This window comes from Pinus tabuliformis, chromosome 3_1, assembly GCF_031772625.1.
Source record: "Pinus tabuliformis cultivar Carrire ecotype Pingquan chromosome 3_1, CPIR1, whole genome shotgun sequence".
In the NCBI taxonomy this organism is placed as follows: Eukaryota; Viridiplantae; Streptophyta; class Pinopsida; order Pinales; family Pinaceae; genus Pinus; species Pinus tabuliformis.
Window position 1 is genome coordinate 426449056 of NC_142301.1, and position 288358 is coordinate 426737413.

The following is a 288358-nucleotide window of genomic DNA, read 5'->3' on the forward strand; positions in this document are numbered from 1 at the left end:
AAGCCACTACATGGTGGCCATTTTGTTTGCTAGTGAAAAGACTAAAGTTAGAGCAGAAGTACAATGTGAAAGGACTAAAGTCAGAGCAAAAATACAATGCGAACCATTCGAGAACACATCACAAAAGTTAAGGCATTTAATGTATTTTGGTAAATAGATATGGGCAAGAATTCACTCCGCGACTGTTGCCCACACTCCACAACACCTGCAAGTTCAGAAAATCATTTACTATGTAAAATCGCCCATGCTGCGATTAACTATTTTCTTTGTCATGTAATTAATGTCAAATTTGTATGTTGAGATAAATATGGATGTAAAAGCCATTTTTAATGTTGGGCATGTTGGGCAAGTTACAGAGCGAGAGTATGTGAGGTAGTGAGGAGAAAATCATGGAGGAAATATTGGTCGGCGCGTGAAAACCAGTTTAATGGAAGTTTACCCTGTAACCCAGTGATGCATAAATTGCAATAAGTTTTTTGTGCTTTTCACTTGGAGCTGCAACCTCCAGTTAGATAAAATGTGAACAAAATTGAAAAGAAAGAGATGTAGCTCTCAGGTGTGGCCTGCACCTGGAGACTACACTCACAAAACAGAGAGATCACTCTCGTACACTCTATTATTCATCAATGAAAGATTACATCATTAAATACAATACTAGGAATTAGGAAGTTGCACCCAAACCCCTAAACTTTAGGAACTAATCCTAAACTAGGGAGAACATTACAACAATGTAACCATTTTCTCCATTAATACAAAATAATATTAATTATTTTTAACTCCCCCCCTTAATGGAGAAAGGGTTCTCCTGGACTCCTAGAATCCTTCTAAACAATTCAAATTTCACTTGTGCAAGAGGCTTTGTAAAAATATCAGCCACATTGTCACAGGTTTTACAAATTCAACAACAATTTCTTTTGACTGTATTTTCTCTCTAACAAAATGGAACTGAGTGTCTATATGTTTGGTGTTTTTGTGAAACACTGGATTGTATGGTAATTTAATGGTGCTCTGGTTGTCGCTTTTGATGGAAGTGGGATTCTTCTGTTCTTTTCCTACATCTTTGAGAAGCCTTCTCAACCAGATTGCTTCACACGTCGCTGCACACAATGCTTGATACTCAGCTTCACACGATGACAAGGCTACAATATTCTGCTTCTTGCTACTCCATGCTATGACCCCGGATCCTATGTTGAATGCGTAACCTATGATGGATTTCCGATCATCCAAGTTACATGCCCAGTCTGAGTCTGAAAAACCTGCTAGATTAACATCAAATACATTAGTATATAAAATACCATAATTAACAGTACCACAAAGATACCTCAACACGCTTTTTGCTGCTACCCAGTGAATTTCAAGCAGTTTCGACATGAATTGGCTCAAGAAACTAACAGAGTATGCCAAGTCAGGTCTGGTTGTTGTAAGATATATCAAGCTGCCAACCAATTGTCTGTACATTGTGGCATCAACCTCTTTAGTGCCATCGTCACTTCTCAATTTCAGATTCTGCTGCAAAGGTGTCGCTGCTGATCTACACTGATCCATACCAAACTTTTCCAATAGATTTCTGGCATACTTCCCTTGGGTAAGAAAAGTTTGCCCAGTATCTCTGCATACTTCTAATCCTAGATAGTAGTGAAGGATTCCGAGATCTTTCATCTCGAAAACTTGTTCCATAAGCCTTTTGATTCCTCTGATTAAATCATCTGCATTTCCTGTTATAATCATGTCATCCACATACAAAGAAATCAAAATAATCTGTCCCTAATTATTGTACTTGGTATACAAATTTGGGTCATTTAAACTTCTATGGAAGCCATGCTCTACAAAGAAAGAATCAACCTTTTCATACCAAGACCTGGGTGCTTGCTTTAAACCATATAAAGCCTTTTTCAATCTACAAACAAGATGTTCCTGCCCCTTCTTTACAAATCCTTCTGGTTGTACTAAGTAAATTTCCTCTTTTAAATCACCATTTAAAAATGTAGATTTAACATCAAGCTGGTTTAATTCCCACTTACATTTAGTAGCTAAAGCAATAAGCATTCTGATTGTATTTAACTTTGCTATAGGTGCAAAAGTATCATCAAAATCTATACCTTCCTACTGTGAATATCCTTTTGCAACCAGCCTAGCTTTTAATTTCTCTATACTTCCGTCTGCATTCATTTTTGGTTTAAATAGCCATTTACATCCTATGGGTGTTTTATTCTTAGGCAGCTCAACTAAATCCTAAGTATCATTTCTAAGAATTGATTCCATCTCTTCATTCATTGCAGCTCTTCATTCCTTAAATTGACTAGCTTCTTTATAATTAGAGGGTTCTACAATGTTCAAAACCTTTGACCTCAAAGCATAGTTTCTCAATTTTAATGGTAATTTAGTCTTCCTACCTGATCTCCTTGGTAGGGTACTTACCTCAAATTTGTTTTCTTCTGCTACAACTGGGCTTGCATTATCACCTTCTTGCTATTCTTCTTTTTGCTCTTCTTTTTGCTCTTGCTCTCTTTCATCCTCGCTGCTTTCCTCCAACAACAATGGAATGTGCCAATCATCGCCAACGTCATCTTTCCCTTCCTGTACCTGTTCATGAAACACTACATCCTTGCTTGCAAATGTCTTACGAGGCTCAGGATTGTATAATTTATATGCTTTAAATTTTGTGCCATAACCAACAAAGATGCATCTAAGTGCTTTAGGGTCTAATTTCTTCCTATCAGCTTTGGGTATATGGGCAAATGCTTTTGACCCAAATACTCTTAGATGGTTTACTACTGGTTTAAATCCATATAGAGCTTCAAAAGGGGTTTTGAAGCCAAGATACCTGGTAGGACTTCTGTTCTTCAAATATACAGCAGTGTTGATAGCCTTTGCCCAAAAACTATTAGACAAACCCTTACCTTGTAGCATGCTCCTTACGCACTCCGCCAAGGTTATGTTTTTGCACTCTGCAACTCCATTTTGCTGTGGTGTGTGTGGCACTATATTCTGTTGAACGATCCCGTGAGATTTGCAGAATTTCATGAATTCCTTTACCTATTCTCCCCCTTGATCAGATTAGAGAATTTTTATACTCTTACCAAACTGTTTTTCCACCAAGGTTTTAAATTCTATAAAGCACTGGAAAGTCTAACTTTTCTTGTTAAAAAAATAAACCCATGAATATCTAGTGCAGTCATCAGTAAATAACAGAAAATAATATGCTCCTCCTAGCGACCTTGTCTGCATAGGTCCGCATATATCAGTGTGCACTAGTTCTAAAATATCTGTTTCCTTCCTCCTATCATGCACAGGGAACTGTTCTCTATGCATTTTTCTTAAGGCACAACCATCACAATTTAACTTAATATTACGAAAGATAGGGAGTCCCTCAACCATACCTTTCTTTTGCAATAACATGAGGTCCTGCAAATTCAAATGACCGAACCTCTGATGCCAGAGTTGTTCGGCTGTCGATCCTCCTGCAACCATGGCTTGCTTTGGTATACTTTTTGCATCCAGTCTGTATAGGCTTCCAACTCGCATGCCTGTTGCAACTATTTCATTCCTGCAATCCTTTATCACACAATGAGTCTTGAATAACTCGACTTGCATATCTTGATTAGCCATCATGGATATAGATATCAGATTTTTCTTAATTCCAGGTACATATAAAACATTTGTAAGGTGACTAATTTTTCCATTTGGTAACTTAATTGAAAATATCCACTATCATCTCCTAGGTATATTTTTGATCCATTTATGCTTTCTTCAAGGCTATCAAAAAATTCCTTTTTACCTGTCATGTGAGAGGATGCTCCGGAATCGACATACCAAATATCGTCCTCATTATATGTTGAAAGGGCACAGTCGACTGTGAACAGTCGAAATTCATGACTGAAGTCTTCTTCTTCAACAAAGTATCCTCTATGCTTTGCATTTGCCTACCTCCTCTTTGCATCATCAGCCTGCTTCTTATAACATTCACTCTGTATATGACCCTTCTTTCCACAATAATAACATTTATTTTCAGAATGATTTGCAAGCATACATTTATGAGAATGTGAATTCTTATGTGATGTTACTCCTTTCTGCTTTGATTGTTGTTGTGACTGCTTTCCTTTGAATGATCGTCGTTTCGCCATCAGCGCAAGATCATCACTCTGGGGGTTCAAGTTCTGCCGCCGCTCCTCCTCTTGCTATAAGATCCTTGTGAGATCATAAAATGTGGGCGCTTTCTCCCTTGCCAAAAATCCAGTGATGAACGTTTGAAATTCATCTCGCAACCCATTCATTGTGATTGCGACATGATCTTCATCAGACACAGTCACTCCAATGGCCCCCAGTCTGTCTTTCACATCTTTAATTTGCGCAACAAATGCAGTAGCAGTCTCCCTTTCGTCCATCCTCATTGAAGATAGCTTGCTTTTAAGTGCCAAGACTCGTCTTGTGTTCTGGGTCTGATACAGATTTTTTATTTTCGTCCAGATGTCCACGGACGTTTTACAGTCTCTGATGTGCGCAATAACGTTGTCCTTCACAGACATCTTCAACAAGACTTTGGCCTTGTTCTCTCGTTTTTCCCAATCTTGCTCCTGTGGCCCTACGTTCGGCTTCTGCTCATCACCTGTAACTATGGACCAAGCATTCACACCCTCAAGCATGGTCTGGCTCTTAAACTTCCAATTCGTGATGTTAAATCCATCAAGTTTACCAGACTCGTTAAGGTAATATTCCATCGTATTACTCATTCTGACCATATCTACAAAATGAATCTACCCAACAACAAAAAAACAATACCTGTCAGATCGATCTGTCACCTCTGCCACCGATCTACAGTGTCTGGCAATCCCGCTCCAATGAGCAAATTCGGCATTTTCAATATAGCCAAAGAATTGATCTAATCAAAATTGATCCAATCTGCCTCTCCCAGATAGATCTACAACTTCGCCGATCTGCGCCCCTTGCAAACCGCCAAACGAAGTTGAGGCTTCTCGCAGATCCCCTTGAAGGAAGATTGGCGCGTCCTTCTGTGTATCTGCGCTTTCCCGAGCAAAAAATCCGCGACAATTAAAAATCGCTTAGAGTAATTTTGCTGGCGTGATTAATCTGTAAAATTCCATGCCAATCGGGTGTTTTGGCGCGATTAATCCATAAACAATCGCGCCAATTCCCCTTCCTGGTGCTGTTGTCAGCGCAAAAAGCGCGCCAATCTACTTTCTACTTAGAAAAAAAAAAATATCCGAGTCCGAGCCAGGTGTTCTGCAGTCCACCTGCTCAGTTGAGCACAGAGCTCTTGTGTACACGCGGCCACAAAGGCACTTCAAGCCACACAGGCAAGCTAGCTACAAGGACACTTCAACCACAAAGGTGATAAAAGATCAGGCTCACCCAATCTGAGCTCTGATACCAAGATAAAATGTGAAAAGAATTGAAAAAAAAGAGATGTAGCTCTCAGGTGTGGCCTGCACCTGGAGACTACACTCAGAAAATAGAGAGATCACTCTCGTACATTCTATTATTCATCAATGAAAGATTACATCATTAAATACAATACTAGGAATTAGGAAGTTGCACCCAAACCCATAAACTTTAGGAACTAATCCTAAACTAGGGAGAAATGTTACAACAATGTAACCATTTTCTCCATTAATACAAAATAATATTAATTATTTTTAACTCAGTTATCACGTGAATGTATTTGTTTATGTTTTAACATATAATATAATGTGTGTCTAGTTGCATTATGGTATTAATCCTTTGCAAGTAGATTTACGGTAACCTCCTTTGTTTAACTCTATTTTATTATGCGTAAAATTTATGTTTTAATTAAGTCCCTATGTGATTGCGATATCCACTCTACAACCTATTCCTGAGCCACTTGACCTTGCTGCAACTGAATTTCTGAGTGAGACTCCTCTCCTCTGCCCCGTAAAATTTTTCTAACATGGCATCGGAGCATGTTAAACTCTGTTAGTGTAAAAACAAGTATTTTTACTAGCAGTTAAAATTGTTTTGATTGCAGATTGTTTTTTAGCATACTTACCAGAAGGTAGAAAGTTTTTTTTTTACACTCAAAAATGCAACATAAGCAAAAGCTTGACTAATCCTCAGATACCTCGGTTTAATGGCAAAAATTATGATTATTGGGCTATTACAATGAAGACCTTGTTTTCTTCTCAAGACATCTGGGATTTGGTGGAGAATAATAGCTTCCAAGAACCAGTAGATGCAGCAACATACAATGCCTTGTCTCAAGCAGAATATATTTCAAGATTGTATGTGTTCTAAAATTTTTTGATGGTGCTGAATATATTTCCATAATTCAAACTGTTTCTAAAAAAAAATTGAAATCTTATTTGCCCAAATTCCAACCACTTTTAATAGTTAAACCATTCCTCCACCTCCCTAAACGACTCCAAAAATCAATGCTCTGCATTAAGGATAGAGCATCAAGGATAGAGTAACTATGAAGTTGCTCGCGATGCCCATACATAATAGTCCGACAATAAATAAACAAAAAGACAAAAAAACAGAGCCCCCGCTAAAACAATAATACCCCTGAGCTGATGATTGAATCATCGACCAGGCACTCAAAATGAATCTGCCCAGGCAATAGAGAGGCACCACGCTGGGAAAGACTGTATGTTAATGCATTCTAGTTCTTAAAGATGTGGCAGAAGGTAATGGAGTTGAAAGAAACGTTCATAGGTGAAATTTTGAAAGATGTGGCAGAAGGTAATGGAGTTGAAAGAAACATTCATAGATGAAATTTTTAAAGATGTGGTAGAAGGTAATGGAGTTGAAAGAAACGTTCATAGATGAAATTTGTTCCAATCAGTGGATTAAAGAAACACAGAAAGAGAGTGATACCCCATGGCCCATGATTACCTTCAAATTTCCATCAATCAAGATCTCATCAACAGCCAGCCATGATGCAAAAAGCATGATTCCCCATAAGGCTAATACCTCTCTGCTCTCATATCGATACCAACACCTCCAGACCAAAAGATATAGAAAGCCTGGAAAGGACTGAGGATGATAATAGCACTACACACACACACCACTGGCCGAGACACCGTTAAAAAAGCCAATGGGATATGTATTATCAAGGTTCTTATGTGACCATCTGGGCTTATGACAAATTGCTCTCCTAAGGCCAATTTCCCTGGAAAAAACCACAATTCTGAATGAAGTGGATATCGGGAGCTATATTGTGTATATTTATTCCTGCAGCACCATATACGGCAGGAGATGTAAAGTGGAATTGTTCCGAATTGTTCCTAAATTCATCGGCTGAGTAATGAAGCGCTCTCCGCTTTCCTTACCTTTCAGTACAAAACAGCATACCAACGTCGAAGTGTTCACACCTACCTCCTTGTGACCAGCCTTGAAAAACAAAGGCATTGGTGAGCCACTACCTAACCATCAGGTGATTTTATCTTTTGGCGAATCGAACCATACATTTTTTTGGTTGCCAGATTCACGTTTCGTTTTTAATTTTGCTGTAGTTTAACAATTATGCTTTTTTTTCTAAAAGTTATGGAAATTTAGTTCATATTTGAAAAAAAATGTAGTAGAGTATTTTTTGTAAATTCAAGTAAAAATTGTTTAATTTCATAATTTTAAATGCCTTAAATGTTTTTAATCATGCTGAATTTATTTCCACTATAAAAAATATGATTCAACATTGATTTTACAAAAAAATTTGAATTTTTTTGCTGAGATTCCTACCACTTTTGACGATCTAGGCAATTCCTCGGCTTCCAACTTCTTTATTTTTTGCTGAATTGACTTTTATACTTTTTTATTAAAATTAGATGATAAAAATTTCCTGGTTTGTTGTATGAACTGTGCGCAGATCCCAAAGTTGAAACAACATTTTCTAAGAAATTTTCCCTAATTTTAAGAGAAAATACACACCAACATACATTGGTAAAAGTGAAGCTGAACAATTGAACTATTTACGGTCAACGTAGAAAATTAACATTTGCCAAATGTCATAAAGGATTTTTGACATTATCTTTGAATTTGAGATCAATAGAACTATACATAAATTGATATAACATGCTAGTCTCGATGATAATTAGTATTTAGGTTATTTTTTTATTTATGCTACTTTAGTTTTGATACTCTTCTTACTTTACTCTGCTCTATGGTACTTCAACTTTGGATAATATTTTTTATTGTTCTTATATAGATGGATAGAATAAATAGTTTTATTTTAATATTATATATTAATAAAATTTTAAATTATATAAATATTCAAAAAAATATTTTTAATTCGATAAAAAATTGAGTAGTATAAATTAAATAGGACTTTAATTGGTTTTAAATTAGTAAAAGTTTAAAATATCACATATGTTTTGAAAATATATTTATTAATAATATTCCATATTAATAAAGTAAATGTTGAAAAAGTTTAGAAATTATATTTTTTTCCTAAAAACTTTTTATACCATGTACAAAGCTGCCAAAGATTTTATTTTTTTTATTTTTAATATATTATTTTATGCATAAAGATTAGGTATCATAATGGATATATATTTTCCATATATTTGAAATTGGTTATAATTAGTGAAGTATTGTGGTTAAATTTTAATAAAATAATTTTCAAATCATTGTGGATATGTTTTAAGATAATTTTTTACAATAGATTCTGTAAAAATTATTAAAAATTAGAAATTTATATTACTTAGTCTAGATTTATCTTACTTTTGAATTTATCAAGCATCGAGACAGATCAAATCTCTTGATACACAAACCTATTTTTCAAGTGAAAAACTAGACAAAAGATTTTCATGTCTAGAAATTTGATCCCTCTCCATACTTTGATAGATTCAAACTTTACATATATAATTTGATACATAAAATTATTTATATATATATATATATATATCTATATATATATATATATATATATATATATATATATATATAAATTTACATTTAATAAAACAAAATAATTTTCTTAAATAAACAATCTAAATTTAAATCATACACACTAAAATTTTTACTATAATGATGCAGGAGCATCTGGTTAACAGGGTGAAGACGGAAAGAAGGTTGATATGGATTCTGAAAAGGACAGAGAACACAACTCACTGGACGGACAGCGTGTCTGTCTTTATTTTTATTTATTGTTTTTTTTTTTTTTTTACTTTTCTGTTAAAAATGCCAAGAATAATGTAATGAGCTCTAATTAGGAACAGTAGTAATTAGTCAGAGTCATTCGTTTCCGAACAGTTATATTACTGTTGTAAATACAAGCAAAGGAAAACATGCTAGTTAAGAATAAGTTTCAAATACGAAATAACTATTGTAACTGACAACAAAACAACTAACAGCAGTTATCCAACTGTTCGAGGACAGTGATACAAAAGGAGGAAAAATAAGCCCAATAAGGGTTGGCCAGTGAACAAGATAAGTAACATAAATAAATATACTCATTTTTAGTGCATATACAATTCCACGAGTGTCCAAAAATACTGTGAAAATAAATTCAATGCTCTGTATTCTTTTGTTTTCCTTTATGGTACAAAAACATTGTTAACAGGTTCACCACAGACTCCGAACCAGAACAGAAGCCCAATAACCGAACAAAGAGCCACAACGACCAGCACAGGTCGCGTGGACATAGCGCTCAGGCGTATATACATTTAACAGGTATGCAAACAAAACCATACGAGTGGTTCCAGATTTATTTCCATATAGAATTCACAGGATAGAACATAGTCATTAAAAGTCTGTATCAGTATTCACATTCTCTGTTCAAAATAACTACAAAACCAACCGAGTTCCCAGACATGGGGAACTGATACGGTTGTAAACAAAAGCCCTCAATAAAGATTTCGAACCCATCTCCTGAGGTTACCACAGAACCTCGCACCTAAGAAACCAACAGCAGACAGCAGCACAGAGCCAACGAAAACCAAGCAGACCATACAAGAACCCAAACAAGCACAGTTAAAACGACAAGGTGAAGCTACTCGTATACTGTTCAGGGTGACCGGGAGTCCAAGTGTTCGGACCAACGAACAGCTCCACCTGCATAAGGGCAAACGAAGGAAGGGTCAGTCACCAACCACAGCAAACGAAAACCAGAACGGAGAATTGGGAAGAAGCTAACGAGGAAGTTTAACAAGGGCCATTACCTGATGGGCGAGCCGTAGCTGCAAATTCCGTAACTGGATGAGCCCCTGCTCATAGAGGAGCCGAGCCATTAGTCTCAAAACAAATAGCAGGAATAAAATCTAGCAAAGAACGGAAGCTTACCGGTTGAGTTGGCAGAGGGACGGGCAGAGCATGCCTCATGACCTGTCGAAGTTGGAAGCCGACGAACCCGCGTCCACATTAACCTTACAGCTCTCGCATAGATATAAACCCTTGTGAGATATGAGCAGACAGTGACCAGAATACACATAGGCGAATATCAAAGCCGGATATACACTACAACGACAACGAAAACACATGCAAACGGAACCATAATTCAAACCTTACCAGTGCTTCACCAAGCAATCGATAACATACAGGCCAAGACTTGGAATAGCAGAGACCACGACCGGAACCAAATGCACACCACACCGTCGACCGGGCAGGCAGAGTTCATACATTTCACCATAGAAAACACAGGAGTTACAAAGAATCGCCAGGAGCTCGCAGAGCTAAAGACCAGTGCAACAATGACCACCCAAGGAGCGCGAACGGAGTAAAACCCAAACCGAGGCGGGTTTCCAAAATCCCGAGAAGGGACAGATGTCCACCCAGCAAACCATCAAGGTACCCATGCCGTAACCCAAGGAGATTGAAAATCAAACAACATTTATTACCAAATCAATTACATTACTGTCCAGATCGTAAGTGCATTACACATCAGCTTTGGAACGGCGGGACCACGTGGGCTGGCCCCATCAAGTGGTATCAGAGCAGCATTTTTGAGAAAGTAGAGGAAGATGGAAGTACAAAGACGAGGACGTGGGAGAGGTGCACGCAGAGTAGCAGACGAAGGATTGAGAGAACAGTTGAGAATCCTTACAGCTCGCTTGGAAGCAGTAGAGGCGGGTAGGCGAAGAGACCCGGAACTTGGGGATGACAGTGAAGATGAGGCAGCAACTGTTACAGATGGGTCAGAAGAAGAAGCCCCAGAGTTAAGGCTATTGCGATCAGTTCTGTTAGTCAACAGCAAACCCAAACCGGAGATCCCCAACTATGATGGCAGTCTGTCCGCAGATGTCTTGCTGGATTGGATAAGTGAATTAGACAAGTATTTTGAAAATGAGGAAATCAGTGAGGATAAAAGAGTTAGATTTGCTGCAACTAAATTAAAAGGGCACGCCGCCTTATGGTGGGATAGTGTCCAAGCAGATAGGAGACGAATGAACAAGTCGCCAATAAAAAGGTGGCCACTGATGGTGGCAAAACTAAAGGGCAGATTTTTGCCGAAAGACTACCAGGTTGAGCTTTACCGTCGAGTGCAAAATTTAAGGCAGAAGGGTATGACTGTAAAGGAATATACGGAAGAATTTTACCGTGTATATTTACGTGCTGGTTATACAGACGATACTCTAGAAAAAACAGCAAGGTATGTGAATGGCTTGAGATTGGAAATATTGGATGAGATCAGTATTCTCTCTCCCCGAAATATTGAGGAAGCCTTTCAGGGTGCTGTAAAAGCTAAGGAGAAAATCAACATGAAGCAGAACAACAGGAGAGGGAGAGGGAATGGCAGAGGACGAGGACAGTCCTACGGCAGAGGGAGAACTGCCACAAACAACGAAGAAGGTAGCAGTTCCAGAGCTTTAGGGACAATAGAGAAGGGAGAAAGCACTAGAGGAGGTCGGTCATATCAGCGGGGAAGAGGAAATGGTCGCGGAAGAGGGACTAATGTCCAGTGCTACAGGTGCCACATGTGGGGGCACAGATCCTTCGAATGTCCGGAAGCTAAACACATTGGCCAGAGGGGAGCATTTGTTGCTCAGCCTGAGGAAGCTGAAGCACAACCCCGGGAGATAGAGAATGTGGCGGAAATAGGGGAAGCTCTAATTTTGAACAAGGTGTTATTGAAACCAACCAAAGAGAAGGCTGAACAGACCCAGTGAAAAGCGTTGTTTCGAACAGTTTGCAAATCACAAGGGAAGTGTTGTAAATTGATTATAGACAGCGGAAGTATAGACAATTTGGTTGCCACCGAAATGGTGGAGAAGCTGGGCTTGAAGCGGCTTAAACACCCCATGCCTTACAAGGTGTCGTGGCTACAAAAAGGCCACCAGTTATTAGTTGATGAACAGTGCGAGGTAGAATTTCACATTGGCAAATATCACGACACGGTGGTCTGTGATATTATGCTAATGGATGTGTGCCATATACTGCTTGGGAGACCGTGGCGGTATGACCGGAGGGCGACACACGATGGAAAGACAAATTGTTATAAATTTGTGAAAGATGGGATCAAACATACGCTTGTACCCATCAAGGAAGAGGATGCAACGGAACCAAGTGGCACGAAAACATTGTTAATTGGAGGGAAACAATTTGTGAAGCAGATTGAGGAAAATGCGGTCAATTATGCAATTGTAAGGAGGACAAGACCGATGTTGTTGAACACAGAAAAAGCAGAACTGCCTGTAGAAATTCAGGAGTTGTTGAAAGAATTCTAAGACATTGTGGTTGATGATTTACCTGATAAGTTGCCTCCCAAGAGGAGTATTAGCCATCACATTGACTTTATACCGGGAGAAAGCTTGCCATATAAGGCAGCGTATAGGATGAGTCCAAAAGACAATGAATAAATTCGTAAACAAGTGCAGGAGTTGTTGGATAATGGACTGATCAGAGAACGTTTGAGCCCGTGTGCAGTACCAACAGTACTTGCACCTAAGAAGGGTGGAGAATGGCGAATGTGTACATATTCGCGGGCCATTAATAAAATTACGATTCGATATATATTTCCCTTACCTAGGATGGACGACATGATGGACTGTCTTAGTGGAGCAGCTTATTTTACAAAGATTGATATGAAGAGTGGTTATCATCAAATCAGAATCAGGGAAGGAGATGAGTGGAAAACAGCTTTCAAAACTAATGAAGGGATGTACGAATGGCTGGTCATGCCATTTGGATTAAGCAACTCTCCTAGTACCTTTATGAGACTAATGAATGAGATGTTAAAGGAATTTATTGGCAAGTTCATGATAGTTTATCTTGATGACATTTTAATTTTCAGCAGAACAAAAAGAGAGCATCTTCAACATGTTCAAAAAGTGTTAGAAAAGTTACAGAAGAACAAACTGCTGATAAACTTAATGAAATCCACTTTCCTGCAGAAGGAGCTGGTCTATTTGGGGTTTGTAGTTGCAGAAAATGAATTGAAAATGGAGCCTGAGAAGATTGCAGCAATTATAAATTGGCCGTCACCGAAGAGCTTATTTGAGGTACGTAGTTTCCACGGATTGGCAAGTTTTTATCGAAAGTTTATTAGAAATTTCAGTGAAACCAATATTAGAGACCATCAAAACGACCAGCCAGCCTTTTTGTTGGACCAAGAAGGAAGAAGACAGTTTTTAGCTTTTGAAGCGGAAGATCACGGAGACGCCAATCTTGAGGCTGCCTGATTTCAATAAACTTTTTCAAGTTCGGTGTGACGCAAGTGGAACAACGATTGGTGTTGTGCTTAGTCAGGACGACAGACCAGTGGCATTTTTCAGTGAAAAACTGAATGAAAGCCGGCAAAAATATTCCTCATACGACAAGGAATTTTACGCAGTGGTCCAAGCCTTAAAGCATTGGAGGCACTACCTACTGGGCAATGAATTCGTTCTGTTTTCTGATAATTCGGCATTGCAATACGTAATGCAGCAGCACAAGTTAAACCATAAGCACGCCAAGTGGGTAGAATACTTGCAGAGTTTCACTTTCGTGCTAAAACACATAAGTTGGCAAGCCAACAAAGTGGCAGATGCTTTGAGCAGAAGAGCCTTGCTCTTACAGGAGAGTAGCATACAAGTATTGGGATTCGAACATTTGAAAGATTTGTATCAAACCGACATGGATTTTAAGGAAGCTTTTGAAGCCTGCCAAAATCCCATATTAAGGAATGCAAGCCCATGGTTAGATTATAATTTACAGGAAGGATTATTATTCAGAGGTGGGCAATTATGTATCCCGGACTGTTCAATGAGGGAGAATATTGTACAGGAAAAGCATAGCGACGGATTAGCGGGACATTTTGGCATCAACAAAACTTTGGAGCAACTCGGACATTTCTATTATTGGCCTAAAATGAGCAGGGTTGTACAAAGATATGTAAACAGGTGTAAAGTCTACCAACTCTCAAAAGGACACAGTCAGAATACCAGACTTTGCACACCACTACCTGTTCCAAGCAGGCCATGGGACTCGGTCAGCATCGACTTTGTTCTTGGACTGCCTGGAACACAGCGGGGGTATGATTCAGTAATGGTGGTGGTAGATAGATTTTAAAAAATGGCTCATTTTATTCCTTGCCGGAAAACTAGTGATGCCACGTACGTGGCAGACCTGTTTTTCACGGAGGTTGTTAGATTACATGGCCTACCCAAAACTATCATTTCAGACAAGGATGTAAAGTTCACAGGGAACTTTTGGCACACCCTGTGGAAGAAGTTGGTCACGCAACTGAACTTCAGCTCTGCCTATCATCCGCAGACTGATGGACAAATGGAAGTGGTGAACAGAAGCTTGGGAAATTTATTACGGAGTTTGATTGGAGAAAATTCACGAATATGGGACCGAGCTCTCACCCAGGTAGAATTCGCTTATAACGATTCGCCCAATCGTAGCACCGGACTTAGCCCATTTCAGATTTTGTATGGCATGCATCCTCGGGGAATACATGAACTACGAGATTTGGGAAAGCTGGAACGGCGAAGCGCGGATGGGGAAGACTTTGGAGAAGCAATGAGCGAACTACATGAAAAAAATCAAACTAAGGTTGCAGAACAGCGTACATAAATACAAACAGCAAGCAGACTGAAAGCGACGAGAGGTGCATTTTAATGTTGTGGATGTGGTCCTTGCGCATCTGCGCCGGGAACGGTTTCCTAAGGGCACATATAATAAGCTGAAATATAAGAAAATTGGTCCCTGCAAAATCCTGCGTAAATTTTTAGCCAATGCTTACGAGATTCAGCTGCCACCTGACATAGGCATATCACCTATTTTCAATGTGGCGGATCTGTTCCCATATAATGCCCAAACAGAGGATGATAGTGTGGTACAGCCAACACGAGACACCCAATTTGGAGACAGTTCTTGGAAGAAACAATTGCCTTCGGTAAAGTCCCATGAGATTGAAGGGATCCTCAGCACCCAGGTAGCCAAGAAGACACGCAGGAAGGAATATCTGCGTTACCTCGTCAAGTGGAGAGACCGTCCAATGGAGGACAGCTCATGGCTCAATGCGGCGCAGATACAGAAGGCTGGTTATTCGGTGGAGGAACTCATGGAATGGAGCCATGAATTTCTTTTACCCCGGGAGCCTGATGCAGGAGCATCTGGTTAACAGGGCAAAGACGGAAAGAAGGTTGATATGGATTCTAAAAAGGACAGAGAACACAACTCACTGGATGGACAGCGTGTCTGTCTTTATTTTTATTTATTGTTTTTTTTTATTTTTACTTTTCTGTTAAAAATGCCAAGAATAATGTAATGAGCTCTAATTAGGAACAATAGTAATTAGTCAGAGTCATTTGTTTCCGAACAGTTATATTACTGTTGTAAACACAAGCAAAGGAAAACATGCTAGTTAAGAATAAGTTTCAAATACGAAATAACTATTGTAACTGACAACAAAACAACTAACAACAGTTATCCAACTGTTTGAGGACAGTGATACAAAAGGAGGAAAAATAAGCCCAATAAGGTTGGCCAGTGAAGAAGATAAGTAATAGAAATAAATATACTCATTTTTAGTGCACATACAATTCCACGAGTGTCCTCAAATACTGTGAAAAGAAATTCAATGCTGTGTATTCTTTTGTTTTCCTTTATGGTACAAAAACATTGTTAACAGGTTCACCACAGACTCCGAACTAGAACAGAAGCCCAATAACCAAACAAAGAGCCACAACGACCAGCACAGGTCGTGCGGACATAGCGCTCAGGCGTATATACATTTAACAGGTATGCAAACAAAACCATACGAGTGGTTCCAGATTTATTTCCATATAGAATTCACAAAATAGAACATAGTCATTAAAAGTCTGTATCAGTATTCACATTCTCTGTTCAAAATAACTACAAAACCAACCGAGTTCGCAGACATGGGGAACTGATACGGTTGTAAACAAAAGCCCTCAATAAAGATTTCTAACCCATCTCCTGAGGTTACCACAGAACCTCACACCTAAGAAACCAATAGCAGACAGCGGCACAGAGCCAACGAAAACCAAGCAGACCATACAAGAACCCAAACAAGCACAGTTAAAACGACAAGGTGAAGCTACCCGTATACTGTTCAGGGTGACCGGGAGTCCAAGTGTTCGGACCAACAAACAGCTCCACCTGCATAAGGGCAAATGAAGGAAGGGTCAGTCACCAACCACAGCAAATGAAAACCAGAACAGAGAATTGGGAAGAAGCTAACGAGGAAGTTTAACAAGGGCCATTACCTGATGGCCGAGCCGTAGCTGTAAATTCCGTAACCGGACGAGCCCCTGCTCATAGAGGAGCCGAGCCATTAATCTCAAAACAAATAGCAGGAATAAAATCTAGCAAAGAACGGAAGCTTACCGGTTGAGTTGGTAGAGGGACGGGTAGAGCATGCCTCATGACCTGTCAAAGTTGGAAGCCGACGAACCCGCGTCCACATTAACCTTACAACTCTCGCATAGATATAAACCCTTGTGAGATACGAGCAGACAGTGACCAGAATACACAGAGGCGAATATCAAAGCCGGATATACACTACAACGACAGTGAAAACACATGCAAACGGAACCATAGTTCAAACCTTACCAGTGCTTCACCAAAAAATCGATAGCATACAGGCCAAGACTTGGAATAGCAGAGACCACGACTGGAACCAAACACACACCACACCGTCAACCGGGCAGGAAGAGTTCATACATTTCACCATAGAAAACACAGGAGTTACAAAGAATCCCCAGGAGCTCGCAGAGCTAAAGACCAGCGCAACAATGACCACCCAAGGAGCGTGAACGGAGTAAAACCCAAACCGAGGCGGGTTTCCAAAATCCCGAGAAGGGACAGATGTCCACCCAGCAAACCATCAAGGTACCCATGCCGTAACCGAAGGAGATTGAAAATCAGAAAACATTTATTACCAAATCAATTACATTATTGTCCAGATCGTAAGTGCATTACACATCAGCTTTGGAACGGCGGGACCACGTGGGCTGGCCCCATCATATAATTTGTAAGACAAAGACATCTTTATCATTCTTATCATGTTAGAATGACTTATTATTACCTTCACCATAAATTATTTTCAATTTAATAAGAATATGATTATGATACTCCTTTCTAATTTGAATTAGGTAATTTTTCGCTTTTTACTTCTCAATTAAAAAAAAAAAAAACTAACTATTTATAAAATCAAAATATCATTATCCTTTATGATGTTGGGCCTATTTGTTATTGCCCTCACCTCACCACCAATAATTTTCAATTTAAAAAAAATATAACTACAATACTTCATTTTAATTTGGATTCAGTAATTTTATCTATCAATTATTAATATACATAATCTTTAATATACACTACCCTATTTATTTAAATTAAAGTTTACATTTTCCAAATGTCTCTTTTTGAAATATGTGAAATATGCACTGTGCTGATAAAATACTTTTTGGAGGTTGTTTTAGCAACAATTTGGCTCCAAGATTTGAATGATTCAAATTTGAGAATGGTTTGAACTTTGAATCTAAATATTAATCGTTAAAGTAAAATTTATTTTAATTTGAATGATAATTAGAAATTTTAACATTATTAATTTTCAATATTAATTGTTATTCTAATGTTATTTAACAATTTTAACATTATTATGATGTTTCTCAGTGCAGTACAATTTGTTTCATGGACCTTTCACATTATTCAAAATTCAACATCCTTACCTGGTGGCCTAATCGTGTGGACAACACTGCTGAGAACCATAGAGAGAAACAAAAACAAAGATAGTTGAAGCTTTCTTTCCATTTCTTTCGCAACAAATCCCATTGCTTGCTTGATAAAATAAACTAAGTCTCTTTCACAAATTGGTAAATTGTAACTAAATGCCATATTTGTAGCCTGTAGCTCTTAGGCAGAGTGCTTTTATAGATGCTTGAGAAGCTTTATTGCAGTTTCTAGACAGTTGGTAATAAGATTGATTACGAAAGTTGACAAACATGTAGCTGGAATTATAAAATTCCTCTATAGCAGCAATGACATTATAAACAGAGTCGTGCAGCTTGAGGCCAAGAAACACTTTAAATCCTCACACACGGGTTTAAATGCCCCAAGAGGTATAATCATGTTGGTATGACCAACAAAGCTAACACTTTTAATAGATGAACAAAACCCAAACTTTGACTTCACACAAAGTGAAAGTAATTATTTTTATTAAGAACACAAAATATAACTCTTATACTCCAATTTTATTCAAATTTGCGCTTGGCTTCCGTCTCAATCAAACTTTTTTTTTTTGGGAGAAAGAGAAAATTCATTAGAATTTTATGTGTTTAAATAGGTTATATTGGAGAGGAATACTATGAGAAAAACTATGGGTTTTCAAAATTTGAAATTTAAAAACTAGTGATTTAATGAGGTCAAAATATATAATAGGATAGGACAAGACATTACAACATCTCTTCCATACTAGGATGGAGAGCACCTCTCGGGAGAATGAGGGTTATTTTTCCTTATATTTATGTATTTATTAAGCTATTGCTTTTTTATTATGCGTGTCAAATATAAAATGCAGAAAATAGAAAATAAATAGAACAATCACTCACAATAACAAAAGATAAGACTTAGGAGGTCCTTTAAGGAAAACCAAGCTCAAAGGTGACGCTACATTGCTTTCTCTTTCTCAAAATAGAAATGTTTCAAATATAAATGAGTGAGACTTGCGGCTCCTAAGTTGCTATAGAATGCAAAGTCTCTTTATCCTGCCCTCTCTCTATCCATTCTTAGCTAACCCTCTCTACTATGGAGTAAAATACATTATAATATAATTTAACCCCTTTTCCTCCTAGTGGACTAGTCATAACACAACATGATAGCCAAATACGAGTTAAATTTGATCCAATAAAACCTTAATATGAGTCACAACTCGACCCTTCTACAGTCTTCTACAGAGGGCCCATATGGCAAGTGCCATCTCCATGAATAATGGAGTTGACGTGGTACCCTCTCAAATCAAGGTGGATGAAAAGGAAGGTCAATTTCTATGTGGCATCAATTTTGCATATGGACTTTGTTTAAGGTATTCATTGCATTGATGGAAAGGTATCTGACTGTAGCAAAGTGCTAAGGGGGTATAAAATACACAAGACTTTAATAACTCAAAAACTTCATTAAATTCCTTAAACTACCTCCTGAAGGTTTTAAACCCCAATTTGCCAAATTGGGATGTACTAATAAAAATGGTCCTATGAGTTAATTCCCCAAAATTTTCCACACTAAAAGAATTAAGATGGATAAAAATAATAGAATGATCCAAACCAGATCATAAATCCTCATTTGGGGAGGCCTTGGTGAAGAAATGTTTCCTCTACCCTCTCCCTGGAGTACCATTTAGCCTTTCTTGGAAGTTGTCCTTTCAACCCAATCTGCCAAAGGTCATGTTGCCCCTATATTATAAATTTGGACCTCTTCTATAAAATTATGCCCTATGTTAACTATGCCTATGAATCTAGTGCTAAATCCTCTATAGAAGGTAGTACTTTCTCCACTACCTGATCAAGGATGGAAGGTTCATAGATTTTTAGATTTTCCACATTCACTACTTATTAAATGCACATGTATGGGGATACATTCAGTCTATAGGTCTTATCTCAAGCATCTTCTAATATCTTGAAGGGATAATAATGCAGAGCCTTGATTTTCATACTAGGACACTATAGCCTCTCTTTGTTCAATTGTAACAACACTATGTCTCCCACTCTAAATGATTTTTCTATTTTGTGTTGATCATTCATGACCTTATATTTTTCCAGCGACTTATGCAGTGTCTCTTGTACTTGCATATGGATATACTTGATCTTCTTTTCTACGCTTAATGCATCCCTAGTAAGATCCTTGTTCAATTGTAACCACATTTTGTCTCCCACTTTATATATCTTTTCTATTATGTGTTGATCATTCACAGGCTTGTATTTTTCTAATGACTTCTGCAGTGTCTCTTATACTTGTATATGGATCTAGGTGACCTTTTCAAGAATTTTTTATACCCTTAATGCATCCCTAATAAGATCCCTGGTTGCTCCTCCTTGCTATATGTGCAATATCCAAAAGTGAACTTGGAAAATATCCAAAAATAAGTTTCAAATGGGACTTATCAATAGAAGTATGGAGTGCTATGTTATAAGGGTAATGTATATCTACTAGATTTTCATTTTAGGTCTTTGGATGCTTTTGATTGTAACCCCTCAAATGTTGCATGAAATTCTTGTTGAATACTTATGTTTTCCCATCAGTTTATAGATGGAATGTTGTAAACCTCTTCAACTTCATTTTTTTTTCTTCCCATATGTTAGTCTAAAATGCACTAAGAAATTTTTTGTCCATGTCTAAAACGATGCTCTTTTGGATTCTAAAGTGCACCTGGACTTGTCCAAAGAGAAAGTTTGTTGCTTCTTTCCCACTAATTGTCCTTTTTCAAGGAATGAGAATGCACATCTTACTGAACCTATAAACTATCATGAACATGTAATTGTGTACCTTCTTATGTATTAGTAAACCTCTCACAAAGTCCATGGAAATGATTTCCCAAGGAAAAATAGGTACATGTAAGGGATGCTATAGACCCCCAACCAAACCAAAGTGAGGTATTAATGGCCCTATATATATATTTCATTATCTGATAAAATAATAGTATCTTCAAGGTGGATAATTTCTTAGGGAGTAAGATCATCCCACCCCACTACAAAATTCCTAGTCACACCTATTCTACAAAGAGAGACTCTGCGTTTCTATTGAGATTCCATATCTCAATTAAGATATCATTAGTTATGGCCCACACCATCTATTGGCAAGGCTCCAACTTGTATCCTCCACAGAAATAGTATATTGATAAATAATATAAGAATCATAATAATTTATTACTTAATATTACAAGTTAATCTCCAAGGATATGTATTATTTGACACCCACCTAAGATTTATCGAAAATAACCATATCCACCTATGTCATCCTCAGGTATCCAATGTCCCACATCACCTAGATCAATCATGCCAAAACATGTTCATGTAGATATAAAATGTAAGTAATATAATATGCACTAAAGTAAAATGGTTCCATAAATATTTCACAATGTTTAATTTTACTTACATGGCATTCCACTTCATTTAATGAACTCCACCTAGGAGCCTTGCAAGTCCTATCCCCCTGACACAAATTAAAATTATTCACAGTATTAATGTTCATTTCATGTTCAAACAAATATTAATCATAATGTATATGTTAACCTACTCAACAATTAATACTATCAATTGTATCCTTCCAATCAAGTACATCCCATAAGTCACATACATACAACATAATTGAAAACATGGTCACTGATCTTTTTAGTCAACCTTGGGTTAACCTCCTAGTCCTTATTAAGGTATTGTCACACAAGAAGAGGACATTAGATCTTATGGTTCAAGCCTTAACCATAGAAGTTTAATTTAGGGTCAAAGGCCCTTATTATGTCCCTCCAACATGATTAAGGCCCCAAGACCCACCTATAGTTCAAAAAACCTCCTAAATGTGTACATATTGAATTTAGATGCCAAATGTTCCCTTCATAAGGCTTGTTTTTTGGTTCAAGGCCTTATTCATATTGCTTGGACTTGATAAGCTTCATTTAGGTTTAAAGATCATTTTTTTTCTCCCACAACCATGGTTAGGGCACTAAGGCCCAACACGTATTCAAAACCTCTTAGTACACAGATACTGTAGTCAAAAGTCAACGATCCATTAAAGAGGTCATGGATATTGGTTCAAGGTATCATTCATGTCCCTTGTGCACTAGAATATTTGAATAGGATCCAATGCCCTAGCCTCTTCCACTAATCATAGTCAATAATTACATATGCATGATTCCTCTCACATAAAATCTCTTATTTTTAAATACATATACCCCACCTAGAGCCCAAAGATTTAGTATAGAAGTCATGTGTAGTTGTCGAGGCTTCATTCATTTCCCTTGAATGCATAAGCTTCATTCAAGGTCTAAGGCTTTCTATTTTCCTACTTTAAAAGTGGTAAAAGACTTGAGAGCCATATAGGGTGAAAAATAACTCCTAATGGTTCCTGTATCTCACTTAGAGACCAAAGATGCACTAGAGATGTTATGTAGCATTTCAAGGCCTAGCTAATGACGCTTACTTAGTGGACCCTAGTTTGTTTGGGATCTATGATGCTAGTTTCATTATTAACAATGGACATGACTTCAATCCCTCATCTAAGGTATAGAAAACCTCTTAATGACACTCATATTTCACTTGAGCCCAAGAATATTCACATAGATCCTAAGACCCCTTTCATATTTCCCCTTACAATGGTCAAAATTCCAAAACTATTTGTGGTGTATAAAACCTCATAGTGGTACTTATATTCTACTAAAATGCCAATAATTCTCTATAAAATCTCATGGTTTGATTCAAGTATTGTTCATTTAAAACTTGAATTTCTTGTTTTCCTACCCTAACCATGGTCAAAGCCTTGAAACCCATTAGTAGTGTATTAATGGTGAATTCGGGTAAAATAAGCATGAGATGTAGATGTGCAATTGTTACAAATAAAAACTCTCACCCCTTATCTTAATGCATGTCCACAGTCATGAAAATGTTCTCCTTTATGACAACCCTGTTGGAAATATTAATCCCAACCACCAACTTAAACATACTGACAAACATCATGCTTGCCCAGTCAACCACTGCATGGTTGCGATTTTGTTTGTTGGCGAAAGGACTAAAGTTAGAGCAGAAATACAATGCGAACCATTCCGCAACACATCATAAAAGTTAATGCATTTAATGTATTTTGGTAAATAGATATGGGCAAGAATTCACTCCGCGACTGTTGGCCACACTCCACAACACCTGCAAGTTCAAAAAATCATTTACTATGTATAATCGCCCATGCTGCGATTAACTATTTTCTTTGTCATGTAATTAATGTCAAATTTGTATGTTGAGATAAATATGGATGTAAAATCCATTTTTAATGTTGGGCATGTTGGGCAAGTTAGACAGCGAGAGTGTGTGAGGTAGTGAGGAGAAAATCGTGGAGGAAATATTGGTGGGCGCATGAAAACAAGTTTTACGGAAGTTTACCCGACAACCCAGTGATGCGTAAATCACAATAAATTTGTTGTGTTTTTCACTTGGAGCTGCAACCTCTAGTTATCATGCGAATGTATTTGTTTATGTTTTAACATATAATATAAAGTGTGGCTAGTTGCATTATGGCATTAATCCTTCGCAAGTAGATTTACAGTAACCTCCTTTGTTTTATTCTGTTTTATTATGCATAAAATTTATGTTTTAATTAAGTCCTTGTGTGATTGCGATATCCACTCCACAACCTATTCCTGAGCCAGTGGACTTTGCCGCAACCGAATTTCTGAGTGAGACTCCTCTCCTCTGCCTCGTAAAATTTTTCTAACATGGTATCGGAGCATGTTAAACTCTGTTAGTGTAAAAACAAGTGTTTTTACTAGTAGTTAAAATTGTTTAGAGGGCAGATTGTTTTTTAGCATACTTACCAGAAGGTAGAAAGCTTTTCTTCACACTTATAAATGGCAACATCAAGCAAAAGCTTGACTAATCCTCAGATACCTTAGTTTAATGGAAAAAATTATGATTATTGGGCTATTACAATGAAGACCCTATTTTCTTCTCAAGACATTTGGGATTTGGTGGAAAATGGTTTCCAAGAACCAACAGATGCAACAACATACAATGCCTTGTGTTAAGAAGAAAGAGATTTGTTAAGGGACAGCAGGAAGAAGGATTTAAAAGCATTATTCTATATTTTCCAAGCAATTCATGAAAGTATTTTCCCAAGGGTTGCAGCAGCAACAAAGTCATTCTATATTTTCCAAGCAATTCATGAAAGTATTTTCCCAAGGGTTGCAGCAGCAACAAAGTCCAAGCAAGCATGGGACGCCCTCTAGACAGCCTACCAAGGCATGGCATAAGTCAAGACAACAAAAAAAAAATTGTTGAGAAGAGACTTTGAAACACTTTGTATGAAAGAGTCTAAGAATGTAGATTTGTTTTTCACATGTAATTGGGTTGGTTACTCAAATCAGGTCTCATGGTGAGACACTTGAAGAAAGAAGAATAGTTGAGAAAGTTTTGAGATGTTTGCGAACAAGGTTTGATGCCATTGTTGTGGCCATAGAAGAGACAAAGGATTTCTCACAGTTCTCAGTGGATGAGCTTCATGCGTCATTGATTTCTCATGAACATAGTCTGGATAGAGCAACAAGTTCCTCATTGGAGCATGTCTTCAAGACACAAGTTTCATTTGGTCAAAGTTGAGGTAGAGGAATATCATATGCTAGAGGAAGAGGAAGAAGCCCACACAAAGGTGGAAGAAGAAAACCTTCAAGCTCAAGTGGAAGGGGAATCAATCAAAATCCAAGTCAAGGCCCAAGCCGAAATCAAGCACAAGGTCAGAGGTATGATAAATCTCAAGTGCAATGTCATTACTGTAAGAAGTATGGTTATTATGAAAATGAATGTAGGAAGAAGCAATATGACATAGGTAACAAACCAAGTGTAAATTCCACAAGAGAAAATCATAACCATGATAACATAGCACAAGAAAAACAAAGTGATGTATGGTATCTAGATTTAGGATGTAGCAACCACATGTCAGGGAACATAGAAATGTTTTCTAATCTAGAGGAAAGTTTGAAATCTGAAGTGACGTTAGGGACTGATAGCAAAGTCTCTGTCATGGGAAAATGAAGAGTTAATATCCTAACAAAGAAGGGATAGAAGAAGTACACATCAATATTTTTTTTTGTCCCTGGTCTGAAGCATAACCTTATAAGCATTGGACAACTCATGCAAAAGGGCTACAATGATTTTTTCAAGAATGGTGTATGCACAATTTTGGATAGGCCTCCAAGAAGATAGTTGATTTCAAAGGTTCATATGACAAACAATAGAATGTTTCCCCTAAAGATAAGATTGGATTTGAAGGAATAACGTGAACAAGCACAAATATCAACAAACTCACAAGAATATGGAAAAAAAGAGGGAGCTGTCACACAAGTGAACTATCAAGCAGAGGTCAAAGATGAAAACTAGTTATGGCATTTGATATTTGGACATCTCAACTTTGGAGGTTTAAATTTGTTGCATAGGAAAGGCATGGTGAAGGTTTTGCCACTCACAGAAAAACTAGACAACCTATGTGAAGGATGTATCTTGGGCAGGCAACATAGAGAGACAATCCAAGTAGGAAAGTCAGCAAGGGAAAAAGAACCTTTGGAGATTGTCCACTTAGATTTATGTGGACCAATGCAGACACCATCAATTGGTGGCAGCCACTATGTATTGACCTGTAGGTTTTAACCCCGTATAGAAATTACCTGCATACAAATTCTAAATCGCAGAAAAATAAACAATGCGAGAGCATAACACATAAAACACATATACATAGTGATTTCCCCTGGATCCTAAAACCGGGACTACCAGCTTGATTTTTCATTATATTCCTTTCAATGTTACGATACATATTTATACATGCTGAAGCATCCAATACCATGGACCGAAAACCATCGCGTCCAAAACCATGGACTGAAAACCATAGGTAGGTTCACCCAACCTAATATAGGGTCCAAATTTTTTTTGGGGTGCTACCCCAGACCCCATAGAGGGTGGCTACCCGCCCCCCTCAAACCCCCTGTGACCCCCGCTGTGCAATCGGCACAACGAAGGGGGGGCTCCGCCCCCCCCTCTAACCCCCTGGTTCACTAGATGGGTTAGTCGTGGAAATAATATAACACAACCCAACAATCTCCCACTTCTTGTTTTCTTTCCACAAGGGGCCACAGGAGAGCTTAGTCATTTTTCCAGCCCTGAAATGCCCATTGTTTCTCTACACCAAGAGAACTTCTTAGAGCTCACATATTTTGTCAATGCATCTGCAGTATTCTTCAAAGTGTCCACCTTTACCAGCAACACGTTTTTGTCTTTTATCATATCCCTCACAAAGTGATACTGAACATCAATGTGCTTTGTCTTTGAATGATAAGCAGGTTTCTTTGCCAAGAAAATTGCACTTTGGCTGTCACAGTCTATTCTTATAGCTCCATGTACTAACCCCATACTTGAACACAATCTCTGTAACCAAACTGCTTCCTTGCTTGCATTAGTGGCTGCCATGTATTCTTCCTCTCTAGTTGATAGTGCCACTACAAATTGTTTCTTACTCATCCAACTGACTGCACCTCCAAATAGGTTAAACACATACCCACTTGTAGATCTTCTCTGATCCAGATCTCCAGCCCAGTCTGCATCAACAAAGCCACGAATGTCCAACACTCTGTCCAATCCTGGTCTTCCTTGGTAGCACAAACCATAATTACTAGTACGACGCAAATACCTGAAAACCCGCTTCATTGTTGTCCAGTGCTCCTTCCCTGGTTTTGACATAAACCTGCTCAATACTCCCACTACATGTGCAATGTCTGGTCTATTACAGACCATTGGATACATCAGGCTACCGATTGCACTCGCATATGGGGACATGTCCTCTTCCTCTTCTTGTGCCTTGGGACACTGTTCAGCAGATAACCTCACACCTACAAGAATAGGAACCTTCACCGGTTTACTATCCTGCATGTTAAACCTCTGCAGTATTATCTCGACATACTTCCTCTGGTTTAACCAGAGCTTCCTCTTTTCCCGATCTCTTTTAATTTCCATGCCCAAAATATAGTTTGCAGCACCAAGATCTTTCATGTCGAATTTGGAGGACAATTGGGTCTTCAAATCCTAGATAATTTCTTTGTCATTTCCAACCAGCAACAGATCATCCACATACAAGACCAAATAAATAAAATGGTCACCAATCAATTTAAAATACACATAGTGATCTGCTTTTCTTCTGGTGAAGCCAAGTCCCCATATAAATGTATCAAATTTCTGATACCACATCCTTGGTGAATCTTTTAACCCATACAGAGACTTCTTTAACTTGCATACCAGTTCTTTCTTACCCTTCACCGCAAAGCCTTCAGGTTGCTTCATGTAGATTTCCTCTTCCAAATACCCATGAAGAAATGTTGTCTTCACATCCATCTGTTCTACCTCAAAATCAAAAGCAGCAGAAACAGATAAAAGTAATCTAATAGAAGTTACCTTGGCAACAGGAGAAAAAATATCAGCAAAATCAATTCCCGGCACTTGGGAATATCCTTTTTCTACCAACCGAGCTTTGTATTTCTCCACCTTCCCTTCTGCATTTGTCTTATTTTTGAACACCCATTTGTTGCCAATGGGTTTCCTTCCAGTCGGCAACTCCACCAGATCCCAAGCCTCATTTTTGTGCAAAGATGCCATTTCATCAACCATGGCCTCTTTCCAGAGTTTTCCATCCTCTGAATCTACTGCTTCCTTCAAAGTTCTGGGATCATCATCAGTAAAAGACAAAGAAAAATTTGAACAGAAAGCAGAAGGACTATACCTTTCTAGCTGCCTTCTTTCTCGAACTGATCTTCTCACAGCCGGAGTTTGTGGCTCTTCATCTTCTAGTTCCTCCTCTGTTGTAGAGTCTGATTCTTCCTCCTTTAGCTCAAACTCTATCTTCTCATGTTCCTTTGGTTGGACTTCATGTTTAATAACATCTTTTACCTCTCTAAACACCACATCTCGGCTATACACAACCTTTCGTGTGACTGGGTTCCAAAGCTTATAACCCTTTAAACCATCCTTATACCCAATAAAAATGCACTTCTCAGATTTACTATCCAACTTGGTTCATTTCTCCTTTGGAACATGTACATATGCATCACTTCCAAATACCCTCAGATGTGAAAGAGAGGGTTTCGTACCAGCCTACACTTCTTGTGGAGTCTTATCCTCCAACGCTGATGAAGGTGACCTGTTGACCAAGTAACATGCAGTATCCACCGCCTCTGCCCAGAATTCCTGTCCTAACCCGGCACCACTGAGCATGCTTCTTGCCCTTTCCATCAATGTCTTGTTCATTCTTTCTGTGACTCCATTTTTATGAGGTGTATATGGAGTAGTCTTCTGTTGTGCTATACCACACTTCTTACATAATTCTTCAAATAACTTGCTACAAAACTCTCCACCATTATCTTTCCTCAACACCTTTATCTTCTTCTCTGTCTGATTTTCCACCAGAGCCTTAAATTCTTTAAACCTATCAAAGGCTTCAGATTTCTTCTTAAGGAAATATATCCATGTATTCCTTGAGAAGTCATCTATAAATGATACATAGTACACAGACTTACCCAGTGATGGAACCTTCACAGGTCCAAACACATCACTGTGCACAAGCTCTAATATCTGTTTTGCCCTCTTAGCACCAGAGGGGAAACTCACCCGATTCTGCTTCCCATATACACAATTTTCATAGAAATCAAAATCTAGAGAGCTATTACTCATACCTTCTACCATACCTTTACCATGAAGTATTCGAAGGCCCTTCTCTCCAATATGTCCAAGCCTTTGATGCCACAGCATGGTATTCTCTCCAGAGACCACTACATTTTTAGCTCCACTTTCAGGAACCACAGAATTGTTGTACCCATCAACAATAGTGGTACCTTGCAGCTTGTACAGAGTTCCAGTCCGAACTCCCCGCATCAATACCAGTGCTCCCTGAACCATGTTTCAGATATCCTTCTCGAACATTGTTTTTACACCTGCATCATCCAACTTGCTTACAGAAATCAGATTTCTTGCCAATGCAGGAATATGCAGAACACTCAAAAGTGTTCTAACCCTTCCACCTTGCAACTTCAACTTTACTTTTCCGCGACCAATGATTCTAGCCTTCCTATCATCTCCTAAGAAGACATCACCAACATTGTATTTCTCATACTCGCAGAACCACTGTCTATGGGGAGTGAAGTGAAAGGATGCACCTGATTCAATCGACCATGCCTCATGATCTACATGTGTACTTGAAGAAGCCAAGTACACATCCCCACCTTCATCTGAGGTGGTTTTCACCTCTGCAGAAGGAGTATTATCAGATCCCTTTCCTTTATCAGAAGCTTTAGATTTATAGTCCCTTTTGAAGTGCCCTTCCTTTCCGCATTTCTATCACACCACCTTTACATGTTTTCCTGGAGATTTAGATCTTCCTCTAGATTTAGATCTTCCACTCGATGACTTATTTTTGTTTCTATTCTAGGACCGTCCTCGTACAGACAAGGCATCACCATTCTGGCTCTCCATATTTTTCTGTCTCATCTCCTCCGTCAGCAAGGCTGAGACTATTTCATCAAACTGCAAAGCAGTTACATTGCTATCTATTGCAATAACCAGACTATCCCACGAATCTAGTAGAGAACACAACAAACTGATGCACTTATCTTCATCTGAAATTTTAATATCAACAGATGCTAACTGACTTACCACAGTATTAAATGCGTTCAGATGCTCTGTCACCAAGTCTCCATCTTTCATCCTCAGGTTATATAGCTTTTTCCACAGGAACAGTTTATTCACCAGAGACTTAGATTGGTACAAAGTCCCTAACTTGTCCCACAATGCCTTCGCCGTAGCTTCCTCTGATACATTCAGCAATACTAAATCTGAGACACACAATTGTATTGTTCTCTTTGCCTTCCGATCCAACTTCTTCCATTCTTCATCGGTCACTCCTGTTGGTTCAGTACCTGGATCTATCATGATCCACTGATCTTTATCCACCAACAGATCCTCCATCTTGAGTTTCCACAACTCAAAACTCTGACCATTGAACTTCTCGATCTCTATCTTTGCGCTGCTCGCCATCTTCTTTCACCACCAGAATCGATCTCGCAAATCTCCCACTGAACAGGGTCTACCACAGGCCTGACTGAAACCCCTCAGCAACAAAGGCATCCCCTTGAAGCCAAAACAACTCTGATACCAAATGTAGGTTTTAACCCTGTACAGAAATTACCTTCATACGAATTCTAAATCACAGAAAAATAAACAATGCGAGATCATAACACATCAAAGTGGACACTACATCAAAGTCCTTAGGACTGACAGAGGTGGCGAATACATCTCAAATGACTTCCTTCAATTTTTCAGGGAGCATGGAATTCACAAGCAATTTACAACAAGATATACACCTCAGTAAAATGGTGTGGCAGAAAGGAAGAATAAGACCATTATGGAGATGGCAAGGAGTATGTTGAAGGAAAAGTGTTTTCCAAATGGTTATTGGGTTGAAGCTATCGCTTGTGCAACATATATCTTGAACAGATGTCCAACCAAAAGCATCCAAAACATATTTCCTGAAGAGGCATGGAGTGGAAGAAAGCATAGTGTCACTCACATGAGAGTTTTTGGATGTGTGGCTTAAGCACATGTCCCAGATGAGTTGAGGAAGAAGTTGGGCAACAAGGGGGAGAAATGTATATTTGTTGGAGACAGTGATGAATCCAAGGCATACAAACTCTACAATCCATTAACCAACAAGGTCATAATCAGCAAAGATGTGCAGTTCATAGAAGAGGAATCATGGGATGGAAGTTTAGAGAAGACGGTCAATGTGAAAGCATATATACCACATGAGGACAAAGAGGAATTGACAACAACAAGTAATTCCTCAATAATAAGTCCCTCTACTCCTATTCAAGTGCAACAATTCAGACAATAAGGAACACCATCATCAAATAATAGGACAACGCCACACAGTCAAGCAAGTGCTTCTCCAAGCAAGCTGTAATGCGTAACACCAAGTGACATGTCAAGCCCATCTTCAACAAGCATAAGAAGACCAAAATTCAGAAATTTATGAGCAAGATGAGGTTGATAGCAGCGCTGTTCTGAATTCCCTATTTGCATTATTTTGTCATGTAGATGACCCAATCCATTTTGAAGATGTAGTCAAAGAAGAAAAATGGGTTTCGACAATGTAGGAAGAAATCGAAGCAATAGAAAAGAATGACACATGTGAGTTAGTGGACTTGCTGCAAGGAAAACAAGTTATTTGAGTGAAGTTGGTCTATAAGAGCAAGAGCAATGTCGATGACAAGATTGAAAGGCATAAAGCAAGGCTAGTCGTCAAAGGATACAAGCAGTGACATGGAAGAAATTATGCAGAGATATTTTCTCCAATTGCGAGGATGGAGATAGTGTGTACAGTTGTGGTGATTTCCGCGCAACATAAATGTAAAGTGTATCAAATGGACATAAAATCAACGTTCTTGAATGGAGTGCTGAAAGAGGAGGTGTATGTTGCATAACTGCTTGGTTATGAGGTAGAAGGAAAAGAATACAAAGTGTATCGGTTGAGGAAAGCACTTTATGGGCTGAAGCAAGCACCACGTGTATGGTACAACAAGATAGATGCCTACTTGTTGGACAATGGTTTCAAAAAATGTGACGGTGAGCTTACTCTCTACATCAAAGAGAATGATGGTAAGATTCTCATTGTTGTCTTATATGTAGATGATTTAATTTTTACGGGCAGTGATGATTTCCTCATCACTAATTTCAAACAAGTCATGAAGAATGAATTTGAAATGACTGACTTGGGGTTATTAAGATTTTTTTTGGGCATAGAAGTGAAACAAATAGAAAATGGCATTTTTATTTCTCAAGCAAAGTATGTAGCAGAAATTTTCGAGAGGTTTAAAATGTAGAACAACAAGCTTGCACCAACTCCAACTGTCATGGGGTTGAAGTTGAGCAAAGAAGATTACAGCAACAATGTCAATTCGACATTATACAAAAATATGATAGGAAGATTGATGTATTTGACAACCACTAGGCCGGATATAATGTATGCAATAAGCTTGTTGTCAAGGTTCATGGGGATACCCAAAGAGACGCATTGGCAAGCAGCGAAAATAATTCTAAGGTATGTCAATGGGATAAAAGAGTATGGTGTTTTGTACACCACAACAAGTGATTTCAGGCTCGTTGGTTACACTGACAGTGATTGGGCAAGAAGTGTCGATGATAAAAAGAGCATGTCAGGATATGTTTTTCATTTGGGTTCCGTAGCCATTTCATGGGCATCCAAGAAGCAACTAATAGTTTCATTGTCAACAACAGAAGCTAAATATGTCGCTGCAATAGAAGCAGCGTGTCAGGCAATTTGGATGAGAAGGATGTTGAGGGATCTTCACCATGACCAAGAGGGAATGACAACTATTTTCTGTGACAACACTTTAGCAATTGCATTATCAAAGATTTTTGTCTTTCACAAGAAAACCAAGCACATTGATTCCAAATATCATTTTATCAGAGAGTTGATTAACAATGATGAAATTTTGTTGCAACACTGCAGGTCACAGGAACAATTTGCTGATATTTTCATAAAGTCATTGGTAAGTGAAAGTTTTGTTTATCTAAGAGACAGTTTGGGAATTTTCAATGGCGGCCGTTGTTATTGAGGGGGGGTGTTAGAAATATTAATCCCAACCACCATCTTAAACACACTGACAAACACCATGCTTGCCCAATGAATCACTGCATGGTTGCGATTTTGTTTGCACGTGAAAGGAACGAAGTCAGAACATAAGTACAATGCAGACCATTCCACAACACATCATAGAAGTTAAGGCATTTAATGTATTTTGGTAAATAGATATGGGCGGAATTCACTCTGCGAATGTTGCCCACACTCCACAACACCTGCAAGTTCAGAAAATCATTTACTATGTAAAATCGCCCATGCTGTGTATTAACTAGTTTCTTTGTCATGTAATTAATGTCAAATTTGTATGTTGAGATAAATATGGATGTAACAGTCATTTGTAATGTTCGGCATGTTGGGAAAGTTAGAGAGCGAGAGTCTGTGAGGAAGTGAGGAGAAAATCGTGGAGGAAATATTGGTGGGCACGTGAAAACAAGTTTTACGAAGTTTTATGGAAGTTTACTCCACAACCCAGTGTTGGGTAAATCACAGTAAGTTTGTTGTTTGTTGTGTTTTATATAAAGTGTGGCTAGTTGCGTTATGGCATTAATCCTTAGCAAGTAGATTTACGGTAACCTCCTTTGTTTTACTCTGTTGTGCATAAAATTTATGTTTTAATTAAGTTCCTCTCTGGTTGCCATATCCACTCTGTAACTTATTCCTAAGCTAGTTGACTTTGTGGGAACCGAATTTCTAAGTGAGACTCCTCTCCTCTGCCCGATAATTTTTTTCTAACAAACCCTACTTCTACCATGATAACCATAGTTGTGATAACAATAGTATATGATAAAAATGTATATTAGTAATATAATTAATACACACATTCAATTCTGGTAAAGGAAATCATGTAGACAATGTACATAGTTACCTTCACGGAAGCCCCACCACCTTTGAGGTTATGTTGATTGTTTCAGGAACCAGACGGACATGGGCAGGGTCAAATAATTGACTGCGCCCTTGTTCCTCTAATTACCAATATTTAATGCTCCTAATTACCAAATATTCATGGAATCAACCATCAACATAAAAATGCGCCAACCACACATCATCACCCATCACCTTACCTTCATAAGGGTGAATATAAAAACAAAGGTAATAGAGGTTAGTGAATGTAAAGGTGAAATGTGGAGAGCTAGGGTTTATGCGGTCCAGCGTTTGAGATAGTGCTGGAACACCACAGAATCAGATTGGCAGCATTGTTTCGAAAGGGGCAAGCGCTGTCGGACTGGATGGGAGCAGAGGGGTCCAGTGGGACCCCAACTTTTAAGTAGATTGTCATACAGAAGCAGCTACAGAAAATGAAAGAGGGAGTCAGAATAGATGGAATGAACAACAAGATGCAGAACAGCAGAAAAAACAAGGAAAAGACACCAATGATGCCTGACAAGACAGACATTACCTCAGAAGTCAGGAATAAAGAGAAGCAGAACCGAGCAAACACAAAAGACAAAACAGCCGCAAAGTTTCAACCCTCAGGAAACGAGGAGGAACGACCAGAAGAAGACAAAGAGCCAAAAAACAACAACGAGGGTCAACCGGAGAAGGAGGGGGAGACCAGCGCGAACCCCAACAAGACCTCTATGACTAGTAATGCCTGTAAGCCCAAGAAAAAAGACAACCTAAGGGTAATAATCATTGACCCTGAAATCCAGGCTTACAGGGAGCACATGGCGGAACATGCCATCATTTGTAAATTCATGGGAGTCTGGTCGTCTGAAAGGACTCTGTGCCAATGGATAAGACAGCAGTGGAAGCCGAAAGGGGATGTGCAGCTGCACCTGGGGGCTAAAGGATTTTTCACAGTAGTCTTTACAAACCTAGAAGATAAAGACAGAGTATTCGAAGGTGGCCCTTATTTTCTAGCAGCAGCAGGCTTGTATATGAGACCTTGGAAGCCAAACTTTGTCCCGGAAAAGGAATCTTTTACTCAAGTACCGGTTTGGATCAGACTATTCTCTCTCCCAATAGACTATTGGGGATTGAATGCCTTAAAGCAAATAGGTGATAAGCTGGGTACCTTTGTTAAAGCCTTGGAGGCTACTATGCAGAAAAGATATACTTCATACGCTAGAATCTGTGTGGAACTGGATGTATCCGGCGCACTACATGAAGGTTTATGGCTCGAATACAGGGATGAGGAATACTTTCAAGCCTTAGACTATGAGCAAATACCTTTCAGGTGTCGTAAATGCCACGAGCATGGGCATCTGATAAGGGACTGTCCACTGAATAGAAAGGAGGCAGAAGACGAGAAAACACAAAACAAGAGAGACAAGAACAATTTCACCAGACCAAAGAACAGGCAGCGAGCCAACAGAAGAAGGTATAATAAAGGTAGCACAGAAAGAAACTACTTCAGTAACCCCTTTGAGATCCTAGATCTTGAGACTGACTCGGAGGAAAAGAAAAATACACCTAAAGTGGAAGCAGGGCAAGAGGGACAGGAAGAACCAGCAGGAAAAGGAACCACGGAAGGAGAATTTAGCAATGAAATCCACATACAAGAAAGAACAGCAGAAATGGAAGAAGAAATAGAAATGTTAACAAGTGAAGCGGGAAGTGAAGATATGGAGCTGGAAGAAACCCTAGCTATGGAAGGAATGGACCTAACAGCGATTGTAGAAAGCTGGAAAGCCACAGGGATTGAAGCAGTACCAGAGGAAGAAATCAGGAAGGTCAATGACCTCTTCATAGCACGGCAGAATGCAGAACTGGAAAAACAGAAGAGAAAGTTAGGCATAATCAAAGGAAGCAGCCCACATTATTTAGCAATCCTGGGAAAAACCTCCGGTTCGAGGCATAAACGTCGTAGAGGCCGCAAATCAAGCGGAGAACATCTGCAGGAGCTTGGTGAGATGCTGTTTAACGCAGGTAAGATAAAGCAGCTAAGTGATTATCCGTCCTTCCAAACAACTGTTTAAATATGAAGATTGTTTCATGGAACGCAAGGGGGATCAACAGCCAGGCTAAACAGAGGATTCTGAAGTGGCAGATGCAGAAATACAACCCGGATATGTTGTTTCTACAAGAGACCAAATGTAATAGAGATATTATAGATCGCCTACGAATTAAGTTGGGAAGAAATTTTGAAGTCCTAGAGATCGAGAGCCAAGGGCGAGAAGGAGGCTTAGCTACATTTTGGGACACAAGGAAGTACCAGATTCTAACAGCTGAGGCAAGCAAAAACTACTTAGCACTGGAAGTTCAACCCACAGGTAATTCTAAATCTTTCCTATGCATCAATGTATATAGTCCTCAGAAGTTAGAAGACAAGATAAGTTTCCTAGCTTCGTTATCCAAATTTATAGATAGGCACCCTGATGCTAAATACATATTGGGGGGAGATTTCAACATGATCACCTCCCTCCTGGAGAAAAAAGGAGGCCTCAGGAAACTAAACAGGGATGCGGAGGTTTTCATAAGTTTCATTGAAATGCCAGAATGGTAGATGTATTCCCTAAAAGTGCTAAATTTACCTGGAACAACAGAAGGGGGGGTGAAAGGTTAATAGCATCCAGACTGGATCGTTTCTTAGTCTCGGAAAGCATAATTTTAGATGGAACAGTATTTGAATCGAATATCCTCCCAAGTGGAGGGTCGGACCACTGGCCGATCTCTCTAACTGTCGAGATCCAGGGCACCCCCAGGAATAAACCCTTGAGGTTCGAAAAGTTCTGGATAGAACACCCCAACTTTCAATCGATGGTGGAAAAATGGTGGTCAGAACCTTTAGATGAAACAGGATCCAAAATGTTCAATCTTCAAAAGAAACTAAAAAACATCAAAATGAGGTTAAAAGATTGGAATAAAACAGTATTTGGAAATATCTTTCAGGAGAAAACTACCATCGAAAATAAGCTGGAACAAATTCAAAAGGATGGTGTGGCAGGCTGCAGAAATGGAGAGACCATTGAGCAAGAAAAAGAGCTTACTCAACAATGGTACAACAGATGCAAGCAGGAAGAATCCTTATGGAGGCAGAAATCAAGAATTCTATGGCTGAAGGAAGGGGAGCAAAATACTAAATTCTTCCATAGATCAGCCATGGATTACAGGAGTGCCAACAAAATCTTAGAATTAAAAAACAGTGAGGGAGAGCTCCTCAGAAATCACAACGAGATATTTGCTTCCCTATCGGATCACTTCAACTTCATAGCGCAAGAACCAGGGATCAATAGAGAGGAAGCCATCAAAGAAATCACCAATGTCATACCTAAATCCATCACAGAGGATCAGAACTGGGCCCTAAGAAGAGCAATTACTATGGAAGAAGTGGAGGAGGTAGTAAGAAGCATGCCCAACGACAAAGCTCCAGGACCGGACGGCTTTACCATCAACTTCTATAAAGCCTGCTGGAACATTGTAAAGCAGGATATATGGGAAGTCGTAGAAGACTCAAGACGCTCCAAAAATATCCAAAAATCTCTAAACTCAACCTTCATTGCTCTTATTCCCAAAGTGGAGGAAGCTAACAAACCAGAGAAATTCAGGCCCATAGCCCTTTGTAATGTCATCTACAAGATCATTTCTAAGGTCATAGCCAATCGGCTGAAGTCGGTCCTCCCTGGCATCATTTCGCAGGAACAATCTGGTTACGTGGAAGGAAGGCAAATTCTAGACAATATTCTGCTGGCACAGGAGATGATTCATTCACTTCATTCGCGGAAAGAAGCCGGAATGCTTATGCAATTAGATCTTTCTAAAGCTTATGACAAAGTAAGCTGGTACTACATGGAGGCAGTTTTAGATGCTTTTGGATTCAGCAGACCATGGATCAAATGGGTTTTAGCCCTCATAAAATCTCCTAGATATTCTATCCTTGTGAATGGCGCCCCGTCTACCCCCTTCAGCCCCTCAAGAGGCATTAGACAGGGTGATCCCCTGTCCCCATTCTTGTTTGTCATTCTAATGGAAGGCCTAAGTAGATTAATAGCCAAGAAAAAAGCAGAGGGTCAAATTAGAGGTCTGCAACCTATCAGATCCATTCCAGCCACAACTCATCAACAGTTTGTGGATGATACCATGTTACATGGTACTCCAACAGTTAAAGAAGCCTTAGCTTACAGGGATATTCTCGATCTGTTCAGCAAAGCTTCGGGAATGGAGATCAATTTTTCCAATTCTATGATTTTCTTCTTCAATACTCATCAGGCTATCCAATCTCACCTGTCTCGGCTTCTGGGGTTTAAAATTGGAGCCTTACCTTTGAGATATCTTGGTGCCCCTCTAACTCTCAAACCATGGCAAAAGGTTCATTGGGAGAAAGTTTTAGCTAGTATGGAAAGGAAGTGCAAACATTGGACAAACAAGGCTCTAAATTTCACAGGTCGACTTATACTAACCAAAGCTGTCTTGCAGGCCATCCCTCATTATCTGTTATCAATTCTTCCTGCTCCAAAAGGAATATTAAATCAAATGAGAATCATCCAGAGATCCTTTTTATGGAGTGGAAACAGTGAAAAGAAAAAATGGTCTTTGGTTGCTTGGCAGAAACTGTGTAAACCTAAGGATGGGGGGGGGACTAAACTTGGTTGATCCCTCAGTGGTAAATAGAATCTGCGGGGCAAAAATATGGTGGAAATGGGTCACTGACACTAGCCTACCTTGGGCCAATCATTGGAAGGAAAATTATATGCCGAATGATACCATTCTAGACCTTATAAGAATGCAGGAAGCTCCCAACGGATCGCCAATATGGAACCATGCCAAAAACAATAGAAGCATAGTTTAGGAGCATAGTTTCTGGGAGATATGAAATGGAACTCAAGCTCTCTTCTGGGAGGATGCCTGGTAGCAGTCCCCCAAACTGGACACCCTACAACTTTTACCCTTGAAGCAAAACAGTCAAAATGAGGGCAAATTCAGAGTCAATCAATACTGGAACCCAAACAGTGAAGACCCGGATTGGAGAGAATGGACAGTTTTCAACTCAACCAACAACGAAAACATTCAGGAAACCATTCAAGCTTTAAATCAGCAAATCCTCAAAAGGAAAATCCGAATTGCCGAAGAGAATGATAAGCTTAGATGGGGTCCGAAAGGCAACGAAGATTTCTCCCTGAAGGAAGCCAGGAGTATAATAGAGAGGGAAGAGCAGCCTGAAATAGTGCCCTGGTCCGATAAAGTATGGTACAACCTTCATTGGCCGAAGATAAGAACATTCTTATGGCTTCTTATGCAAAAGAAAACTCTGACATGGGAAAACCTACTCAAAAAAGGATTCAGGGGACCCTCAAGGTGCCCCATGTGCATGGATGCAGCGGAAACAATGAATCACCTTTTTAATTCCTATGAATGGGCTACCCAGCTTTGGCAATGGATGGAAGGAGTTCTAGGCGCTTCTGATCGGGACAGACACTCCATTCAGGGAACTATCATCAACTGGAGGAAAAACTTCTCTCGCACTCGAAGAGTTGAAAGTATTTGGAAATGTGTCCCAGGTTTTATCCTATGGACAATATGGAAAGAGCGCAACTGAAGGATATTTCAGGAGGAAGTCAGTAACATAGAGTTTGCTAAAGACTCAATCACAATTAACATCAAACAACTCATACAAACAAAATGCAAAGAAGAACCGAATGAAAAACCGTCGGATGAGGACTTACGCATCCTGAAGAGCTTTCACTTGGAGGCATCCAGCAATCCACCGACTAGGGGAAACAGGTCACAACCTTCATCGCAAATCCTCAGATGGCAATGCCCGCCGGAGGGTGGCCTAAAATTGAATTTTGACGGGGCATCGAGGGGCAACCCAGGCACAGCAGGTATCGGAGGCGTAATTCGCAATCAGGCTGGTGAAATTGTTCATATCCACTGCAGGGCGCTTGGTGAAAGCACAAACAATGAAGCAGAGTTTGCAGCGCTCGAACAAGGTTTGAAAATTCTAAGGACAATTCGATCAGGAAATGTTATCGTAGAAGGGGATTCCTCCTTGGCTATCACGGCGGCTAAATGATTACAAGCAGGAACCAGAGCCAGTAAAGCCACCAAACATTGGAGGCTAGCTAAGGCCACTGAGAATATAGTGGAGCTAATCGCAGAAATGAGAAGCTTGGTGTTCCAAACAGTCAGAAGGAAAGCGAACGGGTTGGCAGATTATTTGGCAAACCATGGTGTTGACAACCAGGACAAAATTTTGGACAGCTGTTGGCAGGAGGTGGACTGCCCAATCCTCAAAGTGACATGTGCACAGCTGGCAGAGAAAGATTTAATCCAAGCCACTCAAACCTAGCTGGTGACGGTTTTGGGTTACATAACTGGAAGTTGAAGTTACTGGTTATAGCAGCAATCATAGCCATGGTAATGGGATGATAGGACATTGCTGGCGGTGGAATTCCTGGCGGCGGCAGGCCAGCCAGACGAATGATCATAATAGATCGCGCCACAGAGCACACAGCATCAGCAACATCAAAATTGAGACACCTGGAATGGTTCCGTATGGGGAAGCTTCAACAACATTTATGGTGATCTCAAGTGGAGCGGGTTGGCTCGAGGCATGGCACAGGAAGGCCAGACATGCAGGCAATCGGGGTAATTCAAACACCACTATTCACATAGCAACAAATCAAACGTACAGGACACTTGGCATAACTCCACTTGGATTATGAGCAGCCACATTCAAGCCAATTCGACCGGGAGCGGCTTGGCCTGTGCGAACCTCAACCAAATTTATTACAACAGTACTCCCACTACCAGGGGGATTAAGACAGACCTCAGGAGGATTTACAAGTGAAGACACTATAAATCTGAGGGCAGATACCCTGTTGTCTCCACAGTTTTTCTATCTATTGTTGAGCACGTTTCCTTCATAGGCAATTGCATTAGCTGGGAGGAGTACAGAAAGGTAGATATGGATGCGGGGAGTTGCTGTTGCGCTGCTGCGAATCAGGACCTTTAAGAGGCGAAGAGAGGGTATGATACCCGAACGGCCAGTAAGATCAAACGAAAAGTAGTCGAGCTGGAAGCCAAGGCTAAACAGGAGGAAGAGGGGCGCACGGAGGAGGAGATTGCGGAGGAAGTGGACTGGATGAAAGATCCGGGCACTCCCTCGAAGAGGGCTACGCAGTTTGTTAGAACAAAAGCAGAGAGCTGGCGGACAAAGACTCTCATTGCCAAGGCTCTGGAATCAATCGAGAAAGAAAAGCAACAAATCGTGAATGAGGTGAACCTGACGGAGGCACAAATGGCAAAAATCCTCGACTACAACAGTTCGCTGGACAGCCGAATCACTACTGTACATGAGGCCGTTCAAACAGTCAACAGAAAGCTTACTCTGCTCATCAGCCTCCGGAGGGACACTGTGAACCCTGTACTCGTGACTCCGCAGCAGGCCACTACTGAGGTGCAGGAGAACGAACCCATCGAAGCCCTGCAAGCAAAAGTGGACAAACACATTCGGGAGGTTGGTCTGGACACTATCAGTCACATGGGCAAGTTCATCTAGGGTCGTCCCTTTCACTGTTTCCTTCTTCTTGTTCCATGCTTCGGCCTCTGTCTCTTATTTTTAATGTCATGCACTGTTATGTTTCAATAGTTTCGGGTAATTAGGCATCAGTTTTGCTCAAGCCACCCTGCGCGGTGTGCACTTTGCAGTTTCTTTTTGAACTCTTTGAGCAGATGATGAGTTATGGTCTATAGTCTGTCACTGCTTCTCGATCTGCTTTTGCAGATTTTTTGTACTATATTTTGTGCTATAATATAAACATCTGACTTACACAAAAAAAAAAGAATGTAAAGGTGAAATGTCTTTGTTATCTACTCTACTTTCATATCCAAACCTCTAGTGTCACTCATCCTTTCACCTTATAAAGAACTCTACTAACGAGAATCCTTCTCACCTTATAATGAACTCTAGTGTCACTCACCGTTTAACCTTATAACGAGAATCCTTCTCACATTATAATGAAAATGGGTTTGTTAATTAAGACCACACCTTGAATTTCTTTAACCAATACACATACATCGTCGCCCATTCTTATTTTCATGTTACTGCCTTTATAAAGAAAAAATCACAAATACACTTTCCACCATTTTTAACAAACGTACACATTCCGTGGCCATTCCTTACATGTACACCATTCTGAAAATCATGGTTCGAACGTGTGCATATGCATTTGCTACATGTGAACGCAGTTGCCATGTGGTTGTTATAAAAATATTAGCAAAGAGAGCATGGCAGATGCCAAAAATGTGGAAACATGTGGTTGCACACATGTCAAACGTCTAATCATGAAAAGTGTATATATATAGATGATTAATGTTCCAGAATCCAAAGATTTGGCATAGAGTCCATTGCGGCTTGGCAACAGCGATGGCAAATGAAAATAACAAAAAGAAATACTTGTTAGTTGTTCATTGAGGCAATTTCGATGGCAAATGGCCAGGAACGAAGATTAAAATAATTTGTGGGGGCAATAATCAGTTGGCTCGTTATTCTATTGCGTTGTTTATTAATACATCATCTACAAGCGCTGCCTGAAGATTTTATATTCAGGAAATTAACTGTCACGATAACGGCCTGTCCCTTCTATATCGCGATTACGCAATCTTTATAGCTCCCCGTTCATTCACCCCACTACTCCATTTTCACGTTTATTATTCTTCTCGCCGTTTATAAAAAGCTCTTCTTACAGCAAGATTTCATGGTGGTTTGTGTATATTTACCCAACCTTTTTCCTCTTTAGGCATAATAGAACGGTTTCGAGCCTCATTGATTTAACTCTTCAGTGGCTTATGTTTAATTTGGACAAACTTGAGGATTCTGTAGTTGGATTAATGGAGATTATTCCTAATATTCCAGACGACCTCAGTCAAGAGTGCTTGCTCAGAGTGCCTTACAATTCACATGATAAGCTCAAAACTGTGTGCAGAAGCTGGGACGTATTGGTAAGTAGCCCGAGGTTTTATGAAGACAGAAAGATCTCGGGTACTAGCGAGCAGTTGATATGTTTGATTCAGGCTATTCCTCAAGGGAAGTTGACTGGGAAGAACAGGGAGGGGGCCCCCTCATGGGGTAAGTCTGTATGACCCTTTGCACGGCACCTGGGATTGGCTTCCCCTAATTCCCCAATTTCCCGATGGGATTCCCCTCTTCAGCCAGTGCATTTGCATGGATCAGAGACTGGTTATGATTAGGGGATGGCATCCCTCCCGCTGGGAGGCAATTAGCTGTGTCTTTGTCTATGACTTCACGTTCGGCGCTTGGTGGCGCGTAGCAGATATGCCCACACTTCAATCCTTCTTTGCCTGCTCTGTTTCTCCCGGTAGGCTTGTCTATGTCGCTGGAGGACACGACAGCAATACAAACCCTCTGCGGACTGCAGATGCTTATGATATTAAACATGACAAGTGGGAGATTCTACCTCCCATGAGCCAAGAACGAGTTCGATGCCAGGGAGTCTGTTTGGATGGAAAATTCACTGTGATAAGCGGCTATTCCACACAGCCGCGTGGTGGTTTAGATAAAAGTGCAGAAGTATTCGACCCTGATAAACATATTTGGAGCAAGGTAGAGAATATGTTGAGTATGGGCAGATGCCCAAGGTCGTGCTTAGCTGCGTGGGGGCACTTGTGTTGCTTCCATAACAAACAAGTGATGCGATATAATGGTAATGAGAACTTTTGGGAAGTGATGGCCTTCGTTCCTGAAAGTGTGGACGTTGTTATCTGCGCTACAGTGTGGCGTGACAAGATATTTGTGATCGGTTCTACCAACGGTTGGGGTGAGCAGGTGTGCTGCATGTTCGAAAACTGTGGGAAGTGGGTTCCCATTGATAGGCCACATGACTTTGTGGAATTTGTTCAGTCTGCAATAACTGTAGAAATGTGAGAACATTTAGTTCGGTGCATTCGGCATTGTAAAATTCTCCCACGTACTGATCCTCCCATTGCATCAATGGACATGATCATATACATCATAATGTAGTCCGATATAAAAGGGTAGTTTTGCTAGAATATTAATTACAACTGTAGGCAGCGTGGACGCGGATGTGGACAGCAACGTAGCCAATCAGTTGCCGACTCAGGCAGCACGCAACAACAAAACTGCTTCAGCAAAACCAATGACGCATATCGGACCGCCTTTCTTGCAATTGTGGTTTTCGTACAAACGCCTCTGATACAATCACCTATTGACGCGTGGTCCTCTGTACGTTCGCAAAACCTTCCATATCGGAACGTAACGTTCAGCAGTAAAAAGCCCCCGAAATCTCCGTCAACCGTCCGATTGCAAGGCTCGCTGTCCACCGTTGATGAAACCCAAGTTGCGTTCAGACATGTATTAAATAACCTTACGTGGAGTAAAATCAAACTTCTGTTTTGACGGCCGACTTGTCAGCGAATTAATGAAGTACCTTCACCATGCTGAAAATTAAATGGGTTAGTAAGTTGTTGATAGAACTTTAGGTTTTTAATTAAACGGAAGTATGGGCACAAAAAATTGTATTGTTTTTATGTTATTTTTTTGTGCATTGACCATTATTATGTATTAATTATAATGAAAAGAACGCACACTGTAGTGCATAAAAAAAAGGAACAGGGGCAGCGTATGTTTATAATTCGTATGGAGAATGATGTGCAGGAGTGTGAGGATGATGAGTTTTTTTTTATATGCAAGTAATGCAGTGTAATGAGTGATGGTAAGGGCACAACAGTGTGAGGAAATGAAATATGCACAACAGTGCGTAGAAGAACATAGAACAGGGGCAGCGTGAGAAAGGAGGCATGCACAGCAGTGCATAAGTGCAAAGGAATTTTTATTGTTGAAAAAAATGTGTGGGATGCAGCAACAGGTGTTTTTTTATTATTGCAATGTAAATAAGAAACTCACCGCAGTGAGAATGAAGAAATGTCTTTTTACACAGCAGTGAAAAGGGCAATCATGAAGAGAAAGAGAGGTGCAGCAGCGCGACAGTGAAGGAGATTTTTTTTGTAATGAAATGTAAGGAATTACATTTACAGCAGTAAATGTAAGTAAATATTTTTTATTACAACAGTATATGTAAAACTCTGTTTTTACAGCAGTAAATGAAAATGAGATTTTTACACACAGCGGTGTAAAATCTCAGGAAGAAAACAAAGTAAATTTTTGTTGGTTGAAACGTATTTTTGGTGAATCCCTCTGTCAAGAGAAAGGTGCTTTTTAGCACAGTCACTTGTTGAATCCCTCTGTTAAAGAGGAAGGAGCTTTTCAACACAGTGTCATGGTGAATCCCTCTATTAAAGAGGAAGGTGCTCTTCAGCACAGTCTCAGGTGAATCCCTCTGTTAAGAGGACGACTCTTTTAATTGTTTGTGGAACTGCATTTGAAGCAGTGTTGGTGAATCCCTCTATGTGAGGAAGATGTTTTTGCAACAGCAGTTGGTGAATCCCTCTATGTGAGGAAGATGTTTGTGTAACAACAGTTTAGTAATCCCTCTGTTAAGAGGAAGAACTTTTTTTTAACATGCAGTCATATTGATGTATGTAAAGTTTTTTTTTGGGGTGTAGAAAAACTCTGTTTCTCTGAGTCAAAAACAACTTCCCTGTGCAAAAGATCCTGTGGCAGAAAAACAGAGCATTGTCTCTGTGTTGAATTTTGTTCGGAATCATCAGAAATTCCCATCATGGTATTCGAGCTGATCCAGGCTCTTTGATGATGACAGAGCTGGTCCACGCTCTTTGAAGACGTCAAAGAAGCTGAAGGAAAGACTCTTGCTGCAGTAGCTTCTCCAACAGAGTGAAGTCTCAACCAAAAGGATTCAGGTATTTCTCAGATTAATTTTCTGTGTTGCTGTTGAAGAAACAGTGAGTCATTTTAAAAACACAGTCAGGTATTTTAAACATAGTTAAGAATGGCAAGGTCAAAGAAAAAAGTCTCCAAACCTTCTAAGGTTGTGTCTCCCTCTTCTACTAAAATAGTAGAAAATCTATTTGAAAGCATTATATTTGAGGCTCCAAGGTTCGATGGGAACTTTGATATATGGGAAATAAAACTAAGGACTTTCTTACAGTCTGAAGGGATTGAAATTTGGGAATCAATGATTGATGATAGCAAGATGGATAGAGAATCCAAGGAGTACAATGCAAAAGTAGCAAAGACTATCTTGGATAGACTACCTAATTCTGTAAAGAAGAATCTAGGAAAATATTCATCAGCAAAGGATATATGGGACAGACTTCATGACCTTCACGCAAAGGGAGCACTGACCATGACCATCAGTCAAGAAGGAAATTATGAACCCATCATAGAAGCTGAAAATGAGAAGTTTGACCTCATCAAGCTTCAAGTAAAAGAAAAGGATGAAGAGCTTGCCAAGCTTAAGAAATAACTTGATCAAAGCAAAAAGAAGCATCATGAAGAAATCATATCCATGACAAATCAATTGAATAAAGCAAAGAAGCAGGAAGATATCTTGTCAAGTCAACTTGAAAAAAGGCACAAGAGAGTGAACAAACTTGTAGAAGAGATTGGGCAGTACAAGGTAGAGGTCTCCTCCCTTAAGTCTGAACTAGAAGAAGCCAGGAAACATGCACAAGAAGCTGAAAAGAAAATGGAGAGCAGTGAAGCAGAAATCTCCAAAATGAAGTCAGATAACATTGCCCTTAAAATAGTAGCAGTTGAAGCTACTCGTAGCAAGGAAGAAACTAAGGAGCAACTTAAAAAGAAGAATAATGAGTGTGAAAGATTGGAAGAAGAGATTGTCCTCCTCAGAAAAAGGTTGAAGGGATGAATAAAATCATGAAGAGCTCTCAAGCCTTGGATGACATGCTCAGCTATCACAGATCTCCATCTGATAAATAAGGACTTGGGTATGTAGGTGAACCCTCAAACAAGAATGAAAATGCTTTAAGAAAAGGAGATGTGAAGAAGGCAGAAAGAAATTGTGATGCTCCTAGTTCCAGCAAAGGCAAGGAGAAAAATGAAGGCTACAATAGAAGAAATCCTACTCCAAGTAGAAAACTAGCTCCAAGAAGAAATGTAGCTAATGTCAAAGAGGTAAGAGGCAATGGTTATCATCAAAGGATCTCAAGGCAGCAAGGCTTCAGAAGTACATCAAGGAAACCTCCATCTCCCAGGTACCAAAGTTCATTTTTTGGTTATTGTTATTCTTGCTCAAACTTTGGTCATATGGCAAAAGACTGTAGAGCATTTCATAGAGATAGATGTTGTAGTCTTTGACAATCTCCAGGAAACAATTTTGCAAGAAGAAATCATGAATTCTTATTCATGAACAATGTTGAATGCTTTAAGTGTCATAACATTGGGCATATGGCACGTGACTGTAACTTAATATGGGCCTTTACACAAGCTAGACCCATGCAAAAGAAGAAAGTTACACTAGTATGGAGAAGGAAGGAAATACAGTCTGAAAGTCCCTTGAGCTCTCCAGTCGACTTAAGTTTTTTTTTAGAAAACTTTGCTGAAAGAAGACAATGCATACAGTTAGGGGGAGCCTGTAATTTTTTTTATCATTATTGTTGAACTATATTAACAAGCATGCAGCAGTATGCAGAAGTGGAAATGTTTTTGTTGTTGTGGAGGATGTATTGCAGCGCAGCAGAGCGCAAATGAAATTTTTTTGTTGTTAATCCCTCTGAAATGTAATATGCAGCAACCTGAGCAGAGTAAATGAAACCAGAAGACTTTTACAGCAGTAAAAGTAAATTTTATTTTTTCACACAGCAGTGAAAAAGAGTTATGTAAATTCTGTTTTGTTGGGAGATTGAAATGCATTGAAATGCAGTGCGAATCTAATCAGGTTGTATGTAAGAAAATTTTATTTTACAGCAGTGAAAGTGATGAAAGGAACGCTGATATGAATAGGCAGAAAAGCTTTGAATTTTATGAAGTGTTTGGGTATGTTTAAACGCCCAGCAGTTGAAATTAAGGGGGAGTGTTGGAATATTAATTCCAACTGCACGCAGCATGGAAGCAGATGTGGACAGCGATGGCAGCCAGTCAGTTGCCAACTCAGCCAGTACGCAACAACAAAACTGCTTCAGCAAAACCACTGACACATATCGGACCACCTTTCTTGCAATTGTGGTTTTTGTACAAACGCCTCCGATACAATCACCTATTGACGCGTGGTCCTCTGTACGTTCGCAAAACCTGCCATATCAGAACGTAACGTTCAGCAGTAAAAGGCCTCCCGAAATCTCCGTCAACCGTCCGATTGCAAGGCTCGCTGTCCACCGTTGATGAAACCCAAGCTGTGTTCAGACATGTATTAAATAACCTTGCGTGGAGTAAAATCAAACTTCTGTTTTGACCGCCGACTTGTCAGCGATTTAATAAAGTACCTTCACAATGCTGAAAATTAAATGGGTTCGTAAGTTGTTGGTAGAACTTTAGGTTTTTAATTAAACGGAAGTATGGGCACAAAAATTGTGTTGTTTTTATGTTATTTTTTTTGTGCGTTGACCATTCTTATATATTAATTATAACGAAAAGAACACATTGTAGTGCATAAAAAAAAGGAACAGGGGCAGCGTATGTTTATAATTCGTATGGAGAATGATGCGCAACATTGTGAGGATGATGAGTTTTTTTTTATATGCAAGTAATGCAGTGTAATGAGTGATGGTAAGGGCACAACAGTGTCAGGAAATGAAATATGCACAACAATGCGTAGAAGAACATAGAACAGGGGCAGCGTGAGAAAGGAGGCATGCACAACAGTGCATAAGTGTAAAGGAATTTTTATTGTTGAAAAAAATGTGTGGGATGCAGCAGCAAATGTTTTTTTTATTATTGCAATGTAAATGTGAAACTCACCGCAGTGAGAATGAAGAAATGTGTTTTTACACAGCAGTGAAAAGGGCAATCATGAAGAGCAAGAGAGGTGCAACAGCGCGACAGTGAAGGAGATTTTTTTTGTAATGAAATGTAAGGAATTACATTTACAGTAGTAAATGTAAGTAAATATTTTTTATTACAGCAGTATATGTAAAACTCTGTTTTTACAGCAGTAAATGAAAATGAGATTTTTACACACAGCAGTGTAAAATCTCAGGAAGAAAACAGAGTAAATTTTTGTTGGTTGAAATGTATTTTTGGTGAATCCCTCTGTCAAGAGGAAGGTGCTTTTCAACACAGTCACTTGGTGAATCCCTTTGTTAAAGAGGAAGGTGCTTTTCAGCACAGTGTCATGGTGAATCCCTCTGTTAAAGAGGAAGGTGCTCTTCAGCACAGTCTTAGGTGAATCCCTCTGTTAAGAGGATGACTCTTTTAATTGTTTGTGGAACTGCATCTGAAGCAGTGTTGGTGAATCCCTCTATGTGAGGAAGATGTTTTTGCAACAGCAGTTGGAATCCCTCTGTGTGAGTAAGATGTTTGTGTAACAACAGTTTAGTAATCCCTCTGTTGAGAGGAAGAACTTTTTTTTAACAGGCAGTCATATTGATGTATGTAAAGTTTTTTTTTGGGGTGTAGAAAAACTTTGTTTCTCTGAGTCAAAAACAACTTCCCTGTGCAAAAGATTCTGTGGCAGAAAAACAGAGCATTGTCTCTGTGTGCAATGCATTTTTTGGATTTTACCATAAAAATCCCCAACAAATTTGAGAGCACGATTGCCCCCTTTTTTCTTTTTCTTAATTTTTAAGAAGGTTAATGTAATCGATTGTGTTGTGATGATAGTGTAATATGAATTACACTCCTTTTTCCCATTTCTATTTTACCTTTGAATTCCTCTTTTCGATTTCTATTTTACTCGTTCAAAAGTTACGTACAAACATTTACCTTGAAGCAGACATAACAAAAAATCCCATAAAAGGCAAACTGGTAAGACGCAGCACGAAAATACAAAAGACAAATACTCAACCTTTGTAGGTCTGGATAAGATGGAACTTTTATCAGAAATACTGTGAAAAGTTATCCACGAAAAGTTTGTTTACAAAGTCATTCAAAACATTATACTATCGATTTGCGATGAAGCGGAAGAAAAAATGAGTAGCAATAATGTGCATCCTACCAGAAAACTCGATCAGATCATAGTTACTAAATTCGGCCTAATCAGTTAAATCAATTTGGAAATTTACCAATCATAGTTACTAAATGCGACCTAATTGGTAATTTTTTTGTAAATTTGCTGAATTGGTCCTAAATTGTTACTAAATTCATCGTCGGCTGAATAATGAAGCGCTCTCCGCTTTCCTTACCTTTCATCACCATCCAGCACCCCAGTGTCGAAGTGTGCGCACTTATCTCTGGTCATGATAAATCAGAGAATAATATTTTTTTGGGAGATTAGCCTTGAAAAAATGAAGGCAGTGTGTTTTTATCGTGTGGGTAGTCGGACAATAACAGTTTTTGCGAAATTGATCTTAAAAAACAAGGGCAATGTGTTTTTATCTTTTGGGGAATCAGACAATAAATTTATTTGCAATATTGACATTAAATAAGAAAGGCAATGTGTTTTTATCTTTGGGGAATTGGATAAAGGTAATGTGTTTTTATCTTTTGCGGAATTGGATGATAAATTATTTTGCGAGATTGACTTTTAGTTTTAATCTTTGCTTGACGGTTAGGTTTTAGGTCCTTTTTTGTTAGGGTGAAGTTATATTTTTATATATGTTTACGATAGGTTATATTGTAATTATTTTGATTTTATAAAGTCTATTAAATTTAAAAATTGTTAAATAAAATATTTTGAAAATAAAAAATAATTTTTGAAATTTGAATTTTTATTTTTTTATTCGTTTATATAGATGAAATCAGTAATTTTGTAGGGTTATAAATATAATTTGTGAGAAATTAAAATGATTTTAAAATAAAATATCAATTTTTTTTATAGGAGTAGTTTAGTGAGGTGGAGGAATTGCATGTATTCTATTCTCGTCTAAAAGAACTTCGGGCTTCGGTCGGCACTCCTCCAACCCCGACGCGGCACCATGTGATGTGCTTTTGTCACTGTCAGAATCTGAATCTACCTAGATCCTCCTAAATGTGACTCTCCGTCTCAATCTCGTTAATGCGCAGTGGGTGGTAGGTGGAGGAACTCAATTCAATTCAAAACAAAATTTGCAAAACCACCCATTTCCTCTTCTGATCATTTCTCCCTCTGTGATCATGAGAGACCACACAACAAAACGTGGGCTTTTACCTATAATTTTAGCTTTGCATGTATCGAGATGCTTTCAGTGTCCACAGGGGAGCTTTTGCAGATGGTTATGGTAGTGATTCTCGTGATTTATTATTGAATTCTGCATTGCATTAGAATATTTCTTTCCCATATGTGAGGGAGGCACCATCACTACCATCCTCTTTGTCTTGGTGCTCGACCATCCTCCTTGTCTTAGCACTCAAGCAACCCTGATTGAGCAATCGATAGTCCCAGTAAAATGGAACGTTCTTATAGTGTCATAATATACATAGGCTATGGTCCCAATCTGGTGTATTTCAAAATATTTCCTAAGCTTTAAAAAAAAACAAGTATACAAAAACCAAACCTACCAAAGATTTCGTTTAGAGAAGAACACATAAAACAAACATCTAATGGAAAAGCTAAATCTTGAAAGCAATGAGGTATTGAGCCATGCCTGTAACGGGGAATAACGAGAAGTTAGAGGTTGCAGGGGATGTCTCCAATCTTTAACAAAAGTAGATGACATCAAGAGTTCAACTCCCACATGCATCAATGATACACGGTGGTTGCAGAAATCAAATGATCTTTTCCACATTACCATTCTAATGATAAAGAATGACACACTCTAAGAAACTACCCTTGCCATCACTGTATGTAGGATCTCATTATCCATGTTCATTGTTTGGACAAAAACACGCTACAAGTCAAAAATATCAAGTATCAAAAATCAAATCAATTACAAGCAATCAATGTTAATAAAATTCTAAAAACTCTTCAGACTTGTCTGTATGAGACAATTCCTCAAGGCCTCCAGCATTTACATCTTAATTTACATTAAATGGCATATAAGAATACATAACTATTTTTCTCAATCAAGAATCATGAAACTCTGCGAAAACATACATATTCTTCATAGGAAAAAATGGAGCTTGATATCCAATCATTCTTTTTCCAACTCTATGCATTGCAGCTATAGAGCACACATATATATAGTTCCAATTTATTCACATACCAAACTCAACCAAATCAAAGTCATCTGCACCAGATACTACATACAATATTTAGATTGGCAACCTGTCAATCATACCAACTAGGCTAAGACTGGCAACGCTATAATGAAGGGAAATTACAATAATGAAGAGAAAGTATGCCTACCTATTCATGATAATTCATGATAAGACAAGAATAATAGTCCATGGAGAGAAAATAGGAGGAACCATTAGACACTTTTGATCAAAATCTTTCAAGCTTTCACCCTGGGTTCAATGAGAAACTCCTAGGTATTTCATTCAAACATTCAATGGTGGTAAAGTTACCTTTCCTTTGGGACTTTATGTATGCCCTTTTTTTTGAATTTCATATAACAATTGGGAGTTTATGTACACTATTTGGACATCACAAAAGGCATCTTGAGCAATAATTTAATATTAGCTCTATCAAGCAACATAGACTTTAGATCATGCAACCAACGAACAATAGGAATTTCATTACACTCTTCTTCATGTTAGAAGTGTTGATTGTTGATTGCATTTTTGGTTTTGTGCTTCTCCCTCAGTGCTCATTGAACATTTACACATTTTGTTCTTTTGGGTTCATTGTTACCTATTTCGATTTTCTCCTAGTACTGTATCTCTTTTCAGTTCTTACAGAGATGCCTTCTCACTCCCATCGCTTACTCATTGACGTAGTTTTTATAATCCCATTAGCAATTTGTGGTTTCTGATGGACTTCGATATGACAATAATAAGAATTGACATTTACATGCCATGATTTGCATTGAGTCTTCAATCCCTATCTAATATAAATATTTTTCATTAAGGTGGGTTTGTCCTTTATACATAATATGATGACAAACTATCATCCATTGGTTAAAGAACAAGCTACAAACCAAAACTTGGAACCTTAATCAACCCTTGGTTGTGGGAAATGTTGATGCAAGCAACATCCAAGGTGATATTTCCAGTGAATACTAATAAGCCTGGATAAAAGATAATTCCAAAAGGGTAAACAAAAATTATTTTCCCTAACCTGCTCTTGATGCTTGTTCTGTTAATCATGAAAATCTATCTTGAGTCCTGACTAAAGCTGTAGAGAAATCACAGGACTCAACTTCTTGTATTGAACATGAAAGTCCACATATATAGATCTTACACAAGATGAAAGTGGTTAATAGAGATATCTAGCCTAAATATTGGTTGTGCATGCAACTTACCAAGTACAGCTTAATCTGGCACAAAGAAGGTGGCGAGAATTTGGCTCTAAGAAAATACACAGAATGTTAGGTAAACTTTGAAAAACTATTTTACATCCAACAATTAAGTGTAAAGATGACCACATGTAGAGCATTTAATTACTTATTTCCTTGATGGAATTTGACCAGTTTGTGTCATGTGATCAATGCCACTGCCTATATAAGAAGATAATGTGTCGGAATAAATCAGAATATCCTAAACTGTGATGGACTATCCTATTAAATGATTCAATCTAAAGGAGTATATGATTTTGTTTTGTGACATTTTGTATCTCGCAGATTTTAAGAAAAAGACATACCATTTTAAGGAAAAGATTCAATATGAGCAATCTCCACAATATTAGTTGATAATACAATTGTGGGATTATTACTGAATTGAAAACTAATCGATCATAAATATTCTTAACTACTATTACCATTAACTTTTTAACAAGCTCATAGCAACTCAAGATTTAAACAATTGTAATATGGGAGTAACGTTCAAAATGTTCTTGCAGTGGCTTTTGTGTACATCTCAAACCATCCAAACTGCTAATATGCATCTAGTTTTAGTTTGTGAACATCACTTTACACTTAGCTGATTCACAGAACTAATATCTCCAGGTCAGGTTAGTTTGAAATCAAATAGAACTCTTTCAATCTTTCCATAGCCAATAGGCATGTTTGTGGAACAAATAAAAAAAGCATCACATATTGAGAATTTTGAGGATTGCTATCAAAACCTAAATGGCCATCCTAAGTTTCCAAGTCTAACACTTTGTGACATTTGGTCATAAAGTTTTCATGGTGAATAGTAATTGTGTGATACAGTCTCTATGTGTAGAGATCTGATCTACTTAGGCCTTTTGTACGATTGAAGAAGAAGAGAAGAGCATACAACACTTAGTGAAGATGCAGCCATGCATGCACCTGCAAGCCAAGGTGGAAGACGAATGCCAGTAAAAGGAAACAATATACTTGCAGCTACAGGAATTCCCAGAACATTGTAGCCTAAGGCCTAAACATAGTTAAGATGGATGCGAGCAAGAGTTTTCTTTGATAAGTCTATTGTAGTGATCACATCTTTGAGATTTATTTTCATAAGAACAATATCTGCAACTTCAAGGGAAACATTTGTGCCTGCACAAATTGCCATGTCCACATCTGCTACCACAAGAGTTGGAGAGTCATTTATGCCATCTCCTACCATCGCCATTGTCATGCCTTTTATCTACATCCAAAATTCAAACCAAAACTATCAACAACATAGTTTAAACTATACTTCATTTAAGCTATAACACTCATATTTTCCATTTTCTGAGAATAAAATAAAAGTACATTTCCCATAGTAAACATGCACATGCTTTCTTTTCACTCTAACCAAGCATCAAAATTGGATGGTGGGGCCTTCCTTGCAAAGAGACATTTTAATGCAACCCAGTCATTTGTAAGATTGAAAGGGACCCTTTTATGACAAGAAAATTGTAAAATGAATTTTATTTGAAAGATAAAATATTTACAGCCTTTTTATGACAGAGAATGACCCTTGAAAGGCACTAAAATCTTCAAATTTAATATGTGATAATTTTCCATAACCCTTTAACATTCTTTTTTGAGGACAAAGTTATGCTTACATGCACCTTATAGGTGATATGATCTTGTATTAGTTCTGTCAGGTTTAACATATGACTATTTCTCATAAATTTTCTAATATTTATGAGGAAACTTGATTCATGAAATGTAATTTGAATATATCTCTAGCTTTATGCAATTTTGGCACAAATATTTGAATAGGAAGAAAGAAAAACTGAACATCAAAATATTCTATTGAGGTGCTTCTGCTGGGCTACCCGACTGAATTTACCTTCCAGCCAATTAGTAATGATTTCCTAGCCCAGAGAACCTCCAAGGGTCCTTAGCCCTTTGAGCCCCAATCTAACCAGTTATAATGTGTCCAAGGTAAAACCAACGCTCTCCAGTGGATCCAAGTTTGAGTTCTCTCATGTTTCTCTACATTCTATCCCTTCTCCTTCTCCACATTCCTTCCCAAAATAAAATCCTCCAATGCCAAAACAAACACCAAGAATCTCCTTCCTTCTCCTCTGATCCTCCTTCTATTTATGTCTCTTCCTTTCATCCACATCAACCACTTATCATTAATGCCATAACTACCCATTCATCATTTTAGTTTAATAATCTTCACTTTCATTACCATATCTTATCCAAAAGTAGATTTGAGAAGACACCTTGGGTATAGAAATATAGATATTTGATTTAGAAATAAATTAGAGAAGATTATATCTTATCCAAAGTAGATTTGAGAAAACACATTGGGAATAGGAATATAGATATCTAATTTAGAAATAATTGGATACAACCATATATTATCCAAAAGTAGATTTGAGAAGATACATTGGAATATATGTATGGGTATTTAATTTAGAAATAAATTGGAGATGAGCATATATTATACAAAAGTAGATTTGAGAATATAACTATGGGTATTTAATTTGGAAATAAATTGGAGAAGACCATATCTTATCCAAAAGTAGATTTGAGAAGCTACATTGGGAATAGAAATAAAAACAAATAATGAAAGTCATATCGGTAAAATCAAATTACAAATTCACAAGTGTAGGTATATACCAATATTACATAATAATTATAAGTCAATATTTGTAAGTTAATTAAACACTAATCAAAATTAGCATGATACGATCAAGTAGGGCATTACATACACCCCTCCTTCAAAAAAATTCCTCCCAAAGTTAGAGTGGAAAGGACATAAGGAGTTCGAAAGAAGTTTGAAAATAAGGCATAAAAAAATAAAGAGAGATATACTACTCAAATTAAATAAGTCTTGCAATGATACCAATTCCCATCAAGGCTCTCCAACTAACCTATATCCTCATGTCCTTCCTAAGTTATTTCCGCTCTCATCCTATCCATCCTCCACTGTAATATACTCTGGCATCAACTATACCGGTCTAACAAATGATAAAACCAATATGATGGAAGCGTTGAATATATCTACCTAACTTCCCAGCAGGAAACTAGCAACCGTCATCACACATCTAGGGGAGTGTGTCCATCACTTCCCTCCCATGATTCCAAGCTTGGAGGTTACATGGTGGGAAACGTCTCCACCCATCCTCAAAACTAGGGTTGACACCCTAATATGGACCACACTATGATGCTAGTTGGATAGTTGTCATCGAATAATTGTTACAGGGAAAAGTGTCTACACAGAACTGCTTATCCCACTAAGGTGTGAGAGCTACCTTAGAAACAAACAAAGTAAAGGTACTTTTTTTTTTACTTTATGAAATATAGATGAGAGAAGAACAAAGAAGACCAACCTCTATCTTGCGCTATTCTCCTAGTGCGATTCCTCTCTCTCTTGATAGTCTTTTGCTACTTGCTCCCTTGTACGCCCAGCTTCACAGAGTACCTGTAAGATCACAGTAGCATAGCACTATACAAGAATATCGATGTATAATCATAAACAATCTAGGATCAGATGTAAATTGACCATACAAATGCATAAAACATAAATGACACAAGAGTATGAAGGAAAACTTGAATAGCTTTTATTGATAAACAAGAAAGAGCCAAGGGGAGTTACAACTAGTTGTTCTGACCCAACATCATCCTCTCAGCAAGGAAGCCCCTCTTCACCTCATACAAAGCTTAGATCACCCAACAATGTGATGTTGTCTCAAGAAACCAACAACAATTTCTTACAATATGCAAAATTCCAACCTCTGGATCTCTGGGATGAGGGATCCATATATAGGTATCTATAAGGGAGATAAGTCAGCTTGTGATTTGATTAGTGTCTACCCTCCAATAGTTCTTGCTTCCACTTGGAGATTGATGATCTCTTACTCATCCTTGGTCGAATTCAGAAAGGCAAGTGTCATAGGAGAAGTTTCTAGAAGTTTTCATGCTTCTCCACCTCGCGGAATGACACTGCCATTTGTCACTTCTCGCCCATCGCACCCCATAGAATGGCTTTTTGAAATGAAACGCACCCACACAGTGTATTTAGGTGAGATGCAACGCACTTTGCCTATGGAGTAGCTGAAATGATCTGTTTTGACCAGTTCTGAGCAGTTTTTCATGGAGAACTTCTGGGAGAAGCTGTAATCAGTTGACCTTGTTCCTTTAGGAATTAGAACAACACTTTTAGGGACTTAGGAACCCTTGGTTTATGGACATTTCATGTTTAGGGTTTTAGTGCCCAAAAATGTCTATAACAGTCGCCCCCTAAAGCATGAGGTCATTAATCTTTTGATGTCGGGTGAAATGCTTTATTATGAGGATCCGAAGTTCTTTCAAGCTGGGAGGAGACCTGTAATAAGATACAATACAATACATTATCTTCATAATATTTTCATGATCTAGCTGAGGCGGGCATTCCCATGCTCAGCTTTATAAATTCATTTTCATGTACATAGAACAAAAAATTGTCTGAGTGTAGACTGATGATTCTGGTAGAGTCATCATCCCTTTGATTGGATGATTATCTGTGCAGCAATGATGTACATTTGATGTCTTTATTTCCCTGAATATATATCGCAGCCCGGATGGATGAAACTAGATCCGGGGTCTTCAATCTCATTTGATCTTCACTCGAAGTACAAGTCTATCCATGTGAGAGATGTTCTGGAGTCGAACATGGAAAGACTTGTAAGTTGTTAACAGGCGTGAGGGGAATCACCGATAATGATAATAACCCTCAAGGTACTGCAGTACAATTTACATGGTGTGAATAAAGGACTTGGCATCGAACACCACGTAAAATCTTTCGGTCGAAGGCCATTCATGTAAACCTGTCACCAGAAGTGAGAAACTTGCCATTGAGGCATGCAAGCTTCAAAGTACTAAATGGGGTGTTCCTAGATTGACTTCTTGGATAATGAGCTGATGTCGACAAGAAGCGATCCATCAAAGGAGGGCCTTAATGAATCCCACATCAATGACACGGAACAGAGAAAATGATTTTAATGGAGGTGAAAATGATCTGATGACATACAGTTTAGGGTGGCGGTCATGAAAGAATGGAGTGTAAATGTATTGTAGCGGGTGAGACACAGGTGAATTCTCTGAGTGACTTCTCTTGAACATATCGGCGACACTAACGTGGTGGATTGGTAGCATTAACCCCAAATGTGGATGGTGTGATGGGACCATGGTGATGTGACCGGTGAATGAAACAACCCAACCCGACTTGGATGTAGAGTGAAAGCGTCATGTTCAAGAGCGACTTGCTACCAACAAAGTTTCCTCAAGTTTTCTTCCCAATTTTCCCCAGTCATTGCTGACCAGTACCTCTTTATTTTTGTCAAGCTTGAGGAGGATAACATATGCTTGTTCTATAATTTTCCCTTCGGGCAAACCCATCGCTATGTTTTAACGAGCCTAGCGATAGTGAAACTTGTTCTTGTCTACTATGAACAAGTTTGTCGCTATTAAGTTTTAACGAGTTGAACGACAAAGATAACTCAGTCCTTTTCTATTGTAGAGAGTTTCAAAAGGAACGTAAAGGAAACTGCAAAATTCCTTTTTCGTCATCTAATCCCTTAAGTCTGCAAAAATATAAAACGATACAGAAGGAATGAATTTCGATACTTTTAACGAGCCGAACAAAACAAGCGCTCGATCGTTTTGTGTAATAATCCCTTAGGTCCAAAAAGATTAAAATTTAGAGGAGGGATAGCACTTCCGGTCCCTTTAACGAGCTGGAGAGGCCAATGGCTCGGAAATCTTTTCATATTTTACGAGTCAGTTGAAAAGAGCTTAAAGGAGACTCATCTTTTGAGGAACGAGTGATAGAATTGGGTAGCAGCTTATTCCAGGTAAGGTTTGGAATGTTCCAATCACGGCAGTGTTACAAGGATGGCTAGTGAGATCATTCTTCGCAGCTGTTCCTCAAATGGGGTAAACAATCAAATGGAGGTGAATGATCGGCCAATACAGAGTGGAGGTGATGATGAGAACACAACCAAGGCTTTTAAAGGCTGAAGTACTACATTCACGATGGTTATTTACCGGGAAATAGTTCATTTTTTAATGAGCTTAAACGCAGGGGGGAACATTTGCTCATGGCTTATGTTTATTTTTTAACGAGCTTGAACTATGCGCTAAAACTGCTCGATACAACGGTCACTTCTTGAATTTACCATAAATAGCTTTGTTCTTTCAAAGATTGTACTGCTTTTTCAATTGCTTCATCAAACTAGTCAGAAATGAACAATATATGTTTGAAAAATGAGTTAGAACACTAATATTTTACTTCGAACTACGTAAAAAGTAATGTAAAAGTGCTTTTACCTCTCATTTTACCATTTCATTTGAACTTTGGGTTGTTGGAGCTTTGGAGGTGTCTTCCCCCCTTGATTTTCACCAACTGATTTCGGGAGATTCTATGGACGATTCTTGGCACCGTCTGGACAAGGTAGGAGCTAAACTTGAGCTCTTTCATTTCATGCTTTCCATTTTGCATTCTGAGTTTGATTCCTAGTTTTTCTGAGCCTCTAGGGTTTGAAAAACTCGCCCTGGCTTCAGCGCACCCTTTGTGTATCGAAAGGTGCGTTGGATGTTGGCCTGTCTACTGGCCATCTAACATGCAATGCACCCAGAGCACTACTGTAGGTGCGATGGGCATAAGGAAGGAATTTTATGCACAGTTTTGGATGGAAATTTTTCCTGTTTCTTACCAAAATCAGGATCTAACTCTTCTCTTGTTTGATTTCAGAGATTTTTGGAGTAAGATGACTATTACATGGAGAGAACGTGAGCATGAAGAAGAGGACATGCCTGCTTTACATGATCCGGCTACAGTAAATGCACTGCGGAACTGTGGCTTGCTGAAGTTTTTCTGCATTTCTAGCATGAGACAAAAAAATTTCAACTTGCTGCAGTATTTGCTCGATCCTTGGGATCCTACCAACCAGGTGTTCCAGATTAGGGGCAAATCCATCCCCTTGACTGTAGTGGACATCTATTTCTTGACTGGCTTGGCCTTGGAAAGGATACCATTGATGCAGCCGCAGTATATTGCACTTGATTTACCTTCACCGACCGAACCACGTATGCAGAGATGGGTCGACCATATGTCTAGGCATGCTGGTCAGTCTCAAGATTTCCTTTTCTGATACCTTCTTCGGGTGGTTTGATCGTCAAGAGATGGTTTATTCCGAGTATCCATATGCCTGTATGGACTTCCGGGGTGATCCAGATTTAGTACTGCCGGCTGGCGAACAGTGGGGTGCCATTGGTAAATTATTTGATCATATCCCTGTTTATCGTTTTTCTTTTATAATGTCCTTGTGCTTTATTCTCTCAATAATTAATCAAACTCATGTGTTCATGCAGATGTTGGTCCCGTTCGGCCAGTAGTACGCCTCAGAGTGCCAGCTGCCGCCCTAGTAGGGGAGGCTGTTGGAAGGGCTATCCTTCGCGACCTCAATGTGGTCGAGACTCTCACAACATTACAGGAACAGGTTGAGGGCCTCACTCTTGGTATTCCAGATGTGAGGACTGACGAGCTGCCCTTGAGGTTGCAGCGGCATACTACTGGTGTGCCAAGACGATGGACTCTGCTCTTACGCATGATCGCACAGGCTGTGACTTGCTATCACGAGCATCATTAGACTAGGGTGCCCCCTAGTGTTTTGAGTTTTTGGTCACTTGACCCATTTTTTCTTGGTTACAGAACATTATGTTTAAACCATAAACAGTTATATATATTTTTGATTTTCGAAGCTTTATTTTGGTTAAGTTACATGATCCAAATGCAAATATTGATGGTATGCTTCTTTTTATAAATGTTGCAAATGTCTATCTAACACATAATTTGCCAATGAGTCAGTTACTGTGTTTAAGGTTCTGGAAATATGCTGATATTGAATAAAATCAAATTGTCTTTCCAAAATCTTAACCCTTAGGAACATGCGATAAATAGCTGGATTTCGACAAAGTAGATACCAGTGAGTTGTAGTATGACGAGTTGTGGGTCTAGCTTGATAATCAGTCGGCGTATACCATGTGTGATGGCATCAGAGAGAAGTTTTATCAACGCGCTATATTCAGTGATGTTATTCGTTGATCGACCAATGCATACCCCTCTGAAACTTACTAACTTGCCACTTGGATCAAAAATGGCCCAGGCCGTGGAAGATAGGTTCCGCGAACTATGACTCGCTCCGTTGGTATATCTAGCACATGACTCCAATAGGATTGACATCCGCAATAAATGTAAAAAGTGGATTACTTGACCAAAATAGACACTTTAGCGAAAACAAAAACATGACAAAAGCATACAGGTTACTATACTAAATCACGCATAGTAACGCTTGAGGTACAACCCGTTACGAGGTTGTGCCAGTGGAATTCCGTCATAATCCATTAGCTCGTAGGCTCCTTTTGCTAACACTCGCTTAACAATATAGGGGCCCATCCATAAATACTTGAATTTACCTGCCCCCAATTTATCGGATTCTTGGTCATAAAGCAAGGCCAGGTCACCTTCTGAGAAGACACGGGGTTTGACATTCTTGTCGAACTGCGCTTTGACTCGTTTCTTATGGGCTTCGTTAGCCAAAGTGGCATCACGACGGGTTTCATCCAATTGGATTAGTTCCAAGAAACGAGCCTCCTCTTCTAAAGTTCTGGGGAGAAGGTCAATTGTGAGTTTGAGGGACGAGATTTCACACTGGATTGGTAAGACTTCTTCCAGGCCATATACCAATTGGAAAGGTGTAAACCCGGTTGCATTCCTTACTGACATTCGGTAAGCCCACAAGGCTGAGTATAGGATTAGGTGCCAACTTCTTTTGTGAACTCCAATCATCCTTTGCAGCATGTGCTTCAGCACCTTGTTGATTGCTTCAACTTGTCCATTGGCTTGTAGGTAATATGGAGTATAGCTGTCATGAGACAACCCTAGTTTGGCAGCTAATTCGACCATCATGTGATTGCTAAAATGTGATCCATGATCTGTGACTATAGCTTGTGGGACGCCGAATCTGGTGAATAAATGATTGAAAAAGATGAGGCCAGTTGTTTCACCAGTATTATCTAATGTAGGCATTACCTCGGCCCATTTGGTAAAATAGTCAACTGTGACTATGATATACCCATGCCCCCCGCTCGAGGTGGGGTTACATGTCATGAAATCGATGCCCCATTTGGCGAATGGCCCAACAAAAACTATTGGTTGCAGAGGTGCGGGTGGTCTTCTGGTTTTGCTATGGAAAATTTGACAAGCATGGCAACTTCTAACTGCGGTTATGCAATCTTTGAACATTATTGGCCAGAAGTATCCTGCTCGTAAAATGTTTTACTCTGTAACATAGCCGGATTGATGCCCCCCACATGCGCCTGAATGGAAATCATTCAAGACTTTTTCGGCCTCCTCATGGGTGAGGCACCTTCTCAGAACCGTATCGATACCACGACGTTAAAGTGTATCACTGATGATCATGTAGTCTTTTGCTTGGTATCGAATACGTTTTTGTTCGGAGCGAGAGATATTTGGCCTATATTTTTGGGTTTGGAGATAAATGATTATATCCCCATACCACAGATTTCTTGGAGATATCAGAAACAAATTTTCGTCCACGATCATTTCTTGGGATGTTTCATCGTTGGACGATGATGGGAGATCGCATAATAATTCTCCGAAAACCAGAGCTTTTTTTGACTTGGATTTTACAAATTCCAGATCAAACTCTTGTAGAATTGCTATCCATTTTGAATATTTGCCCCCCAGCAACTGTCACGACAATATATATGTCATGGGGTTGCAATCTGATAGAATGGTAGCTTTTCGAAAGAGGACATTGTGTCGAAATCTCTGTATTGCTTGAATAGCTGCGAGCGCTAGCTTTTCAACATAAGAATATTTGCTTTCTATATCATTTAAGTTCTTACTCAAATAATATATAGGATGTTCAATTCCGTTGTTTTCTTGAACTAAAACCATTGCGATGGTTGTATCCGCTGCAGCTAGATACAGGTTAAAGTCTTTTTGATAATCAGGAGCGTACATTAATGATGATTTCATTAGGGATTATTTTAAAGCATCAAAGGAAGCTTGTGCAACCTGATCCCAGACAAAGGGTACTCCTTTTTTCAAAAGATGTGTATAACCTTTAGCGAGTTCGGCGTAATTTATAATGAACCTCAGAAAGTTTGCTTTCCCTTGGAGTTTCTGAATCTGAAGCAAATATGAAGGTGGAGGCAAATTTATGATTGCCTGAACCTTACATGGGTCAAGATGAATCCCGTATTTCGAGACTACAAAGCCAAGTAAACGACCAGAACTGACACAAAATACACATTTGTGTGGATTGAGTCGTATCTTGTAGTGTCGACAACATAGAAATATTGCTCTTAAATGCTGCGGATGATCAGTCCGCTTTCGCGAATGAGCCGGTAGGTCGTCGAGGTATGGTTGAACGATGTTTTTGATGTCATGGAAGGCATAATTCATTGCCCTCTGAAAAGTTGCCCCTGCATTCTTTAAACCAAAGGGTAATTTTCGATATGCGAATGTGCCCCACGGACAAATAAATGCAGTCTTTGACTGGTCATACGGGCAGATATTTATTTGATTATACCGGGAGAATCCATCCATGAATGAAAAGATTTCGCATCCGGCGCATTCATCAATTATCTGGTCGATGAAGGGTGTAGGGTAGTTGTCTTTTGGACAAGCTTGATTTACATCCCTATAATCGACGCACACTCTAATTGTTCCTTGTTTCTTCATAGCAGGGACAATATTCGATACCCAATCGGTTAGAGGAACCGGGTAAATGAAACCAGCATGGAGAAGTTTTTCAACTTCTACCTTAATGGCAACGACTTTCTTAGGGTGCACCTGCCGTAGCCGTTGTCGTACTGGTTTGACATCTAGATACATCTTGATTTCGTGTTCAACGATACTCGACTCAATGCCTGGCATTTCACTATATGACCAAGCAAAGACATCTCTGAATTTTCGAAAAAGAGCGTTATATATTTCCAGTTCTGAAGGAGAACAACATTTTCCAACATAAATATTCTCTACAACATCTGTTTTGGTTGAGATATTTATGGCGATAGTCTCTTCAATGTTGGACAAGTTTCGCTCGGAATCCACTGTGTTTACAGTATTTGATAGGAAATAAAAAACTAAAGGATGATAAAGGTCATCAGGAGTATTTTCTTCACAATCTGGAAGAGGGGAACGATGGTGGTAATCATCCCATGGTGCCCCTTCAACTACCATTGATTGAACAATTCCTTCGTCGGTGACATGCACTCGCAACAAAGGATCTGAAGGGGTACCATACTCCTCAAACCTATCTATCCAAACGCTTGATGAGCGTTGATTTGGGTTTGCCTCCCATGCTAGGAACATTGATTGCTACAATATTTCTGTTCGGCTTGGAGGCAAAACCTGCACATGATCCATGTCGATATCGTTTTCTGAGATCTTTCTAGAAGATACCATGTTGCAGGTTCCTACCGACGCTACTTCCGCCAAATTGATTGGAGGTGGAAGGGAAAAAGTTCCCATTAATATAGGATCTTATAGTAGGCCTACTCTGATATTTTGAAGCGAATGGGGGCTTCCATGGATCATTGGAATGCTTCCTGTAACTTGAGAACCATTGGGGAGGAAGTTTTGTTGATCGATGATTGTAATCCCTCCTTGAAATGGAAATGCAATCTTCCTAAAATAGGTCGACACAACAACAGCCATAGCATATATCCATGGTCTTCCCAGTAGGATGTTGTAATCGAGATTTCCTTTGATTACCTCAGCATCTATTTCTACTGTTTTCCCTCCCAGTTCAACTTTCAAGTTACTTAGAATACCATATGGGGTATATGTTTGTCCATCAAATGCTTTTAATGTCGTCGAAGATCGCGACAAGGTTGGAGATCCTAAAGTTTTCCAGCAACTCATCGACATAATACATGCAGATGCCCCCTCATCAATAATTGTTCGATGAACAATTTTGTTGAGGGCTTTCACTTGAACGAGGAAAGCTAGTTGAGCTGGTAACTGAGGATCGTATCCTTTATGATTGAAGGATACAAGATTGGAATCCTTTGGGTCTATCCCACCAATGACTGATAATAAAGCTTGCTTTTGGATGGGCAATTTTGTAGTACCTCAAGAGTCGACATAGCGGATGGCGATTGGGCCAAACCTTCCACTATATTATAATGTTGTGCCACTCTAGCACGGGGATTAAACGTCGACTTCTGTACTACTCCCTTTGGCGATTTTATTGTCAACTCGGGAATGATGGGTGGTGCAACTTCTGTCGAAGTTGTTGTCGAACTAATAGGTTGATATTTATCCTTGTTGTTCGATAGCTTTGGATTCCCATAATCTTTGTTTCTTGTCGATATCAAAGCATCATTTTGTTGTTTGGAAACCAACAACATTAGCACTTCAGATGGGGAAGCATTTCCACTGTCAACCAGATTTGTCCCTAGATTTGGAAACGGATCAGTCAATATTACCGAGGTTTTTGAATTCTTGAAGAATTTTTTAAGCTCAGCTCTGTGTGGACAATCTGCGGTCTAATGATCCTCATCGCATATAAAGCATGCATTTTTTGGTTTCCTATTTCCAGGAGGGTTTTCAGGTGATGATTCTTCCAGTTTCTTCTTCTTCCCTTCGCCTTTCTTCTTGCCCCCTGGTTTCTTGGTTTCTTTGCCCTTATCCCTTATCTGTCAATACGACATTTACTTCCGAGGCAAGAAGTTCCTCTTTTGTATTTTGACCGGAAATCTTACGGGCCTTTTTAGATGTAGCCTTTTTCAATTTTGTGTCTGTTGCGCCAATCACACCATCACCGGCATGAGAGTCATTGTTTGGTTTAGGAGGAGGAGGAACTGAGAATTCCGGTCTAGGAGCGTCAGGTATTTTATCGTAGAGCGTGCCAGACTGAGTGTAAATCAAGTCCAAATATTGTGCATGAGCGATAACCTGCTCTTCGGTGACAACTACCCCTTTGCCACATCTTTCGTGATGGAAGGCAGTAATGACTTAATAAACCATTCAGCTAAGAGTTGATCGGGAACATACGTTATTACCATTCTACGACGACGTCGCCACTCATGTATATGATCTGATATGTGAGTGGCCATTGTTTGTTTGAAATTGGTAAGAAGTTCTGTTCCCATTTCGTACCTTATTGGTAACTGAAAATGGGTTAAAAAGGTTGTGGCTAGGGTACTGAAGTTGTCGAATGAAGCTCTAGGCAATTCGATATACCATTTTTCTGCCGGACCAGTTAACATCCTCGGAAAAAGGCGAAGCCTAATCGAATCATCGTTTAGGGTGTTTGATGAACACCACTGATAAAAGGTCATCACATGATTCGATGGATCTTCACCTGGATTTCCATTAAATTTAGGAATATCTGATAGAAGTTTATGCGAAATCGCTGGCCACCAAGGGGCATAAGCGACTGGATCGTTTGTTAACCGATTTAAATCAGGTAACTCTAAAGTCGCCACGAAGGGTAACTGTTGATTCAAGTTAGGTGAAGCATACCCAGGATAAGATGGGATTGCCTGAGCAGTTGGTCTTTGCATACCAACATAATGCATTTGATGCTGGTAACTTTGGTAAGGTTGGTTGGCATGACCATTGTAAAATGGTTGATTTTAACAGTTTTGAATATACGGTTTCCCACTATTCGCAAAGATTTGTTGCTCAGAACCTTGGTATGTTTGTTGGAACTGCAGTTGTTGGTATTGCACTAGCCATGGTTGTGAAGCCATGTGCTATTACCCGATACTAACTGTTTGACCAAGATGAGGGGTAATTGTACCCGTTTGAACCTGTTTCATTCCACCAGTCGGCGATTGTTGTTGAGTTGCAGGGTCAAGGGGCCTTTGCATTACAATCTGAGAAACCTGAGGTTGGCATACAACAGGCAGCGCTTGAACTTGCAACACCGTCAAAATAGCTGGCGTAGTTAGTATACTTGACATAGGTAAGCATTGTTGCATTGAATATACAACTCTTGGTTGTTGAGGTAGTATCGGTACCCAACCGCTTGATGTAATTCCAGCATAACCCGAATTTTTTTGTGAACTCCCGTATGGCTATCCTCCCGGAGGGGATAATGAAAGGGCATACTGCCCCCCATATGGTGGTAATCCGGTACTTAAGGGGATGGTTTTCCCTTGAGGGCCGGACTACCCAAATTGACCTCCAAATGGATCAATTTGTTGAGACTCAACATAAGAGTTTCCGGATATTATTCCGGATGACAAACAGGAACAGACCATACCGTCGAAATGGCCCCTGAGTGGGCTTTTTCTAGCCATTGAGAGCTAGTTGGGACATATGGTATACCGGCGAACATTGTTGGAGTGATAGCAGGGAGTTCTGCAGTTGCTGTGTCAGACGGCATAGTCCTAGATGTTGACGGTTGTTTACACATTTCTAGTCTATCCAAAAGATTACCTAGCGATTCTAGAGGATCTTCTGCTGGTGGTAGACTAATTTCTGATGAAGAAGGATACCGAGTGATCTCGACTCCAAATTGCGATGGAGTACTAGATGGAGGATCTTCCACAATCTCTTATATAGCAATCAGACCAGGTGGAAGGGGTAGACCGTCAGGTCCATAGAATATTTCTGGTGCCGAAGAAGGTATGGAATCTGCAGCGACAAATGTTTGGGGAGCAACACTCTCCGAACCGGTTGTAGATGAAACTAGTTCAGTGATACAAGTGTTCACCCTCAGACTAGGATCAGTACTACCATCCTTCTGTGGCTGTTGAACTTCTTCTGTAAAGGCAGGGATACTAGAAATGTTTGGAGTAACTGGAGTCTCTGATTTTGTTGGAACACTTGTTCTAACTTTACCAGGAGATTTGGAACCGGCTAAACGAGTTCGCTTTGTTCGTACTTGCTTCTATTCCGGAGACAAAGACAGTTGACTCGTAAGCCTCTGCGAACGACGGGGTTTCAATTGACTTTCTTCCACGATTGCAGATTACTCGATCAACTAAAAATCAAGGGGAAGTATGTTTCCGAATTAGATGAATTTTAGACGCTTTGACACAACTTGTTTTTTCAATTTTTAAGAGTCGAGAAAAAACAAAAGATGACTCTAGTCGCCTTCGATTTTTAATGAGCCTGAAGTGACAAGTGCTCAGATGGACCTTTTCCGTTAAGGAGTCTGAAAAGGAACGAAAGGGAATGCTCTGGAAATATAGGTAGATGGATTACCAAACCAATCGAAAAACTGTAGAATACTTTTTACGGTACGACAGTCAATCTTCCCGAATGTTGTGTTCAGTGCATTGCGATCGATAGGGCGGCAGACACGGCTTCCTATGGATAAAGGATTAAGCCTATTGTGGTCTCCCAAAATATACTCGACGGTACGTGGGAGCACAAGTCCATAATGGCACTTATCGTCTCAAAGTGGAGGAATCACCCAACCATCAGTGAGAACAACGGTTACCAGGCTTTACGACGCTGGAATACGTCTCTAGCCTAGACCTCTAAATGTTGTGCGTTAGGTTCCAAAGCGTTGTTAGATTCATTGAATTTATTTTATAGTTGATCTTGTTTATGAAATTTTCCTTTCAGGTTCACCGAAAGATGTAGATGTATAATTCCTAAAATGCAATCTAAGATGATAAACAGTCTTTTATCTTCTTTGTGCAATGAAAATCCTAGCTACTAAGGAAAGAGAGACAATATCCTTTCACAAAGAGCAAAGAGCACACTTTAAATGCACTGTCCTAAATCAAACCAATCAAACAGTCTAAATACAAATGCACATGCATGTATTTGTTTTCGGCTTTCTTAGTATGTGAATGGAAAAAGAAAGCTAATGCACAAATCTGAATTACTTTTCAAGCGACAATTACCAACAAGTTTCTTTTCGATATCAAAAATGGAGACAATCACAACACTTTACGATTTGGAAATGAGTATTTGCTTTCGACACTAGAAAAATTACAAATTCATACCAAATACAATAGTAACAGGATAATCGACTATCTACAGCAACCAAACTCTTTCCTATGACTGAAAACGACACTTGCGACACTTTCAAATCAAAGGACGACAGTACGATTACGTTACTTTTTGCAAAGGAGAACTGAAAATGACTCAACAAATACACAAAAACATTTACAGTTCTTTTGTACAAAGGAGGCGAAATAACAACAAGGAAAAGGGGTTTCAAACAGAGATATACTAATCATAGGAAGCAAAATTCATGAATAGAACTGCAAAGAATGAATCACAGAAACCAAAACTAAAGAATGCCTAGTTTGATCAGCGCACCTGTAACACAGGGAATTTGAAATGTAGCGCACCTACTACACTCGGGAAGTGCGCTGAATTTCAGATTCACAGAACAGTACCTGCGCTGGGCCAGAGATGAGACTTTGCTTGGGTTCCGGGTCATAGTTTGCAGTTCAGTTCATGGGTTTTGGCCAAGCAAATTGTAATCAATAATGCAACAATTAGGGGTAGATCTAAGGAGGATCTAAGAGCTATCACAAGGGGCAATCAGAGAGTTTGTAAATCAGTTGTTTAATTTATAAACAAATCCTGGAGATTGACTGAAGCGGAATTTATCTACTTTGCATTTGCATAGCAAATGTAGCTCAAAAGCTACCTGGCTCGACTTCAGGCTCCGTCTGTAAGTTTATAAAATAGACAACAAGGAAGATAAATAGACAAACTAATTCTTCCCCAGTGGAGTCGCCATTTTGTTACAGGGAAAAGTGTCTACACAGAACTGCTTATCCCACTAAGGTGTGATAGCTACCTTAGAAACAAACAAAGTAAAGCTACTTTCATTTTTCCTTTATGAAATATAGATGAGAGAAGAACAAAGAAGACCAACCTCTGTCTTGCGCTAATCTCCTAGAGCGATTCCTCTCTCTCTTGATAGTCTTTTGCTACTTGCTCCCTTGTACGCCCAGCTTCACAGAGTACCTATAAGATCACAGTAGCATAGCACTATACAAGAACATGGATCTATAATCATAAACAATCTAGGATCAGATGTAGATTAAGCATACAAATGCATAAAACATAAATGACACAAGAGTATGGAGGAAAACCTGAATAGCTTTTATTGATAAAAAAGAAAGAGCCAAGGGGAGTTACAACCAGTTGTTCTGACCCAGCATCATCCTCTCAGCAAGGAAGCCCCTCTTCACCTCATACAAAGCTTAGATCACCCAACAATCTGATGTTGTCTCAAGAAACCAACAGCAATTCCTTACAATATGAAAAATTCCAGCCTCTGGATCTCTGGGATGAGGGAGCCATATATAGATATCTGTAAGGGAGATGAGTCAGCTTGTGATTTGATTAGTGTCTTCCCTCTGATAGTTCTTGCTTCCACTTGGAGATTGATGATCTCTTACTCATCCTTGGTCGAATTCAGAAAGGAAAGTGTCACAGGAGAAGTTTCTGGAAGTTTCCATGCTTCTCCACCCCACCGAATGACACTGCCATTTGTCACTTCTCGCCCATCGCACCCCATAGAAGGGATTTTTGAAATGCAACACACCCACACAGTGTATTTAGGTGAGATGCAATGCACTTTGCCTATGGAGCAGCTGAAATGATCCTGTTTTGACCAGTTCTGAGTAGTTTTTCATGGAGAACTTCTGGGAGAAGCTGTAATCAGTTGAATCTGTTCCTTTAGGGGTTAGAACAACACTTTTAGGGACTTAGGAGCTCTTGCTTTATGGACATTTCATGTTTGGGGTTGTAGTGCCTAAAAATGTCTATAACAGTTGCCCCCTAAAGCATGAGGTCGTTAATCTTTTGATGTCGGGTGAAATGCTTTATTATGAGGATCCGAAGTTCTTTCAAGCTGGGAGGAGACCTGTAATAAGATACAATACAATACATTATCTTCATAATATTTTCATGATCTAGCTGAGGTGGGCATTCCCATGCTCAACTTTATAAATTCATTTTCATGTACATAGGACAGACAATCGTCTGAGTGTAGACTAATGATTCTGGTAGAGTCATCATCCCTTTGATTGGATGATTATCTGTGCAGCAATGATGTACATTTGATGTCTTTATTTACCTGAATATATATCGCAACCCGGATGGATGAAACTAGATCTAGGGTCTTCAATCTCGTTTGATCTTCACTCGAAATACAAGTCAATCCATGTGAGAGATGTTCTGGAGTCGAACATGGAAAGACATCGCCTGATTACCAGCCAATGATGTAAGCTGTTAACAGGCGCGAGAGGAATCACCGATAATGATAATGACCCTCAAGGTACTGCAGTACAATTCACGTGGTGTGAATAAAGGACTTGGCGTCGAACACCACATAAAATCTTTCGGTCGAAGGCCATTGATGTAAACCTGTTGTCAAAAGTGAGAAACTTGCCATTGAGGCATGCAAGCTTCAAAGTACTGAACGGGGTGTTCCTAGATTGACTTCTTGGATAATGAGCTGATGTCGACAAGAAGCAATCCATCACAGGAGGGCCTTAATGAATCCCACATCAATGACATGAAATGGAGCAAATGATTTTAATGGAGGTGAAAACGATCTGATGACATACGGTTCAGGGTGGCGGTCATGAAAAAATGGAGTGTAAATGTATTGTAGCGGGTGAGACACAGGTGAATTCCCTGAATGACTTCTCTTGAACATATCGGCGACACTGACGTGGTGGATTGGTAGCATTAACCCCAAATGTGGATGGTGTGATGGGACCATGGTGATGTGACCGGTGAATGAAACAACCCAACCCGACTTGGATGCGGAGTGAAAGTGTCATGTTCAAGAGTGACTTGCTACCAAAAAAGTTTCTTCAAGTTTTCTTCCAAATTTTCCCCAGTCATTGCTGACCAATACCTCTTTATTTTTGTCAAGCTTGAGGAGGATAACATATGCCTTGTTCTATAATTTTCCCTTCGGGCAAACCCATCGCTATATTTTAATGAGCCTAGCGATAGTGAAACTCATTCTTGTCTGCTATGGACAAGTTTGTCGCTATTAAGCTTTAGCGGGTTTAACGACAATGATAACTCGGTCCTTTTCAATTTTAGAGAGTTTGAAAAGGAACGTAAAGGAAACTACAAAATTCCTTTTTCGTCATCTAATCCCTTAAGTTCAAAAAAGTATAAAACAATACAGAAGGGATGAATTTTCGATACTTTTAACGAGCCGAACAAAACAAGCACTCGATCTTTTTGTGTAATAATCGCTCAGGTCCAAAAAGATTAAAATTTAGAGGAGGGATAGCACTTCCGGTCCCTTTAATGAGATGGACAGGCCAATGGCTTGACAATCTTTTCATATTTTACGAGTAAGTTGAAAAGAGCTTAAAGGAGAGTCGTCTTTTGAGGAAAGAGTGATAGAATTGGGTAGCAGCTTATTCCAGGTAAGGTTTGGAATGTTCCAATCATGGCAGTGTTACAAGGATGGCTAGTGAGATCACTCTTCGCAGTTGTTCCTCAAAAGGGGTAAACAATCAAATGGAGGTGAATGATCGGCCAATACAGAGTGGAGGTGATGATGAGAACACGACCAAGGCTTTTAAAGGCTGAAGTACTACATTCACGATGGTTATTTACCGGGAAATAGTTCATTTTTTAATGAGCTTAAACGCGGGGGGAAACATTTGCTCATGGCTTATGTTTATTTTTTAACGAGCTTGAACTATGCGCTAAAACTGCTCGATACAACGGTCACTTCTTGACTTTACCATAAATAGCTTTATTCTTTCAAAGATTGTACTACATTTTCAATTGCTACATCAAACTAGTCAGAAATGAACAATATATGTTTGAAAAATGAGTTAGAACACTAATATTTTACTTCGAACTACGTAAAAAGTAATGTAAAAGTGCTTTTACCTCTCATTTTACCATTTCATTTGAACTTTGCTTTGTTGGAGCTTTGGAGGTGTTTTCCCCCCTTGATTTTCATCAGCTGATTTTGGGAGATTCTGTGGACGATTCTCGGTGCCGTCTGGACCAGGTAGGAGCTAAACTTGAGCTCTTTCATTTCATGCTTTCCATTTTGCATTCTAAGTTTGATTCTTGGTTTTTCTGAGCCTCCGGGGTTTGAAAAACTCGCCCTGGCTTCAGTGCACCCTTTGTGTATCGAAAGGTGCGTTGGATGTTGGCCTGTCTACTGGCCATCTGACATGCAACGCACCCAGAGCACTACTGTAGGTGCAATGGGCGCAAGGAAGGAATTTTATGCACAGTTTTTGATGGAAATTTTGTCTGTTTCTTACCAAAATCAGGATCTAACTCTTCTCTTGTTTGCTTTCAGAGATTTTTGGAGTAAGATGAATATACATGGCAAGAACGTGAAGATGAAGAAGAGGACATGCCTGCTTTACATGATTCGGTTACAGTAAACACACTGCGGAACTATGGCTTGCTGAAGTTTTTTGCATTTCTAGCATGAGACAACAAATCAACTTGCTGTAGTATTTGCTCGATGCTTGGGATCCTACCAACCAAGTGTTCCAAATTAGGGACAAATCCATCCCCTTGACTGTAGTGGACATCTATTTCTTGACTGGCTTGGCCTTGGAAAAGATACCACTGATGTAGCCGCAGTATATTGCACTTGATTTACCTTCACCGACTGAACCACGTATGCAGAGATGGGTTGACCATATGTCTAGGCATGCTGGTCAGTCTCAGATTTCCTTTTCTGATAACTTCTTCGGGTGGTTTGATCATCAGGAGATGGTTTATTCCGAGTATCCATATGCCGATATGGACTTCCGGGGTGATCCAGATTTAGTACTGCCGGCTAGCGAAAAGTGGGGTGCCATTGGTAAATTCTTTGACCATATCCCTATTTACCTTTTTTCTTTTATAATGTCCTTTTGATTTATTCTGTCAAGACCTAATCAAACTCATGTGTTCATGCAGATGTTGGTCCCGTTCGGCCAGTAGTACGCCTCAGAGTGCCAGCTGCCGCCCCAACAGGAGAGGCTGTTGGAACGGCTATCCTTCGTGACCTCGATGTGGCCTAGACTCTCACAACATTACAGGAATAGGTTTAAGGCCTCACTCTTGGTATTCCAGATGTGAGGACTGACGAGCTGCCCTTGAGGTTGCAGCGGCATACTACTGGTGTGCCAAGACGATGGACTCGGCTCTTATGCACGATCGCACAAGCTGTGACTTGCTATCACGAGCATCATTAGACTAGGGTGGCCCTTAGTGTTTTGAGTTTTTGGTCATTTGACACATTTTTCTTGGTTACAGAACATTATGTGTAAACCATAAAAAAATATATATATATTTTTGATTTTCGAAGCTTTATTTTAGTTAAGTTACATGATCCAAATGCAAATATTGATGGTATGCTTCTTTTTATAAATGTTGCAAATGTCTATCTAACACATAATTTGCCAATGAGTCAGTGAATGTGTTTAAGGTTCTGGAAATATGATGATATTGAATAAAATCAAATTGTCTTTCCAAAATCTTAACCCTTAGGAACATGCGATAAATAGCTGGATTTCGGACAGAGTAGATACCAGTGAGTTGTAGTATGACGAGTTGTGAGTCTAGCCTGACAATCAGTCGGCATATACCATGTGTGATGGCATCAGAGAGAAGTTCTATCAACGTGCTATATTGAGCGATGTTATTCGTTGATCGACCAATACATAACCCTCTGAAACTTACTAACTCGCCGCTTGGATCAAAAATGGCCTAGGCCGCGGAAGATAGGTTCCGCGAACTACGACTCGCTCCGTCGGCATATCCAACACATGACTCCAATAGGTTTGACATCTGCAATAAATGTAAAAAGTGGATTACTTGACCAAAACAAACACTTTAGTGAAAACAAAAACATAACAAAAGCATACAGGTTACTATACTGAATCACGCATAGTACTGCTTGAAGTACAACCCGTTACGAGGTTGTGCCATTGGAATTCCGTCATAATCCATTAACTTGTAGGATCCTTTTGCTAACACTCGCTTAACAATATAGGGGCCCATCCATAAAGACTTGAATTTACCTGCCCCCAATTTATCGGATTCTTGGTCATAAAGCAAGACCAAGTCACCTTCTGAGAAGACAGGGTTTGACATTCTTGTCGAACTGCGCTTTCACTCGTTTCTTATGGGCTTCGTTAGCCAAAGCAGCATCACGATGGGTTTCATCCAATTGGATTAGTTCCAGGTAACGAGCCTCCTCTTTTGAAGCTTTGGGGAGAAGGTCAATTGCGAGTTTGAGGGACGAGATTTCACACTGGATTGGTAAGACTGCTTCCAGGCCATATACCAGTTGGAAAGGTGTAAACCCAGTTGCATTCCTTACCGATGTTCGGTAAGCCCACAAGGCTGAGTACAGGATTAGGTGCCAACTTCTTTTGTGAACTCCAATCATCCTTTGCAACATGCGCTTCAGGACCTTGTTGATTGCTTCAACTTGTCCATTGGCTTGCGGGTAATATGGAGTAGAGTTGTCGTGGGACAACCCTAGTTTGGCAGCTAATTCTACCATCATGTGATTGCGAGAATGTGATCCATGATCTGTGACTATAGCTTGTGGGATGCCAAATCTGGCGACTACATGATTGAAAAAGAAGAGGGTAGCTGTTTCACCAGTATTATCTAATGTAGGCATCGCCTCGGCCCATTTGGTAAAATAGTCAACTGCGACTATGATATACCCATGCCCCCGGTCGAGGTGGGTTTACATGTCATGAAATCGATGCCCCATTTGGCGAATAGCCCGACAACAACTATTGGTTGCAGAGGTGCAGGTGGTCTTCTGGTTTTGCTATCGAAAATTTGACAAGCATGGCAACTTCTGACTCGGGTTATGCAATCTTTGAACATTATTGGCCAGAAGTATCCTGCTCGTAAAAATTTTTGCGCTGTAGCATAACCGGATTGATGCCCCCCACACGCGCCTGAATGGCAATCATTCAGGACTTTTTCGGCCTCCTCATGGGTGAGGCACCTTCTCAGAACCATATCGATACCATGATGGTAAAGTGTATCACCGACGATCATGTAGTCTTTTGCTTGGTATCGAATACGTTTTTGTTCGGAGCGAGAGGTATTTGGCCTATATTTTTGGGTTTGGAGATAAATGATTATATCCCCATACCACAGATTGCTTGAAGATATCAGAAACAAATTTTCATCCACGATTGTTTCTTGGGATGTTTCATCATTGGACGACGATGGGAGATCGCATAATAACTCTACGAAAACTAGAGCTTTTTTTGACTTGGATTTTACAAATTCCATATCAAACTCTTGTAGAATTGCTATCCATTTTGAATATTTGCGCCCCAGCAACTTCCGCGACAATATATAAGTCATGGGGTTGCAATTTGACAGAATGGTAGTTTTTCGAAAGAGGACATAATGTCGAAATCTCTGTATTGCTTGAACAACTGCGAGCGCTAGCTTTTCAACATAAAAATATTTGCTTTCTGTATCATTTAAGTTCTTACTCAAATAATATATAGGATGTTCGATTCCGTTGTTTCCTTGAACTAAAACCATTGCGATGGTTGTATCCGCTGCAGCCAGATACAGGTTAAAGTCTTTTTGATAATCAGGAGCGTACATTAATGATGCTTTCATTAGGGATTCTTTTAAAGCATCAAAGGAAGCTTGTGCAACCTGATCCCAGACAAAGGGTACTTCCTCTTTCAAAAGACGCGTATAACCTTTAGCGAGTTCGGCGTAATTTGGAATGAACCTCCTCAGAAAGTTTGATTTCCCTTGGAGTTTCTGAATCTGAAGCAAATTTGAAGGTGGAGGCAAATTTATGATTGCCTGAACCTTACATGGGTCGAGACGAATCTCGTCTTTCGAGACTACAAAGCCAAGTAAACGACTAGAACTGACACAAAATACACATTTGTGTGGATTGAGTCGTATCTTGTAGTGTCGACAACGTAGAAATATTGCTCTTAAATGCTGCGGATGATCAGTCCACTTTCGCGAATGAGCCAATAGGTCGTCGAGGTATGGTTCAACGATGTTTTTGATGTCATGGAAGGCATAATTCATTGCCCCTTGAAAAGTTGCCCCTGCGTTCTTTAAACCAAAGGGTAATTTTTCGATATGCGAATGTGCCCCACGGACAAATAAATGCAGTCTTTGACTGGTCTTGTGGGCGGATATTTATTTGATTATACCCGGAGAATCCATCCATGAATGAAAAGATTTCGCATTCGGCGCATTCATCAATTATCTGGTCGATGAAGGGTGTAGGGTAGTTGTCTTTGGGACAAGCTTGATTTAGATCCCTATAATCGATGCACACTCTAATTGTTCCTTGTTTTTTCATTACAGGGACAATATTCGATACCCAATCGGTTAGAGGAACTGGGTAAATAAAACCAGAATGGAGAAGTTTTTCAACTTCTGCCTGAATGGCAGCGGCTTTCTTGGGGTGCACCTGCCGTAGCCGTTGTCGTACTGGTTTGACATGTGGATACATCTTGATTTCATGTTCAACGATACTCGAGTCAATGCCTGGAATTTCACTATATGACCAAGCAAAGACATCTCTGAATTCACAAAAAAGAGTGTTATATATTTCCAGTTCTGAAGGAGAATGACATTTTCCAACATAAATATTCTCTACAACATCCGTTTTGGTCGAGATATTTATGGCGATAGTCTCTTCAATGTTGGACAAGTTTTGCACGGAACCCACCGTGTTTACAGTATTTGATAGGAAATCAAAAACTGAAGGATGATAAAGGTCATAAGGAGTATTTTCTTCATAATCCAGAAGAAGGGATCGATGGTGGTAATCATCCCATGGTGCCCCTACAACTACCATTGATTGAACAATTCCTTCATTGGTGTCATGCACTCACGACCAAGGATCTGAAGGGGTACCATACTCCTCAGACCTCTATCCAAACTCTTGATGAGCGTTGATTTGGGTTTGTCTCCCATGCTAGGAACATTGATTGCTACAATATTTCTGTTGGGCTTGGAGGCAAAACCTCTGCATGATCCATGTCGATATCGTTTTCTGAGATCTTTTTAGAAGATATCATGTTGCAGGTTCCTACCGACGCTACTTCTGCCAAATTGATTGGAGGTGGAAGGGCGAAAGTTCCCATTAATATAGGATCTTTTAGTAGGCCTACTCCGATATTTTGAAGCGAATGGGGGCTTCCATGGACAATTGGAATGCTTCCCATAACTTGAGAACCATTGGGGAGGACGTTTTGTTGATCGACGATTGTAATCCCTCCTTGAAAGGGAAATGCAATCTTCCTAAAATAGGTCGACACAACAACAGCCATAGCATATATCCATGGTCTTCCCAATAGGATGTTGTAATCGAGATTTCAGTCGTTTACCTCAACATCTATTTCTATTGTTTTCCCTCCCTGTTCAACTTTCAAGTTACTTAGAATACCATATGGGGTATATGTTCGTCTGTCAAATGATTTTAATTTCGTCGAAGATCGCGACAAGGTTGGAGATCCTAAAGTTTTCCAGCAACTCATCGACATAATACATGTAGATGCCGCCTCATCAATAATTATTCGATGAACAGTTTTGTTGAGGGCTTTCACTTGAACGAGGAAAGCTAGTTGAGCTGGTAACTGAGGATAGTATCCTTTATGATCAAAGGATACAAGATTGGAATCCTTTGGGTCTATCCCACCAACGGCTGATAATAAAGCTTGTTATTGGGACGGGAAATTTTGTAGTACCTCAAGAGTCGACATAGTGGATGGCGATTGGGCCAAATCTTCCACTATATTATAATGTTGTGCCGCTCTAGCGTGGGGATTAAACATCGACTTGTGTACTACTCCCTTTGGCGGTTTTATTGTCAACTCAGGAATGATGGGTGGCACAACTTCTGTCCAAGTTGTTGTCGAACTACTAGGTTGATCTTTATCCTTATTGTTCGACAGCTTTGGATTCCCATAATCTTTGTTTCTTGTCGATATCAAAGCATCATTTTGCTGTTTGGAAAGCGACAACATTAGCACTTGAGATGGGGAAGCATTTCCACTATCAACCAGATTTTTCCCTGGATTTGGAAACGGATCAATCAATACTGTCGAGGTTTTTGAATTCTTGAAGAATTTTTTAAGCTCATTTTTGTGTGGACAATCTGCGGTCCAATGATCCTCATCACATATAAAGCATGGATTTTTTGGTTTCCTATTTCCAGGAGGGTTTGCAGAAGATTTTTCAGGTGATGATTCTTCATGTTTCTTCTTCTTCCCTTTGCCTTTATTCTTGCCCCCTGGTTGCTTGGTTTCTTTGCCCTTATCTGTCGATGCAGCATTTACTTCTGAGGTAAGAAGTTCCTCTTTTTCATTTTGACCGGAAATCTTACGGGCCTTTTTAGATGTAGCCTTTGTCGATTTCGTGTCTGTTGCGCCAATCACACCATCACCGGCATGAGAGTCATTGTTTGATTTAGGAGGAGGAGGAACTGAGAATTGCGGTCTAGGAGCATCAGGTATTTTATCGTAGAGTATGCCGGACTGAGTGTAAATCAAGTCCAAATATTGCGCACGAGCGATAACCTACTCTTTGGTGACGACTCCCCATTTTGCCACATCTTCCATGATGGAAGGCAGTAATGACTTAATAAACCATTCAACTAAGAGCTGATCGGGAACATACGTTTTTACCATTCTACGATGACATCGCCACTCATGTATATGATCTGATATGTGAGTGGCCGTTGTTTGTTTGAAATTGGTAAGAAATTATGTTCCCATTTCGTACCTTATCGATAACTGAAAATGGGTTAAAAAGGTTGTGGCTAGGGTACTGAAGTTGTTGAATGAAGCTCTAGGCAATTCGATATACCATTTTGTTGCCAGACCAGTTAACGTCCTCTGAAAAAGGCGAAGCCTAATCGAATCATCGTTTAGGGTGTTTGATGAACACCACTGATGAAAGGTCATCACATGATTCGACGGATCTTCACTCGGATTTCCATTAAATCTAGGAATATCTGATGGAAGTTTATGCGGAATCGCTGGCCACCAAGGGGCGTAAGCGATTGGATCGTTTGTTAACCGATTTAAATCAGGTAACTCTAAATTCGCCACGAAGGGTAACTGTTGATTTAGGTTAGGTGAAGCATACCCAGGATAAGATGGGATTGCCTGAGCAGTTGGCCTTTGCATACCAGCATAATGCATTTGATGCTAGTAACTTTGGTAAGGTTGATGGGCATGACCATTGTAAAATGGTTGATTTTGACCGTTTTGAATATACGGTTGCCCACTATTCGCAAAGATTTGTTGCTCAGAACCTTGGTATATTTGTTGGAACTGCGGTTGTTGGTATTGCACTAGCCATGGGTGTGAAGCCATGTGTTGTTGCCTGATACTAAATGTTTGACCAAGATGAGCGGTAATTGTACCCGTTTGAACCTGTGTCATTCCACCAGTCGGCGATTGTGGTTGAGTTGCAAGGTCAAGGGGCTGTTGCATTACAACCCGAGAAACCTGAGGTTGGCATACAACAGGCAACACTTGAACTTGCGACACCGTCACAATAGCTGGTGTAGTTGGTATACTTGACATAGGTAAGCATTGTTGCATCGAATATACAACTCTTGGCTGTTGAGGTAGTATTGGTACCCAACCGCTTGAAGTAATTCCAACATAACCCGAATTTTGTTGTGAACTCTCGTATGGCTGTCCTCCCGGAGGGCATAGTGAAAGGGCATACTGCCCCCCAGACGATGGTAATCTGGTACTTAAGGGAATGGTTTGCCCTTGAGGGCCGGACTGCTCAAATTGATCTCCAAATGGATCAATTTGTTGAGACTAAACATAAGAGTTTCCGGATATTATTCTGGATGAAAAAATAGGAACAGACCATACCATTGAAATGGCTGCTGAGTGGGCTCCTTCTAGCGATTGAGAGCTAGTTGGGACACATGGTATACCAACGAACATTGTTGGAGTGATAGCAGGGAGTTCTGCAGTCGTTGTGTTAGACGACACAGTCCTAGATGTTGACGGTTGTTCAGACATTTCTATTCTATCCAAAAGATTACCTAGCGATTCTAGAGGAGCTTCCAGTGGCGGTAGACTAATTTCTGATGAAGAAGGATACAGAGTGATCCCGAATCCAAATTGCGATGGAGTACTAGATGGAGGATCTTCCACAATCTCTTCTATAGCAATCAGACCAGGTGGAATGGGTAGACCGTCAGGTCCGTAGAATATTTCTGGTGCCGAAGAAGGTATGGAATCTTCAACGACAGATGTTTGGGGAGCAACACTCTTCGAACCGGTTGTAGATGAAATTGGTTCAGTGATACAAGTGTTCACCCTCAGACTAGGATCAGTACTGTCGTCCTTCTGTGGCTGCTGAACTTCTTCTGTAAAGGCAGGGATACCAGAAATGTTTGGAGTAACCGGACTCTCTGATGTTGTTGGAACACTTGTTCTAACTTTACCAGGAGATTTGGAACCGGTTAAACAAGTTCGCTTTGTCCATACTTGTTTCGATTTCGGAGACAAAGACAGTTGACTCGTAAGCCTCCGCGAACGATGGGGTTTCAATTGACTTTTTTCCACGATTACGGATTACTCGATCAACTAAAAATCAAGGGGAAGTATGTTTCCGAATTAGATGAATTTTAGACGCTTTGACACAACTTGTTTTTTCAATTTTTAAGAGTCGAGAAAAAGCAAAAGATGACTCTAGTCGCCTTCGATTTTTAATGAGCCTAAAGTGACAAGTGCTCAGATGGACCTTTTCCGTTAAGGAGTCTGAAAAGGAACGAAAGGGACTGCTTTGGAAATCTAGGTAGAGGGATTACCAGGCCAATCGCAATACTGCAGAATACCTTTTACGGTAAGGCAGTCAATCTTCTCGAATGTTGTGTTCAGTGCATTGCGATTGATAGCGCGGCAGACACGGCTTCCTATGGATAAAGGATTAAGCCTATTGTGGTCTCCCAAAATATACTCGACGGTACGTGGGATCACAAGTCCATACTGGCACTTATCATCTCAGAGTGGAGGAATCACCCAACCATCAGTGAGAACAACAGTTACCAGGCTTTACGACGCTGGAATACCTCTCTAGCCTAGACTTCTAAATGTTGTGCGTTAGGTTCCAAAGCTTTGTTAGATTCATTGAATTTATTTTATAGTTGATGTTGTTTAGGAAATTTGCCTTTCAGGTTCACCGCGAGATGTAGATGTATAATTCCGAAAATGCAATCTAAGATGATAAACAATCTTTTATCTTCTTTGTGCAATGAAAATCCTAGCTACTAAGGAAAGAGAGACAATATCCTTTCATAAAGAGCAAAGAGCACACTCTAAATGCACTGTCCTAAATCAAACCAATCAAACAGTATAAATGCAAATTCACATGCATGTATTTTTTTCGGCTTTCTTAGTATGTGAATGGAAAAAGAAAGCTAATGCACAAATCTGAAATACTTTTCAAGCGACAATTACCAACAAGTTTCTTTTCGAAATAAAAAATGGAGACAATCACAACACTTTACAATTTGGAAATGAATATTTGCTTTCGACACTAGAAAAATTACAAATTCAGACCAAATACAATAGTAACAAGATAATCGACTATCTACAACAACCAAACTCTTTCCTATGATAGAAAACGACACTTGCGACACTTTCAAATCAAAGGACGACAATACGATTACGTTACTTTTTGGAAAGGAGAACTGAAAATGACTCAACAAATACACAAAAACATTTACAGTTCTTTTGTACAAAGGAGGTGGAATAACAGCAAGGAAAATGGGTTTCAAACAGAGATATACTGATCACAGGTAGTAAAATTCATGAATAGAATTGGAAAGAATGAATCACAGAAACCAAAATTGAACAATGCCGAGTCTGATCAGCGCACTTGTAACACAGGGAATTTGAAATGCAGCGCACCTACTACACTCGGGAAGTGTGTTGAATTTCAGATTCACATAATAGTACCTGTGCCGGGCCAGAGACGAGACTTTTCTTGGGTTCCGGGTCACAGTTTGCAGTTCAGTTCATGGGTTTTGGCCGAGCAAATTGTAATCAGTAATGCAAAAATCAGGGGTAGATCTAAGGAGGATCTAAGAGATATCATAAGGGGCAATCAGAGAGTTTGTAAATCAAGTTAGAGAAAATTTCTTCGGCGAAAATCACATGGAATACCATTTGTCGACGCGTTTCGAACCAACTAGTGTGGTTCATCGTCCTGACGATGAACCACACTAGTTGGTTCGAAACGCGTCGACAAATGGTATTCCATGTGATTTTCGCCGAAGAATTTTTCTCTAACTTGATATGGATCACAGAAGCCTGAACTCTATAGTTTGTAAATCAGTTGTTTAATTTATAAACAAATCCTGGAGATTGACTGAAGCAGAATTTATCTACTTTGCATTTGCATAGCAAATGCAGTTCGAAAGCTACCTGGCTTGACTTCAAGATCCATCTGTAAGTTTATAAAATAGACAACAAGGAAGATAAACAAACAAACTAATTCTTCCCCAGTGGAGTCGCCATTTTGTTACAGGGAAAAGTGTCTACACAGAACTGCTTATCCCACTTAGGTGTGATAGCTACCTTAGAAACAAACAAAGTAAAGCTACTTTCGTTTTTCCTTTATGAAATATATATGAGAGAAGAACAAAGAAGACCAGCCTCTGTCTTGCGCTAATCTCCTAGTGCGATTCCTCTCTCTCTTGATAGTCTTTCGCTACTTGCTCCCTTGTACGCCCAACTTCACAGAGTACCTGTAAGATCACAGTAGCATAGCACTATACAAGAGCATGGATCTATAATCATAAACAATCAAGGATCATATGTAAATTGACCATACAAACGCATAAAACATAAATGACACAAGAGTATGGAGGAAAACTTGAATAGCTTTTATTAATAAACAAGAAAGAGCCAAGGGGAGTTACAACCAGTTGTTCTGACCCAACATCATCCTCTCAGCAAGGAAGCCCCTCTTCACCTCATACAAAGCTTAGATGACCCAATAATCTGATGTTGTCTCAAGAAACCAACAACAATTCCTTACAATATGCAAAATTCCAGCCTTTGGATCTCTGGGATGAGGGATCCATATATAGATATTTGTAAGGGAGATGAGTTAGCTTGTGATTTTATTGGTGTCTTCCCTCTGATAGTTCTTGCTTCCACTTGGAGATTGATGATCTCTTACTCATCCTTGGTCGAATTCAGAAAGGCAAGTGTCACAGGAGAAGTTTCTGGGAGTTTCCATGCTTCTCCACCTCGCGGAATGACACTGACATTTGTCACTTCTCGCCCATCGCACCCCATAGAAGGGCTTTTTGAAACGCAACACACCCACATAGTGTATTTAGGTGAGATGAAACACACTTTACCTATGGAGCAGCTGAAATGATCCTGTTTTGACCAGTTCTGAGCAGTTTTTCATGGAGAACTTCTGGGAGAAGCTATAATCAGTTGACCTTGTTCCTTTAGGGGTTAGAACAACACTTTTAGGGACTTAGGAGCCCTTGGTTTATGGAAATTTCATGTTTGGGGTTGTAGTGCCCAAAAATGTCTATAACAATAATCCAGTTGAGATTCGAGAAGTCATGTCACCTGTCATTTACACTTTATGCATGTCATAATAATGCATATCAAATAGGTACAAAATGTAATAAAACAATGTACATCATACCTTTCCTCATTGGATGTCTCAACATTCCTCTGTCGGAAGCGTAGATCTTTGTTATCATATATTTATTTCCAATCTGTGGGTCAGGTCTCATTCATGCATATACATAACATCATATATATATATATATATATATATATATATATATATATATATATATATATATATATATATATATATATAAGTGATCTTAATAATCATTTTATTAAGTCTAGTATCCACGTGTAAATTTTGTACTTCATAACAATATACTGGAAATAAATCTTACATTAGATAAATCATAATTTTGATAATTCATTCATTATTTAAATCATATCACCTTAAGCCATACATTAAACAACAATAACTCTGATAAGTCATACACTAGATAAATCATAAACAAGTAATTTGTACATCAGGTAAATCATACATCAAATAATTTAAACAACAATACCTAATCCATCAAATGATTTATAAGTAGTTTCATTTTTCCAACTAAAATGCATCAATATGACACAGTGTTCATAAATAAAACAATATGAAACTACAAATATATCATCTGCATAGATAAATATCTAAGTCAAAATGGGCATCATATATGCTCAAAATGTGAGGGGTAGTCATGTCGTATAATCTTTGTACCCTCCCAAGTAGTAGATCTTGGGCTATACTTGTCCCACTGGACCTTAACCTGGTCCCCCATGCGACGTCCAAGATGTCAAACCCTATGGTCCAATATGAATAATGGTTTGACCATTACGGTTCCCACGTCTGATACCTGCAATTACCTCCAATCCAATTTGTGAGATTCATCAGAAATATAATGTCATAAAATAGATATATGGAAAACATCATGAGTTTTATGCAAATGGGGTGGAAATACAAGACGATAGGCAATTGGTTCAATCTTCTCCTTGATTCTAAAAGGTCTTATAAACTAAGGTGACCCATTTGTCCCTTTCCCAAACCAAATGGTTCTTTTGTCGAGTTAGATACAAATTGGTCTCCTACTTCATAACTACAATTAGTCCTATGTGCATTGACATAACTCTTCTATCGTGTGCTTATTTTAACCTTTGTTGAATCTTTATTACTTGTTCCTCCATTTATTGCACTAATTCTAGCCCAACTATTACTTGGTCCTCCAACTTTTCCTAACTTAATGGCTTTGTGCATGGCCTCCCATATAGATCTTTATAAGGAGGCATCCTAATGGAATTGTGATAACTGTTATTATATGAAAACTCTACCAATGGTGAGTACCTTTCCCACTGAGTCTGATTATCCATGATGTACATTCTAAGCATGTCTTCCATAACCTAATTCACTCTTTTAGTATTCTCGTTTATTTCTTGATGATATGCAATGCTCAGGTTCATCTGCATCCCCAATGTTGATTGAAAACTCGTCCAAAACATAGATGTAAAGCAAGAGTCTCCATAAAAAATGATCATTGTGGGTAACCCATGTATTCGAATAAATTCACCTATAAAAACTCTTTCCACATCAGTTACATCGCAAGTGTCTCTCATTGGGATAAAATGGGCACTTTTGGTGAATTTTTCAACTACAAACAATATAGCATTGTGCCTCTCTGAATTGAGTGGAAAACCCACAAAAAAATCCATAGAAATGACCTCCCATTTAGACATAGGTATTTCATGCGGTTGTAGGACTCATGCTGGATGGTGATGATTAGCCTTCACTCATTGACATTCAAGACATTTGGTGACAAACTAGACTATTTCGTGCTTCATTCCCTCCCAAAAGAAGAGTTTCTTCATGTTTTCATACATATTCCTCACTCTAGGATGTGTACAATAGAGCACTCTATGTGACTCTTCGAGGATGGTTCTTCTTATACCCCATCCTTAGGGATGTACATTCTCCCTTGAAATCTCAATCATCCATATGGTCCAATGACATAACCCTTCAACTTTGGTTCTATCTGCTTCCCACTTTGGAGTGTTGATATAACCTTCAGATACAAACAATCTTCAAAGAGTTTTTCCAGCACCAATTTTCTAAAATTAACCGACAATGGTACTAGGGAGAATATTTGTGGACTCTTGCTTAGTGCATCAGCCACCACATTCTCCTTTCCTTTAATGTATGAGATCCCAAAATCATACTCATTCTTAAATTCACTCCACCACCTATATCGAGCATTAAAATCCCTCTGAGTGAAGTGGTGCTTTAGGATCTGGTAGTCAGTGCTTAACTAAATGGTTCTCCCAATAAGGTATTATCTCCACAATTTTAAAGCTAACATCACCACTACTAATTCTAAGTCATGGGTACCCTACAACTCTTCATGTTTCTTCAACATTCTGGATGTGTAAGCTATTACTTCGCTTTTTCGCATCAACACTTCTCCCAATCCTTGCTTTTAAGCATATGTGCAGACAATGAAGTCATTTTCCATGTTAGGCACTCGAAGTATCAATGAACTAGTTAGTAACCTCTTTAGTTTAGTGAATGCAGTGTTACATTCATATGTCCATGCATACCTAATCCATTTTCACTGAAATGTGGTGATGGGTATTGCAATATTTGAAAACCCTTCCATATATTTGCGATAATAACCTGATAGCCCCATGAAGCTATGAACCTCATGAGCATTTTTCAGCACTAGTCAATCCATTATGGCCTTTGCCTTTTCTGGGTCAACTAAAATCCCTTCTCCTGAAATGATGTGCCCAAGGTAATGATTTTCATATGAAATAAAGAACATTTTGACAATTTTCCATACAATCGATTTTCTCTTAAGCAAGTCAATACAACCCTTAAGTTATCTTCATGCTCCTTTTGATTCTTGAAATGGATAAGAATATCATCCAAAGACTTGCACAAATTGTTCCAAATTCTTCCTGAACACACCATTCATGACACTAATGAATACTGTTGGTGCATTGGTCAAACGAAATGGCACAACTATAAAAATATAGTGCCTAAACCAAGTTTGAAATGCAATTTTTCGAATGTCACCTTCCTTAATCCTTAATTTGTGGTATCTAGATTGTAGAATAATCTTTGATAAATTTGTTGCTCCCTTCATCTTGTCAAATAGGTCATTTATTGTGGCTTGATTCAAGTTCCTATAATCTATGCATGTCCTTAAGGAACCATCCCTTTTCTTGAGGAAAATCACTAGTGCACCCCAAGGTGAAATACTAGGTCTAATAAATCCCAATTTTAGAATGTCTTTTAACTGCATTTGCAACTCACAAAGTTATGGCTCTGTCATCTGGTAGGTTGTCTTGGAGATTGGTTCCGCACTATATTTTAGGTCGATTGTGCAATCAATCTCCCTCGTAGACAACAATCCAGGGAATTCCTTAGGGAAAACATCCTCGAATTATGACAAAATTGGGTGATGATATAGGGAGGGTCCTTTTTGGTCACTTAAAGCCTCAACCATGTATATTTTACAACCTTTCCGAAGACATCATTTTACCTTCATCATGGAGATGAATCATAGGGACACTCCTCCCTTGATAGCACAAATCTCAATTAACCTACCTTCATCATCTAAACAAATTGCCTTCTTTTCGAAATATTCTACTAAAGCTCAATGAGCTTCTAGCCAATCTTTTTTGATGATTACATTGTATGTCCCCAATGTTTTGACGCATGCCTTCAACTTAGTTATACACACCCAGAGGTTCACCTGACATTGGTCAACAATAGGTCCTACTACTTGTTTTATCCCAGAAGCCCTTTCGACTTGTTTAAAGTCATCGTGCTCATAGGCTCCCAACCCACATTTTCCTAATGCAACTAGTGAAATGAGACTATTTGTAGCACCATAATCAAATAAAATTTTAACTTTTACATTGCTTATCATACCCAATGTTTCTACGATGGTAGATTATTGTTCACTTGTTGGTTATCAATTGTTGCAAAGATTTGATGGTGGCTGCTTTCTCCAACAATTGGTGCTTTTCCTTCTCTACGGTTTTTACCAATTTGTAACTTAGGATAGTCACGCTTCTAATGAGGTCCCACACATCCCTAACAAGTGGTGCGAGGTAGACTCTAAATAGAATGTTATGTAGTTTTTTGAAAAGCGCTCCTTCCCTTGAGACTCCTACCCCTTCTTATGGCTCCTCATGTCAAACCATGATTTTCATGAGTCCTCGAAGCTGTGAATGAAGCTCCATTGAAAACCCACTATCAGTGCTCTAGGTACAACCATGTTTCCATATGGCGGTGGCCTAAAACTTCCTCCCTTGGAGAAGGTACGAGGGGCCTTTGCTATAAACCTTGGTTGTTTTGGAAAAATGGTTTTATTTCAACCTTTTAAGTCTAATTTCTCTTAAACATAACGAGCATGTTCAACAAATTCTGCAACTAAGGATGGTTTTCACATTTGCACCATTTCCCTAATCTTAGGATTCAATAAATAAATGAAATTATTCACTTGGAATTGATCAGTATCCATGTAGGAGACATATTTGACTAATTCCATGAATCTAATCTCATATTTTTCTATCGTGTAGTTTCATTGTACTAGAAAATGGAAGGATTCTACCTGTTGTTCTTTATAATATGCTTGTAGGTACTTTTTCCTAAATATCTCATCAAATAACTCCTAGGTAATTGTGTCAGGAGTGAGGTGTAGTTGACACTCTAAGTTACCCCACCAGTTCAGGGCACTATCTCTGAGTTGGAATATCATTATTTTAGCTTTTGAGTTGGAAGTATACTATCTTAATGTGAAGCATATTCTCATTTCCTCTAACCGGGCTTCTACTCATCCGGTGGCACGACCTCCAACAAACTCAAGGAGCTTAATCTTTTATAGCTCCCTATTAATATCCTCGATTGAAGGTCCTCTATTAGAGTCTTCTAATCCCTTGAGATTTCCCAACCCTGATGGAGGGTGCTCCATTTCCACCTCAGTTGTTTGGCGCCCTCTTAAAGTCTCATTAATTTCTTTTAGGGAGCGCAAGATGAGAGCTAGCTTCAACGATGGAAATGGGTTATTTGTAGGAGGTCCTTGTGATGATCCTCCTCCACCTCAATTTCCCCACGTCTTTACCATTTTTATTTGTTCAAATATATGTACGATATGCAAGCCTTATTAATGCAACTTAGGAATTTTGTAAATTCTTACTCATCTCATGCATGTTTTGCAAAATGATAAGTGTAATTTTTTGATATTCTCATAAACAAGTGTTACTAATATTGAGAAAATCATCATGGATCTACTAAAGGCTCTCCCATGACTGGCAAAGAAGTGTTGAGACACACTACTAGTCACCCTCAAATATCCTTAGATATGTGTAAACAATCATCCTAAATCCGTATTATATATTTTGAGCATTCATATAAATACTAAGTTACCATTTTTTTAATCACATTATTATGAATAAGTGTCGTCTTCAAATCCCATCAATAATGCTAGATAGTCATTTTTTTTATTTCTTTTAATGCATACTTGTGTTTTCAAAGTTGGTGCCTAATGGCCTCAATCAACTCAATACTAATATTATTGTTAGATATTTACTATCCCCTTGACATATATAGATTGGCTAGTGCTGCATGTTTTAATATTTCAATACTATATATTGTCTTAAAGGAGGTTCTAATGTACTAACCAATTGTTGTTCACCTTTGAATTTAATGTGAGTATGTTGGATTTCTCTTTTATAAACATATGCATATCAAGACTATTACAATATCTAAGATAACTCCATTGTGTCTTGAAAGATTTACAAGAAGTTGCATTTAAATTCTTCTAAAGAGAATACAAAAGGTGTGTAGTAAGTTAAGAAATATGCATGGCATCAAGGAAATTTCCTTAGCGTAATGTAAGAAACTTGTAAAAATTTCACTTAAGTTAATTTATATGATTGAATATTATTAGAGGGAAACAATAAATAAAAGATGTGTGTTAATGCAACTTAGAAGATCAACATTCTCACTAAACCTTGTCACTATATGAATTAATATGGTTGTAAGAAAATATATTTTTGCAAAATAATATTTCTATGTATTAATGTTAAACTCATTTTTTAAGAAATAATTTGCAAAATATCCACTTAAATTGCCATAACATTTTAAATTATAATTTTTTTCAACAAAATAATAATATATATTTTTGTATAATTATCATAAAGAAATTTCAACATAGTTTTAATCCTTAGAACTTTGTAAATGAATGGTTTTCTTATCAATATCCATTTTAATTATGTAATGGGATCCCTTGTATCTAAACTTCACATTCATTGATAACATGATATTGTTGCCAATAATATGTCTATTTTTTCTTTTAAGCTACAAGTACATTTAAATCTCATATTCTTCATTTACAATTTACCTTCCATTATATTCATTTATCTAAGTAGGTATGATTTATATATATATATATATATATATATATATATATATATATATATATATATATATATATATATATATATATGATGATGATGATGATGATGATGGTTAACGTCCACTGAGACCAAATTGGTCTATCGGACCTATAATTTTCTTAGTTTTTAATTATCTGGCTCCTTGTCTTTCTTGGCGAGATTAGTGTTGTAGCTTTCTTTTTTTTCTCTACAGTCTTCCAACTTCCTTTATCTTGCATCTCCTTCATCTCCACTGGTTCTTGGGACATTGGTGTCTTAGCTTCGCAATCCATTGTGTTCGTCCTTTTGAAGGTAGTCGGAGAAGAAGTTTGGTCTAGGAGATCTGCTTCGCTGTTAAATGAAGATTTATTTTGTGCAGTATTCGAATCCTCATAACTATTGATGCTTGAGGGGTTGTCAAGTTCACTTTTTTGTTGTTGGGCAGGGCTTTCTCCCTGCTTGTCTTGAGAGTTTTTTCTTTCTTGTCCGATTTCTTGTGATTCAGAGTTTTCTCTAGAGTATTCTTCTTTGATGACAGTGTAGTGTTCTTTTTGTGCTCCTTCCCACCATGTAGATCTGTGGTGGTTTTTTCTAGCAGACTTTTTCTCGAAGGCTTTTGGGCAATTTTTGGCTAGGTGGCCTGTCTCAAAGCAGCATCGACATCTGAAGATGACACTTTCATAATCGAGTTTCTGGTTCCACACATAGTCTTTACTTGTTAGGTTTATTTCAGCTGGGAATCCGGCGCTGAAGTCCATTTCTACACAGATGCGTGCATAGGTGGTTCTGGCATATTCCTCTGTTTGTGGGCACCTGCAGTAAAATTCCCCAATTGCATTTCCAATGGCTTTTAGCGAGGAAAGATTCCAGAGATGCAAGGGTAGACTTGGCAATCTCACCCAAACTGGTGCTGAGGTTATGACTGCTGTTGACGGATCAAATGATGGGTCCCATGGTTTCATGAATAGGCCCGATTTTTCCCAAAACCAAGGGCCGGAATCTAGAATACATTTTATGCTTTCAGGATATTCAAAATCTACTATAAAGAAACCCCTAGCACAGGGGTAGATATTAATTTCATCAGAAATGACAGGCTTCCATACCTCCGAGATCCATTTGTGGAGAGCTGTCAGTACCTATCCCATAAAATATATTGTTGTACCTATCCCATAAAATATAATCTACTTGAACATGTAATTGGTAAAGTTTGTTAGTCATGAAGTGATAAATATAGAATTTGGAAAATCACTAAGGTTAACCTGTAAATATTTTCAGTACTCATAGACTTTATTTTAATGTATTTTTGTTTTGTTTTGAAAAGATAATTAATTCAATAGAAAATTACAACCTTCTTGTATATATAGGGGGTTTCTCTTTGTTTACAAATTCAATAATTCTTCTATCTAAAGATGCTGCCACAACTTGCATAAATTTTGGTGGCATTAACCTCAGTGAACTCCTATGTAAATTTATGTAATGAATTTCCATAAATTATAGTGGGAAATAACCCTTGGTAAACATATTTAGTTATCTAAGTGTAAATTGCATAAAGTATTCAAACTATTTAATTCTCATAAGTGTATCAGTTTAACATTTTAAACATGATTTATTTTATTTTATTTTTTATATAAAATTCAATTAATTAAATACGAACTAATTTTTGGTTTTATCGAATTAAACGAGCACTATATTTGGGTTCAAGACCTTTGAAATGTGTGAGAGTTTACCCCTTTTAGCCCTAAATAGAAACTGTTTTTTTATGTGTATACATGGTATACAAAAATATCAAGCATACTTTATATATTTACCTTTTAATGGAGCGAATATATCTAGATGAAATTGATAGCATTAAACGAGCAGTATATTTGGGTTCAAGTCCATTGAAAAGTGTGAGAGTTTATCCCTTTTAGCCCTAAATAGAAACTGTTTTTTTATTTTTATACATGATATACAAAAATATAAAGCATACTTTATATATTTACGTTTTAATGGAGTGAATATATCTAGATGAAATTGATAGCATTAAACAAACACTATATTTGAGTTCAGGACCTTTGAAAAGTGTGGGAATTTACTCCTTTTAGCCCTAAACAGAATTAGTTTTTTTTTACACATGATATACACAAATATAAAACATACCATATATATTTATATTTTAATGGAGCCAATATATCTGGATGAAATTGAAGATGAATATATAAGTATATATATATATTCTTACTTTTGGTTGCAAGTTGTAAGATATACATATGTTCTCGGAGAAACAAATGAGACTTATTTTTCAAGTTGCAGTTGTTTTTGTCTGAAAGGCTAAAGAAGGCAACAAAGGAAATGAGTGGAGGATAGGAGGATCAGAACCACAACTATGCCCTAACATTGTATATGTTATTTGTCGAGAGAAAGTGCAGGATTTTGAGGCTGAGGCACTCTAATTATTAGAAACTGTTGTGACCATACGAAACTCTTTGTTGTTTTCTGAATTTGATACATGCAGAGGATGGGCTCTGTCAAAGAGATTGTGGACAGAGCTCTAGAAATATTTAAAGGATTAGGCACCATGATTCCTCGGGACAGAGTATTGTTGGAAATAAAACGAGAGGCTAGGCAGAATGTTGATAATAGCCCCAGGACCGGTTAGAATGGGTTAAAGAAATTGATTTAGTTTTGGACAAATGCAAGAACGTCGTTACAGGTTTCTATAATCAACAGATATAATTCTATATAAACCAAACATGTAAGTTCAAAGATTTGAGGGAAAAAAAAAATACCATAACTTCTAAAATATTTTTGAATTCATAATTTATATAAATTCAAGGATTAGTAAAAATGACAATGGATACAGGGCACCAAATAGAAAGTGCGTTGAAACGAAATGTTCATATGGAAATTAATCCAGATTTTCTCCGCAGGGCAGATAGACTAAGAAGAAACCACTCAACACACCACATCAACATATTCGTTCAATTTGTAATTATACCCCTGGACACATAACGTTGTGTGAAGATCAAGAAATAGGGGGAAAATTAGCATCATCCACACTGGTGTAATAAAACTTTATTATGTAACCGCCGGTATTGACTTTCCTTAATTAAACGGATATTCAGATCACCCACAAATAAATGATTAAATAAATTGTTTATATATATATATATATATAAATAAATTAAATAAAATAAAATGAAATGAAATGAAATGCAATGTTGAAATTTTGTTTTTCATCATTACATTTTATTCATCTCATCCATAGGATACCATAATGACTTAACCGTAAACTTTCATTAGTATATTTCACTTTGATAACCCATCCTTATTAAATACTTATATTTAATGTAATAGTATAGAAAGTTAATTTAGTAAAAGTTTGATTTTAACTAAGAAACTAATTTTAGTTGTGCGATTTGAAGGAATATGGCTACTTATGAGATATTTTTGTATATCCTTTCATTTTTTTATATTTTATTTTTATTTTTTATATTTATTTATTTTATAAACATTGTAAAATTTACGAAGAAAATTTTATTCAAATTGTATGGTTATAATCATAGGGGTTTTAGTGGGAGCGATTTTATATTTCTTTCCAATTATATTTACTTTTCTATTGATGAAACCATAATAACAAGTGTTTTGCAAAACCCTCATTAAAAAAAATGTCACATAATATATATATATATATATATATATAGATATATATATATATACACCATCACAATAGTCATTTTAGAGGGCTTATGTCTTTGCATATCTCAATGTCTAAATAGTGCAAAAATAGGTTGATGGGCTTTATGGTCTAGATTTTGAAACTGGGGCTTTGATACCATATGTGAGAACCTAACCTAGATCTTCTAACTAAACCAAATTTACCTTTTAATTTAAACACAATAAGAATGAAAATAGTCTATTTATAGATCGACATTTATTTGATGATAGTATACAAGTATAATTTATTTATAACATATTAAATAAGAAATTTCATTGCAACAATTTACATAAGTAATCAACAAATCAAAGAATACTTGTATCAGTAGTTTGGTTGGGATGTTCTTTATTCTATTGAGATGCTCGTGCTACGCTACCCAATTGAATTTACCTCCAAGCCAACTAGAAATGATTTCCTAGCCCAAGGAGTCTCTACAGGTTCCCTAGCCCTTTCAGCGAAAGTCCAATCAACTATAGTGTGTCCAAGCTAAAACCAACACTCTCCAATAGATCCAAGTTTGAGTTCTCTTATTTTTTCTCCATTATCTCTCTTCTTCTTCTCCACATTCCCTGCCAAAATAAAATCCTCCAATGCCAAAAAAAGACTAAGGGTCTTTCCCCTTTCTCCTCTCATCCTCCTTCCCTTTATGTCTCTTCCTCTCATCTACCTCAATGACTTACCATTAATGCCATGACTACCCCCTCGTCCTTTTAATTTAATAATATTGACTTTCAAAAAGAGTCAAGGGATCTCTACTTGAATGGTTCATAAGGCACAATGCTTGCTAAGGTTTCGCAAATGGGGTAGCAAGCTAAGTGGGCTTGATTGTGGGGAAAACTCCACAGTTAAGCGCACTTGAGCTAGAGGAGATCTGGGATGGGTGACCTCCTGGGAAGTCCTGGTTACCGGGTGCAAGCCCCGGAAGTGATGATTGATGCTATGTGATTCATTTCACTAGTTTCAATCCCACTTCTTCACCCCTGTGAGCATCACCCAATAACGCAATTGAATCCCAAAATGATATCTAATATTGACTTTCCTTACTGTACTTTATCCAAAAGAAGATTTGAGAAGACATCTTGGGAATAGAAATATAGATATTTGTCTTAGAAATAAATTGGAGAAGACTATATCTTATCCAAAAGCATATTTGAGAAGACACACTGGAAATATAAATATAGATATCTAATTTATAAACAAATTGGAAAATACCATATCTTATCCAAAAGTAGATTTGAAAAGATAGTTTGGGAATATAAATATGGGTATTTAATCTATAAATAAATTGGAGAAGACCATATCTTATCGAAGAGTAGATTTGATAAGATATCTCGGGAACAAAAATAATAACAAATAATAAAAGTCATATCAGTAAAATAAAAATATTGATTCACAAGTCTAGGTATATACCAATATTACTTAATAATTGTAAGTGAATATTTGCAGGATAATTAAAGACTAATCAAAATTAGCTTGATAGGGTCAAGTAGAGGATTACATCAATGCTAAATTAATAGTATTCAATAAGAAAAATGAATCCTATATTTTTTCTTTGGCATGAACTCCTTGTAAGTATATTTATTTGCATATTATTCCTCTCATTTTTTTATGAAAAAACTTGTTTAAGCTATGATGGGAGGTATGTTATTTTAGTATGATCTATTTTCAAGGATTTTATTTTTAGATGGTTTTCCTACAGAGCTTAAGAATAATAAATCACTACATAAATATCTAAAAATCATGCATGGATATCGCAACCACGTCTATAAATTTCAATCATGGCATAAAACATGTGAGGTAGTTATCCACATGGAATTATATTGTGCAACAACTGCAATTAGACCTTCAAGTTATGGTCAAATAAAATGTTTAAAAAGTATTTTTTTAATAATGTTGAAAAATAAATATTTACTTTTCAAATTTAAACATTATAAGTTACATTGGTCACTGCTAAACTAATAGTGGTCAATATGCAAACAGGTAAATTAATTGCTAGAGTTTCTTAAAATATAAATTTTTTCACAATGTCGATTTCAAGTTAAGTTGGATGTATTTTATCTTAAAAGGTTAAAATTGCATTAGATAAAATGAAGTTGGATACATTTTTATTTTTCTAAGTTGATGTGAATGAAATAAATCTTAAACTATAAATATTTAGTTCTATATTACATTATAAATTTTCACCAAACCACTTGAGATAAGGGCCCTTGACTACTCTCATAGTTCTATCCACAAGGTGAAAAGTAAAAAATAACTAACTCAATTTCATTAGGAAAAACACCGTTTAATATAACTTAAAAAAAAATAACTAACTCAACAAAGTAAGAAACAAAATCTTAACAAATCCTCAAAACTAACAACTAAGTACAACAATAGAGATAATTAGAGATGTGATCTCAACTACTCCATGAGATTCTCACATCAAACCACAATAACAATCTCCAACATTATAAATAACAATGTGATATACTAAGTACATATGATAGTTTATCATTGATAACTTTGCTCATAATTGGGATTTTCCACATCATTGGTATTAAAGCATTCCCATCTAGCTTGGGTCTATGTATTTTCTCTTTTTCTTTTTATGTTTTTGATTTATATTGAGCTTGGCATATTGGTGTTGGAATTTTCCATGTTAAAATTTTCATGAAAATAGTTTGTTGATACGCTAAGTTATGTGTTGTATGTGCCAATTTCTCTTTTTCTTTTTATGTTTTTGATTTATATTGAGCTTGGCATATTGGTGTTGGAATTTTCCATGTTAAAATTTTCATGAAAATAGTTTGTTGATACGCTAAGTTATGTGTTGTATGTGCCAATTTATACCTAGTATATACTAGTCTTTATCACAATTACATTTAACCCTTAATCCTCCAAATGAAATTAATAATGATTATTTGGGGGGCTGAAATTTGTATTTGCAGATTTAAAACCTCCAAAAATGAATTATTGGATGAATATAAAGATTCAATTTACATGAGTTTTCATGGAAGTTTATGACTCCTCAAATGATTGTTCCTTTATGAAACAGGATGCCCTTAAAGGGAACATTGCACTTAATTTATTATTTATCTCATTATACATATATATATATATATATATATATATATATATAATATGAGATAAATAATAAATTTATATATATATATAATGAGATAAATAATAAATTTATATATATATATATATATATATATATTGGATCCATTCTTATTTAGATGGAGAGATGTTATTGTTCTTTTAATATTCAAGGAATTTGTAGACATTAAGCACATATCGACCCTTAAGTGTAGATCTAACATAGATTATGTCAAATGTAATGGATTCATGTAGTGCACATTAGAGGTTTGAATAACCAAGCCAATATTTGGATATATTAATCTCAATGACACTTCTATAGATAACAACTTGAATAAGCAACACCAATTGTATGTCATCGGCCTTAGCGAAACATTCTTAGCGGACCCATTCTTGCTTTAACAAGCCTAATAAACCTGAGATTTTTTTTTTTGAATCATAACATGTTCATAGGTATGATTCCCATGTCTCCTCATAGTGTGCAATGTCTAAATATTATTGTTTTCTCAAATAACTTCTTAATTACTAAAGTACCCAATTCCTTCATTGTCTTGGGAGATTGTATGCTCTTCGGATAGAGGATTGAATTCTCTTTAGCTTGAGAATAATCACATGGAGGTTGTTCATTCACATCCTACCAAGGTGTGTTTGTTGACAAGGGTTGTATGTGGATTATTTTAAATTCTTACGCTCAATTGAAAATATTTTCTTATACATAAACTACAATAAACAAATTCCTTTTCATGGACATTTTTACTTGCATATTTGTCCTAACCATGAAAAAAAATTTATTCTACTCTTGTCTATTATGATGACATATTCACCAAACTAAGAGATTTTTTTACAACAAGATCTTAAAAACTAGAAACTAAGCATAATTATAAATATAGTTAGAGGTTTGATCTCAACTACTTCATAAAAATAGGAGCCTTATTTGACCCAATCATAAAAATAATTTTCTTCAATGTAAATAATCATGTGATAGATAATTACATATGCTAATTCCTATTAAGACTAGAACTATACATAATTAACACATGAAAAAATTATTATCACCAAAACATGCTTCTTACCAAAAATAATTGCAATATATATTGCCTTAAACAAAGTGATTGTCATTGTCATTAATAATCATAAAGATGAATCATGAGTACCGATGTTTGGACCATGGAATTTGTTAATGATATTATATAAATTATTACCCTAATGATTTCACTTATGTTAAATTCCCATGAATGAGGCTTCCACCCAATAATCATAAACTTATAGGGGATCCTTCATTTATACGTGAGAATTGAGTGTTGTTAGGAGATAATATACACCACCAACATGAATAAATGTATAACATTGGTCAAGGGATGAAATTAAGGTCCTAAGATAATGAAGAATACCCTTGGGCACAAGGGTCATACTTGATGCATCTAATGATCACACATGATCTCTGGAAGGGATATCTAGTCTCCCACTAAGAGTATGAGAGCATTTTTTTGGAGGTAATGTGCACCTTAAGTATGTGACATCATTATGATAATGGTATAGGGATGAAATTAAGGGGCTTGGGATTTGAATGATGATTTATAGGCTCAAAATCTACGAATGAGGCTTCAAAACACCACACCTTATAGTTATATGAGATATTTGGCTCTAATAAAAATTATATGAGAACTAGTAGGAGGAATTACATGCCATGTATATGTTTCAAGGAAATCATAATATTAGGGGATGAAATTAAGGGCCTTGGTTCTTAAAAAAATATTTTTAGGTTCAACAATCATGGAAGAAACTCGAACAACCACCCATATCTGTGTAGTGTTCCTTGGGACTTCCACTATGACTATGGGTGCATTTAGGAGGTATTATGTGCCATATACACCAAGGTAGGTGATATAATTTAGAATATTAGACTGTTGTGCTAAGATCCTCCTTACATTATAAACAAAATTCTTTCATTGTGCTTAAGGATTCATGAATTTTTTCAAGTGAAATGATGAGTTTTTATGTTAGTTTTATGAGAAATTTAATATAAATAAGAGATTCAACAATAGCATAAACATGTACAAAACATCATCAAAGTCATATTACAATAGGAACATGATAAAGGAGTTCACCCCGCTTGGGCTACGTCTCCTTGGTCTAGCTTCCAATGGCTTGGGTCTCTCTATTATGCTCAAAAGTGTAAAAATATGTGTTTACAATGCTCAAATGCTTCTGAAACTTGCTCTAGAATGTCCAGAATGTCCAGAAATGGCTATCTAGTATCTTTTCTCCATCCAATTTGGTCAAAAACTGAAGAAGTTATGACTGCTCTTCATTTTCCCAATATTCACTCCACAAATTGCACCATTTTCGACATGATCCTACAATCGCGCTTAAAAAATCTCTAACTAGGTGAAAATTTCACGACGCGAAGCCATAAACTATTGGCACCGACAAATCCATCGCAAATCGCAATCGGCGAGAACCGATAGGTATTATGGTTTTTGAACGCGACATGGGCGATATGTGATTGTGATAAGTGTTGAACCTGAAGGAACTATCAATTGCAATATAATTGTATCACATCCGGAATATATCACAATCAACAGAGCTATGATAATACATATAATGGGACTTTGCATTGTGTGATATGCGATTGTGACATCGCAATCGCAACTTGATCATGTCGGGGACAATTCTGTAACACTTCCCTTCTGTGATGTTCGATTGTGATCATCGTATCGTAACCTTGACTTTCTTTGGGGACAATTCTTTAATGTCTTCCTTGTTACAATGTGTGATTGCGATTATGGCAAGACACGCTGGCTTTCTCTAGGGCCGATTCTTTAATTTCGACCTGCCTCTAATATGCGATTTGCGAAATGTTAGACCAATGTGGCCTGCCACTTGGCACTTCCCCATTCGCTGAAGAGTCATGCCACGTCATCTTCTCTTACCATTTGTCCAAGTCAAACTTGAACTTTGACTTTCTCTAACTTCTTCATATGAGATCAGATTCAAGTGTCGTTCGCACCATTGGAATCAAGATGGTGAGAACCACGATCTAAAGCTAAGTTTATCAAGATTCCACCACTTTGATTTTGAGCCTAATTTTGAGCACATGATCACTTATCCCAACTAGAAGCCTTTTGGACCCCAAAAGATCACTTTCAATTGTCCAGCAGGTGATGGTACAATTTCATCACCTTTTGAACCTCTATCCATTCGGCTTTTAAAGGATTTGTACCCTTGAGACGCACTCGAAGATAATCGACACTTCCCCCTTTTGAAATCCTTGTTCTTTTGTCAAGTATAGTGTCTTGCTGAAGCCCATTAAGGAATTCTGGAGAAAAGTCTTCAGTAGATGGAATTTGAATATTGTCTCCTCGATATTCAACCAATGGAGGCTCATACAACCTTAAATTCTCAACATTAATAACAACATAAATTTTCATATATGAAGGCAAATCTAACCTGAAGGCATTGTTACCAATATTTTCCAAAATTCTGAATGGACCATATCTAATTGGTTTTAGCTTTTTACCTTCTCCTTGGCACCTCTCTTTTTTAATGTGAAGCCAAACTTCATCACCAATTTGGAACTTGTGATCTTGACGATGCTTGTCGTGCCTTTCTTTGTACTTGCCTTGGCTTTTCTCAAGTTGTTCTTGAACCTTTTGGTGTACTAATTGGATTTACTCAATGAACTTTCTTTCTTTGTCTAAGTCGCTATGGCCTTCAATAGAATCATATTTTCCAAAAATAAAATCCAAAGGAGATTTAGGCAATTATCCCAAACGTGCCTCAAATGGGGAAGTTTTAGTTGAAGAGTGCTTGGCTCGATTGTAAGTATGTTGAATATAGTGCAAATGTTCATCCCACAACTCAGGATGCTTGTTGAAATACCCACGAAGAAGATGTATCACCGTTTTGTTCACCACTTCTATTTGACCATCTGTTTTGGAATGAAAAGTTGTACTTGTTTTCAATTCGCTGTCCATAAATTCCCACAAGCTTGACCAAAAATTTCCAACAAAGCGAGAATCTCGATCACTAACAATGGATGTGGGCAATCCAAAATGCACCCAAACATTCTGAAAAAAAAAACTGAAAAGTTTGTTTAGCTGTAACTTTCTTTTTACATGGCATCAAAATACACATTTTTTTGAACCTACCCACAACTACATACAAATAATCATGACCTCTTTTTGACAATGGAAGAGCTCCTACAAAATCCATAGAAGCACTCTCCCACGGTCATGAAGGAACCAGAAGTGGTGTTTACAATCCTAACTTCCTATTTCTAGGCTTACTAATTGGACATATTGAGCACCCTTTAATAAAATGAGACACACTTTCAAGCATACGAGGCCAATAAAAATACCTCTGTAGATGGGCCACCATTTTACTTACACCAAAATGACCAACAATAAGAGAAGTATGTGCCTCTATTATGATGTCAACTCCTTCTCCTTGTGGAATACAAAGCTTTCCAGTATGGTACAACAAGTTATCATTGAAAATGATAATCCAATTCCTCTACTTGGTTACCTTGACTCAATCTTGCATAAAATTTTTGAAAGTCATTATCTAATGCGTATTGCTCAATATAGGTTTCATGTAAAACAAAATTATGCTTGAGTAAAGTAGTTGCACTAACAATAGACCTAGAAAGCATATCAGCAACTTTATTGTAGATATCTTTCTTATACCTCATTACCAAGTGGAATTGTTGAAGAAAACCCATCCATCGGAAGTGCCTTGATTTCTGCAACTTTGATTATGATTGCAAGTATTGCAATGGTTGACGATTAGTGTGAATGACTATTACCTTACCCCTCAATTAATGTTTCCATGTTTTCACACTTTGCACCAATATATACAATTCCTTGTCATATGTAGGATAGTTAATCATTGCACCATTAAAAGTTTTTGAATGAAAAGAGATAGGCTTACCATGTTGCATGAGGATTGCACCCATGGCATAGTTGCTAGCATCAGTATGAATCTTAAATGACTGTCTCAAGTTTGGATGTGAAAATATTGGAGTTGTATTGATCTTTTCTTCCATTGCATCAAAGGCCTTTTGTTGTTTGCCTCCCCACTGAAAAACCTTTTTCACACTTCTCAATGCATGCAAAGGATCTGCTATAAGGGAAAAATTAGCAATGAATTTCCTTCAATATTAGACTTCTCCCAAAAAACATCTTACCTTAGTAATTGTCTTTGGCCTTGGCCAATTCACAATGACATCAACCTTGGAGGGATCTATTTTTGACTCACCTACTCCAACAATATGACCTAAGTAAGCTAAAGAATTGTTTCCAAACTCGCACTTTGACATCTTAAGATACAACTATTCTTTTTTGAAGATATCAAGTACTTTTCTTACATGCATGACATGTCCATCATGATATTTACTGAAAATTAAGATGTTATCTAAGTAGACTATGGAAAACTCATCAAGAAATGGCCTCAACACATCATTCATCACACCCATGAATCTAGCAGGAGCATTACATAAACCAAAAGACATAACTAACCATTAAAAAAATCGTTGTTTTGTTTTGAATGTTGTCTTCCAAATGTCTCCTTAAGCTATTCTAATTTGATGGTAGCCACTTCTTATGTCCATCATAGTAAAATACTTTGCATATTTCAATTGATCAAGTAAATCATCTATTCTAGGCAGTGGTTAATGGTTCTTTACCATAATTTTATTAAATGCACAAAAGTATGCACACATGCGCCATGTTCCATCCTTCTTTGGAACCATGACAATAGGTGAACCACATGGCAAGGAAGATGGTCTAATGATCCATTTATTCAAAAAATCTTAAATTTTCTTCTTAATTTTTGCACTTTCCATCACTGACATCTTATACATGTCAATGTTAGGAAGAGGACAATCTTGGTGCAATTATATCTCATGATGGATTCCTCTCTTGGGAGGTAATCCCTATGGTTCCTGAAACGTCTCCTAATATTGGTTAACCACGTCAGCCAAGTCATATTTCAAATTTGAATCACAACCTTTAAAAGGTTCATTATCAACATCAATCTTTGGTTTGATCATTAGAAGCACAAAATTCTTGCTCGAATTCACTGGTCTTTTCATCTGCCCTACATTAACAAGCGAAGGATTTATTTTCTTGTTATGAGCTCTCACAATATATTCTAATCCATATTTCAATAAATTATATTTTTTTTCATGTCTACGGAAGATAGCTTTTTTGTCATAAAGTTACGGGCTGCCAAAAATTATGCCACAGATATCTAACGACACAACATCAAGCTCCAATCCATCTATGAAATTTGCAGTAATGGCGAATTTTAGTTTACACTTTCTAGTAACCTACAATTGTGCATTATCACACACCCATCCAAGTGGATATGGTTTATGATGTGGAACAGTTTCCAAGTTTAAATTTTTGACAATGTTTTCAGAGATAAGATTGGCTTGAGAGCCACAATCGAAAATCGTATCAATCTTGTTGTGTTTTGATATCGCCCTTGTGTGAAAAAGTTATATTCTCCTCTTTTCATTTGGAGTTTAATTTTGTGAGTTTGAAGAACTAGTGATAGCAATGGATTCTTTTCCTTGTAACCCCATGGTTGTGATTTTAGTTTCATCACCCGAATCAGATCCCAAATCCTATTGAGTGGTTGCAATTTTATTTTGTTTTCCCTTGTTGTTGTTTCTCTTTGGTATCATTTCAGGATGAAGTTTCCAATAATGATCTTCATCGTGACCCTCTCTGGAACAATGTTTGCATGTAACTTTCTCTCTTTCTTTTTTGATAGACACATTTTTCTTTGTCGTCCCTTTCAAAGCCTTTTCCTTTCCTTTATGCTTAAGTGTCCTCCTCAAATCCCATCAATAATGCTAGATAGTCATTTTTATTATTTCTTTTAATGCATACTTGTGTTTTCAAAGTTGGTGCCTAATGGCCTCAATCAACTCAATACTGACATTATTGTTAGATATTTACTATCCCCTTGACATATATAGATTGGCTAGTGCTACATGTTTTAATATTTCAATACCATATATTGTCTTAAAGGAGGTTCTAATGTACTAACCAATTGTTGTTCACCTTTAATTTAATGTGAATATGTCGGATTTCTCTTTTATAAACATATGCATATGAAGACTATTACAATATCTAATATAACTCCATTGTGTCTTGAAAGACTTACAAGAAGTTGCATTTAAATTCTTCTAAAGAGAATACAAAAGGTGTGTAGTAAGTTAAGAAATATGCATGGCATCAAGCAAATTTCCTTAGAGTAATGTAAGAAACTTGTAAAAATTTCACTTAAGTTAATTTATATGATTGAATATTATTAGAGGGAAACAATAAATAAAAAATGTGTGTTAATGCAACTTAGAAGATCAACATTCTCACTAAACCTTGTCACTATATGAATTAATATGGTTGTAAGAAAATATATTTTCTGCAAAACAATATTTCTGTGTATTAATGTTAAACTCAATTTTTAAGAAATAATTTGCAAAATATCCACTTAAATTGCCATAACATTTTAAATGATAATTTTTTTTTTAACAAAATAATAATATTTTTTTTGTATAATTATCATGAAGAAATTTCAACATAGTTTTTAATCTTTAGAACTTTGTAATATAATGGTTTTCTTATCAATATCCATTTTAATTATGTAATGGGATCCCTTGTATCTAAACTTCACATTCATTGATAACATGATATTGTTGCCAATAATATGTCTAATTTTTTTTTAAGCTACAAGTACATTTAAATCTCATATTTTTCATTTACAATTTACCTTCCATTATATTGATTTATCTAGGTAAGTATTATATATATATATATATATATATATATATATATATATATATATATATATATATATATATATATATATATATATTTATTTATTTATTTATTGTTGTACCTATCCCATAAAATATAATCTACTTGAACATGTAATTGGTAAAGTTTGTTAGCCATCAAGTGATAAATATAGAATTTGGAAAATCACTAAGGTTAACCTGTAATACTCATAGACTTTATTTTAATGTATTTTTGTTTTGTTTTGAAAAGATAATTAATTCTATAGAAAATTACAACCTTCTTGTATACATAGAGGGTTTCTCTTTGTTTACAAATTCAATAATTCTTCTATCTAAAGATTCTGGCACAACTTGCATAAATTTTGGTGGGCATTGACCTCAGTGAACTCCTATGTAAATTTATGTAATGAATTGCATAAATTATAGTGAGAAATAACCCTTGGTAAACATATTTAGTTATCTAAGTGTAATAATTTCCCAAAAAACTCTTACATTGCATAAAGTATTCAAACTATTTAATTCTCATTAGTGTATGAATTTAACATTTTAAACCTGATTTATTTTATTTTATTTTTTACATAAAATTCAATTAGTTAAATACTAGCTATTTTTGGTTTTATCGAATTAAACGAGCACTATATTTGGGTTCAAGACCTTTGAAAAGTGTGAGGGTTTACCCCTTTTAGCCCTAAATAGAAACTGTTTTTTTATTTGTATACATGATATACACAAATATCAAACATACTTCATATATTTACCTTTTAATGGAGCGAATATATCTAGATGAAATTGATAGCATTAAACGAGCCGTATATTTGGGTTCAAGACCATTGAAAAGTGTGAGAGTTTACCCCTTTTAGCCCTAAATAGAAACTGTTTTTTTATTTTTATACACGATATACACAAATATAAAGCATACTTTATATATTTACGTTTTAATGGAGTGAATATATCTAGATGAAATTGATCGCATTAAACAAGCACTATATTTGAGTTCAGGACCTTTGAAAAGTGTGAGAATTTACTCCTTTTACCCCTAAATAGAATTAGTTTTTTTTTACACATGATATACACAAATATAAAACATACTATATATATTTATATTTTAATGGAGCCAATATATCTGGATGAAATTGAAGATGAATATATATATATTCCTACTTTTGGTTGCAAGTTGTAAGATATACATATGTTCTCGGAGAAACAAAAGAGACTTATTTTTCAAGTTGCAGTTGTTTTTGTCTGAAAGGCTAAAGAAGGCAACAAAGGAAATGAGTGGAGGATAGGAGGATCAGAACCACAACTATGCCCTAACATTGTATATGTTATTTGTCGAGAGAAAGTGCAGGATTTTGAGGCGGAGGCACTCTAATTATTAGAAACTGTTGTGACCATACGAAACTCTTTGTTGTTTTCTGAATTTGGTACATGCAGAGGATGGGCTCTGTCAAAGAGATTGTGGGCAGAGCTCTAGAAATATTTAAAGGATTAGGCACCATGATTCCTCGGGACAGAGTATTGTGGGAAATAAAACGAGAGGCTAGGCAGAATGTTGATAATAGCCCCAGGACCGGTTAGAATGGGTTAAAGAAATTGATTTAGTTTTGGACAAATGCATGAATGTCGTTACAGGTTTCAATAACCAACAGATATAATTCTATATAAACCAAACATGTAAGTTCAAAGATTTGAGGGAAAAAAAAATACCGTAACTTCTAAAATATTTTTGAATTCATAATTTATATAAATTCAAGGATTAGTAAAAATGACTATGGATACAGGGCACCAAGTAGAAAGTGCGTTGAGACGAAATGTTCGAAGAAACCACTCAACATAACACATCAACATATTCGTTCAATTTGTAATTATACTCCTTCACACATAACGTTGTGTGAAGATGAAGAAATAGGGGGAAAATTAGCATCAACCACACTGGTGTAACAAAACTTTATTATGTAACCTCCCGTTATTGACTTTACTTAATTAAACGGATATTCAGATCACCCACAAATAAATAATTAAATAAATTGTTTATAAAAATATATAAATAAAATAAAATAAAATAAAATAAAATGTAATGTAATGTTGAAATTTTGTTTTCCATCATTGCATTTTATTCATCTCATCCATAGGATACCATAATAACTTAACCGTAAACTTTCATTATTATATTTCACTTTGATAACCCATCCTTATTAAGTACTTATTAATAGTATAGAAAGTTAATTTAGTAAAAGTTTGATTTTAACTAAGCAATTAATTTTAGTTGTGGGATTTGAAGGAATATGACTACTTATGATTACTTATGAGATGTTTTTGTAAATTTTTTTATTTTTTATATTTTATTTTTATTTTTATATTTATTTATTTTACAAACATGTAAAATTTACGAAGAAAATTTTATGAACTTGTATGGTCATAATCATAGGGGGTTTAGTGGGAGTGATTTTATACTTCTTTCAAACTATATTGACTTTTCTATTGATAAAACCATGATAACAAGTGTTTTGCAAAACCCTCATTAAAGAAAAATGTCACATAATATATATATATATATATATATATATATATATATACACACTATGACAATAGTCATTTTAGAGGGCTTATGTCTTTGGATGTCTCAATGTCTACAAAAGAGTGCAAAAATAGGTTGATGGGCTTTATGGTCTAGATTTTGAAACTAGGGTTTTGATACCATATGTGAGAACCTAACCTAGACCTTCTAACTGAACCAAATTTACCTTTTAATTTAAACACAACAAGAATGAAAATAGTCTATTTATAGATCAACATTTATTTCATGATAATATACAAGCAAAATTTATTTATAACATATTAAACAAACAATTTCATTGCAACAATTTACATAAGTAATCAACAAATCAAAGAATACTTGTATCAATAGTTTGGTTGGAATGCTCTTTATTTTGTTGAGATGCTCTTACTACGCTACCCAACTGAATTTACCTCCAAGCCAACTATAAATGATTTCCTAGCCCAAGGAGTCTCTACAGGTTCCCTAGCCCTTTGAGCCAAAGTTCAATTAACTATAGTGTGTCCAAGTTAAAACCAACACTTTCCAATAGATCCAATTTTGAGTTCTCTAATTTTTCTCTCCATTATCTCTCTTCTTCTTCTCCACATTCCCCACCAAAATAAAATCCTCCAATGCCAAAACTAAGACTAAGGATCTTTCCCCTTTCTCCTCTCATCCTCCTTCCCTTTATGTCTCTTCATCTCATCTACCTCAACGACTTACCATTAATTCTATGACTACCCCCTCGTCCTTTTAATTTAATAATATTGACTTTCCTTACTGTATTTTATCCAAAAGAAGATTTGAGAAGACACCTTGGGAATAGAAATATAAATATTTGTTTTAGAAATAAATTGGAGAAGACCATATCTTATCCAAAAGTATATTTGAGAAGACACATTGGAAATATAAATATAGATATATAATTTATAAATAAATTGGAAAATACCATATCTTATCCAAAAGTAGATTTGAGAAGATAGTTTGGGAATATAAATATGGGTATTTAATCTATAAATAAATTGGAGAAGACCATATCTTATCGAAGAGTAGATTTGAGAAGATGTCTCGGGAACAAAAATAATAATAAATAATAAAAGTCATATCAGTAAAATAAAAATGTTGATTCACAAGTGTAGGTATATACCAATATTACTTAATAATTGTAAGTCAATATTTGCAGGATAATTAAACACTAATCAAAATTATCATGATAGGGTCAAGTAGAGGATTACATCAATGCTAAATTAATAGTATTCAATAAGAAAAATGAATCCGCTATTTTTGCTTTGGCATGAACTCCTTGTAAGTATATTTATTTGCATATTATTCCTCTCATTTTTTATGAAAAAATTTGTTTATGCTATGATGGGAGGTATGTTATTTGAGTATGATCTATTTTCAAGGATTTTATTTTTAGATGGTTTTCCTACAGAGCTTAAGAATAAAAAATCACTACATAAATATCTAAAAATCATGCATGGATATCGCAACCACGCCTATAAATTCAATCATGGCATAAAACATGTGAGGTAGTTATCCACATGGCATTATATTGTGCAACAACTGCAATTAGACCTTCAAGTTATGGTCCAACAAAATGTCTAAAAAGTATTTTTTTAATAATGTTGAAAAATAAATATTTATTTTTCAAATTTAAACATTATAAGTTAAATTGGTCATTGCTAAACTAATAGTGGTTAATATGCAAACAGGTAAATTAATTGCTAGAGTTTCTTAAAATATAAATTTTTTGACAATGTCGATTTCAAGTTAAGTTGAATGTATTTTATTTTAAAAGGTTAAAATTGCATTAGATAAAATGAAGTTGGATACATTTTTATTTTTCTAAGTTGAAGTGAATGAAATAAATCTTAAACTATAAATATTTAGTTCTATATTATATTATAATTTTTCACCAAACCACTTGAGATAAGGGCCCTTGACTACTCTCATAGTTCTATCCACAAGGTGAAAAGTAAAAAATAACTAACTCAATTTCATTAGAAAAAACACAGTTTAATATAACTTTAAAACAAAATAACTAAGCTAAAGCAGACAAGGCTCCAATGACATACGCATTGATGATGAGGTACTTGCCAGAAATAACTAAGGCTAAAGCAGACAAGGCTCCAAAATAAATATTACTTGTTTTCTCCACTGGCATTGACTTTATTACTTGTAACCCTCACTCGGCCGGGGGGCATGCGTATATCATCCTCGCGGTTGATTATTTTACAAAATGGGCCGAGGCGATGCCTACATTCGACGCAAGCGGCAAGACAGCTGCAGTTTTCGTATTCAATCATATCATAACTAGGTTTGGTGTCCCACAAGCAATCATTACTGACCATGGGAGCCATTTTCGAAACGTCATGATGACTGAGCTTACAAGCCAGCTTGGTTTGCGCCACGATAGCTCTACTCCTTATTATCCGCAAGCCAACGGTTTGGTTGAGTCAATCAACAAAGTTCTAGTCATCATGATTCGACGGATCATTGGTATCCATCGAACGAATTGGCATAACATGTTATTTTCGACGCTATGGGCATATCGAACTTCAGTGAAAAATTCAACAGGTTTCACCCCTTTCCAGCTAGTTTATGGCTTAGAAGCTGTGTTACCTATTGAATGCGAAATCCCATCACTTCAAATGGCTGTCGAATTACTTCCAGCTACTTCCGAAGAGGAGAAACGGTTATTATACTTGGCTAAATTAGATGAGACTCGACGTGACGCTACTTTAGCTATCGAGACTCACGCGAAACGAATGAAAGCTCAGTACGATAAAAATGTAACCCCTCGAAGTTTTTCGGAAGGAGACCTAGTACTATTATATGATCAAGCTAACGATAAGCTAGGTGCCGGAAAATTCGTTCCCATGTGGCATGGGCCCTACATTGTAAAGCGAAAGCTAGCAAAAGGGGCTTATGAGTTAGTTGATTTTGATGGGGACTCTTTGGGTAAACCCAGAAATGGACTTTACCTAAAGAGGTATTATGCTTAAAATGATGGGTATGGAGAATTTTTTAGATAGGTTAGATTTCCTTTCTAGCTAGCAAGTGTGTTAGTTTAGTCAGTGTGCTTAGCTTAGCGAGTGTGGTTTTTCGTCATTATTCTGGCTTATCTTGGTTTTACTCTTGATATTGTAGATGTCGACGCCTCTCCAAACATACATTGGATTTGCTGATGGTGCTTGTCGTAATACACGGAATATCTCTTCCGCAGCTTGGGTTATCTATTCGCCCTCTGACGAGTTAGTTTCTATGCATGGGGTAAGCCTCGGTCAAACAACGAATAACATTGCAGAATACAGCGCAGTAGTTGAATTATTATCCGAATCAATTTCATTTGGAATTCGACGTTTGATAGTGAGGTTAGATTCTGAACTTGTTGTATTACAGCTTAATAGAATTTATGCCATTAGAAATCCTGTGTTATTAAGGTTGTTTTTAAGAGTGCGTCTCTTGGAACGTGAATTTGATTACATTGAATATCAACATATTCCAAGGTCTTTGAATACATTAGCAGATGCAATTGCTTCTCGAATGTTGGACAGACATTTACGATAATCATGCAAGTAAATTTAAAAACATTTCATCACATATGTTAAACAAGATAAGCCGGTAATAGTGATATATATAGATAGAAGTGTGTCAAAAAAATATATACATCGTCTTCGATCATAGGTTTAAAACACCTTATGATCGGCAAAATGATAGTACAAAAAGTCAAAAATGTCACATGTGACTACAAAAGTGACTAGTCAATCACTGGTGGTGCTCTCTGTACGACAACACTGCGCGGGCTACCTTACGCAAAAATCTCCTAAACGGTCCAGGGACCGCGACTACGAAGCGCTGAAGCCTGATAGGAATGTCGTCCATAGTAGTCTCAGGTATATCTGCCGTGAGACGCTCTAGATCATGCTCCAACTCAGCTAATACTTCTGCTGTCGCGTCCTGTGGGGCCGGTACCGGTGCAGCTGGATGTAGTCTATCATAAGGCCGGAGGTTGGCTGGACGCTGTGGACTAACGTCTGCATTTTGAAAGATTTACTATTAATTTTGAGACGATATATATAAAAAATACAAAAAATACATAACTAGAAAACTTGTGAAAATAAAAAGTACCTCTGTCGTCCCATTGTTCTCCCTGTGGAAGAACCATGTCCGGATCGCCTCTGAAATCCATTCCGGCATACGGAAAGTCCTGTATCACAAAAAGCTGGCCCTCTAACCAGTCAAAATAACTATCTGAGAATCGAACTACTGTCGCGCCCTCGTCAGGATGCCGGGCCATCACCGCAACCCATCGTATCAGCTTTGGCTGCTGAGGACCCAAGATATCAACAGTGAGTTGCTGAGGGATCAGCATTGGAATTCTCTCCAAGGCAAAGCTCACGACTATAGGCCCATATCCAAAAGTCTTTAGTCGTCCGTTCTTTGCCTTGGTCAGTTGGCTCTTCATATGAGCCGACACAGCTTCACACCAGTTGAAAATGGTGCCTTGGTAACAGTCAATTGCCATCCGCATTTGGGATCCAGAAGCAATGTGTAAAGCGGCCGCGCCGCAGATTCTGGTAACCGTGAACGCTATGAATTTGAGTTCCGGTAGAGTGATGTGTTTTATCTCTATGCCTTTCGAATGGTGAGCCCCACGTGTGCACCAATCCTCGCGGAGACTATCAAGGGATTGGCCACCCGGCCTAGTCCCCGCAAGACTGAGTTGCTCACCTTTGTTTGGCAAGCCAGTGAGAAAGTATACATCCGAGGGCTCTATCTCGAGACGGTGCCCTCCTATGTAAAAGCATTGTTCTTGTACGTTCCATCGCTCAACCAGCCATTCCAAGAATCTTACCTGGCCCCTCATGCCCGGTATGGTCCAATATTTGTATAATCCGCATGCTCTTAGGGCATCCAGGGAAGGTTGATGATTTATTGCAGCTTCATCTTCCTCTACATGCTCTCTTTCTCTCCAGTCTAACATGATTAATGCCCTGCATATCAAAAATAGCAATTAGAAATTGATTTGGGAATTTTTGGTGGTTTTTTGAGAGAGTTGGGGTTTTGAAATGCGCGTTTCTCGGAGGACGCACCCCGGCTTTGTAGCACAGGGCGCCCGGACGCAGCTGGCCTGAAGGCGGGCTGCGTCTTCCGACCGTTTTCCCGTATGAGAAAAAGTCGGGGGACGCGGGTCACCCGAAGGGCACCTGCGTCCGCCGAGAGGCGCATTCCAAAACCAAAACCCTCCCAAAAAATGAAACTACGACCTAAAAATTAATTCTAAACGAATAGAAATGCAGAGTAGGATGTGTAAAATACCTGGATGAGACGGCGTTCGATTCCGACGGTCAGATTTTCCGCAGCGACCACGGGAAGTTTCTTGTCAAAAGCTCCTTTTTCAACCTCAACAGTGAAACGGTAAAAATGATATGGTAAAAGGTCTTTTTATAGGTTTTTTGGATGAATTAGTTCATTTTTTACCATGAAAAGATGTTTTTGAATGTATTTTTGCCTATTTTAAATAGGTATGAGTAATGTGTTGCTTTTGTGCAGGACAAAGGGATTTCGAGGGAAATTGTAATTTTTCACAAACAAAAATATCAGAGTCATCTTTTAAGCCCTTTTCTGACTCCTAAAACATGAAAAGATCGCCGAGTGTTTCTTTTTCACTCGTTAAAACGGAATTAAAAGACGGTCCCCTTTTAGCTCTTTTCTGACCGCAAAATCAGGAAAAGATTGCCGAGTTTTTGTCGTTTCGAACTCGATAAGGAAATAAAACGACGTGTCCTTGATCGCTTTTTACTTTTCAGGTCAACGACACTATTATGAAAGTACTCCTTGGTCGCAAGATCAAGCGGTTCCCCCAGGTATTATTTTATATTTTTTCGGGCTTGAGGGACACAAATATACGAAAAAGTTCAACGTGGAGTCTCCTTTAGTTTTTTCAGACTCTCTAAAATTGAAAAACGCCGAGTTTCTCCTATACTGGGCTCGTTAAACTTTTACAGTAGAGGACCTGTTCAATTACAAACAGGAACGAACCACTCCTTCCTAGGGTTCGAATTTAAACTAGGTTGGACTTGTCCGAAGGATGAGCTTATAATCAAGCATATGTTATCCTCCTCAAGCTTGTTAAAAATAAAGAGGTACTTGCCAGAAATGGTGGGGGAAAAGGGAGAAGAATGAACCTGTTTGTCACCTTTTGTCTCAGAAGAAACTTTATTACCACTCTTGAACACGACACTTTTCATTCACCTGGGTTGGGAAATCTTTTACCTCACAGTTGACCAAATCACTTTGAAAGTCTTTAACCGGGTTTCGGGGTTTAACTTTGAGTTATTCGTCACCAAGCCATCTGTTGTGTCATTATGTGTTCAAGAGGTCTGCAAGCAAAACTTTCATCTGCAAAATACTTGTCATCCATTTGACCATCCCTGAGTCAGTCCTTACAACAACATTTCTTCAACTTGAACAATGATTTCGTGTTGCGGGCTTGCCTGCAACGGGTCGCTTTCTATTGACATCGACACATTATCTAGAAAGATGACTTAGGAATCGACAGTACCTTGAAGTCTGCATGCATCAATGGCAGGTTTCTCGCCTTTGACGTCAGTTTACATCATTGACTTTCGATAAAAGGATTCCGTGAAGTGTTCGACATCAAAACATCTATTTACATTTCACGGGTTGTGCTTGGTACTTTGAGAACCATTGACATTACTGGTGGTTTCTCTCACGCTTGTTAACAGTTTACATCATTGACTGGTAATCAAGTGGTTTCTATCATGTTCGACATCGAATCATTTAATCACATGGCTAGAATCGTACCAATTCGGGAAGTAGAAGTGAAGACCCTGGATCTAGTTTCTACCATCCAGGCTGCGAGGAGTTTTGTATTCATTATCTATGTAGACTAATCATAAACAGATGGCTGCGTCCATACTGTGTCTACAAAAGTCTATTAAAATGATGTACTGCAAGATCATTCCTGTATCAGAATAGTTAGTCCATTAGTTAAAGTTTTGAATCTGAGTATGGGAATGCCTACCTCAGTGATGATATAATCTTATCCATGTATTTTGTGTTGAAAATTGCAGGTTCCAACCAGGCCATCCACAAGACAATCCTTGAAATGATAAAGCGCTTCACCCTTCCTAGAATTACAAAACCCTATTCTCTTCCAGGCTTCGCACTTTAGGGGGCAATCTGTTACACTAAAAAATGTCACCTTGACTACTCACAGTTAGTATGGCTCAAATCAACAGTCATGCTACCCTCTTAGGCAAGTCTCATGCCTCTGTTATCCATCTCAAACTCAAAGAAGAGAGAAAGTCTTGTAAAAACTATGTTTATCTCTGGGGTCGCAGGTTCTCTCTAGCCTTACCTGCGGGGACGCTGACCATGTTCACAAAATCTGCGTCCATGGACGCTCTGTATGTTAAGGGACAGGTGCGTCCCTCTGTAAAAGGCAAAATGCGCGAGTTTTATCTTGAAAAAGTTACTTGTGGTTACTTCTAGAACATTCTAGAGGTAGGTTTGATGAAATGGATGCACCTCCAGTTGGTTCATGTATCTCTATTAAGGGGGAACTTATCCCATCAATAAGGGAGCTATCCCACCCAAAGAGGGGGATGATCCCATTGATAGTGGACCTGAATAACCTCTTTACAGCACTATAAATAAAGGCATTGAGCCAGAAGGAGAGGAGGTTGGAGCTATACATTTTCTTTGGGTAAATGCTGCAGGATTTAGGTCTTCCATTAGAGCCTTTGTGAGGAGAGATTGTCTTCACTTGATTCTACTTGGGAGAGGGTGAGCTTTGTCAAAGTAGAGGAAAACCCTTGATGGACCCTGGGAGGAACTTGCACAACACCAAGGCCAGGTTGTAAGAGTTTCTTTGTTTCGTTATTAATACAAACTGGTTTATTTTTCTCAATAGCTTGTGTTAATGAGTTATTTCATGTGTTCCTTGGTCTGCATGTTGAATATATGTTTTATTATATGAAATGCAAGTGCTTGGTAATTGTTTGATTGTTTGTGGTTGCAGGAATTGACTTGAAGGAGGAGCTCATCCGGATCGTCAAGAACGGACTTCAACAACAGCGTTTTGGAATAAGGTAAGCCTAAACACTTGTAGTTTTCATGTTGTAAAAGGTGTATTTAGAGAAAGATCACTCCATTTTGTCTTGTTTGTCATTAGAACGTCTTAGACTTCTAGGAAGGTCAGTCGTGTCCGCACCCTTGACAAATTCTGTGTGACAAAGTTCCAAATGGTAACTCATACATTTAGGCAATAACATATAAACAACTGAAAACTGTATATCACTTTAAGAATATAAGCAGAAATGGACAAGAGATAAAAGTACCATTTATGACTAGTCCTACTCATAAGCTTCAAGCAAAAACGATTTATCTCTACTTGTTCTAACATCTACTAAGAGTACAAAAGTGCAACATCAGTAGCAGACATCAAATGCAAACATTAATAAATCTCGATCCATCCATTCATCAAAACCTCCTCTGAGGGTGCAGAAGTGCATGTTCCGAGGACACATTTTTGACAAATTTCTGGACCTTTCTCTAAATGCATGAGAAGGGTTAAAATACTACTTCCTAATTCTAATAATAGTGTATTTATAAAATTTAGGATGCGGTTTTCAAATGACCATCCTTTTTCTAATATAATTTTAAAGAAAAAACATCATTCTAAAATAAGGCTACTTCTGAACTTGGTCTTTAAAGCTGCAAGTGTTCATCATGGGCTTGAGGAGAGTCGGCTAGCTGACTTCTACACTAAGCTGGGCTGCGAAAACAGAATCTATGAGAGCTGGCACTACTTTTTCGGCTGCGTTTATGATGCATTTCAGAGTCATCCATTGACTATGCGGCTTGACCATGTATGCCCAATAACACTCCCAATTTAACTTGTTTAATGCTTGGATCGCCTTTCCCTTTTCCTGTGCCTTCTGCTTCCATTCTGTTTCCAGTTGTAGTTTATTTGGTAGGTACCCCGGGGTGGTCTCTTCGATTAAATTGGCCCTGTGTAAATTCTCATTTACACAGTCTCTTTCCCTGTATAACATGAATCTTTGGAGGTCATCTGGAGACAACTTCGATTGAGCTTCCCGCAAAATTTCCTAGAGTGAGCTTCTACTCTGAAATAAATCATCAAACAAATCTTTCTTTCCAACGAATACTTTTATTTTGACGTTCTTTGTGAAATCTTTGGCAACATCATTTGGGTCGAATGGCCTTGCTGGGAATTTAAATAATTGTAGACACGTCACATTCTCCACTTCGGTGAAAGCGTGTCCTACATCGAACAATGAAAAGGCCCCACAAGCTACAGGAAACTAAGGTCATATGGCCTTCTTTTTGTCTTTTAGGTCTTCGGTCACGCCATCTTCTGAACAGGTTTGATAAGCAATTTCCCGAGCCAAAAGTTTATCGGGGATATACAGAGGCAGGACATGAGGAGGTACAGTGCTTCCAAACACTCTAATATAGGCGAACCATTCTTCCTCGAAGCATCTTGCGATGGGGATGATATCTATCTGTGCCTCGGGTGAGCACCTCGTGGGGTCTTCATCATACATCATTCTATACAAGGGTAAGATAAGCCCGTGACAAATCTGGTAGAAGTGTGGGACGAACTGAGAATCCCATAACCCCTTATGATAAACATGGATAGGTAATGGGTCCTGAGTAGTCCATTTCCCAACCCATAGTGGGAAATTTAGACACATAACAAATAGAATACATAACATATGCGGACAGATAAAAAGGAGGATAGATCCTTTGAGACAAGGATCTTTTAGACCGGTAATTGATAATAGCCATGTATAGATTATCAGAAAAGATCTTGGCCCAATCATTAATATCGGCATTTGTGGCAGCATCTATTAATGGTAGCCATTCAGACAAAAACTTATTGATATCTGGCATCCCAAATAATCTAAAAAGCATGTCCGTAGCAAAACAATACGGAGAGGTGACGGAACCAGTGCTGTACATACCGTTTTTGTCATTTTTGAGCGGCTCCTCTTTTCTGGACCAATCTTTGGTGGTCTCTGCTAGGTTTGGGTTCTCTGCCACAAATTTCTTAACAAATTGTGCATTGTAAGTCGCCTGCGGTTCAGGAAGATGATACATAAGCTTTAAATCTTGCGCAGCGAATGATCCGATGAGCCCATGTCCTTGAACCTTGAATTGTCTGTTGTTCATCTCTGCATTGTCAAGTATCCACTTGATCATATCCGTATATGGTAGAATTTTGGGCCTTGCTGCTATTCGGTGAAGAAATGAACATGCTATCTCCTCTAAGGACGCCTTGGAAGAGCGTTGTGAGCCCACGATAGCAGCAACCTTCATTATTCTGGGATTCTCTTCTTCAAGAAGTCTGTACATGCTTTCCCATGTCGATATCCCTGCGTCTCTGTTATAGGTTGTGTCTGTATACAAAGGTGCCATCTCCTTCGTCTTTTCCTTTGCCTCAGAGCCTTGAGCTTTATTTTTCTTTCCCATTTCTTCCTATGTTTGGCTTTGAATCATCTTTCCTGCAGATTACGAGTGAAATCGAAATGATTGATCAAGAAAGGTGATGGGAGAGTTTTAAATGCAACAGATATATAAAATATGCCACCTTACGTGAATTAATTCTTTACAAAAGCATGCGTCTTCATTTCATTTAATAGCTGACAACTGATTCCTTTACTATCATTAAAAGCGCATGATGTTGAGGCAGATTATGGTAGGTGGCTTTTCTTTGAATGGCGTGCCCGAAGGATTCGTGATGAAGTGATTTATGATTTGCTTACGTAGCATCGCAGATCACGCCATCGCAAATTGCACCATCGCAGATCGCGCGAATATACTATCACAGCGATCGCAACATCGCAGGTCGCAGAAGTTTAATGTTTGTCGAATCTTGCCAGCTCATTTCTGCGATATGCGATCTTGTGATCGGTGTTATCATAGATCGGTAAATCTTGAAGTTTTTCCTTATGAGTATTACTTTATTGCGATGTGATATTATGCTTAGCACGAGAGTCTTGCGCATACCAATATTATAGAGAAATGGAGGCATTTCCTATCTTTTTTGCAACGTGGCTTTGAAGATATTTCCCTTATCGTAGACTTAGGTTAAAAATATTCAAAAGACCTTTCTAAGCTTAGGATGATAACCTTATTTTGAAGAAAGGAAACTCTTGCTTTTTTCCTAAAATTTAACTAAGGGTCCCCATTCATTTAGTATTTTGGACAACACTTAAATGAACAAGGCGGGGGGGGGGGTGTTGCTGGCCACAACAATTGGCGATTCACTTGGGAGAACCAGTTATCTCTGATCTTCTATTGACGTTTTCAAACTTCCGAAACAAAAAAAATTTTCTCAGAAAACTTAAACTTTATTATAAAAAGATAAATCATATTATACTTCAAACCGTTAATGATATTTTGTTTCAACCTCTTTCTATTTTAATTACTTGCATCCTCAGCTTGTCCTTGCATTTACATCAGCCATTACTTGGTCTTGTAAAAAATGAAATAAAGTCTTCCCTGTGTAGCAGCCTTTTAAATATGCTTCTTTGTCGCAGGTAGAGCCTCTGCTGCCAGCAAGCGTCCATAGCCTCGACAGGGTTACCTATTACCCAATAATGATCCTTTATCCTGCTTAAGGTGATCTACAACTCTTAAAGAAAGAACCCAGAATGATACTTTTTTCCTTCTTTTTTTTTTTTTTTTATTCTTAAAGAACAATGTCTTGGTTTGGTAGCCAAATTATGACACAGTCATTCACTTGATTTACACTTTTGCTGAACAAGCTGGCTCGCGATGAGACCCCTTGTCTTGTGATTTTAATAATCTTAAGTCATTGCCTTGTTTTGGTGGACAGTAATGGCAAAGTCAACAAGTTATAATATCTATGATCATGATAAGCCGGCTCGTGATGAGACCTCTTATTCTTCAAGATATAGTGTATCCTTGGGTCTTTTTCTAAATGCTGTGATTTTCTTTAGCAGAGAGGAAGTCAATTTTTTTTCCTTAAGAAAGTTCTGGACGACAATAATAGAGATTTTTTTGGAAATGGTTGTTTCTACAGGGAATCCTTATTTTGTTATTGATGCCTTTCATTGTACTGACATAAAACAATCTCTTCACTAAGATTGCTTTCTTCAAATTTCTTGGAGTTGAAACTAGTATCATATCTGGGTTAAAGTTCTATTGATAATAAAGATCAAGTTTCCAAAAGATTTGCTATTTATAGAAGTAGAAGTTCAAAATCTTGATAGAGAAAAGGTGTCTTTAGTAAATGTCAAATGTTGTTAACCATAACAAATTTTATTATGGAGAAAAATATTTAACGAAATCAGAGGTAGACATTCCCTAGGGTTATGTACAGAATAGGGATAATCTCTTCTCTTATTTTGCCTACCAACTATTAAAAGTAAATTATAAACCTAATAACCTAGCTAAATTACTCCTACTCCTATTCTAACTATATACAGAAAATTAACTAGGTGAAATGATATTTCCAGTGGAACCATCTTTTCATTTTTATTCCTACACGTATGTAACTTTCAAACATCAGCGTTTAGAACAAAACTTTTCTTGGACTGTTAATGTTGGATGTGGAATAAGAATGTGTAACTTCAGTTGGAATTCTGTCTGAAATCTCTTTCTCATGAAAACTTCTTTCCAACTGGATACCTATTGGATCATAAAAATCAGGATGAATTTCTGTTATGGATTGATGATCTCGTAATAGAAAAGATGACAAGCCAGGTTACGAATATGATTTTTTAGTTTCAATGGCTTGTAACCTACTGTGCGTTAAAGTCAAGCTTTTAGCAATTTCTTGTAAAAGGAAAGTTTCCATATATAAATCACTAAACTAATCAATGAAGAATAGATGGAAATTTCTGGAAAGAGATTTATCAATTGGCGCGAATTGCCGACAAGTTTCGAAAGGTACTTTCCTTCGTTGATGATGTTTTGGATGCCAAAGAAGTTTTTTAAGGAAGTCTGATATTGATTGATCTTGGAATTGAAAAAGTTCTATACTTCCTTGACACGGTTTAGTTTTCCAAAATGGTAGCACATCTTTTGAGTGTTCTTTGATAAGGTGCTCAACATACCATAGTAATCTATCAAAAGTCTGAAAATTTAAAACACAATCTGATTTTGTACAAAATGAGTGCAAGTGAGAAAGAAAGAAATGATTATCTGTACAAATAATGTTACAGCACAACTGGGATTAACTTGGAATATCTTGTTTTTCACAAGAACTGGCCAGAATTATGGGATCCGAGCAATTTCGAATTCCGTCTTGTGAATCAGAAGACAAGTTATGATTGTGAACAGGCATGGGGGTTTCCTCATGATATGAATCATAGATCGGGGTATTGTCTTGGATAGTAAAATCATGCAAATGATCTTTTACTTTGAAATGAGGATTGACTGATATGATTCCTGAATTAGAATATCTCTCATTATCTGAGCTTTGTTGAGTTATTTGGGATAAATCAACAACATCATCGTTGTCAAAGTAGATATCATAAATGATTTTACAGGTTTCCCTAGATTTCTCTTTTTCGTCATATATTTTCAGACAAGGAAGGTCAAGTGGTTCTTGTTTGAAAATGATCAAAGGATGTTCTATAGCTGTCTTTTTATCTTGAATACCCAATGATGACTCCTTTGAATAATCCTCTGCACTTTTTGAGATATCTTTAATATGGAGAGGGGAAAAATTATCATCACTAAAAACATCAGGATAAAGAGAAAAATGCGATTCTGGAACAATGATTTTGAAAATATCATCATGGAAAAATCTTTGTTCATCAGATTCATCATAGACATCGGGCTTTAGATCATACCTTTGTGTACTGATACTTTTTGAAAGAGAAATAGTTTGCTATTCTAACCTTGGCATCTACATTTTTTGATTTGCAACGATATTATCCGACCTTGTATCAAAGTCATCTCCTGGTTCCAAGGCAGGCTTTCCTCCAGAATTCTCGCTTTTGTCTTCTTGCATTAGAGCATGCATGTCTCTTAGGCTTTGGGGACTTTCTTCATCATGGCTGATTTGTATATTCAAATTGGAATTCTCATTCACATTAGAAGAAAATGAGACAAAGTTTGGAATAATTTCTGCTTGATCAGTCATAGGAGGCAGGGAATGCTCAGCATAATCTGAAGATTCTTCATCCATGAGTTCACTTTCAAGATCATACTTTAGACAATTAAGATGAAATCGCATATTAAAATCCCTAACAGATTCATCTTGTTTCCGTAGATAATCAATTTCATCATATACCTGGTCATAGTCATAACAATCAAATTCAAAAATGAAATTCTTGACGAATTGGTCCCAGCTGTGAATTGAGGCAAATGGGAGGGTTCTGCACCATTTTCTAGCTTCCGCCGTGAATGTAAGAGTAAAAATTCTGCATAAAACACCTTCATCAATTCTTTGAACATCCGAACTTGAAACTCTTTGAATAAATTGAAGAGCATGATTAAAAGCAGAAGAATTATTCTTACCATTGAATTTTACCTGAGACAAGAGTCTTACCACTTCAGGTGGAGTGTTGGAAGAGGTAGGAACATGGATGCAACTCCAAATGGGAAGTTTGTGAGCAGCCATCCTGATTCAAATATTACAATTGAAAATCATTCCAACAGACACTATGTTCAGGCCCTCCTTCTAGCGCCAAATATGTTGAAGCCCTAAAAATCGGGTTGACAACAAGGGGGATACCCACCCGGTCCGGACCTTGGTTGGCAACTCCTTATCCGTTTGGTATAGCGGGTCCGGCTGGGGATAATGGGACCAGTTTCCCAATCTAAGGGTGTATGTGTGTGTGTGCAGAGTTGTATGTTACTGATCTAAGAATACTTAAAGCTAATTTAATTCAAAATTTTAAACTAACTCTATGCTATTGTAATCTAAAGAGAAACAACACATCTAATCTATGCTAACCCGGGGTGTATTTCTTCTATTATGCGATCTAAAGATATTTCAAACAATAACTGGTAATAAAGATCATTCAGCTATCATAAGAATAGAAATCAATTAAGATAAACCACTTTGCATAAGAAGTTAGGCAAAACAGTTGTGAACAGCATATCGCATAATAAGTTATTTATATATCAGACATAAATAAATGGCTCCACCGTACAGAAGTTCCAAATGGTAACTCATACATTCATGCAATAACATATAAACAACTGAAAACTGTATATCACTTTAAGAATATAGGCAGAAATCGACAAGAGATAAAAGTACCATTTATGACTAGTCCTACTCATAAGCTTCAAGAAAAAACGATTTATCTCTACTTGTTCTAACATCTACTAAGAGTACAAAAGTGCAACATCAGTAGCAGACATCAAATGCAAACATTAATAAATCTCGATCCATCCATTCATCAAAACCTCCTCTGAGGGTGCAGAAGTGCATGTTCCGAGGACAAGTTTTTGACAAATTTCTGGACCCTTCTCTAAATGCGTGAGAAGGGTTAAAATACTACTTCCTAATTCTAATAATAGTGTATTTACAAAATTTAGGATGCGGTTTTCAAATGACCGTCCTTTTTCTAATCTAATTTTAAAGAAAAAACAACACTCTAAAATAAGGCTACTTCTGAACTTGGTATTTAAAGCTGCAAGTGTTCATCATGGGCTTGAGGAGAGTCGATTGGCTAACTTCTGCGCTAAGCTGGGCTGCGAAAACAGAATCTATGAGAGCTGGAACTAATTTTTCAGCCGCGTTTATGATGCATTTCACAATCATCCATTGACTATGCGACTTGACCAAGTATGCCCAATAACACTCCCAATTTAACCTGTTTAATGCTTGGATCGCCTTTCCCTTTTCCTGCGCCTTCTGCTTCCATTCTGTTTCCAGTCGTAGTTTATTTGGTAGGTACCCCGGGGTGGTCTCTTCGATTAAATTGGCCCTATGTAAATTCTCATTTACACAGTCTCTTTCCCTGTATAACATGAACCTTTGGAGGTCATCTGGAGACAACTTCGACTGAGCTTCCCGCAAAATTTCCTGGAGTGAGCTTCTACTCTGAAATAAATCATCAAACAAATCTTTCTTTCCAACGAATACTTTTATTTTGACGTTCATTGTGAAATCTTGGGCAACATCATTTGGGTCGAATGGCCTTGCTGGGAATTTAAATAATTGTAGACACGTCACATTCTCCACTTCGGTGAAAGCGTGTCCTACATCGAACAATGAAAAGGCCCCACAAGCTACAGGAAACTAAGGTCATATGGCCTTCTTTTTGTCTTTTAGGTCTTTGGTCACGCCGTCTTCTGAACAGGTTTGATAAGCAATTTCCCGAGCCAAAAGTTTATCGGGGATATACAGAGGCAGGACATGAGGAGGTACAGTGCTTCCAAACACTCTAATATAGGTGAACCATTCTTCCTCGAAGCATCTTGCGATGGGGGTGATATCTATCTGTGCCTCGGGTGAGCACCTCGTGGGGTCTTCATCATACATCATTCTATACAAGGGTAAGATAAGCCCGTGACAAATCTGGTAGAAGTGTGGGACGAACTGAGAATCTCATAACACCTTATGATAAACATGGATAGGTAATGGGTCCTGAGTAGTCCATTTCCAACCCATAGTGGGAAATTTAGACACATAACAAATAGAATCCATAACATATGCGGACAGATAAAAAGGAGGATAGATCCTTTGAGACAAGGGTCTTTTAGACCGGTAATTGATAATAGCCATGTATAGATTATCAGAAAAGATCTTGGCCCAATCCATAATATCGGAATTTGTGGCAGCATATATTAATGGTAGCCATTCAAACAAAAACTTATTGATATCTGGCATCCCAAATAATCTACAAAGCATGGCCGCAGCAAAACAATACGGAGAGGTGAGGGAACCAGTGCTGTACATACCGTTTTTGTCCTTTTTGAGTGGCTCCTCTTTTCTGCACCAATCTTTTGTGGTCTCTGCTAGGTTTGGGTTCTCTTCCACAAATTTCATAACGAATTGTGCATTGTAAGTCGCCTGCGGTTTAGGAAGATGATACATAAGCTTTAAATCTTGCGCAGCGAATGATCCGATGAGCCCATGTCCTTGAACCTTGTCTGTGGTTCATCTATGCATTTTCAAGTATCCACTTGATCATATCCATATATGGTAGAATTTGGGGCCTTGCTGCTATCTGGTGAGGAAATGAACATGCTATCTCCTCTAAGGACGCCTCGGAAGAACGTTGTGAGCCTGCGACAGTAGCAACCTTCATTATTCTGGGATTCTCTTCTTCAAGTAGTCTGTACATGCTTTCCCATGTCGATATCCCTGCGTCTCTGTTACAGGTTGTGTCTGTATACAAAGGCGCCATCTCCTTCGTCTTTTCCTTCGCCTCAGAGCCTTGAGCTTTATTTTTCTTTCCCATTTCTTCCTGCGTTTGGCTTTGAATCGTCTTTAGCTCTTCGTTCCTACAGATTACGAGTGAAATGGAAATGACTGATCAAGAAAGGTGATGGGAGAGTTTTAAATGCAATAGATATATCAAATATGCCACCTTACGTGAAGTAATTCTTTACAAAAGCACGCGTCTTCATTTCATTTAATAGCTGACAACTAATTCCTTTACTATCATTAAAAGCACATGATCTTGAGTCAGATTATGGTAGGTGGCTTTTCTTTGAATGGCGTGCCCAAAGGATTCGTGATGAAGTGATTTATGATTTGCTTACGTAACATCGCAGATCACGCCATCGCAAATCGCACCATCGTAGATCGCGCGAATATAATATCGCAGCGATCGCAACATCGCAGGTCGTAGAAGTTTAATGTTTGCCGAATCTTGCCAGCTCATTTCTGCGATATGCGATCTTGCGATCCGTGTTATCGCAGATCGGTAAATCTTGAAGTTTTTCCTTATGAGTATTACTTTATTGTGATGCGATATTATGCTTAACACGAGAGTCTTACGCATACCGATATTATAGAGAAATGGAGGCATTTCCTATCTTTTTTGCAACGCGGCTTTTAAGATATTTCCCTTATCGTAGAATTAGGTTAAAAATATTCAAAAGATCTTTCTAAGCTTAGGATGATAACCTTATTTTGAAGAAAGGAAACTCTTTCTTTTTTCCTAAAATTTAACTAAGGGTCCCCATTCATTTAGTATTTTGGACAACACTTAAATGAACAAGGGGGGGGGGGGGGGGGTGTTGCTGGCCACAACAGCACCTTAAGTATGTGACATCGTTATGATAATGGTATAGGGACGAAATTAAGGGGGTTGGGATTTGAATGATCATTTATAGGCTCAACATCTACGAATGAGGCTTCAAAACACCTCACCTTATAGTTATATGAGATATTTGGCTCTAATAAAAATTATATGAGAACCAATAGGAGGATTTACATGCCATGTATATGTGTCAAGGCAATCAAAATATTAGGGGATGAAATTAAGGGCCATGGTTCTTAAAAAAAATATTTTTAGGTTCAACAATCATGGAAGAAACTCCAACAACCACCCATATCTATGTAGTGTTTGTTGGGACTTCTACTACGACTATGGGTGCGTTTAGGAGGTATTATGTGCCATATACACCAAGGTAGGAGATCTAATTTAGAATATTATATTGTTGTGCTAAGATCCTCCTTACATTAGAAACAAAATTCTTTCATTGTGCTTAAGTGAAATGATGAGTTTTTATGTTAGTTGTATGAGAAATTTAATATAAATAAGAGATTAAACAATAGCATAAACATGTACAGAACATCATCAAAATCACATTACAATAGGAAAATGATAAAGGAGTTCACCCCTCTTGGGCTACATCTCCTTGGTCCAGCTTCCAGTGGCTTGCATCTCTCTATTATGCTCAAAAGTCTAAAAATATGTGTTTAAAATGCTAAAATTGTTTTGAAACTTGCTCTAGGGTGTCCAGAATGTCCAAAAATGGCTATCTAGCATCTTTTCTCCATCCAATTTGGTCAAAAACTAAAGAAGTTATGACCGCTCTTAGTTTTACCAATATTCACTCCACAAATTGCACCATTTTCGACATGATCCTACAATTGCACTCAAAAAATCTCTAACTGGGCGAAAATTTCACCACGCAATGGCCATAAACTATTGGCATCGGCAAATCCATCACAAATCACAATCGGCAGGAACTGATAGGTCTTATGGTTTTTGAATGTGGCATGGGTGATATGTGATTGTGATAAGTGTCGAACCTGAGAGAACTATCAATTTCAGTATAATTGTATCACATCCGGAATATATTACAATCAACAAAGCTATGGTAACACATATAATGGGACTTTGCATTATGTGATATGCAATTGTGACATTGCAATCGCAACCTGATCCTGTCGGGGACGATTCTGTAACACTTTCCTTCTGTGATGTGCGATTGTGATCATCGCATTGTAACCTTGACTTTCTTTGGGGCCGATTCCTTAATGTCTTCCTTGTTACAATGTGTGATTGTGATTATGGCAACACAAGTTGGCTTTCTCTAGGGCTGATTCTTTAATTTTGACCCGCCTTTGATATGCAATTTGCGAAATGTCAGTCCAATGTGGCCTGCCACTTAGCACTTCCCCATTCGCTGAAGAGTCATGCCACGTCATCTTCTCTTACCATCTGTCCAAGTCAAACTTGAACTTTGACTTGCTCTAACTTCTTCATATGATATCAGATTCGAGTGTTGCTCACACCGTTGGAGTCAAGATGGTGAGAACCACGATCTAAAGCTAAGTTTATCAAGATTCCACCACTTTGATTTTGAGCCTAATTCTGAGCACATGATCACTCCTCCCAACTAGAAGCCTTTTGGACCCCAAAAGATCACTTTCAATTGTCCAGCAGGTGACAGTACAATTTCATCACCTTTTGAACCTCTATCCATTTGGCTTTTAAAGGATTTTTACCCTTGAGACCCACTCGAAGATAATCGACAGTTCCCCCTTTTGATATCCTTGTTCTTCTGTCAAGTATAGTGTCTTGCTGAAGCCCATCAAGGAATTCTGGAGAAAAGTCTTCACTAGATGGAATTTGAATATTGTCTCCTTGATATTCAATCAATGGAGGCTCATACAACCTTAAATTATCAACATTAATAACAACATAAATTTTCATATATGAAGGCAAATCTAACCTGAAGGCATTGTTACCAATATTTTGCAAATTCTGAATCGACCATATCTAATTGGTTTTAGCTTTTTACCTTCTCCTTGGAGCCTCTCTTTTTTAATGTGAAGCCAAACTTCATTACCAACCTGGAACTTGTGATCTTGACGATGCTTGCCGTGCCTTTCTTTGTACCTGCCTTGGCTTTTCTCAAGTTGTTCTTGAACCTTTTGGTGTACTAATTGGATTTATTCAATGAAATTTCTTTCTTTGTCTAAGTCGCTATGACTTTCAATAGAATCATATTTTCCAAAAATAAAATCCAAAGGAGATTTAGGCAATTATCCCAAACATGCCTGAAATGGCGAAGTTTGAGTTGAAGAGTGCTTGGCTCGGTTGTAAGCACGTTGAATATAGTGCAAATGTTCATCCCACAACTTAGGATGCTTGTTTAAATACCCACGAAGAATATGTATCACCGTTTTGTTCACCACTTCTATTTGACCATCTGTTTTGGGATGAAAAGTTGTACTCGTTTTCAATTCTCTGTCCATAAATTCCCACAAGCTTGACCAAAAATTTCCAACAAAGCGAGAATCTTGATCACTAACAATGGATGTGGGCAATCCAAATGCACCGAAACATTCTGAAAGAATAACTGAAAAGTTTTTTCAGCTGTAACTTTCTTTTTACATGGCATCAAAATACACATTTTGTTCAACCTACCCACAACTACATACAAATAATCATGACCTCTTTTTGACAATGGAAGACCTCCTACAAAATCCATAGAAGCGCTCTCCCACGGTCATGAAGGAACCAAAAGTGGTGTTTAAAATCCTAACTTCCTATTTCTAGGCTTACTAATTGGACATATTGAGAATCCTTTAATAAAATGAGACACACTTTCAAGCATACGAGGCCAATAAGAATACCTTTGTAGATGGGCCACCATCTTACTTACACCAAAATGACCAACAATAAGAGAAGTATGTGCCTCTCTTATGATGTCAATTCTTTCTCCTTGTGGAATACAAAGCTTTCCAATATGGTACAACAAATTGTCATTGAAAGTGATAATCCAATTCCTCTACTTGGTTACCTTGACTCAATCTTGCATAAACATTTTGAAAGTCATTATCTAATGCGTATTGCCCAATATAGCTTTCAAGTAAAACAAAATTATGCTTGAGTAAAGTAGTTGCACTAACAATAGGCCTAGAAAGCATATCAACAACTTTATTGTAGATATCTTTCTTATACCTCATTACCAAGTGGAATTGTTGAAGAAAACCCATCCATCGGAAGTGCCTTGATTTCTGCAACTTTGATTATGATTGCAAGTATTGCAATGGTTGATGATTAGTGTGAATTACTATTACCTTACCCCTCAATTAGTGTTTCCATTTTTTAACACTTTGCACCAACGCATACAATTCCTTGTCATATGTAGGATAGTTAATCACTGCACCATTAAAAGTTTTTGAATGAAAAGAGATAGGCTTACCATGTTGCATGAGGACTACACCCATGGCGTAGTCGCTAGCATCAGTATGAATCTCAAATGACTGTCTCAAGTTTGGATGTGGAAATACTAGAGTTGTACTGATCTTTTCCTTCATTGCATGAAAAGTGTTTTGTTGTTTTCCTCCCCACTGAAAAACCCTTTTCACACTTCTCAACGCATGCAAAGGATTGGCTATAAGGGGAAAATTAGCAATGAATTTCCTTCAATATTAGACTTCTCCCAAAAAACATCTTACCTTAGTAATTGTCTTCGGCCTTGGCCAATTCACAATGACATCAACCTTCGAGGGATCTATTTTCAACTCACCTGCTCCAACAATATGACCTAAGTAAGCTAAAGAATTGTTTCCAAACTCGCACTTTGACATCTTAAGATACAACTGTTTTTTTTTAAGATATCAAGTACTTTTGTTACATGCATGATATGTTCATCATGAGATTTACTGAAAATTAAGATGTTATCTAAGTAGACTATGGAAAACTCATCAAGAAATGGCCTCAACAAATCATTCATCACACCCATGAATCTAGTAGGAGCATTACATAAACCAAAAGACATAACTAACCATTCAAACAATCCTTGTTTTGTTTTGAATGTTGTCTTCCAAATGTCTCCTTAAGCTATTCTAATTTGATGGTAGCCACTTCTTATGTCCAGCATAGTAAAATACTTTTCATATTTCAATTGATCAAGTAAATCATATATTCTAGGTAGTGGGTAACGATTCTTTACCGTAATTTTGTTAAATGCACAAAAGTCCACACACATGCACCATGTTCCATCCTTCTTTGGAACCAAGACAATAGGTGAACCACATGGCAAGGAAGATGGTTTTATGATCCCTTTATTCAAAAAATCTTGAATTTTCTTCTTAATTTTTGCGCTTTCCATCACTGACATCTTGTACATGTCAATGTTAGGAAGAGGACAATCTTGGTGCAATTATATCTTATGATGGATTCCTCTCTTGGGAGGTAATCCCTTTGGTTCCTAAATCGTCTCCTAATGTTGGTTAACCACATCAACGAAGTCATATCTCAAATTTGAATCACAACCTTTAAAAGCTTCATTATCAACATCATTCTTTGGTTTGATCATTAGAGGCACAAAATTCTTGCTCGAATTCATTGGTCCTTTCATCTGCCCTACACTAACAAGAGAAGGATTTATTTTCTTGTTATGAGCTCTCACAATATATTCTAATCCATATTTGAATAAATTGTATTTGTTTTCATGTCTACGGAATATATCTTTTCTGTCATAAAGGTATAGGCTACGAAAAATTATGCCACAGATATCTAACGGCACAACATCAAGCTCCAATCCATCTATGAAATTTGCAGTAATGGCGAATTTTAGTTTACACTTTCTAGTAACCTACAATTGTGCATTATCAAATACCCATCCAAGTGGATATGGTTTATGATGTGGAACGGTTTCCAAGTTTAAATTTTTGACAATGTTTTCAGAGATAAGATTGGCTTGAGAGCCACAATCAAAAATCGTATCAATCTTGTTTTGTTTTGATATCACCCTTATGTGAAAAATTTATATTCTCCTCTTTTCATTTGGAGTTTCATTTTGTGAGTTTGAAGAACTAGTGATAGCAATGGATTCTTTTCCTTGTAACCCCATGGATGTGATTTTAGTTTCATCACCCGAATCAGATCCCAAATCCTATTGAGTGATTGCAATTTTCTTTTGTTTTCCCTTGTTGTTGTTTCTCTTTGGTATCATTTCAGGATGAAGCTTCCAATAATGAGCTTCATCGTGACCCTCTCTGGAACAATGTTTGCATGTAACTTTCTCTCCTTCTTTTTTAATAGACACATTTTTCTTTGTCGTCCCTTTCAAAGCCTTTTCCTTTCCTTTACGCTTAAATGACTTTTTACTACCTTCTTGTATGGTGTTTTTCCCTCTTTCCTCAAGATGAGTGGCTAGCACACACACATCATCTAGATTATTTGGATTAAACATTAAGATAGTATGCCTAAGGTAACTATGTAAACCCCCTATGTACTTCAACAATGTGTCCTATGAATGCAAATCTACACCTAACACCAAAGACCTTTTTTTGAATTCTTGGTTGTAATCTTGCACATTTTGACCTTTAAGTTGTCTAAAGTTCCACCTATTCATGATGACTTTCTACATATAAGCTAAAGGGTAGAATTGTCTTTTGATTGAAGCAATGAAATCATTCCAAGAAATTGAGATGTTGTCGTGTTTTTTAATCTCCTCTTGGGTCTTTGATACCCACCATACTAGTGTTTCACCCTCCATTCTCAAGGAAGTTAACAGAACCTTTATGTCATCCTCTTAAAGGTTTTGAATCCTGCAATAAACCTCCAACTAACGAATCCAACTATCAAGCTTCTCTGTAATCACTTAACCATTATACATGGGCAGCTCAAATTTAACATCAAGTTTTAAAAAAGGTGATTTACCAATTCCTTTTAATGTATGATGATGAGTATGAGTAAGGGTTGTGTTAGTGGAAGAGGGTGAAGATGCTTGTGAAGAATAAGATAGATAAGATGGTGGAGAGGGTGGAGCTTTGTCTCCACTTCCATTACCTCTGTTTCCATTACCTCCTCTTGAAGAGGCTTCTTCTTTGGGAGGTTTGGAAATTTCCCCTTGCAACCTGGTATTCCTCTCCATAGAGGACCTATACCATCTCTGTCATATCAGAGAAAGCCTTTCTGAAGGTCTTCTCATCTTCTGTCATGTTCGTAGGTTTTCCTTCATGAGACATGATCTCTGGAGTCCCAAATGCAACTCAAGGCTACATTGGTGTTGGAGATTATGGAAACATTGATCTCCTTCCCCTTGACCCAACTGTACAACTTCCAACCAGCTTCCCTTCACCTATTTTGAGTTTTAACGTTGTAATCATGATATAAATTTGCAAATAGTTAAATCCTTATTTCACAAAGAAAACATAGAGCTCTGATAGAAAAATAATCTGATTTAGAATATTATATTATTGTGCTAAGATCCTCCTTAGGTTAGAAACAAAATGTTCTCATTGTGCTTAAGGATTCATGAATTTTTACAAGTGAAATGATGAGTTTTTATATTAATTTTATGAGAAATTTAACATAAATAAGAGACTGAACAACAACATAAACATGTATAGAACATCATCAAAATCACATTACAACAAGAACATGATAAAGGAGTTCACCCCTCTTGGGCTACGTCTCATTGGTCCAGCTTCCAATCGATTGGGCCTCTCTATTATGATCAAAAGTGTAAAAAGATGTGTTTACAATGATCAAATTCTTCTGAAACCTTCTCCAATGAGTCCAAAATGTCTAGAAATGGCTATCTAGCCTCTTTCTTCCATCCAAGTTGGTCAAAACTGAAGAAGTTATGACCTCTCATAGTTTTCCCAATATTAGCTCCACAAATTGCACCATTTTCGGCATGATCCTACAATTTCACTCCAAAAAGCACTAATTGGGCGAAAATTTCACCACTCGGTGGCCATAAATTATCGACACCAACAGCTCCATCACAAAACACAATTGGTGGAAATCGGCGGGTATTATGGTTTATGGACATGGCATTGGCGATATGTGATTGCGATAAGCGACAGACCAGACGAAACTATTAACTGCAGTATAACTGTATCGCATCCAGAATATATCACAATCAGCGGAACTAGGGTAATACATATAATGGAACTTTGCACTATGTGATACGCAATTTTGATATCACAATCGCAACCTGGTCCTATTGGGGCTAATTCTATAACACTTCCCTTGTACAATGTGCGACTACGATAATCCCATCACAACCCTGACTTGCTCTTGGGATGATTCTTTAATTCCATCCCTGTTGCAATGTGTGATTCCAATTATCACAGCGGACTCCGATATGTGATTTATGAAATGTGGGGCTAATGCTAACCTGCCAATTGGCGCTTCCCCATTTGCTGAAGAGCCCTACCACTTGGCACTGCCCCATTTGTTGAAGAGTCCTGCCACGTCATCTTCTCTTGTCATCTATCCGAGTGAAACCTAAAATTTGACTTTCTCTAACTTCTTCATATGAGCACGGATTTGAGTGTCATTCACACCATTGAAATCAAGATGACGAGCACTTGGATTTGAAGCTAAGTTTATCGAGATTATACCACTTTGATTTTGAGCCTAATTTTAAGCACCTGATTAGGAGGTACCTTTCATCTTAATGTGGACATAATGTTTCATTAGGAGGCATTTTGCGCAAAATTCATGTGTAAAGGCCATGACAATGATCAAGGGATGAAATCAAGTTCCTTAAACTTCCTAAATAATGGTGCTAGGGATTTTTATCCATGACTAGGGTCTTAATCGAACAAAAATGAACATTATAGGGGATATTGGTCCTCTAGTAATATGATCATTAAGGAGGTATTATGAACCATTATTTAACTTCTCATTTATAACATCCCTAGTTCCCAATAAAGTGATGCCACACCCATGAAAAATACGTGTTCACAAAATTCCTCACTAGGCATATAATTTTTTATCCCAATTATCATCCCCAGATATTAACCCTCACTTTTAATCTTTTCAATTTCATACATGATTAAACGAGTAATAAATGTAGTACTTAAGTAATTAAAAATTCACACAAAAATTAGGGATTTCACATAGTAATTCAGTTATATATGTAACAAATTATATTTAACACATAAAACCCTAAACAGAAAACCCCAATAAACACAACCAATTTTCACTCATCAAACTATGCTTTATACATAGGAAAATTAAGGTTTAAATACAATAAAATAAATTCATGCATACTGGAATAAAATATACACATGACCCCAGAGAGGGCTTATAAAAAATAACATATAAATATAACACATGCCACATAAATCCAATAAATTGCATAGTGAACACTTCTTTGAATAGAAATCCAACTGGTTATAGGCCTTCCACATTCACCTAGCCATAGACCTTGTGGCTCATAAACTCTCAGTCGCAGGTCACCCCCAATCTGGGGCCTCAACTCCATGAGATTTGTTTTTCACATCAAGTATCAAACCACATACTCTAGCCAAGGTACACACCCCAATAGCCTCAGATTCCAACCGAAGACTAATGCTCACTCTATCCTAAGCATAGGTGGAGCAACCATTCTCTACACCTAGTATTCCATCGATGATTGCCACCTTCTAAGAAAACTTACAGACAACCAAGGACAATCTCGTCCCTGCAACTTCTAGGAGATCTTGCTGCTCTCTAGGGCTTCCAAGTACCCTTCCAAGCTAAGCCAAAATAACTCTCATTTAGTTACAGAGCCCAATCACAAGACTCACTGAATATCACCAAGAACTAAGTTCCACCAAAACTCCATCGTTTCCAGAGCCATAAACTAGAGCCACTAGGGCTCACACTAGAATAACCATCCATAATTGATCATTGAATAATCCATTCAATGAATAGATGTCTTCATATTAAAACATACACCCTTTTATAGGCATGGTTCTCTCTTCCCATGTGGCAGCCTCTAAAGACATGCCATCCTTAGTGCCTTTTCACCACACCCATCACCTCAGTATTATTGCACACTTACATGGAGTTACACACCCCCATATTTTTTTCTGTGGAATTGGTATGTATCCAATAATTTTATTTTATTAATAATATGTGAAATTACATCATAATTATGTTTCCATTCACTTTGGCCTCATGACCTATAGAGGTATATGTACCGAGGCATACTAGCCTCAAAAAATATATAACCATATATACATGGGCATGTAGGCCCCAAAAATATACATTGGCTCACCAACTTATAAATTACATTTTTTCACCTCACCATCCTATGAATCACATATTTGTTGGGTTGTGTTATATTCTTTCCATGACTAGCCCACGTAGTTAACCTGGGGGTTAGAGGGGGGGTGGAGCCCCCCCTTCGTTGCGCCGATTGCATAGTGGGGGGGTCACAGGGGGTTTGAGGGGTGTAGGTAAACCCCCTCTATGGGGTCTAGGGTAGCACCCTACAAAATTTTGCTTTTTGGATGCTATATTAGGTTGGGCGGACATACCTATGGTTTTGTGCATGTTTTTCACACATCGTTTTGAATGCGATGGTTTTCGGTCCATGGTATTAGATGCTTCAACATGTATAAATATGTATTGTAACATTGAAAGGAACATAATGAAAAATCAAGATGGTAGTCCCAGTTTTGGGATCCAGGGAAAAATCTTTGTGTATATGTGTTTTATGTGTTATGCTCTTGCATTGTTTATTTTCTGTGCTTTATAATTCTGTTGATGCCTCGAAAATCGCTGCAACAACATTGGGGGATAACCACCCGGTCCGGACCTTAAAAGCAGCTCCTTTTCCGTTTGGTGTGGTGGCTCCGACTGTTCATCTAGGTCTAGTTACCTTCTCCCTATTGCTATTGGTTTATAATGTACCTTTAACTACCAATAGACAGGGACATCAGATCACTTCTTCTTCCTGATCAGGCAAGAGAATGACCCTTAAGCTGATTTGGGCTCAGCCAAGCCACAACTAAAGTTTTGCCTCTTTGAGGAGAGGACTTAAAAGGATGTAGAATTTACTCTAAATGCAAGTTTATTCTATGATGCAAGCAAAAGAAACTAATCTAAATCCTATCTTAATTAGGCAGATATAGATCTAACCCAACTAAGAGCAATATAATTAAAATATTAGAATTTAAACATGTCTTGCTTATAATGAATATCAAGTTAATGAAGTAGTTCAATTAACTGATATTATGGTTACCAAAACACATCCTATTGAGACCTTAAAACTGAAATAATAAATCAACAACATTCAGGAAGTAGTTCTCAAAATGATATTGATTATCAAATCAATAATTCCAATAATTGAATAATGATATGTAGAAATAGTTCACACACATTATTATTCAATAAATCAGTTTCATAAGACAGATTTCAGAGTAAGTAGTTACTCCAAAATGAGAAATTAATCCATAAAAACAGAGATACATAATAACAAGATTGAGACAAATTACGCATATTGACAATAGTGCACAAACATGAGTAAAATGACACATTCATATCACCATAAAAATAAAACTGATATTTGAAAAAGTAGTATTAGAAATACCAATTTATTGCATCCATTTCTCTGTTCTTGGTCTCCAACAACCCTTTACATTGCTTGAACTTTTGCCTTCAAAACTAGAGCCACAATAGTGCAAGCTTTGTTCCTCATGCATAATTCAATATACAAAGGGAAAATCCTCAATAATCCTCAGATCTGAGATTTTTCACTCCTCCCTCCTACAACTCTAAATTCCAATTACAATAGTGCTTTCAGCAGTCTAAAATTGCAGAGGAGAGCAGCCCCTATTCCATTTTGCAATCTGTTATTTATACTGTCTGTGAAGGAATTCTTGAGAGGAAAGTTTGGTGAAGAGAAATCTGCCAAATCCAATTCTATTTGCTCAAAATTCCTGATCTTCAATTGCTGGAGCCTTCTCATTGATTGAGATCTTTTTCTCCATATTCTTCCCACTGTTTTCCTGCAAAAAGAAATCAAAATAAATTAAAATGCAGCAACAAAATCAATCATGGCATTGCTGGCATTTAAATCAAATCCAATCAAATTTTATTTAAATAAATAATTAAAAACAAAATATAAGCTTTGTATTGATGCTTGGAATGGTTTGATTGGTAAATGATATTATTGACCAATGGATCTGCAATTAGAAGAGGTTTTGGACAAATGAAATTGAAGACAATAACTCAGAAAATTGATTTTGTTTTTAAAATTCGGAGCCTGATCTTCTGCCTGATTTTTGGCCCAATAAATGATCAAATCTGTTGGTGAAACCTCCTTCAAAATGTTCTCCTTGATTTTCTCTTTCCAATGAGCCGTCCTGGGCCTCATTTGGCCAAGTATAATTCAATTTATGAGCCTCCAAAGTTGATGGATCAAATCTGATGTAAATCTGAAAATTCTGTTGCTGGGCTAAAAAAAATGAAAATTTGAATTAAAAATTAAATCCTAAATTAGTCCCTAATTAATCCTAATTTAATTGCTAATTATAAACTAAATTATTTATTAATTTAACTAATTAATGATTTATAAACAAATCCATTTTTAATTAAAAACTAATCAATATTAATCTAACTGATATTTAAATTAATTAAATATTACATATTAATTTAAATAATATAATATATTACATATTATTTTAAATAATATAATATTACATATTATAAATTAATTTAATTAATAAAATATATTACATATTACATATATAAACTAATTAATCTATATTAACCTACACTACTCCTAATATATATGTAAAATATTAAAACTAACATATCATCTTACAACTAACATATGATCCTACGTAAGAGTTAAAGGAATAAATCATTTAAACCAAATATATAAAACATTGCTTTTTATTCCTTTTCGCATCGGCATGGAGAGGGCTTATCGAAGTCTTTCGGCACTTCGCATCGGAAGAATGAAGGGTATTTGTTTTATAATTTTTTAAAATGATGCGAAATCCCGATGCGATATATCGCATCGGGGGGTGACTAATAGTTTTGTCGGAGTTCTTTAAAAATTGTTCCGAATAGAACTCCCGATGCAATCTTTTATTTTGTTATATGTTTTTTTTGTTTTAAATTTTAATTTAATTAAATTAATTATATTTAATATATTAATTAATTTAATTAATTTAAAATTTAATTTTAAACTTAATTTTTTATTTTTTTATTTTGTTTTTATGAACATAAGTCTTTAAACTATAGTTAAAAATAAAACTACAGCCACTTAGAAAATAAATGAAAAATAATAAAAATAAACTACAGCCACTTGAATGTTTGGTTTTTCGAGATTAAGATTTGATTAGAAAATTGGAGTGAATTTCTTAAGTCCCGATGCTTAATTATTTGGCTGCATAATGAAAAATGTTAGTAAAACCCTCTACGAGTTAATATTTAAACTGAATGCGTTATTGGACAAATTTATTTACAAAATGCGATATTGTACATTTTATGCATTTTTAACCCAGGCTAGATAAATGATGAGATTTCAAAGGAGTGCCATTTTCAAACCATTTGACCAAATGAGACGAAACAAGCGTCGATGGGAAGCTTATAAAAAATCGATTCTAACAAAGCAATCAAAACAAGAATCCAAAGGAAACTAAAAATTAATGAAAGCGTAGGGTAATCAATTAAAATAAAAATCAAAAAGGTGCTTAGCCAAATTTTTTATAGAAAGGGTCCCCATTATATCGAAGCGGACGCATCAATAATGGGGGGTGTTGTATTTTTACCACAACAATTGGCGACACACGGGAGAAGAACCAGTTATCTCTGTTATGAATGAGATTTTCCTAAAATTAAAGCAAAAATAATTAAAGAAGAGAAGATTATGCTTGAAATGCTTGACTTAGTTCATTAGTCTGAATAAAAACCAGAATCATCTAACTGTAATTTTTCTTAAAATTCCTCATAAATTAAAATATTTCGAAACTCTATATCAGTCATTAATTAGCTGAAGGGATAAAGCAGGGGTCACTTTACAGCTTAGCTTTCAAAATATACTCGTTTGTCACAGGTAGAGCCACTGTTGCCAGCAAACGTCTATAGTTTCGACAGGGTTACCTTTTAATCATAAATGATTCAGAATCCCATCTGTTTAAGAATTATTGATCTAGAGATAAATCCATTTATATATGTATTACTTTTTTATTTTTATTTTTATTTTTTTATTTTTTTATATTTTTTATTAAATCTTAAAAGCCATTGTCCTAGTATGGTAGCCAGATAGTTGACAATGCCATTCACTGGTTAAAATTGGACTGAACAAGCTGGCTCGTGATGAGACCCCTTGTCTTATAATTGTTTGCAATCATAAGCCATTACCCTGGTTTGTTTAGCAGTATTGGTAATGTCAGCCTATTTTTCCCCTATGATCATGGTAAGCAGGCTCATGACGAGACCTCTTATCTTCTAAGTTTAAATATATTTTAGGATTATACTCTAGAAAAATAAGACTCTTTGGGACAGGGAGAATCATTGACTCCTTAAGAGTTAAGAATGACAATTTCAGAGTTAAAGGTGCTTTGCTGTAAAGTGTCTTTACTTTGTTAAAAATAACTTTTCTTGACTGATAATAGAATTCTGAAAGATCTTAATAAAATTTTGAAATCTCAAAATGATTACAATTTGATGAAAAAGAAATTTTCCAGATTTTATGATACTTTGCCAACTTCTCTTGATTGGTAATCTCTTCCTTAAGTATGTCTACTTTTATAATAAGAAAATCAAACTTTACTAAGAGATTTAAGAAAAAGCTAATAGGTGACTATTAACAATTTTTTCTCCATGAATGCTGACCATAGTTAGGTAACAAGAAGGCCTTTCATATAAATCACAGCAAAGTCACCAAAATCAAAACTGAAAACAAAAAGAAAAGAATTCTTATGCTAAAGTGAAAAAAGAAATTATTAAACAAAAATAAAAATAAGAACAAAGAAATCTCTAAGAATGAAAAGGAAAATCTATGTTTCGCAAGATAAACTCAAACAAGAATGTTTGTACCAATGCCTCAACAATATGAAGAAAAAGAAAATAAGCATGTAATCATTCCTTCTTATGTTGAGAGTTAGAAAAACATACCTTGCAGAGTTGTGAATGCTTTAGGCTTTTTAGATAACAGTGATTGTAAAATTCAGCCACAATGAATAATTTCTGTTTGATATGAATCTTCTTGTTTCCAAGCATTATCTTAATCATTTTCTAAAAAGGAATTCTTAAAGAAACAGATTAAAGGTTCAGAAACTTCCTGGTGTAACTGTTTCGATGACAATTATCGCTGCTTATTGAAATAAAGCCAGGAGAAGAGTATGGACTTTGAAAATATGCTTCGGCAGAAGATTGAAAAATTTTGTGAAGAGCTGCAAAACAGAGTTTTATATCAGCATAATTTAAAAACAAAAGTTGAAACTAGAGTGATGAAATGGGAATTAATGAAAGTGGGCACATGAATCTTACCATTGGATAATTGTTTTTGATCTTACCTGAAAGGTGTCAATTTCTCCAAACTAACTGACTTCTTATTTTAATTAACATTAAAAACATGAAGAAGTCACACTAACCAAAATCTTGTAACCCAAAATCATTATTTATTTTATTTACACTAAAGCAAGCAGTAAAATGTAAAAATAGAATGCTTAGTGCTCAGGGGAATTGAAATAAAAGAAAATGCATCAAAAATGAGAATGAGAATTTGCAGCAATGACTGTTTCTCAAAATATCACAAGTTTCATATAAATTCCATGATTTTATAAATAGTTCGGAATCAAGACCAAATCTACGATAATAAAATTTAAATATGAAGATAGAGAGGTCTTGAATTCCATTTTTAATTATGGAATTATATATTTAAACTAAAATGTATGAGAAATTGAAATAATTTGGATATGCTGCAAATTGGTCATTAACTGCTTTCTTACCATAGTTGTTACCCAAGCTCGCTTTTAAAATAACACATTGCCGTATCGGATGATTCAAATAACATGTTTCTTCACCATGCTTCAAATTTAATCTGTAGAACTTCACCTTTATTGCTATGCCATATTTCGATTAAATGTTAATGGTTCATAGGCATGCATTGGAAGCTATTGCATCGGAGATTGCAATGGCAAATTACCGATAGGAACATGTGCAATGAAATGAAGCGATCGCATCATTAAAGAAATATTATATCGGGGATCAGAGAATAAATTGCATCGTGCTTCCCATATCGCAAAATGCACATCGTAGATCCAGAGAAGTGACGTGAGCATAATAAATGTGATGAAATGATTGCACTATCGGTGATGCGATTGATGTCATAGCTTAATCGGCAATCGGCAAATTTTGGGTACCCGATGTAACACAATATATTTTTTGCGATGCCGATATGCGATGAAGAGCGGACCCGATAACTTTTTATGATGGGATTTTAATAACATATCGGATCCGAGATATCGGCCATAAATAAAATTGCAAGGAAGCGATTGCGATATCGGAGATGCGATGGATGACGTAAATCGGCGATCGGCAATCTTAAGCACCCGATGTAACACAATATGATTGTTGCGATGCCGATATGCGATGAATGACGTGGCTAATTGGCGATCGCGATCGGCAATGTTATGCGCACGATTTAACAATTCTCAATATGCCGATATGTGATGAAGAGTGGACCCGATAATTTTATGTTGAAAATTTGATAACATATCGGATCCGAAGCATCGGCCTCCTTTAAAGTTATACTCCTACCATTATTGCGATTGAACGGACGCGATATTTTTTTATGAATTTGCTTTGAATTTCATATTGGGTCTGGAATTATGTGTTTATCGCAATATCAGTAAACTCGATTATCGAAGATCGACGATTCATGTTCATGGAAGTATACTTCACTTGGAAAGCTCCGATATGCGAAATGCAATATGGCATATGAGTAAGATAATACATCGGAGGTCTTTGATGAGCGAAGAAATGCTAAGAGCTACTTCCGATGAAATCTTATGATGCGAATGGTCTTATGATATTCCTTGAAATTTCAATTGGGTCTTCTAAGTGAATAAAAGCAAAGCTACAAAAATGCTTGAATTCTAATAAATCAGAATTAAATTTCCCTGAACCTGTTTGCAAATTTGAAATGAGTTCGCTGCTTACTTCAAGTCTTGAAAAGAAATAAAAAACCTGCAAATAAAACAGAACATAGATCAAAAATAAACTAAGGAAAAGAGAAACTAATAAGAGATGAGAACGAACTTATAAATGCGTACCTGAAAGGAATTTGTCTGTAAATTTTACCTGATAAATCTTCAAATTCTTCCTTTGATTAAAATCATCTCATTATTTATTTTAAATCTAAGTGCGCAATCAGCCTAAATGAAATCAATCATTCATGTTCATGGAATATAAAATTTACCAGAAATAAATATGAAACTATGTTTCCCTTTCAAAGTGAAGTAACAATTTATTACCTCTTCTCATTCCGAATTAATCTTGAGAAAAATCTGTATTGTTATAGTGACTTTTTAATAATGCCTTTAGTAAATAGTCATGATGCGTTTTTACAGCATCAGATAATAAACTAAAGATTAGAATGAGATTAAGCCACTAATTGTAGAAAAATGTCAAAACAGATTTAAATGTGTGCACTTGGCAAAATGGGCATCCTTAAGATCAGCTTTTGGCAAATTCCGAGGAATATAATATGAACTTCATATGATTGTTGTGACAGGTTAGATTGACTGATAATGATTGAATTAGAATTAGGCTTATCATAGTCAATCATACATCTCATAGGATAATGGGATCATGAAGCTTTTATATCCTCAAATCCTTACCATATAAATTTCAAAAGAAAATCTTAGAAGGAAATCCCGAAATGAAGAAAAGTGGCTTTGAGGCAATCGATGCCAAGTGCAATTTTAATTGAATTTAATCAAGACATTATTCAAAATATGCAGAGTAGAGGTATTGTTGTAAGAAATTTAAAAGAAAGCAAGAATTAAAATTTTCTGATAGGGAAAAATATTTCCACTGAACATGTATGAGAAGGCTGATTGCTTTTGTTTTATTTTTTAATCTACAAAACTGTTAAAAACAAATTAAGTATACAAAACAAACTAACTAATTTAATTATACTCCTATTCTAACCATATACATGAAAATGACTAGGTATAGTCATATTTCCAGTGTAACCATTCTCTCATTTTTATTCCCGCGTTTATGTACAGTTCAAATGTTAGTAATATGAATAAAAATCTAACTAAACTAAGGAAAATAAATATGAAATAAGAATGTACAGTTATGGTTAGTAACTTAATTAAAATCTCTTTCTCATGAAATTTCCTTTCCAATTCGATACCAATTGGATCATAGAAATCTGGATGGATTTCTATAAAAAATTGGAAAATGTTCAAAGGGAGAGATAACAGGCCAGATTGTGAAGATGAGCTTTTAAATTCTTTGACCTGAAAAAATTTGTTAGTGTTATGTACAAATGTTAAATCATTGACACTTTTCCTTGAAGGAAAATTTTCCAAACAATTTTCAAATGAGTCAATGAAAAATGGATGGAAGCCTTTCAAATAAAATGGAAAATTATTAATTGAATTAAATTGCTGGCCAGATTGCAAAAATACATTCTCTTGTTGACATTGCCTTTGAAAAGATAGAAGCTTTTGATGAAACATTAGCATTGATTTAAATTGGAATACTAATTTCTTTCGATGCTGATGATTATAATATGAAACTTCAATTTCCCAATCGAGCAATGCATCAATTGAGTGTTTGATAGTAAGGTGTTCAATATGCCAGCGAAAAGTGTGAAAATTTTGCAAAATAAAATCAGAAAATAAATCTAAGTTTAAACAAAATAGCTGTGAAAGAAAAACTAAAATGAAATCACTATTTGTACAACTAATGTTACAGCACATTTGGGATCGTTTTGAAATGATTTCATTTTCACAAGAAATGGCCAGAATTATGGAATTTGAAAAATTTTGAATTCCAACTTGTGAATTAGAAAATGAATTATGATTATGAATGGGAATGGGAGTTTGATCCTCATATGAATCATAAATTGGAATGTTCTCTTGAATAGTGAAATCATGAAAATAATTTGCTACTCTAAAATGATGATTAGTTGGGATAATTCCTAAATTGAAGCGTTCCTCATTTTCAGATGTTATTTGAATTTTTTCATGAGGATTCTCTTGAGAAAATTTGAAATCAACATCCTCAATATCAGAGTAATCATCATAAATGACCTCACAAGATTCTCTAGAATTCCCTTGAATCTCATCCAATATATCAAAACAAGGAGGGACAAGAATCTCATGTTCATTGGTGGCAAAAGAATGATCAATAATTGTTTCTTTATCTTGATAAAAATTTAATGGTAATTCATTTAAATCATCCTCTTTAATTTCTGAAATATCATTGATACTAGGAGGAAAAATATTACCATTATTGAAAATATCAGGATAAAGGGAAAAGTGTGAACTTGAAACAATGCATTTAAAACTGTCTCTGTTTGAGAGCTCTTGTGCATTATGCTCATTGTAAATTTCAGATTGCAGATCATTTCTTTGCGTGCATATGCTTTCTTGAAGAACGCTGCTTTGCTGCTCTGATTTTGGCATTTGCTCATCATGGAGAAATTCAGAAATTTGTACAGCAGTTTGCATTTTATTTACTTTAATTGCTGCTTGTACTTGCTGATTTGCGATTTGATTTTCCGAATTTACTTCAAAGTAGCTTTCAGATTTCAAGGCGGCTTTTTCTCCAAGATTGTTGCTGTTGTCTACTTGCATTTGAATGGAAATATTTTCCAAGCTTTGTGAAACCGCTTCATCAGCATTTATTTGCACATCCGTGTTGGGATTTTCATTTGTATTGGAAGGGGATGGAACAAAGCTTGAATCAATTTCATATGGATTGGGAATGGTTGGAAGAGAACTAATATATTTAAACCAATCTAATGATTCTTCTTCCGTAGGTTTATCTTCGTCGCTAAACCTTAAACAATTCAAGTGAAATCGAATATGAAAATCATTAACAGATTCATTTTCAAACCTACGTAGATATTTAATTTCTTGACATACCTGTTCATAATCGTAGCTGTCAAATTTACACATGAAAATTGTAACAAATTGATCCCAGCTATGGATTGAGGCAACTGGAAGACTTTTGCACCAGTTTCTGGCTTTTGCCACAAATGTGAGAGTAAAGATTCTGCATAAAATGCCTTCATCAATTCCTTGAAAATCATATTTTGAAACATTTTGAATAAATTGAAAGACATGGTTAAAAGCAGAAGAATTTCTCTTACCATTGAACTTTGCCTGAGACAAGAGTCTTACCACTTCGGGTGGAGTATTGGAGGATGCTCGTCCATGGATACAACTCCAAATTGGAAGTTTGAGAGGAGCCATCACAATAAATAAAATATTAAAATTGAAAAGACTCCAATAGACAAAAATCTCAGGCCCTCCTTCTAGCGCCAAAAATGTTGATGCCTCGAAAATCGTTGCAACAACATTGGGGGATAACCACCCGGTCCGGACCTTAAAAGCAGCTCCTTTTCCGTTTGGTGTGGTGGCTCCCACTGTTCATCTAGGTCCAGTTACCTTCTCCCTATTGCTATTGGTTTATAATGTACCTTTAACTACCAATAGACAGGGACATCAGATCACTTCTTCTTGCTGATCAGGCAAGAGAATGACCCTTAAGCTGATTTGGGCTCAGCCAAGCCACAACTAAAGTTTTGCCTCTTTGAGGAGAGGACTTAAAATGATGTAGAATTTACTCTAAATGCAAGTTTATTCTATGATGCAAGCAAAAGAAACTAATCTAAATCCTATCTTAATTAGGCAGATATAGATCTAACCCAACTAAGAGCAATATAATTAAAATATTAGAATTTAAACATGTCTTGCTTATAATGAATATCAAGTTAATGAAGTAGTTCAATTAACTGATATTATGGTTACCAAAACATATCCTATTGAGACCTTAAAACTGAAATAATAAATCAACAACATTCAGGAAGTAGTTCTCAAAATGATATTGATTATCAAATCAATAATTCCAATAATTGAATAATGATATGTAGAAATAGTTCACACACATTATTATTCAATAAATCAGTTTCATAAGACAGATTTCAGAGTAAGTAGTTACTCCAAAATGAGAAATTAATCCATAAAAACAGAGATACATAATAACAAGATTGAGACAAATTACCCATATTGACAATAGTGCACAAACATGAGTAAAATGACACATTCATATCACCATAAAAATAAAACTGATATTTGAAAAAGTAGTATTAGAAATACCAATTTATTGCATCCATTTCTCTGTTCTTGGTCTCCAACAACCCTTTACATTGCTTGAACTTTTGCCTTCAAAACTAGAGCCACAATAGTGCAAGCTTTGTTCCTCATGCATAATTCAATATACAAAGGGAAAATCCTCAATAATCCCCAGATCTGAGATTTTTCACTCCTCCCTCCTACAACTCTAAATTCCAATTACAATAGTGCTTTCAGCAGTCTAAAATTGCAGAGGAGAGCAGCCCCTATTCCATTTTGCAATCTGTTATTTATACTGTCTGTGAAGGAATTCTTGAGAGGAAAGTTTGGTGAAGAGAAATCTGCCAAATCCAATTCTATTTGCTCAAAATTCCTGATCTTCAATTGCTGGAGCCTTCTCATTGATTGAGATCTTTTTCTCCATATTCTTCCCACTGTTTTCCTGCAAAAAGAAATCAAAATAAATTAAAATGCAACAACAAAATCAATCATGGCATTGCTGGCATTTAAATCAAATCCAATCAAATTTTATTTAAATAAATAATTAAAAACAAAATATAAGCTCTGTATTGATGCTTGGAATGGTTTGATTGGTAAATGATATTATTGACCAATGGATCTGCAATTAGAAGAGGTTTTGGACAAATGAAATTGAAGACAATAACTCAGAAAATTGATTTTGTTTTCAAAATTCGGAGCCTGATCTTCTGCCTGGATTTTGGCCCAATAAATGATCAAATCTGTTGGTGAAACCTCCTTCAAAATGTTCTCCTTGATTTTCTCTTTCCAATGAGCCGTCCTGGGCCTCATTTGGCCAAGTATAATTCAATTTATGAGCCTCCAAAGTTGATGGATCAAATCTGATGTAAATCTGGAAATTCTGTTGCTGGGCTAAAAAAAATGAAAATTTGAATTAAAAATTAAATCCTAAATTAGTCCCTAATTAATCCTAATTTAATTGCTAATTATAAACTAAATTATTTATTAATTTAACTAATTAATGATTTATAAACAAATCCATTTTTAATTAAAAACTAATCAATATTAATCTAACTGATATTTAAATTAATTAAATATTACATATTAATTTAAATAATATAATATATTACATATTATTTTAAATAATATAATATTACATATTATAAATTAATTTAATTAATAAAATATATTACATATTACATATATAAACTAATTAATCTATATTAACCTACACTACTCCTAATATATATGTAAAATATTAAAACTAACATATCATCTTACAACTAACATATGATCTTACGTAAGAGTTAAAGGAATAAATCATTTAAACCAAATATATAAAACATTGCTTTTTATTCCTTTTCGCATCGGCATGGAGAGGGCTTATCGAAGTCTTTCGGCACTTCGCATCGGAAGAATGAAGGGTATTTGTTTTATAATTTTTTAAAATGATGCGAAATCCCGATGCGATATATCGCATCGGGGTGACTAATAGTTTTGTCGGAGTTCTTTAAAAATTGTTCCGAATAGAACTCCCGATGCAATCTTTTATTTTGTTATATGTTTTTTTTGTTTTAAATTTTAATTTAATTAAATTAATTATATTTAATATATTAATTAATTTAATTAATTTAAAATTTAATTTTAAACTTAATTTTTTATTTTTTTATTTTGTTTTTATGAACATAAGTCTTTAAACTATAGTTAAAAATAAAACTACAGCCACTTAGAAAATAAATGAAAAATAATAAAAATAAACTACAGCCACTTGAATGTTTGGTTTTTCGAGATTAAGATTTGATTAGAAAATTGGAGTGAATTTCTTAAGTCCCGATGCTTAATTATTTGGCTGCATAATGAAAAATGTTAGTAAAACCCTCTACGAGTTAATATTTAAACTGAATGCGTTATTGGACAAATTTATTTACAAAATGCGATATTGTACATTTTATGCATTTTTAACCCAGGCTAGATAAATGATGAGATTTCAAAGGAGTGCCATTTTCAAACCATTTGACCAAATGAGACGAAACAAGCGTCGATGGGAAGCTTTAAAAAATCCATTCTAACAAAGTAATCAAAACAAGAATCCAAAGGAAACTAAAAATTAATGAAAGCGTAGGGTAATCAATTAAAATAAAAATAAAAAAGGTGCTTAGCCAAAATTTTTATAGAAAGGGTCCCCATTATTCGAAGCGGACGCATCAATAATGGGGGGTGTTGTATTTTTACCACAACAATTGGCGACACACGGGAGAAGAACCAGTTATCTCTGTTATGAATGAGATTTTCCTAAAATTAAAGCAAAAATAATTAAAGAAGAGAAGATTATGCTTGAAATGCTTGACTTAGTTCATTAGTCTGAATAAAAACCAGAATCATCTAACTGTAATTTTTCTTAAAATTCCTCATAAATTAAAATATTTCGAAACTCTATATCAGTCATTAATTAGCTGAAGGGATAAAGCAGGGGTCACTTTACAGCTTAGCTTTCAAAATATACTCGTTTGTCACAGGTAGAGCCACTGTTGCCAGCAAACGTCTATAGTTTCGACAGGGTTACCTTTTAATCATAAATGATTCAGAATCCCATCCGTTTAAGAATTATTGATCTAGAGATAAATCCATTTATATATGTATTACTTTTTTATTTTTATTTTTATTTTTTTATTTTTTTATATTTTTTATTAAATCTTAAAAGCCATTGTCCTAGTATGGTAGCCAGATAGTTGACAATGCCATTCACTGGTTAAAATTGGACTGAACAAGCTGGCTCGTGATGAGACCCCTTGTCTTATAATTGTTTGCAATCATAAGCCATTACCCTGGTTTGTTTAGCAGTATTGGTAATGTCAGCCTATTTTTCCCCTATGATCATGGTAAGCAGGCTCATGACGAGACCTCTTATCTTCTAAGTTTAAATATATTTTAGGATTATACTCTGGAAAAATAAGACTCTTTGGGACAGGGAGAATCATTGACTCCTTAAGAGTTAAGAATGACAATTTCAGAGTTAAAGGTGCTTTGCTGTAAAGTGTCTTTACTTTGTTAAAAATAACTTTTCTTGACTGATAATAGAATTCTGAAAGATCTTAATAAAATTTTGAAATCTAAAAATGATTACAATTTGATGAAAAAGAAATTTTCCAGATTTTATGATACTTTGCCAACTTCTCTTGATTGGTAATCTCTTCCTTAAGTATGTCTACTTTTATAATAAGAAAATCAAACTTTACTAAGAGATTTAAGAAAAAGCTAATAGGTGACTATTAACAATTTTTTCTCCATGAATGCTGACCATAGTTAGGTAACAAGAAGGCCTTTCATATAAATCACAGCAAAGTCACCAAAATCAAAACTGAAAACAAAAAGAAAAGAATTCTTATGCTAAAGTGAAAAAAGAAATTATTAAACAAAAATAAAAATAAGAACAAAGAAATCTCTAAGAATGAAAAGGAAAATCTATGTTTCGCAAGATAAACTCAAACAAGAATGTTTGTACCAATGCCTCAACAATATGAAGAAAAAGAAAATAAGCATGTAATCATTCCTTCTTATGTTGAGAGTTAGAAAAACATACCTTGCAGAGTTGTGAATGCTTTAGGCTTTTTAGATAACAGTGATTGTAAAATTCAGCCACAATGAATAATTTCTGTTTGATATGAATCTTCTTGTTTCCAAGCATTATCTTAATCATTTTCTAAAAAGGAATTCTTAAAGAAACAGATTAAAGGTTCAGAAACTTCCTGGTGTAGCTGTTTCGATGACGATTATCGCTGCTTATTGAAATAAAGCCAGGAGAAGAGTATGGACTTTGAAAATATGCTTCGGCAGAAGATTGAAAAATTTTGTGAAGAGCTGCAAAACAGAGTTTTATATCAGCATAATTTAAAAACAAAAGTTGAAACTAGAGTGATGAAATGGGAATTAATGAAAGTGGGCACATGAATCTTACCATTGGATAATTGTTTTTGATCTTACCTGAAAGGTGTCAATTTCTCCAAACTAACTGACTTCTTATTTTAATTAACATTAAAAACATGAAGAAGTCACACTAACCAAAATCTTGTAACCCAAAATCATTATTTATTTTATTTACACTAAAGCAAGCAGTAAAATGTAAAAATAGAATGCTTAGTGCTCAGGGGAATTGAAATAAAAGAAAATGCATCAAAAATGAGAATGAGAATTTGCAGCAATGACTGTTTCTCAAAATATCACAAGTTTCATATAAATTCCATGATTTTATAAATAGTTCGGAATCAAGACCAAATCTACGATAATAAAATTTAAATATGAAGATAGAGAGGTCTTGAATTCCATTTTTAATTATGGAATTATATATTTAAACTAAAATGTATGAGAAATTGAAATAATTTGGATATGCTGCAAATTGGTCATTAACTGCTTTCTTACCATAGTTGTTACCCAAGCTCGCTTTTAAAATAACACATTGCCGTATCGGATGATTCAAATAACATGTTTCTTCACCATGCTTCAAATTTAATCTGCAGAACTTCACCTTTATTGCTATGCCATATTTCGATTAAATGTTAATGGTTCATAGGCATGCATTGGAAGCTATTGCATCGGAGATTGCAATGGCAAATTACCGATAGGAACATGTGCAATGAAATGAAGCGATCGCATCATTAAAGAAATATTATATCGGGGATCAGAGAATAAATTGCATCGTGCTTCCCATATCGCAAAATGCACATCGTAGATCCAGAGAAGTGACGTGAGCATAATAAATGTGATGAAATGATTGCACTATCGGTGATGCGATTGATGTCTCAGATTCAGTATTGCTGAATGTATCAGGGGATGCTACGGTGAAGGCTTTGTGCGATAAGTTAGGGACTTTGTACCAATCTAAGTCTTTGGTGAATAAAATGTTCCTATGGAAAAAGTTGTATAACCTGAGGATGAAAGATGGAGACTTGGTGACAGAGCATCTGAATGCATTTAATACTGTGGTAAGTTAGTTATTATCTATTGATAGTAAAATTTCAAACGAAGATAAGTGCATCAGTTTGTTGTGTTCTCTACCAGATTTGTGGGATAGTTTGGTTACTCCAATAGGTAGCAATGCAACTGCCTTGCAGTTTGATGAAATAGTCTCATCCTTGCTGATGGAGGAAATGAGATGGAAAAATATGGAGAGCCAGAATGGTGATGTCTTGTCTATATGAGGACGGTCCTAGAATAGGAAAAAAAAAAGTCATCGAGTGGGACGTCTAAATCTAGAGGGAGATCTAAATCTCTAGGAAAACCTGTAAAGGTGGTGTGCTGGAAATGTGGAAAGGAAGGGCACTAAAAAAGGGATTGTAAATCTAAAGCTCCTGATAAAGGATTGGGATTTGATGATGCTCCTTCTCCAGAGGTGAAAACCACCTCAGATGACGGTGGGGATGTGTACTTGGCTTCTTCAAGTACACATGTAGATCATGAGGCATGGTTGATTGACTCAGGTGCATCCTTTCACTTCACTCCCCATAGAGAGTGGTTCTGCGAGTATGAGAAATATGATGGTGGTGATGTCTTCTTGGGGGATGACAGGAAGGCTAAAATCGTTGGTCATGGAAAAGTAAAGTTGAAGTTGCAAGGTGGAAGGGTTAGAACACTTCTAGGTGTTTTGCATTTTCCTGCATTAGCTAGAAATCAAATTTCTATAAGCAAGCTGGATGATGCAGGTGTAAAAACATTTTTCAAGAAGGATACCTGCAAGATGATTCGGGGGGCACTGGTATTGATGCGGGGAGTTCGAATTGGAACTCTGTACAAGCTGCAAGGTAGCACTATTGTTGATGGGTGCAATAGTTCTATGGTTCCTGAAAGTGGAGCAGAAAATCTAGTGGTCTCTGGAAAGAAGACCATGCTGTGGCATCAAAGGCTTGGACATATTAAAGAGAAGGGCCTTCGAATACTTCATGGTAAAGGTATGGTAGAAGGTATGAGTAATAGCTCTCTAGGTTTTGATTTCTATGAAAATTGTGTATATGGGAATCAGAATCGGGTGAGTTTCCCCTCTAGTGGTAAAAGGGTGAAACATGTATTAGAAATTGTGCACAGTGATGTGTTTGGACCTGTGAAGGTTCCATCACTGGGTAAGTCTGTGTAATATGTATCATTTACAGATGACTTCTCAAGGAATACATGGATATATTTCCTTAAGAAGAAGTTTGAAGTCTTTGACAGGTTTAAAGAGTTTAAGGCTCTAGTGGAAAACCATACAGAGAAGAAGATAAAGGTGTTGAGGACAGATAATGATGGAGAATTTTGCACCAAGGAATTTGAAGAATTCTGTAAGAAGTGTGGTATAGCACGAAAAAAGACTACTCCTACAGACCTGAGCAAAATGGAGTTTCAAAAAGAATGAACAATATGTTGATGGAAAGGGCAAGAAGCATGCTCAGCGGTGCCGAGTTAGGACAGGAATTCTAGGTAGAGGTGGTGGAGACAGCGTGTTACCTGGTCAACAGATCACCTACATCAGCGTTGGAGGATAATACTCCACAAGAGGTATGGACTGGTAAGAAACCCTCTCTTTCACATCTGAAGGTATTTGGATGTGATGCATATGTACATGTTTCAAAGGAGAAGAGAACCAAGTTGGATAATAAATCTGAAAAGTGCATCTTTATTGGGTATAAGGATGGTTTAAAGGGTCATAAGCTTTGGAACCTAGTAACAAGGAAGGTTGTGTACAATTAAGATGTGGTGTTCAGAGAGATGAAAGATGTTATTAAACATGAAGTCCAACCAAAGGAACCTAAGAAGATAGAGTTCGACCTTAAGGAGGAAGAATTAGAATCTACATCAGAGGAGGAATCAAAAGATGAAGAGCCACAAACTCCGAGTGTGAGAATATCAATTCAAGAAAGAAGGTAGACAGAAAGGTATATTCCATCTTCTTTCTATTCAAATTTTGCTTTATCTGTTACTGATGACGATACCATACTTGTGAAGGAATCAGTAGATTTAGAGGATGGAAAACTCTGGAAAGAGGCCATGGTTGATGAAATCGAACCTTTGCACAAAAATAAGGCTTGGGATTTGGTGGAGTTTCCGGCGGGAAGGAAACCCATTAGTAGCAAATGGGTGTTCAAGAAGAAGACAAATGCAGAAGGAAAGGTGTTGAAATACAAAGCTCGGTTGGTAGCAAAATGTTATTCCCAGGTGCTAGGAATTGATTTTGGTAATATTTTTTCTCTTGGTGCCAAGGTAGCTTCTGTTAGATTAATTTTATCTCATGATGCTACTTATGATTTTAAGGTAGAACAGATGGATGAGAAGACAACATTTCTTCACGGGGATCTGGAAGAGGAGATCTACATGAAGCAACCTAAAGGATTGGGGGTGAAGGCTAAGAAAGAAATGGTATGCAAGTTAAAGAAGTCTCTGTATGGGTTAAAACAGTCACGAAGGATGTGGTATCAGAAATTTGATACATTTATATGGGGACTTGGCTTCACCAGAAGCAAAGCAGATCACTGTGTGTATTTTAAATTAATTGGTGATTGTGTTATTTATCTGGTCTGGTATGTGGATGATATGTTGCTGGCTACAAATGACAAAGAAATTATCCAGGATTTGAAGATCCAATTTTCCTGCAAATTCGAAATGAAAGATCTTGTAGCCGCAAACTATATTTTGGGCATGAAAATAAAAGAGACCGGGAAAAGAGGAAGTTTTGGTTAAACAAGGGGAAGTATGTCGAGACAATACTACAGAGGCTTAATATGGAGGATAGTAAACTAGTGAAGGTTCCTATTCCTGTAGGTGTGAGGTTATCTGCTAAATAGTGTCCCAGGACACAAGAAGAGGAAGAATACATGTCCTGTGTTCCATATGCAAGTGCAGTCGGTAGCCTAATATATGCAATGGTCTGTACTAGACTAGACATTGCACATGTAGTGGGAGTATTGAGCACGCTTATGTCAAAACTAGGGAAGGAGCGCTGGACAATAGTGAAGCGGGTTTTCAGGTATTTGTGTGGCACTAGTGATTATGGTTTGTGCTACGAAGGAAGACCAGGATTGGATAGAGTGTTGGATATTCATGGCTTTGTTGGTGTAGACTTGGCTAGAGATCTGGATCATAGAAGATCTACAAGTTGGTATGTGTTTAACCTATGTGGAGGTGCAGTCAGTTGGATGAGTAAGAAACAATCTGTAGTGGCACTATCAACTACAAAGGTAGAATACATGGCAGCCACTCATGTAAGCAAGGAAGGAGTTCGGTTGCAAAGATTGTGTTCAAGTATGGGGTTAGTACAGGGAGCTATAAGGATAGACTGTGACAACCAAAGTGTAATTTTTTTGGCAAAGAGCCATGCATATCATTCAAAGACAAAGCACATTGATGTTCAGTATCACTTTTTGAGGGATATGATAGAAGACAAAAAGGCGTTATTAGTAAAGGTGGATACTTTGAAGAATATTACAGATGCATTGACAAAATATGTGAGCTCTGAGAAGTTCTCTTAGTGTAGAGAAACAATGGGCATTGCAGGGCTGGATAAATGACTAAGCTCCCTTATGGCCCCTTGTGGAAAGAAAACAACAAGTGAAAGAATGTTGGGTTGTATTATATTATTTCCATGACTAGCCCACGCAGTTAACCAAGGGGTTGGGGGGGTGGATCCCCCCTCTTTGTTGTGTTGATTTCCTAGTGGGGGGCTCATAGATGGTTTGAGGGGTGTAGGTAACCCCCCTCTATGGGGTCCGGGGAAGCACCCTAGAAAATTTTGTGTTTTGGACCCTATATTTGGTTGGGTGGACCTACCTATGGTTTTGTGCATGTTTTTTGCACATGGTTTTGGACGCGGTGGTTTTCGGTCCATGGTATTGGATGATTCGACATGTATAAATATCCATTGTAACATTGAAAGGAACATAATGAAAAATCAAGCTGGTAGTCTTGTTTTTGGGATCCAGGGAAAATCTTTGTGTATATGTGTTTTATGTGTTATGCTCTCGCATTGTTTATTTTCTATGTTTTAGAATTTTTATGCAGGTAATTTCTATACGGGGTTAAAACCTACAATAATTTCGACTCACCAGTTTAAATATTGCAATCCTTAGACCCATTAGACATACACACTAGCTTTAACTATACTTATATCTCAACCTAGTAGCTAACATATGTGTATTCACAAAGGCATACCAACTTTAGTATCACTTGTACATGTACATACATCACAGGGGTTGGGAAGGGGTATTACATTACTCCCCCTCTTATTTATGCAATACCCCTACTGCATTATATGTAGGCATGCAGATCCAATGCCACATTATGACTTGTGCTAACAATTTGTAGCTGAAAGTCCATGTGCTCATGACACACCAGTGGCTTGATTTTGGGGCATCCTCTACACTTCCGGTGCCACTTTCACACTGGAAGGGCTTGTAGGTCCTTTTCATGCTCCACATTGATGAGTGTGCAATCCCATCACAATCACCATCACACCTAGAGGACATCAAAAAATGGCATAATATCTACAATAGTTTATATATATATATATCTATATATATATATATATATATATATATATATATTATTTCTTCATAAAAGAGCAAGAACCATAACAACATACATGCAATAAACAACAAGGATAAGCTAAAAAGGGAATAATTAGTCAATGGGAAAGGCACATCCTACATATAAGTGCCTTATCATTGAGGCACTATTCCCTGCATTGTAGCCATATCAAGTTGGAAAGAGTTTCTGGCCTCTTAATATGTCCTATCATTTAAACATAAGATCTTACCACTCATGTTGTAGTGGCATATTTTATGCATAACCTACAATCATCATATTCTATGAAACCACATCTCTCCAAGATATTTTGTTTATATATGGTGTGCATCCTATAGAACGCTACATAACCATTTAATGGTATCATATGCATCCAATTTAGATCAGATAAGCTCCTCCATTGTTGCATATATATGTTGTTTTCATTTTGGATTAGTCCAAACAAGTTAATAATATATGATGCATACTTATTTAGACAGCTAAACTAGCCACAACTATGATTCATTTACACTTACCTTAAATAGGCTTGTAACTATTGACTACCTGGTGTATTCATGTCCCTAGATGCGTATTTGAGGTGTGTCTCCCCTTGAGTGACAAGAATGGAACTAGCCTCCTCAATTAACTTTCCTTTAACTTTTGTTAACTCCATGTGTTACATTTTCGACCATTAGAATATAGAAAAGCACTATTTTGGTGACTTATTGGTCACCTCAAATGTTGTTATGAAACCAACTCAGAAAAAGATAGAAAAGATAAATGAACACCTTAGAAATCAGCCTCTTCGAGGGGGAAACCTCATTTACATTACACAAATGAACAATTCTTGGATCATACAAATGACTAAACCTCCCTTCTATATATAGGAGTCTAAGGGGTCACAATATAATCAAGCCAACGTAACAGTAATAACATAACGGCACAAAAACAACAATAGTGGGTTTCTATGGGGCATACTAATAACAATATGGGGACAATAGGGGAACAATAATGACAATAAGGGATACCATGACAATAGTAATGGGGGAATCACTAGTATTATAGGGGCCTAACATGCCCCTCTCCTTCCGAAAAGCACTGTCCCGAATGCTTGAGTAGGTATGGATGCTTTTGTATAAATTCTCATCTTCCCATGTGGAATCTTCAACAGATAAGTTCTTCCACTTCATGAGATACTCTAAAATTGATGGATTTAGTAGCTATCGAGTTCTTATTTCTATGACTTCTTCTGGTTCTAATATGATTTTTCCTTCCTCGTCAAGTTCTGGAAATATTGTTTAAACTAGGAGCTTGTCACCTATAACCTTCTTTAAACATGAAACATGGAAAACTAGGTGCACTCAAAAAGCTACAGGAAGCTCCAATACTTTGGTGATAATTTATTATATTTCTTAGCTTGCTTGAGGGACATTTGTTTATATGGTTGTAGCAATAGGAATACCCAATCACCTACATCAAAACTTCTTTTGCAAGCGATGTTGATCTACCTGTTGTTTCATTCCATTCTGTGTCAACAAGAGGTTATGCTTTAAGAGTTAGAGAACTTGTTGTTGATGCTTGATGTGATGTTCCACTACTTTAACCTTAGAATTTTCTCTTAAATATGATGTGATGGATGGTGGATAATATCCATGAAGTGTCATAAATGGAGTCATTTTTGCTATAATAGGGAAGGAAGTGTTATACCACCATTCAGCCAGAGGCAACCATTTGACCCATTGTGTCTATTTAGAAAATACAAAAAAACAAGGATATCCTTCCAAACATTTGTTTACTATCTTAGTTTTCCCATCATATTTGGGATGATAAGACGAGCTATGAGCTAACTGAGTACCGAGACAAGAAAATAATTCTGTCCAAAAATTTCCAATGAAAATGGGATCTCTGTCGCTTACAATAATCTTCGGGTTTCCATGTTGTTTTTGAATTGTTTCCATAAATGCAGTAGAAACTATACTAGCTTTAAATGGATGTGATAATGCACCAAAGTGTGCATACTTGGCAAGTCTGTCAACTACCACCATGATGACACTCTTTCCTTTGGACTTGGGTAAACCTATGATAAAATCCATTGAAATCTCCCCCCAAAGTTGGCTTGGAATGGATAAGGCCATCCCAAAAAAATTCCTTCTTAACCCTATGGTAAGTTTTTAAAAATCATGAGTGCCCTCCTAAGGGAGAATTGTGAAATTCCATAAGAATCTTTTGTTTGAGTTGGGAATTATTACATAGGTATAAGCGATATTTGTACCATAACGAATCATTTTTCCAGTTAAATGTTTCAGATGTACTAGGATCTTGTTGTATCTTTCAAGTGAGTGCCTACACTTCTTCATCATTCTTCCATTCCTCCCTTGCTTTGTTTATCCAATCTGGTTGGATAATAGAAATGGCACACAACAATGCTTCCACATCCTCATCCTTTCTTGAGAGTGCATCTACCACAACATTTTGCTTCCCCTTTTTGTAGATGATTTCAAAGTCATAACCCAACATCTTTGTGACCCATTTTTGTTGCTCTTCAGAGGATACTATTTTTTCTAAAAAGTATTTAAGACTATCATGATCCGTTTTTAGCTTGAAGTGTCTTCCCATTAGGTAGGGTCACCATTTCTTAAGTACATGTAGTATTGACAACATTTCCACCTCATAAATAGCTTTGTGTAAATACTTTCCCTTGATTGGATGACTTTAGAAAGCAATGGGTCTTTCATCTTGCATTAAAACAACACCAATTCTATTTCCTCAAGCATCAGATTCCATAATAAAAGTTTTTGTGAAGTCTGGAATAGCTAAGACCTGTGCTTTGCACATTGCCTCTTTAATATGTTCGAAGGCCTTTGTTGCTTCTGGAGTCCACGAAAATGCATCTCTCTTCAATAATGTTGTTAGAGGTGCTGCTATTCTCCCATAATTCTTAACAAACTTGCAATAATACTGTGTCAACTCGAGAAATCCTTGCAGATCCTTTATGGATGTGGGGATTTTCCATTCCTTAATGGCTTTAATTTTTCTAGGGTCTACCTTAACACCTTCATGAGATACAGTATGACCCAGATATTCCACCTCTTGTACTCCAAAGAAACATTTGGAGCTTTATGCATATAATTTTTTCTCCTCCAGGAGTTTGAGCACCTTGTCAACATGTTCAACATGATCCTTCCAAGACTTGTTTTAGATTAGTATATCATCAAAAACTACTAATTTTTTTTTTCTAAGGAAGGGTTTGAAAATGGAATTCATCAAAGCTTGAAATGTAGAAGGTGCATTGGTAAGGCCAAAAGGCATGATCAAAAATTCATAGTGACCCTCATGAGTTCTAAATGTTGTTTTTGAAATGTCTTCAGTCTTCATTCTAATTTAACGATATCCTGAACAAAGATCCAACTCGGTGAACTAAATTGATTCATGCAATCCATCCAATAATTCATCAATGACAGGAATGAGAAATTTATCTTTAATAGTGAGCCTGTTGAGCTCCCTATAATCCTAACACATGCACCATGATTCATCCTTCTTGTGCGCCAATACTACTGGAGTAGAGCATGAACTTTGACTAGGTTGAATTATACCATCCTCTAGCATTTCTGCAACCATATGTTCAATTTCACTCTTTTTGGCATAGGGACATCTGTATGGCCTAATGTTTGGAGGAACACTTCTTGGAATCAAATGAATAGCATGATCATGATCACTAATAGGTGGGAGACCTTTGGGAGTCTCAAATACCTTGGAATGATTGTCCAAGAGTTTTTGGAGATCTGGAGAAATAGATGATTTTGATGTGGGAACCTCTAGCGAACATAATTGTGCAATTACACCTCATTGTTCCTTCTTTATAAGCCTTTCCATACCGTTAGAGATTATTATCTTTCTCCGTTCCCTTGCAATACCCCTTAATTCAATTTCCTTTCCTTCCACACAAAATTTCATCAAAAGTTCTTGAAAATTAAAAGTTATTGTACTCGAGGATTGTAGCCATTGGACTCCTATACAACATCAGCGCCACCCATTGGAATGGAAAGCATTGGGCTATTCAATATATATTCTCCCATGGATAGCTTGATATTATGGCACTTTCCAGAGAAATTTATGGTTCCTCCACTTGCAACCATCAGCTGGCACTCTGGTGTTGGATATAGGAAGCAATTCAATTCGTTTTCTATCTTACAATGAATAAAATTATGGGTACTTCTCGAATCAATCAACACTATTACCTTTTTCTTCTTGATATGTCCTTCTATCTTGATAGTTTGAGGAGTGGTAATTCCAGCCAATGCATTACAAGATATGCTTAGATTCATTTATTATTTATATAGGGTTTGTTCCTGGAGTAGATCCTCTTCTTTTGACATTTCTTGTTCATTTTCTTCCTCCTCTTCATAATATATGTAGAACAATTTCTTCTCAGCACACTTATGACCTTTAGTGTATTTTATATAACAACTGTAACAAATCCCTTTTGCTCTTTTTTCTTCCAATTGTTGCGGTGTCAACCTTGTAGGTTGTGGAAGGTTACGGGCAACAACACTTCCATCTTTATATTTGTGAGTGGTAGGATTCCTGGTTGTCATAATTTTTCTTTCCATTTTTATTGCTAACCTCAATGCCCTCTCTAATGAATCAGGTTCCCAAAGGAAAACCTCGTGTTGGATATTATCCTTTAAAGTCCCTATGAACACATCAATCCTATGCTCCTTTGGAATATCTTTCACACTTATGTTCAATTTTTGGAAGTCCTCAATGTGCTCCATCATTGAACCGTTTTGTTTGAGATTTATCAATTGGCTAAAAAAGATGTTTCTTTTTGTATCCTCATAATGTGCTACCATTTATTCTGTAAAGATTTCCCAAGTGACAATTTGTTTACGAGAGCAAAGCCATCGATACCATACAAACTAATTTGGTTCCAAATATAAAGTTTCAATATGTACCTTTTGTGTTTTTTGCACATTATGGAGATCGAAAAATTGCTCCATCTGTAATATCCATGTTTCGGGATCCTTGCCATCAAAATTCCTCATATCGATTTTTGAAACATGGTGGGTATTCAATCCAAGATTAGAGTCTATGAAATCATGATTAACATTTCTTTTGTTCTCATCATGAGTTTCATTTACTACCCTTTCACCATTACTGACTATTTCTTGTAGCAACTTATTCAAATTTATCTTCAATTCTTCCATCTTATCGTCCATGCCATTCATCTTAGCTTTCATGCCATCCATCTTAGCTTCCATGCCATCCATCTTAGCTTCCATTCCATGCATATTAACTTGCATTCCATTCATATTAGCTTTCATGCCATTCATCTTGGCTTCATTTACCTTTAGTTAGAGTGAAATTTGTTGTACATGGTCTTGTATGTTACAGGGAAAAGTGTCTATATAGAACTGCTCTATCCCACTAAGGTGTGACAGCTGCCTTAGAAACAAACAGATAAAAGATACTTTCTTTTTTCCTTTATGAATTATAGATAGAGAGGAACAGAAAGACCAACCTCTGTCTTGCGCTAATCTCCTGATTCGATCCCTCTCTTCTTTGATAGTTCTCAGCTACCTGCTCCCTTGCACGCCCAGCTTCACAAAGTACCTGTAAGATCACAGAAGCATAGCACTATACAAAGACATGGATGTATAATCATAAAGAATCTAGGATCAGATGTAAATTGACCATACAAATGTAGCAAGCATCAATGACACAAAAGCATGGAGGAAAACTCAAATAGCTTTTATTGATAAACAAGAAAAGAGCCAACAGGAGTTACAACCAGTTTTTCTGACCCAACATCAACCTATCAGCAAAGAAGCCCCTCTTCACCTCAAACAAAGCCTAGATCACCCAACAATCTGATGTTTGTCTCAGGAAACCAACAACAATTCCTTACAATATGAAAAATTCCAGCCTCTGGATCTCTGGGATGAGGGATCCATATATAGATATCTGTAAGGGGGATGAGTCAGCTTGTGATTTGTTTAGTGTCTTCTCTCTGATAGTTCTTGCTTCCACTTGGAGACTGATGGCCTCTTACTCATCTTTGGTCAAATTCAGTGAGGCAAGTGTCACAGGAGAAGATTCTAGAAGCTTCCATTGCCTCTCCACCTCGCGGAATGACACTGCCATTTGTCATTTCTCACCCATCGCACCCCACAGAAGGGACTTTTAAAATGAAACGCACCCTCACAGTGTATTTGGGTGAGATGCAACGCACCTAGCCAGTGGGGCAGCTGCAATGATCCTGTTTTGACCAATTCTGAGCAGTTTCTCATGGAGAACTTCTGGGAGAAGCTATAATCGGTTTACCTTGTTCCTTTAGGGGTTAGAACAACACTTTTAGGGACTTAGGAGCCCTTGGTTTATGGGCATTTCATGCTTGGGGTTGTAGGGCCCAAAAATGTCTATAACAGTTGCCCCCTAAAGCATGAGGTCGTTAATCTTTTGATGTCGGGTGAAATGCGTTATTATGAGGATCCGAAGTTCTTTCAATGCTGGGAGGAGACCTATAATAAGATAAAATACAATACATTATCTTCATACTATTTTCATGATCTAGCTGAGGCGGGCATTCCCATGCTCAACTTTATAAATTCATTTTCATGTACATAGGACAGACAATCGTCTGAGTGTAGACTAATGATTCTGATAGAGCCATCATCCTTTTGAGTGGATGATTATCTGTGCAACAATGATGTACATTTAATGTCTTTATTTCCCTGAATATATATCGCAGCTTGGATGGATGAAACTAGATCCGGGGTCTTCAATCTCGTCTGATCTTCACTCAAAGTACAAGTCGATCCATGTGAGAAATGTTCTGAAGTCGAACATGGAAAGACATCGCTTGATTACCAGCCAATGATGTAAACTATTAACAAGCGCGAGAATAATCACCGATAATTATAGTGACCCTCAAGGTACTGCAGTACAATTCACGTGGTGTGAATAAAGGACTTGGCATTGAACACCACACAAAATCTTTCGGTCGAAGGCCATTGATGTAAACTTGTCGCCGGAAGTGAGAAACTTGCCATTGAGGTATGCAAGCTTCAAAGTACTGAATAGGGTGTTCCTAGATCAACTTCTTGGATAATGAGCTGATGTCGACAAGAAGTGATCAGTCACAGGAGGGCCTTAACGAATCCCACATCAATGACACGGAACGGAGCAAGTGATTTTAATGGAGGTGAAAACGATCTGGTGATATAAGGTTCAGGGAGGCGATCATGAAAGAATGGAGTATAATGTATGGTAGTGGGTGAGACACAGGTGAATTCTCTCAATGAATTTTCTTGAACATATCGGCGACACTGATGTGATGGATTGGTAGCATTAACCCCAAATGTGGATGGTATCCCGTGACCATGGTGATGTGATCTGTGAATGAAACAACCCAACCCGACTCGGACACGAAGTGGAAGTGTCATGTTCAAGAGCGACTTGCTACCAACAAAGTTTCTTCAAGTTTTCTTCCCAATTTTCCCCAGTCATTGCTGACCAGTACCTCTTTATTTTTGTCAAGCTTGAGGAGGATAACATATGCTTGTTCTATAATTTGCCGTTCGGGAAAACCCATCGCTATGTTTTAATGAGCCTAGCGATAGTGAAACTCATTCTCGTCTATAGACAAGTTTGTCGCTATTATAATTTTAACGAGTTTAACAACAAAGATAACTCTGTCCTTTTCAATTTTAGAGAGTCTGAAAAGGAACGTAAAGGTAACTCCAAAATTCATTTTTCGTCATCTAATCCCTTAAGTCCGAAAAAGTATAAAACAATACAGAAGGGATGAGTTTTCGATACTTTTAACGAGTTGAACAAAACAAACGCTCGATCTTTTTGTGTAATAATCCCTCAGGTCCAAAAAGATTAAAATCTGGAGGAGGGATAGCACTTCCTGTCCCTTTAACGAGCTGGAGAGGCCAATGGCTCGACAATCTTTTCATATTTTACGAGTCAGTTGAAAAGAGCTTAAAGGAGACTCGTCTTTTGAGGAACGAGTGATAAAATGGGTAGCAGCTGATTCCAGGTAAGGTTTGGAATTTTCCAATCACGGTAGTGTCACAAGGATGGCTAGTGAAATCACTCTTTGTAGCTCTTCCACGGGTAAACAATCAAATGGAGGTGAATGATCGGCCAACGAAAAAGTGGAGGTGACGGTGCAAACACGACCAAGGATTTAATGGCTGAAGTACTACATTCACGATGGCTATTTACCGGGGAATAGTTCATTTTTTAACGAGCTTAAACGCGGGGGGAAACATTTTCTCATGTCTTATGTTTATTTTTTAACGATCTTCAACTATGTGCTAAAACTGCTCGATTGAATGGTCCCTTTTTTGATCTTACCATAAATAGCTTTGTTCTTTCAAAGATTGTACTGTATTTTCAAATGCTTCATCAAACTAGTCATAAATGACCAATATATGCTTGAAAATGAGTTAGAACACTAATATTTTACTTTCAACTACGTAAAAAGTAATGAAAAAGTGTTTTTACCTCTCATTTTACCGTTTCATTTGAACTTTGGTTTGTTGGAGCTCTGGACGTGCTTTCCCCCTTTGATTTTCATTAATTGATTTCGGGAGATTCTATGAGAGATTATGTTCGCTGGTACTGCTGAGAGGGATCTCATCCGAGTAAAGACGGCAAGATCATCATCCGTGATGTCACTGACAGGTCCCTCAGGACTATTTTGTTTACTTTGGGTAGGATGGCTGATGGTGTGGCTATTCATGTAGCCAACCGATCTTATATGAAGTATGCCTTGGAATGCCTCCAACCGAAGGTGTTCAACTGGTGTGACGCAGTACTTCTTATGATGAAAGAACAGTTGACCAAGATAAAGAGCAGGAGGTTGAAGAACTTTGGGTATGGTTCTATTTTGACCGCCTTTGCCTTGGAGAAGATACCAGTGATGCAGCCGCAGTATATTACACTCAATTTACCTTCACCTACTGAACCACGTATGCAGAGATGGGTTGACCATATGTCTAGGCATGCTGGTCAGTCTCAGATTTCATTTTCTGATACCTTCTTCAGGTGGTTTGATCGTCAGGAGATGGTTTATTCTGAGTATCCATATGCTGGCATGGACTTCCGAGGTGATCCAGATTTAGTACTGTCGGATGGCGAACAGTGGGGCGCCATTGGTAAAATCTTTGACCATATTCTTGTTTATCGTTTTTCATTTATAATGTCCTGGTGCTTTATTCTATCAATACTTTAATCAAACTCATCTGTACATGTAGATGTTGGTCTTGTTTGTCTAGTAGCTCACCTGAGAGTACCAGCTGCCGCCCCAGCAGGAGAGGCTGTGGGAAGGGCTATCCTTCATGACCTCGATGTGGCCGAGACTCTCATAGCGTTACAGGAGCAGGTTGAGGGTCTCACTCTTGGTATTCCAGATGTGAGGACTAACGAGCTACCTTTGAGGCTACAGCGGCATACTATTGGTGTGCCAAGACGATGGACTTGTCTCTTACGCATGATCGCACAGGCTGTGACTTGCTATCACGAGCATCATTAGACTAGGGTGCCCCCTAGCATTTTGAGTTTTTGGTCACTTGACCGATTTTGTCTTGGTTACAGAACATTATGTCTAAACCATAAACAGTTATATATATTTTTTATTTTCAGAGTTTTATTTTCATTAAGTTACATGATCCAAATGCAAACATTGATGGTATGTTTCTTTTTATAACTTTTGCAAATGTCTATCTAACACATAATTTGCCTAGGCTGCGGAAGATAGGTTCTGCGAACTACGACTCGCTCCGCCGGCATATCTAACACATGACTCCAATAGGTTTGACATCTACAACAAATGTAAAAAGTGGATTACTTGACCAAAATAAACACTTTAACGAAAACAAAAACATAACAAAAGCATACAGGTTACCATTACGCATAGTAACGCTTGAGGTACAACCGATTACGAGGTTGCGCCAGTGGAATTCCATCATAGTCCATTAACTCGTAGGCTCCTTTTGCTAATAATCGTTTAACAATATAGGGGCCTATCCATAAAGACTTAAATTTACCTTCTCCCAATTTATCGAATTCTTGGTCGTAAAGCAAGACCAAGTCACCTTCTGAGAAGACACGGGGTTTGACATTTTTGTCGAACTGTGCCTTGACTCGTTTCTTATGGGCTTCATTCGCCAAAGCGGCATCACGATGGGTTTCATCCAATTGGATTAATTCCAAGAAACGAGCTTCTTCTTTTGAAGTTCCGGGGAGGAGATCAATTGCGAGTTTGAGGGACGAGATTTGACACTAGATTGGTAACACTGCTTTCAGGCCAAAGGTGTAAACCCGGTTGCATTCCTTACCGATGTTCAGTAAGCGCACAAAGATGAGTACAGGATTAGGTGCCATCTTCTCTTGTGAACTCCAATCATACTTTGCATCATGCGTTTCAGGACCTTGTTGATAGCTTCAACTTGTCCGTTGGCTTGCGGATAATATGGAGTAGAGCTGTCGTGAGACAACCCTAGTTTGGCAGCTAATTCGACCATCATGTGATTGCGAAAATGTGATCCATGATCTGTGACTATAGCCTGTGGCACGCCGAATATGGCGACTACATGATTGAAAAAGAAGAGGGTAGTTGTTTCACCAGTATTATCTAATGTAGGCATCACCTCGGCCCATTTGGTAAAATAGTCAACTATGACTATGATATACCCATGCCCCCCGGTTGAGGTGGGGTTACATGTCATGAAATCGATGCCCCATTTGGCAAATGGCCCAACTTCAGCTATTGGCTGCAGAGGTGCCGGTGGTCTTCTGGTTTTGCTATCGAAAATTTGACAAGCATGGAAACTTCTGACTACGGTTATGCAATCTCTGAACATTGTTGGCCAGAAGTATCCTGCTCGTAAGATTTTTTGCGTTGTAGCATATCCAGATTGATGCCCCCCACACGCGCCTGAATGACAATCATTCAGGACTTTTGCGGACTCCTCATGGGTGAGGCACCTTCTCAGAACTGTATCGATACCACGATGGTAAAGTGTATCACCGACGATCATGTAGTCTTTTGCTTGGTATCGATTACATTTTTGTTCGGAGTGGGAGGTGTTTGGCCTGTATTTTTGGGTTTGGAGATAAATGATTATATCTCCATACCACTCGTTTCTTGAATATATCAGAAACAAACTTTCATCCACGATTGTTTCTTCGGATGTTTCATTGTTGGATGACGATGGGAGATCGCACAATAATTCTGCGAAAACTAGAGATTTCTTAAACTTGGTTTTTACAAATTCCAGATCAAACTCTTGTAGGATTGCTATCCATTTTAAATATTTGCCCCCTAGCAACTGTCGCGACAATATATAAGTCATGGGGTTGCAATCTGACAGAATGGTAGTTTTCCGAAAGAGGAAATACTGTCGAAATCTCTGTATCCCTTAAATAGCTGCGAGTGCTAGATTTTCAACGTAAGAATATTTTCTTTCTATATCATTTAAGTTTTTCCTTAAATAATATATAGGATTTTCAATGCCATCGACTTCTTGAACTAAAACCATTGCAATGGTCGTATCTGTTGCAGCTAGATACAGGTTAAAATCTTTTTGATAATCATGAGCGTACATTAATGATGCTTTCATTAGGGATTCTTTTAAAGCATCAAAGGAAGCTTGCATAACCTGATCCCAGACAAAGGGTACTTCCTTTTTCAAAAGACGTGTATAACCTTTAGCAAGTTCGGCGTAATTTGGAATGAACCTCCTCAGAAAGTTCGCTTTCCCTTGGAGTTTCTGAATCTGAAGCAAATTCGAAGGTGGAGGAAAATTTATGATTGCTTGGACCTTACATGGGTCGAGACGAATCCCGTCCTTCGAGAATACAAAGCCAAGTAAACGACTAGAACTGACGCAAAATACACATTTGTGTGGATTGAGTCGTATCTTATAGTGTCGGCAACATAGAAATATCGCTCTTAAATGCTACGGGTGATTAGTCCGCTTTCGCGAATGAGCTAGAAAGTCGTCGAGGTATAGTTGAACGATGTTTTTGATGTCATGGAAGGCATAATTCATTGCCCTATGAAACGTCGCCCCTGTGTTCTGTTAGCTACCTATACCAATAGGTGTCATATTTCATGATTGGCTATGAAAATGTCCAAATATGCTCTGCTTTGATGATTCAAAGATCACATATTTCCATAAGAATACAATATGTGCTTATAACTTGATGGAGACTCAAATTTTGATGGATGGTCCAACAGTCTAATCTGGATCATGCCATGTTTGAATTTTCAGTTGTAGAATAGAGAAAGGAGTCTGTCCAAACTGTTTAATCTTGGCAGACAAGTAGTTTAGGTAGAGAAAAAAGGCTCCCAACAGCTTAATCTGGGACCTTGGAAGAAATAAGGGTAGAAGTAGATAGAAAAACAAAAGAAAAAGCCAAAGAAAAGAAAAGGCAAGTAAGGGTCTACAAGTCCAAGTGCACCCTCCAAGAAGAAATAAAAAACGCTAGGCAAATAGATGGGTAGGCAGTTGGGGTTGCAGAAAGGTCATTTCTTATAAGTTGCATGTGTGCTAACTCTGTTTACCAAGGCAAAATCAATGAATTGAGAAGGTGTCATTCTTCATCAAGTTGCAGCAAGCAAGAAGCATGTCTAACCTCCCTTCTTCCCCTTTCCATTTCGTTACTAACACTCCCTCATCAGCTGAGATTCATGGAAGAGATTATGGTTTCATGGTGGTTCTTAATCTTTTTGAAGCCACATTTCTTGTCTAAATTTCTTTTCATTTTGATCTACTCCCTAAAAACTAAGTAAGTTTCAAATAAACTTAGTGATTTCCCCCTTCATTCACATTTTCCCCCATATTAACTCTAACTCTACTATGTAATTCCCCTATGTTACCCTTCCCCTACTATTATTAACACCATGGTGTATAAACCCCAAATTTTGTATAAATATCCCTCCCCTTGGCATTATAGCCAATAGGTCCTCTGTCAGGGGTCAAATTGGCATCTGGTCACTTTGATGAACCTAAACCTCACCCCTCTCCCTTCTTTGAAGTCATTCCATCCATTAAGCCTTTGATTGTAAAGAAAAAACCTTGTAAAAACCCCTCCTACCCATAACCCCTTTGAAAATTATGAAAAAACCCAAAAACCCACCTTTTACCGCTTTTCCAAAGTTTCGGTGCATATATGTGATTTTCCAAAATACATTGAAAACCTTACAAAAACCCATATCCTAATGTTTTCCGCCGGGCGCAGCTTTCAAAAACAAATAATAAATTAAACCCGCCCCCCTCCGTATTGTTCGATCACATCGCCCTTCCGTCAACCGTCGGATCGGACCCATGTGATCCGACGGCTCTCATTGATATCGGAGCGGCCCCCACGCCTGACGGTTAGCGCCCGAGAAAATGACGAAGGGTTACGTCAGTCCTCGGCCACGCGTCACCTGCTCAGGTCTCTCGGAGCGGCCTCTGACAAAACCGGGGCCGTATCGTAAGCGGTCCGAGAAAAACCGTAACCACTATTGCAATTACCGCCCGGTTTGCTGGTCCCACGTCAGAGCCACGTTGCCGCCACCCCGCCGTCGCATCACCTCATTCGTCCGTCCCTACGCTGACATGTCCGCCACCTCAGCATATCCGTGGACCAACCAGGGCCTGCCACATCACCCGGTGACGTCATGCTGACGTCATCCGACTCCGACCCCACCTGATGACGTCATGCTGACGTCATCCCAAAAGCGCGCCAATATTGCCAAAAATCTATTTTAAGCCAAAATTTCGCGTTTTTTTCTACTTTTGCCGAAAGAGACTGTTGTTGTTGCTGCATGAATTTGACGACCATACCAGCGCCAACCTGCACCGTCCAACTCTGAAACTACGGGCACCTCCGCCGTACCTGCATTTGCAACCATCAGTGACAAACCGGAAGGTATTTCTCGAAATTATTCTCTGCACCTGGTTTTTATCCAAATTTCTTCGAACAAACTGTTAAGGGAGTTTAAAACACTGAATTCACCGTCCAGCATCCTGTGACCTGTACCTATTTCCCGCTGACAAGACAACCAACAGTTTACAAAACCTGCATTTGACTGAAACAACCTGAATTCACAGGTAGCTCGCGCAACCGTGAGCTAGAAACCTCTACTAGTTAGATTCACCATAGAAAAGCTCTGGTCAGCCCTGCTATTTGTCTTTGTCAATCTGTTAAACAGTATTTCAATCGCTGTGTGCTCAATTCACCCTCTGGTCCCTGAAATCACACTTTCATTGCAAATAATCACCTCTGTGTTGTTCTGCTTACTACAACCAGTTCACCTGCAAGTCAGAAGCTTAATAGACCATGGAAACTCCAATTGCACTGAACATCAAGCCTCTCAATACCCCTCACAGGGAGTTAGAATGGAAAGCTCTGGGAGATATGGATTATCAAATGTTGGATTGGTTTCCATTAGGCTCTAAATACAATATTCAGTTGCTAAATGAGTTGAAAGCCCAGCACCTTAGTGGAGCTGATATCCTAGGGATTTGGGACTCAAACTTGCCCATCTACAACCTCCCCCAGGTAAATCCTATGCCAGAATTGATCCACAGATGCCAGGAGTGCTATGATCCATGCCAAAGAGCTGTTCTCAGCCCCACAGGCTCAATTATGTTCCATATCACCCCAGAGAGCATAAATGAGATGTTGCATTTCCACACTGCAAAACCATTGACCCCCCTCTACATGCAGAACTTAATAAAGAAGGGGACTAAGTTGTCAAATGACCAAATCATCAAAATCAACCAGCTGTTTGTACAACCAGGCTCTGAAGCCATCAGAACTCCTCCTATTGGATATGCATACTTAAATGAATTGGGCAGAATGCTAGTGGATTTGATCAGCTATGTCCTAGGGTTCAGGGGAGTGGAGGATGTGTATGATATTATAATGGCAATGCTGTCTATATTCTCTCCCGGAAGGCCTCCAGCTGTACATTATGACTATGCCACATATATTGCAGATAGGATCCATGACCAGCTGATGAATCTGCAAAGGGAAAGACTGTTCAGATACACTTCCTACATTTACCATCTATTCTTGTTTTATCAACCAGGTAGCTTCCTCATTCCCCTGAAACAAGTTAATGCCCAGGGGAATCCAAGGTCAGTTGTGTTTTGGACCTCTGTTTTTCATTGCACCTTTGTATCACCATACACATACTGTGAGTTCATAGACTTGTTCATTCATCCAGCTATGACAATATTGTATGGTGTTTCTCCTCCAAGGTTAACTGATGACATGAGGAGAATTCTCCATCTAAACAAAACCTACAGCATTGGTAATTGGTACTTTTACCAAGACCACACAGTCATCAGAGTATATGGCTGTGAGTTGAAGCCTTATAGGCTGCCAAGGTATGTCCCTATGAGACTTTTTGCCCTGGAATATTTCAGGCAATTTGGGAATGCCGACTACCTCCACTTCCAAAGTAAGAACAAGAAGGCGCAGTTGAAGGTAAGGAGCCAGCTGGGCCCTTTCCTATATAACAAAAAATAAGAGGGATGGAAAGAGGCAAATAGTATCCTAGAGGCTCTCAAACTGCAAACTAGTTTTGAGTGGATACGCTATGACCCCAATCACTTTGTTTCCCTCAGGAGGATAAGATACAAATTGGGTACCTATTCACATGTGAGGCAGCCTGAGATTGAGTAGTATGCCAATGCATTGAGCTGGGAAGAGGGCACCCTAGAAGAGGAAATCACTAGTGAAGAGCTGCTAGAAAGAGAGGCTAGAAATATTCAAAAAGAAGCTGACTTAGAAACTTGTGGACAGGTCCCCCTCTCATATAAAAGACAACTTGGAGCAGCTGCCTCATCCTCAACAACAAATCAGCAAGCTGCCATGAATACTCCACAGACAGCCAACAAAAGCAAAGAAAAGCAGGTGGAACAGCCACCTCCTATGACAGAAGAGCAAATGGAAACCCTAGTGCAGCAACAAGAAGAGATGGAGCAGCAGGGAGAAGTGCAGCAGCAAGAAGAGCAGCAACAACAGGAAGAACAAAGGAAGGAACAGCCTGACCAGCAAGAGAAAACAGTGGAAGCCCCTAAATCCACTGAACAAAATGTGCCTCCAAGGCAAGAAACTTCAGCTGAGGCATCAATCCTCCAAACTCCACAAAAGGAGGATACAAGCAGGAAAAGGGACAGGGAGACTCCCCTTACAACATCAGCAACTCATGGGGAGAAAAGACAGAGAATCAATCCCTTCTCAAAGGAAGGAATGCCAATAGGACAGTCTTTTGGTATGGTCCCACCCAGCAGGGAAGCATCAGCAAGTTCCTTTCAACAGGAACAGGATAGAGCGATGGGAGGAGAAGTGAGTTCCTCAAATAAACAAAGAGAAGGTGGACCCAGCATTAAACAACAGTTCATCGATATTAAGAGGAGAAATGATCCCATCAAGATACAGTTGTATAACCATCTGTTAAACATGGCTCCCACCAATCAACAAAGACTCATGTCTGCATATGATGTGCAGGAAGGCAAAATGATCATGAGTCATTTTATGCCAGCAGCAGTGCAGCCCCAATCTGCCTCTGACTACTTGAGGACTAACCTGGAAGTCCTTGCCAAGCATATCCACCCAATGGACAAGATAGAACTGCATAAGCAAATGGGTGAGATGGTCTATGCTTCCTTGGCAGACCAAACATTGGATAACTACAGGCTACAAAATAGCCTTAACAATACAGCCTCTCAGCTAGAGTTGGAGAGAGCATCATCCCAGGCAAAGGACAACAGAATAAGGTCCTTAGAGGACATCATCATAGAGATTGGGCATGATCCCAAAGACATCAAGGGCATACAAGAGATATTAAAATTGAGGGATGCAGACATGGCAGCCTTGAGGAGAAAGATCAAACTCCCAGCCTCAATTCATCCTCAAACAGATGATGTTTCCCAGCAAAGACATGATCAAGAGGCCACTACCTTGTTGATATCTCTGTATAAGCAGCTAATCCAAACTCAGGAAAATCTGGGAGAATCGGAGGCTGCAAAAGCAGCACTACAGGAAGCCTTGAAATAAAGAGAAGAAGGGAAAACCTCCAAGCCTCCTCCTGAAGTAATCAACCTTGAGGAAACTGCTCCCATTGTTACTCCTCCTCCTTAGCAAACAGAACCTACAGCACCAACTACATCGACAGCTGCACCAACAACAGAGCAGACTCATAGTCTGGATATGCAGAAGCTTCAAAATGAAATTCAAGTCCTGGAAGCTCAAATGTTAGAACTCAATCAAGCCAAAGAATCTTTGGCTAAAATAAATGAAAGATATGATAAGAGCAAACAGAAAGTGGCCGAGAAGGAAAGAGAGATAAAAGCTCTCAAAAAGAGGATAACTGAGCTTGAGAAAGAGCTCACACTAGATAAGGTGACAGCAGAGCTCAAAACAGTCCTGTGGGCCAATATTGGCCAATCAATTACTGATCAGTGGCAGTTCATTGAGACCATAGATGAACAGTCAGTACTCATTACAAAGGCAAATAGGGAAATACACAGAGCAAGAGCAAGCCTTGGCAACATGCCTGATGCTTCCAGCAGAATGATCAACATATTGAATAACAGGACAAGCTCTCAACTGGCCACCATGGGAATTGCTCACAGGACTGAGACAATCTCAATGGTTAAAAGGGTCCTGACATTAAGAAACCTAGTTGGAACATTAGAAAGGAGAACTCAAGATATGTAGACCGAAATCAACAAGTTCATAGACAGGTTTCAGGTATTGCAAAACAGAGGCCTCCCCAGCCTACTAAGCAGTGTGGGAAGACTGCTTACCCATGAAAACTATGCTAAAAGGGTCAATGCCTTTGCTGCAAGTCAAATTGCAGGACAACCCAGCACTTCAGTAGAATCAGGGCCAGCATCAGGGCAGACTCTATATAATAGGGTGGAAAACCTATTTTTTATCATGAACGAGATCAATCATTTGTTTGATGTGCCTCCAAATTTCTATAAATATACAGAAGCAGATGAAACCATAGAGGCAATTGTCAAGCACCAATTGCCCACACAGGAAGTCTGGAATAAATTGACACATATGATATTATCAAGCCAGAACCTGTAATGTTATGTTTTTTCCAATTTATAAGTGATCATACACAGGAAAAATTTTGGTAGATAAGCATACAGAGGAAAGATGAAAGGCTGAGCCAACTCAGCAGGGCTATTCGGTCACCACAGCAGCAAACACAGTCACAGGTGGCAGGGCCGAGAAAATACAGCGCAGCAAACGTAAAGACACATTTTCCAGCATTAAAGCAAAGCAGTTCAACCAACTCACTGACCTCCAAAGGTCAAAATATCCTCTGACAGACTTAAAGAGCAGTTATGCTGCATTCAAAGCTGTAATAACTTCTTTTCTACTTTTCTGTACGAAGTAATGAAGATATTTCTCTCTCAGATGACTCAATGCCTGAGATATTTTGTATAAACATTTCTATAAAGTCCCCTTCGCATGAGTTTGCAAGGGTTGTTGTTGATTTGATTTCTATACTTCTGTTGTTGTGTAACTCTCAGAGAAATAATACAAAAGGTGGATGGAATTTCCAAAGCTCTGTGTTCCTTGATGCACTGTGGTGGCTAGCTAATTGTTACAGGACTCCTGCATGTTTCATAGCACAATAAGTCTTCTTTTAACCTCTGTGTTATATGTTTTCTAGTCTTTCATGTTCTTTCATGTTTCTGAGTTTTACACTTAATGGCAAAGTAAAAGAATAGTTCCAGGATTTAATCACAGATTACCCTGAACTCAATCTAAGCTGTTATAAATGTTTTCTTCCAGATAGAGTAAATAAGGTGTAATTCTTAATTGCTACACTTTCAAGCTATATCTCTCACTGTGATAAATATTTTCAGGAATTCAAGTTTGCTCCTGAGGCATCTATCTCATTCCCACACCCCAGCTTAGTGGAAAATTCTTGAATGCTTTTCACTGGTTGTTCATATGTCACCATCATAATCTAATTTTGTTATATGAAGTATTCAAATGGCCCTGTAATTTCAGTAAATCATCTCAAGGTTTCTAAACACTTGTAGCCACAGACTCCATTGCCCAATGAAATAGACTTATCTGTAGATTGCACACTTCAAGTACAGAAAGATATCCCTCAACCAAAACATAAACCAAAAACCTGAGCATAATAACTAGCCTAAAACACCCTCAAAACATAGACAAATTATAAAGAGAGAGCCCTCTCTGATTACAGTGTGGCTAGGCACTGTAATCCAAAGATTGGTTAGTGGTTACCCCGGTCGTATTCCCTTAGGAGTCATAGGGAACAACCTGGGTGTTAACATGTTCTTTAAACCAAAGGGTAATTTTCGATATGCAAATGTGCCCCACAGACAAATAAATGCAGTCTTTGACTGATCCTGTGGCCGGATATTTATTTGATTATACCCGGAGAATCCATCCATGAATGAAAAGATTTCACATCCGGCGCGTTCATCAATTATCTGGTTGATGAAGGGTGTAGGGTAGTTGTCTTTTGGACAAGCTTGATTTACATCCCTATAATCGACGCACACTCTAATTGTTCCTTTTTTTTTCATAACAGGGACAATATTCGATACCCAATCGGTCAGAGGAACCAGGTAGATGAAACCAGATGGAGAATTTTTTCAACTTCTGCTTTAATGGTAGCGGCTTTCTTGGGGTGCACCTGTCGTAGCTGTTGTCGTACTGGTTTGACATCTGGATACATCTTAATTTCATGTTCAACGATACTCGAGTCAATGCCTGGCATTTCACTATATGACCAAGCAAAGACATCTCTGAATTCACGAAAAAGAGCGTTATATATTTCCAGTTCTAAAGGAGAACAACATTTTCCAACATAAATATTCTCTACAACATCTGTTTTGGTCGAGATATTTATGGCGATAGTCTCTTCAATGTTGGACAAGTTTCGCTCGGAATCCACCGTGTTTACAGTATTTGATAGGAAATCAAAAACTGAAGGATGATAAAGGTCATCTTGAGTATCTTATCCACAGTCTGGAAGAAGGGAACGATGGTGGGAATCATTCCACGGTGCCCCTTCAATTACCATTGATTGGACAATTCCTTCGTCGGTGACATGCACTCGCGACCAAGGATTTGAAGGGGTACCATATTCTTTAGACCTATCTATCCAAATGCTTGATGAGCGTTGATTTGGGTTTGCCTCCCATGCTAGGAACATTGATTGCTACAATATTTCCGTTGGGCTTGGGGGCAAAACCATTGCATGATCCATGTTGATATCGTTTTTTGAGATCTTTTTAGAAGATATCATATTGTAGGTTCCTACTGACGCTACTTCCGCCAGGTTGATTGGAGGTGGAGGGGAAAAAGTTCCCATTAATATAGGATCTTTTAGTAGGCCTACTTTGATATTTTGAAGCGAATGGGGGCTTCCATGGATCATGGGAATGCTTCCTGTAACTTGAGAACCATTGGGTAGGAATTTTTGTTGATCGACGATTGTAATCCCTCCTTGAAAGGGAAATGCAATCTTCCTAAAATAGGTCGACACAACAGCAGCCATAGCATATATCCATGGTCTTCCTAATAGGATGTTGTAATCAAGATTGCCATCGATTACTTCAACATCTACTTCTGTTGTTTTCCCTCCTAGTTCAACTTTCAAGTTACTTAGAATACCATATGGGGTATATGTCCTTCCGTCGAATGCTTTTAATGTCGTTGAAGATCGCGACAAGGTTGGAGATCCTAAAGTTTTCTAGCAACTCATCGAAATAATGCATGTAGATGCCCCCTCATCAATAATTGTTCGATGAACAGTTTTGTTGAGGGTTTTCTCTTGAACAAGGAAAGCTAGTTGAGCTAGTAATTTAGGATCATATCCTTTATGGTCGAAGGATACAAGATCGGAATCCTTTGGGGCTATCCCACCAATGGCTGATAATAAAGCCAGCCTTTGGGATGGGCAATTCTGTAGTACTTCAAGATTCGACATAGCGGATGGCGATTGGGCCAAATCTTCCACTATATTATAATGTTGTGCCGCTCTAGCGCAGGGATTAAACGTCGAGTTGTGTACTACTCCCTTTGGCAGTTTTATTGTCAATTCAGGAAATATGGGCGGCGCAACTTCTGTCGAAGTTGTTGTCGAACTACTAGGTTGATCTTTATCCTTGTTGTTTGATAGCTGTGGATTCCCATAATCTTTGTTCCTTGTCGATATCAAAGCATCATTTTGCTGTTTTGAAACCGACAACATTAGCACTTGAGATGGGGAAGCATTTCCACTTTCAACTAGATTTGTTCTTGGATTTGGAAACGGATCAGTTAACACTGCGGAGGTTTTTGAATTCTTGAAGAATTTCTTAAGCTCAGCTCTGTGTGGACAACTTTCGGTCCAATGATCCTCATCGCATATAAGGCATGGATTTTTTGGTTTCCTATCTCTAGGATGGTTTGAAGAAGATTTTTCAGGTGATGATTCCTCATGTTTCTTCTTCTTCCCTTTGCCTTTCTTCTTGCTCCCTGGTTGTTTGGTTTCTTTGCCTTTATCAGTCGATACGACATTTACTTCCGAGGCAAGAAGTTCGTCTTTTACATTTTGACCTGAAATCTTATGGGCCTTTTTAGATGTAGCCTTTGTCGATTTCGTGTCTGTTGTGCCAATCACGCCATCGCTGACGTGAGAGTCATTGTTTGATTTAGGAGGAGGAGGAATTGAGAATTTCGGTCTAGGGGCATCAGGTATTTTATCATAGAGCGTGTCGGACTGAGTTTAAATCAAGTCCAAATATTGCGCACGAGTGATAACTTGATCTTCTGTTACGACCCCCCCCTTTGCCACATCTTCCGTGATGGAAGGTAGTAATGACTTGATAAACCATTCAGCTAGGAGCTGATCGGGGACATATGTTTTTACCATTCTACGACGACGTCGCCACTCATGTATATGAATAGATATGTGAGTGGTCGTTGTCTGTTTGAAGTTGGTAAGAAGTTCTGTTCTTGTTTCGTACCTTATTGGTAACTAAAAATGGGTTAAAAAGGTTGTGGCTAAGGTACTGAAGTTGTCGAACGAAGCTCTAGGCAATTCAATGTACCATTTTGCCACTGGACCCGTTAACGTCCTATGAAAGAGGCGAAGTCTTATCGAATCATCATCTAGGGTGTTTGATGAACACCATAGATGAAAGATCATCACATGATTCGATGGATCTTCACCCAAATTCCCATTAAATTTAGGAATATCTGATGGAAGTTTATGCGGAATCGCTGGCCACCAAGGGGCGTAAGCATTTGGATCGTTTGTTAACTGATTTAAATCAGGTAACTCTAAAGTTTCCACAAAGGGTAACTGTTGATTTAAGTTAGGCGACGCATACCCACAATAAGATGGGATTGCCTGAGCAGTTGGTATTTACATACCGGCATAATGCATTTGATGCTAGTAACTTTGGTAAGGTTGGTGGGCATGACCATTGTAAAATTATTGATTTTGACCATTTTGAATATACGGTTGTCCACTATTTGCAAACATTTGTTGCTCAGAGCCCTTGTATACTTGTTGGAATTGCGGTTGTTGGCATTGCACTAGCCATGGTTGTGAAGCCATGTGTTTTTGACCGATACTAACAGTTTGACCAAGATGAGGGGTAATTGTACCCGTCTGAACCTGTGTCATTCCACCAGTCGGCAATTGTGGTTGAGTCGCAGGGTCAAGGGGCTATTGCATTACAACCTGAGAAACCTAAGGTTGGCATACAACAGGCCGCGCTTGAACTTGCGACACCATCACAATAGCTGGCGTAGTTGGTATATTTGACATAGGTAAGCATTGTTGCATCGAGTACACAACTCTTGGTTGTTGAGGTAGTATAGGTACCCAACCGCTTGAGGTAATTCCAGCATAACCTGAATGTTGTTGTGAACTCCTGTATGGATATCCTCCCGGAGGGAATAATGAAAGGGTATACTGCCCCCCATACGGTGGTAATCTAGAACTCAAGGGAATGGTTTGCCCTTGGGAGCCGGACTACCCAAATTGACCTCCAAATGGATCAATTTGTTGAGACTCAACATAAGAGTTTCCGGATATTATTCCGGATGAACAAACAGGAACAAACCATACTGTCGAAATGGCCCCTGAGTGGGCTCCTTCTAGCGGTTTAGAGCTAGTTGGGACAGATGGTATACCGGCGAACATTGTTGGAGTGATAGCAGGGAGTTTTGCCGTCGTTGTGTCAGACGACACAGTCCTAGATGTTGACGGTTGTTCATACATTTGTAGTCTATCGAAAAGATTACCTAGTGATTCTACAAGAACTTCAGCTGGTGGTAGAGTAACTTCTGATGAAGAAGGATATAGAGTGATCCCGACTCCAAATTGCGATGGAGTACTCGTTGGAGGATATTCTACAATCTCTTCCATGGAAATCAGACCAAGTGGAAGGGGAAGACCATCAGGTCCATAGAATATTTCTGGTGCCGAAGAAGGTATGGAATCGACAGTGACAGATGTTTGAAGAGCAAGACTCTCCGAACCGGTTTAAAATGTAACTGGTTCGGTAACACAAGTGTTTACTCTCAGACTAGGATCAGTATCACTGTCCTTCTGTGGCTGCTGAACTTCTTCTGTAGTGGCAGGGATTCTAGAAATGTTTGGAGTAACCAGAGTCTCTGATGTTATTGGAACACTTGTTCTAACTTTAACAGGAGATTTGGAACCGGTTAAACAAGTCCACTTTGTCCATACTAGCTTCGATTCCGGAGACAAAGACGGTTGACTTGTAAGCCTCCGTGAACGACAGGGTTTCAATTGACTTTCTTCCACGATTGAGGATTACTATATCAACTAAAATAAAGGGGAAGTATGTTTCCGAATTAAATGAATTTTAGACGCTTTGACACAACTTGTTTTTTCAATTTTTAAGAGTCAAGAAAAAAAAAAAGATGACTCTAGTCTCCTTCGATTTTTAATGAGCCTGAAGTGACAAGTGCTCAGATGGACCTTTTCCGTTAAGGAGTCTGAAAAGGAACGAAAGGGACTGATCTGGAAATCTAGGTAGAGGGATTACCAAAACCAATCACAAAACTACAGAATACTTTTTACGGTACGCCAGTCAATCTTCCCGAATGCTGTGTTCAGTGCATTGCGATTGATAGGGCGGCAGACACGGCTTCCTATGGATAAAGGATTAAGCCTATTGGGGTCTCCCAAAATATACTCGATGGTACGTGGGAGCACAAGTCCGTACTGGCACTTATCGTCTCAAAGTAGAGGAATCATCCAACCATCAGTGAGAATAACAGTTACCAGGCTTTACGACGCCGGAATACGTCTTTAGCCTAGACTTCTATATGTTGTGCGTTAAGTTCCAAAGCGTTGTTAGATTCATTGAATTTATTTTAAGTTGATCTTGTTTATGAAGTTTTCCTTTCGGGTTCACCACGAGATGTAGATGTAATTCCTAAAATGCAATCTAAGATGATATACAAACTTTTTATCTCCTTTATGCAATGAAAATCCTAGCTACTAGGGAAAAGAAAGACAAAATCGTTTCACAAAGAGCAAAGAGCACACTCTAAATACACTTTCCTAAATCAAGCCAATCAGACTGTCTATATGCAAATGCACATGCATGTATTTGTTTTCGACTTTCTTAATATATGAATGCTAAAAAGAAAGTTGATGCACAAATCTTAATTTCTTTTCAAGCGACAAATATCAACAAGTTTCTTTTCGAAATAAAAAATGGAGACGATCACAACACGTTACGATTTTGAAATGAATACTTGTTCTTGACACTAGAAAATTACAAATTCAGACCAAAAGCAATAGTAACAGGATAATCGACCATCAACAACAATCAAACTCTTTCCTACGATTGAAATCTACACTTGCGACAGTTTCAAATCAAAGGACAACAGTACGATTATGCTACTTTTGCAAAGGAGAACTGTAAATGACTCAACAAACACACAAAAACATCTACAGTTATTTTGTACAAAGGAGGCAGAATAACAGCAAGGAAAAGGGGTTTCAAATAGACATATATTGATCACAGGCAGCAAAATTCAGGAATAGAACTGGAAAGAATGAACCACAAAAGCCACAACTGCACAGAGCTAGTCTGATCAGCGCACCTGTAACACAGAGAATATGAAATGCAGCGCAGGTTGTCCACTCAGGAAGTGCGCTGAAATTCAGAATCTCTGAACAGTACCTGCGCTGGGCCAGAAACGAGACTCTGTTCGGGTTTCGGGTCACAGTTTGCAGTTCAGTTCTTGGGTTTTGGCCGAGCAAAAAGCAATCAGTAATGCAACAATCAGGGGTAGATCTAAGGAGGATCTAAGAGCTATCACAAGGGCAATTAGATAGTTTTTGAATCAGTTGTCTAAATCATAAACAGATCCAATAGATGGATTGAAGTAGCAGTTATCTACTTTTCATTTGTTATGGCAAATGCAGTTCGAATGCTACTTGTAGGTTTATGAAACGAACAACAAAGAATGATAAACAAACAAACTAATTATCTCCCCAGCGGAGTCACCATTTTGTTACAGGGAAAAGTGTCTATATAGAACTGCTCTATCCCACTAAGGTGTGACAGCTGCCTTAGAAACAAACAGAGAAAAGCTACTTTCATTTTTCCTTTATGAATTATAGATAGAGAGGAACAGAAAGACCAACCTCTGTCTTGCGCTAATCTCCTGATTCGATCCCTCTCTTCTTTGATAGTTCTCAGCTACCTGCTCCCTTGCACGCCCAGCTTCACAAAGTACCTGTAAGATCACAGAAGCATAGCACTATACAAAGACATGGATCTATAATCATAAACAATCTAGGATCAGATGTAAATTGACCATACAAATGTAGCAAGCATCAATGACACAAAAGCATGGAGGAAAACTCAAATAGCTTTTATTAATAAACAAGAAAAGAGACAAGAGGAGTTACAACCAGTTTTTCTAACCCAGCATCAACCTCCCAGCAAAGAAGCCCCTCTTCACCTCAAACAAAGCTTAGATCACCCAACAATCTGATGTTTGTCTCAAGAAACCAACAGGAATTCCTTACAATATGCAAAATTCCAGCCTTTGGATCTCTGGGATGAGGGATCCATATATAGATATCTGTAAGGGGGATGAGTCAGCTTGTGATTTTATTAGTGTCTTCTCTCTGATATTTCTTGCTTCCACTTGGAGACTGATGGCCTCTTACTCATCCTTCATCGAATTCAGTGAGGCAAGTGTCACAGGAGAAGATTCTGGAAGCTTCCATTGCCTCTCCACCTCACGGAATGACACTGCCATTTGTCATTTCTCACCCATCGCACCCCACAGAAGGGACTTTTGAAATGCAACGCACCCTCATAGTGTATTTGGGTGAGATGCAACGCACCTAGCCAGTGGGGCAGCTGCAATGATCCTGTTTTGACCAATTCTGAGCAGTTTCTCATGGAGAACTTCTGGGAGAAGTTGTAATCTATTGACCTTGTTCCTTTAGGGGTTAGAACAACACTTTTAGGAACTTAGGAGCCCTTGGTTTATGGACATTTCATGCTTGGGGTTGTAGGGCCCAAAAATGTCTATAACATTGTAATTTTGATATATCGTGTTGCATTTCTTCTTCTTCTTCATGAGTCATGCTAGAGCTTTGGGTTGCTTACTAGGTATTTCCATTTTCTTTATTTGAGGCATTAATTAATGCTAATAATTTTTCACTATTCCCTTTGAATTCCTTCAAACTAATTCTTCAAACCAATTTGATGAAAAATTAAAAAAAAAACTACACACCTTTTTTTCACTTTGTAAGAGCTCGATATTGAATCTGTTGTATCTTTGTAACTATGAATATCTAAAATTGTGTCTTGTGGTAGCCCTTTTAGTCTTATTTCTAACCCCGCAAGTCTAATCAATATTGGATTATCCAAGGAAGAGTTATGCCAAATCTCCCACGGTGACCTAATTATAGACTAGTTCAGTAGAGCAAACTTGAACGATGTGCCACATGCTACTGTTTCGACCTTTGTACCTGAAACTGATACAAAAAACGCTACAAGCCATCCTCTTTCTGAAATTTCTTAGGAAATTTCAATCTGATGCTCAAAACAAACGTTATCATGATTTTCCCTAGGTCATCTATTTGGAATGTAATTGGGGATTCTGCAACAACCGTAACTTCCTCAGATCATATATCCGCAAATATAGTGAGACAAGATATGAAATTCGGACCCGACACTCAGACCACTTTTGGCTCAAATGGGCTTTTTTTTTTAGTTTCTGAAGCGTCAGAGAATAAATTTATAGTTACAATTCCACGATGACCTGTTTGGAGCAACGAAACCCTAGAATCTAAAGCTCTAATACCAAATGTTATGAAACCAACTCACAAAAAGATAGAAAAGATAGATGAACACCTAAGAAACTAGCCTCTTAGAGGGGGAAACCTCCTTTACATTACACAAATGAACAATTCTTGGATCATACAAATGACTAAACCTCCCTTCTATATATAGGAGTCTAAGGGGTCACAATATAATCAAGCTGACATAATAGTAATAACATAAGGGCACAAAAATAACAATAGTGGGTTTCTATGTGGCATATTAATAACAGTATGGGGACAATAGGGGCACAATAATAACAATAAGGGTTATAATGACAATGGTAATGGGGGAATCACTAGTATTATAAGGGCCTAACAAATGTCATCTTAATTAATGCATTATCTCATTATCAATTCCTTGTGAGGAAGATAATTGTACGAAAAAAATTACATATTTTTTTCCACTTTATATATTTGTTAGGTTGATGACACTATAATTCACTTCCATTAACAATGAAATATTTAATCATATGCTCTATTTCAATACTCCAAAAGAAGGAGAACTTCAAGAAATATGCTAAATTAATTTATGTCGATCCTTACTTTAATTTTATAAACTCAAATATGCATATTTGCCATATGAAACATTACGAGATTTATTGACCATATGAAGAATTACAAGCTTTACTCCTACTTCCATCGATAGTATTTATGTGATGAAAAAACAGAAAGTATGCGATTGATGAAATGCAAATTGACCACCTAGTGCAAACTTCCATGACAATTACTAGCATCACAGTTATAGGGGCATCCCTTGTCATTTAGTAGTTTCTAGAAATAATAATAAGCCAACATTTCCTAGATAATAATATCTCAAATCACATACAAGTCAATATGTGCAATCTAGAAATCCATACTCTACATTAATACTTGGTAATTTTCTAGGTTTGGAAAGCAACTGTGATTTATAAGGTGTGCCACGTTCCCATACCTACACTAAATGTACCCATGAAACATGGTTAACCATCAATTTTTAGAAAATGGTGCTACCAACTCCAGTGCTCAGATGATATAGCTTGTATAACTCTTCATCATTCTTTACTTGTATCTCATTTTATACCATTGGAAGTGCAAAACGGATTGTATGTAAATGTATATTTACTATTATTTTTCTTTCCATCACTAGTAATCCTCACAAGAACATAAACCATATTTAAAATTATGGAAATGGCAGGTTTCCCTCACAATTATTTTTTGACTCAAAATCTTGGTGATAAATTTTGTGGTTATGTGGCAGTACCCACACATATGAAGATTCTTGGTAATTCAGATGGATTTTTTAGGGTGTAAATTGATAATCCCAAAAATAATTGCCAATCTCTCATTGTGACCACATAGAATATGTTCCTTGGCCTCCTCTGCAACAATGTGTAACACAAAGTACAACTCAAGAACATATCCTTCCACTTTCATTTGACCAGCCAAGCTCTCCAATATTTCATAAATCTTTTCCACTTGTGAATCTGATCTGTCACCTACACTAAATACATGTGTTGTGTTGTTGCACTCAATCTAACTACATCCTTGACTCTCATTAAATTTATAATATTTGCAACATCATTCCATCTCGTAGTAGCATCATATATTTTGATACTAACACTTAATTCCCCACATTTTTTGTTCTAATTAAAAAATTTGTTCTGCTACAAATCCTCCTAAATTCATACTGTGATGGATTCAACAAGCACCAAGCAATGTTTCCCACACACGTGAGTTAGGTTCTAATGGAATTTTGTTGACAAATTCAAGTTCCTTGTTTAGTTGTCTATCTCGCCCAAGAAGGTAAAAAATGTAGGCATAGTGCTCCACCCAAGGTGTGATGTGATGGTCTTGTCTTATAACTTCAAAGTGCTTCCAGCCTTAATTTACAAGGAAAACATGGCTACATACAAATAGAACCCCGGTGAAGGTGGCATCGCTAGGATTCATGTTTGTCTTTTCCATATGAGACAAGATTTCAATGGAAAATTGACCTTTCCCATGAATAACATACCTTTGAAGCGTTTTCATCCATTAGACAACATCTTTTTGATACTTTTCAAAAAAAACAAGGTTAGAATCCTCTAGGACTCCACATTTCACGTACATGGATATAAGGGTATTGCACATAGAGACATATGAATCAAACTATCTTCTAATATTGTAGCCATGGATTTCCTTGCCTTGTTACAAAGCTCCAAACCTACCACATGCTTCAAAAAGAAAAAGTGAATTCATCACCTCTAATGCTTTCCTACTAGATTTGTCTAAAAAAGTATCAGGCTCTCTTCATCATTTACCAGTTGTGTATATCTTGGTTCCAAGGCCTTAAGTCGATCTATAAATAGGAGACCACTAAGGATACATTCCTTCAGACAAGTTCCTGGCCTCCTAGTCCTCTTGTTCCTAAGGATGCAAGTCATCTTTAAAATTCCTAATTATGTAACACCAATTGGATGTTTTCTAGGTTTACATGAATCCAATACTCTTTGAAATGGATGGTTTTATTTTAATTCATCTATAATGTACTTTGACAACTTTCTCTTCAATAACCAAGATGGTTACTACTTTGATGTTGTTATTATTAAAAATCACAAATATGTTGACTTTATTTTTTAGTGTTGAGGGTTGCTAGAAGATGAGAAAAATTAGGAGAATTATCCTTTAATTTCTCATGAAAAAGCATAAGTGAAAACAAATTGCAGGTATTTTCTTAATATATTGGAAACATTTTCAATTTTTTAAGGTGTTTCCCTTCATCTACAAGCATTGCCTCACAATTAGGGCATTTCAAATAGCCCATATCCATAGTGACAACATCAAACTTTAATAAGACAATTTGGACCAACATACATCCAGTCTCTTATGAAAAATCAAACTTCCAGATAGTTTTAATTAAATCGCTATTATCATTATATGCCACCATATTTACTGATGAACCCAACCTCAGAATTTTTTATTCTTGGTAATATATTCTAGCAGTGAATGTGACAATGTGAATAAGCCAGTTTATGTGAAAGTCTTTGATTAAGGATAAGGTGCAATCATTATTGCAATGTTAAACTTCAAATAGATTTTCCACAACCATAAATTCACATTAATAGCTAACCATTATTTTACACATATACAAGTGGAATAGGAAAGAATATGATAATAAAAAACACTAACATGGATTACATTTGAACAAAATGATCATTTAATTATGAAATTGCAATAAATTAATAAGTCATATTGTCTTATGTGTTTTTTGATTCAACGCCTTCCATACACTTCCATAAATTCCATCCCCCAACTCTTTTAGAACCATGTAACACTTCATGGATTTGTTTAAATAATCAAATAGGAGTTCAACAAGCTATAATGCATTGATTGAAAAATAACAATGAACACCACATAGATAATTCTTTAAACCCATGACTTGGTACCATCCACTGACATAAAAATAAGCATAACCACAAAAGTGGAATGTCCTAAACAAGAATAATAGTTTTTCTATAGTTCCAGAAGGAAAGAGTAGATCAAGATCATTGAGTAACGGTGAAAGAGAGCCATATGAGAAAAGCTATGGCTTGAAAATAAGACTCAAACATGGGCACTACTTTTAGGGTTGAATCTCTTATTGATGCCATCATTTATAATTTCATATAAATTTGAAACTTCCACACAAATGTCTAGTGATCTCTCGAGACAGGAATTCCTTAAATATTTAAGTGTGTTTGAGAGAATTTTTTTTCTACATTATCATTCTATTGATTTTTTACGATACCCCATGTTCATCTAAAATTTAATAGGCACCCCATATTAATATGTTGTAGCTCTAGTTTACATCTCACTAACCACATTAGGCTTTATATGTTTTATCACCATGCCCATTGTGCGCAAGTATTGTATTCCCATGACATGATGATATTTTGTCAAATTATTTCAGTGTCTCCTAAAAAATCCCAATCTAAGAATCTCCTATTACCATTACCATCCACAAAAGCACATTCTTTTGTAGAATCCATCAAACAGTTTCAAAGCCTCATCACTGAATACACTCTATGCAAGTTCTACAATCATAACATCCCACGACATGACAATGTGTGAAGGAAACTCATTGAACATTTTTAGTGCATCATGAATGAATGGGTGTCGAATAGATCATTTCTCCTACGTATTTTCACAAATAGTTCTATGGAATCAATAATGAAACATGTTTATGCGCATCTCAAAAATCATGGTACTCTAGGAGATAAGATTCCATTTAGGCATATTATAAAATACATATCATGCATCCTTGATACTCTCTTTTCTAAGGATACAAGCTTGACACACACCTTTAAGAGTGTAATGCAATATAAATCGGCTAGGGCACAGTAATTGATAGCTACTTCCCATTTGGTAGAGATATTTTGACAAAAAAGTTGTAAATATACCTTGCAAAATTTACATCTATGCCTTGTCTTTCACCCACACAACCCCAAAATGTAATCATATTTCTTGGTGAAATTTCCAATTTGAAAAATGTAGCGACACCAAATGTCAAAACTTTTGACTAATGTGCATATGGAGCATCAGAGACACTCTCCTTGCAACAAAATTGAACATGTGATCTGCATATTGCACTGGATTTAAGAATCTTGTGCATAAGGATGGTGTTCATAGCTATGTACCTATGAGTGAAGACAAAGAACTAGCTCTATGCTCTCTTTGTGACCATGAAGGCCCATGAAGGTCATAAAATATCTTCGGCACCTTCAAACTCATGCCTGGAATACACTATAATTTTAAACATCCCCTTGTAATGTCATTTCTACTAGTCATTTATCTTATAACTCTATAAGCATGAGTAAATTTTCACTTTATGACCCAAAATGGATATTGTATAACATATCACAACCTTCCTCCTGAATTTATAGAGGTCCAAGGAACCTCATGTGATTGAAATAATTGTCAAGTAGTTTGCAAATATGACCTATAATTTTTATCTTGGCATTGCATTGGTGGCCCATATAGCCCCAATAGTGAAATTGAAGCTATGATACCACTCTGTAATTTCCTTGGCCCCCAACCAGGAAATACCACACACACCCAAAATTCATGTTCGCAAAATTCCTCTGGAAGCATATAATTTCTCATACTAATTATCATCCCTAACTATTAACCCTAAATTTTAATCATGTCAATGACATACATTATTAAACGAGCAATAAGTGCAATAGTTAAGCAATTAAAATGAACACACAAATTATGGTTTTCAGATAGTAATTCAAATTCATGTGTAGAAAATTATATTTAAGATGCAAAACCCTAAATAACAAAACCCAATATAAACATAACCAATTTAAACTCAGCAACTCAGAGATCATGCATAGGAAAATCAAGGCTTATATACAATAGAATAAATTCATGCATAATGAAATAAAATATATAGAAGACCCTCAAGAGGTTTAAATAAAATGGAATACAAATGTAATGCATGGCACATAAATATAATAAATTGCACAAAGAACACTTATATGAACATAATACCAACTAGTTACAGGCCTTCCATGTTTTACCCAGTAGTAGACCTCTCAGTTCATAAAATATTAATCATGGCTCATCCCTGAGATGGGGATTCATATCCATGAGAAATAATCTGCACATTGAGTATTAGACCACATACTCTAGCCAAGGTGCCAACCCGAGCAACCTCAGTCTCCAAGCATGGGATCATGCCCCCTTCATTCTTCACCCAAGTGGAGAAACCCTTCTCTTCAACCAAGAATAACTTAATGATGTCGACCTTCTAAGGTGCCTTATAGCTAGGTAGGGATGATCTAAACCCTATGGTTTGGGAAATCTTTCTACTATCTACGGCTTCCAAGTACCCTTCTAGGATAAACCAAAATAACTCTCTATCAGTTACAGAGCCCAAGTAGAGGACTCGTCTACCAATCACTAAGAACCATGTTCCACCATAACTCCATGGCTTCCAAAGCTATAAATCAGAGCTACGAGGGGTCAAACTAGAATAACCATCCACAACTGATCATTGAATAATCCATTGAATGAATGAATTCCTTCATAACAAAACATACACCATTTTATAGTCATGGCTCCCTCTTTCCATGCGGCACCCTCTAAATTCTTGTGGGCCTTAGCTTCTTTTCACCACACCTAACACATCATAATTATTTCCCTTTTACATGTAGTTACACACGCCACACATACTATTTTCTATGGATTTGGTTTGTAGCAAATTCTTTTATTTCATCAATAACATGTGTAATTACATCATAATTACTTTTTAAAGCTATATAACCTCAACCTATAAAGACATATATACTAGGGAATCATGGCCCCAAAAAATATATAATCATATATACATGGGAACACAAACCACAAAAATATATGTTGATTCACTAACCTATTAATACCATATTTTTAGATCACCAACTTGAATATCACAGTCCTCATATCCATTACAAAATCACATTCTCCTTAACCATACTCATATTGGCTCACCGTCTTAATATGTGTGTACTCACAAAAGCATACCAAAGTCAGTATCACATGTACATGTATGTACATCACAAGGATCAGGAATAAGTATTACATCATATTTGATAATGGTTGAGGAAATAAAATAAGTGACTCATTACCTGAAGAAGGGGTCTACATATTGATGACCATGAAGAAGTCCCCAAACTAACACACATGACATCTATGGGAAAATTTGACCTCCAATCGAAATATGTCAGGACCATCAAGCGGTATTATACACCAGAAATAGGCATTGGTGTCTTCCTATTGATTTGGCACTAAATCAATATCTTAATGACCTAAATGATAATTATTCAAATTTACGATCATGAAAGAGATATTATACCACCACACGTGAAATACATAAAGGATATTTGGACATTGACTAGGAATGAAATTTGCATTAGAAGGAATTTCCCATTATCAACCAATCTTGAGGCCTTCAATTTAGTGGGGGGGTGAAATCAAGGGCATAAGGCTCTAAATAATTCTCTTAAGGATCAAGGGTTTCTTATGAGGCCTCAAACCACCACAGATAGCCCTAGGTGGAACACTTAGCTTATATAGGCATTCTACTAAGATTCCTTTCATAGGAATTTCCCACAATGGACCCATTTCAGAGTACTGAAATTGGTTGGTATTTAAAATAAATGACCTAAGGCCTTGATAAATGATGCTAAAAATCAAGGGAAATGAATGGCCCTTCAAACTACCATACATGTTCTGACTAGGAGATGTTTGGCCTCATATTCAAAATATGAGAGTTGTTTAGAGGTGTTGTGCACTACAAACACATATCATGGTCATGAAAATATTTGGGGAATGAAATCAAGGGCCTCATTCCTTGAGCGAGGCTTAATGAGCTTGAAATCCATGAATTATAACTCAAGCCACCACATATAACCAATGTAGGTAATTTTTCCCTCCATTAAAAGTATATGATCATAGATATGAATTGTTGCACATCACAAATGAGTATCAATTCCTTCATAACATTGTGAGACAAAATCATGGGACTTGGGTCCTGAGTGATGCATGTGGTTGATGGGCATGGAAGAATTATCAAACCACCATAGGTGACCTATGTACAGTAACCTCATTAGGAATGTGATCATTGTTTGGAGGAAATGCTCATTTTGGACAAACCTTGGGGTGTTAATATTGATAAAGGGATGAATGTATCAAGGCCTTAAATAATGCTTGTCAAGATCAAGGGGTGTGGAAAAGGCCTTGAAACATATTACATGACCCTAGGCACATCAGTTATTCGCTAGTAACACAAATAGTTAAATATATTATCTTAGCTACTCCACGATAATAGGAAACCAAAATTCTTTGTCACATTAGCATAATAAGAATCCCCTACATTACAAATAATAATGGTATATATTAATTACATATGATGATACATATCATGTGCAACTTTCATTATGAGTGTTATTTCCCACATCATTCATATCAAAGCATTCCAGTCTAGCTTTGGGTTTGGGTATTTTCTCTTTGTTTTTCTTTTTGATGCATATTGATCTTGTGATGTTAGTGTTGGAATTTATTAGTGTTAAAATTTTCATGACAAGATATTTTTGATATGTTAATTTATATGTTTCATATGCAAATTTCTACTTCGTATATGTTATTTTCTATTAAATCCACATGTAATCCTTAATCCTACAAATGAAATGAACTATGATTTGGGGGAAGCCTTTTCTTGTTGGGATTGAGCACCTTAAAAAATGTATTATTGGATAAATATGTGTGTGTGTGTGTGGAAGTTTGTGACTCCTGAAACTATTGTGCACTTATGAAGCAAACCCATATTAGAGGGAAAATTTCACTTAAATGTTTTCTTTAGCTCATTACATCTATATTGAATTCATTCTTATTTGGATGAACAGATGTTGTTGTGCATGTAAGACTAGGCATATGTGATTATTAAGCACATATTGTCTTGAATTGTAAATATAAGATACATTATGAAAATAGAATCAAGTCATTAGGTGGATATTGGTGGGTTGTCTCACCAAACCAATATTAGAATATATTAATCCCAATGATACTTCTATATATAATAATTTTAATAAGCTAGACCAACTACAAGTCCTCAACCTTAAGGGGAACTCACTTGGAGGGCCCACTCTTGATTCAATGTGCCTAAGCAATATGAAGAACCAATTTTTCGATCATAACATATTCATAGGTATGAGTTTCATTTCTCTTCAAAATCTCTATTGTCTAAATATTGTTGTTCTCTCAGCTAATTTATTCACTAGTGAAATACCCTAATCCTTTGTTGAGATTAAGAGATTATATGCTCTTCAATTGAAGATATTGCATTCTCTTCATTCATAGAATAATCATTTAGAGGTTAATTCTTCACATCATACCACGATGTGTTTTTAGATAAGAGCTATGCATTACTTGTTTCCAATTATTATTCCCAATTATCGATATTTTATTTAACATAAAGTATCAAAATTATTTTTTATGGATGGGATTATTTACATACTTTTCCAAAGAATGTAAATATAATTTATGGTAGTTTCTCCCTCTTGATGAGATATGCACCAAACTAAGAGTTAAAATCTCGATAAGATCCTAAAAACTACTAATTAAGCATAATAAGGGATATAGTTAAAGGCTTGATCTCAATTACTTCATATAAATATGAAACCAAAAGGCTTTATCACACAAAACAAGAATAACAATATCTTACAATAAAAATAATAATGTGATATACTATGTAAATATGCAAATCGTTTTCAAAATTAGGCCTTATTCATAATTAACACAAAAAATATTACTTATGAACAAACATTCTTCCATCGAAAAAGAACTAGAATCTATATTGTCTTAAAGGAAGTGATGAATGTCATTGTCATTGAAAAAAATAAATATGCATGTATAAATATTGATGTTCGACCTAGTGAATTTATTAATGATATTATATGAATTAGGACCTTAATGAGTCCCTCATACTCAATTCACCTTAAGGAGGCTTCCATCCAAGACTCATAAACTTGTAGGGGATCCTTTATCTCCACATATGAATATGAGTGTTGTTAGGAGATGTTATACACATTAGCATGTATCAATGATATAACATTGGTGAAGGGATGAAATAAAGGCCCTAATACCATGAATGATACTTCTCGAGTTCAATGACCATAAATTAGGAATCCAACAATTTCACATGACCTCTAATAGAAGGGATATTTGATCTACCATAAAAAGTTTGATAGCATTGTTAGGAGGTACTATGTACCATAGGCATGTTTCATTTCCATGAAGATGGTTAAGGGATGAAACCAAGGTTATAAGGCTTTGAACTATGTTTTACATGCTCAACATTTATGAATGAGGCCTCAAACCACCATATATTATAATTATAGAGATATTTGTGTTTTCACAAAACCTATATGCCATGACTAGGAGGAATTGAACACTATGGACATGTATCAAGGCAATTATAATACAGAGGGAATAAATTACGAGAATTGGGCCTTAAACTATTCTTCTAAGCATCAATGGTCATAGAAAATCCTCCATTGACCATTCATAACCTATGCAATGTATATTTAGCTTCAACTAATACTATGGGTGTGGTTTGGAGGGATTATGCACCATAGACGCCTATGTAGGACACATTTCATCTTTATGAGGCAATATGAATACTTTGAGGAGGTAATGTTCACAATAGGCATGTTAGGATATTCCGACACATAGGATATAGTTAAGTTCAACTTGGTCTAGTATAGAGTTAGGTTAGAGTTAGGTAAAGTGTGTTTCTTTACCGTTGTACATTTTGTAACTTACAATCCGACGGTCACGATATGTAGTGATCCGACGGTTCACTCTCACCTCGGTATTACCGACACTTGATCCGTGGCTTGACACCCGATTGGTCCATGAGTTCTATTTAAAGCGCATGGAGGGTCATTGTTCGGGTAATCCGTGCATGAGAGAAGCTTATGTAAATTTTCATTCTTTGATTAATAAATTGCCTGTAGTACCCACGTTGGGACAGGCCGTGGACTGTTTCCCTCCTTGCACTTTGAGGGTTTTAACCACGTCAAAAATACTGGTGTATTGATTTGAGATCTGGTTGTGAGCAGTGTCCTTTTGGTATTCTTTCTGAGGAACTTACCCTGTAAATTCCTACATGGTATCAGAGCTATTTGAGGGCCGCGTCCGTTGGTGATCCAAATCTGAAGCCGGTAGAACTGCATGCGGCTGTCGTTTCCTAGATCTGCTGTTTCTGACTGCTTTCGGGCCAAGAGGACTGCTCTGTTGCGTTCAGAGCATCTGTTCCAGTGAGGAACCCCTTTCGTTTCACGCGAAAAGGTTTCCGGTAGCCCTAGCTGCGTCATTTTTCAGATCGGGAGGTATACAGTGTTTTTTTTTGTAGTTTACTGTTATTTTCTCTCTGCTTATTTCGGTTTCGGTTTATTTAGCCTTTTTTTTTAACCGGATCTATACCTTTCATTTCTGCGTATGCTCTTTGCCCTGCGACTCTGTGCGATCTGGGCAAATCAGAAACAGAAAGGAAGGATTTTTCTCATGCGTATGCTCTTTTCCCTGCACCTTAGTGTGATCTCGGAAAATCAGAAACATTGAGAAAAATATTTAGTTTTTCGGCTAAAGCTAACTTTGAGATTTTCTTTTTTTTTATAAAATTTCTAGTTTTTTGGCTAAAGCTAACTTCGAGCCGCAAGGTTCGTTTTTCTTTGCATATTCGTGTTGGGTTTTGTGTTTTGTGTTTTGTAGGGAAAAAGAGGTTTCTCAAGGCAAGCACGCAAACCAAGGCCCCCCCCCTCTCTCTCTCTCTCTCTCTCTCTCTCTCTCTCTCTCTCTCTCAAATTTTTTGTATAGATCAATTGGTTCAAAGATATTTTAAGAGAGTAGAGGTCTTGGGTTCAAGTCTCCATTTTGTGGGGGCGGATTTTTTTTCATTCCCGCACATTCACGCACTTTGCCGGCAACTTCAACAATTATTTTTCAAAAAGCCATAACTTCTTCATCCGGAAGCCTTTTTCAGAGCCGTTTTTTTTAAAACCGCCTATTTTTTCGAGATCTATCCATTGGAACACCTACTTTTAGCATCTTCAGCTTCATTTTTTTTTTAAAATGGAAAGCCCATGCCAAGTCATTCTTGACAGCACTAACTACTTCCAATGGGTAGCCTACATCGAAGATTTACTTAGAAGTAAAGGTCTCTTCAGAATAGCCACAGACCAAGAGAAGAAACCAAAAGATGAAGACAAGGCGGCAAAATGGGAAAATAGACAAGATCAAGCACGTGGTTTGATAGGGATGTCTATTTCTCCTGATCTTAGATTCCACATTGCAGAACTTGAGACTCCTCATGAAGCATTAGAAAAACTTGCTAAAGTTTTTGGGATTAAAAATGAAATTAGAGCCCATCAACTTGAAAATGAGCTGCTTACTTTGGATCCTAATAATTTTTCTTGCATTGAAGATTTCTTGTCCAAATTCAAGAACCTTAGATATCTCCTGGAAGGTGTTAAAGTTAAGAAAGACGATGGTAACCTTATTTATTCCATCCTTACTAAGTTGGGACCAGCCTACTCTGTATTTGTTTCCACTTTCCATTCTACAAGAGAAGCTTTCATTTGTCAAGGACAAGACTACAAGGCCCCTTCCTTTGACTCCTTTTGTGATTCCTTAATAAGAGAACAAGAAAAACTCTTACACCTTGGTCTTCTTAATCTTGGAAACTCTTCCACGAAAGCGTTAGCCGCCCAGCAGCAACCAAATTCAAAGAATCCTAAGAAGTCATATCCTCAAAAGAATGGTCCTAAACCATCTCAAACTCAAAATGAAAGATCATTTCAGCAAAATGATAAGACCAATAAAAACAAATGGAAGAAGACTGATAGACATTGTAACTTTTGTAATCGAGATGGCCACTTAGAATCTAAATGCTTTAAGAAGATGGAAGCCTTGGAAGCCACAATGAAGAAACATAACATCCATGTGGAGCCTACTTCAACTTCAACTTCTGGAATGGCACTTTCTGCATGTCATTATCAATCATCTCAGTCTGGTTATGCATTAAATGTATCTTCTTCTTCTTCTCATTCTCATGAGTGGCTCATTGATTCTGGAGCCTCTTGTCACATGGCCAAAAACCAAGCCATGTTTTCCTCTTTAAATGATTGTAACACCAAAAATATATATATTGGTGATGATAGATCTCTTAATGTTGTAGGGACTGGAACTGTTCATCTAGACAATGGTCAGTTTAATGATGTATTATGTGTTCCAACCTTATCCTGCAACCTTCTATCTGTCTATCAGATAACTCATTCAGGTGAAGGTAAAATTGTTGAATTTTCACCTCATGATGTTGTAATCAAGGATCTAAAAGATCCTAAACAGATTCTAGCTATTGGTCTTGCTGATGATTCCAAAAGGTTGTATAAGTTTCACAACTTTGGGTCATCAAATCTTCCCTCAGTATTTGTTGCTCATAATGATGAAGTGAGCAAACTTTGGCATGAGCGATTTGGTCACTTAAACTATCGCTCCCTTCAGCATCTATGTAAAGAAAATATGGTGACAGGTCTTCCTATGGTATCTTGCAGAGATGGTGTTTGTTCCGGATGTGTACTCGGAAAACATCATCGGGACAGTTTTGACAAACGTGCCTCTTGGCACGTCTCAGCCCCTTTACAGCTTGTGCACAGTGATTTATGTGGTCCTCTTCCTGTTGCTTCATTCTCTGGCTGCAAGTACTTCTTAACTTTCATTGATGATTTCTCCAGACGCACTTGGGTATACTTCTTAACACTCAAGAGCGAAGTATTTAAAACTTTTTTGGCGTTCAAAGCCTTTGTTGAAAAACAATCTAGACATCAAATTCTTAAGCTAAGAACTGATAATGGTGGAGAATATGTTAAAAACACATTCATCAACTTTTGCACCAAAAATGGAATTCAAATGCAACATATTGTTCCATACACTCCACAACAAAATGGTGTAGCTGAAAGGAAAAATCGCACCTTAAAGGAAATGGCTAATTGTATGCTGCAATCTAAAGGACTCAGTCTTAGTTTTTGGGCCGAAGCAATTAATTGTGCAAATTATATAATCAATCGCACTCCTACTAAGGTTCTAGAGAATATCACTCCAGAAGAAGCTTGGAGTTCCATTAAACCAGATGTAAGTCACTTTCGTGTGTTTGGAAGTGAAGCATGGGCCCATATTCCAGATGAAAAGCATAAAGCTTTAGAACCTAAGAGTGAGAAATGTACTTTTGTTGGATATTCTGAAGATGTAAAAGGTTTTAGACTTATTCCATTTAAGTCCAAAAATGTTATCATTAGAAGAGATGTAAAATTTGATGAAAATAAATCGGCATGCGAGCCTAGTCCGGCGGATGTGCCACCTCTTTCTATCTCTTCTACTTTTGAAAACATTTCTTCTTCAGATGATGAAAGCGAGGATGATAATCCTCCCCCACCTTCTCAGGATCCTCAACTTCCAAGATGGGTCCGTGCTACTCGGGATGCAGCAGGTGATCTTGCCGGTGATCCTACAGATCAGCGACGTACACGTTCTCAGTTTGAAAGAGCCTCTTCTTTACTGGCTCAAGCTCCAGTAAATCATGATCCTGATACTTTTTCAGAAGCTTCAGGCCATCCACATTCGGAAGCAGCTATGAATGAAGAATATCATTCATTGATGACAAATGATACATGGGATCTTGTTCCTCTACCAAAGGGACGTAAACTTGTTAGATGTAAATGGGTTTACAGAACCAAGTATGGACCAGATGGGAAAGTTGATAAACATAAAGCTCGTCTCGTTGCTAAGGGCTTTTCACAGGTTGAAGGCATTGACTACACTGAAACCTTCTCCCCTGTCGCCAAAATGAACTCTATCCGCCTTGTTCTTTCCCTTGCTGCCTCTTTAAAATGGGAAGTCCATCAGATGGATGTTAAATCTGCCTTCTTGCATGGGGACTTGCAGGAAGAAATCTATATGGAACAACCCATTGGCTTCATACAAATAGACTCCAGCCTTGTTTGTCGACTCAAGAAATCCCTTTATGGCCTCAAGCAAGCTCCTCGGGCTTGGTATGCCAAAATGGATAGCTTTCTTTTAGAATCTGGCTTTTCTAGGTGTCATTCTGACAATACTGTCTACACCAAGAAAGTGGGCAACTCACTTATCATCCTTGTTCTTTATGTTGATGATCTTATTCTTACTGGTAGTGATCCCAACCTTATAAACCATGTGAAGTCCAGCCTTAAAAAGAAATTTGAAATGACAGACTTAGGACACTTACACTATTTTCTCGGTCTTCAAGTCTTGCAATCCCAAGAGGGTATTTTCCTTTCCCAGTCCAAGTATGCTTGTGATATTCTTCGTCATTTTCACATGGAAGACTGTAAGCCAGCCCCTTCTCCCTTTCAGTCTGGAGTCAAACTTTCAGTCTCTTGTACTTCTCCTGAAGTTGATGCTACCTTATACCGTCAACTTGTCGGAAAACTCTTGTATTTAACCCATACTCGTCCTGATCTTTCCTTTGCTGTTGGCCTTGTTGCTCGTTTTATGCAAAACCCCCGTGAAAGTCATTGGAAAGCAGCTAAAAGAATACTTCGTTATGTTCGAGGTACAGTACAGTTTGGGATTCATTACAGTGCCAAAGCAGCTCCTCTGTTAGTTGGTTTCACTGATTCTGATTGGGCTGGTGACCCTGATGATCGGAAGTCTACTGCCGGTTATGTCTTCACTCTTGGTTCAGGACCTATTACATGGGCTTGTAAGAAACAGGCTGCCATTTCTCTTTCATCAGCAGAAGCAGAGTATCGTGGTGCCGTGGAAGCTAGTAAGGAAGCCTTGTGGCTTCGTCAGATCCTATCAGAGTTTGGCTTTGAGCAGCAGCATCCAACCACACTTTGGTGTGATAATCAAAGTGCCATTCAGCTATGCAAAGATCCAGTTCAGCATCAGCACAACAAACACATTGAACTACACATGCACTTCATCAGAAAGCTCATTCATGACCATGTTCTTGAAGTGCAATATTGTCCAACAGATGATCAGGTTGCAGACATCTTCACAAAGGCTCTCACAGAGGCGAAGTTCACTAAACTTCGATATATGCTTGGAGTTCAGGAAGTTGTCACTATGGGGGGATAGGCTCTAGTGCCTCCTTCCTTCTCCTATCGTGTCATATTTGTAAATCCTTCAATCCTATCCCAAGTTGTTCTTAAGGGGGGATGTTAGGATATTCCGACACATAGGATATAGTTAAGTTCAACTTGGTCTAGTATAGAGTTAGGTTAGAGTTAGGTAAAGTGTGTTTCTTTACCGTTGTACATTTTGTAACTTACAATCCGACGGTCACGATATGTAGTGATCCGACGGTTCACTCTCACCTCGGTATTACCGACACTTGATCCGTGGCTTGACACCCGATTGGTCCATAAGTTCTATTTAAAGCGCATGGAGGGTCATTGTTCGGGTAATCCGTGCATGAGAGAAGCTTATGTAAATTTTCATTCTTTGATTAATAAATTGCCTGTAGTACCCACGTTGGGACAGGCCGTGGACTGTTTCCCTCCTTGCACTTTGAGGGTTTTAACCATGTCAAAAATACTGGTGTATTGATTTGAGATCTGGTTGTGAGCGGTGTCCTTTTGGTATTCTTTCTGAGGAACTTACCCTGTAAATTCCTACAAGGCAAGCATAAAGTGCATGAAAATAGTTAAGAGATGAAATCAGCGATCCTAAACTCATTATATGAGGATTATAGGGATCAACATCTATGATTAAGGCCTTGAGCCAACATACATGATTGCTATAAGGAATATTTGGTCTCCCACTAGGAATGTAACACCTCCTCCCACATTTACCCAATTTTACAACCTCTCTAGGGTAAAGATGAGATAGGTATCACTATTATATGATGCGACCTCCAAGTTCCAGTTATGGAAGTGGGGCCTATATATTAACAACAAACTAACATTCCACAAGGACTACAGACCACTTAGGAGCTTGCAAACCACCCTAGTGATCAATCCTTGAGTTGGAACTCCTTTTCACTAGGTTTACACCCCAACTGCACCCTTGACACCTTGTGCATATAGTTATGAGGCTCCAACCGCACCCATAATCCTACCTGCATGCAATTATTACCAAAATTCCCTAGTTTAGTGCATGTAGTTGCGATATCTATGCCAAGTTTTTAGGAAATCCTCCAAACCACTACCGAGAACTATCTGTAACATTCCAGAATCATGACTAAGATGAGAAAAATGCTAAAAATTCAAACTTGAACAAGATATTTACTAGGATGTGCCTAATACACAACAAAAATTTCATCAAACATATGGTAAACATGAAAGCTATGGGGTGATTGACTAAAGAAGAGATTCGGTTAAGCGCAATCTATGTTTGGGTGGTATGTGGAATTCCCTAAATTGGTTATAATTCTCATATGATAATATGAACTATTTATCTATTGTGATCTATGAGAACTTGTACCAATATTATGGTGATCCTAAATCTAATTTGTTATGGTCTCTATTTTGGTTATATGTTGGTTATATACCTAGTTATATGATGTGCTCTAGTTATGGCACTTGTTCTAAATTTCTTAAGTTACTGGATGGTTGATGAATGCATGGACTAACTAGTGTTGTGGTAGAAAATTAAAGAGTTCTTGGAGCCTTCTTGGTGATTTTCAGATGAAATTCATAATCTTATGATTAGATATGCTTTCATGACCAACAATGAGATTGCACCAAAAAAGGAAATAAAGAGGAATCACAACTCCAAAATTAATGGATTCAAACCTCTTCCAACAATTCTTCTAGACTTCTCTTCAACTTAGAGACTGTAGGCACTTTTTTATAAGGGAATTTGAGTTGTAGATAGGGAGGAAAACTCATATCTGAGGAATTTCGAGGTTTTCTTTTTAGAATTCAATATTTCTTAGTTGGGCCAAGTTTGCAGTTTTGTAATTCTTTTTCTTGTTAGAAAGGTTGATTATTTTGAAAGGGTTGCTGGATATCTTTGGAGAAACAGAAAAAAGAGATCAAGTTTCATCAATTGTGGACTTTTGTTTAATTTATTTCATATTGTGCACTTTTGTCTAATGTGAAATTGATGGTCTTGTAGATCAACTATCTGATCTATTAGTCTAATGTATATGTTCTCAATTTTCACTTTACTTATGTGCTTAAATTATATTTCTGAGTAACTATTTACTCATAAAACTTTCATCTAAAATAGATTTAATCGTCATTGAATTATAAGAACTTTTTTTTCATTTTGATGGTCAATCACTCATGGTTTTAGACCTTAAAACAAGGTATATGTTGCACCTAAAATATCAATTTATTGGAAATTTTTCTAGAACGTGATATTATTTATTAAAACGATGTTGAATTCCTAATATATTGAAAGTGTTGCACTTCATATTTTGGAGCTATCTCCTAAGTATAGATATATGTTAGTTACTTTTACTTTTCTATACTGCATTTAGAATTAGATTGTTAGTTAGATTAATTAATTTCATTCTTAGAAGTATCCTTATATAGGAGTATCCTTAGGTGTGGATTGGTTGAGCCCTTATTTCATCTTGAGAATTTCTTTCTTGAAAGTGCATTGCAAGAGGGTTAATCCTATTTATCTCTTTTTTTTATCGTCAATTAGATACATGATAAGTTGGTGAAGAGGGAGAGGGGGTAACTGGACCCAATAGAACTAGTCAGTGCCATCATTTAAACAGATAAGATTATGATTTGGGACTTTGATCGAATATCCTTCCCCAAATTTTGATGATGTCAGTTTTGGACATCAAGACCTACATAGTTGTAAGTGTTATCACTGATGTAGGCTTCTTCTTTCCCTGCAAGACTTTTGTTTGTCCATCATCATCTAGGAAATCCATAACATTATCATAGTAGTACAATTTATTCATGTGAATGAACAACCAATCCATGCCCAAAATCATACTATATGAACCTAAAGGAGGAAAATTTAGATGTGTCGATGTAGGCATACCATTCAAATCAAATGCACAGGATATCACACAATGATGAACTCTTCTCTTGGTCCTTGTAGCTAACTGCACCAACCAAGATTATTCATGCACTTATTTATTCAAGAAACACTTATCCACTAGGTTAGGGTCAATATAACTATTATTAGATCTAGGATCAATCAAAATGGAAGAAACTTAATCATGAAACTTACCTTCCATCTCAATAATGGATCTGCTGATATGCCTGCCTGTTATCCACCGCTGCATAAATCTGAGGAATACTCTGCCCAACATCTCCAAGTTTTTGTGTCTCTTGAGCACTGTAAATATAACGCCTGCCACCCTAGTTTGATGGGCACTCACTCTCACGATTCTCTCTACCACAAGTCTAACACCTTAAAGGCTTCCTACCATCGCCCTTATTCTACTCCTTAGGTTGAAAGCCATGTCCTATGTCAACTGCATTGAACTTCTTGTAAGGTAATACCTGCATCCTGAGGAATATTTGGGGTTATTTTCCCTCTTTCCTTTAGTATTTTCATTACTTTTCCAATCCTTACTAGACTTAGACTTGCACTTATAATTCCCATATCAATGCTTCATCTTCCCAATAACTTCCTGCAATTACCAATGCTCATCTTACTCAATCCAATATTTAAATGCTAAAGTAAATCCACTACTAAACCTTTGGATCTTTCTCTTGTCATCCTTAAGATAAGGCACATTCCATTCCAAGCCAACATTGGGAGGAGGTTTGAATGGATTTTATCATAGGTTTACCCAAGTCTAAGGGAAAGAGTGTCATCATGGTGGTAGTTGACAGACTTACTAAGTATGCACAGTTTTGTGCATTATCACATCCATTTAAAGCCACTACATTTTCTATTTCATTTATGGAAACAATTCAAAAGCTACATGGAAACCCAAAGATTATTGTAAGTGACAGAGATCCCATTTTCACTGGAAATTTTTGGATAGAATTATTTTCTTGTCTCGGTACTCAGTTAGCTCATAGCTCATCTTATCATCCTCAATCTGATTGGAAAACTGTGATAGTAAACAAATGTTTGGAAGGATATCTTCGTTGCTTTGTATCTGATAAATAGACACAATGGGTCAAATGGTTGCCTCTAGCTGAATGGTGGTATAACACGTCCTTCCATACAGCAAAAAAAATGACCCCATTTATGGCACTTTATGGATATCAACCACCATCCATCACATCATATTTAAAAGAAAATTCTAAGGTTCATGTAGTGGAACATCACATCGAGCATCAACAACAAGTCCTCAAACTCTTAAAGGATAGCCTCGTGTTGGTGCAGAATAGAATGAAACAACAGGTAGATCAACATCGTAGTGAAAGAAGTTTTGATGTAGGTGATTTGGTATTCCTACGGCTGCAACCATATAAACAAATGTCCCTCAAGCAAGCTAAGAAGGATAATAAATTATCACCAAAGTATTATGGTCCGTACAAGGTGTTGCAAAAGATTGGTACTATGGGATACAAATTGGAGCTTCCTGTAGCTTCTCGAGTGCACCTAGTTTTCCATGTTTCATGTTTAAAGATGGTTATAGGTGACAAGCTCCCAGTTCAAACAATATTGCCAGAACTTGATGAGGAATGAAAATTTATATTGGAACCAGAAGCAGTCACACAAGCAAGAACTTGACAGCTACGAAATCGATCAATTTTGGAGTATCTCATCAAGCGAAAGAACTTATTTGCTGAAGATTCCACATGGGAGGATGAGAATTGTATACAGAAGCATCCAGAACTACTCCTGCATTGAGGACAACACTTTTTTGAAGGAGAGGGGCATGTTAGATCCCTATAATACTAGTGATTACCCCATTACTATTGTAGTTGTATCCCTTATTCATATTTTTGTGCCCCTATTGCCCCCATATTGTTATTACTGTGCCCCATAGAATCCCTCTATTGTTATTTTTGTGCCTTTATATTATTATTGTTAGGTCAGTTGGGTTATATTGTGACTCGTTAAAGTCCTATATATAGAAAGGAGGTTTTGTCATTTGAATCATCAAGGAATCATTCATTTGTGTAATGTAAAGGAGGTTGCCCCTCGAAGAGGCTGAATTATAAGGTGTTGATCTATCTTTTCTATCTTTTTGTGAGCTAGTTTCATAACATAGACATAATCAAAATCATGTGTTAGTGAAGTTCAATGGAGGCTATCACATCTGCAAATGTCAATCCAAATTAGCACGATATATATATATATATATATATATATATATATATATATAGATAATGACGCCACCATATCAACATCTCTACATCATGCATGATGGCACAATCATGACCGTAACCATCACAATTCATGCACCACAAACACATTGAAAACTAACATGCATGAATAACAATCACATCTACCTCGAGGTCCAATGCTGCAAATTCACTCTAATAATACCCAGTAATGCCTCCTCCCACATTTACCCACCTTTACAAGCTCTCTAGGGTAAACATGAGATGAGTTTCACTATGATATAACCCAGCCTCCAACTTCTAGTTATGGAAGTGGGGCCTACAAACCAACAACAAACTAACATCCCACAAGGACTACAGACCACTCAAAAGCCTACAAACCACTCGAGGTGATCAATCCTGAGTTGGAACTCTTTTTGACTAGATTTACACTCCAACTGCACCCTTGAAACCCTATGCATGTAGTTGTGAGGCTCCAACCACACCCATAAACCTACCTGCATGTGGTTACGACAAACATTTCCCAATTCAGTGCTTGTAGTCGCAAGATCTATGCCACTTTTCTAGGAAAGCCTCTAGACAATTGCCCAAAATTGTTTGTAACTTTCCATAATCATGACTAAGATGGCAACAATGCTAAAAATTCAAGCTTGAACAAAATATTGACGAGGACATGCCTAGTAAATATATTCTTTTTGTCAAACATATGGTAAACATGAAAGCATATATGATCATAAACTTCTAAATTTCATCTGAGAATCACCTAGAAGGCTCAAATCCCACTCTAACTAGATGCACCAACAATGGTTAGTCCGTGCATTCACCAACCATCGAACAACTTAACAAATCATGAACAATAGTCATAACTAGAGCACATCATATAAGTGGGTATATAACCATCATATAGCTAGAATAGATTCCATAACAAATAAGCCATAATATCACCATAATAACCAGTACAAGTGTTCATATATCAGCATAGAAAAATAGATCATATTAACATATGAAAATGTCAACTAAGTGAGGGACTTCCATGTACCACCCGACCAGAAATTGATCCTAACCAAATCTCTCTTTCATCCAATCACCCCCGTGCCATATTTGAAGCATGAATGTGGGTTCGTAAGGGTTAAAACAACACAAAACCAACTATGGCTTCTAGAGTCCAAACAACCTCAACCCTCAACCACAGTGATATCACTTATATGGTCTAGAAATCACTAAAATAGACTAGATCAGTCTCTACCCAAGTTTTCCAAGGCTCCAGGAACTAGTAAGTCAACCCACAATTAATTTATGGATCCAAATAATTTGTCCCAACCCGCATATATGGGGACTAGTAACTCAATCCATAAGGCTTTAAAGTGCTTGTCCCATCCTGTAGGCTCTAGGAACTAGTAACTCAATCTAATTTGTTTTAGGGCTCCAAATAATTTTATCCAACCCACAACCATAGGCAACCTGAGAGCCAATCAGAACAACGAGTGGGAAACACCCAACACTGTAGATATCTAGGAAATGGAAAGACAAGGTTAAAACCGCTGTCATACCAGAAAAATATCCATGCCAATCACAACACATAACCATGAAACCACACGCATATACCATGAACCCAAAAGTTAACAAGGAAATCACACATCCAACCTGTTACTTGCAAATTATCCCTGTTGTAGTTGTTGATACAATTGTCCCCTTCCACTCCCTTGATTTCCTTCTCCAAATCGAAGTGAATGCTAGAGTGCTTCAAGTATGCTCTTCCAAATATCTTCCACCTCTGACTGTATCATACATGTCAAACTTGTAACCTTATTAAGACCTATTACCATATTCCCCATTAGTCTTTTTATCTTGTCCATGACTAATCCTTAGTTGTCCCTACTTATGCAAATATGTAAGGCTATGACTAAGCTCTGGCAAGCCTTTCCTCTCCCTCAATCAACCTATTATTGTACGCCTTACAATTTATGAATTTTTCGTTAAAAAATCTTAGTGTATATGCTATATGAGGAGATCACTCTTCTCCTTGTTTCTCAATCGACCTATTCCATTGCATTGAATTGACATCATGCTTGTAATGGGAGTCATGTGAACTGTAGTTCACCATTATGCTCTTCATCTCCAATATTCTATTTTGTTCCAACATGTCATGTTAAATAAACCAAACATAGACATAATCAAAATAATACCTTAATGAAGTTCAAGGGAGGGTATCACATTTTCACAAATTAATCCATATTAGCACTATATATATATCTATAGATAATGACGCCACCATATCAACATCATGCATGATGGCACAAAACTACAATAATGACCTTCACAATACATGCTTGACCTACTATGCATGCATAAATGTAACCATCACGATGCATGCACCAAAAACACATTGAAAACTACCAAGCATGCATAGCAATCACATTTAGCCCGAGGTCTAGTGCTGCAACCTCGATCTGATACCACCCTGTAACACCTCCTCCCACATTTACCCACTTTTACAAGCTCTTCAAGGTAAACATAATATGAGTGTCACTATGATATTACCTAACCTCCAAGTTACTGACATCCCACAAGGACTACGAACCACTCAGGAGCCTAAAATCCACCCCAGGTAATCAATCCCTAAGATGGAACACTTTTTCACTAGGTTTACACCCCAACCGCACCCTTCAAATCTTATGCATGTGGCTATGACGCTCCAAACACAGTCATACGTGTTATTACGTGTGGTTGTGACAAAAATTTCCTAGTTCAGTGCATGGGGTCATGAGATTTATGCCACTTTTTTAGGCAAGCCTCCAAACAACTACCCAAAACTATCTATAACTTTCTAAAATCATGACTAAGATGACAAAAATTCCAAACATTCAAACCTGAACAAGATCTTGACCAAGACATGCCTAGTACATAACAAATATTTCGTCAAACATCTAGTAAACATGAAAGCTATAAGTAATGAAAGCATATATAACCATAAAATTCTAAATTTCATCCGAGAATCACCAAGAAGGCTCCAAGGCCTCTCTAACTAACTACACCAACATTGGTTAGTCCATGCATTATTCAACATCATAACCAGGTATACAACCAACATATAACCAGAATAAAGTCCATAAAAAATAAACCATAAGATCACCATAATAACCAATAGAAGTGCTCGTAGATGAGAATAGAAAAATAACTCATATTAACATATGAAAATTCTAACCAATTCAGGGACTTCCACATACCACCCAACCATAGATTGGGTTCAACCAAATCTCTATTCCATCCAATCATGCCCGTGCCATATTCCAAACATGGATGTGGTATCATAGGGGTTAAGCCAAAACAAAACCAACAAGGGCTTCCATAAGCCAAACCACCTTAATCCTCAACCACAGTGATATCACCTATACCATCTAGAAATCACTAACATCAACCAGATAGGTCTCTACCTAAGATGTATAGGGCTTCAGGAACTCGTAACTCAAGACAAAATGGATTCAGGGCTCCAGAGAATTTGTACCAACCCGTGGCTCTAGGGACTAGTAACTCAACCCATAAGGTTCCAAAGCGTTTTTCCCATCTTGTAGGCTCTAAGAACTAGTAACTCAAACCAAGTTGTTCTAGGGATTTGTTGTGCCCTACAACAACCCCCCATTTCCTATCATTTATATTTACAAAATTATCATATGAAATGGGTCCCTTTAGAAGTTAATTGATATCAATATTTCATTATTTGAAAAATGTCCGCAAACCAAATGAAGACATTATATAAAACCTTTTGAAAAACCCATTTTTGATCAAATAAAACAAGCTTTTATCATTGCGATAAAGCGGTCGCAAGATCGCATATCGCAATGACATAGAAAACACAAATAAGTGACATATGGGTTCCCGCCGATGCGATATTGCTATCGGCTATCAGCGATACTCTATACGCAGTCTTAAAGCACCCCAAGCCTTTCACCCCGATGCGATGGGATATCGCAATCGGCAATCGGCAATATCCTATGCACAATAATAAGGCGCCTAGGTCATACCCCCGATGCGATGTCGCAATCGGCAATCGGCGATACATTATCTATGCACATTGTTATGCCCATTCACCCCGATGCGATGCGATTTTGCTATCGGCGATCGGTGGTATGCTATCCATATGTTTATATAATACCAATTCTCCTGATGGGATGCGATATCGCTATCGGCGATCGGGGTTTCAAAATTGTCAACATAAGGATTTAAGTGTTCCCGACGCCCGATTATGATATAGCACGGATTTCAAAAAACCCGTTAATTGGAGGGATATTATGATCAAATCATATTTAAAGCTTAATCTGCTAAGCAATGATGCACCTGCGCCCAACCGCCAAAACATCCATAGCACGCTTAAACGGGTCATTCGGCCAAATAATGGTATAATGAGCATTTAAGGGGTGGTAGGTTTTAAACGGCCATTCAATGTAATTGTAAGATCTTCCCATGGATTGTATCCGTGGCCATTTTTAAGAGTTAATCTCTCAGCAAGCTTTGATCAATATATCTTTCCCATATTGGATTTTCATTGGCATATCTCTGTGTTACGTTTATTTTCGCCTCTGTGCAGAATTCATCCAAAGGAGAAAGTGCAAGCAAAATGGGGAAGAAATCCAAGAATACCACAGGCGCTTCCGCTACACCAGCTGCAGGACAAGCCATCGTAGACAAAAAGAAGGGATTGATATCTAATACTACATGTTTGGGTCTCGTCAGAGTTACTTGGCAAGGTACCTACAACCTGATTGAAGCCGAAAAACCAGCAGTGACAACAGTAGAAGCTACTGTGGATTTAACTCGGAAGTCTCAGGGTACTCTCAAGGACTTAGTTGACTCCTTCCTTCACCGGATAGCAGCTAGGGAGAAAATTCTCCCATACACAGACGTAGTGCGGTGGGCGATTGAAGAAATCCCAATCCTGGATAGAACCTTCAGCACCAGAGACGGGAGAATTTTCAGGTCATTTAGGGCGGATGATCTAAGGCAAATGTATCATTTGCCCGAGCCAGAGAAGATATATAATAAGGCATTCCAGGAGAAATTCGCAAACGAAAATGAATTTGAATCCGAACCCATCCGGGATTGGAGACAAAATCCGGCAAAGCACAAACATGAATCTTCCGGTAAGTACTCGGTTGATTCTCTGCCTTCTCCTTATTGCTATGCTGGAATAATGATGTGTAGATTATGGGGATTGCATGAATCTGCTAACATAGAAATGGTTCCCCTAATGGAAGCAGCATGCAACAGTGTAATTATGGATTGGGCCACTATCCTCTCAGACAAATTAGCAACAACTGTGCTTGAGTTTAGAAGCAAGACCCGTATTTCTGAAAGGGTAATTCCCCCATTCTACTACAGTGCCTATATTCCAGATACCTTGTGTTTTAACTCTGAATTCCCCGTACTCGGTTGGAGGTGGACTGCACAAGACCCCACGCCTATTCATATATATCATCAGAAATTGTGGAAATCTTCTTATAAACATCATCTATACCAAGTCTGTAATGGCTTTATGTTTCCTATTTATTATTCCATTTTCGATAAACCTGCTCCCAAGATTTCTTATCAAGCTGGATTTGATTTAACCACAATAGGTAGATGGTTTGGAGAGGAGAGATTTACCTACATAAGAGTTTTCGGTAGCCAAGCCGACCCCCATGTCCTCCCTTTATACATACCTGATAAACTGCTGGCAAGGGAAATCGCTTACCAGATTATGGCTGAGAGTGTTACACAGACTCTCAAGAAGGAAAAGAAGAAGGGCTGGCCCTCTTTTCCCTTGAGGTGTGGTGTCTATACTCTGCATGATCTCAAACATGCAAAAAAGGAAGCCACAAAGATTCAATCCTTAACTCTGGCGACTCTCCCAAATAGGCAGTTTGATCCAAATAAAGTTGCCTATAATGCACTAGAACAGGCCAAATTGACAAGATTTGACCATAAAGAAGATACGTTTGACGACCTGTTCTCTTCAGCTGAGACAATAAATCAGGTTAAAGCATTCGCCAAGGCGAAATATAATGATGAAGGGTTGACTGAATTTAATAAACTTAGAGAACAGAGGTTGCAAACTCTGCCTCTAGATTTACTAGCAACAACCCCAGCGACATCATCAAGCGAGCCTGATCGGAAACAGTCAAAGGAACCTCCGGTTACAACAAAGGATCATAAGAAGGAACAGGAGGAAAAGCAGAGGAGAGAACAAGAAGAAAAGCAGAGGAGAGTACAAGAACAAAAGCAGAGGAGAGAACAAGAAGAAAGGCAGAGAAAAGAAAAAGAAGAAAAGCAGAAGAAAGAGCATGAGGAAAGGCAAAAGAAAGAACAAGAGGAACAACAGAAGAGAGAACAGGAAAAAGTGCGGAAGGAGTCCCAAGCCGAAAAGCAAAAACAAACCACCATTGATGTCAATATAGATACTCGTATTGACCCTAAATTGCTCCAGGAATGGAAGCAATTTGGTTCCATCATCAGTGGGTTGGAATGTTCAAAAGATACAGACACTTCCAAGACAACGGACACACCGGAAATCACTTCATCATAGGTTCTGAGTGGAACCAGTGGCCCACCCATTTCTAAAGACGTTGAGATAATACCAAAGGACCCCTCCGACCAAATCATTCTCCAGGTAGAAGATATTCCTCCCTTGGATGTTTTCTACAGCCCGAGGCATAAAGCAGTGGTGAAACGACAAAGGAAAAGAAGAAGGACTGATCAACCTTCCCTTTTCCCAGAGCAAACTGTTACGGGAAATGTGGTTTGGAAGGAGGAATTTGACCCCTCCGACGACCTAACAAAACTGTCGCAGTATGCGGGAGCCTATTCGGCAGCGACAATTGATAAGGCATCAGAGGTAAGTCTTCTACTGAAAACCAAGGATCAAGAGATTTTCTCATTATAGGCAGAGTTAGCTGAGACAAAGCAGAAGGCAGAGCAGCAATTGTTGACACAACAGCAAGTGAACAGTCAACTAACTCAACAATTGCAGGCAGAAAAGCAAAGGATCGACCAAAGCGCGATCCAGAAACAGAATGAATTATCAGAGGCATTGGCACAATTAAAGGCAGCAAATGATGAAAACAAAGGATGAGAAAATTGCTCAATTGTCATCGCAGCTTGAAAAAATAAAGGGCGTTCCACAAGTGGCTGAATTCAGAGTAGAAGCATTACAAATAAACACTGCATTAATATCCCAAATTAAGCTTCTGTGTCAACAAATCGCCCAGGCAAAGCCACTGTGTGAATTAACGACATCCATAAATCAACAGGTAGAGAAGGCCATAAATGAATTGGATCAAGCCGAAGAAACCATAGCTGCATTTCTTGACTGGCAAGATTCTGATCAAGGGAAAGCGGAAAATTTGCCCAGGATCCTAGAAATGCAAAAAGATATACTCTTCACAGAATGGCAGTCCCAGATGATGAAAGCAGAGAGGGCAGCTTCAAGATGTAAATCAACTTCCAGCAATCTAGTTGAACTAGTTAACAACACTCTCTACTTATCAAATATGATTTCCCAATGTACACCAGGAAAGTTGACAACAACGAACACATTGGAGCAATCATGTTATCCTGATTTAGAGGAAAAGGGGAGGTTAATCACTGGGATTAACAGTTTAACCTGGGACGCATATTGGTTCTTCCTGGTAAAGCCGCATACACAGAGAGCTGCCCTCAAATGCCTAACAGATGCAATCGGGTATATGATTCCCGATATTCAGGATGCCACCTATGCCACCCAGCTCAGCTCGCGCCTCAACAAACCTCCTGAAGTAGAGCCAATGCTTGCGATAAGTCAGCTCAGATATAAAGGCAAGCAGCCTACCTGATGAATCATGCCACCGACTGCCAGATCGCTGAAGAAAATCATATCAAGATTGATTGATACCAATTTAATAGGATTTCTGTTTTATAGATAGGTAGATTAGTTAAGTATTTATAGACCCTTTCATTGTTTTGGAAAAGGTCGTAAAGTTTTGTACCAAACTTAAAGACTGAAGTTTGCACTATTGTGCTTCAGTCAATATTCTTTTATGAAACTGGACCAGTTGTTCTTAATTCGACAAGGAAGCTTTTTATGCAATTGTGCACTATTGTCTTTGTTGAGAATGTTTCTGCGTTGAAGGAAGAATTACAAGTAGCGATTGATATTGGGAGTGTCAAGCAGCTCATATGGTATTTCTATCTATGTCTGAATTCATTCCTTTCATATGAATTGTTATGTGATTTTTCTTGCTATTATTGATTATATGCATGCGCTGTAACAGCAGATCTATATTCATTCCACTATTGGATGTTTTATGATGTGCCTTTCTTTTTAATCATGTATATGTCAATGATATAAATGATAAGTGTGGTAATATCGCTTCAATCGCTTTGCTTAACTATTTAAGCATAGTAATCATGAATGAAATAATATCTATGTTTGTTAAATAGAGTCATCTATATGCTTGTTTATAGACACAGATCATCAAGCGCTGCACTTTAAAGCTCAATAAGTTCACAGGATAGATCATAGTTTATGTATTCTTGTTAATAGTTTTAGTTATTCGCTCACCGTTAGTCTAGTTTATAAATCATCAATTCATCCCGTTTATCCACTTTTGGGAAACTGGTCCCATTATCCCCAGTCGGAGCCACTATTCCAAACGGAAAAGGAGTTGTACTAAGGTCCGGACCGGGTGGTTATCCCCAATGTTGTTGCAGCGATTTTCGAGGCTTCAAATTTTTGGTGCTAGAAGGAGGGCCTGACTGTGAATGGCACATAAACCAAAATCTATAAGCCATTCTAAGAGTAATTCTCCCTCAAAATCCCCTCAAGCTTCTCATTCGCATGCTGGTTCTCCAGTATCCAAACAAGAAGAAGAGGAATCAACTACCACTGCTCAAACCCATCATACTCCAGAACAATTAAGTCTTGAATCGCCTAAAGTCCAGTCTCTTATCCATAAACTTCAGAGCTTCTCGATTTCACCACAGAAATATGAGGTATCACAAAGCAGTGCGACTTCGCAGTTCAATTTACCTCACCCTCTCACCAGACTTCAGAGCGAAAAGCTCGGTATTGAACCCACTGAGTTCCCTTTACCCAAAAGGAAAAAGGCAAAGAAATATACTGAAGGATCTGACAGTGAAGATCTTTCATCCACATCCTCCATTGCATCTTCTCCTCTGCAAAGTCAACCATCCACTCCCCCATTACATATTGTTGTTCACCAGGGATTAGAAGCTTCAACATCCCAACCTACTTACTTCTCAACATTATTTCCTTCCCAGACATCTACAGTCCCAACAGTAGTATCAACCACTACTGCTATTATAATGGCAGATCCATGGACCAAACCTAGTGCAGTCAATATGCCTGCACCATTGCGTCCATTACCAGATGCTCCTGAAAAATGGCTACCCAAGTTTAATCCAGATGATGGGACCCAGGCTGAGGAGAACATCAATAATTTCATGTTGGCAGTCAACTTGAAAGGAGTAACAGAACAAGATGTTGTTGTTAGACTTTTTCCTTACACCTTGCAGGGATCAGCAGGATCCTGGTATTTTTCCCTACCCTCTGGTTCCATTACCAGTTGGAACACTTGCCAAGAGCAGTTTCTTACCAAATATGGAGATGATAGGTCTTTGGCTACCCTAATAAATGACCTCTCCAATCTGAGAATAGAGCATAGGGAACCAATTAAGGAATTTAATGCTCGCTTCAATAAACTCCTGAATAAAATCCCTACAGCCTCCAAACCAAGTGAACAAATTCTAAGCGAATGGTATATAACAGCCATGCCTGCCAATATAGCCATTTTTGTAGATAGAGCTGGGAAACCTACCTTAGCCGAAAACATGAAAGAAGCGCTTGCTGTGGAGAAACGTATCAACGCTCTAGAAAAGAAAGCTGCCCTAGAAGACAGAAAAGCCAAAAAAGTCTCTTTTAAAGATGACTCAAGAAAGAAAACCTCAAAAGACCCCTATGACATGGAGGGTTTGCAAAAAGTCCTAAAAACTTTATCAAATGAAATGGTTGGAATAAAGAAACAGGTAGCCGAGACATCAACCAAAAGACCCTTTAGAACTTTTAAGAAAAATGAATCAAAGCCACCAAATGTCATATCTAATGCTGATTCAGAGCAAGAAGAAGAGGAAGAGGAAACGATTACACCAACTAGCGATGAAGAAGAAGAAGTAGAATGTCATGGAATGTGGGATTTTATACTCCCCAACTCTGATTCCGATAATGAAGAGGAAGCATTCCCGGTCACTACTAGGAGTAAAAGTGCTTCCGAACCTGTTCAGATAACCTCAAAGAAAAGGAGTGCAGGTGCTGCTACAACCAAAGAAAAAATACCTTCAAAGAAACCACCTGCAGCAGTTCCCCAAAACCAGCCTTCAACTTCTAATACTCCTTCAACATCTAAAACATTAGTGGTATTAGATTCAATGGAGTACAATATTGTTGATGACATGAAGAAAACTAAAGAAAACATTACTATGTTTGAACTTAGTAAATTAAAGCATCAACAGAAATTGCTTCTCAAGGAATTGAATGTTGTTCCCTCTGAACCTCTTCCCAGTGCTAAAGCTGCTAATGATTCAGGCCAACCCCCTCCTGGTATGGTTGAAGCTACCGATTCAGTTCTGATTGGAGATAGATCAAATTCTCATACTCCACCCTTCCTTCTAACCTATGAGATCTATAACAGAAACCTGCACAACTGTTTAATTGACTCAGGGGCATCGTCTAACATAATGCCAGCTTCAGTTTGTTCTAAACTGAACATTGAACCCCAGATGTCTGCTATTCATATTGTACAGTTGGACAGAACCAAAGTACAGGTTGTGGGAGAGATTAATTCCGTAACTATCAGGTTGTCTGCAGATCCCTGAGTAGTACAAAGGATTGACATCCTAATAGCCGATATACCTGAATTTTACGGTTTAATTTTGAGTAGGGATTGGTCTGAAAAATTGCATGGGTATATTTCCACTGATTGGTCACATATGTGGCTTCCCTATAAGGGAAAGCCAAATCAAATAAGGATCGATCGAGAGAAACATATGACCCATACAGTTACTGAATTTGAGCAAGAAAACCAACCTGTAGCGTTCAACAACAACATTTTGGGGAATTATTCATCAGAGTCATTCTTTGGCAACTTTGTTGCCCAACCATCCCCTTTCTCAGTCAATCATTTTACATCTCAGATTGAGAATTTTTCACAAACAGATAAGTCTAGATGTTTCAACGATACTGAGAAAACTGTAAATACAATTGTTAATACTTCTTTATTTTGGTCATTATATTTCGATGGGTCTAAATCTAGTGAGGGCTCAGGAGCAGGATGTATTTTAATTAGCCCACAAGGGGAAAAGACAATGCTGTCGTGTAGGCTAGAATTTGAATGCACTAACAATACAGCTGAATATGAAGCCTTAGTCCAGGGACTATATAAAGCAATCGGCCTTAAAGTGCAATATCTAAAAGTATTTGGCGATTCTGAAATTATTGTTAAACAGGTGAGAAATGCAATTCATTGTCTTTCAAATCACCTCAAGCATTATCAATCGCTAGTACAAGAACTTACCTCGCACTTTTCCGCATGCAACATTTCCTCCATTCCCAGGTCTCAAAACTCGGTAGCCGATCTCCTAGCTAATGTAGCTTCCAAGCTCCTACCTTCTGAAGACTACAGCCCAGATAGATTTTCCGTAGAATTGCTTTTTAGGCCTTCAATTCCTGACAATGTCACTAATTGGAGAGTATTCAACCATGATGAGGATATTTTACAATTCTTAACTTCTGAAAAGTCCTATGATAATCAAATCATTGAGGAAGATGAGCATGACTCCCAAATGAGAGAAACACCTCAGGAAAATGCAATTCCTAAGCCTGTGGTAAAGCTGGAGGATCTCTATGATATTAAAGACAAGTTTAAACCTGTGACTAATGCAAAGCTCCAAAGCTCTACCCTAAGGTTTGAATTGATAAATCTAGGTACTGAGCAAGCTCCTCAAAATATTAATTTAGGATTAGGACTTTCCTTTGAAGAGAAAGAGGCATTCATTAAACTGTTAAGGAAAAATAAACAGGTTTTTGCTTGGAAATATGATGATTTGAAGACATATGATACATCTATTATCCAGCATACCATTCCAATGCTTCCCGATCAGAAACCCATTCAGCAGAAGTTAAGAAAAATACATCCAAACTTAGAGAGCCAGATAAAATCGGAACTTAACAAACTCTTGAAAGCCAAGATTATTTTTCCTGTCCGACACTCAAACTGGGTCTCTAATATGGTGCCAGTCAGAAAGAAAAATGGCGACATTCGGATCTGTATTGATTTCAGAAATTTGAACAAAGCGAGCTTGAAAGACAATTTCCCATTACCTACTATGGAGCAAATACTTCAATCAGTAGCAGGCTCTGAATTGATGTCCTTTCTAGATGGTTTCTCAGGATATAACCAAGTCCTGGTTCATCCTGATGACCAGCTTAAAACTACATTCATAACAAAATGGGGAACATATGCATATCAGAAAATGCCTTTCGGACTTATAAATGCAGGAGCGACATTCCAAAGAGCTATGGATATAGCTTTTAGAGGGTTGATTAATAGAACAGTAGTCGTCTATCTAGACGATATTACTGTATTCTCTAAGGACAGGTATAATCATTTGCATGATCTAAATCAAAATTTTCAACGTTGCAAAAGATATGGTATTTCCCTTAACCCTAAAAAGTCTTTCTTCGCTCTTAACCAAGGAAAGCTCTTAGGCTTTATTGTGTCTAAAGATGGCATTTATATTGATCTGGATCGGATCAAAGAAATCTCTGAAATCCCTTTCCCACACAATAAAAAATCGATGCAGTCATTTTCAGGCCAAATCAATTTTGTTAAAGGATTTGTTCTAGATTTTTCTCAAATTATTTTGCCACTTCAAACAATGATTAAGAAAAATTCAGTCTTTAAGTGGGGATCAGCAGAAAAAGAAGCTTTTGATTTAATCAAGCAATCAATAATCAATGCCCCAGCCTTAAATACTCCAAATTTTTCTAATCATTTTACATTGTATACCATCGCATCCAACTTGTCCTATGCTGCAGTACTCACGCAACTAAATGATCACAATCTGGAAGCACCCATTTCATTTTTTAGCTCAAATCTTCAGGGTGCTGAATTGAATTACTCCGATGTAGAAAAACAAGTGTTTGTTGTATTTAAAGCAGTCAAGCATTATAGATCCTTCCTTTTGAAAACCCACACAAAAGTTATAGTTCCTTTCCCTGCAGTTAGGAAACTATTAATCCAAAAAGAACTGGGTGAAAAAAGGGCAAATTAGGTCACAGCGCTTCAAGAGTATGACTTACAAATTAGGCCAGCAAAGATTGTTAGGGGCCAAGGTTTTTGCAGGATATTGGCAGGAGCATCCAACATTCCAGAATCAAGTGATACAGATCAAACTGAAGAAATCAACCAGATAAGTGTCACTGATTCTGAATCTCAATATGCAGATTTAATCTTTTATTTAAAGAATGGTTATGCACCTCTAAACCTGTCTTACAAAAACAAAAGGGCTATTAGGTTAAAAGCAAAGAATTTTACAATTATTGATGATGTGCTTTTTAGGCAGAATTATGATTCTATCTCATTAAGATGCCTTGAGAAACCTGAAGCACAAAAGGTTTTGCAGGAGTTAGATGGACCAGCAGGAGGACATTTTGGAGCTGATACAACAGCTAACAAAATTATTCATGCTGGATATTATTGGCCTACTCTATTTAGCGATGCCCACGAATATGTAAGGAAATGCCTCAATTGTAAAACTTCTAGTGGAAGACAACGTAAATTAGCTTTCCCTCTGCAACCAGTCAACATTGAACAACCATTTTAGCAATGGGGATTGGACATCATAGGGGAAATTACTCCACCATCTTCCAAACAGCATAAGTATATCCTTACTGCTACCGATTATTTTACTAAGTGGGTGGAGGCAATTCCTTTGAAGACAGCAAATTCTGAAGCAATCATTGAGTTCATAGATCAATTCATCATTACCAGGTTTGGTGTCTCAAATGCTCTTGTTTTTGATAATGCATCTTATTTCTCAGGTAATGCTATGTTTGATTTCGCTATTAAAAGAGGATTTAAATTGAAATATTCTGCTAATTACTATCCCCAGGGTAATGGTTTAGCAGAGTCTACTAATAAGAATCTGATCAAAATCATTAAGCGAACTATCGAACAGAATCATAAGAACTGGCATAAATCCTTAATGTTTGCGTTATGGGCTGATAGGATAACACAGAAAGCTTCTATAGGATCTTCCCCATTCAACCTTGTGCATGGAAAAGAAGCAGTACTACCCACAAATCTTGTTCTTCCTTCTTTAGCCCTAGTACAGTACATTGAGGAAACTCCTTCTTCTTCTATTCAGCTTAGACATGATCAAATTCTAAAATTAGAAGAGGAAAGAGAAAAAGCCAAGGTTATTCATGCCAAACATCAGCAAATTATCAAGGCAGCTTTTGATTCAGTCTCATCCGGTTCAAAACAATTTCAATTCGGTGATTTAGTTCTGAAATGGGACAAAGCCCATGAGGACAAGGGAAAACACACCAAGTTCCAGAAGATGTGGCTTGGACCATTTCAAATTTGTGAAAAGATAGGCCACTCAACCTTTATGTTGCAAGACTTATCAGGGTTGAGAGATTCTCTCCCTGTTAATGGCCTTATCTTGAAGAAATTCTTTAATTGAGGAGGTAACCCCTTCTCCTTTTAGTTTGATAGATTTTTGTAGTTTGTAGGATTCTGTTTGGAAAATAATGTTGTAAGGTATCTTCTATTGACCTTTGCTGTGTTTGAAAATTTGATCTACAGAAGTAGTGTGATATTTGCTTTTAAAATAATAGAACTCTTAACCAAAAAGGATAATTTCTAGGAAATTAGGTATCATTGTATTCTGAAACCATATTTCAAGTTTTGTGAACTCCTCTCAAAGTTTAAAAAGTATTGTAAATCATTTTCTGTTTTCAAATTGGTCTCAAAAGGTTATCAATATCAAGATAGAAGCTAATCCAATTTCAGCATCTTCAACTCTTACCCTGTCATCCATTTACTCTTAAGGAGAAGATTGTTCATCCCATTCACTAAAGTTTATGATTACTCAGAGTGTAATTCTAAAATATCTGATATTAAAGATAAGGGGTCTTATTACAAGCCTGCTTACCATGTTCATAGGGACATAGTTTAACCGACATTACCAATACTGCATACCAAAATAGGGTAATGGCTTAAAATTATAAGACAAGGGGTCTCATCATGAGCCAGCTTGTTCGGTTAGATTACTACCAGTGAATGGCATTGTCAATAGCTGGCCACCAAACCAGGACAATGGCTTTTTATCTTATCAATAACAGAAAAAGGAAATGAAATACAAAATATGAAAACATGTTTTGAATTCATTCTGTTAATCACACTCTTAATTGGATGGAACAATGGACAATAGCATGGTTAAAAGGTATCCTTGTCAAAACTATAAACGTTTGCTGGCAGCAGAGGCTCTACCTATGACAGAAGAGTTCACTATAAAAGCTGATTTGGAAAAGTTTTCTGTTTTATAATTATAAACCAATAGAGGCCTATTTAAAACTTAGAATGTATCTATTTTCTTAAAAAAAAAGAGAGGAAATTAGCAAAAATAGATTCATTTTACTTGGAATGCATACATACCTAGTTATATTAGAATTTTCCCCTTTGATTAAAACTCTATTTTGCAAAAGTTTAAGTATTTCTATGCTTTTCAGAGATAACTGGTTCTTCCAGCGAATCGCCAATTGTTGTGCCCTACAACAACCCCCCATTTCCTATCATTTATATTTACAAAATTATCATATGAAATGGGTCCCTTTAGAAGTTAATTGGTATCAATATTGCATTATTTGAAAAAGGTCCGCAAACCAAATGAAGACATTATATAAAACCTTTTGAAAAACCCATTTTTGATCAAATAAAACAATCTTTTATCATTGCGAGAAAGCGGTCGCAAGATCGCATATCGCAATGACATAGAAAACACAAATAAGTGACATATGGGTTCCCGCCGATGCGATATCGCTATCAGCTATCGGCGATACTCTATACGCAGTCTTAGAGCACCCCAAGCCTTTCACCCCGATGCGATGGGATATCGGAATCGGCAATCGGCAATATCCTATGCACAATAATAAGGCGCCCAGGTCATACCCCCGATGCGATGCGATATCGCAATCGGCAATCGGCAAAACACTATCTATGCACATTGTTATGCCCATTCACCCCGATGCAATGCGATTTCGCTATCGGCGATCGGTGGTATGCTATCCATATGTTTATATAATACCAATTCTCCCGATGCGATGTGATATCGCTATCGACGATTGGGGTTTCAAAATTGTCAACATAAGGATTTAAGTGTTCCCGACGCCCGATTATGATATAGCGCGGATTTCAAAAAAGTCGTTAATTGGAGGGATATTATGATCAAATCATATTTAAAGCTTAATCTGCTAAGCAATGATGCACCTGCGCCCAACCGCCAAAACATCCATAGCACGCTTAAACAGGTCATTCGGCCAAATAATGGTATAATGAGCATTTAAGGGGTGGCGGGTTTTAAACAGCCATTTAATGTAATTGTAATATCTTCCCATGGATTGTATCCGCGGCCATTTTTAAGAGTTAATCTCTCAGCACACTTTGATCAATATATCTTTCCCATATTGGATTTTCATTGGCATATCTCTGTGTTACATTTATTTTCGCCTCTGTGCAGAATTCATCCAAAGGAGAAAGCGCAAGCAAAATGGGGAAGAAATCCAAGAAGACCACAGGCGCTTCCGCTACACCAGCTACAGGACAAGCCATCGTGGACAAAAAGAAGGGATTGATATTTGATACTACATGTTTGGGTCTCGTCAGAGTTACTTGGCAAGGTACCTACAACCTGATTGAAGCCGAAAAACCAGCAGTGACAACAGTAGAAGCTACTGTGGATTTAACTCGGAAGTCTGAGGGTACTCTCAAGGACTTAGCTGACTCCTTCCTTCACCGGATAGCAGCTAGGGAGAAAATTCTCCCATACACAGACGTAGTGCGGTGGGCGATTGAAGAAATCCCAATCCTAGATAGAACCTTCAGCACCAGAGACGGGAGAATTTTCGAGTCATTCAGGGCGGATCATCTAAGGCAAATGTATCATTTTCCCGAGCCAGCGAAGATATATAATAAGGCGTTCCTGGAGAAATTCGCAAACGAAAATGAAGTTGAATCCGAACCCATCCGGGATTGGAGACAAAATCCGGAAAAGCACAAACATGAATCTTTCGGTAAGTACTCGGTTGATTTTCTGGCTTCTCCTTATTGCTATGCTGGAATAATGATGTGTAGATTATGGGGATTGCATGACTCTGCTAATTTTACCATAGAAATGGTTCCCCTAATGGAAGCAGCATGCAACAGTGTAATTATGGATTGGGCCACTATCCTCTCAGACAAATTAGCAACAACTGTGCTTGAGTTTAGAAGCAAGACCCATATTTCTGAAAGGGTAATTCCCCCATTCTACTACAGTGCCTATATTCTAGATACCCTGTGTTTTAACTCGGAATTCCCCGTACTCGGCTGGAGGTGGACTGCACAAGACCCCACACCTATTCATATATATCATCAGAAATTGTGGAAATCTTCTGATAAACATCATCTATACCAAGTCTGTAATGGCTTTATGTTGCCTATTTATTATTCCATTTTCGATAAACCTGCTCCCAAGATTTTTTATCAAGCCGGATTTGATTTAACCGCAATAGGTAGATGGTTTGGAGAGGAGATATTTACCTACATAAGAGTTTTCGGTAGCCAAGCCGACCCCCATGTCCTCCCTTTATACATACCTGATAAACTGCTGGCAAGGGAAATCGCTTACCAGATTATGGTTGAGAGTGTTACACAGACTCTCAAGAAGGAAAAGAAGAAGGGCTGGCCCTCTTTTCCCTTGAGGTGTGGTGTCTATACTCTGCATGATCTCAAACATGCAGAAAAGGAAGCCACAAAGATCCAATCCTTAACTCTGGCGACTCTCCCAAATAGGCAGTTTGATCCAAATAAAGTTGCCTATAATGCACTAGAACAGGCCAAATTGACAAGATTTGACCATAAGAAGATATGTTTGATGACTTGTTCTCTTCAGCTGAGACAATAAATCAGGTTAAAGCATTCGCCAAGGCGAAATATAATGATGAAGGGTTGACTGAATTTAATAAACTTAGAGAACAAAGGTTGCAAACTCTGCCTCTAGATTTACTAGCAGCAACCCCAGCGACATCATCAAGCGAGCCTGATCGGCAACAGTCAAAGGAACCTCCGGTTATAACAAAGGATCATAAGAAGGAACAGGAGGAAAAGCAAAGGAGAGAACAAGAAGAAAATCAGAGGAGAGTACAAAAAGAAAAGCAGAGGAGAGAACAAGAAGAAAGGCAGAGAAAAGAAAAAGAAGAAAAGCAGAAGAAAGAGCATGAGGAAAGGCAAAAGAAAGAACAAGAGGAACAACAGAAGAGAGAACAGGAAAAAGTGCGGAAGGAGTCCCAAGCCGAAAAGCAAAAACAAACCACCATTGATGTCAATATAGATACTCGTATTGACCCTAAATTTCTCCAGGAATGGAAACAATTTGATTCCATCATCAGTGGGTTGGAATGTTCAAAAGATACAGACACTTCCAAGACAACGGACACACCGGAAATCACTTCATCACAGGTTCTGACTGGAAGCAGCAGCCCACCCATTTCTAAAGACGTTGAGATAATACCAAAGGACCCCTCCGACCAAATCATTCTCCAGGTAGAAGATATTCCTCCCCTAGATGTTTTCTACAGCCCGAGGCATAAAGCAGTGGTGAAACGACAAAGGAAAAGAAGAAGGACTGATCAACCTTCCCTTTTCCCAGAGCAAACTGTTACGGGCAATGTGGTTTGGAAGGAGGAATTTGACCCCTCTGATGACCTAACAAAACTGTCGCAGTATGCGGGAGCCTATTCGGCAGCGACAATTGATAAGGCATCGGAGGTAAGTCTTCTACTGAAAACCAAGGATCAAGAGATTTTCTCATTACAGGCAGAGTTAGCTGAGACAAAGAAGAAGGCAGAGTAGGCAGAGCAACAATTTTTGACACAACAACAAGTGAACAGTCAACTAACTCAACAATTGCAGGCAGAAAAGCAAAGGATCGACCAAAGCGCGATCCAGAAACATAAGGAATTATCAGTGGCATTGGCACAATTAAAGGCAGCAAATGAGCAAATGATGAAAACAAAGGATGATCAAATTGCTCAATTGTCATCGCAGCTCGAAAAAATAAAGGGCGTTCCACAAGTGGCTGAATTCAGAGCAGAAGCATTACAAATAAACACTGCATTAATATCCCAAATTAAGCTTCTGTGTCAACAAATCGCCCAGGCAGAGCCACTGTGTGAATTAACGACATCCATAAATCAGCAGGTAGAGAAGGCCAGAAATGAATTGGATCAAGCCGAAGAAACCATAGCTGCATTTCTTGACTGGCAAGATTCTGATCAATGGAAAGAGGCAAATTTGCCCAGGATCCTAGAAATGCATAAAGATATACTCTTCACAGAATGGCAGTCCCAGATGATGAAAGCAGAGAGGGCAACTTCAAGATGTAAATCAACTTCCAGCAATCTAGTTGAACTAGTTAACAACACTCTCTACTTATCAAATATGATTTCCCAATGTACACCAGGGAAGTTGACAACAACGAACACATTGGAGCAATCATGTTATCCTGATTTAGAGGAAAAGGGGAGGTTAATCACTGGGATTAACAGTTTAACCTGGGACGCATATTGGTTCTTCCTGGTAAAGCCGCATACACAAAGAGCCGCCCTCAAATGCCTAATAGATGCAATTGGGTATATGATTCCCGATATTCAGGATGCCACCTATGCCGCCCAGCTCAGCTCGCACCTCAACAAACCTCCTGAAGTAGAGCCAATGCTTGCGATAAGTCAGCTCAGATATAAAGGCAAGCAGCCTACCTGATGAATCATGCCACCGACTGCCAGATCGCTGAAGAAAATCATATCAAGATTGATTGATACCAATTTAATAGGATTTCTGTTTTATAGATAGGTAGATTAGTTAAGTATTTATAGACCCTTTCATTGTTTTGGAAAAGGTCGTAAATTTTTGTACCAGACTTAAAGACTGAAGTTTGCACTATTGTGCTTCAGTCAATATTCTTTTATGAAACTGGACCAGTTGTTCTTAATTCAACAAGGAAACGTTTTATGCAATTGTGCACTAATGTCTTTGTTGAGAATGTTTCTGCGTTGAAGGAAGAATTACAAGTAGCGATTGATATTGGGAGTGTCAAGCAGCTCATATGGTATTTCTATCTATGTCTGAATTCATTCCTTTCATATGAATTGTTATGTGATTATTCTTGCTATTATTGATTATATGCATGCGCTGTAACAGCAGATCTATATTCATTCCACTATTGGATGTTTTATGATGTGCCTTTCTTTTTAATCATGTATATGTCAATGATATAAATGATAAGTGTGGTAATATCACTTCAATCGCTTTGCTTAACTATTTAAGGATAGTAATCATGAATGAAATAATGTCTATGTCCGTTAAATAGAGTCATCTATATGCCTGTTTATAGACATAGATCATCAAGCGCTGCACTTTAAAGCTCAATAAGTTCCCGGGATAGATCATAGTTTATGTATTCTTGTTAATAGTTTTAGTTATTCGATCACCATTAGTCTAGTTTATAAATCATCCATTCATCCCGTTTATCCACTTTTGGGAAACTGGTCTCATTATCCCCAGTGGGAGCCACTATTCCAAACGGAAAAGGAGCTGTACTAAGGTCCGGACTGGGTGGTTATCCCCAATGTTGTTGCAGCAATTTTCGAGGCTTCAACAGGATCCAGAGCATTTGTTCCAACCCAAAACCATAGGTAACCTGAGAACCAATCATAAAAACAAGTGGGAAACCCACAACACCATGCATATGCAGAAAATGGAAAGGCAAGGTTGAAACCATTGTCACTTCAGACAAACATCCATGCAATGATAACACATAACTATGGAAGCACACACATATACCATTCATCCAAAAATCAACAAGGAAATCACACATGCAACTTGTTACCTGCAACGCATCCTTGTTGTATTTTTTGATCCAATTGTCCTATTGTGCTCCCTTGATTTCCTTTTCTTTCTTTCTCCATATCCAAGTGAATCTAGAGTGTTCCAAGTATGCTCCAAGAATTCTCTACATATGTAAGAGTGTATGAGAGAGAATGAATGGAGATCTCAACTCAAAACTTTAAAAAAGGCTATCAGTTGATTCTCTAATGCATTTGTATCATTTATTTCTCCTTTTACTTCATTTTCCTTCATTTTTCCTCTAATTTCCCTTGCATGCAAATTTGTTTCTCTTCACCTTATTTTTCTCCTATTTTCCTTTATTTTCATAATTAAATGTGAATTATTGCCTCTTTTGCTTTGCCAATTTCCATAGCCATTAATAATCCACTAGTGATTTCCACTATAATTTTTTCCTCCCATTCAACTTGGAATATGTGTCCATTTTATTTACACGGGAAATCAACCACGGGTTGTTACAAGGAACATCATCAGAGTGAGTGGGCATTGTGCACAATTGACCAATATCTTGGCCTTGATAATGGCTAAGGAATGAAATAAGTGACTCGATACCAAAAGAAAGGTTCTCCATCCTAATGAGCATGACCAAGGCCTCATATTGCCACACATCATATCGATAGTGATATTTGAGCTGTAGTTGAAAATATCTAAGCACCCTTAGAAGGTATTGTATATTGAAGATGCACATTGATGCCTTGATATTATTTTGGGATTAAATCAAGGGCATGTGACCTTAAATAATAGTTCTCCAACTTGAAGATCAAAAACTAGATCCTATACGACCACTCATGGACTATCTATGGAAGTTTTAGACTCTTCCTAGGAATGTGATCATCATTACTAGGAATTTCCCATGATTAACTAGCCTTTGGGTCTTCAATTTAGCAAGGGAGTGAAATCAAGAGTTCAGACCTTGAGTAATGCTCTTTAGTATCAAGGGCTATGTATGAGACCTCAAATCGCCACACATAACCCTATTTGCAACACCTAGTTTATATAGGCATGCTACTGAGATATCCTTGATAGTAATTTACCCATAATAGACCTATTTCATAACGTTCACATTGGTTGGTAGTTGAAATAGAGGGTTTGAGGTCTTGAATAATGCTCATCAGGCTCGAAGGCCAAGCACAAGGCCTGAAGCCATATCGCATGACCCCTGTCATATCACTTTCTAAGTGATGCTTCTTGGGCTTGATGACCCTGGAAGAGTTCTTAAACCATCACAAATGACCTGTGTAGGGTAGCTTTGGAATCTCATTAGGAATTTGACCAGTATTAGAAGGAATTTTCCATTTTGGATGGATCTTAGGGCCTTGACATTATTAAAGGGATGAAATCAAGGGCATGACGACTTGGATAATTCTTCTTTGGCTCAAGGGCCAGGGACAGGGCCTTCAAACGATATCATATGATCGTAGATGAATCACTTCCTTCATATCTAGTTATTCTACTGAGATAACTTTGATAGTATGCTCACCATTTTTTTTCTTTATAGAAGACATGTAATACTCCAACCACCTACCTGTTGCCTATGCTAATAATCTTTATGCTTTCAATGATTATCTACTTTCTATTACCCTTTCAACTTATTTTTTTTATATGAACTATTATAATCAACAACTAGAAAGAGCTCGTACTCACATGACATGGGGTTGATTCTAACCACTCCCACTATAGCCTCCAAGCATACCAATGTGGCCCATCATGTAACCTACAAAGAATTTGAACTAATGACATTAAAAAATGCCTTAATAATAAACCCTATTATCAATTTTCATTATTTTTGGAATTAAATATTGGATCTAGAATTTCACAATAACAAAAAAACACTCGATTTTAGTGATGTCCTTGTAATAAAATTTTTCCAAATTTAATAAAATATTCATGCCAATTTAATCTACATCAATGTAATTATTACATCACTATTCGTCTCATTTATACACTCATCATATGACATCCTATATCAATACTCTTACTCTTTAAATTTCATAGATCATATTTTCATAATATATATCTATATATCTATCTATCTATCTATATATATATATATATATATATATATATATATATATATATATATATATATATATATATATATATATTATATTATATATATAATATACATTATTATATAAATTATTATATATGTTTAATATAAATTCCTTTTTGCATGAAAAAAATATCATCAATTATTGTGACCGTCCATAAACATATAAAATATATTTTGCTGAAATTTTAAATTATCATTTTGAAAGAAAAATATATTTTTGAATGTTACTAGTTTTAATTGAAATATGGTTGGGTATATTTTGAGTGTACATGACAGCCAAATACATATGTTTTACATTAATTCTTACATTTCTCTCTGAGATAAGTTTCACATCACAAACATTCCATCGCCCAAAGATAAACACATTTGTTATTTTTTTCTGTGCGTTTGAGGAGGTTATATGGACGATTAGAATATGATTTTGATTACTTGTGTTTTTGATGGTTAGCCATTATACTGTGAAGCTTTCCCCCTCTGATTATTCCATGGAGTAGTCTACCGAGGCGGAGAAATGGCCCGGTTTCCGTCGCCACCCAGAAAAACCTCCGACTCTAGCCGCCAGAAATTTCTCTGTCCTCTACCACCCTTCGCGAGCTCCGCCCAGCTCCGCCACCCTTCGCATTAATGTCGACGACTGATAGGTTGATGACCTACATTCCAATTTCCATCGCGTGTTGCACGGGAAGTTAATTCACCATGGAATTTGAATTACTCCAAAAACCCGTGGGCTGCTCCCTCACCAATTCGACTCGGCATCCCCTGCAGCTCACCAAGTAACCATAACATTCTGGAAAAGTTTTTGTTGGGGATTGCACTACCAGTGGTCACAAAAATCTAATGAAAGTTCTCCACTACATTTCTTTGGAGTCTATGATGGACATGGAGGTGCCCAGGTTAGCTTCCTTCCTAACGCAATTCATGGTAGTTAATTGAATTCGAGTTTTAAAAGTATTTAACATTTTGCAAGCCTCTCAAATCCTTATATATGAGTTTTTAGTTTTGTATTCGTTATTTTGTTTTCAAGAGATTAAAGTTGAGAAGGAATATCTACAAGCTTCCAATTTCTGCAAAGACCACCTCCATCAGGCACTGGTCGAGGAGTTAGACGCAGTAATGAGTGGCGAGGGATCTGGCATCGATGGTAGTAATAGTAATTGGAAGAGACTCTCGGAAAGGGCTTTAGTTAGTTGCTTCAATAAAGTGGATGTTGAAGTTGGATAGGAGCCTAACAGAAGAGATGACTCAGGGGAGGGAAACCACATGGAATGTTGTTCAGAGCCCATTGCCCCTGAAACTATGGGAACTACTGTTGTTATTGCTATTGTGGGGTCATGTCAGGTTATCATTGCTAATTGTGGAGATTCAAGAGCTGTTTTATGCCGTGGAGGGAAGGCCATTCCACTTTCAGATGATCACAAAGTATGCCTTGTTTTCTTTGGAGTAACGTTGTTATTGACCATAGTTTATCATTTTGTCAAACATTTCCTTGCATCAACACATATATGCTCTCTGATTTGGGGATCTAACCCAATATTTTTGTGATTGCAGCCCTAGAGAGCAGACGAGATGGCAAGGATTGAGGCAGCAGGGGGCAAGGTTATTTGTTGGAATGGATATCGTGTTTTAGGAGTGCTGGCAATGTCAAGGGCCATTGGTATGATATGTTTGTGGCAAGATAACAAGTACATATGTGTGCTTTGGTGCTTTCCTGGTACTTGATATATCTATTATCATTTCTAATACTTGCAGGTGATCGCTATTTGAAGCCATCTATTATTCCTGACCCTGATATTACATTCACTGAACGAGTAAAAGAAGATGAATGTCTGATACTGGCCAGTGATGGATTATGGGACGTTATATCAAATGAGGAGGCGTGTGATATTGCTCGAAGGCGCATCGCTCATTGGCATAATAAGAATCCAGTTTCATCTTTAAAATCAATGGATCAGTCAATGGACCCTGCAACACAGTCAACTGCTAATCATCTCTGCAAGCTTGCTATTCAGTGTGGCAGCTCTGATAATATAACAATTTTGGTTGTGGACTTGAAGGAAAAAAGGAGGTGGGCATGGAGAAGCTGAAACCATGAAGCTTAAAGTTACTCACGCTGCATTGATGTTCCTCCAAGGAAAATTGTACCATTAGAGTTGTTGATATCCCAAGGTGATTGCTTTCATTGATTTTTATATTTTTTTTGGGATGGGTAAATACTGGAAAGTAGGAAGCATCCTGTTCTTTTGCCTAATGGGAAATTCACTAGACAGGAGACCAGTTCTTGATAACCAATGTTCAAAGGTCTTTAAACAATTGTTGTAATATATCATTTTCCTTGGCCCTTTTATCCCTGGACAATTGACCGCAAAGTTGACCAATATAGGATGATGGGTGCAACATTGGAAAGATTTTGTCCTTCCAGAATCTTGGACAAAATATTGACAATTTTCAGGTATGGACAACAGATTCTTGTGGATATGTTCTTTGCTTCAATTCAGTGGTGTCGTTCCAGATACTGAAACCATGTAATGCAAATCTGCCCAAGCGGGAGATAAATTGTCACCTTGAAGTTTCATTTTGTAGACTAATATTGACTTAAAAGTCATGAAAATGACCCTAAAATGTAAGGTTACTTCTTTGTAACAAACATGCTGATGGACATATATTTTATCTCGTCTAATTCACTTCAGCTCTTAATCAGGAGAATGGGTCTTTGGAGGACTGGACCTTTGAAAGGCCATGACAAAACTCCATAATGATTTTAATGAAGCTGCATGATATATTAGGGATGAGATTATCTGAAGTGTATTTACACATTCAATGAAATACAATATATGTGTATTTTTTTACAGGCTTTGCCAGTTATCTACTCATGTGAAGCATTTTGGATACAAATATCTTAAAGATATTTTTTTCTAAAAAGTTCCTCTGTTCTGAAGGAACAACTCTATTTGACAAATTGTTTGTGTTACTTGAATTTAGTTTTAAGATAAATTGTTTCTTCTATGATTTCCATACATCTATTTATATTTTTTTAAATCTAGGGGAATCGGTAGCTCGTTGGGATTACTTGGGTGAGGCCCAGGTTCAAAGCCAACGACTGCCACTATAATCCTAGGCCATTGCTGGCAGCTTGCGAGCCAGCGCATACATCTGTTTATATTGCATTTATTGCTTTTATTGAAGAAGGGTAACAATAATCTCATCACTTTCAGAAAACAACCAGAAAGAATCCTTTACCTGTTATTACCATAAAGGCCCACAAGAAACAAACAGGATTCCAGTAGTCTCCAATTATAAAAGTTGGAAAATGAAGATGAATGAAAAGTGTTCTTATCTATCAGAGTGAGGAAGACTTCAAATATTATGTAGGATATGTTCAACCTATAGGCTACTTAGAGAAAATGATGGGATTCAAGAGGGACATAATAATTAACATCAAAGAACCAAGAGAAGAAAAAAGAAGCAAAAACAGTCATCTCGAACAGAGCCAATTCAATTTTGTTGAAGTAGGGTTTATCCTACATAAATCAAGCAATTCTTATTCAGCATTATTGCCAACTAACTATTTTCTAATTTCATCAGGCCCTAGACTTTTTGTGGATGAGGTTGGGTGAAAGCATTGGGTGATTTTGATGGAAGAAATACCCCTTAGCCATGGCTTTATTGTTCAAGTTATTCTGGATGTAAAACTAATACACTGAGGAGTTTGCAGTGAAAAACCAGACTTCTACATAAACAAACCTTTCCGAAACAGTTGCCAATTTTCTCAAAAATATATTTCTAAAATTGTGTAGTAGTATACATATGCATCCTGTGAAAAGCGGGGATAGTTTTGTAAACTGCTTTCAGTCAATTGGGCATTTTATTAGCTAATCACCATTATTTGGTGAAGCATCTCCCACATTTCAAAGTTTTTATGCAAAAATTAAAAACATGTAATGGAAAATTCCATGAATTAGTACTACAAGATGTATACTAATTAACAATCTACAAAAAATAAAACATCTATACTTATACAAAATATATCATTCCTTTTGCCGCCATAGATTTTACCTGTGGCAGTCCCTCCAGCCACCTTTTCTATTGCAAAAATTCGAATTCTCTTGCTTTCAAAACCAAATAAGCCCCCAATACTACCACAGACATTAAAATACCGAGAAAGCATTCAGAAATTGCACAATAGACATCTCTTACCTTCTTTCGCTTGCAGCTGTGGAATGAAGGCTCTGGGTGTCAATGACATCACTAGAACCACAATTCTCATACTTTTTCATATTGCAGTGATGATCAAAACTATCACAATTCTTGCTAGATAAAATGTCTTGCTCTCTCTTATCTAATGGTTGGTCCGTTCCAGCAATAGCCAATCTCCCAACATAGCCATTAGGTCTCGGATTCTCAACACAACCATTAGGTCTCTTACATGCTTTGGAACTGAAAGTCAGCAGGGTCAAGATTAACAAAAGGTAATCAGTGAAAAACAAACCCATTTCTTTAACAACGTTGTCACAGAGGTTGTCAAATGAGAAAAATTAGCAGATAGAAGGATAGCAATAATATTGGAGACAAAGGGTAGAGTAATAGCGCTCCACCAATCTAGGGTAGACTCTGCAGCTATCTTTGGGTGATAAATGATAAATTTTTATGAAAGAAATGAGGATCTTTGTATATGTCAAAATTACTGAGGTTCAACAATTTTTCTTTTATGTGATAACTGAACATAGCTCATTTATGTTGTCACCTGTATTGGTTACAATTCTACATTATGTAACCTATACAATCATCCACTATATTGTTCAAAAATGGAATTTCTATTACATTAAAGGATGAGATCTATTACCTACTTCCCAAGCATGATCTGGGAAGTCAAGTTCATGTTACAAACCGCAGCACCAATTTATATGAAATCGTGAGGGTTTTGCATGTTAATTTTGGTAATATATTGCCCCCAAACAAAATCTGGCAAAAGCTCTCATTAAATTTCTCACTATATGCATAAAATTGCTTCAAGGACAATTAGAGAAGGAATTCCTAGAATTCTGTAGCAATAATGTTTACAACATTGAGCCAGACAATAGATCTGGGCATCTGAAAACTATCCATTAACCTCCATCCAAGAATCCAGATTCCGTAAATGATTTCAAACAAAATGAAGATCAATTTGACTAAAAGATTCTAAAAAAGATTGCTTTGCATGCATTACTTAATACATCACTATTATTATGATCTTTGTACAACATCTAGGGCTCAAGCCTAAGAAGACCAGTTCGGGACCCTTACTAGTTTGTTCAAAAAATTGAAAAAAAAAACTATCCAACATATTGAAACTTTCCTTATAAACAAAAAAAATTATATTAGCCTAAGGCAACCTTAAGGATCTCAATCAACAAAAGGTCATATGAAGCAAATAATGTTCAAGGAGCCCAGAAACAAAGGAGCTTTTTCTTTTAATCCTCAGCAGCAAGAATTCCTTGTCTTGGGTGGTTCGACTCCATCCCCATCTCCATATATATCCATAATATTGAGACTTATAGGAATCTGAATTCAACATTTTCTTGCTCACATTAGTGTAAATCTCCTTGACCACAATTTGGAATGCAGATAATACATTTGTATTATCCAGAGCAGAGGTATCAATGAAGAATAGCCCCTCTGATTCAGCAACCCTCTTCCCATCTTCCACAGTAACTTCCCTTATATGAGCTAAATCAGACTTATTCCACACAAGCATTTTCACGACATTGCCATCAGCATGCACTGCAACATCAAAATTTCACATGAGTTTGAAAATAGCTTGCAACATCACATTGATGACAACCAAAAGCCAAAGCCAATTTCAAAGATGCTCTATAAGGCATTACAACAGTAATTGCTTGCAACGCAAAAGCCAAAGCTAGAGCCAATTTCAAAGATGCTCTACAAGGCATGACACCCAGACATCAATGATCCACAAGGCACAGCATAAAACTTCCCATAATATTGGTAGGAGAGTGGTGGAGTGTTATTACTTCAACCCAAAGATAGCTTCAAAGCCTACCCTATCCCCCAATTGTAATAGAAAAGTTGTTCCAAATGTTGTTGATGAAGTTCAACCTTTAACAAGTGTAGTGTGAAGGAACCATTCATGTAAAGTGGTTGAATAAATTTCTTGTGATGTTATATGACAAATGGAATTTCTGTCACACATAAGGCATATACATGAATCATGTTTTGCTTAGACAATGCTCTGCTAGTCTAGGGTTATGTGGTTTTTGGTGTATGGACAGTCGGTAAGGATAAATATTTTTAGAGTTTTCATATGGCATTCAAAAACCAGAGAAGCCTAATTCAGTATCATTTATTTTAAAACTCATAGATGTATTTGGGTCCTATAATGAGCATTTCATTCATATAAAGTGGTGATTGCTAAATTTGTTCTTTGTAGAATAGTTGCCAGTATTGAAAGTGTTGCAGTGTAAATGAACACAAATTATCTGCTTTTTTTAATTATATATGATTGAAAAACATGTTGAGTATTAGGAAATAGATAATTGTCTACTTTTCTAACATGAATTTACTGTTATCTTGTTTTTCAAGTTTTTGAAGTGTAAAAAATGGTGCAAAAGTGGCGTTTATGCATTGAAGTGTCCTTCTTTCCAAATCCAGGTCGAGCAGTTATTAAATTCGTCTTTTACAATATGGCAACAAATCATTTATTTCATGGAAAGAGAGAAGTGCCTAGAATGACGAAAAACAATGAGGCATATTACATTGCCCTTGTTGAAGGGTTAAAAGAGGCAAAACAACATGATGTCAATGATATTGAAGTCTTCACCAACTCGGAGTTGAGATGTAATTAGATGAAAGGCATATATTAGGTTTGTAAGGACAATTTAAAACCTCTTCATAAGGAAGCAATAAATTGGAGTTGTCAATTTCAACATTTTACCATCAATCACTCTACAGATATTGAAAAGATGTCCACTGATATAATGTCCGGAGAATTTTTAAGCACATATATATATGTCAAATATGACATAGGATCACCATCCACTGTAACAGAAATCATTGATCACCATCAATATAAATCCCCTTTGTGCAAATGGGTTGTTGTTATCATTTTTCTGGGGTCTATCATAGCATGGTTCTTTCACTAAAGAATAACCTGTTACTGTTTTATTTTTCCCCAACATGTAATGATTACAGTTTTTTGTACGGGAGACAAATTTGTGGACAAATGTCATATATTCCATGTACATGGACAAATGTATTTTAAGAAAAGTAACTGGTTCATGGTTTTGTGATTATCATTAATACATTATGATGTTGTCTGATACTTCCAAACAACTTCTCAAATCTTTGTTTCTGGAGAGATATTGATATGCTATGTGATTTGTTCGTTGGTTATTGATCAGTGATGAAAGGTTTCTTTACTATGTTTATAAGCAATTTATTCTTAATAACACTTATTTCTCAATCACCCAGTCACTCTTCTCGTCTCCACCTTGGATTTCATCCCAATAGCTTTCCCAGATCACAACTCTATTTTGGCTTGACTTCTTTGTATTTCAAATCTTGTGCTTGTGGATTTATCATGATAGTAAGGACCTAGTCTTTTTAAATCAAAGAAAATCTTGGTCATGCTTAGTGTGTCATAAGTAAGGAAATGTCAATATTTCTCCAAGAAATCACATCCATCATGATGGTCTACTATGCTAAATCTCCCATGTGACCACTCCACTTCCTCCAAATCTTGCACTAGTTTTTCCTCTACAAAGGGATTCTTAGATAAAAACTAGAAAATATGCAGTTGGTGTTCTAGTTGTTCTTGTAAGAGAGCTAAGAGGATTACTTGCAGTTAGCGAAACCTTTGCAATCCCTCTAATAGTCAAACAATTAAGATTGGGTTCATCCTCAGCTAAATGCAAGGACAATTTATTTCTATTTTGCTATCATTGTGTTGCAGTGGAAGTGACAACATTGTAAATAGTTTTTTGAGGTTGCCATCATTAATTCCTTCTTTGTATAATCTTCTCGCATTTGGCACTCCTAAAGCAAAAAAGAAAGATCATTCTCTTCTTCGAATCCTTCGCAGTTGGAACTCTTCAAGAATTGCTCAAACAACTCTTTTGCCTGAGACTGGAAATTCAGTCACTTCAACGCACTAGTGAAGCAGCTGCTAGTTTTCCACCAATTCATGCAGGGGCCTGGATTTTACTTGTACAGATATTCTTTGGCATACAAGAATCAAAATAAACGTAAATATATCTGTTATTTGACAATATTTTGTTTTGTACAATATTTAATCAGTCATAAAGGAGATGGACGACATAGAAATTCGGGGTGTCCAACTCACCTCTGTAATTTACCCTTCTAGGAGATGCCTAATCGCTCCCACATGGTCATTGTAGCTTGATGTACCTTTGGGTCCCATTGACCTGATTTGATCGTTTGTGTAATTGATATAAAATTTCTATCTTATCAAACATATATATTTGAGTTGGACTAGCTTAATTGATATGTGCCCACTTTTGCTAAACAATACATATTTTATGTCTGGAATCTGGATTAGGTATTCTCACACACAGCCATCATACCATTATCAGCAAGGTCATGAATTTTGTGGTTTAGGTTTTACCCTCCACTTTTTTTAGTGAATATATTGAGGAATGTGATTGCATAATCTTGCTAGAATATTTCATTGAACATGTATGTTAACCCAACTAAAAGGTTACAATAGTATGGAAATTTATTAATATAAATGTTTTTTCATTTATGTAATTTTGGCCTAATTAAATTATCTCATGCAATGTTTTGGAATGGGAAATTTCCCACCAATGTTTCTAAATCTTTTTTGTTCAGTCAATGGTTGTGAAAGAGGATTTTGTTTCTAAGTATTTTTTGGCTGAACAATGTGAACATATGTAATATGTAATGTTCTGCTAACTTTAAAAAAATAAATGTAACAATTGGAATAGTTGAGGTGAGTGTTATTGCTTTCATGGTTCACTCTGGTATGTAAAGTTCCTTGACCAACAATTTTCTTTTCTCAAGAACATTCTCAAATGTGGTTTAGAAGAAATATTTAGATTTTGGAGACTTATATGATGAAAGTTTTAAGAGATGTTTATATGACTACTGAATATGAGTGCTTTGAATGGTTGTTGATGTGCTTGGTTCTTGGCCATCTACTACATATCTTCTTGTTTCAGGTTTCTGGTTGTGAGTGCACTTGCCTTTTCTTTATAAATATATTTGTTTGTAAAAAGTATTTTCATTGGTTTTCCATAATCAACCTGTTTCTTTTAGAGTAGTAATGATTTTTGTCAAAATCCAGCAAAATTTTTGGGAAAGTTGGGTTATAGCTGTCAAACTTTAGGATTTTGGGTATCCAGGTGGTTTTTCATGGTTTTGGATCCATTTCCACCATTAAAAAAACCATTTAAACACCTATATGATCAGTTTTTCTAAAAACATTATCGCCAAATTCTTACCCAAAAAAAAATCTAACGTCGTTTCTTTTTGGTTGAGAGTGTTAGGATATTCCGACACATAGGAAATAGTTAAGTATAACTTGGTCTAGTATAGAGTTAGGTAAAGTGTTTTTCTTTACTATGTACATTTTGTAACTTACAATCTGACGATCACGATATGTAGTGATCTGACGGTTCATTCTCTCCTCGGTATTACCGACACATGATTCGTGGCTTAACACCTGATTGGTCCATGATCTCTATTTAAAGAGCATGGAGGGTCATTTGTAGGTTAACCGTCCATGAGAAAAGATTATGTAAATTTTCATTCATTTATTAATAAATTGCCTGAAGTGGGCACGTTGGCTCAGGTCGTGGAAGGTTTCCCTCTTTGAGGGTTTTAACCATGTCAAAATACTGGTGTATTGATCTGTGATCTATGTGTGTGGAGTGTCCTTTGGTGTTCTGTCTGAGGAATTTACCCTGTAAATTCCTACATGGCATCAGAGCTATTTGAGGGCCGCGTCCGATGGTGATCCAAATCTGAAGCCGGTAGAACTGCATCCGACTGTCGTTTCCTAGATCTACTATTTCTGACTACTTTCGGGCCTAGAGGACTGCTCTATTGTGTTGGGAGCATCTATTCCAGTGAGGAACCCCTTTCGTTTCACGCGAAAAGGTTGCCAGTAGCCCTAGCTACATCATTTTTAAGATCTAGAGGTATACAGTGTTTATTTTGCAGTTTACAATTATTTTCTCTCTGTTTATTTCAGTTTTGGTTTATTTTTTATTAGCGGATCTATACCTTTCATTTCTGCGTATGCTCTTTGCCCCACGACTCTGTGTGATCTGGGCAAATCGGAAACAAAAAGGAAGGATTTTTCTCATGCGTATGCTCTTTTCCACTGCGCCTTAGTGTGATCTCGGAAAATCAGAAACATTGAGGAAAACATTTAGTTTCCGGCTAAATCTAACTTCGAGCCACAAGGTTCGTTATTTTTTGTATGTCCGAATTGGGTTTTATGTTTTCTGTTTTGTAGGGAAAAATAGCCTTGTCAAAGCAAGCATGCAACCCAAAGCTTCAACCCCCCCCCCTCTCTCTCTCTCTAACTTTTAGTTTAGCTCACTTGGTCCAAAGCTAATTTATGAGAGTAGAGGTCTTGAGTTCAAGTCTCCTTTTCTGTGGGGACGGATTTTTCATTTCCGCACAGTCCCGCACTTCGTCGGCATCTTCATCAAATTTTCATCAAAAAACCATAACTTCTTCACCCGGAAGCCGTTTTCAGAGCCGTTTTCTTTTAACCAACCTAATTTTTCGAGATATTTCCATTGGAACACTTAGTTTCAACATCTATAGCTTCAGTTTCTATTAAAATGGAAATTCCATGCCAAGTTATTCTTGACAACACCAACTACTTCCAATGGTGGTCCTACATTGTGGATTTACTTAGAAGTAAATGTCTCTACAGAATAGCCTCAGGCCAAGAAACAAAACTGAAAGATGAAGATAAGGTAGCTAAATGGGAAAATAGGCAAGATCAATCACGTGGGTTGATAGGGATGTCTATTTCTCCAGATCTTAGATTCCATATTGCAGAACTTGATACTCCTGAAGAAGCAATGAAACAAATCACTAAAGTTTTTGGAATTAAAAATGAATTTAAAGCCCATCAACTTGAAAATGAGTTGCTTACATTGGACCCCAATAATTTTTCTTGCATTGAAGATTTTTTGTCCAAGTTCAAGACCCTTAGACTTCTCTTGGAAGGTGTTAAGGTTAAGAAAGAAGATAGTAGCCTTATCTACTCCATTCTTACTAAGTTGGGACCAGCCTATTCTGTGTTTGTTACCGCCTTCCATTCTACAAGAGAAGCCTTCATTTCTCAAGGACAAGCCTACAGGTCCCCTTCCTTTGATTCCTTTTGTGATTCTTTAATAAGAGAACAAGAAAAACTCTTACACCTTGGTCTTCTTCATCTTGGAAACTCTTCTAAGAAAGCGTTACCCGCCCAATAGCAACCAAGTTCAAAGAATCCTAAGAAGTTGTATCCTAAAAGGAATGGTCCTAAACCAAATAAGGGTCCTAAGAAATTTCAGCCTCAAAATGAAAAATCATTTCAACAAAATGATAAGACAAATAAAAACAAAGGGAAGAAGACTGATAGACATTGCAACTTTTGTAATCGAGATGGCCACTTAGAATCCAAATGATTTAAGAAGATGGAAGCCTTGGAAGCAGCAATGAAGAAGCATAATATCCATTTGGAGCACTCTTCAACTTCAACTTCATCTTCAGGAATGGTACTTTCTGCATGTGGTTGTCAAGCATCTTGGTCTGGCTATGCACTAAATGTATCTTCTTCTTCTCATTCTCATGAGTGGCTCATTGATTCTAGAGCTTCTTATCACATGGCCAAAAACAAAGCCATGTTTTCTTCTCTAAATGATTGTAACACCAAAAATATATATGTTGGTGATGATAGATCTCTTAGTGTTGTAGGGACTGGAACTGTTCATATAGACAATGGTCAATTTAATGATGTATTATGTGTTCCAACCTTATCCTGCAACCTTCTATCTGTATATCAGATAACTCATTCAGGTGAAGGTAAAATCTTTGAATTTTTAGCTCACGATGTTGTAATTAAGGACCTAAGAGATCCTAGACAGATTTTAGCTACTGGCATTGCTGATGATTCTACAAGGTTGTATAAGTTTCACAACTTTGGGTCATGAAATCTTCCCTCTATTTGTTGCTCATAATGATGAAGTGAGCAAACTTTGGCTTGAGCGATTTGGTCACTTAAACTATCGCTCTCTTCATAATCTATGTAAGGAAAATATGGTGACAGGTCTTCCAATGGTATCTTGTAGAGATGGTGTTTGTTCCAGATGTGTACTCGGAAAACATCATCGAGACAGTTTTGAAAAACGTGCCTCTTGGCATGCCTCAGCCCCTTTACAGCTTGTGCATAGTGATTTATGTGGTCCACTTCCAATTTTTTCATTCTCTGGCTACAAGTATTTCTTAACTTTCATTGATGATTTCTCCAGATGCACTTGCGTATACTTCTTAAAACTCAAGAGTGAAGTATTTAACATATTCTTGGCCTTTATGGCCTTTGTTGAAAAACAATCTAGACATCAAATTATTAAGCTAAGATCCGATAATGGCAGAGAATATGTTAACAACAAATTCATCAACTTTTGCACTGAGAATGGAATTCAAATGCAACATACTGTTCCATATACTCCACAACAAAATGGTGTAGCTGAAAGGAAGAATCGCACCTTAAAGGAAATGGCTAATTGTATGCTTCAATCTAAAGGACTTAGTCCTAATTATTGGGCAGAAGCAATTAACTATGAAAATTACATAATAAATCGCACTCCTACTAAGGTTTTAAAGAATATCACTCCAGAAGAAGCATGGAGCTCAATTAAACCAGATGTAAGTCACTTTCGTGTTTTTGGAAGTGAAGCATGGGCCCATATTCCAGATGAGAAACATAAAGCTTTAGAACCTAAGAGTGAAAAATGTATTTTTGTTGTATATTCTAAAGATGTCAAAGGATATAGAATTATTCCACTTAAGTCCAAAAATGTTATCATTAGAAGAGATGTAAAGTTTGCTGAAAATATATCGGCCTACAAGCCTAGTTCGGCGGATGTGCCACCTCTCCCTATCTCTTCTACTTTCGAAAATATTTCTTCTTCAGATGATGGAAGCGAGGATGAAAATCCTCCCCCACCTTCTCAGGATCCTCCTTCAGCTCCTCAGCTTCCAAAATGGGTCCGTGCTACTCGGGATGCAGCAGGTGATCTTGCCAGTGATCCTACAGATCAGCGACGTACACGTTCTCAGTTCGATAGAGCCTCTTCTTTACTGGCTCAAGCTTCAGTGAATTATGATCCTGAAACCTTTGCAGAAGCTTCAGGCCATCCAGATTGGGAAGCAGCTATGAATGAAGAATATCATTCATTATTGGCAAATGATACATGGGATCTTGTTCCTCTACCAAAGGGACGAAATCTTGTTAGATGCAAATGGGTTTATAGAACCAAGTATGTACTAGATGGGAAAGTTTATAAACATAAAGCTCGTCTTGTTGCTAAGGTTTTTTCACAAGTTGAAGGCATTGACTATATTGAAACCTTCTCCCCTGTTACCAAAATGAACTCTATCCGCCTTGTTCTTTCCCTTGCTGCCTCTTTCAAATGGGAAGTCCATTAGATGGATGTTAAATCCGCCTTCTTGCATGAAGAAATCTATATGGAACAACCTATTGGATTTATACAAACAGACTCCAGTCTTGTATGTCGGCTTAAGAAATCCCTTTATGGTCTCAAGCAAGCTCCTTGGGCTTGGTATGCCAAAATGGATAGCTTTCTTTTAGAATCTGGCTTTTCTAGGTGTCATTCTGACAATAATGTCTACACTAAGAAAGTGGGCAAGTCTCTTATGATTCTTGTTCTTTATGTTGATGATCTTATCCTCACTGGTAGTGATCCCAACCTTATCAACCATGTGAAGTCCAGCCTTAAAAAGAAGTTTGAAATGACAAACTTAGGACACTTACATTATTTTCTTGGTCTTCAAGTCTTGCAATCCAAGGAAGGTATTTCCCTTTCCGAGTCCAAGTATGCCTGTGATATTCTACACCATTTTCACATGGAAGATTGTAAGCCATCCCCTTCTCCCTTTCAGTCTGGAGTCAAACTTTTAGTCACTTGTACTTCTCCTGAAGTTGATGCTACCTTATACCATCAACTTGTAGGAAAACTTTTGTATCTAACCCATACTCGTCCTGACCTTTCCTTTGTTGTTGGCCTTGTTGCTCGGTTTATGCAAAACCCACGTGAAAGTCATTTCAAAGCAGCTAAAAGAATACTTCGTTATGTTCGAGGTACAGTTCAGTTTGGGATTCATTACAGTGCTGAAGCATCTCCTCTATTGGTTGGTTTCACTGATTCCGATTGGGCTGGTGACCCTGATGATCGGAAGTCTACTGCAGGTTATGTGTTCACTCTTGGTTCAGGACCTATTACATGGGCTTGCAAGAAACAAGGTGCCATTTCTCTTTCTTCAGCAGAAGCAGAGTATCGTGGTGCCGTAGAAGCCAGTAAGGAAGCCTTGTGGCTTCGTCAGATCCTGTCAGAGTTTGGCTTTCAGTAGTAGCATCCGACTACACTTTGGTGTGATAATCAAAGTGCCATTCAACTATGCAAAGATCCAGTCCAACATCAGTGCAACAAACACATTGAACTACACATGCACTTCATCAGAAAGCTCATTCATGACCATGTTCTTGAAGTGCAATATTGTTCAGCAGATGATCAAGTTGCAGACATCTTTACAAAGGCTCTCACAGAGGCGAAGTTTACTAAACTTTGATTTATGGCTGGAGTTCAGGAAGTTGTCACTAAGGGGGGATAGGATCTAGTGCCTCCTTCCTCCTTCTATAGTGTCATATTTGTAAATCCTTCAATCCTATCCCAAGTTTTTCTTAAGGGGGAGATGTTAGGATATTCCGACACAGGAAATAGTTAAGTATAACTTGGTCTAGTATAGAGTTAGGTAAAGTGTGTTTCTTTACTATGTACATTTTGTAACTTACAATCCAACGGTCATGATATGTAGTGATCCGATGGTTCATTCTCTCCTCAGTATTACCGACACTTGATCCGTGGCTTAACACTTGATTGGTCCATGATCTCTATTTAAAGAGCATGGAGGGTCATTTGTAGGTTAATTGTTCATGAGAGAAGCTTATGTAAATTTTTATTCTTTTATTAATAAATTGCCTGAAGTGGCCGCGTTGGCTCAGGCCGTGGATGGTTTCCCTCTTTGAGGGTTTTAACCATGTCAAAATACGGGTGTATTGATTTGTGATCTGTGTGTGTTCGGTGTCCTTTGGTGTTCTATCTGATGAACTTACCCTGTAAATTCCTACAGAGAGATTTCCTGTGTTACCCTTACATAATGCTAATACCATGAAAGGAAAAAAGTGACCGCATCCAGGGTGCAATCTTTAAGATAAGGTAATGTCAAATTTTCATAAATTTAAAAGAATAAAACCTCTCAAAGCTGTTTGATGTAAGGTAATGAATCTATCCATAATGCCAAACCCATAGCTTCAAAAATAACAAATCCACCTATATGCTTCATAAATGCACGGTTAAAATCCATATTCTTTATAAATGCATGGTGAAAATCGATAACTGAAAATTAATAATTCCCTCTATATGCTTCATAAATGCATGGCCATCCCATGGGACTTTGTTATTTCTGATTATTATGGCCAAAATTCCAAAACTTATAATAGTTAGACAAGGCCTTTCTGATTTTCTCATCTGGTTGTTGAAACCTAAGTATCTGAGTTATTGATGGCATTGCGTTGATCTTGTAAACAGGAAGAAAACGAAGAAATATCTCCCATGGATGATAATATTTCAGATGGAACTGGAGATGACTGCAGTCAGAATGATAATTGTGAAGTATCAGAGACTGGTTAGACTACTCCTATATTAAAGCCTCCCAAATTATGACGAAAACATAAATAGAGTTAACTTTTCCTAACTGAAACTTAGAAATCTTGTTTGAAGGCCTATTTGTAGATAATTTGTTGGAAAAAATCTTAATTGCTGAGACTTTTAACAATCTTTGAAGGAAAAATTTCAAAAGCCAAATGTTGAAGGATCATTATTAAATCACATTATTACAAATGATGCGTGCAGATTCATAAGCTAGGTGCAATTCTAAATGTGGACCATATGATCAACCTGTCTTCTGAGTTTAGTTTGATGAATTTCAGATTACTGCATCTTATATGCTTGTCAAAACTGGTACTAGTTTACATCTGTTAGAAAAAAATATTTTATATCACAGCATAAGTAAACAAATATGAACCATCTGTGCATTCTTGCAGCCACCAAATTGGAGCCATTGCATATATGGTCATTTCACAAATTGGTTGTTTTGACAGTTATAAAAACTACACCCTCACCTATTACCATTCTGTTCATGTTCCCTTTGAACAAATAACAAACTGAGAACACAAAAACGAGTAGAGAACGTACCTACCATAGACATTTATAACCTACATAAGATGAAACCAAAAAATAGCGAGGAAGTGACTTGGGTGTCCAACAGCTGTGGCAGAAAACCTACCCATGCATTTTATGGTAAGCCTTGTGACTGAACACGGGTGGGACTATTTGTAAATCGATTCCAAACACCAAAACTCCAGAAGCCTAAGTGCAAGATAAGGAAAAAAAACATGAACCAGCGAATCAAGGAATAACTCATAAGGAAAGAAATGGACAAAAGATTTGCATGAAATTGTAATTGTCCAGTAAATATGGTTTTTGTACTAAGAGAAGTGAGATCCATTTTATAATCTGGGTGGGGTTGATCCATCAACTCTTTGTATTTTTGTACATCCCCATGTGTGTTGAGGGTGCACTGAATCTGGGTGGGGTTGATCCATCAACTCAACTCTTTGTATTTTTGTACATCCATGAAATTGTGATTGTCCAGTAAAAATGGTTTTTGTATTGAGAGAAGTGAGATCCATTTTATAATCTGGGTGGGTTGATCCATCAACTCTTTGTATTTTTGTACATCCCCATGTGTGTTAAGGGTGCACTGAATTTGGGTAATGCTTTGCATATGAGGCAAGCTCAGACAATCTAAATCCAGGTCTGATTTGTACGTCAAGGTCAAGGATGCATATCTCTAGTTCAAATGAATAGCCAACATATCAAATATTGGAACTTGAAATATACAACCTCAAGCTCGGCTACCTTGGGATGCATGTCAGGTCCAAACTTAAAAAGTTGGTGCTAACTTTAAATCACTTCCAGTTTAGAAGGTAGCATCTTGAAACAATGGGGATAAACAAGGACCAGGAAAACTTGTCCTGTTCTCAGCACCTACTTCACTCATAAAGTAGCTACATGGTACATGCTCAAATATAACTTCAGGAATGGCATTAAAGATTGTATGTTGGCCCTAGAAACTCACTGTAGAAGTAGCTACATGGTACATGCTCAAATATAACTTTAGGAATGGCATTAAAGATTGTATGTTGGCCCTGGAAACTCACTGTAGAATCTGGTATATGGTAATATTCCCTAAACAGACAACAATGGTGCTACATATCCAAATATTAATAAATGCAATATAAACATATGTATGTGCTGGCTCGCAAGCTGCCAGGAATGGCCTAGGATTATAGTGGCAGTCATTGGCTTTGAACCTAGGCCTCAACCAGGTAATCCCAACGAGCTACCAATTTCCCTAGATTTAAAAAAATATAAATAGATGTATGGAAATCATAGAAGGAACAATTTATATTAAAACTAAATTCAAGTAACACAAACAATTTTTCAAATAGAGTTGTTCCTTCAGAATAGACGAACTTTTTAGAAAAAAATATCTTTAACATATTGGTATCCAGAATGCTTCACATGAGTAGATAACTAACAAAGCTTGTAAAAAAATACACATATATTGTATTTCATTGAATGTGTAAATACACTTCAGATAATCTCATCCCTAATATATCATGCAGCTTCATTAAAATCATTATGGAGTTTTGTCATGGCCTTTCAAAGGTCCAGTCCTCCAAAGACCCATTCTCCTGATTAAGAGCTGAAGTGAATTAGATGAGATAAAATATATGTCCATCAGCATGTTTGTTACAAAGAAGTAACCCTACATTTTAGGGTCATTTTCATGACTTTTAAGGCAATATTAGTCTACAAAATGAAACTTCAAGGTGACAATTTATCTCCTGCTTGGGCAAATTTTCATTACATGGTTTCAGTATCTGGAACAACACCACTAAATTGAAGCAAAGAACATATCCACAAGAATTTGTTGTCCATACCTGAAAATTGTCAATATTTTGTCCAAGATTCTGGAAGGACAAAATCTTTCCAATGTTGCACCCATCATCCTATATTGGTCAGCTTTGTGGTCAATTTTCCAGGGATAAAAGGGCCAAGGAAAATGCTATATTACAGCAATTGTTTAAAGACCTCTGAACATTGGTTATCAAGAACTGGTCTCTTGTCTAGTAAATTTCCCATCAGGCAAAAGAATAGGATGCTTCCTACTTTCCAGTATTTACCCATCCCAAAAAACAATAAAAATAAATGAAAGCAATCACCTTGGGATATCAAAAACTCTAATGGTGCAATTTTCCTTGGAGGAACATCAATGCAACGTGAGTAACTTTAAGCTTCATTGTTTCAGCTTCTCCGTGCCCGCCTCCTTTTTTCCTTCAAGTCCACAACCAAAACCGTTATATTATCAGAGCTGCCACGGTGAATAGAAATCTTGTAGAGATGATTAGCAGCTGACTGTGCTGCAGGGTCCATTAAATGATCGATTGATTTTAAAGATGAAACTGGATTCTTATTATGCCAATGAGAGATGCACCTTCGAGAAATATCACACGCCTCCTCATTTGATATAATATCCCATAATCCATCACTGGCCAGTATCAGACATTCATCTTATTTTACCCATTCAGTGAATGTAATATCAGGGTCAGGAATAATAGATGGCTTCAAATAGCGATCTCCTGCAACTATTAGAAATGATAATAGATATATCAAATACCAGGAAAGCACCAAAGCACACATATGTACTTGTTATCTTACTACAAACATATCATACCAATGGCCCTTTACATTGCCAGCACTCCTAAAAGATGATATCCATTCCAACAAATAACCTTACCTGCTGCTACCTCAATCCTTTCCATCTCGTCCGCTCTCTGGGGCCGCAATCACAAAAATATTGGGTTAGATCCCCAAATCAAAGAGCATATATGTGTTGATGCAAGCAAATGGTTGAAAAAATGATAAACTATGGTCAATAATAGTGTTGCTCCAAAGAAAATAAGGCATACTTTGTGATCATCTGAAAGTGTAATGGCCTTCCCTCCACGGCATAATTTAACAACTCTTGAATCTCCACAATTAGCAATGATAATCTGACATGACCCCACAATAGCAATAACAACAGTAGTTCCTAGAGTTTCTAGGGCAATGAGCTCTGAACAACATTCCATGTGGTTTCCCTCCCCTGAGTCATCTCTTCTATTAGGCTCCTGTCCAACTTCAACATCCACTTTCTTGAAGCAACTAACTAAAGCCCTTTCCCAGAGTCTCTTCCAGTTGTTGTTACTACCATCGATGTCAGATCCCTTTCCACTCATTACTGCATCTAACTCCTCAACCAGTACCTGATGGAGGTGGTCTTTGCATAAATTGGAAGCCTGCCAATATTCCTTTTCAACTTTAATCTCTTGAAAGCAGAATAACGAATACAAAACTAAAAACTCGCATATAAGGATCTGAGAGGCTTGCAAAATGTTAAATACTTTTAAAACGCAGATTCAATTAACTACCATGAATTGTGTTAGGAAGGAAGCTAACCTGGGCACCTCCATGTCCATCATAGACTCCAAAGAAATGTAGTGGAGAACTTTCATTAGATTTTTGTGACCGCTGGAAGTGCAACCCCCAACAACAACTTTTCCAGAATGTTATGGTTACCTGGTTACCTGGTGAGCTGCAGGGGATGCCGAGTCAAATTGGTGAGGGAGCAGCCTGCGGGTTTTTGGAGTAATTCAAATTCCATGGTGAATTAACTTCCCATGCAAGAAGCGATGGAAATCGGAATGTAGGTCAGGAACCTGTCAGTCATCAACATTAATGCGGAGGGTGGCAGAGCTGGGTGGAGCTCGCGGAGGGTGGCAGAGGGCGAAGGAATTGTCAGCGGCCGGAGCCGGAGGTTTTTCCAGGTGGTGATGGAAACCGGGCCATTCCTTCACCTGGGTATACTACTCCTTATTGCATGTATTTTTTGTTATCCACATACTACTCTCAATGACTACGAGTATGCCGAGCTTACGTCGATCGCAGGTTCTTTTGGATTGTTGATGTGGCAAGTCAGGATCCTCCTTTTCTTTGTTGTCTTCTGTTTACATAAACATGGAGATCACATCCCCTTCCATAGTCAGAAAATTCACAATCACTTCACGTCTGTATCCGTATTCCAGAGGGAAGTGCCTAGAATGTCGAGCACACTTCACGTCTGTATCTGTATTCCAGAGGTACTCGCGTAGAATGTCGAGCACTATTCATTAGGCAGAAATTCTTAAAAACAAGTCACTAAGGCAATCATTAGTGGCTTAGTGCATCACACCATGCCATACCATAGATGTATAATTACACATGTCCATACATTTTCACGCAGTTTTATCACTCCAACTCCCAAGGCTCCATGATTTAGTGTAATTAATGTAGATAGTGATTGTTAACATCCATACCATGTCCATGTCCATGCATGCTACTTCATAGACTGTTGATTTTTCGATAGCTCCATCTTTCCAGCTTCCAATAAATACTATGCTATAAGATATTTAATACACTTAAGAGTACCTTTAGTCTCTACATGGTCAGCATGAAGTACACCTCTGCATATGCATATCATTATGCATGGGCATGAGCCTGGGGTAACCAATATTCAAGCTAATCATACAGACCATGGCATATGATTATTACGATTTCTGGTAGCTCCTCCTATGGGATTTCCCCTCCGTCTATTACCTCCACCTTGACCGCCACCACCAGATCGTACACATTTCAATTTGGAAATGCGTCGAAACACGAGCTTGAACCCCACCATTCATATATTCTAAAGCTGGTGTGAGATTTGAAATTGAAACCATGCCATCTTGAAAAATCAAGCAGTACATTTTCATTCATGAACGCTGAAGCTTTAGTCCAAGACACCTTCACCGAGTTGCCAAAATCAAATTATTTGGATGAATAAGGCTTGCCACCAATGATGGTAATAGAAAGAGAAGAATAATTCGATGTGGTGTTTGAGGACTACCTGCCGGTGATGGCAGAGAAATTAGGGGAAGAGGGGCTAATGGGCTAATTAGGGGAAAAGGGGCCCTAGAATGGCTTTCATTCGGTGGCGAATGTAGAGAGGGCATAATGACCTTCACTAGTCTAAAGAAAAACATTGCAGTGTTGGGAATGGAATCGATGAAGGATGAGGATCTTAGCGATGATCGAAGAAGGCGACTTGGACGGAGATGGGGCTTTGGATGTGAATGAATTCCGTGTTATTATGGTTAGATTAAGTCCCTCCTTCATGGCGGAGGCTGAAAAGTGGTTACAAAGGGCAGCCATGGATATGATCCATACCTTTGATTTTGATAGCTCTATGTGAGCTTCATTTCATGGTTGGGAAAGAGGAATGGCTTAGATCACTCTCTTTCCCACCCTTTTATTTTGTATCTTTATGTAGTTTGCTTATGAAAATACAAAATAATATGGGAATAGGAACACGAATTCATTTTTTTATTTGGAATATTGCTTTTACTACCAAAACTAAAGTGCAACTAAGGGTCCTTAGTTTTAGTTTTTTATCAAAAGAAAAAAAAACAAGATTTTATTAGGAGTCATTATTTAAGGAGTTGCCTTATCTTATAACGATAACAAACAACACTTACACTTGGTAAGGAGGACAGAATCAGGAAATGAAAATTTGTTTTTTTTCTATGTTTATTGTGTACATAGACTTTTTGACGCCCATTTGGGTTCACTATTGCAATTATTGTTTTTTACAATTTTTATGGTGTACATAGACATTTTGATGCCCATTTATAGTTGGGCTCACTATTGAAATTTTCACCACACAAGATTGTAATTTCTAAATTCCATTTAACAAAAACCTTGAGAGAAAACGTGTCAAATGCAAAATAAAATCCAATTTTTGAAGAATAACTTGATCTTTCTCCTTTGTCCTCCTCAACCTAAGATATACAATCTTTAAAAGCAATTTCTGGAGGATAACTTTGTATTGCAATTTGTGGAGAACAAATTCCAATTATGGACCTTTTTCGTCCTCAACCTGAGCTATGAAGGTTTTATTATGCTTAGTAAAATTTTCTTATCATAAACATTTTGGTATCAATCAATGAACTCAACCTTAATTTCTTTTCCATTTGTGTTTTGAAAGAAAATTAAAAGTCCTATTTCTTTCCTTGATAACCGAATTTTTTGTTTGAGTTACCTTTTCCTTTACTTTAAAGAAAAACCATTGTTGTAATCATTTGTTGCTTCCTAGCATCCTTTTTGAAAACAAATTGTGGTAATTATTGGTTTGTTCCTAGCATCGTTGGTCTTTAGCGAGGTGGTCTTTACTAAGATGGTAAGGAGGCATTTTGGAATGACATTTTAGGAGTTTTTAAAATCTGTATTGATATTTTTTTGTTGTGTTCAAAGTATTATGTGTTGTCAACAAATTATAAGTCTTATTTGTTGTTTAACTTCAACATTGTTGAGTGAGGAAGAAAAACAAGGATGGTAACGTGGGGTTTTGGGGCATAGAACAACACATGATGGAGTTGAGTGTGTGGTTAAAGCATAGTTGAGTGTATGGTTAAAGCATAGTTGAGTGTATTTTTAAAGCATTCCTTGTGTAAAGGTTGACAATTCAAAGCTCTTTGAGTGTAGCTAACAAAACAAAATATGATCGAAGGTAAGTTCTAGGAAGTGTTACAAGAAGGGCATAATTCCTCTTAGGAAAGGGCCAAGGCCCAAGAAGAGTTCACCCAACCCACATATAAAATCACACTATGGTCATAATCTAGCTAATTAAGAATGAAAATTATAAATTGTAGAATAGGTAAGGGTTAAGCCACAAAACAGAGTAGGTAGACCTAGAAAACTAACCAACATATTTGAGATCAAGACAACAGAAATAAACTTGGAGTTCAAGCCAATGGAAACAAACTTGGAGGACAATCCATTACCACTTCTAAATTTCTTCACCCTTAATCCTTCTACTAATTTAGTGCTAATACCTTTTACTAATCCTCTGCTAATACTTAAGAGGGTGAGAAGAACCCTATCCCCTATTTTCTCAATAATAACACATGAGGTGTGCATGCAAATGGCTAAAGGAAAAAACAAATTTGGAGGAGAATCCATCACCATTTATAAATTTCTTCACCCTTAAGCCTTCTACTAAGTTAGTTCTGATACCTTTTATGAAGCCTCTGCTAATACTTAAGAGGATGAGAAGTACCCTATGTGTTATTTTCTCCATAATGACGCATGAGGTGTGCATGCAAATGGCTAAAGGACAAATGGCTTTTCTCCACATTAATGACCCTCATCCTCCACTTCCATGATGTTAAACCTTGCATGTCAAAGCCATGTGCATTATGACTCACAAGGTAGATGGCACTAGGGCTTAATATTGTAAATGACAACTTTTAGGGAAAGTTGTTCCTTTAGTTAATATGATATTTTTTGCTAAATAATAACAATAACCTTTCTATTAATTAATATTAAACACATACTAAAATGTTTATTGCACCAAACCTTGAATATTGTGTTAGATACACCAAATTTGCAATAATCACCCACATTTTTGTAATGGTACAACATAATGAGAAAGAGCATCTAATTTCAATCTATGTCAAATCCATCTAACTACTACCATATATTTTAATAGGTGAATGAATATGTGAAATTGAATTAGAAGATGGATGTGTAAACTAAAAAATGGCCATATAAGTTGAAGAGGGCCGGAAATTTTGTAAATGGAGTTTAAAAAAACTTACAATGAAAATATTTTCAGCTTTAATTATTTACCTTTATTGTTGGATTTTCATTAAAATGGTTAAGTAAGACAAGAAAACAATTTGTACTAAAATGGGCATGTGACATTAATCCCCAAGATAAAGGTAGATGAAGGAATAAATAGTTTGTATTATTTAAAACATATTTTATGTAAGAATTGAATATAAAATGATATAACTAATCTAAACTTAGTATAAAATCACAATTAATGAAAATTGTCTAAGACAATCCAATCCTCTTCTAAGAATAATCATCCATGTTAACTTTCTTTATACCATTAGAGAAAGCTTTGTAAAAGTGAAAGATAAGTTAAGATTTATAAATTACATCATACTAAGAAAATTGGCAAAATTAATTATATGTTTTATAGTTTCTTTTAATAAGCTTATGTGAATTTGAGATGACTAGAAGGAAACCTTTCTAATAAACACTCCAAATTATAAAAGTCCTTGTTGTAAAAATAGCCAAAAACTTTACTAGATTATTTCTATTTTAGTAGATATAAGTCTTGTCCAAAAAATTAATTATGATTTTGTCATGATCATTAATGAAACGTTTACTTGCACATCGATGGAAAATCATTTTGACAATCATAAACTTGAGAAGACTAATATTATGTCTAGCCATAAAAATGTTAATTATAATATTTGTCATATGTATTAAAACTTGGATGATCTATGTTGACTAAAATCCTTACTTGTGTTGTGAGATTGTTGCATTTGTATATTACAATCATGGCCTTGATTCACAAAGTCTAAAATACCATGATTCTTTTTACTTATGGTCTTAATAATAAAGTTTCAAGTCTTTATATGTAGATGAAGATCATATTTGAAAGAACCATAGTGTTGAACTAAACCTTATTGTGATTTCATTTCACATTCCTCTTGGGAAGTCTGCACTCTTTTCTATTTTCTAGTTTCCCTACAAGTATTGTTTGATTCTAGGTTCCTTTTGAGTTATTAGTGATAACTCTTTTTTGGTATAATCAATAACACAATACGAGGAATGGCTTTTTGGTTGTATCGGCAGATGAATACTTTCATGTTAAAATCACAGAACATTGTTGTAAGATTTTTGGCCCATAATCTAGACTTTTTGTCAATGTATCTGCTAACTATTCCTTTAAAAAAAAATGTTTAATCTTGATAATGTGAAATGTATTATGAGATGGGTGTCTTAATACCTACTATAAATTGATGCCTATAGGAGTTTACCAACCATTCAATTTATATATTTGTGCTAATTTATGCTATATTTATTATATTTATGTACAACAATACATTTCTAATATACTTTATTAAAACAAATTCGTACTCTATGTTTTAATCATTTTGCAACAAAATATATTTGTCTAAAATATAACGTCTTAATTTTTATTATATTATTTTTTTAATTTATCAATGTAAAATTATTTTAGTATTTGTTACATTTCATTATTTTCAAATGTAATGAAAAATATCTCCCTATATTTTATTATTATTATTATTATTATTTTACCTTTCACTATTACATCATTTCCCATGCTAGATTTAGGATTGTAAATCACCTCATGTATATGTTTAAAAGAAACCAAAACCTCTCATAGTTAGGCTAAACTAATATATTATTATAAAAATACTCACACAATAACAATTCAACCATTATATATCTATCTTGATATACATCGACATCTCTCTACATCAAATGGTTTGGTTTTAAATGAGTTTACATTGATGCTCGACATCGAGTTAGGGGAGAGACACCATTACATGAATTCCTCCACCTTGGACCGCAAAAATTCCATGCAACCATGCCTTATTATCACATGACACCTGTACTTTGTATGCGTACACCTGTCCACCGTACCTGGTCATCATTTCAGTGTGTACAGGGAGTGTTAGGGTTAGTTTAGGGTATAGTCTTGGAGGCTTGTCTTTGATGCTGTGCAATTCTATTTAGGTATGATTGTTGTTCGTTTATGCTGTCAGGTACTTGTGTGTCACTGTTGTAATAGTGGTAACAAACATAACCATCCTTGACATTGTGGATAGTGGGTTATGGGGAAGTTCTGATAGTTGATTGAGAGGTTGATCGGTTGTTATCATCCATTTTGTCTCATTTATTGGGATGATTTTTCTTCCCCGTCTTGTGTATTGGATTGGGTATACGTCTGCATCCATCGCTGTGGACGATTTAGCTCGGCTCGGTCTTGGATATGGTCATTTCATGCCTCGAAGGCTATTTTTAGGTATATGTGTAATTTTCTGAGTGTTTTGGTTGAATTTCACTTGTTTTCTGCAAGTTTAGCGATGTCTAATAATCAGTGATGCCTGTGTCGCAGGGCATTGTGTGATTTGTAGTTTGACCTACAATTTTTGGAGAATATGGGATTCCTGTGGCGTGATGGCATGGAGGAAGCCAATGAAATGATGACTGGAACATAGTACACTGTTTTACCAGCATATCTACTTGAGTTTTTAAAAACATTTAGTTGTATGGATTATTGTTCATTTGTTCATCTTATATGTCTATGTTTTTAAACACCTTAAGCTATGTGAGCTTTGGGTTTTGTGTAATTTTTTGTAAATTTTGGTGGCCCTTATGGATATGGCATCACTTATTGAAATATGTTAATAAATAAAATTGAAGTGATAATGATTTGTTTTACTAATGGTTGGATTTAATGTTACAATGGCTAATTGAAATGGTGTCATTGGGTTCATCTCTCGGTTTGGTGTAATTGTTGAAATCATTTGTTAGTGTTGTTCATTTGTGCATTTTTTGGAATTGGTGTAGCAGCTGGGTGCAAGTGTTCTATTACATTTTCTTTCTCTTAAAGTAATCTCCAATTGTGTGGCATGGTCTGAATGCAAGGGTTTTGCAAAAAAATTACTCGGCCTCTGTGGGCTAAAAAAGAGTATGTCGCCCACATAATCCATTAACATGTTAAACATTTATAGAAGTGCATGCAATTAGTTTCTACAATATTTGTTGTGGCTCTTATGACTCTAGCTTGATTTATGAATATTTTGCATTGATGTTTAAATTCTTAAAATTTGGTGGCCCTTATGGATGTTGTGTTAGGGTTACATGTTGATATGTTGTTAGGGTTACGTCCATCTCAACAACCATTATTTCCCTTACCTCTAATGAAAAATGTAATCTAACCAATATCTCATTAAGTGTCCTACTCTCATGATCCTTTGGCGCAATGAGTTTATTTCCCTTTGCTACTTCTAGGGTCTGTCCAATGTGAACTTCATGGTCTGAAGTAATTGAGCAACCTCCTTCCTTTGATATTATGAATTCAGGCCCTCCAATGGAAATGGGATTGGTGCTAAAGTTTATGGGCTCTTGGCTTATTCTTATGGATTTCTTGGACTTGGTAAAACAAAAGAGAGGCTCCTTCCTAGTTATAGGCACTTGGATAAGGAAAAATGTTCCTGTGTTCTGGTTGATTCCTTCCTTCTATTTTCATTGGTGGTGGTTACACACTCTTGGCATAAGCAAAAAAGTTCTTGTGTTCTATTTGATTCCTTCCTTCTATTGTCTTTAGTGGTGTCGATATGTGTTTCTTGATATGTTGTTGGGGTTACAAATCCTTATTTCATACTTTCATAGCCATAAAAATTGGATAATAGGCAGTGAACCCATACCTCAAGAGGAAGTGAACCATAGGAATTCTCCTTTGAGTTATTAATTGTTTGGATTGAATGTTAAAAATTTGTTTATTGATAAAAAATACTATTTAATTTGTTTACGTAACTGTAATTCCAAAGAGAGAGAGAGAGAGAGAGAGAGAGAGAGAGAGAGAGCTAGGGAAGTCTGATTCTTTATTTACTATAAATCAAAAGAGAGGCTCCTTCCTGGCTACAAGCTCTTGGCATAAGGGAAAGGGTTCCTATGTTCTTGGTAATTTCTTCCTTTAATTGTTGTTGGCAGTGTTGATATGTGTTTCTTGATATGTTGTTAGGGTTACAAATCCTTATTTCATACTTTCACAACCATAACAATTAGATAATAGAAAGGGAACCCATACCTCAAGAGGCAGTGAACCATAGGAACTCTCCTTTGAGTGATTAATTGTTTTGATTGAATTTTAGAACTTTGTTTATTGATAACTAGTGCTACTTAATTTTTTTACTGATAAACTTTGTTTAATGAACTCTAATGCCATATTTGTAATGCATTTATATATCTTAAACTATTAGATAGATGGGGAAGTTCGATTCTTTATTTACTATTAACGATGCAATTATTTGTTGTTAATTATTTGCAATGGTCACTATGCAAGATAGCTTCTTTACCAATGGTATATTGTTGCCATTATTTTATTTACTATTAATGGCGCTCATATTTGTTTAATTGCCCTAAAAATAAATCAATCCGAGAATAATGGTGTCCCTCCCCTAATCTGTTAACTTAGAATTCTTTGATTAATTTATTTTTAGGTTTCTCATGAAGGCAATGGTCACTGTGTAAGATAGTTTCTTTACCAATGGTATATTGTTTCATTGGTAAGTGTTTAGACCAATGCATGATTATCCTGGTCATACTTGTTGTAGTTGGATCTTTACATCGAAATAAAAATAAATCTTAGATCAAAATTCCAATTCAAATTCAACAGAGTTCAGATTCTTGAATTCAGTTGATCTAAATTTGATTAAATTATCCCAAACCCTAAACCCACCTCAAGGTTAGGGATATGGTTATTTGGAGGATACTAGAGTTAAGGGTCTTTGTCATGGTATTGGTATTCATTAATTGAAGATCTATAAGAATAATTTTGATCAGGGTTTCCTCTCAAGAGGTGACAGGTTTTGGCCCTGGTTGACAAGCCTACATACTGTGTAACTTGTATTCCATTGTGCTTATTGGTAATTGTCTTGTTGAAAAGAACATAATAATAATAATAATATAATGAAGAGAAGACTATAAGCTAAAAGGTAAAAGTATATCACAAACAATTATCAAGCATATAAATATTTTGACTCCTTGTGCCCTAGATTTCTCAACAATATGATCTTTGGGTGCATAAATAAAACAAGAGATTTTCTTTATGATGAAATGGACAAAAACAAGAGAAAATCCTTCCTATATAAAATAATTTATTTATGGCTTATTTGAATTCATTGTTAATTTGTATCAGATAGTTTTCCTATATATTAATTGACAAAGAATATGTTGTCAAATATATTATTTTGAAATTTTCGTTTGAAATTAAATTGTTTTATTTTGAAGGATCATATTACATTTTAAGAAATTGGTTTATCTTTACAATATGATAAGAATTATATTATGCTTAGTCATAAGAATATATTAGACAAGGTTTCTCAGTAAATAAGATAAATGGAAAAATATTTCAACTATTAAAGGAGTGTAAAATATTTATGTATTTTAAAGTATAATAAGCTAACCAATTCTACCCTTCCCTTTGTGTCCTATCTCATTTTTGTTTTCCCCCCTTATTTCTAAAGCTCTAATGATTCTCTTGGAAATTCTAAAAACTCTAGAGCAATCATAGCATCAGCTGATCCTAGAATAAAATTGTGCCTTATTGTTTGTTCTTTCCTTTTTATTTCTAGTCCAACATGAAATATTTCCCCCAACTATTATGCTCCTAAGGTATTCCTTAATTGAGAGATCAAATTTCGCACTAAGTGCACGCATGGAATTTTGGTATAGGAAGATTATTTTTTTCTTTTTAAATACTGATTGAAGTATGATTATTATGGATATCATTTATTTTCTTATAAAAAATATATATGACTATCATTTTTCAAAACAGACTTATAAAGATACCTTAATGAATGGCATGTCAAAAATATTTTTAGTCCATTGAGCCTTTATCATTATAAGTAATGTCTCCTGTCCATGATGTAAATCTGTTAGAATTTGAATGCAGTTATTAAAGGTTGATTTCCAAATGTCCTTGGTAACATCATGGCCTAAACCCACCAAGATTCATTTTGCATTCCCAGACCATACAATGATGCCCTCGTAATCATTACCCCACCTCAAATCTTATAAGGAATCTAAATCTCCCAAGGAAGATCATGCCATGTCCCAAGACTAGAATAAAAGTGCCCTTGTAAACGAGGAAGGTCAAGTATGATAAGTGACTAGATTTCAAATAGGAAACCTATTGATGATAAGAGGAATTTTTTTTCTTCTAGTAGATATTGTAATGACTCTAGATACTTCTGCTAGAAGTCAAAATCTTGTAATGGAGGAGTGGGAAGACTCATCCCCCTTGGAATTCTTGATCAGGAAGACTAAAAAGGTAAGGGAAATTCAAATACTCAAGAGAAAGTTTGAGGATTTAGAAGTTTTAGATAGATATTTGAAGTCTTAGAATGGGATGCTGGTGGTTAGAGATGAAAATTTTCTTGTAGAGGTGACTGGACTAAAAGAGCAAGTTAAGAAGTGGAGAATTAATGTAGGATACGCGAAGGATAAAGCTCGAAGGTTCAAAAGAGAGTTGGAGAAGCTCTAGAGTACTAACTCTGGCATTAATTAATAAGTGATTGGAGGAAACCTTGAAGTTTTTGTTTTTTACAGAGGTTACTAGCTAAAGTTTTGTGAGAACACACAATCACATCACATTGGGGGTACGTCAGGATTTGGAATTTTTCTAAAATTTTGCCATACATCCCTATTTTGAATCCATTTAAAAGTGGGGAGTATTGTTAATATTTTGTATTTTTTCATTATTGCCACAACCATGAATTAATAGTTTATACCATCGGTTGTATGTTCAATGCATTCAAGTTAGTTGATTTTTCCTTTTTCCAGAATCCGCGAGAACACAAGAACCTTTTTCCTTATGCCAAGAGCCTGTAACCACCACCAATGAAAATCGAAGGAAGGAATCAACCATAACACAGGAACATTTTTCCTTACCTAAGCACTTGTAACCAGGAAGGAGCCTCTCTTTTGTTTTACCAAGTCCAACAAATCCATAAGAATAAGCCAAGAGCCCATAACCTTTAGCACTAATCCCATTTCCATTGGAGGGTATGAATTCACAATATCAAAGGGAGGAGGTTGCTCAATTACTTGAGACCATGAAGTTCACATTGGACGCACCCTGGAAGTAGCAAATGGAAATCAACTCACTGGGAAAAATGATCATGAGAGTAGGGCACTTGATGAGAAATTGGTTAGATTACATTTTTCATTGGAGGTAAGGGAAATAATGGCTGCTGAGATCGACGTAACCATAACAACATATCAACATGTAACCCTAATAGTATATCCATAAGGGCCACCAAAATTTAAGGATTTAAACATCAATGCACAATATTCATAAATGAAGCTTGAGTCATAGGAGTCACAAAAAATATTGTAAAAACTAATTGCATGCACTTCTATAAATATTTAACACTTTAATGGATTATATGGGCAGCATACTCTTTTCTAGCCCACAGAGACCGAGTAAATGTGTTGCAAACCCATTGCAGTGAGACCATGCCACATAATTGGAGACCGCTTTAAGTGAAAGCAAATTCAGTAGACCAATTGCATCCAACCACTGCACCAATTCCAAAAAATGTACAAATGAACAACACTAATAAATGATTTCCACAATTATACCAAACCAAGCAATGAACCCAACGACAACATTTCAATTAGCCATTGTAACATTAAATCCAATCATTAGTAAGACAAGTCATTAGCACTTCAATTTTATTTATTAACATATTTCAATAAGCGATACCATATCCATAAGGACCACCAAAATTTATAGAAAATTACACAAAACCAAAAACCCACACAGCTTAAGGTGTTTAAAAGGATAGGTAGATAAGATGAACAAAGGCACAATAATCCATCCAACAAAATGTGTTTAAAACCACATGTACATAGGCTGGTAAGACAGTGTCCTAACTTCCTGTCATCGTTTCGTTGGCTTCCTCCATGCCAACACGCCAAATGAACCCCATATTCTCCAAAAATTGTAGCTCGAAATGCAAATTGCACAACAACCTACAAGATATGCATCAATGATTATTAGACATCCCTAAACTAGCAGAAAACAAGTAAAATTCAACCAAAAAGCTCAGAAAATTATGCATATACCTGAAAAAATATTTCGAAGCACGAAATGACCATATCCAACTTAGCTGAGCTAAATCCTCCACAGGGATGAACACAAAAGAATACTCAACCCAATACACAAGACGGGGAAGAAAAACCATCCCAATAAACAAGACGAAATGGATGATAACAACTGAACAACCTCTCAAATAAATTTCAGAACATCCCCATAACCCACTATTCGCAACATCAAGGATGGTTATGGTTGTTGCAACTCAGTAGTGCCACGCAAGTACCTGGTAGCATAAATGAACAACAACCATACCCGAACGGAAATGCACAGCGTCAAAGACAAGCCTCCAAGACTATACCCTAAACTAACCCTAACTCTCACTGAACCCGCTGAACTCGTGACAAGGTATGGTAGGCAGGTGGATGCATAAAAGTACAGGTGTCATATGACAAAATGGCATGATTGCATGGCATTTTTGTGGTTTAAGGTGGAGGTATTCATGTAATGGTGTCTCTCCCCTAACTAGATGTCGAGCATCAATATAAATTCATTTAAAACCAAACCATTTGATGTAGAGATATGTCGGTGTATATCAAGATAGATATATAATGATTGAATTGTTATTGTGTGAGTTTTTGTATAACAATATATTAGTTTAGTTATATTATTTTATCCTAACTATAGGGGGTTTTGATTTATTTTAAGCATATACATGAGGTGATTTACAATCCTCAATCTAATATGGGAAATGACGTTATAGTGAAAGGTAAGAAAATAATAATAATAAAATATAGGGAGATATTTTTCATTACATTTAAAAATAATGAAGTGTAATAAATACTGAAATAATATTACATTGATAAATTAAAAAATAATATAATAAAAATTAAGATATTATATTTTGGACAAATATATTTTGTTACAAAATGATTAAAACATAGAATATGAATTTGTTTTAATAAAGTATAATAGAAATGTATTGTTCTACATAAATATAATAAATATAGCATAAGTTAGCACAACTATATAAATTGAATGGTTGGTAAACTCCTATAGGCATCAATTTATAGTAGGTATTAAGACACCCATCTCCTAATACATTTCACATTATTAAGATTAAACAAATTAATTTCTTTTTTAAAGGAATAGTTAGCAGATACATTGACAAAAGGTCTAGATTATGGGCCAAAACCCTTACAACAATGTTCTGTGATTTGAAAATGAAAGTATTCATCTGTCGATACAACCAAAAAGCCATTCCTGGTACTGTGTTCTTGCTTCTACAAAAAAAGAAGGTTATCACTAATAACTCAAAAAGAACCTAGAATCAAACAATATTTGTAGGGAAACTAGAAAACAAAAAAGAGTGCAGACTTCCCAAGAGGAATGTGAAATTAAATCACAATAAGATTGAGTTCAACAATATGGTTCTTTCAAATATCATCTTCGTCTACCTATAAGGGCTTGACACTTTATTATTAAGACTATAAGTAACAAGAATCATGGTATTTTAGATTTTTTGAATCAAGGCCATGATTGTAATATACAAATGGAACAATCTCACAACAACACAAGTAACAATTTTAGTCAACATGGATCATCCAAGTTTTAAGAATGATGACAAATATTATAATTATCATTTTTGTGGCTAGACATAATATTATTCTTGTCAAGTTTATGATTGTCAAAATGATTTTTTGTCAATGTGCAAGTAAACTTTTCATTAATCATCATGAAAAGATCATAATTATTTTGTTGGACAAGGCTTATATCTACTAAAATAGAAATAATCTAGTGAAAAGTTTGGCTATTTTTACAACCAGGACTTTTATAATTTGGAGTGTTTATTAGAAAGGTTGTTTCATAGTCATCTCAAATTCACATAAGCTTATTAAAAATATATATAAAACATATAATCAATTTTTCCAATTTTCTTAGTATGAAGTAATTTATAAACCTTAACTTATCTTTCACTTTTACAAAGCTTTCTCTAATGGTATAAAGAAAATTAACATGGATGATTACTCTTAGAAGAAGATTGGATTGTCTTAGACAATTTGCATTAATTGTGATTTCATACTAAGTTTATATTAGATAAATCATTTTATATTTTTTTTTTTTGGTATGTATGCACCCACGGGGGATTTAAACCAATGACCTATCTCAAGGAGTGCCTTAACAGTGCACCCATTCACCGTCAATACAAAGTCCCGTGGGCAATAAATCATTTTATATTCAATTCTTACATAAAATATGTTTTAAGTAATACAAACTCTTTCTTCCTTCATCTACCTTCATCTTGGGGATTAATGTCACATGCCCATTTTAGCACAAATTGTTTTCTTGTCTTACTTAACCATTTTAAAGGAAAATCCAACAATAAAGATAAATAATTAAAGTTGAAAATATTTTTGTTGTAATTTTTTTTAAACTTCATTTACAAAATTTCCGGCCCTCTTCAACTTATATGCCCATTTTCTAGTTTACACATCCATTTTCTAATTCAATTTCACATATTCACTTATCTATTAAAATATATGGTAGTAGTTAGATGGATTTGACATAGATTGAAATTAGATGTTCTTTCTCATTTTGTTTTACCTTTACAAAAATGTGGGTGATTATTACAAATTTGGTGTATCTAACACAATATTTAGGGTTTGGTGCAATAAATATTTCAGTATGTGTTTAATATTAATTAATGAAAATGTTATTTTTTAGCAAAAAATATGATATTAACTAAAGGAATAACTTTTCCTAAAAGTTGTCATCTACAAGATTAAGCTCTAGTGGCATCTACCTTGTGAATCTTAATGCACATGGCTTTGAACATGCAAGGTTTAATGTCATGGAGGAGGAGGATGGGGGTCATTAATGTGGAGCAAGCCCATTTTTCCTTTAGCCATTTGAATGCACACCTCATGCATTATTATGGAGAAAATAGGGCATGGGGTTTGGTGAGCACCAGTATTGCAACAATAATGCTGCAACTCTTGGGCTGCCTACTTTACTCTTATTAACCCGGTAGTTCGCAACAAACTTTGAAAGTGACGGTGTTATATGCACAAGTACTAGTTCTTACTGCAGGCTGTCACTTGGTCAGCTGGTGTAAGATCACTAGGAGATCAAGCCAACTTCTATGGATTTCAAAAGAAGCTCTATATGTGATGAAAGAAAGGAAAGCTTACTCTATAGAGGTTATTCTAATTATAGAAAGGAAAAGAACTGAAATTCAAAGTAAACCTACCAAACCCTACTTAACCAACTAATCCTACTTATCCAGGAAAAAAACATCTTTTTGGATTTTTATGTATTTTTATGTGAAATTGACATGCATGTATTTTATTGTGTGTAAAGGTGGAAGCAAATAGGTGGTGTTGAAGGGTGACTTTGGGGTTTGAGGAGATGTAGGATGGTGTACATGGGTCCTAGGAGGTCTCGGGTGGCCTTCTGGAGGCTTTTCCCACACCCGTCCTCCAAAAGAAAGCCTATAGGAAACTTTACAGGAGGACACAGGGATCTACATGAGGTCTATAGGAGGTCTACAAGAGGATGTCGAGAGCAGTTTTAAAGGTTTTGAAGGTGTGAGAGTGGGTGGAAAAGGTAGATGAAGGTTGGGGTGATGTGGTAGGGCACTTAAGGTCCACCAAGTGTCACTAGGAGAGGGAAAGATGATTGGAGAGAGGAAGCAATCCTATGGAAAAATGCAGAAAAATAAGGCAGATTCGAGGTGAACTTTGGGCGACCTGTAGGGCATGGATAAAGGAGAGAATGTGATGGATGATAGGCTGACCTACTGTGAGAAAATATCTGTTGCAAAAGAACTAATAGTAAACCAATGAGATCAAACAAGCAAGGAAATGAGTACATCAAAAATACAGAATTTTGCATCAAGCTAGTCTAAATTATGAGCTATGGAAGTAAATGCTGAAAAATTCTACAAGGAGAGAAAGAATGGAAGAAGACTTATTGCAAAGATAGAAATGAGCATGGTGGAAGAGATATAAAGCAAAGCATTAACCTTCTAACAACTGCAAACACTAGAAACCTATGGAGAAGGAAAATCTATGTTTTTGGGGCAGCAAGAGGGTCTTTGCCTCAGTTCATGGTTCGAAAGGGAGGAAAAGAGGCCAAGGAACTATTGCTAACCTTTTCAATCTTCTTTCTATGACTACTTAACCTGCTACAGAAAACACAAATGGAAACAACCTTCTAAATCACCAAAAGTAACGTATTCTTAACCAAGAAAGAAATTCATCTAACAACAACTAATCCATAAACTAAAACAAAGCATATAAATACAAATAAGAGGAGCTTGGCTGCTTGGATTGAGCCCTAACCCAAGATATTGAGCCCTCTGAGGTAACTCAGTGCTAGCTAAAAAAGGATCTCATCTTTATTATCAAAACAATAATAGGATAACATGAAATTGTCCACAAAAGTAAGCTCGAAGTTGAGCAGAGTTTAACAATAGCAAAAGTACAACAAAAATCCAACAAAAATTTGACCCTAGTGGTAGCTTCCTTAAAATAAGGGAGGCTTGGCTCCTAAAACTCGAGATAAACATAAGTTATCCTCCACTTGCTCGGCTGCCTCCTAGGGCATTGATTTGGTTATTTGTACTTCGAGCTACATGAAGGGGAATTCGAAGTGGGGAGTAATAAATGAGGGGGATTCCCTCCTATAAATCTTCTCCTTTGGCCACTTCGAATTATTACTGCCAATTTCACATTGAATCTTTGACTTTGTCTTCAAAATTCAACAAAAATCTACATTAAACACATATTAGACCTCTTGGCATCATAACTAACTCATCTCACTCCATAAACATAAATATAATAACAAACATGCAATAAGCTAAGAGAATGGTTGATTTAACTATGTTATGAGGCAAAATGAGCCCATATAATTACCCATTTATGGGGCTCATTATCACCCCCCTGCTGAAGGTGTTGCTCATCCTCTAAGCAACTTAGTCCATCTCCTCATCTTTGATGGCCCTAGTGGCCTCTCTAGCATCCCAAGCTTCTGATGTTGTTTCATGTTCCTTTTCATAGAAGCCTGCTTTTTTGTCTCCTCTTCCCACTACCATTGTTCTTATTCTTCGGTTCTCCCTTCTAGCATGCCTAACAGTAGTGGTGGACTCAGTTTGAGGCCAATCCGATTGACCTGCAACCTCTACATTGAGTGCTTGTACATTGGCACTCTCCTTAGTGCCTCCTTCATCCTCATTGGGGAATGATATTCCCTGATCTTCAGACCGTGTGGTAAGGTGTTCCATCTCCTCATACATGCATGCACACAGTCATCCCCAAGTAACCTTTCCATGTCCTCAAAATGTGCAATGGCTTGTGCTTGATCACTTATATATCTAAAGGCAATTTGAAGATTATTTACAAGCAGTTGGTGTGTGTTGATGAGAGCCATGGGATCTGATGGCACAACTCTGATCATTAGTGGCTCTTTCTACTCTCTGATCATCAATATTTTTACTTCAATTTCCCTTAACTCCTCATGGTTCATTCATGAAGCCATGACCATTAGTTGTAGGCCCCTTAGCCTAGGATTGGGGACCCACACATTCATGTCTGTGAGGGCCATATTATGTAGGTAAAATTTTGTCATTTTTGCCTTATCTCTTGTTGTGCTTTGGTGACATAGGTCCATAAATTGTCTGTAATCTTGAAAATGCATTGTGCCTCTTTGTGCCAAAGTATTGATTTGAAATTGTAGTCATTGGTCCTTGAGGTATAATCCATAGGATTTTGCTAGTGTTCTACATTGCAATGCCTCCATGGATAAGCTATCCATACATGCTAGCTAAGTTTCTTTCTCCTCTAGCTGCCTTCTTAGCAATTCATTTTCAGTTTCGAGTTGGCTTCTTGCAATTGCCTCCCTATGTCTAGCAACACTTAACTCCCTACCCATTTCTCTAATCTTGTTCTCCATGTGGCGAACATCCTCAAATCCCTTGGATTTGGCTATTTGTATCCACCTATGTGTTCTTATTATTTCCTTTTCTAATTCAAAGAATAGTGGGATTGCAAATGTTTGTGTAATTATCCTTCCTCCTTCAAGGATATGGTAATAAGAGTCAAGGTTGGGCTAGAGATCAGGTTCTTATGGCTCTGTAGCTTGTTCCTTCCCCTTTGGCTGCTCTTCCATTGTTTTTTCAAATTGTTGGGTCTCCTATAGCCTTGACAATGCCTCCTGTAGAACTGTCTATGCCTCCTGTAGGACTATTTTTGGGTCCTATATTTGCACTTTTTCCTTCCAGGTGGAAGATCTAGGAGTCCCTTTTTCATATGTGATAAGGGTTTTAGAGAGAGATTCTTCCCCTTTGATAGTGGATGAATCTTCAATTGTAATGGACACTGTTGAAGATGGTTGGGGTTTCCCTAATTTGATCCTCGTGCTTTTCCTGGCCTTGAAATACATGGAGGCCTACCTTTTTCTCTTTTCTTTTGGCTTAACTGGTGTGCTCACGGTTGTGAGGGCAGTTGTTGCCTCCCTTTCCAAGGTCTCAAGGGACCCTTCTCTTTGTTTTTCCTCTGCTACCTCTTTTTCTCCTCCTTCTGCCTCCTTTTCTATCTTTGTTTGCTCTATTTATTCCTATTTTGTTCCTTCCCCCTTCTCCTCTTCTATCTTAGTTTCTTCCTCCTCCTTTTCTTGTCCTGCTGAGTCATCAGTTGCTTCACCTTCTCCCCCTTTCTACTCTTCTTCCTCATTGTCAGAAGGACTGATATCATAGGTGAGGTCCTTTATGTCATCTTCTACTGTCATGTTTCTGAAGACTTCCCATGCTTTAGGGAGTGTGAATGTATGGAGGGCTTCTTCCACTAAAATTTTGATTAACCCATGGTGAGCTACCTAATCTGGACTCCCTGCCTTAAACTTAATGTTGGAGCCTATGAGGGAATGCAGGAGGAAATAGGGGATGCTGAGTTTCTAGGGCGTTGGAGTGTCCATGCCATATCTTAGCTCAGGAAGGATTGTAAAATGGTAGCCATAGACCATGCTATACCTCCCCTCACAAGAAATATATTTGATTATTTGGTAACTAACCTCATCCCAAGGGTAGGGTATGCTTTTCCTTCTAATGCCATTTTTATCTTCTACAAGTTGTTCATTGTTTTGGAAGAAGTTTTTCTTGGCAGCCTGTCCAATTGATTTTTCATCTTTGCTCCAAGGTAATCCAAGAGGAAGGGTAGTAACCATATTGATAAATTCTAGGGTTATTTCGATGGAAAAACCTCTAAAAGTGACATTGGCATGGGTTCTTGAGTGAGGGACTAAAGAAAGGGAAAATTCCTTAGCAATTTCCTCATCAAACCCTCCGAATTTCTCAAAAAAGGTCATCCAATTTGCCCTTGTGAATATGGCTACTACTTGGGGATGTTCATGGAGCTTGGTTGAATTAGTGGGCTGCTTCCTCATGAATCTTCTTGTCATTGTTCTTATACCCCTTTTTCACACCAAATGTATAGATGGAGACAAGAATTTTGAAGAAAACAAGAAAATAGAGGAAAACTATGCTTTTTTTAAAAAACTGGCAGAATTTTTTATGTAATTCATCTTCTTCTATGGACTCAATTCCTCCTTAAAATGATATCATTCATTTCACATATTGATAATCAAGGTGGGTATGCATGGAACCTACCTCATCAAGCCAGAAATCGAGCAAAAAACCCTTGTTTTCTTCTTAACAACAGCTCAATGCCCCTCCCGTAGAACTACCTGTAGGTGCTCTTGTAGAACCTGTAAGTGCTCTTGTAGACAATGCTGAGAGCAGGAGGATGGGTGAGATTGATGGAAAATGATGATTTCGAGGCTGCGGGAAGACAAGGAGCTTACTGCAACTAAGTTTACAAGGAGAGAATGAGGGAAAAGGTGGTGAGAGTGCTCGAGGAGTACTTATTACTTCTTTTAGATATTTCCGGTGATGGGGGTGAGCTCGAAAAAATGTACGTTGGCCATATTTGGACCGTTGGTCCCCACCTTCCTTATCATCATGGTTTCTTCGCGCAATCACCTCTCATTATTGCATAGGAGTTTGCATACCCTCCACTACCTATCCTTGGTATCTTTCTATAAGTTGATTTTGCACATGTATGGGTGACATCTTTGGATGACTGCAGTCAACTAGATGAAGATGGTCAAGTTAACTAGCCACCTTTCCCTCGTTCAACCTCAACCATCTCATTTTCTCACGCATATATTTCAATTACACAAATGCAAAAAAAGGAGTGGGTTAGTCACTTACCTATGAGTCAAATGTATGTGTTGTGAGGCATTTTGGCTCCTTTTACTGCTGCATGCTTGTATTTCCTTTGTTGCATGCTATCTGCTTTCTGATGTGTGGTTGTTTTCTTTGTGCAGGTTTCCATTGGCTGGATCTAAGCTTCAAATGTCTCCTTCAATCCTCATGGCTGCACTTCCTTTATTGTTGTAGCTTGATTTTAATGGGATTAACCGCAACAAGAATTCTTACAAGAGCTCCTGTAGCTACTTCTCCCTTTGAAATTTCAGCTTGCTAGGAGCTATGAGGATGATGCCAGAGATGCAGATGGAGATGGAGAGATACTAGGTAAGATGCAGGTGAGATTTGAGGTGTTTCTTCCTATCTTATTTTTCTTTTTTTTCTTTTTACTAAAACTGGTTTTCTATTTTTTTTTTGTGACAGGAAGGAAAAAGAAATGATGATGATGTCATGCAGGTGTGGAATGGATGGCAAGGAGGGTTGATAGTTGTAGGAGGGTTTACATGTCCTACATGTCCTTTATAAAGATTCCCTACCCCTCAAACTACTTTTTGGGACCATTTCTAGCTCTCTGCAGTCCCTACAAGAGCCTCATGTAGCAGACATAGGGCCTTCTGTAGAACATAGTTTCTGAAAAAAGAGCACAGTGGGGTGGAAGAAAGGTCAGAAATGAGGGAGAAGAGTGTGGAGGAGATGAAATAGGTGTTGGTGTGAGTGTCACGGCTCTATGGCATCTTCTCTTGCTCCCTGTGGTCCTCCTGCAAACATGTAATGCACATTAAAATTCAATTTTCATTTTCTTCTTTTTCTCTTTTTTTTTTTTTTGAAAACAGCTAGGGTGTCTCAGAGAGGTTTTCACCCTAATTGCTTACCCTCGATGCCTCCAAGGGAGGTTTTCACCCAGTGATCTTATTCCCTTTTTCTTTTCTCTTTTTTGTTTTGTTTTTGGCATCACTGGGCTGCCTCAAAAGAGGTTTTCAAACCAATGATGGGACTCAAGCGCCTCATGGAGGTTTTCACTTAAGTCCTTATTTTTTATTTCTCTTTTTTGTTTCTTCAGTGAGTGGGTGAAGTGGAGGCTAAGACATGATCCACTACCATCACTATCTTATTCAGATCTTCAAAGTACTCTCGCTTGGAGAGGGGCTTCTTGTAAATTTTCAACCTATGTCCATTGACAATCATGGGGATGGCTTCCTCATTAATGGTTCTAATCAGAACTGAACCATTGTTATTACATCTTTCCACAGTGTAGGGTCCCAACCATCTTTTCCTCAGCTTGCCTTTGAAGTCTTTATATCTTGAATCATAGAGTAGTGCCCAATCTCCCTCTTGGAATTGCTTCTCCTTGATATTTTTGTCATGCCATATCTTCCTCTGAAGCTAAAATACCTCTGTGTGGAGAAGGACCTACAATATTTGTTCATCCAATCCATTGAGCTGGAGTAATCTTTCCTTTTTTGCATGGCTGAGGTCGAGGTCCAGCTGAGCTACCATCCTTAGTGTATTTCATTCAAATGTTTTTGACAGCAAAGCCTTCTTCCCATAGACCAGTTCATAGGGTGTGAACCCTATGATGGTCTTCCATGTTGTCTTGTATGCCCAGGTGGCCTCAACTAATCTGTCTGCCCAATATTTTCTGCTGCTGCTCACTACCTTGATCAGAATTCCTTCCAAAGCTCTGTTAGTGACTTCCACCTACCGATTGGCTTGTGGATGGTAAGAGGTGCAACTTCTGTGCTTGATTTTATGATGTGTGAGAAGTTATTCAATCAAATTGGAAGTGATCTGACTGCCTTGATCCGTGACCAATTCTCTTAGATACCTGAACTTGTAGAATATGTTTTCTCTCAAAAACTCAACTACTTTTTCCTCTGTTGCTACTTTGATTTCTTTTGTTTCTGCCCACTTTGTCAGGTAATTGGTGCACACAATGATGTATTGCTTCTATTCTGAAGGAGGGTTGATAGGAACCACAAAGTCCATGTCCCACTTCTCTAATGGCTCAAAGGTCACTTGAGGTTGCTTGGGAATCTCATCCTTTGGAGTAGGTTTCCCCATCCTTTGACACTGATCACATTGGCTGGTGTATCTCCTCACATCTTGATGAAGAATGGGCCAATAATAGCTTGCTTGAAATATTTTGAAGCCAGTTCTCTTTGCTGCAAAATGACCTCCACAAAGCCTGTCATGACAGGTCAAGAGAATGTCAAAGGCTTCCTCCTCCCTAACAAATATTCTCAAGATTTAATCTAAGCCAAGTTTAAAGAGATTACCCGCAATCCAAGTGAAAGGGGCACTTCTCCTTACTATCTTGCTCTTCCCTTTTGAGGATAGGTGTGGTGGAAACTGTGTTGAAACCAAGTAGTTTTCTACATCATCAAACCATGGAGAGAGTATTGAGATAAAAAACAAATGTTCATCTGGAATTTGGTCGTCCACCATTTCTTCTTCATTTGCAGGCAAATTTACTCTAGACAAAAAGTCGCAACAACATTTTCTCTACCGGGCTTATCAATAATGGTCAGATCAAACTGTTGTAATAGAAGCAACCATCTAATAATGCGAACATTTACATCTGGTTTGTTCATTAAATATCTAACTGCAGCATGATCATTGTGCATGAAGGTTTGATAGCCTGTGATATAATGTTTGAATTTGTTTAAAGAATGCACAATAGCTAGGAGTTCCTTCTCGGTCACTGTGTAGTTTAACTCTACCTTTAACAAATTTTTGCTTATAAAGTATATGGCATAAGGTAACTTTTCATCAACTTGTCCTAAGGTTGCTCCTATTACTTTTTTCGAGGCATATGTGTGAATGTAAAAGGGTAGGGCGCAATTTGGACCTCTAAGAATTGGGGTTGTTACTAACTTGCACTTCAAGGTATCTAGGTCTTCTTGACAATTTTTCAGACGATATGAACTCAACATCTTTGCCTAAAAGGCCAAACAAAGGAGAAGCTAGCTTACTAAAATCTTTAATGAATCTTCTGTAATATGCAGCTAAGCCTAGGAAACTTCTGACATCTCTCACCTTTTGAGGAGGTGGGACCCTTTGGATGATAGCAATCTTGTTGGGGTCCACCTACAGTCCTTGTTGAGATATTGCATGACCTAACACGGTCCCTTTAGTCATAAAAAATTCGCATTTTTCTAGACTGAGGGATAGGTTCATCTCAATACACTTGCCTAGAACTTTTCCTAGGTTAGATAAAGCTTACTTAAAGTCATAACCATAAGGAGTAAAATCATCCATATATATTTCCACCGCATCATGAAACATTTCAGAAAATATACTCAATACCGCTCTCTGGAAAGTGGCTGGTGTTATAGATCTGATATGGAAATGTAAGACAATGAAAATAAACCCAAGAAATAACAAGATCTGAAAATAGATTGAAATGATTCACTTTATTGATCAAACCCTTAAGGTAGGGAAACACCATATATTCACTCCTTAAGGAAGGAGAACACTTCGCAAGCCATATGCCTATTCATACAATATTCCTTCACATCCCTCAATGTGGAGTCTCTAGCCTCTTTATAGGCCTCATACATACAATACCATGGGTCATTACCATGATTCCCTCAATACCATCTATCTAATACCATAGGCCCATTACATTATTACTAACTACTTGTGGTCCCTTACATGATATGGGTTAACCACATTATTTATTACTATGGCCCATCCCATTATTACATTATTCCCTTGGGTACCTCCCTTTGTACCCCATGTTATCCCCCCTAGGTATATAACATTCCACCCCCCTTAACATGCTTCGTCCCCGAAACATGAGAAGAACACAAATAATAAGATCTACTCAAAAGAATAGTCCACTGGTACCATGCACGTGCATCTAGCCATCCAAGAGAAAGGTGAACCCTCGATCTCGCTGGTGCCTCGCTCGCTTGAGATGGAAGTTGACCGTGGTAGCTCCTCTGTGTTGATGTGTAGTAGGTGGATCTTCGCTCCTCTCTATCTATCATGCGGGGGTTGTTGTCCTTGTGGCTAATTGGTTGCCATTTTGTTGGTTGTTTTCTTGCTGGGTGATGTGGGTGATGATATGTTGAAGTTTTAACCCAGGGTGTCTTTTTATTTAATTCACCCTGCTGTGGTGTTTTATCTTCCAATATTACTTCAACCACTGAGCCCTCATATGATGTATCAGCACCTGTATCCTTTTCTGCTTCAGCCTCTGTTTGTGTTTGATTGTCGATCATCAATGGCTCATCATCTGATATGTTAGTCCCTGGAATATCTTATGCGTCAGCCTTCATGGAATCTACTTGTTTATTGATGGAAATATCCTGTAATGTAATTTTCTTCTTTTTATACCAGAGCTTCAGGAATTTCTTCTGCACATTAATATTGATAGTACCCACGGATTCCATCCAAGGATATCCTAAAACAACATCCATATTATCCATCTCTAAAGTATAAAAATCACCATGCAACACATACCTATCCATAGAAATCTTCAAATCCTTATACACTTGAACATCCTCATCATCCACTTATGTGTTTTCAATGTGTTTTGCTAGAACTTGCAATTTTTTTACCAAATTAACATTCATAAAATTGTGCTTGCAACTAGGATTTATAGATACAACGATTTTCTCCTTCTAAATCAATCCATGAACCTGCAATAAAGAGACACCTGTAGAAAATAACCCGTTTTTGTGTCTCATTCTCGTTTTTTCTAGTCCGAGACCATTTGTTTAAAAGGACTCTTTCAAATTTTGCATCTGAAAGTTTTGGACAACTGCTTGTCGTCAAGTGAGAAATACCATTTGTAAGCCTCATCTCTGAAATTAAGCCACATTTAATCCTTCCAATTTTTTTCCCATACTGACTTAGTTTGCTTTATGTATTCTTCAATAGTAGGGCTATCATCTTTTCCAGTAAAATTTTCCATGAAGAGGGTTTGAGAAAAATTCACTTACTTGGCGAAAATTTGAAATGGCCACAATTTCGTCAATATTGCTCAGATTCTCTACTATGACCTATTTTTGGAAATGGAACAACCATTCTGCATCTACCCATGTGATAGAAATCCTGATCCAAACACTGGAATTTCAAATTTTGCATCTGAAAGTTTGGACAACTGCTTGTCGTCAAGTGAGAAATACCATTTGTAAGCCTCATCTCTGAAATTAAGCCACATTGAATCCTTCCAATTTTTTTCCCATACTGACTTAGTTTGCTTTATGTATTCTTCAATAGTAGGGCTATCATCTTTTCCAGTAAAATTTTCCATGAAGAGGGTTTGAGAAAAATTCACTTACTTGGCGAAAATTTGAAATGGCCACAATTTTGTCAATATTGCTCAGAATCTCTATTATGAACTATTTTTGGAAATGGAACAACCATTCTGCATCTACCCATGTGATAGAAATCCTGATCCAGACACTGGAATTTCAGATCTGCACTACAACTTTCCCATCGTCACCAAAATTTTTGCAAAAAAGAGCTGATTTTAAATCGGCGATATCTCCCTCATCCGAACTCCGATTCGATTGATTTTTTTTTGAAATTGGGTAATTTTTCCCAAAAAATTCAGATCTACAATTAAATTTTGTAGATCTTGCACTAGGACATCTAGATCTATGCCGAAAACTCGCTGCCCTGAAAAATTGTTTACAACCCCACTGATTTTTAAATCAGCGATATCTCCTTCATCTGGACTCCAATTCGACCATTTTTTTTTTAAAATTGGGTATTTTTTCACATAGAATCTATATCTGCAATTAGATTTTGTAGATCTTGCACCAAAACATACAGATCTAATCTGCAAACTCGTCGCCCCAAAAATTTCCTGCAAAACATAAGAAAAATTCTCCACTTGTTATAGATCTGATATGAAAATATAAGACAATGAAAATAAACCCAAGAAATAACAAGATCTGAATATATATAGAAATGATTCACTTTATTGATCAAACCCTTAAGGTAGGGCAACACCATATATTCACTCCTTAAGGAAGGAGAACACTTCACAAGCCATATGCTTGTTCATACAATAATCCTTCACATCCCTCAATGTGGAGTCTCTAGCCTCTTTATAGGCCTCATACATACAATACCATGGGTCATTACCATGGTTCCCTCAATACCATCTATCTAATTCCATAGGCGCATTACATTATTACTAACTACTTGTGGTCCCTTATGTGATATGGGTTAGCCACATTATTTATTACTATGGCCCATCCCATTATTACATTATTCCCTTGGGTATCTCCCTTTGTACCCCATGTTATCCCCCCTAGGTATATAACAGCTGGAGTGTTGCACAAACCAGAAGGAAAGACCCGATATGCAAAGGTACCCCAAGGGCAAGTGAAAGTGGTATTATCTTGGTCTTCCGGGCTGATTTGAATCTCATTATACAGACTAAACCCATCTAGGAAGGAGAAAAAATTCTTCCTCGCCAGACCATCTAACACTTGATTTATGAAAGGCAAAGGAAAATTGTCCTTTTTAGTGGCTTTTTTCAATTCTTGATAGTCGACACAGATTCTCCACTTGCCATTTTTCTTTGTACTAGCACCAAAGGAGAGACCCATTCACTGTCAGAGATGGGGTAGATGAATCCTGCATCAAGTAATTTTTGCAATTCTTCCTTAACAATGTCTTTAAGTGCTGGATTCATCCTCCTTTGAGGCTGCCTGACTGGTTTGCAATCTTCCTTAATGTATATATGATAAGTACATACTGAAGGGTGCACTCCCTTCATCTCCTTATAACTCCAGGCAAAGGCATCTAAATGTTTTCTCAATAATATGCACAACTCCTTCTCCTAGGAAGTGGGTAGGGATGGATTGATTTTCAAGGTTCTTTCTTGGCCGAACTCTATATTCTTAACATGGAGAGATGTTGGTTCAGCTGCACAGAGATCAATTAAGGGTTTTTTTTTGGTTTCTCTCACTATGTCCTCTAATTGTAAGACACTGGGGGTTCGATTTTGAATCAAATTTTCAATCATATCATCCTCATCTTGTAGTTTTCCCCCCATGGCAGTTTCTAATGCATAAAGTGGTGCAGAATAGAACTCATCCTCATCATCCTCCTCCAACCAGAGAGGTAGATCATGTTCTAGCGAGGGTGTGGTAGGAGGGTATAGGATTAACTACTTGGACATATGCCCATTCTTGATGGTCATGTTCCCAGCTCAACAGATGATGTAGGCATCGGTAATAGCCAACTAGGGTCTTCCCTGGATGAGAGAATACCCAGTGATCTTTTCCTTCAACTGGAGAACTAAGAAATTAGCAGGGTACGCCCAAGAATTAATGGAGACCAACACATCTTCCACAATCCCTTCAGGGGTCATTGTAGATCGGTCTGCTATCTGTAGTACTGTCATGGTCTTCCTCAAAGAGCCCTAGAGGTTAAGTTTGAGTATTTTTTCATTTGTCATCACATTAATGGCAGCTCCCCAATCAATCAAGGTATGTGGGATCATGGTGGCATTGATGTGGACATCAACTACTGGGCTTCTAGGGTCCAGATATTTTGGACAGATTACTTGCCCCAACATCAAGTCGGATAGTTGTCCTATGAAATTGATGGTTGAGACATCTCTCTTGTGCCTTCCTAGATGCCTAAGGCACTTCTCTTTGATCAACCTATTGTAGATAGGCACATATTTTATGGCTTGGAGAAGTGGTAACTTCACACATAACTATTTCAATTCTCCCAGAAGTTCAGTTTCTTCTGGGGTAGGTTGTGTTGTCCCGGATAGTCTCTCAAGAAAGGGTGGAATTGCTTTAGGTTGACTTTCCTCTTTATCTTCCTCAGCCTCCCTAGGTGGAGGCTCGCTATCTAGGAGAACCTTCCCAGATCGCAGGTTAATCTCCTGAATCTCCACAACATAATTTGGGCATGATGGTTCCCCACTATATACTTGTTGAGCATGTCTGTTGTTTGGGTTCGGGTTCAGTTGGGAAAAAGTGCAAGAGGAGAGTTGTACTGGGGCCTCCACCCCTGATGAGATGCTTTCCACCGAGGTTGCAGCTGAACATAGGATTGAAATGAATGAGTGGCTGGTTGGGCATGATATTGAGATGGGAAGGAACAAGGAGGAGGCGTGGACCAGCAAGGATGAGTAGGAGGGCCCCAAGAAGGTATGAAAGTGACTTGGTTGGGGTTGTAGTATGCGTGAGATGTCCCTTGCATCCCTTGCTAGTATGGTCTAGGTCCATGCAGTCTCCTTTGGTTCATGAAATAGAGTGGTTCAGTGGCTCCTTCGGCCCCTTGGTATACAACTTTAAGTCTGGGCAAGGAAGGGAACTTATCTGTAGAATGATCTTCTTCACAAACTGAACAAACCTCTATTGAGTTCAATGGACATTCGTTCCTAGGATGCCTCCTAGTGCATCTAGGACAAAAGATGGCCAAGCCCTCTCTGTTTCCTCTTATTTTCTTTTGATATGCAAGGTATCCATTTGCATGGCAAGAGTCTGCAGCATCTCACTTTTCAAGTCTTCCAGCATGTTTCCAATTTCACCTTTAATGGATGAATTGGAAGAGGAGGTACTGGCTATGGGTTGACTCCCCCTACCTTTCTTCCTGGCTACTCTAGAATGGTTTCTAAAAATAATCTTTATGTCCTCATAAGATAGTTGGTAGATGTCTCCCCTAGCTAGCAGATGGAGGGTGTCTAGAAGGTCTTTCGGAATTCCCCTGAGTAGGACCAACTTCAAATATTTAGGGTCAAGTGTACACCTAGCCCTTTTGTAGCTGAACTGGAACCTCTCTTCATAATCTTCCAAGGATTCATCACTTCCCATGTTCATTCGGAAGATTTCTTCTTTGGTATCTTTTGACCTATAGTATTATCGATACTTGTCATTAAAGGCCTGCTGCATTTGAGACCAAGTCGTGATGCTATTGCCAGGTAACCCCATGAATCAGTGCAATCCTGCATCCTTGAGAGTAGAAGGGAATAGCTTCAACTTTTTCTCGTCTTCTGCATAGTAATAGGTTCGACAGATGATAACAAACTCAAACAAGAAGGTGTCAAGATCTTTTGTAGTCAAACCATGGAAGTGAGGTAGGGCTTAAGGAGTTATATTCTTCATTTTAGTGTTCCCATTGGTCTCCTGAATGGGAAAGGTGCCCTCTATTCTCTCTCCATTTCCCCTAGCATTTCTATTTTCAGCCATTGGCTCAGGAGGGATGTTTTCTTCTTCTTCCCCTATAGGTTCTTCAAATATCTATGGTTGTTCACCTAAAGATTCTTCTTGATCACTTCCACCAAAGAAGAGAGAAGGTTGGCTATGTGATGTAGTGGGGGTGTTGGGAAAGAATTTTCCTAAATTATATCTATTCCTACAAGGCATGAAAGGAAATCTTTTTGGTTGGTTTTTTTTTTCATTGATTGTACCTGCAAAACTGAAATGGATTGAACAACACAAATTGCAACTATTTGAAATGAACTTGCTGAAATGAAATTTGTAGAATTGAAAAGGAAAGCAAGGAAATGCAGAACTTGAAAGAAATGACTAGCCTACTCTTGCTGAAATGAAATTTGCAGAATTGAAAAGGAGAGCAAGGGAATGCAGAAGCTGAAAGAAATGACTATTCTACTTTTGCTAAAATAAACTATTTAGCATAATGTTGCGATAGAAAATAGAAGAAAGCAGTAACCACAAAATACTCTGATGCTTCCCTAGCAACAACACCAAAAAGTGGTGAGCACCAGTATTGCAACAATAATGCTGCAACTCCTGGGCTGCCTACTTTACTCTTATCAACCTGGTAGTTCGTAACAAACTTGGAAGAGACGGTGCTGTATGCACAAGTACTAGTTCTTACTACAGGCTATCACTTGGTCAGCTGACGCAAGATCACTAGGAGCTCAAGAGAACTTCTATGGATTCCAGAAGAAGCTTTATATGTGATGAAAGAAAGGAAAGCTTACTCTACAAAGGCTATTCTAATTGCAAAAAGGAAAAACACTGAAATGTAAAGTAAACCTAGCAAACCCTACTTAACCAACTAATCCTACTTTTGTAGAAAGCACTATGAAAACCATGAAATGAATGCCATTACCTACTCAAGGAAGTAAACAACATGTACTCAAACTATTTCTAGAAGTAAATGAGAAAAAAACATCTTTTTGGATGTTTATGTAATTTTATGTGAAATTGACATGCATGGATTTATTGTGTGTGAAGGTGGAAGCGAATAGGTGGTGTTGAAGGGTGACTTTGGGGTTTGAGGAGATGTAGGATGGTGTAGATAGGTCCTAGGAGGTCTCGGGTGGCCTTCTAGAGGCTTTTCCCAGACTCGGCCTTCAAAAGAAATCCTATAGGAAAATCTATAGGAGGACACAGGGGATCTATAGGAGGTCTACAAGAGGATGTTGAGAGTAGTTTTGAAGGTGTGAGAGTGGGCAGAAAAGGTATATGAAGGTTGGGATGATGTGGTAGGGTTCCTAAGGTCCACCAAGGGTCACTAGGAGAGGGAAAGATGATTGGGAGAGAGGAAGAAATCCTATGGAAAAATGCAGAAAACTAAGGTAGATTTGACGTGAACATTGGGCGACATATAGGGCATGGATCAGGGAGAGAATGTGATGGTTGATAGGCTGAACTACTATGAGAAAAGAGCTGCTTCAAAAGAACTAACAGTCAACCAATGAGATCAAGTAAGCAAGGAAATGAGTACATCAAAAAGACAGAATTTTGCATCAAGCTAGTCTAAATTATGAGCTATGGAAGTAAATGCTAAGAAATGCTACTGTTAACACCCAGGTTGTTCCCTATGACTCCCAAGGGAATACGACTGGGGTAACCACTAACCAATCTTTGGATCACAGTTTCTAGCCAAACTGTAATCAGAGAGGGCTCTCTCTTTATGATTTGTCTTTGTTTTGATAGTGTTTTTAGGCTAGCTATTATGCTCAGGTTTTTGGTTTATGTTTTGGTTGAAGGACTTCTTTCAGTGCATTAAAATGTAGTGTTTCAGAGAGTAGTATATCATTGGGCAATGGAGTCTAGAGCTGTGAAGTGTTTTGAAATGCAGGAGAGATGATGTTCAAACTGCAGGGCCTATTGAGTATCTCGACAAACAAAATTTAAACTTAAGTTGTGATGTATGGTCAGCCAACAGAAAGCAATTAAGAATTCTCTATTAAGCTGGTGATGTGAAAGTGAAACATGTTGTACAGGAGCAAACTTGAATTCCTGAAACAAAGGTCACTGTGAAAGATATATTCTTTAAGCATAGAAATTAAGAATTACACTTATCAAGATTATAGCTGAAGAAAACATTCATTAACAACATAGATTGAACTCAGGGTATTGCATGAATAAGTCCTGAAAGTTATTCTTTTTCTTTGTTGCTAAACACTTAGAAGTTGGAAACATATATGGATTGTAAAAGATTGAAACACATAACAAAGAGAGTTACAGAAACTTATTGTATTGTGAAATACACAGGAATCCTGCAGTTTTCAACAGACACCAGAACGCATTCAACACTTCAGAACTCCGAGAAATTCCATCACTTTCTTTATTAAACTCTGAAAGGATTACAACATAAGAACTTCTTCAAGAGAAATCAACAACAACCCTTGCAAGCTTGTGCGAAGGGCAAATATATACAATCTGTTGTACAAAATATCTGAGTGCTAAGTTATCTCAGAAATGAATATCTTCACCAACTTTTCAAGATATTTAGATCAGAAAGTTATTACATCATTGAATACAAAGTAAATGCATCTTTATGCTTGTCAGAAGATATTTTGGCCTTTGGAGGTCACTGAGTCGGTTGGAGTGATCTGCATTAATGCTGAGAAATGCGTTTTTGGAGCTGCTCTGCTGTAGCTTCTCGGCCTGGACACCTGTAGCTTCCTACATTGCTTTGTTGGCCGAAATTTCTGCTGAGTTGGCTCAGCTTTTATCTTTAATGCATGCTGATTCTTTTTAAACTGTCCTGTGTATGACAGTTTGCATTTTCCATGAACAAAATTTATTGAATGGCTTCCTGTTTATAAGATCATCTGTATGGCCTTAGTCCACCATTCTAGTGTAGGTAGCTGAAGCCTGAGAATTGCATCCATAGTCTCCTCTGCCTCTTTATATTTGTAAAAATTGGGAGGCACCTCAAATAGGTGTTTAATTTCATTCATTATAAAAAATAGATTTTCTACTCTATTGTAGAGAGTCTGTCCTGTGGCTGGCCTTGTTTCCTCTGAGGTGCTGGGCTTCTCATTGATCTGACTTGTGGCAAATGTATTAACCCTTTTAGCATACTGCTCATGAGTAAACAGTCTCCCTGCGTTGTTCAGTAAGCCAGGGAGCCCTCTGTTTTCTAATACCTAAAACTTCTCCAAAAACTTGTTTACCTCAATTTACATGTCCTGGGTTCTTCTCTCTAATGTCTGCAACAAATTTCTCAGTGTAAGAACCCTCTTGATTAACTGAATGTGCTCAGTTCTGTTTGAAATTCCCATGGCAGCCAACTGAGTACTTGTTCTATTGTTAAGCACATTAATCATCCTGGTGGCTATTTCAGGCATATTACTTAGAGCAGCTCTTGATCTCTGAATTTCAGCCTGTGCTTTTGGAATGAGCTCTAACTTCTCATGTATTGTTTCAATATACTGCCATTGGTCATTAATAGATTGGCCAATGTTAGCCCACAGCACTATTTTAAGCTCAGCCACAACCTTGTCTAGTTTGAGCTCATTCTCTAGCTCTTTGATCCTGTCTTTGAGGGCTTTTATCTCCCTGCCCTTTTCTGCCACTGTCTGCTTGGACTTGTCATATCTTTCATTGACTTTGGCTAGTTTCTCCCTGGCCTCATTCAATTCTGTCATTTGTGCTTCCAAGGCCTGGATCTCATTCCTCAGCTTTTGCATATCCAAGCTAGGGGCCTGCTCAGTTGTTGGAGGTGCAGAAGTAGATGGTGCTGCTTTTTCAGTCTGTTGAGGAGGAGGAACAGTAGTTGGAGCAGTTTCCTCCAGGTTTATTACTTCAGGAGGAGGCTGGGAGGTCTGACCTTCTTCTCTTTGTTTCAAGGCTGCCTGTAATGCTGCCTGTGCAGCCTCTGATTCTCCTAGCTTTTCTTGTGTCTGGATAAGCTGCTTGTAGAGAGACACCAGCAAAGCTGTGGCATCTTTATCATGCCTTTGTTGAGATACTTCATCTGTTTGAGGGTGAATTGTGGCTGGGAGTTTGATCTTTCTCCTCAGAGCTGCCATATATGCATCCCTCAATTTTAATATTTCTTGTATGCCCTTGATATCTTTGGGATCATGCCCAATCTCAATAATTATATCTTCTAAGGACCTTATTCTATTGTCCTTTGCTTGAGAGGATGCCCTTTCCAACTCAAGTTGGGCAGCTGTATTATTAAGGCTATTTTCTAGCCTGTAGTTGTCCAATGTTTTGTCTGCCAAGGAAGCATAGACCATCTCACCAGTTTGTTTGTGTAACTCAATTTTATCCATTGGGTGGATGTCCTTGGCTAGGACCTCAAGATTGGTCCTCAAGTAATCTGAAGGGGACTGTGGCTGCAATGTAGTTGGTATGAGGTGACTCATGATCATCTTGCCCTCCTGGACATCATATGCAGACATTAGTCGCTGCTGGTTGGTGGGAGCCATTTTCAACAAATGGTTATACAGCTGTATCTTTATGGGCTCATTCCTTTTCTTTATTTCAATGAACTGCTGCTTAATGCTCAGTTCACCCTCTCTCTGCTGGCTAGAGGAACTGACTTCTCCTCCCACAGTTCTGTTCTGTTCCTCTTGGAAGGAACTTGCAGATGCTTCCCTGCTAGGTGGGTCCATGCCCAGAGATTGCCCTGTTGGCATTTCCTCTTCAGAGAAAGGGTTCAATCTCTGTCTTTTCTCACCATGACTTTCTGATGTGGTCAAGGGAGTCTCTCTGTCCCTTTTTCTGCTAGTATCCTCCTTTTGTGGAGTTTGGAGGATTGATGCATCAACTGATGCTTCTTGCCTAGGAGGCACCGTATTTTATGCCTACTGTTCTGTGAAACTTGGGGCCTCAACTGCCCCTTCTTGATGTGTGGGCTGCTCTATGTCATGCTGCCCTTCTTTTTGCTGTGATCCCTGTTGTTGCTGTTGCTCTTCCTGCTGCTGCACTGTTTCTTGCTGTTCCATCTCTTTATTTGTTTCGTCTTGACTCATGGGAGGTGGTTGCTCTTGTTCCACCTACTTTCCTTTACCTTTGCTGCCTGTCTGTTGAGTGTCCATGGCAGCTTGCTGATGTGTTGTTGAAGAGGAGGCAGCTGCTCCAATTTGCCTTTGATATGATAAGGAAACCTATCCACAAGTTTCCAAGTCAGCCTCCTTTTGCATATTCCTAGCCTCTCTCTCTAGTATCTGCTCTCTAGAGATTGGCTCTTCTAAAGTGCCTTCTTTCCAGCCTAAAGAATTTGCATACTTTTCAATATGAGGCAGCCTAACATGTGAATAGTTACCCAATTTGTGTTTTATCCTCCTGAGGGAAATAAAATGATTACAGTCATAAGGTGACCATTTGAAACTGGTTTGCAATTTGAAACCCTCTAAGATCATGTCTGCCTCCTTCCATCCCTCCTCTCTTTTGTTGTACAAAAAAGGGCCTAGCTGGCTCCTTACCTTCAGTTGTACCTTCTTGTTTTTGCTTTGGAAATGGAAGTAGTCAGTATATCCAAACTGCCTGAAGTATTCTAGGGCAAACAGTCTCATAGGGACATATCTTGGCAGCCTGTAAGGGTCCAATTCACAGCCATACACTCTGATCACTGTGTGGTGTTGGTAAAAATACCAATCACCAATGCTGTAGGATTTGGAGAGATGGAGAATTCTCTGCATGTCATCGGTTAACCTTGGAGGAGGGACACCATACAGCAATGTCATAGCTGGGTGAATGAACAGGTCTATAAACTCACAGTATGTGTATGGTGATTGAGAAACATCATGGAAAACTGAAGTCCAATACACAACTGACCTTGGATTTCCCTGGGCATTAAGTTTCTTAAGTGAGATGGAGAAACTGTCTGGCTGATAAAACAAGAACAGGTGGTAGATGTATGAGGTGTATCTGAACACCCTTTCCCTTGGTAGATTCATCAGCTGTTCATGGATCTTGTCTGCAATGTAGGTGGCATAGTCATAGTGTACAGCTGGAGGCTTTCCAGGAGAAAACATGGACAGCATTGCCATTATAGTGCCATCAACATCCTCAATTCCCTTGTATCCCAAGACATAGCTGATCAAATCCACTAGCATTCTGCCCAGGTCATTCAGGTAGTGATATCCAATAGGGGGAGTCCTTATAGTTTCAGAGCTTGGCTGTAGAAATAACTGGTTAATTTTGGTAATCTGGGCACTTGAGAGATTATTTCCCTTCTTTATTAAATCCAACATGGAAAGAGGGGATAATGGCCTTGCAGTATGGAAATGCAGCATCTCATTTATGGCTTCTGGGGTGATGAAGAACAAAACTGAGCCTGTAGGACTGAGGACAGCTCTCTGGCAAGGATCATAGCATTCCTGGCATTTGTGGATCAAGTCTGGAAGGGCATTGACTTGAGGGAGGTTGTAGATGGGCAAATTTGAGTCCCAAATCCCTAAAATATCAGCTCCACCAAGGTGTTGAGCTTTCAATTCATTTAGCATATGGATATTGAACTTAGAACCCATGGGAAACCAATCTAACATCTGATAATCTACATCTCCCAGGGCTTTCCATGTTATCTCCCTTTGAGGGGCATTCAGAGGCTGAACATTCAGGGCTATTGGTGTTTCCATGGCTACTGAAGCTTTTGAACTGTAGGTGAACCGGTTTCAATCGAGCAGAACAATCAGAGAGGAATTTTTTCTTGCAATGGAAGTGAATTGTAAGAAACAGAAGGCAAATTGAATGAACAGCAGTTGAAATACTGTCTAAAGGATTGATAAAATAGTGGCAGGACTGACCAGGAGTATTTTCTGTGGTGAATCTGGTCAATTGAAATTTCTAGTTCACGACTGCGCGAACTAGCTGTGGATTCAGCTTAATTTGTCAAATGAGGCTCTGCAGGAGGTTTATGACTTCACTGGTTAAAAATGGGTGCAAGTCACTGTGTATTTAATGGTGAAAACAGTGTTTTACAGTCTCTTAACAGGTTGCTTGAGGAAATACGGATAAAACCAGGCTCATGGAATGATTTTGAGGAATACCTAGTACTTTCGCCGGTGAGAGTTACAAATGCAGGTGCAATGGAGGCGTCGGCGGTCTTGGAATCAGCTTTAGCAGGTTGGCGCTGGTTTTAACGTGAGCAGCATGCAGAAATAGCTAGAGTTTCTTTTGCCAAAAGTGGAAAAAACATGACATTTTGGCCTGAATATGGACTTTTGGCAATATTGGCGCATTTTTGGGATGACGTCAGCATGACGTCATCGGGTGGGGTCAGAGTAGGATGACGTCACCAGGTGATGTGGCAGGCTGCGATTGGTCCACGGGGATAGTGAGGTGGCGGCCATATCAGCGCGGGGGCGGACGAAAGAGTTGATGCGACGGCGAGGTGGCAGTGACGCGACTCTGACGTGGGGATGACGCAAGCCCGATGAAACAAGTGGTAAGCGGAACAACGGTAATGGTTTTCTCGGACCGCTTACAATACGGCGACGGTTTTGTCAGAGGCCGACCTGAGAAGCTGTGAGGGCGACGCGTGGCAGAGGCCTGACGTCACCCTCTGACAGTTTCTCAGGTGCTAAACGTCGGACCTTGGGCCCAACCCGATATTCATAATAGCCGTCCGATCAAAAGTGCCCGATCGGACGGTTGACGGGTTGATGACTTGATCAGATGATATGGATGGGGATGAACATTAAAATAATATATATTTTTGGGGCGCGCGCTCAGCGGAAAACCTTTGGGGTATGGTGTTTTGTAATGTTTTTCAACGTAAAAATAATGCGGCCCCGAGACTTTGGATAAGCGGAAAAAAGTGGGTTTTTTATATTATTTTGCAATTTGAAGCGGGTATGGGTAAAAATGGGTTTTTTATAAGGTTTTCTCAACAAATGAAGGCTTTGATGGGCAAAATGAATTCAGAAGCGGGGAGGGGGTTAGACTTAGGTTCATCAAAGTGAACAGATGCCATTTTGATCCCTGACAGAGGGCATATGGCTATAATGCCAAGGGGAGGGATATTTATACAATTTTTGGGGTTTATACACCATGGTGTTATAATACTAGGGACAGGGTAATATAGGGGAATTATATAATAGAGTTAGGGTTAATATGGATAAAAAAAAGGGTGGATGAGGGGAGATACCACTGAGTTTATTTGAGAATAGCTTAGTTGCAGGGAGTAGAGCAAAATGAAAAGAGTTTTTAGACAAGAAATGTGGCTTTTGAAGGAACAAGAAACATCATGAAACCACCAAGTCTTCCATGAATCTCAACTGATGAGGGGATATTAGTAATGAATGGGAAAGGGGATAAGTGGGAAGTTAGACATGCTTCTTTGCTTGCTGCAACTTGATAGAGAAGAAGGACTTCTCCATCCATTGACTTTGCTTTGTAAAATAGGTTAGCACACCTTCAATTGTAAGGAATGACACTTCTGCAACCCCATCTACCTACCCATCTACTTGCCTAGCATTTTTTTATTTCTTCTTGGAGGGTGCACTTAGGCTTGCAGACCCTTATTTGCCTTTTCTTTTCTTTGGCCTTTTTCTTTTGTTTTTCTATCTACTTCTACCCTTATTTCTTCCAAGGTCCCAGATTAAGCTGTTGGGAGCCTTTCTTCTCTACCTAAACTACTTGTCTGCCAAGATTAAACAGTTTGGACAGACTTCTTTCTCTATTCTACCACTGGAAATTTAAAACATGGCATGATCCATATTAGGTTGTTGGACCATCCATCAAAATTGAGTCCACATCAAGCTATAAGCATAGATTGTATTTTCTTGGAAATATGTGATCTTTGCATGATCAAAGCAGAGCATATTTGGACCTTTCCTTGCCAATCATGAAATATGAAACCTATTGGTATAGGTAGCTAACAGCTACAAGGAGAGAAAGCATGGAAGAAGACTTATCGTAAAGACAAAAATGAGCATGGTGGAAGAGATCTAAAGCAACGCATTAACCTTCTAACAACTGCAAACACTAGAAATCCTATGGAGAAGGAAAATCTGTGTTTTTGGGGTAGCAAGAGTGTCTTTGCCTCAGTTCATGGTCCCAAAGGGAGGAAAAGATGCCAAGGCACTATTGCTAGCTTTTGAATCTTCTTTCTATCACTGCTTAACCTCCTATAGAAAACACAAATGGAAACAACCTTCTAAATCACCAAAAGCAACCTACTCTTAACCAAGAAAGAAATTCATCTAACAACAACTAATCTATAAACTGAAACAAAGCATATAAATACAAACAAGAGGAGATTGGTTGCTTGGATTGGGCCCTAACCTAAGAGCTTCAGCCCTCTGAGGTAACTCAGTGCTACCTGGAAGAGGATCTCATCTTTATTATCAAAATAGTAATATGATTACATGAAACTGTCCACAAAAGTAAGCTCAAAGTTAAGCAGAGTTTTACAATAGAAAAAGTACAACAAAAATCTTACAAAATTTGACCCTAGTGAGACCCTAGGCCTCTCTACTTATAAACTGAAGCCCCCAACAGCTTCCTTAAAATCAAGGAGGCTTGGCTCCCAAAAATCGAGATAAACATAAGCTATCCTCCACTTGCTCGGCTGCCTCCTAATGCATAGATTTGGTTGTTTGTACTCTGAGATGCATGCAGGGGAAATTGAATTGGGGAGTAATAAATGATGGGGATTCCCTCCTTTAAATCCTCTCCTTTTTCCACTTCGAATTATTGCTGCCAATTGTCCATTGAATCTTTGACTTTGTCTTCAAAATTCAATAAAAATCTGCATTAAACACATATTAGACCTCATGGCATCATAACTAACTCAACTCACTCCATAAGCATAAATATAATAAAAAAACATGCAATAAGCTAAGAGAATGGTTGATTTAACTATGTTAGGAGGCAAAATGAGCCCATATAAATACCCATTTATGGGGCTCATCAGGGTTCTTCTCACCCTCTTAAGTATTAGCAGAGGTTTAGTAAAAGGTATCATCACTAACTTAGTAGAAAGCTTAAGGGTGACACAATTTAGAAGTTGTGATGGATTTTCCTTCATGTTTGTTTTTTCCTTTAGCCATTTGCATGCACACCTCATGTGTTATTGTGGAGAAAATAGAGGATAGGGTTCTTCTCACCCTCTTAAGTATTAGCAAAGGCTTAGTAGAAGGCATTAGCACTAACATAGTAGAAGGCTTTAGCGTGAAGCAATTTAGAAGTGGTGATGGATTCTCCTCCAAGTTTGTTTCCATTGGCTTGAACTCCAAGTTTATTTCTATTGTCTTGAACTCAAATATGTTGGTAAGTTTTCTAAGTCTGCCTACTCTATTTTGTGGCTTAACCCTTCCCTATTATACAATTTATACTTTGCATTCTTAATTAGCTATATTAGGACGATAGTGTGATTTTATATGTGGGTTGGGTGAACTCTTCTTGGGCCTTGACCCTTTCCTTAGAGGAACTATGCCCTTCTTGTAACACTTTCTAGAAATTCCCTTCTATCAACTTTTGATTTGTTAGCTAGACTCATAGAGCTTTGAATTGTGAACCTTCACACAAGAAATGCTTTAACAATACACTCAACTATGCTTTAACCATACACTCAACTCCATCATGTGTTGTTCTATGCCCCAAAACCCGACTCTACCAACCTTGTTTTGCTTCCTCACTCAACAATGTTGAACAGGGATGGGGATGGTATGAGAATAGATGCTTACTGATTCCGATGGCTGTTGATAAATGACAGACGAAAGGGCTTTTGAACAACATCTTGCTCATTTTTATGGCCAACTGCAGCAGAGAGCCGAAGAGTGAAGATTGTAGCTGTCACTGAAAGTGTTTGTTGTGATTCGCTAATATTAATTATACGTAAACAAATTGAAAAATTGAATTTATTTTATTGCACACTAACATTAACATTAATGTGGGGTGGAAAATATTTGTGTGTTTGTTAAGGATCAAGTTTAAATTAACAAGAAGTGAATTTTTTTATTATTTTAAACGAATTAAATAATATAATTTCATGTTCATTAGAAATTGTGATGAAAAGTGTCAATGATACCATCATATTCATTAGCA

The 288358-nt window shown here is 37.5% G+C and overlaps 3 protein-coding genes and 1 pseudogene across 4 annotated transcripts; 3 read left to right on the top strand and 1 right to left on the bottom strand.

Annotated features, from left to right (window-relative positions):
- Positions 1 to 35722: 35722 nt before the first annotated feature.
- On the top strand, positions 35723 to 36247 carry LOC149187553 (uncharacterized). Its single transcript, XM_089409694.1, has one exon. It carries the CDS (start codon positions 35723 to 35725, stop codon positions 36245 to 36247), a length of 525 nt encoding a protein of 174 aa, XP_089265820.1.
- Positions 36248 to 42573: 6326 nt separating this feature from the next.
- Positions 42574 to 43627, top strand: LOC149187554 (F-box/kelch-repeat protein At2g44130-like). The gene has a single exon (XM_089412844.1). It carries the CDS (start codon positions 42908 to 42910, stop codon positions 43625 to 43627), a length of 720 nt encoding a protein of 239 aa, XP_089268970.1. The 5' UTR covers positions 42574 to 42907.
- A 4077-nt stretch (positions 43628 to 47704) lies between these two features.
- Positions 47705 to 230598, top strand: LOC149187555 (putative protein phosphatase 2C 6; annotated as a pseudogene). The gene is made up of 4 exons (XR_016255577.1): positions 47705 to 47975; positions 228759 to 229153; positions 229283 to 229388; positions 229484 to 230598. The product of XR_016255577.1 is annotated as a putative protein phosphatase 2C 6 (transcript).
- Positions 230599 to 246444: 15846 nt separating this feature from the next.
- On the bottom strand, positions 246445 to 248893 carry LOC149187556 (putative protein phosphatase 2C 6). Its single transcript, XM_089409695.1, has 7 exons — positions 248815 to 248893; positions 248208 to 248341; positions 247639 to 247710; positions 247110 to 247478; positions 246938 to 246974; positions 246721 to 246779; positions 246445 to 246609 (listed from the first exon to the last, which is right to left on the bottom strand). The coding sequence occupies exons 1-7, from the start codon at positions 248891 to 248893 to the stop codon at positions 246445 to 246447; spliced, it is 915 nt and encodes a 304-aa protein (XP_089265821.1).
- Positions 248894 to 288358: the final 39465 nt, after the last annotated feature.

What these genes read in the sequence shown, in the direction of transcription:
- LOC149187553 (XM_089409694.1), top strand. Translation starts at nt 35,723, where the DNA reads ATGAAGATTGTTTCATGGAACGCAAGGGGGATCAACAGCCAGGCTAAA.
- LOC149187554 (XM_089412844.1), top strand. Translation starts at nt 42,908, where the DNA reads ATGGATCAGAGACTGGTTATGATTAGGGGATGGCATCCCTCCCGCTGG.
- LOC149187556 (XM_089409695.1), bottom strand. Translation starts at nt 248,893, where the DNA reads ATGGTGGGGTTCAAGCTCGTGTTTCGACGCATTTCCAAATTGAAATGT. An exon ending in TGGTGGCGGTCAAGGTGGAG is followed by an intron (nt 248,342 to 248,814) that starts GTAATAGACGGA and finishes CCTAATGAATAG; the next exon opens with TGCTCGACATTCTACGCGAG. An exon ending in AAGGATTGAGGTAGCAGCAG is followed by an intron (nt 246,780 to 246,937) that starts GTAAGGTTATTT and finishes TAATAGTTGCAG; the next exon opens with GAGATCGCTATTTGAAGCCA.